Source organism: Lampris incognitus, chromosome 11 (assembly GCF_029633865.1).
Source record: "Lampris incognitus isolate fLamInc1 chromosome 11, fLamInc1.hap2, whole genome shotgun sequence".
Classification (NCBI taxonomy): Eukaryota; Metazoa; Chordata; class Actinopteri; order Lampriformes; family Lampridae; genus Lampris; species Lampris incognitus.
In genome coordinates this window covers 19,177,498-19,465,855 of record NC_079221.1, presented here as the reverse complement: position 1 = coordinate 19,465,855, position 288,358 = coordinate 19,177,498, and the positions used below count along the sequence as shown (strand labels likewise).

Sequence of the window (288,358 nt, the reverse complement as noted above, 5' to 3'; positions counted from 1 at the left end):
AACTGAAGCTGCTCTTTTTGCCATTACTGAAGTAGAGAAGTATTCCTCAAAGCCAAAATGGTTAGCATGTCATCACCAGTTATTCTAACTGACCTACGTATCTGCTGCCATATTTGACACAGTGAGTTACCATATTCTACTGTCAGCATTATTGTTGACAATAGAATTGTTGTCAGTGTTGTCACCACCCCAAAGTGGTTCAAATCATACCTAACAAGGAGGTCCTACCACGTGGAACGGTCAGGTGTCCACTACAAGACAGTTTACATCTGGCATGCCTCATGTCTCAGTTCTTGGCCCACTTTTTACTTGTCATTGCTCTACCTCTCTTCACTCAATGATATCTGCACATGACTTTTCCCATATTCTATCCCCCCCCTTTTTTTCTCTCCAATTGTATCCAACCAATTACCCTACCCGTGATCCACCCTGCATGGGAGGATCACGCTATTCCCCCCAGTTCCCCCTCCCCCCTGAACAGGTGCCCCAACCGACCAGAGTATGCGCTAGTGCAGCAACCAGGACACATACCAAAATCCGGCTTCCGACCTGCAGACACAGCCAATTGTGTCTGTAGGGATGCTCGACCAAGCCGGAGGTAACAGGGATTCGAAGCGGCGATCCCCATGTTGGTAGGTAACAGAACAGACTGCTATGCTATCCAGATGCCCCTTTCCCATCATTCCTGTCAATGATACCCAACTCTACCTTTCCTTTTCAACAGATGAAAGTGAGATGTTGGCAAGGGTTGCTGCTTGCCTTAGTAGCATATCAGCTTGGATAAAGGAATCACACCTCCAGCTCAGTTTGTTTGGTTTTTCATTCCTGCCAACTCATATCGACCAGATAGATGTATCGATAGATCGACAGATCGATTGATCACCAGACACAGACAGATAGATAGATAGTTAGAGGGTAGTTCAAGGAACTGCGTTGACTTACCTAGAACACCTTTTTTTGGGGGGCATTTTCCCGCCTTTTTTTATTGGATAGTGATAGTAGAAAGAGCGTCAGGAACGGCAGGGAAGAGATGGGATGACATACAGCACAGGGCCTGGGCCAGATTTGAACCCAAGCTGCTGCAGAAAGGACTCAGCCTTATGTGGTACGCACTCTACCAGGTGAGCCACCGGGAAGCCCCGCACTCTCGCTTTTTGTTCTATTAAAAAAGGGCTGAACTCTAGGTCCAGACATTTCTCTCACCTGGTGCCAAAATGGTGGTATGAAGTCCGAATCTACATTTGAGCTCCTAATGCACTTCCTTCCTTCAAGAGAGTCCTAGAACCTTTACTCTTCCAGGCTTACTTTAATCCTCACATTTTCTCAAGTGGCACTTTGCAGCTGATATGAATCACTGAATACTACCGTTGGTGTTGCCTATTACCACTGTTCCCTTACACCATTGTTATCAGCGATTATTATTGTGCCCTCCCTCTACCTGCACTTGACATTTTATGCTATTATGACAATTTGCCTGTTATTATGATTTGTGGCAATGGATCTAAGGTGCACTTACACTAATGCACTTGACATAACATTCACTTTGGCTATGATATGATTACTATGTAGCACTCTATGATGCCAGCTGGTAACACTTGAATTTATCTGCTGATTGCTGACTCTCTCGTAAATTGCTTTGGCTAAAAGCGTCTGCCAAAGAGTAAATGTAAATGTGATGTGAGTGAAACACCAGGTTGATGGTGGCAGAATGTACAAACTTGCAGAAATAACACACTTTGGTTGTAGTCTTGGTAGCTCAACCAGATGTGTGGATACTATTTGGGCTCAGACCTGATTGTTGCACCAAAAGTTCAAATCCAGTTCAGTACGTTTCCTGCATGTCTGTCACCCTCCACTAGACTATGGAAGACTAAGATTGAAAAAATATTACACCTCTTCCCAAAGCCTTATCTTGGACTCCTACTTTACTGAAGCATTGAAGCAGGAAGTTGTATATGTGTTGGGGATGGTGGTTAAAAAGGGAGGAAATCCACCTGGGCGTATAACTTTGGGGTGCTGGTTGACCTAATGGAGTGAAATATATCTTGAAACTCTTACATTTTAAGGCTGAGATCCAGACTTTAGATAAGTCAGCAAAGAGGAGATTTGGGGGAAATTCTGCAAATACTTTCAAACCTGAGACTTGTCTTTGATATCAATACTTTTTGGGGCAGCTACACCTATAGGGTGGAGTAGTTTTCCCCAAAACTGCCAACAGTCAACCGATATGATGGAAACACAAGATGATGGAAACACAAGGCAGAGAGGCTATATATATATATATATATATATATATATATATATATATATATATATATATATATATATATATATATATGTGTGTGTGTGTGTGTGTGTGTGTGTGTGTGTGTATATATGTATATATATATATATATATATATATATAGATGTGTGTGTGTGTGTATATATGTATGTATATATATATATATATATATGTGTGTGTGTGTGTGTATATATGTATGTATGTGTATATATATATATGTGTGTGTGTATATATATATGTATGTATGTATGTATGTATGTATGTATATGTATGTTATGTCTAGTAATTTTATGTGATGTTGTATTTACAATAGCAAAATGGGACAAGGTTAATTTGGCCAGAATTCCTCAAAACCACACAAGTCGTCACCACAGGGGAGTAGTTCAAGTTGAAAACAACATTTAAAAGTTATCTAGAAAGGCCAAACAACACGCTTTAACTAAACTTGATTGTCTTTAACCACACATAACAGCTATCTTCAGCAAGCCTCATCTAAACAGTAGGTTAAATAGGTGTATTGTCAACAAATTAAAATCACATCATGGTAAAACGCAAATTGAAACCTTAAGCATCTCAGGTCAACCCTAAAAGTGTATGGCACAAAGATTATTTTTTTAAGTTATGTTCTCAGCAAACATGGCCAATGGCTTAACGCGGACTTACAATGTGAAGCAATTGAGGAAACAATGTTCTTTGCTTTTCCACTAGGCATACCCAAACAGAGACAAATGTCCCAAAATGGAAAGCAGCCATTGCACTAAAGCTGGAATGTTTACAAAGGTAACCCCACAACCACAAACCACCAGAGTACACACACAGGCCACAACCAGAGCCACACACTTCAGTGGAAGAACATGGGAGCGTCATATGGTCATGATGCAACAAGCCAAAGACCACTGAATGACATCAGCTGGGTGTACCACGAGGCTGCAAGTTGGATTTTGTGAGCTGATTTACTTTTGACTATTCAGGCCCTGTATGTTGAACTGAGGACTGAGTATTTTGTAGAACAATAGGGGGAAGACAAGAACACAATGAAAAGAATAATCACCTCTCATTGCTGTATCACAACAATCAGTGCAAAGTAATCACAGCCAAGAACCCAGGATCCACTTCATGCATGCTCAATAACCCAGGTAAGAAAATTACACATATCTGTCAATAAATGCTGTATCCAGATGAACCGATTCAACCTTTTTTGAAGCCCAGGAGATAATCATCCCCTCTTCCTTCTCTTCTCAACTCTTTATTTTTCTCAATACCTTTCCTCGTGCCTTCCTGTCTTGCACGATTCTTCCACATTGACAGCAACATTACCAAGCTACTACAGCTCAGACCCATGCACTCTTTACAGTGGCTGCTTATAATTGTGGTCATCAAGGAGCCGAGACTCAGCGGCGTCCGGGTAGCGTAGCATTCCACGTAGCTATTCCGTTGCCTCCCAACACGGGGCTCACTGGTTCAAATCCATGTGTTACCTCCGGCTTGGTTGGGCGTCCCCTACAGACACAATTGGCCGTGTCTGCGGGTGGGAAGCCGGACGTGGGTATGTGTCTTGGTCGCTGCACTAGCGCCTCCTCTGGTCGGTCGGGGCACCTTTTCGGGGGGGGGGGACTGGGGGGAATAGCGTGACCCTCCCACATGCCACGTCCCCCTGGCAAAACTCCTCACTGTCAGGTGAAAAGAAGCGGCTGGCGACTCCACATGTATCGGAAGAGACATGTGGTAGTCTGCAGCCCTCCCCGGATTGGCAGAGGGGGTGGAGCAGCGACCAGAACGGCTCGGAAGAGTGGGATTAATTGGCCAAGTACAATTGGGGGGGGGAAAGGAGGACATTTTTTTAAAATAAATAAATAAATAAACCAAGGAGCCGAGACTTGTCCCACTATTTCTAAACTGACTGCACCACGACATGTGAAATCATCATTCGGTGTAAAGACAGGTGATGGGACAAATGTGCAGTATTCACCGCTATTTGATCTCTTCCATGGGGAAACTGGTCCCAACATAACAGATCCGCACCCTGGTTTCCCACATGAGAAGCAGCATAAATCCTCTCTGATACAAAATTATTTGAGCAGCTGTGCTCTGATCAGAGATGCATACCAGAAATGCTCTTTGGCTCAGAACGCTGCGAGTTGGTGTCGGCCAGGCTTTGCCAATAAGAACAGCCAAGTTGATTTACTGTGTCCATCTAAAATGGTCCTCCATCATAGCTTTTTTTTTTCTTTCTTCCCCCCCCCCCTTTACATTGATTGTGGAAATGAGGAACAATCTCGGTATCCATAAACACAGTCAGACAGGGACGACTGAAAACAAACTCTCTTGGCATCAACGTATTCCCATGGGACATCAGCAACGATATCGAGGTAACTGAGAATTCCTTAAAACGTCCCCCCTGAGTATCACCTGTCTGCACGCTGTACCGTTTTCTTCATCATCCCCCTCATGTGGTGGAATCGGGGAATGGGTTATCCAGTAACATACTTCAGGTTAGATATGAACCCGTGTCCTTGCAGAGCTTGGTTAAAAACTGTGTGAAACTCCTGGCAATGAAATTAATTAGATGCTGCATTTGCCAAAAAAAAGAAGCTGTTTGTGTGTCTCAGCATTTTTTCCCGTTTTTTTTTATTTTTATAATGTAATCAATTTCCCATCAGAATGTGGGTCTATTTTTGGTCTCGCCGCCAAAATGCTGCACCACCCTCTTGCCACAGTGCCCTCCAAGAAGTAAATTAATTCCTCTGTGTCTGCCAAATATCACCAAGGGGGCTAAGGCAGGCACTATTTCAATTCCTCTACGTTGAGGTTAACGTACCCCCACAACTTACTGCAAAGTGGGGACTGCCTGCTTTAATTTCAAGATGTGTAATTCAGGCCCCGTTTTCACTTCTTGTTAATGGCTGATGCGATTTGAAGGTCAGCAATAATAACGTGGTGAAATAATGAACAAATTTATTTTCACAAATGTCCACACTTGGGGTTGAAAGAAAAACATATTTATCCAGAAACATGTTGATAGTAGTAGTACTTATTTTTGTGCTGTTATAGAATGATCATAATCTGTAACAGTCCCTCTTTTAGGCCCTATGTTCTTCTATTAACCATGCTTCACTTTTGTCAACTTTATTAACTCCCACAGGGAAACTGTATAATAATGATAATAATAATAATAATAAACAGCAATTCATGGGATTTCTATAGAGCTTTTCTCAAATCCCAAGACTTTACAAAAACAGGGAATGGGAGCAAAGAGAAGCAGCATAAAAAACAAACAACCCAACAAAATAGCAAACACAGAATTGCAAAACAGAAGGAGGGGGCTCTGGGTCATCCACAGTGAACAGGTGGGGTTTCAGACAGGGCTGGAAAACGGGGTGCGTTCCAGAGGGAGAGGTGGCGGGCCATGACGAAAACAAAATACAAACCCCGGCTTACTGGTGGCAGCTATGGTATGTATAAAACTGGATATACATGGGGCGGGTTTTCACGGGTTTGGGATCGGTTTTCCGAGACGGTCTCTCCCTTTAAACCGAGTCATGATCTACTGGCAGAGTCTGGCTCGCTGAGCCGTGCTCTGGGCTCCGCTCACAGATCTAGACCATCGGACTCCTGCGGCGGACTGTGTTGTCGGGCCAAGTTTCTGTCAGCAGCTCCAGAGTTACGAGTTCTGTCTCTTGGCCTTGCTCGGCTTCATTTTCGAACCTTGTGGATGGGAGGCGGAGGGGGGGGGGGTCCTCCGTAGACCTCCCTACCTAATGAGAGTGCAGCAGAAAACAGTGCATGAAGCCTGCATATGTGCTTTTTCACATCGTAAGACTGAAGGAGTTTCAGTTTGAAATATTGTATGTGAAATACTGTGTGTGTGTGTGTGTGTGTGTGTGTGTGTGTGTGTGTGTGTGTGTGTGTGTGTGTTTGCCTGTTTCTCTATTCTTGTGGGGACCAGTATCCTTATAAGGATAGTAAAAACAGAAACAAGCTGCGTAGTCGGGACATTTTCATGGCCCCCACAAGGACAAACATCATCTTTGAGTTAAGGGGTGAGATTTATGGTTATGATTACAGTTGGGGTGATGGTCATGCTTTGGTCTAGTATTGAAGTTTGGCATTAATAGTAGGCTCAAGGTTAAGGTGAGGTCGACCCCCCCCTTTTTTTTGGTTTAGTTTATGTTTAAGATTAGGATTGTGGTTGGGGTTTGTCTTAGCTTTAGGGTTAGGGATAATTTTTTGGGTTTGGGGTTAGAAACAGGATTTTAACTCTAACATAAATTTTCAGCCCCCATGAGGATAGGTGTGTGTGTGTGTGTGTGTGTGTGTGTGTGTGTGTGTGTGTGTGTGTGTGTGTGTGTGTGTGTGTGTGTGTGTGTGTGTATGCATACATGCACGTGCACGTGTGTTTGTGCATATTTCACTGGGGTGCCTTTTTTCCCCCAACAATAGCCATGTTGTAATGTGAAACTCGGGTAATGTCTGAACAGTATTAATGGCGTGTACCATACGGACAGTTTACTCTGCATAGGGTTAATTGTATCCACAGCACAATACTGCATTTCTAATAGCATTAAGGAGAAGCTGTTGCTATGGTCTCTCCACTATTTATAGAGGGCAACATGACTGCAGCCGACACAAAGCAACAAGCTGGGCTGTAATCAGTGTTAAAAGACGGTCTAGTAGATAAGACCTGTGTAAATATTGCCCCAGTATATTTAGCTTGTCATGTTGAATGGAGGTACCAGCATACAAGTGAGCTCCGACGTTACTGTAAGGCTGTCGGAGAGCAAGCATGAAAGCCCCACATAGAGGCTATACGGTTTAAATACTTTGTAGAGTGTCACTGACATGATTGTTCAAAGTCTTTCACTGCTTGCCAAAACATGTATTACTACACGTGCTGAGTGGCACACATAACCCCCACCCCCAGAAATCTTTTGCTTGGTCTCTCTCTTGTGGGTAGATGTTTTTTTCTGCCCTATGTTGTTACAGGTACCCTAAAACAAGGGGAGCAGGAGGGCAACAACAACTCCTAACCTAGTTTTGAAGAGCTCAAGAAAATAACACAACTTGGTTTTCATGCCTGCCAGTTCATTCAGGGTAGCAGAGGTGATTGTTATACGGATCAATCCATTTTAGCATCCGGCATGTCTGACTAAATCCTGGGAGAATCATCTCATTTCATCAGCACATCTTCCACATACGACTGCCGACCCTTTTTCCTAACAAGAGCCTCAGTAAATGCTATTTACTGCTATCTACTCAGCAGTAAGTTGTTAAGTATATATGTTATGTTATATCCTGTCCATGTCTTCTGCTGTCCCTTTTCACGATACGAGAGGTCCTGTTGTCAGTGTGTGTGTGTGTGTGTGTGTGTGTGTGTGTGTGTGTGTGTGTGTGTGTGTGTGTGTGAGTATATTGTGTGAGACTAAGTGTTAAAGATGTATTTTCACCAGTATCATTGTAATGGATCCCTGTACATAGTACATATATTGAACTTGGAGATGAAAGTTATTCTGATTCTGATTATTTTTTGGCTTTGAGCTGCACACAGAAGGCCCTCGGAGTGTCATCAATGACAGCACTGTTCAGCTAGCGCTGTCACAAGGACACTTATCACCCTTTTTGGCTGCAGTTTTATCCAAAGCAATCTTGAGAGCCCCGGCGGAGGCGGAGGCCACCACCATTAAACCTGGGCCCATCTCATCGCAAAGTTCAATCATGTGTTTACAGTTCCAGCTATGCATGATAGAGACAGTTATCATCCCAAATCGTTGGCTACGGTCCTCCAGTATTCCCAAATGAGGATGAAATACTACTGTGTTAGAGCAGTGGTACCGTCTACGGCTGGTTCAAAGATAAGCTTTTTACAGAAAAAAAACTTTACAAAGGCTGCACCTCATTCAATTTCAGTATTCAAACTAGACTATTAGATACGGGTTTCTGAGGTTTTCTTCTTTTTTCTTTTTTTTTCTTTGCATTTAAAGGGGAGCATGACTCATTTCATGATTTCGCATTCTTGTTGCTTTTAGGTTCTATGACAATCCCCCCCCACCCCCCCTTTTTCTCCCCTACCTGGCCAATCACCCTACTCTCTGGGCCGTCCTGGTTGCTTCTCCAAACTCCTCTGCCAATCCGGGGAGGGCTGCAGACTACCACATACCTCCTCCGATACATGTAGTCGCCAGCCGCTTCTTTTCACCTGACAGTGAAGCGTTTTGCCAGGGGGATGTAGCACGTGGGAGGATCATGCTATTCCCCCCAGTCGCCCCCCTCCCGAACAGGCGCCCAAACTAACCAGAGGAGGCGCTAGTGCAGTGACCAGGACACATACCCACATCTGGCTTCCCACCCGCAAACACGGCCAATTGTGTCTGTTGGGATGCCCCATCAAGCTGGAGGTGACACAGGGATTCAAACCAGCAATCCCCATGTAGGTAAGCAACGGAATAGACCGCCACGCTACCCGGACGCCCCATTCTATGACAATCTAATCAGCTTTTCTGGACTAAGATGTGCAATAAAATGTTCAAATTTGTCTCACAGCCAGGAACAAGAGAACTTCAATCTGTGAACTTCATGAGAATATCTGGAACTGCTCAAGCACATCAGTTAGAGACTGATGCTGTAAAAACCTACTGTATGTTTATTTGAGAGTTCATATCCAAACAAGCTTTGGCCCGGAGCGTTAAAATGGGAAAAAAACATTGTCGTCAGACCAGAGAGAATACCTTAGAAATCCCACAATGCCCGTAGTTACAGATAACTATCCTTTATGGAGGAGGGATACACGGCTTTGCTTTCCCTGCAGTTTCCCTTGACTCAAATTAAGTGTCTAAAAAAGTGTGTAGTCCTTTGTCATCTAGTGCATCTACCTGTTTTTCATTATGTTAATGTGACGACTGCGGAGATAGGACTATACAAATAAACTCTGCTCGGCTCCTCGACTATCCTAATTCGTTTTGCATCGGCTGAATCCAGAGTTCACTTTTTTTTTCTTTTTTTTTTAATCTTCCCAGGTTAAGGTCGTAGTTATCTTGTTTCCAGCTTTGGGAGGAAGTTGTTTATGTTTAAAGATATTAATTGTGTGTTTCGATGTCAGAGACCGTAGAAAAACAGTCTTTGTTTATAGTGCTATTCCCCTCTGGGATAGTCGATTTCTTTCTGTTCTTATTTTCAGTCTCTTAGCCATCTATTATGTTTGTTTGCCCTGGCAAATAGGGCAATGCTTGCCTGACCAATGCATGACCACACTTTAACAACATCCCCTCTAAACCAGAACCGTGACAAGTAAAAAACACAATGATGGTAATTTGCATTTCGATCAAATCTCATATAACGCACTTGTCATGCTAAGGTTTGATTCAGCTTGTGGGAAATATACACAGTTACATTATCAATAGAAACAAGACGTGTTTACTGTATTTAACATATTACATGATTGAATGCATGACAATGCGACATGACAGTTGCGTGACGCAAATCTCAGAGAGTAAAAAAATATACTGGCAACATAAAACTTAAGCATTAAGCTGAGTCTGAATGTCTGATTTGTGATGTGACAGCAAAAGTTTTACATGAAAGGACATGTTGACTATTTGGAACAACAAAGTGAACATCTTACACAGCGTCTTTATACATGTCCAATAATCCAGGTAAGAAAATCACAGAAAGGTGAATCAGTTCATCTTGACACGTTTATTGAGAGAAACGTTTCATCACTCGTCTAAGTGACGTCCTCAGTGTAAAATGACTGCAGGTATCCCACCCTTATAAACAATACAGTGGCATAACAACCGAAACCAACAATTGGTTTCATATCGATCATTTTGGCCATTATGCCACTGTATTTTTTATAAGTGTGGGGATACCTGCAGTCCGTTTACACTGAGGAGGTCACTTAGATGAGTGATGAAACGTCTCTGTCAACAAACGTTGTGTCCAGATGAACTGATTCACCTTTCTGGGATCTTACACAATGATTGCTGGTGTGTTGGTAAAGCACATTGTGAGTAATTACAGAAGTTATGAATCATCTTAATGTATTTGCTTGATGCTTTGTAGGGTGAAATTAACTGTGCATTTGAATTACTGACAACAATTTCCGGTACTAACAGAATTTCAAAATGAATTTTTGCATCTGTGTCTAAAGCATCAGCTACATACCTGCAATGCAAAGATATTTTACTTGTTTTTCATTATTTCAGTATTTATGAAACATGACTGCTTCCATCGAGACCCAATTTAATGCTCTGGCCAAATATTTGACGTTGATAATTAACAAACTAGGTACCACTGTGGAGGGGCTCCAACATCTCTACAGTGATTATTTGAACAGGCAATGGCAAAATCCCTCAAGCTATACTTGGTTTCTCTTTCCATTCTTGTCTTCCGAATTAAATTTCATGCATTGAACAGGAATGTGTGAAAACATGGGTGGTCATGCCTTGGCACTGTACGGTATCCAGCTAAACACCAACCAGACTTTAGAGTTCTGTCAGCGCCTCACAGAGGGACTGCAATGTCTACAATTTTCTTGTAAACTTTTTTTTTGAATTCCAATGAAGCATTCGCTAAGCTTTCATAATCTTTTTAATACCACCATGCTGTTTATTGTATGAAAGCCCCGAGAGGCAAGTGACAAAAAAAAATTCTTGTGATCTACTTTAAATTGTTTTCTCTCCTATGTTTATGACTTATGAACCAGTGGAAAAAAGGTATTGCCAGGATAACCTTTCTAAGTTCCTTGAATTTTTTTTTCAACTGTGAAACAGGTGGGGGGGGGGAAGTTTTGCCAGGTTAAAAAAAAAAAGTTTTGCTAGGATCATTTTTCTAAGTTACTTTTTTTTCATCTGTGAAAACAGGTGAAAAAATGTTTTGGCAGGTGATTTTTTTTTTTTGACGACCTTTGGTCAGGATCATTTTTCTAAGCTTTTGTTGTTGTAATGCTCATTTCAGCCACAAGAGGCTGAAATACACCAATACCCCATGTTCTAAATAGGACTAAAAACATCCATGTTTTCTTCCAGGTGAGTTTTAATTTCTCCATGCACTCTAAACACAAGGTACACATGCTGTGTGTTAGCAAGTTAGGTAACATTACTGTCACGTCTTCTTCTTTTGGCTAGAAATGTATTTTAGTCGGCGCTAATCTGCCGTTAGCCATTGGTAGGTTGTCAGGGTCATCAGGGCCTTCTCTGTTTGCCCTGTCAAAATCAAAATGATAATTTGTTTTTTTCATAATTAAATTGATGTGTGCCTGAAATGTGTCTGAATTCAATTACTTGTTTTCTCCCAGGGCAGAGCAGGGATTTCCTATGTCCTCTAAATTCATCACTGCTCCTTGGACCAGCACTAGTGGTACTGCTAGCCTTTTGTTGAAGCCCAAAGCTGCAAACTGATTACTACTTTGAGTGACCGTATCATCACCCAATCAAATTTTGATGTGTGATGACAGAACTCCCCAGGGGCCCTACCATGTGTCGGTGCTAGCCCTGGTGTCATCATCAACTTTGAGCTTGAGCCTTTGGCGGGTTTTGAGTGAACTAAGCGCAACGGTCGACACATTCACAGCTCTGACGATCTTTTTGCTGAGCTACTTCATTTTTTTTTTTTTGGCGAATCTGGGAGGATTGTCTGCATTTTTTTACATGTTCTCCAAAACGGACTAAATTACTGGATGAATTTTGCAAGAGAAGGCTGCCACAAGTCTTTCAAGTGAGGTGGAACTTCAACTCCAAGTTGGTGTGCACATTTTTCTTATTGAACTGAAGGCAGTACACTGATAATATTGTGGCTATACTTTGTTGACTTTGTTGGAGTTGCGCGAGTGACTGGTGAACACTACATCTACTGTGGACACGTGTTTGTTATCTCCACCAGGCCTGGGGGGGGGGGGGGTTATGCGTTTGGTCTGCAGCTAATCTCGCAACTACTGCACCTATTAGCCTAAAAAAAATGCACAGTTGCGACTTTATGATCAAGAACCTCTCGTGGTTATTATGGTGATTAAAAACCTTCAGAAAACGCTGGTTCTCGCTATCGCCCCCCCCCCCCTTCATTCACGCTCTAGCTCGTTCGACCAGCGCTGCTCTCGGTCGCTGCACACATGCATGCGGTTGATTTCGATCAGGGAGCAACATTGTCCATTATTGTGCATTATATATCGCCTAGTATGTATTTGGACACGAGTTAGTAAACGAGACGTCGCTCATATTCCGCAAGTCAGCAAATCATTCACTGCTGATCTCGGCACACGAGAACTGGAGGAACACTGGATGAACTAAAAACTAATTTGCTTTATTCACCTTGCCTCCATGTTTGTTTAACTGACATCATGAGAGGGGTTAGACATGGAAATGTCTCCAATGTTAAAACTCCACTATAAAAATAAAATTTCAAGAGTAGGATTAATCACAGGCACAGCTGGAAATAATCTCAGTAGCTACAATAAAAAAAAATTCCCATGGCTGAGCTGTTTTGTTACCGTTGCTTTATCGCTTTAGAATGAGAGAAAGTTATCCGCCTACATTCATTTTATATCATGAAAACCCCAAGGGTTAAACACATCTAAGGTCTTAAAAATAAGGGCCCCTTTTCCCGGTAGGCGAAAAAAAAGGCTGGTTTGTCGCCAAGTCCGCGCACCGGACAAGGGGAGATACGCCTGGTGGAGATCTGCACTACCGAGTGAACTCTTCGAGTTGTTGTTCTGCCATGTGGTGTGCGTGTGCAATCTTGGTTGCTGAGTGACATAAAGGAAGATGTGATGCTGCAATACGTAGCTGCTACAGTGCACAGTGGTGCGCGCTGTGCTTGTTGGAGATCAGCTGGCTTGTTAGTGTTGATCGAGTAGTGCATATAGTGTGTGATAGTGTATTTTGAGAAATTCGTGTGTGTGTGTGGGGGGGGGGGGTAGTTCGTTACTGAATGCCCTGACTGAAACCCCATGGTAGCCATTAGCCCGCTAGCTAGCGAGTGAAAACATTGTTCACGGCTAACCAACAGCTACAACAGTTCACATCGACTGCATAGCTAACGTTAGTTTACTGTAATGTTAGTCATGGTAACAGGGACACTTCTTCCCTTATGAGTAGGATGTTTTACCAATAATAATAATAATAATAATAATAATAATAAACTTATGAGTGGGATATTTGGACACTTAATAAGGGAATGGGATAATGTTGTACATTTAAGCACATTGGATACATTGACACACACGTCAGTATAGCTAATACTAACGGTACATTAGCGTTGAATACAATACATTTCTAGCCAAAATAAATACATGATAGTAACATTAACATGACTCGCTAACACGCAATATATGTACCTTGTGTTCAGAGTGCATGGAGGAATTAAAACTAGTCCTCTTTAAACTTGGGAGAGGCGCACCAAAGCCTCTTGAGGCCGAAATGAGTATTACAACAACAAACAAAACACGATCCTGACCAAAAAAAGAAAAAAAATTCAACTGCCAAACGTTTTTTTTTCACAGATGGACGTAAAAGTAACTTAGAAAAATTATCCTGACAAAACTTTTTTTTTCCTCACCTGTTTCACAGATGGAAAAAAAAATTAAGGCACTTAGAAAGATTATCCTAGCAAAACCTTTTTTCCCCCCGCCGGTTGATTATCCTGGCAACCCCACCCCCACCACCACTTCTTAAACCATACACACAGGAGAGAAAACCATTTTAGATCAGACTTAGTAAATGGATCACCAGAATTTTTCTTTCTCGCTTGCTTTTCAGGGCTTCCGTATTATTGATATATACACACATTTACAAACAGCCTAAACTGTGGAACCACATTTTACTGCTGATGGCAGCTGTGCAGCACCACTAGGCCTTCGAGACAGTGTCATAACTCTTGAATCTGAGTTACTATCCTTACTGTCGCAAGCTGTCTTCTTTCATTATCATTGCTTTTATTTGGCTCTAATAATCCACTTGTAAGACATATGAAAAGGCTGAGTTGGAATAAAGACTACAGTACTAAATGGACACAGCAGCTCTGTTTTACATGTGATCTAAGTATACACGTGTGCACTTGGATTTCTTCTTTCCAGTTGTTTGTTTTTTCATGTTATTTACCCTTTTATTTTTTTTAAATCAACATTAAAATCTCATCTTGTTGACAACACATTTTGAGAAGTAGTACGTTATACCCTTGATACTTGCCACCTGTTTATTTTATGTACACTACCGTTCAAAAGTTTGGGATCACATTGAAATGTCCATATTTTTGAAGGAAAAGCACTGTACTTTTCAATGAAGATAACTTTAAACTAGTCTTAACTTTAAAGAAATACACTCTATACATTGCTAATGTGGTAAATGACTATTCTAGCTGCAAATGTCTGGTTTTTGGTGCAATATCTACATAGGTGTATAGAGGCCCATTTCAAGCAACTATCACTCCAGTGTTCTAATGGTACAATGTGTTTGCTCATTGGCTCAGAAGGCTAATTGATGATTAGAAAACCCTTGTGCAATCATGTTCACACATCTGAAAACAGTTTAGCTCGTTACAGAAGCTACAAAACTGACCTTCCTTTGAGCAGATTGAGTTTCTGGAGCATCACATTTGTGGGGTCAATTAAACGCTCAAAATGGCCAGAAAAATAGAACTTTCATCTGAAACTCGACAGTCTATTCTTGTTCTTAGAAATGAAGGCTATTCCATGCGAGAAATTGCTAAGAAATTGAAGATTTCCTACACCGGTGTGTACTACTCCCTTCAGAGGACAGCACAAACAGGCTCTAACCAGAGTAGAAAAAGAAGTGGGAGGCCGCGTTGCACAACTGAGCAAGAAGATAAGTACATTAGAGTCTCTAGTTTGAGAAACAGACGCCTCACGGGTCCCCAACTGGCATCTTCATTAAATAGTACCCGCAAAACACCAGTGTCAACATCTACAGTGAAGAGGCGGCTGCGGGATTCTGGGCTTCAGGGCAGAGTGGCAAAGAAAAAGCCATATCTGAGACTGACCAATAAAAGAAAAAGAGTAAGCTGGGCAAAAGAACACAGACATTGGACAGAGGAAGACTGGAAAAAAGTGTTGTGGACGGATGAATCCAAGTTTGAGGTGTTTGGATCACAAAGAAGAACGTTTGTGAGACGCAGAACAAATGAAAAGATGCTGGAAGAATGCCTGACGCCATCTGTTAAGCATGGTGGAGGTAATGTGATGGTCTGGGGTTGCTTTGGTGCTGGTAAGGTGGGAGATTTGTACAGGGTAAAAGGGATTCTGAATAAGGAAGGCTATCACTCCATTTTGCAACGCCATGCCATACCCAGTGGACAGCGCTTGATTGGAGCCAATTTCATCCTACAACAGGACAATGACCCTAAACACACCTCCAAATTGTGCAAGAACTATTTAGAGCAGAAGCAGGCAGCTGGTATTCTATCGGTAATGGAGTGGCCAGCGCAGTCACCAGATCTGAACCCCATTGAGCTGTTGTGGGAGCAGCTTGACCGTATGGTACGCAAGAAGTGCCCATCCAACCAATCCAACTTGTGGGAGCTGCTTCTGGAAGCGTGGGGTGCAATTTCTCCAGATTACCTCAACAAATTAACAGCTAGAATGCCAAAGGTCTGCAATGCTGTAATTGCTGCAAATGGAGGATTCTTTGACGAAAGCAAAGTTTGATGTAAAAAAAATCTTATTTCAAATACAAATCATTATTTCTAACCTTGTCAATGTCTTGAGTCTATTTTCTATTCATTTCACAACATATGGTGGTGAATAAGTGTGACTTTTCATGGAAAACACAAAATTGTTTGGGTGATCCCAAACTTTTGAACGGTAGTGTATATGTTCTGGTTGGATCACAAGCTAGCTCCTATCTTGAGATAAGTGAAGTGGTGGTGATGCTCTGCATGTACATTATGTTGGTAATTTGGCCAAATCTGTGTCAGACCCCCTCCAGAAGTGGCTGGATGCTAAGCTCTAGGTTTTATGTGTAGTTGCTCTGTGTAATTAGTTCAATCACCTGTGCTGGAGGTTAATGCCAGGTGTAAAGGCCTCCTTTTATTTCCACATGTTAAGGTTTATTGCCCTAAATGAGCATCTTCAAGTGAGGAAGTTGATGTTATTAGAAAATGTTCTGAAAATAAACAAGTAAAACCACTAAATGCTATCATATGATTTAAAAAAAAGTTTCTGGAAAATGGGAAAATTGAATTAATTGGATGCAGCTGTGAAAGTATGGGAAAAAGACGGTCTTTCACCAGGAAAAGAGACAATTTTTGAATTTGTGATGGACGGGCAGTAAGCCTTTAGAATCAATGTTTTATTCCAAGAATATCTGTTGCAACTTGGAAATGGATTATGTCTCTATTAAGAAAACAGGCACTTTATTCTCATCAGCTTTGTTATCCTCTACAAATGAAATGACTGAAGTCCCACTTTTTTTCACATGCTTATTGGATGACTTCTGTTTTAAGGCTATCACAAAAGGAACTGGGAAAAGTTAGCTTTTTCTCCTTCAGCTCATGAAAATTGCAACAAATAAATAAATAGTGTGTTAAGTAGGTGGCTGAGAGAGACTGTAGTATTGTGCAGCTTATTAAATTGTTTCTATTGTGGAACATTGAGAATTGCTTGCACACTTTTTGTAAGATAGATGCAATGTAAATGTGCAAAGAGTGATGTTCACAGCAACAAGACCGTCAACAAGATAACAATCTTCTTGCCAACAGTATGTCTGGGAAGGCATGAAAGCTTCAGAAGGCGAGCTCTACAATCCCAACACAAACTGGACTCCCAAGATTGCCCTCGGTGAACCCTTCACGCTTTGTTCTCACATTATGTCACTGTGCTTTCTGAAATCTGATTAGGACAATGACCTTGCTTTTCATGGGATGTCTCTGACATAATTTTGCATCCTGTTGGATATGTCCTCTGTCTGTACTGATGTTCAAAAACGTTTGCCAATGTCTGACTTCACCTTGGGAGTGATGCGTTTCATCCTCGGCTGTGTGTTTGTCTTTTCCTGTACAGTTCCTTTCTCAGACACTGTGGGTCCTTGGACCTCGCCCAGCACAGGAAGCTGGACTTCTGGTGTCGACCTTTCATGTGATTCCAGGCAACAGGGAAAAAGAACGGGGTACAGACACACACGCACACACACAGTGTGTGGGAGAGAGAGAAAAAAAAAATCTCGAAAGCGAAAGAGAGGGAAAGCCCAGAAGCCAGGGTCTGATTTCATTGTCTAGAATTTCTGACCTCTACAGCTGTGAACAGTGTTGCCTCTCGACTGTTTTGGTACTGCGCTGGTGATAGATAGTAATAAAACCCACCGTCTCCAGTGCTATACAGCTGTACGTTAGGACCAGATGTCTACAGAGAAAATTATTGTACATGCAGTGTGTTGATGCAGTGGTTAAATCCAGCAGGACTGTTCAACTTTTGCGTTGAAAGACAAGAGGCAACAGGTAACACCACCCTCCATGGAGGTGGCATTGTTTCAAAATGAGACATCCATGATTTGAAAACCTGAGCGGTATCCACTATGACTGGCACTAAGGAAAAACTCTGTGGCGTATTCTCAATATACTTACAATGACCTTTCACACAAGCTTTTAAATTACTAAGTTTTTCTTCCTTTTTCTTTTGTTCGTCGTTATTTATTCGTTTATTTTTTTATCAAAGTTGATTTATGGTAGTCTTGAATGAACCCCCTTTATGTTCTAATGGGGCTTCATCCTTCATACCCCCTTGTCCCTCGCATAGTGGTTTGACACAAAAACAGGATCCTCTGAATTTATCACCCCCCCACTGTTTCAAACCCTTGCTCCTCTGTTTTCCCTTGCCTGCCCTCTGCACCGCTTACTCACATCCCCTTTCAAACTCCCTCTCACCATTGCTTCCACTTGGTGATGACAGTCCCAGATGTGGCTTAATAAATACTCTGTTGCCTGACGACTGAACCCTAGCTTCACTCGGAGACGTTCACTGGAGATACACGTTTCAAGACATCAACAGATGAGCAAGCTCATTTTGAAATGGAAGATGTTTTTACTTTCCAAGAAGAGCGCATATAGGGAATGGGGTGGTGGTGGGGGGTTTTGGGGGGATTTGGAGGGACTCTGCGGCACGCCAGGAGAGTATGTTTCACATTAGGGACACATCATATTTCATGTCTTTTTATCAAGAAGATGGACAGGAGTATGGGCCGCCTGGAGCTGGTGCGACCGCAAGCTAAAACTGCATTTACACGCGACAGTTGAGGCTGCAGTATTACAGCCGTCGCACGCATTGAAATGATTTAGTGCAGATCAGCATCAGCAGGGCTAAAAACACACGGTGTATTTACATGCTCATGTGTCTTATATAGGTCTAGTGTGACCCCCATCAACACTGGTCTCATGTGGCAGCTGTGGAGTAAGTAGGAAATGCAATGAACAGCAGCACCACTTATGTGCAAGAGCGAGCCTGCAAAAACATCAGCATGCACATTTTGCATTATGTTGGGCACCTTCATTTAACCATAACCAGAGGCTATTTGGTACACATTTTAATTATAACAAGCCGTAAAATACAATGAGTAATGATGTATTTGGCATGGTTGGCCCAGTTGGTGTTTATAACCCTCTTTTTTTTAATTATTTTTTGGATCAGTGACACACTTAGCTACAGCGTGACACTTAAGACTTTCTCACTGGACATCTGTCAATAATTATTATAGTCACAAGTTGTATTGTGAATATATGTTGCAATCTTTATGCTGTACTTAACTGTACGTTACTCATTTTGTTACTTTTGAAGCCAGTGTTATTTTAACCCACCCACTCAGGCCAATAATCTCCCCGTAAATAGAATTTTCCCTGTAAATAGACATTTTCTCATCAGTTCTTACATTGTTTTTCTTAGAAATGAAATATCTCCTACAAGTGCAATGGCAAACATGAATACTGTAACAGTATTAGTATAATACTGTAACAGCAAGCAGTGTCCTACTATATGCAGATACAATCTTAGAGATTGCTAGTTCCTATTTGTCCTGTGCAGTATACAGTACAAAAAAAATCCTTCACCTTGTAATCCTTATATACTTGTATGTATGCATGCTTTATGTACACAATGAATATGTACTGTATGTTTTTCTTTGTTGTCATCCTTTAAGGTATTTTGTTCATGTCCTTGTTCATTTTTCACATCATGTTTAACATCCCGCCAGATTAATTCCCAGTATGTGCAACTTAATTGGCTGTCAATGGATTTGAATGATCGGTGAAATTACCGCTCCCAGCTATCTGATTTTATAAGAGAAAGCTGTGTTGTTAACCACCGCATGTCTTTATGCATGGGTGTGTTGGCTACACTGCTGTTTTTCTGTTTGTATCTCTTTCTCCCTGGCCCCGTTTTGGATGAAAAACATTCTAAACATAAAGCAGATAAGCTTTACAGATGGCAGAGCGATACATAATTATGCATAATCCATCAACATAGATTTCTCTGTCAAACAAGAGCTATCCCCACAAATTTTCCTCCATCTGTCTCTTTAGTTCCTGTTGAGCTGTTACTCTCCATTGACTCTCCCTGCGCGTCCTAACACTTTGTGTCTCTCCTTTCCTTTCTTTCCCTCTCTGTAAGGCTTTCAACAGCCCTAAACTGTAGAATGATGTATGTTTGTTGTCCTCTTCGGTCCAGTGGCACTCTGGCTCTCAGTACACTGTCCCACACTTCCTAGCTGCTCACCTGGCCAAATCTGCTTGACAGACACACACATGTGACCAAGACCGAGCGCCTCTCCAAATATCTCAATCCTGCTTTCTGTTCAACCCCCACTATGACCCTAACACACACGTGTGTGTACACACACACACACACACACACACACAAACACACAATCACTTATGCAAACAGGTTTGTGTCACACAAATACGTGTGCATTTGTATGCAGACATTAGATGCCTTCATTTTGTGTATGATGAAGGTCAAAATGTGCTGTTGTTCTTCTGATGCTTTTCGTTTTCGCCAAAAAAAAAAAAAAAACGACTTGATACATTTCTGTTGTACATGGATTTCACAATGACACTGGAGTATTGTTACCACTAGGGGCCGATTATTTTGAATTTTACCTCATAATGTTGGCTGCTCGCAATGAAGTTTGTACCGTAAATTACCATGTACAGGAGCACCAGTTTAGATTTAAAGTGCAACTTCTCCCCAAAGTCCGAGCCTAACTCCACCCACAGCATAATTTTGAAACATGCTAAAAAGTGGGCAAAGGGCTGGGGGGGGGGGGCAGGACTACCTGGGGAGATCCATGAGAAGCGAGTACCCCAGACTGCAGGGTGCAGATCAGGACGGCGCTCAATGTGGGCGGAATCAAACATTGACTCCGCCCATATTGAGCATGCCCCCCTTCTTTTTTTTTCCATCTGTGGCTCATACTGGCTAACCTGCTACATGCTAATAAGGATTGCTGTCATACTTCAAGGTAAAGTTAACTTGTAATTTGTGATACTGGGCTAATACTGGGCTATACAAATAAAACTGACTTGACTACGTGCAAGTACTGACTTTACTGTACTTCAATAATGTAATGTAAATATAATAATGGGAGTGAGGCGATGTTTCAATGTGCTGCAGTGTACACTGCAGTGTATGACAAAACATGGCATGAAAATAACGTTGTCCCCCTCTGAAGGCAGCCAGGGGAATTTGCCCAGAACAAACACCCAGCCCAACAGATCACAATAAGCATAGTTATTAGATACATATCCACATCTAATGTTAAATGTAATAACCATAATGTAGCTACCATTGCCATGACTCACATGACATGTTACTGAATCTTTGTTTTGTGAATTCACATTCATGTTTGCTAACTTAATATTAACTTAGTAGATTAAGCATTAGCAGTGACAGTGAAATGCAAAATTGGGTTTCATTTATCATAATAAAAAGCTATTACTATTGTGTTAGTGTGTTATCTTAAAATACTATCTCTGTTCATTCCATGAACAGCAGATGGAAATTAATGTGAGCCTTTTGTCTAAATCTGGCAAGTTTACACCATACTAGTCGTATTGATTGATATGTAATATTACTGCCACTGTCATTTCAGTGTGGGTGGCTAGCATCACGATCAACAGAGATTTATTGGAATGGTTAAATGTTGATTCACTGGTCCACTCCATAGAAATCTATTCTTCTGACATTTGGGACCATGCTTCACCCATACAATACCACACAAGTACCCCCCCCCCTCCGATTATCATAAGGCACTATAAGCAGACTCTACTACTACTACTTTCGGCTGCGGCTCATCCGTTTCCACTATAAGCACTATAAGCAGACTGTTTGGCACAATATAATTCTAATTAGTATTTCTAAAACAGGAAAATACTGCCGTCATATTAACACATAATAGCTAGCTAGTCAGGGTTTTCCAACTTTTACTTTTTGTCACTACCCTACATCAGGATACATCAGTCACTATTGCAATGTATTTTCCATCCACAGCCAAAATCTGGATTACCAGTCCAGCGTGGGGCTTAGAGAGCTGAGGAGACCATGACCAACCTTGGTGTGGCTGACATCTGGGTTGTTCTGAGGTGAGGACCCTTCTCTGACCAGTCCCTACCAGTAAGAGCAATACCAGATGTCCTCCCCATTCACTGCAGTTGAATGACCTGGGGAGGTCACCAGCATCCAGCTCGGACCTGCATGTCATCTCTGCCCTCCACACTGCATTACCTGCCATCACTCTTGGATTATTTTTGTGTGATGGCGTTCAATTCATCCCTACAGTAAACAGTATTTTTACACAGTATTGCTAAGTGCCTTAAAGCCCAACTCCAACAACAGTGAAGTGCTCATGCTTGATATTTTATCCATTGCTGAAGTCGACCTTTACAAGATTTCTTTGTTTAGTTAAACCCATCAACTGCCCATGACCATCATAATAGATAGATTTTGTTAATGTTTAATGTTTTTATTGAAAGTAACACTTGTAGCCGTATCGATGTTCAACTTTACCATCTGTGCTTTTCCTAATGTCTTCTTTTTTAAACTACACATTACATATAAAAGTAATGTTACTATTTCTATATTTACACTTTGTGTTAATATGTCAACCTAAATGGGATTTTTTCTTCAGACAATTAAGCTCACCATGACCTCTGTGTGTCACCTCTGTGTACTGACAGATCCTAAAATATTTTTACTGCTATTTTTCATGTGCAATAAAGTCATTTATTAAATTGTTGCTCTAAGTCAGTTGATTTTTCTTATGGTACATATTTGGTAGTAAGTTTAATATCAATATATACAATAATCAAATCAAAGGAAGACATTGATGACATTTTTGTTTGTCAGAATGTAGATTATTCATTAAAAGGCCATATTCAATGTCATCTTATAATTCTTGCATACATAACTTATACACAAAAGTGAATATTATAAGTTGTCCCTTAACATTAACAATCAAGGATCACAAGAGAGATATTAAGTTTGGTTTTCTAACTTGTGTCAATCAACAAACTGAACCACAAAACAATTCACTGAAGTCTCCTGTTACATTTAACAAGGTATGTGGCAAATCTGTAAAACCAGGTAAGAGTAGTCAGTAGTTTATAGAAAATACTCATTTCTGTTTAATCTCACTATTTATTTTAAATTATTCAACTTGGTGACAAAATTCCCAATCGTTCATATTTAACGAATTGTTCAACTAAATATAATATCTATGCAGCTATTAATAAAGCTATTAGAACTCAGCTTTAGCATACTGACATAATAGGACACATGTGTCAAACTCAAGGCCCGCGGGCCAAATCTGGCCCTTCACAAATTTTGATCCGGCTCACATATCAATTTAGATTCTCTATAAATTTTGGCCTGCCTAGTTGTAGCTGTGGTCTGCACAGCGATGAACGCCCCGTGCACGCGCCAAACCAAACAGACGGGCGCGCCGTCTGCAGGCACGCAAACTGCTGATCACGGATATGCACGATGCAGTGAAAGCCTTTTGAACAAAACTGAGTTTGTGGGAGAACCAAATGTAGCAGGGAAATTATGTTCACTTTCCGACCTGTCAGTCAGTGGCAAGCGCACTCACCACTGCTTTCCTGAGAGAGATGCATTGAAAAACTGAAGACACTCAAAGCAGAATTCGGCAGGAGATTTGCCGACTTTCAGACTCAGAAATTCAGGTTTGAGCTTGTAACAAATCCATTTGCAGTTGATGTGGACAGTGCTCCAGAGCACTTTCAATTAGAACTTATAGAATTACAGTGCAATGGCCTACTGAAGGCCAAGTTTGACTCTGTTGAGGTAAGCGAGTTTGCACCATTCATCCCAAACACGATGCCACAGCGCCGCCTTCGTGTCCTGAGCATGTTCGGGAGCACTTATTTGTGTGATTAAATTTTCTCTGTTATGAAGATAATCAAATCCTCTAACAGACCCCGCCTCACAAACATCTTGCTCAGGACTTTAAGCCAAGAATTGATGAACTTGCATCAAAGAGGAGATGTCTGGTGTCTGGTGGCTGGAAATAGACCAATCTATGTGGCTAAATAGCATGCCAACATTGATGCGTCATATTTAGGTCCATGACATAGTCTGCATGTGAGTTTTACTCGACTGCAAAGTTTATTTGTAATTTTTAGGGATTTATGTGTAGCCGATTACATGCCAGAAGGCTAGGTTGTATGGGACATGTAAACTAAATTATTAAAGATATTTCACTTCTATTTTTTATCAAATGTCCCACACAACCAGTTGCCATATTCAGGCCTGTGAAAAAAATTATTGTGAGCTGACTGTATGGTAGCCTACTTATACAAATGTAATCAGAATGCATTATTTTACTTGACTAAATGCTATGATGGCTAAGCTACTTTTTAGTTGACTTTTTAGGGCTTTGTGTGGACCAAATTGTATGTCCGAAGGCTATATGGGACTTCATCATTGTGAACTCTGAAAGAGGCATAACCGTATAGTAACCGGTTATAAAATAAAATACATTATCCTGGAACAGTGGAAAAAATATGGCACATCAAAAAATGTGAACGTCAAATATATTCAATAAACAAAATAAGATATAGTACCTCTGTGCCTCACTGAAGCATGACCTTTGCTATGGTTGTTGACCATATATTGTGCAGCCTTATATGTGCAGAAGGGACAGTGATGAAGTTGACTGCTGCTGCATTTTTCTATTTTGGGACTCTTGCCCTAAGATAACACACTTATGTGTCTCTATAAATTAAAGACAATAGGCGCAGACATAAAAGGCATGATAATTACAAAGGCATAAAATAAGCAATATGCATATAATTCCACACATGCGCGTGTGTGTGTGGGGGGGGGGGCTATGTGTAAACTCGCTATGGGTAACTTTGGTAATGGCCGTCAGCATCAACGACACAAATTCAAAGCCAACCAAACACAGCAAGGCATACATTAAAGAAACAGAAAATAAATGATCAAATCAATTGCATAACTGTACATGTCGACCAAGGCTTACTGTTCAAGTAGGAAAATTTGTCCAAACAAGATTCCCTCATTGTAGGCAATTAGCTAGCTCACGTGCAAAAGGGTGCTAACTAACGCTATGCTAACAATGGTGCGGTAGTTGGTTATATAAAAATATACCACTGCACTGGTCTAACAGGAATATTACAAAGTACATTTTGAATAATGACAGTTTCACTTACTTCCATAACTTATGTTTTTATCCATGTGGGTTTGGTTCGATTAAGATGCGCTTTACTTTGACAGCTTCGACATGAACCCCGGTCGAACTTGAATGAGACAGGAAACGACGGGCGTGGTTAGTAGCGGTGTTGACCCGGCCTATATTGAGCACTGCCCCCTATCCCTAGCATTGCACACTGCAGTCAGCGGCTTCTCGCGAGAAAGGCTCGGAACAAGTCACCGCCCCCGCGCACTGCCGCATCCTGTCCCCTCCACCGGTCCGCCATCCGGCACGGCACGCGGATGCGCCGCAGACGGAAGGGGCCCTCGCGAGACAGGCCGCGTAATTATTCCCACAACGCCGCTAATGAAAATGCTCGATTTGAATTAACGTCGACTTTCCATTAAGACTCAAGCCGCCCATTAACACAGTCAACGTTATCAACGTTACTCAAACCAGGTCTAAACAATCTTGCATTGTGCGCGCGCACGGAGTACATAAGCAGCCCAGAACAGGTGATCGTCAGAAAGACGATGGGTGTAGATGGGTATACTATATTTGTTATCCCACCCACCCAATATCACCACCAGTGGTCACTGATATATATATATATATATACATACATACACACACACACACAATGATTGATTATATACAGGTGAAATAGGTGATAAAATGCAATGGTGTAGAGACTATATCAGAGATGCTGATGTAAATGTTAGTAGGTTACTTACATGCATGCCTGAAGTAGATGGACATGACAGTTTACCGGTATGTGTATAATATATAGTATATACAATGTGGTTGGGTTTATTTGACAATGGTAATTGTTATATGAATGACAGCCCATGGAAAGAAACTTTTTATATCTGGTTGTTTTGGTGTACAGTGCTCTGTAGCGCCTACAGGAGGTGAGGAGTTGGAAAAGGGTGTGACCAGGATGTGATGGGTCTGCAGTGATGTTGCCTGCTCATTTCCTGACTCAGGAAATGTACAAGTTCTGAATGGAGGGCAGGTCGGCACCAATGATTTTCTCTGCAGACTTAACTGTCTGTTTTAATCTGTCCATATCCTGTTTGGTGGCTGATCCAAACCTGACAGTGTAGAGGACAGACTGGATTATTACAGTATAGAACTGAATCAGCAGTTCCTGAGGCAGGTAGAACTTCCTGAGCTGGCGGAGGAAGTACATCCTCTGTTGGGCCTTTTTGACAATTGTGTCTATGTTGGATGCCCACCTTAGGTCCTGGGAGATTGTGGAACCCAGAAATCTGTAGGTTTTCACTGCAGACACCATACTGGCGAGTATGATGGGTGGGTTGGGGGGTGTTGGGGGGGCTCCTCCTGAAGTCCACTGTCATCACCACAGTTTTGAGCATGTTCAGCTCCAGGTTGTTATGGCCGCACCAGAGGGCCAACTGTTCAACCTCCCGTCTGTATGCAGAAGTGAAAACTAGAGCAGTGTTCTTCTCAGCAGTGGAACAAACCCAGCTGATGGAAATTTACAAAGAATATAAAGGAGTCATCACCAAAAATGGGCAATACTGCCGCAATTAACAAGACGAAAAATGCTGACAGAGCCTAGCATGCGTACTGTTTTGTTTTTATTTTTCAATAAATGAACACTCAGCTCACTAGCTATATTAAGGCTATGGCTATATTTTTATACTATATTACTATACTATAAGTATAAAAATAAGACACATAACATCAGGCCTGGTTTGAACAAGTATATGTAGCTGGGTATCATGAAGAAGCCTGTGAAGCCTTTAAATCATGGGCTATGGCAGGCAGACCCAGACAAGGGCCTGATGTTGAACACAAGAAGCTCACTAATGCAACATACAAGTATGCCATCCGCTTCATTTGTAAAAATAAATAAATAAATAATGAGCAAGCCATGAAGGCAATTTCCATGGCTAAGAAGTTGCTAGGAAATAATGTTGTTAATTTTTGGAAAGAAGTGAGAGTTCTCGACAACTATAAAACATCTCTACTATGCACGGTTGAAGGTATCTCCGGTACAGACAGTATTGCTGAGTTATGGCGACAGCATTATAGTACTTTATTCAACTGTGTCCACAGTGATCTGTATAAGGTGGGCAATATTGAGAGTGATGATTCAATGGGGATCATGTCACACGAGGTGTACCAAGCTATAAACAAGCTGTCTGTTAACAAAGCAAATGGTTTAGATCATGTTACCGCTGAACACCTTAAATATGCCAGTCCGAGGATAGCTCCTCTCCTTGCTATTTGTTTTACTGGCTTTATGATCCATGGCTTGTTACCAGACTCAATGTTGTCTGTTCTGTTAGTGCCCGTCATTAAGGACAAAGCTGGTAAAGTATGCGGCCTAGATAACTTCAGGCCTATAGCTCTAGCCAGCATACTGTCAAAAGTCCTAGAAAGAATACTGCTGGATAGAGGGCATGGATTTATCAACTCCACAGATAGCCAGTTTGGTTTTAAAGCTAAACATGGCACTGACTTATGTATATATGCCTTAAAGGAAATTGTTAACAAATATAGAGGCCAAAACTCACCGGTTTTTAGGTGTTTTATTGATGCTTATAAAGCTTTATATTGTGTTAATCATAGAAATGTGTTTATTAAATTGAGTCAAAGAGGGGTGCCTAAATACATTGTGAGAATCCTGGCTTATTGGTATCCCCACCAGACTATGCAAGTGAAATGGGGTAATAGCCCAATTTGGGGTTAGCAGTGGTGTCAGACAAGGGGGAATTCTGTCTCCAGTTCTCTACAATCTATATATTGACGATTTGCAAGCAGTTGAAAGTCTGTAACACTGGGTGCATGGTTGGTAATACCTTGGTGAGCCATATTATGTATGCAGGTGACCTTGTCATCCTTAGTCCCTGTAGCGCTGGTCTCCAGCAGCTCCTTGATATATGTTCTGTGTATGGTGTGGAGCATGATATCAAATACAGTGCTAGTAAGAGTGTTGTCATGATCTGCAGAACCAAAGAGGTCAATTATCTAAAATGTCCTGATTTTAAATTGTCTGATAATAATCTTGTGGTATGTAATAAGGTGAAATATCTTGGACATTATATTACTGAACAAATGACAAATGCTGATGATATTTATAGGCAATGCCACATGATGTATGCACAAGCAAACACTCTCTAGCGTAAGTTTGGTATGTGATGTTACTGTGAAGATGTCTCTGTTCAGAGTATATTGTACACCACTTTATACTGCACACCTGTGGTCAAACTATAAAAAAAGCAAGCTTACAGAGGCTTAGAGTAGCTTATAATGATGCAATGAGAATACTACTAAGAAGACCTAGATGGTGTAGTGCAAGTGAAATGTTTGTGGCTGCAGAAGTCAATACTTTTCAGGCTGTTCTAAGAAATCTCAAATTTACCTGCCGGCTCAATGACTCTCATAATGTAATCAACATGAGTTTAACAAATATAAGATACAGTGCCACACACTACCAATCCCGGCAGTGGGACCACTGGTATAGCTGCCTCCTTGTAAGACACTGGCCTGATTTGTTTCTTTTATGTTATTTTATTGTGTTTATGTACTGTCTTGGGTTTAACCCAGCCACTGAGGATGCACAAGCCAGTGCATCCTTAGTGCCGGTCCCAAGCCCGGACAAATGGGGAGGGTTGCGTCAGGAAGGGCATCCGGCGTAAAATCTTTGCCAAATCAAATATGCGGATCATAAATAAGACTTACATACCGGATCGGTCGAGGCCCGGGTTACCAACGACCGCCACCGGTACTGTTAACCAGCAGGGTGTCGGTGGAAACTATGCTACTGTTGGGCGAAGGAGAAGGAGAGGAGGAAAGCATGTCCAGAGGCAGCTAGAGAGGAGGAAGGGTAGGCATGTGGAGGTGAGAGTTGGAACTTTGAATGTTGGCACTATGACTGGTAAAGGGAGAGAGCTGGCTGACATGATGGAAAGAAGAAAGGTAGGCATACTGTGTGTGCAAGAGACCAGGTGGAAGGGGAGTAAGGCCAGGAGTATCGGAGGTGGGTTCAAACTCTTCTACCATGGTGTGAATGGGAGGAGAAATGGGGTAGGGGTAATTCTGAAGGAAGAGTATGTCAAGAGTGTGCTGGAGGTGAAGAGAGTGTCAGACAGAGTGATGAGTATGAAGCTGGAAATTGAAGGTTTATTGCTGAATGTTATCAGCGCATATGCCCCGCAAGTTGGGTGTGAGATGGATGAAAAAGAAGAATTCTGGAATGAGTTGGACGACATGGTGGAGAGGGTACCAAGGGAGGAGAGAGTGGTGATTGGAGCGGACTTCAATGGACATGTTGGTGAAGGGAACAGAGGTGATGAGGAGGTGATGGGAAAGTATGGAGTCAAGAAGAGAAATGTGGAAGGACAGATGGTGGTCGATTTTGCGAAAAGGATGGAAATGGCTGTGGTGAATACATATTTCAAGAAGAGGGAGGAAAACAGGGTGACGTACAAGAGTGGAGGAAAGTGCACACAGGTGGACTATATCTTATGTAGAAGGCACCATCTAAAAGGGATTGGAGACTGCAAGGTGGTGACAGGGGAGAGCGTAGCCAGGCAGCATCGGATGGTGGTCTGTAGGATGACTTTGGAGACCAAGAAGAGGAAGCGAGTGAAGACACAGCCGAAGATCAAATGGTGGAAGTTGAAGAAGGAAGACTGTTGTGTGGAGTTCAGGCAGGAGTTAAGACAGGCACTGGGTGGTAGTGAAGAGTTGCCAGATGGCTGGAAAACCACTGCAGAAATAGTGAGGGAGACAGCTAGGAAGGTACTTGGTGTGTCATCAGGACAGAGGAAGGAAGACAAGGAGACTTGGTGGTGGAATGAGGAAGTACAGCAAATTATACAGAGGAAAAGGTTGGCAAAGAAGAAGTGGGATAGTCAGAGAGATGAAGAAAGTAGACAGGAGTACAAGGAGATGCAGCGTAAAGCAAAGAGAGAGGTGGCAAAGGCAAAGGAAAAGGCATATGGTGAGTTGTATGACAGATTAGACACTAAGGAAGGAGAAAAGGACTTGTACCGATTGGCTAGACAGAGGGACCAAGCTGCAAAGGATGTGCAGCAAGTTAGGGCGATCAAGGATAGAGATGGAAATGTGCTGACAAGCGAGGAGAGTGTGCTAAGAAGGTGGAAGGAATACTTTGAGGGGCTGATGAATGAAGAAAATGAGAGAGAGAGAAGGTTGGATGATGTAGGGATAGTGAATCAGGAAGTTCAGCGGATTAGCAAGGAGGAAGTGAGGGCAGCTATGAAGAGGATGAAGAATGGAAAGGCAGTTGGTCCTGATGACATACCTGTGGAGGCATGGAGATGTTTAGGAGAGATGGCAGTGGAGTTTCTAACTAGATTGTTTAACACAATCCTGGAAAGTGAGAGGATGCCTGAGGAGTGGAGAAGAAGCATACTGGTACCGATTTTCAAGAACAAGGGCGATGTGCAGAACTGTAACAACTACAGAGGTATAAAGTTGATCAGCCACAGCATGAAGATTTGGGAAAGAGTAATAGAAGCTAGGTTAAGAGGAGAGGTGACGATCAGCGAGCAGCAGTATGGTTTCATGCCACGAAAGAGCACCACAGATGCGATGTTTGCTTTGAGAATGTTGATTGAGAAGTATAGAGAAGGCCAGAAAGAGTTGCACTGTGTCTTTGTAGATTTAGAGAAAGCTTATGACAGAGTACCGAGAGAGGAGGTGTGGTATTGTATGAGGAAGTCAGGAGTTGCAGAGAAGTATGTAGGAGTGGTGCAGGATACGTATGAGGGAAGTGTGACAATGGTGAGGTGTGCGGTTGGAATGACGGATGGGTTCAAGGTGGAGGTGGGATTACATCAAGGATCGGCTCTTAGCCCTTTCTTGTTTGCAATGGTGATGGACAGGTTGACGGACAAGATCAGGCAGGAGTCTCCATGGACGATGATGTTCGCGGATGACATTGTGATCTGTAGTGAGAGTAGGGTGCAGGTTGAGGGGAGCCTGGAGAGGTGGAGGTATGCACTAGAGAGAAGAGGAATGAAAGTCAGTAGGAGCAAGACGGAATACCTATGCGTGAATGAGAGAGAGGACAGTGGAATGGTCAGGATGCAAGGAGTGGAGGTGACAAAGACATCCGAGTTTAAATACTTGGGGTCAACTGTCCAAAGTAACGGGGAGTGCAGTAGAGAGGTGAAAAAGAGAGTGCAGGCAGGTTGGAGTGGGTGGAGAAGTGTGTCAGGAGTGATTTGCGACAGAAGGGTACCAGCAAGAGTTAAAGGGAAAGTTTACAAGATGGTTGTGAGACCAGCTATGTTATATGGTTTGGAGACATTGGCACTGACGAAAAGACAGGAGGCGGAGCTGGAGGTGGCAGAGTTGAAGATGCTAAGATTTTCACTGGGAGTAACGAAGAAGGACAGGATTAGGAACGATTATATTAGAGGGACCGCTCAGGTTGGACGGTTTGGAGACAAAGCAAGAGAGGCAAGATTGAGATGGCTTGGACATGTGTGGAGGAGAGATGGTGAATATATTGGGAGAAGGATGCTGAATATGGAGCTGCCAGGGAAGAGGAGAAGAGGAAGGCCAAAGAGGAGGTTTATGGATGTGGTGAGGGAAGACATGCAGGTGGCTGGTGTGACGGAGGAAGACGGGAGCAGCCGAAAGTAGTAGTAGTAGATTGTCTTGGGTTTATCTTTTACCAATGGTTCTCATCTTTTATGGCTTCATTTGTTTTTGTTTTTTTACCATGTCTTTGTCTGTTATGGACCCCGAGTCTGCAATAAAGTTTTGAGTCGAGTTGAGTATATTATCAACAGGCTGGATATTATTGGATGTGAGTTTAAAATTATGGTGTAGGCTGACTTATGAGAACTGACATAATTACAATGCATTTACTGTTAATTAACAGGGATGGCCCCTGTTGTGATGTAAATGGCTCAATAGCCAAACTAGAAGAGTGCACTCAATAGAGTGGAGATCCCCACCGGGCGTGTCTCCCCTTCTCTGGTGCTCAGACTTGGCAACAAACCACCCCTTTAACTGCCCACTGAGAGAAGGGAAGGTAGGGAGGCCCTGCCTGCGAATCTCCTTGTTTTCGGTGCTCGGATTTAGGCGAAAAACTCAGTTGAGGAATTAGCACTCAATTGCGGTGTAAAACAGGTTTTTTCAAAGGTTTTGAATCACCGCAACCACAAGAGGTCTTGATCATAAGTCATAACCGTGTACAAGACAGGCCTAATAGTATGCGAGATTAGGAGCGGACTAAGGGTTTGCACGGGTGCATAATGTAACGATCACGGATGAACAGGCTCGGTAGCCTTGGCTAACGGATCGGACTCTTTACTCGACTGGTTAACGTTGTCGCTTGCGGTGTGGGGGCCCCATGTTCGCATCATGGCTTTGGCGATTCGCGGGGACGGGGAGATACGGGTTCGCGTCCTGGCTGTGGTGGATCCCGCGGCTGCCCCCTGAATTCGCTGCTTTGGGTTCGGAAGTGGGATGCTCGCGGACGCGCTTCCCGAAGGAAGTGGGTAGTGTAACGTGCATGGATAAGTAAAAAAATGCAGCGAATTCAGGGGGCAGCCGCGGTAACCGCCACAGCCGGGACGCGAACCCGTTTCTCCTGCACCGCGGGCGAAAACGTTAACCAGTCGACTAAGAGATCCGACCCGTTAACCAACGGCTACCGAGCATATTCATTCGCAATAGGTACAATAATTTTATAACTCGAGAGTACTCGAGTTGTCGTGCATCAGATAAAAGACTAAGCAACTATGATAGGGTTGGTCTCAGTACATAGAGAAAAGCATAAAATTAATCGTATGACATGAAGGTAATCCTTGGTCTTACTTTACGTGGTTTGGGTGATCCTGGCAATATGTTAACGTTATTGTTACCAACATTCTTCAGTAGCCCTAGTTAGAAAGTTCAGTTAACAAAGTGGGGTTTTCACTAAGTGTTCTTATTGTGTTTAGTTGTAGTGGTTGTTTTTTTTTGTTTTGCAAAATTCGGTGTCTGCTGTAGCAATCCTTCCTCTTGTTCACCAAAGGGCTGAAAACAGTCCGTGCGAACTGGAAACTTGAGTGCGTGGGAGATGAGCGGACTGATACACGCACACATGGACAGAAAAGGTGTTTTCCTGCCATTATAAGACTTTTGAATAGCGCCCAATACAATTTAACGGGGAATATGGAAGATTTTTTTTTCATGTGCCGTTTTCAAGCTAAAAAAAAATCTAGCGAATAAAAACATGCTGCCTGTCAGGCTGTGGATGGGCAACCTCCTAGGCGGACGCGCATGTGCACGGCTGATTTTGACGCCTTAGCGCTTCCACGTCACGTGACATCAACCCCTCCTCGCTCCGCGCCCTACCGCTAGCACCTAGCGTGGATAGCTTAACGGCAGTGGTCCGCATGGATATTTCGTTCTCTGTGTGGAGTTTGCATGTTCTCCCCGTGTCTGCGTGGATTTCCTCCCACAGTCCAAAAACATGTAGGTCAGGTGAATCGGCCATACTGAATTTCCTCTGTGTGTGATGGCCTGGCAACCTGTCCAGGGTGTCTCCCCACCTGCCGCCCAATGACTGCTGGGATTGCCTCTAGTAACCCCGCGACCCTGAAAGCAGGATACGTGGTTCGGATGATGGATGGATTATTAATTTTTTTATTATTGTAAATTACTAATAAGACACATTAGTCCCCAACTAACGGGTCTGACCCTTTAGCCGAGCGGTTAGTGGTATCGCCTTGTGGTGCAGTACACCTCGTATCGAATCCCGCACCGGGCAAGAAAATAACCAGGTGGTGGCAGCGGTGGGATCCAGAAGTGTGCAGATCCTCGGAAGTCTCTTCGGAGCGCGGGAATAACAAAGCGTGAGGGCACGCTTCCGGGGAGGGTGACGACTGTAAACTACTAATAAGACACATTAGTCCCTAGGAAATTGGTCGGACCCTTTAGCCGAGCGGTTAGTGATGTCACCTTGTGGCGCTGAACACCCCGTATCGACTCCCTCACCGGCCAAGAAAATAACCGGTTACATTATTTTATTTTTTTACTTTTTAAAAACCCTTTCATTGGTTTTGTGTCTGTTGTCTGATGTTAGGCTACAGTGCGCTGACACCAAGATTTCTCTCGTTCCCGCGCAACTGCCGCCATGGGCTATGCATTGCAAATTGTGGTCACTCACTCATGGACGACGTGAGAGGGACGTGCCTGGGACTCGCATCCGGTGTGCTTGGGTCTGGATGGTTTTGTGCTTGTTTTCTTTATCATGGCGTGCCATCGCCAGACCCTCATTGTGTGTAGTTGTCGTTGAATAAGCTTTTTCGGTGCGCTTACACCAAGCTCCCCCCCCCTCTCTCTCCCTTTCACTCACCGTGTTTCGGCACAATTATTATGGTCTTGTATTAGTCTTCCGACACAAAGGCGTTTATGAGTCTACAATGTGTCCAACATTGTAAACTAAGTAAGTCCATTGATTAGGTTTGGTTGTACATTAGCTCCACATCTGAATAGCTTTGCAGTTGGCATATTTGCTGATTTTTAGCCCAAGTAATGTAGACTCTATTTTATCTATCCATGCGTACTATGAGCTTGGGCTGCTGCGTTATCTGAATATAGACAGACATATGCCACATTGATGGGTCACTGCCTGCCCAGGGAAAGATTACACCACACATTACTGAATTATGAAGCTACGCGTTATGTGCGAACCAGACCAACCTATTATAATTTTTAAACTTGTTATATGTATTACTTTACACAAAGTGAACTTGATGAATGTTTTGTTCAAATAGCAATATGTTCCTGAAGGATAACTTCTTGGCTGTTATCACCTGCAATTGTAGTTATTTGTGTAAACTTGTGTGTTATGCTCTTGTTCAAATAGAAGAAACAGATGTTTTTTTTTATGAGGCTGATTTCAGTTGTGAAACTTTGAGGAGGTGTGCAGTCATTTGAAATATGAAATGGGTCATAGTTGTGTGGGTTGGGGGGAGGTTTTAATATGGCCACAAATAGGGATTGCAGGCTGGAATACTTGGGAGATGGTAGGAAAGCACACACAAAAACTCCTCATAATTTATCATACACAGGTCATATGAATACGCCTTGCTGTTATAGCCTTGCTGTTGTTGGGGCTAATGTGTTGATACCCCCCCCCCCCAACTTCAACAGTTAAGTTATTTTTCTCTAACTTGTATGTCTGTAAAGCATCTTTGTGACAAACACTTTGTTAGAGCGCTACAGAACTCAAATGGAATTGGATTGAAAAGAATGATAGCATTTTTACTGGCACTGTCTTTATATTATTATCTCTGGAAATTTCATAGACAAGTGTTTATGATTGTAATCCAGACATTCTGTGGTATTCATTCATGGATATACGAGTACAATCAAATACTTGGTTTTGGATGATACAGCGAAGTATATTAAATTTCCAATAACTCCAATTTGCAAAACCTACTTTTACATTTTTACTTTACATGATGTATACAATATCAACCCCATAATCATTGAGTTCAAAGAGTTTATGTCTAAAGTTTGAATATTGTGGTTTTCCCTTTTTTGGTTTCAAAAATGTTTCCTCAAAGTTTGATTGCTTTACATAACGTCTGCTGTCTACAACGAGTAATTAAATGAAGGCCCATTGTGCCATGTTGAAACGGTGTGGTCACCATACAGGTAAACATATTTTACAATCAAACTGATAGATGGTAGTTTTAGGCTCAAGATGCAAAATCATATTGCTGCTTAAACTAGTTTATAAGAAACTATATCTGCAATAACTTGCACTAACATTGGGCAGTTTTTTATTTATTTCATTAAGTTTTAAAATGTAAAACAATTTACAAATTTAAAATTGATTTGTGGTTAGTTAAATGACCATATTTTACACCATTCGGGTACATGCTGATTGGTGACACCCAAAATTGGGGCAGGGGGATTGCCCTTTTTTTAGGTTAGAGCAACAGTGTTTGTGCGCATCCCTGCATAAGTGGTCCTATCTCTTCCACCCACTGATAGTCAGTTGTTGAAGGATCTTTGGTATGAGGACAGATTTTTGACTCTCCTCGTCCATCACTTCCAGTCCTCATCCTCTCGCGGGTGCCAAGCGTCAGAGCACATCCATCTTGCTGTCCTTCTCCTGGCTGCCGCCTTCTTAACACCTCTTTAACACCACCTGTGGCTCATTTCACCTCCAGCCCTGGCCCAGTGCTCCAGTGCCACCCACTCGGCCCACATAGCTGTGGTGTGATGCCTCGCTGTTTGAGGCCAAACTTCCTCCACCTTTTCAGTACAGTAACACAGGACATCTGTCAGGCTTACCGCGCGCCATAAGCATTGACCGCCAAACAAGAAGGCTGTGCGAGCGTGAATTTCAACGTTTTGGAAATGTGTGTTTTGGGGTAATGGTGTCCAGCTGTACAAGAGTGTAATGGCATTGGGTTTGTATGCATGTAACGGTTTTAATTTCCCTCAACCCGATAACTGCTTGCCCAGGACGTTGCTGTAAATAAGAATTAAAACAATAAAAACATTAATAATAATAATGACCTTAGTCTTTACACATTGGAAAAAGAGGATCCCTTTCAGAATGCTTGCAGTTGTTACACAGCTGCAAACTCAATGTTTTTATTTCTGTTTGAGTTTTTTTCTATTGTTTTGATGTCCCTTACATAATCCTTCACATAATCTCTCTCGCCAGATGTTTCTTTGTTATCAGCTTGATGTACTTTTGCTTTTTTCTATGTGCAAGCAAACTGCAATCCAAATGCAATAAGCATATAAGCCTTTCAAACAGTTGCTAACATCCCAGTGGTTCAACCAGTTAAGCATGTACCAAGCTGGCTCAGGCCTGAATGCAGCATCCTGTGTTCCAGTTCAGTTTTGGACCTTTGTGAGCCCCTCTCACACTAGCCTATCTTTCCTGTTACTCCCCGCATTTCAGTGTAAAAAAAAAAAAAAAAAGATAGTAGCAATTGCACGCAACCCCCAAGAATACCAAACTTATTTAAAACACAACCGTTGTATTTCTTTGCAATAGGAAAAAAAATCAACAGCAAGACAGCATGAAAACTACGCACCGGAGCACCAACGCCCCTGTGAGGCGGGCTAGCCCCTCAGCCACTGTGTCGCCCTGAGGAAATCTTTCTTCCTGATTTACTGCAGTAGGTTGAACCTAACTGACTTTTGATGACTTAATCGATGATAAATGCCGCGATTAGATACGGCTGAATGATGCTACATACCTCCCTAGGATGACGGGTTTGAACCTTGAAATGACGTATTGTGAACCAATGGTTTCAGAAGGCGCACTTGAGGGACAGGATGTTTCAAATGAAGAGTTTGAGCCAAAAAGATCACAGATGTACCATAAATGTTATGACTCAGTTAAGTATAATGGATTCAGCTCTAGCTGCAGTTGGACCTGCTATATGTCGAAGCTGGCCATCCATGGAAGGGAAAAATATTCGACCCAACGGCCTCGAGTTAACAGAGTTAACTCATTGGTTGTTTGTAATCAAGGTACGGCAACCACACATTTATAGACCATACATTTCAAAAATTAAAGCTTGAATGCTATAGGGTTTATTAATTAAATATACTGTTATTTTTTAAAAGAATGTTTTGTTGTGTGTCAGTGGTTATTTTCTCATTGCTGACCCTGTTTTTCACATAGTCTACTTCTTTTTTATATAGGATTTTTTTTTTTTGCATTATTTCTTGGAGCTGTTCGTGTTCTCCACTCACACATGCAACTTCTATCTGCAAAATCTTCAGAACTCTGTAACTCTAACGTTACTTTTATTTGCTTGTTCGTTACTTTGGCATTCTCAATTTTCCATATACCTGCACCACATAGCAGCCTATTGATTTCATCCTCCGCACAAGCCAAACAAAGCTGTCTCATGTCTAGGTCTGTCCATTTCCCAGACACTTTTCCAATACGCTCTTATGTTTACTGATTTACAAATAAATATCTCCCTTCAGACAAATGCCTGCCGTGAACAGGTCATGGAAAAAAACCCTACAATTGATTGTAAGCTTTCGGTTCCTCCACACATCACTAAGTTGAGTTAAACAGGATCGAAATACAGCTTTGGACCAACGGGAGCGATCTAGCAAAGAGGGTTCTTGACGAATCTGACGTTGACTTATCCGAGGTAAGACTGGTGTAAAAATGTACAAGTGTTGTTGGGACTTTAAAAAAAAAACCCAAAAAAAACCCCTTGAGTTGTTGGAGTACCCCAGTTACCAGGATTCAACTTAAGTGGGTTAGACTGTATATCTGATGGTCTATGTGCCAGCATGTGTGCATACATACATATTTGCATGTGTGTGGCTGTGCATGTGTATGTCTGGAAGGATAAAGTGTGTGCCTGTGTTGCAAAGCCTCTCGCTCTCTGTCCAGTTTGGGTTCACATTGGATAAATCCTCTATCAAACAGTAGGTGTGTCCAGTGGTTTAATAGTAAAATCAACAAATCATTGACCTCAGTCCCCATGAAACAGTGTGAATAAGTAAGCAAACATTCCTGTTTGATGCCTGCCTGATAGCCTGTCTCACACAGCATACCATGTGCATGAGGGCACATGGAATCACACAATAATCTCAAAGCAGACTGTGTCCAGGTTCAGCAGGGTGTTGCAAGTTATAAATCAGTCCACTGTGTGCAAACCCTCAGTTACATGACAACCAACAAATCGGATGTCTCCTGACAAGCCTCATGTATTGGTGAGTTCATGTTTGCTGTTAAGTGCGTCTTCCACATCCACCTCACTGGGCCTATCGATCCAGTTTAAGCCAAGATTTGTTTCCCACTTGGTGCTTCTAACCAGAGCAAAACTAAACAGAGGACAAATGATAGCTGCTCTTTACATAGCGACGTCACCCTTTTAAGGCTACGTTCCCTTGCACTCATACAGTAAATCTGTCAGGGGTAGCAGCCATGCATTCTGTGAAATGACTTTATTCTCAGCACGACGCAGGCTTTGCGTGTGAGGTTGTTTTTGTTAAGGGCAGACTTGTTAAGGTTAATAAATGTGAGTTTAGGACATTGTGAAGGAATGTGTCCCTGTTGAGTTCAGATGTCATGCGATGTCATTTTCGAGCTGAATATGCTACAGATTGTGGACGTGCCCATTAGCTTCTTTGCATTTTTGCGTGTGCGAGTGTGTGTGTGTGTCTGTGTCCCTGTCTGGTCTGTTTGTTCACATACAAGCTCTGACACCCTCTCAAGAAGAAGTCAATGTTTACACGTTGGCATGTTTGTGTACAGTGCATGGTCCTAAATGACTGAAGGGGAGAAGGAGGAGGAGAAAAAAATGAGAGCAAATGTTCCCATGGACGTTCTCTGAGCTCCTTGATGCCCTCAATTTGTTTGGTCGCTCCTGTCAAGCTAATGAGGTGAGTGAGTGAGCACGGCCTGGTGGAGACTGAGGTCAGCCAAGAGCCATAGCTGCCTGCCAGGCTGCTATGCTGCAAGGCCCCGGCCCTGCGCCTGGATCTGACTCTGGTCACCCCCACAGTCTCCCATCAGAAGACTGGCACACAGCACACCCATCTGCCACACTCAAAGCCTGGCAAAGGCAGATATACACTGATAGGCTGCTGTACAAGAAGCAAGGGTATGTAAGCATGTGTACTCACGGGCTAATGTACATGCATACTTGCAGTTACACACAAACACATTTTAATTCTTGGAGAGCTCTGCTTAAGTCCCCCACATGGCAGCCATGAGGGTGGATTGGACCCACCAGTGGAGTACTCAAAATGGATGCTTCAGTGCATGCATCAATATGAGTAATTCTTTTAATTATGGGTGTTGTGAGTGTATCTGATGTCTGATGCTGCTTTATTTCCTGGATGTGGTTCCAGTTATTGGGTCATTCTCACAGAGTGAAACTAAATCTGTTTACAATTTAAATTCCCGGAGGAAGTTAAAATCTATAATTTTTCACTATAATTTTTTTCCCCTGTGTTTGTGTGTGTGTGTGTTTGTGTGTGTGTGTGTTATAGTTTGGTTTGTTTTCAAACGTCATTAAATGGTCGATAGACATATTTAGCTGTACAAATTGGGCCTATCCGCTATTGGAGCCACATGTTTTACTTGAATGTCAGGGAGTATAAATGTCAACTTAAACTTCATACTGTGGATGCCATGTCTTCTCTGCATGTTTGTCTCTTGTTTTCTTTCGAGCGGTATTATCTGCATATTACACCGAACATGGTCAGGGTTCGGAAATTAACTTTTAAACATGCAGATCACTGAGAAAGAAACATAATTAGATGACTTTCAGTTTCTTTGACTCACATTACCTCTGATTTCTAAAGAATGTTGCAGTCGAACAAATAATTTATGTTAACATCACAGACTGTAATTTGAATAGGGTCATAACCACGTGTGACACCCTAGTGATAGGGGTAAGAAGTACCTCATCTTTCACTGGTCCCTGACACTCTATGCTCCCACAGCCATCCGAGTTGCAGCTCTGAGCTGAAAATGAGTCGTCCCACCTGCTGGATGCTGCAGCTGGGGCTGTGACACTGAGTCCACAGAAATGTAGAAAGGTCAAAGGTTGTCAACCCCAAGCACCCGCCCTCCAAACTTAAGCCTTCGGGTAATGTAGCAGCATTCGTGTCTTACATGTGTATCTGCACACATACACCCACTCTCTCTCTCTCTCTCTCTCTCTCTCGCTCTCTCTCTCTCTTGCACACACACACACACACACACACACACACACACACACACACACACACACACACACACACACACACAGGGCCAGGGGTGATTTGCAGCCGGGGTCAAGGTCAGGCATCAGGTGGCGCCTTACTCTGTGACCCCTCTCCGGACAACAAGGGCTCTGTTAGCAGGAGCAGGGGGAGGACACATCGAAAGTTGTGCACCATGCTACCCTGAGTTCCACCAGTCACGACACAATTTCCTTGCTTTTCCTGATACTCATTTACATAACATAAAGGTCTGGATATTAAAAGTGATCCACACTGACATGTATTGATGAGACCTGAAGTTCAACTTTAGTTGAACACACATTTTTAGTAGACTAATGTGTTTTTGAAAAATTGACTTCCACAGGGTTTGTTTTGGAGCTGTCCTGAACTCAATTGGCTTTAAATAATCATGTGTTTTACTCAAATATTTGCCAGCAAGTTAAGTCAAGTCACTTTTATTGAAAGTGCATTTTACTGTAAAATTAATGCCTCAACACACACAAAGTAGAAAATGAACAAACACAACATAGGATACCAAAGGGTACAAATGGTCCAGCCAACCGGGGCTTGGTCAAGGTAGGTCAATTTCAAGTCTTGGTTTTTAAATGTCAACAAAGTCTGACTCTTTAACTCATACAAGAATGTTACAGAGCCAGGGAGCAAGGTTGCAGAATTTCCCCTCTTGCACTGATTTTTCCGTTAACTCGGGGGATTGATAAGAGGCACCAGCTTGTGAACAAAGGACGCACGCTAGAGAGCAAGATGTGATAGGATCAGAAAGGAAGGATGCTTCGAGTCCACTCAAGGCTTTACTTGACAGGGGTACCTTAAAATCAGCTCTGGCCTATATCGACAGCCGGTGTAGGGAGGCCAGAATAGGGGTAATATGATCATTATCCAGGGGGGTATGCGTGTGTCCGTAGCTAATCTCGCAGACTACTGGACTTATCAGCCTGATTTTTTTTTGTGCAGTTATGACTATATTATGAAGAACCTGTCGTAGTTGCAATGATTCAAAACCTTTGAAAAACGTTTGTGCTCTCTCTCTCTCTCTCTCTCTCAGCTAGAGCTGACCTGACTGTGGTTTTCCGAACATTAGTAAAGGCAGAGCTACTAGAGTATGAGCAAAACGGACAAATGGCAAACCTTTACTTTGTGGAAAGTGCAAGTTCATATTAGACTTGGTCGCATTTGTGCAAGGGTCCACCTAGGAGACTGCACATCCACAGACTGACAGGCAAAACGATTTTATTAGGTATATATATATATATATATATTTTTTAGATTGAGCGCTGCATATTAACCCCCCCCCCCCCATATTTCCCGTTCAATCGACTTGGGCGCTGCGCAAGTCTAATGACAATTAAAAACGCTGGATTTTCTGTCCGCTGCTAATCTCACATACTACTGAGCCTGTCGGCCTAATCATTTCTGTGTAGTTATGACTGTATGATTAAGGACCTCTCGTGGTTGCGGTGATTCACAACCTTTGAAAAAAACAGTTTCATACCGCAACCGAGTGCCAACTCCTCTGCTGGTTTGTCGTCTAAAGGTAAAGTAACGTACGCTGTTGCCTACGCAAGTGGCCAACGCGGATGTCAACATGGTATCACCAGATTTCGTTCTCATGTTGACGAAAATTAAAGCGCCAGAACGCTAGTGGGCGCTGGGGTTTCTATGCCACTGTGTTGCGTCTCATAGACAGCAGAAGTTTCTTCGTGCGCTTCAAACAATGGCGACTGAAACTGAACGGATCATGTTGGAGTTGGCGCTAATACATGTTTAACCACGGTTACTTTTACTGAAATTCATGCAGCGCAGAAAAGAGAGAAGACTTTAGAGGAGATGGAGTGTACGGCCGTTAGTCCCTCTTCAATTTGGTTACCGTTTGGTGAAGAAGGAGCAATAAGAAATGGAAACGGATGATCCGCTGTGGCGACCCCTAACGGGAGCAGCCGAAAATAGTAGTAGTTGGTGAAGAAGGGGCAGACGAAGAAGAAGGAGCAGCCGGAACATGCGTAGCAGGAAATGCGGTGCTACCAAGCGGACCAATCACAATTGTTGCGAACTGCGTAGCCGCACGTCGCCGCGACTTGCAGTTGCAAGTCCGAGCACCGGAGAAAGGGAGAGCCCCCTGGTGGAGATTTGCACTCTAGGCATTGATAGGATTCTGCTCACAGCATTTTCAACCAGCAGGACGTTTAGTGGCTGAGTAAAGCAAACTGTGGGGGGAAAAAGTTTTAATCACCCATTGTGGAAGATACAAATGCATCAATCAAGAACTGAATTAGGACGTCTGTTTTAAAGTATCTTTAACAAAAATGGCTAACCTCAAGCATATCCCCAAGCTATGTATGGCCAGTACTGAACAATTTCATTAGGCTTCATTGCTGTCAAGCATCAGTGAGTTTGAAGTCACCAGTAAATTAAGGATAATGATGTCGTTTTTTCCCCCATTAGCACTGTCTTGCTTCTCACTCAAGCTATTAGTACTAAACGCTAAGCAACTTTTCCTGAACGGCTGTGGGTTAAGGTAGCCAATGTGAGAAGAATACTGTTAAAAATATCTATATTGAGACCATCCAATCTGTGGCACCCACACTGTGGTACAAAGTACGCTGTCTTTTTCTCCACACTGTCACTTCCCACTGACATGATGTGGCAATCCAGCCACAGCTAATTTGCCAGTTTGACATTTATCAAGTTGAGATGAACAGATCTTCCAGCACCGCCGTCCCTATGGGGCATGGCTGAGAGGTGAGAGCTGCTACTGTTTCATAAGAACACAAATGACATGGGTGACAGCACCACCACACTGCTGTCCACTGAATGGAATACAGATCTTGACTGTGGTATGGCTAACACTCACACAAGTCCCATTTTCCTCTCCTGCTATAGACAGACAGACAGACAGACAGATAGACAGATAGACAGATAGACAGATAGATAGATAGATAGATAGATAGATAGATAGATAGATAGATAGATAGATAGATAGACAGGTGAACAGATAGAAAGATGGACAGGCAGACAGATAGACATGTAACCCAAAGCAGACCAGACAAGTGATGACAGATGGGTGGGACCCATCCATCTAAGAAATTGTTCTGCATTTTATGAAAGTGGAGCGCAAGGCGGAGGACACATTTGCAGTTATGGATACCAAAGCCTCTCGTGTCAGTAGCCACACAGTGGAAGGGACATATTTCTCCATAAAGGCATATCAGCGAGAATCCGAGCAGCCCAGAGGTCTTTGGGGGTTAAAGAGCAGAGATTAATCATGGCATCGTAGTGGCCAGATTCAGCATGCAGTGTGTGTTTACTTTGAACCTTCCCCCTCTTGGCCTTAACGTCGCACTTTTCCAAAGCAGGTGTGTGGGGCTGCTGACTAAGCTTAAAGTGCAGATTTGGTGGTGGTGGTGGTGATGGTGGTGGTGGTGTGTGTGTGTGTGTGTGGGGGGGGGGGGGGGGGGGCTGGAATGACTAGTGAATCCCTCCATATTGGCTTCTTGACCTGAAAGCAAAGCGCTGACTCTGAGAGAGAATAAGGGGGTTGGGGGGAGGGGGGATTGGGGGCCACATGCTACTCATCCACCTGCATCCTGACAGGCAGACAGGCCATGTCACAACAATCCCAAACACCCCTGTGCCCCAGCCTAACCTTGGCCCACCCCCACCCCCCCTAGCCCCCAGCTAACCCCTGGTGACCTCTGCAGCCATCTGTTACAAGGCTTGGGGATGTGTTGATTGGTCGAAGGGAGGGGGCAGGGTAAAGATTGTGAATCCTGCATAGGGGATGGGTATGCCAGGAGCTTTGAGGGAATTTATACAAGAAGCATGACAGGATATAAAGCCACACATTGCAAATTGTCAACACAGTGTCATTTTTGACATTTGCTAGATTGGTGTAAAAACACTGACATACGCAGAGATGTAGGGGATCCCCATAAATTGAGGGGTGTTTCAGAGTGGGGGGGTTATGCTTAACAGTGTAACATGTGCATTCAACTGCTCAGGTTTTAATCCCGGCTCGTGGGATGGCATCCCATCCATCTTTGGTCAACCTGTGGCTTCACTGGAACCAATCACTACTGCAATAAAAAACTTCGGGGGGAGGAGTGTGGACTACCCACCTTCCTTTTAAGACAAACAAACCACACACCTGGCCTAGGTCAATCAACATTTCCAGTATTTTCAAATGAATCTTTGCATATGTTTAACTCGATGAGTTGACTTTTCCACCCACAACAATTCAGAGTCAGAAAGAGGCTGTCAATCAAAGAGACATGCTAAATTTATTTAGAAATATTTTCCTGTGATTGTGTGAGTGTTCTGGGACTTGAGTTACCCTCTTTAGGCATCTTATCTAAGAAGTCAGAAAAAAAAAATATTTCAAAATTGCATTTATTTTTCCTCTGGCCCATGGCCTATAATGAGGAAGTGGATCCATAAAGCCTCAGCGTGCACAGAAAAGTATGGAAGGTGCATGAAGAAGCAGCAAGGGATTGTCAAGTGTTCTTGAAAGAATAACTCGTTAACAAGCAGCCCCCCCCCAAGAGCAGTAATGAAGCAAGATCTGAGTTTGGCTTTATTCCATCTGATGAACTGAACCATTGTTTGTGATTTATCGAGTGAGCAATTTACGGATTGTGTGAGTCAGTGAGCGAGTCACTAAGTGACTCAAGTCGGTCATGCCAAAAAGTGTTTGTTTGCTTCAAAAACAAGGACAGCGTTGCTTTTGAAGCAAACAAAAAAAAACGAAACAGTTTTTGTCATGTGTTGCGAAGCACAACACACGACACAAGTGTGTTCTACTATTAAAGAGCTGTAGCGTTTGAAAGCTTTTCAGTGCCTTTGCCTCCTGTTGTCTCATACTGTACACACACACACACACACACACACAATTCTAAACTGGCTCCCATGACTTTGTTGTGAACATCACAACATCACTGGTTTAAGTTTGTCATCGGCAGAAGGCCTGGTACTGACCGCACATTTTCAGTTAAGTGGCTGACATTTACGTACTATTTATGGAATAGCCTGATGGGCCGCTTAACGTTGACATTGTAAAATAAATGTTTTTGTAACACTTCAACAGAGCTTAAATTAGCTAATCTGAATCATGTTTTTAGCTAACTGGCAACCCGGAGAAGCAAGCTGAGAGATGAAAAACAACGTGAACATCTTGTATCATAAGAATGCTAGTATGTCTGAGCATGTTAAAGGTGATGGTGTCTCCGTGAAATCCTTCCCCAGATTAAAACACATGGGCAATATTAAGTGATAGGAATTCAGAGTACATGCTTAGAGGGAGTGGTGTTGGGGCTGCAGAGATTTTTTTTTTGTGCCAATTTTTGTATCGACGAGGGTGCTAATGCTTAACGTGAGGCTAAATGTTCGTTTCGTAGTGATCAGGCGAGTGAACGAGTGCATTAAAAGCCAAGTTCGTGAGGCATTCAGCGTTGACAATATGATCGTACCCTTTAGATGTCGTTCCGTTTCGTACCGAGCACTTCCCTCCTTTATGACTGTTCTGAGGCCACACAAATATTGCGGCGACACAAAGAAGCTAAGATTTGTATTCCTCTCGTTCGGGGTTGTGTGTAATTTCGGTAATGCAATAATTGAGGCCTTCCCATGTTCTGCTATTGCGGTCATTGTAACTGGAGCTGGAGAGCATCGGCTGCAAGAGCACAATGTAGAAGTAAATGTTAAAATGGTTGCTCAGTGCTTCGGGGTGTCTGTCTACTTTCTTTACCGTCCTCCCGTCTCTCCATGTGGATGCAGGGGAGGAGGGGACACCTAATCTCTCGCTTTGCTTCCAACCCAATCCACTGAGGCAACCTTTGCCCCGTCATTCCAAGGCTATTTATATTGGCATGTGTTTGACCTGTCCAAAAGGACCAAGGAGAGAAGGTGAAAATATCCCTCAGGATCGACTCAGTTCACCATGTGCAACTCTTATCCACCCGTCACACCTGAGGAAAGTCACACGACTGAAACCCTGCACCTTTATTTTATTTTTTCAAAAAACATTTTAAATAACTAGTGTCTGACAGGAGTCTCCTGGTACGTTTTGAAAGCTACATGGTCTCCTGTGCACCCGTTTCTAATTAAGGTCACGTCTGTGAAGGACTTACTGATTTAGGCCTTTTCTGTTTTCGGTTTGTAGAAAACTTGGTGGAAACGGTGTGAGGTGGCATCAAGTGCAATTCACATATTCTTTTCATCTCTTCCTATCAGACTTAGTTTTGCTTTGAAAATTGGACCTCACAGAACCCAAGTGAACTCTGCCAGATATTGGTATTCATCCGCAACCCTTCCACTGGACGGCAATATTAAATTATTACCATGTTGTGTTTCCGAGCCACTCCACCACCCTAATTTGTGGAAGGGAGACAGAAACAACAAAGTCCCAGAAGTAGAAAAATGCGGGCCAGGCACGTATTGGTGGCTTGTTGCAATAACATCCTGAAGGCTGTATTTTTAGTTGAAGTCTTTAAGTCGAGGACATGCAGCGGGCAACCCAGAAGGGCCTTTACTAGCCGGATGGTGACGGCCCTATGGTGATTCTGGTTTTCAGGCGCCAAGATGGAAACATTGGGAGTAAGAGTGAGTCACACGTACCGGTCACAGGATGGACAGATGAGTCCAGAACACACACGCACACACACACACACACACACACACACACACACACACACACACACACACACACACACACACACAGGATACATCCTTGCATCTCACACATCTTCAATCCCCCTGCACACACATTCCACAAGCAGTTGTAATGGCCACACACATAAAAAGCTCAACACGAGTTATATAAATAAGACTGAATCACAAAAGTACCTACATGCAAGCATGCAGGAGTACACACAAACACACTCATATACACAAACACACACACACATTGCTCTTTGGCACAGTTGTCATTTGTCTGCATGTTTTTGTTGCTACGTGTTTAGTTCAAGTCTTTTCTCTGCTGTCCTTGTATTAGTCTGTTTGTTTGCAACTCCTCACTCTAAGTGCTTGAATTTCCTCTCAGTTTTTGTAGACTGGTTATCTTTTTGTGATTAATACATCTGATTTGGTTAATGGCGCAGTATATATGGTGCGCACAGCATTGTGAGATGTCTTATGTTTGGCATCACGTGTTTCATCCGAGACTCTTTTCCTCTCACCTGTCATCAATACATAATGCCAACTTCGAGTTAAAAGCAACAGCAGCAGTTACACAGCCTATTCAGAAAGACAATTCGATTTATGCCCAACATAATTTTCAGTGAATACTGGCGAGTGTGTCTCCACTGAGAGTGAGTCATTAGGAAAGGGAATCTGGTGTTTGAATGTTTAACATGATTTCTGTGCCCCCTTGATATGCTATAACCAACTGAGAAAAACATAAACCACCACTTTCAGCTATGGGCGTTGACCTATATACATGCTACATCACACCGGATTGTTGCATTGTTCTGTATTATGCACAAAAAAAAGTGCATATTCCCAGTTGGCTATGACATTTCCTCTCAGTTGAAATGGTGACATGTTTCAGTGTGTGACACTGGGCAACAGGCTGCAGCAGGAAACAGGACACCTGTTGCTCTGGTCTAATTACGGCACTTTGCCAACCAGACACAATATTGATTTTCAGATATCCCCTCCCACAAAAGCCCACATAGATTAAACGTGTTATCCCTCCCCTCACCCACCTCTCTGCCCCTGAATAGACCATCTAATTCTCTCCATCTTGTCATTTGGACCCCCTGTGGAGAACAAATTGCCATTTTCCAGAATCAAACGACAGAGAGCGAGAGAGGAAGATAGACAGAGAGAGCGACAGAGACAGAGGCAGATAGACATAGATAGATAGATAGATAGATAGATAGATAGATAGATAGATAGATAGATAGATAGATAGATAGATAGATAGATAGATAGATAGATAGATAGATAGATAGATAGATAGAGCGAGCGAGAGAGAGGCAGACAGACAGAGAGCGAGATAGATGATAAAGAGAGAGACAGATAGAGTGATAGCGCGATAGAGAGTGAGACAGATACAGAGAGAGAGAGAGAGAGAGAGAGAGAGAGAGAGAGAGAGAGAGAGAGAGAGAGAGAGAGAGAGAGAGAGAGAGAGAGAGAGAGAAAGAAAGATAATCCTCTTCCCAGGAAGCAGTATACAGGACAGCACCAGTGGGGTGGATAGATTTCCCATCAGCCACTTCTGTTTTTAGTTTTTATATCCAACTTGCGTGAGTACATCAAGTGTCAGCGGATAAAGAGGGAGCAGTGCCTTTTGGTAGCCTTACAGTTGACATTGTTAAGCAATACAAATACACACTTTTAGGCTTGGTTCACTTTTGAAAGTTAAGGCAGAGGTTTATGAGAGTGGTGTGTAAAGTTTTTTTGTTTTTTTTCCTGTTTCAGCATCACGAGTAGAAACTGTACACACTTCACTCTCATCAACAAAATGGATCCAACTTCAAGGTGATGTATTTTCCCGACCTGAAATCAGTTTAACAGCCTCGATGGAAACAGAGCTGTTGGCAGACGGTTATATAGAATAAACACAATACATCTTCCTGTGGAGTAATGTCACAGATGTGATGAAGGGAGACTCTAAACACAGGCCTCCTCACACACAGTGAACTTCAAAAGTAATTATCAGTGGCTTCATGACAAACTGTCTCTCCGGCTTGGCCTCTGTGTGTACGTGTCTCGCTAACATCCTCTCCCATAGAGAAACACTGGCACCTAGTGGCCAAACATGGTAGCCACATGTGAGCGCATTCAGAACAAAAAAAGATGATAATAAATCAAAAAGTAATCTTAACAATGGAGTGTCACACCAGATTAAATGACTTGGAATAAAATCTATCCATACAGGGCAGCACCAAATGTTATGTTACACTGAAGGAGCAAGTTTCATTTGTCTACAGCACCACTCATCTTCACAAAATGTTGACTGATGTGGTCAAATAACAACTGTCCATGCATTGTCCATCGTGGCCACATAGGACAAGGTGACTGCGATTCACACACCTTTATTTCAATTTTTGCAAAATAAAAGGAAATCTGAGAATAATTCAGATTTGCACCTTTTCGTCAGGTCATATCGTACTTGTTATCGTACTTATCGTGTGGCTTTGTGAAGAGACTGACTTCCTTTCCGAAACGTTTACATTGTAACAATGCTTCATGATGACACTTCATTTGTAAGGTATGACATGACCAGATTGGAGGTGGATATGGAAGTGCATTTATATTGGGTTAACTAGTTGGATAGCCAATGAACTGCTTTCGTTTCCTGCTGTAGCTGTGATCGGATGACATTTAAAAATGTGTACAAAGCCAATTTGGCCATGATGAGGCAAGATAACATAAATAGTCCTCTGTTTCTACCATTATTCAATCTTAGAAGGCAGGACAAGGTTTACTTTAGAGGACAAACTCAGCCAAAGTTGACCTGTTCCTAATATTTCCCTTTTTCTTTTTTAGTGCTCCGTTGTTTGGAGTAATGAGCTTTCGAGGTCAAGGAAAACACTATCCTATGACATCACTGAAAATATATATATTGCATTACTAAGACTTTTATTTATTTATTTATTTATTGCAGTCATATTCATGTAACTATATTAATCATGAGACCATGCGGAATGAAGTATAAGGTGCAGAAATGTGCATGTGAAGCATGGCATCATATGAGGACGCATGGTCTCAGGAGGTTAAGCATGTACTACATTATTTGATGATTTCTAAAGCCATGCTTTTAATGGCACGGTGAGTTATTGTCCATTAAGTTTTATTTCGACCGTCTCGGGATGCACATTTCCATGATGTCATCAGATTATGTTTTCAATGACCTTGAGAGTTAATAACATGAAAACCACAAAGAAACAGAAGAACACCGTTGAGAATTGTTACAGTATTAACCTTTTTGCAGAATAATATCAACCTAATGTCCTCCCTTTGGTCTTAAGGTTGAGGTTTATGCATCTTTTAGAAGAAAACTAGCTGCTTATTTTTTCTTTTCCAGTCACTTTTTATTTCATCTGGTCTAGTTTTCAACCCTTACAATCACTGGAAACCAGTTTGAAGGTCAATACCGTGCCCCCCCCACACACACACACACACACACAATGTATCAACACCAAATAAAATACTGTCATAGTTTGTTGATCCGCACTTGGTGCAGCCGGCCTGGAGTGTCACATGCTTCTATATAATCTTAAGGAAATGTATTCACATCCATTTAAGATTTTTAAGATGTACTTTGAACTGGAGTTGGTCCCCATGCAGCGCCCGGGGACCAACTCCAGTTCTTCTTTCCACTGCCTTGATCGAGGGCACAGACAGGAGTATTAACCCTAACATGCATGTCTTTTTGATGGTGGGAAGAAACCGGAGCACCTGGTGAAAACCCACGCAGACACAGGGAGAACATGCAAACTCCACACAGAAAGGACCTGGGACAGCCTGGGGTTCGAACCCAGGACCTTCTTGCTGTGAGGTAACAGTGCTAACCACTGCCCCACCGTGTTGCCCATATTATTCTGCAACCACAAACCCATCTCCTGATATTTGAATTGTTCTTGTAAACTACTGGTAAGACACGTTAGCTCCTAGCTAACGGGTGAGACCCTTTAGTCGAGCGGTTAGTGATGTCGCCTTGTGGCGCAATACACCCGTATCGAATCCCGCACCGGGCGAAAAAATAACCGGTTACATTCTGTACCCCAAAATGAACCTAAAAATCAAAATCTCAAATTACATTTGAACTTGACGGTAAAATGAATCTTATTCATTATGTCTAGCCCATGTAGGTCACTAAATGACATCAATTAGTGTATGATCCTCTGTCAAGATAACACTAGGGCGTCCAGGTAGCGTAGCGGTCTATTCCGTTGCCTACTAACACAGGGATCTTCTGTTCGAATCCCCGTGTTACCATGGCCGGGTTAACCCACCAGGCGGCCCCGGGGCACGCATGTCGACCCCCCCCCCCCACCACCGTCAGATAGGCTACGAAACATTGTTAAATGTAAAACTAATGCAAACACCCAACATGGTAGTCGACGCTATGCCAATCTGCATGGGATTCAGATGGCGACTACAAAGTACAACACAATTTTGAATCACAAAACAAACAGAGATGAGAATAGCAGCTCACAGCATCGCAAACATATTACGAAGCCTTATTGTGTAGCTAGGGGCCCCGCATCAATAAAAACTGTAGCTTGGGGTCCCGCATTAATAGAGACTTTGTAGCTTGAGGCCCTGCATCTGTACAGACTGTAGTTTGGGCCCTGCATCGCGACGCGGGGTTGGAACAAACGTCCCTTGTAGGGTATGATTGGGGATCCCTACTATACACGAACACAATACCCCTGAGGGGCCCCGGGGCACACGCCCGGCATACCCGGTCCGTAATCCAGCCTTGCATGTTACCTCGGGCTTGGTCGGGCGTCTGTAGGCAGACGATCGGTATACCCTAGACTAGGGGTCCCCGACCTTTTTGGCACTTCGGACCTGTTTAATATTGAATATATTCTGGCGGACCGGGGAAGGGGCGGCGCTGGGTTAAAAACGAGCGGAATGTAGTGTAGCGAATTCGGGGGACAACGCAACCACAGGAACTGCCGCGGCCGGGAAGCGAACCCGTATCGCCCGCACCGCATGAGGCATCGCTAACCGCTCGACTAAAGGGTCAAACTCGCGAGCCAGCGGCCAGCGTGTCTTCTTATCCATGCACGTTACAGTAGGTTAGGCTTATAAATCACCAGTATCGGAACATTTAAAGTAACGTTTGGATATTAAACACACAGCGCATCTTTTCCTCCCATCAACATAACATAACAACATTGCAACTCACCAATTTCATCAATTCTCCTGTGGTAGCTGAAAGAGGAACCTTTGCCACCTTGTTAGCTGCAGCGTCCCCCAACACTTCACGGCACATGTCCATGGCAGCAGGCAGAATCAGTTCTTAGCCTTGGCAAGACGACTCGCCACTAAGTACGACGTTCTCAGCATGAAAAGCAGCGTGTGTAGAGGTGGTGGCTCTCACCACTTGCTTCTGTCTCGCTTGCTCGCGTTGTTTTCGCTCGGAGAACTCCACGGGTTTGTCTTTAAAGTGCAGGGTGATTGGACTCAAGAGTGCCGAAGCAGTTCTGAGGGCTTCATTTCCTCATTAAACAGCTTGTCTCCACATCGCACTCAGAGCATGCGAGTCACCGGTCGCAGTAAAGCCATATTTTAGGTACCTACGACTCGTCATATTTCTTCCTGAAGGAAGCTTTTTTTGTTGTTGTTGTTCTTTGGCCGTCTCGGCCTCTGCTGTCTGCGTTATCATCGACATTAGACCTTTTATCTCCCCCTACCGCTTCCCAAGAAACTCTCAAGCGACGTTTGTTTTTTACCGGTACTCACGGTAGCGAGTTGACCGAACGCGTCTCTGAGTTATGAAGTTAGTTACCATTGGTCTGCCGAATGCCACGTGAATGAGCGATAACGTTACATCATTGTACACGCTTCAAGTATCCGTTTCAAATTGAAAGCCCTGTAGCATTTATTTGAATATTGTATATCATATTCCTTGCGGCCCGGTAGCAAATGCTTTGCGCCCCGGTGCCGGTCCGTGGCCCAGTGCCGGTCCGTGGCCCAGTGGTTGGGGACTCCTGCCCTAGACGATCTGTATACCCCGAAAGTCGGAAGTTGTTACGAAGCAATTCTATTGGTCAGTCGGGGAAACGGTCCTTCCAGCCTACTTTGAACGGTTGTTACCAGTGTTTAAACTGTCACGTTGGCGGCAAAGTAGTAGTAGTGTAGTATTAGTAGTAGCCAACTGCACATTAATAGTAGTGTTGTGGGAGGGCAGGAATGAGGAGACGGAGAGATCGAGTCGAGTCAATCCCGTTTACTCGCCACACAAAACAACACCGATACAGCTCAATCTCTCGTGGCAACCAGCTAACCGCTAGGCTGCTGCAAACATGGCTCACCCCGGAAACTCCAAGCAGTCAGCACTCTGGATGTCTGCCTTAAAGGAGCAGCAGCTCCTGCTGAATCTACCCTCAATTGTGTATCACCACAGTGTAACGTGCATGGATAAGTAGAAACGTTGGTCCTTGACCAACGGGTCGGACCCTATAGTCGACTAGTTAACGTTGTCGCTTGCGGAGTGGGACACACGGGTTCGCGTCCCGGCTGTGGTGACGGTCTCCCGGACTGCCCCCCGTATTCGCTACATTGGTGTCAGGAGCGGGACGGTGTGGTCATCGGAAGCGCGTGCGCCCAGAGGTGTGAGAGAATTGATATGCTGTAAGCGCGTGCTTCCCAAAGGACGGGTGTAGTGTAACCTGCATGGATATGTAGACACTGTGATGTTCAGTATCAGGGGAATACACCTTTAAGGACACAGGGAATTATGGGATAGAAAACAGAGCGGGAGCGGGAAGGTAGACGAGGGTCAGTCGGATTATGTGCACGTTATACATGGAGCGAAATAAACATGCCGAAGTTCCACGGCTAATTCAGAAACGGTGTTATCATCTGTGAGAGTGAAAAGTGGATCATTACAGACACGTTGGTTCTTGACCAACGGGTCGGACCCTTAGTCGACTGGTTAACGTTGTGGCTTGCGGAGTGGGAGACACGGGTTTGCGTCCCGGCTGTGGCGACGGTCTCCCGCCGCTGCCCCCCAAATTCGCTACAGTATAATACTAATAACAACAATAATAATCGTGTAATGCTATTAATAACGTCAGGGTATTCCCCTATCAGTCTACGTCACGCAGGTTCTACTGCGCATGTCGGCTGCAGCGAGGAAGCGGCCGGCATCATCACAAGTGCAGTTGGTTGAAAAAAAAAGTGAGGTCGGTTGACAGAAACGCTTTGACAAACAAAACGCTCCAAGTTTTACCGAATTCCGTCAACTCCACCCCCTTTTAAGGCTAACCGGAGACGTCTTTGGTTGCAAGCAATCAGAAGAAGCGATCGTAGCGAAGAATTAATTAAAAATGCCCGCATTTGCAGTGATCACTTCATAACAAGTTAACGTTAGGCCTCCGCTAACAGGCTAATCAGCCATAACATTACATCGCTCGTTTTAACTTAGAACAACAAACGTTAAATAACGTAATTATTGAGTCCCATGCATATATAACTAACAATGTTTGCAAGCAACGGAGTAATTATGTTCAAGTTTGAGTTGAACTAGCTTAAAAGCTAACGTACCTTGGTTCAATTTTGCTAAAGCTGTGTTGCTAGTAACTGTTAACGTAGTAATGGTAGGCCAATGACCTGTTTTGGTGTGTTAACGTTACTGTAAGTCACTGGAAAACACTTTATTTGTACAGGAGAGGCATCTGAGGACTCTGACAGTCCTGACTTTGTCCCGTCTGTCTTCTACTACTCAACCCAGTCCAGCAAAGGCGATGCAAAACATGAGAGGTAAATATGGTCACTTCCTTGTGATTTGTTGTTCACTGTGATCAACCAGCATGACTCGACATAGCGTGACTCGAAGTGCAGAGAAGAAATGGTGAGTAATTCAATGTAGCTATATTTTTGTCAGGATTATCTGTTTGGGCAGATAGTTTCTGTTATGTCATTATCTCATGAAGCCCTTTGAGGCGTGCTATGTGATTTCCACCGACTTGAACTGAGGATGTGATAAACCTGTAATCAACTGAGTAAATGAACTCTTTTGTACTAACTGCTTGCTCTCTTCTGTGTATTAGATATGAGAGAAAAAGAAGAAGGGATGACCCCCCCACCCCCACAGACGGCCAGACAATGGACATCAGTCCACAGAAGTTGTTGATGAGGCTGCATCGGAATCCACACGCGCTTTCCTCTCCGGGTCGTCTACCTACAGCCTTCTCTACAGACACAATGGTCTTGTCTACGGGAGGGGAGCCGGATGTGGGTATGTGTCCGGGTCGCTGCACTAGCGCCTCTTCAGGGGGGAGGGGGAACTGGGGGAATTGCGTGATCCTTCCACATGCTACGTCCCTCTGGTGAAACTCCTCAGTCAGGTGAAAAGAAGCGGCTGGTGACTCCACATGTATCGGAGGAAGTATGTGGTAGTCTGCACCCCTCCCCGGATCAGCAGAGTGGGTGGAGCAGCGTATGGTATAACTCGAAAGAGTGGGATAATTGGGCAGGTACAATTGGAGAGAAAACAAACTATAAAACAAATCATAACATTAAGTTTAATAATCTTATTTTTTTTGTAAATGGGGAGAAATGCATGATTGGTATAACCTGTTATGTTTATAGATGTCCACGTATGATTCATTATGACAGTGGTAGTCATTGTATGATGGTCGTGCAAGTCAATTCTAGATATGTGATGCATGTTTCACGAGTCAGATGAATATCGATTAATGAACCATGAACTTCGTCAGCAACAGCAAATCCGATATGGGTACCAAGAAAAAAAAATGAACAAACTCAAATTATTCTTGCATACTTGTGATTTGTATTTCTTTTTAATGTGGTTTTTTTTTCAGAAATAGTAAAAGCCATACAATATAGCAAACCAAAAATAAAACATACAAGGCTCTATACAGGCAGAGTAGCTCATTCACACACATTCTATGTCCAGACTGGTCAGTCAATGTGGATACTATATCCCACTGGAGTTTCCTTCTTGGCACAAAAAAAAAAAAGTTGGGCTGACATTCATTTTGTGGTGGAGGAAGTCCATTTTTTCCCTCAACAGGTATTTCTTAGGCAAAACTGTCGACTCTTACTTCCCATAAGTCTCTTCGTAATCACAGAGGATCAATCTCCATGGGAAAATCAGAAGCATGAGCTGCTCATCTCGTCTTCCTGGAGAAGGCTGGATTTTGTAAGACGTTGTAAAGTAACTGAGCTTTACCTGACATGCTAATAAATTACGGAACATTCTCGTCAATTGTAAGAGCGCCCCATAAGTGCTTTGTGTTTTTTCTTTGTCTTTTTTTTTGTTTTTGTTTTTGTCCCCTATGCATTTAGGTGGGCTCCTAATTATAAGCCACGGTACTATCATGCTGTGAACTAAAACTGCTCCTAATGTAGCAGGCAGAGGAGGAGGGGGCCAGTCCTCATTATTGATCACTGTATGGGACCTTTCTAATGACCACATATTTAGTAAATTACCTAAAATATTTACCATTTGAGTTGCTATAATCACAGTTAAAACACTGCAGTAGACTAAAATGGATCGCTTAGTAGTATTTGTAAACCACATGAGGGCAGCAGTAACATACTAAATAAATTCGTAGATCCCCCCCCCCCCTCCTCTTTATTGTTGCAGGAGAGATGTGATGGGTAGCACTAGTATTACTGCTTCCATACAAGCATTGAATGCAAGACCAGTGAGGCCAGTCTGTGAACATTAAGCTGTCAAAGTCCATGTGGTCATCCATTTGGACAAGTGGAAATGTTTGACTCATTAACATGAAACCACAACATTTAAGTGCTAAACGTGGACAATGTGTTTTCAAGCAGGATTAAGCTAGTCTAAGATTTGCCTTGGCGTCACTTTAGGATAACTCCATTTTGACTTTTGTCAAAACAAAACTTTCATACAAAGTATTGCCTCTCTCTTATCAAAGAAAGCCCCCCACATGAAGCTTTGTGTCTGATGCTGAAAACAAGAGTTGCATAATGAAGCAATGCTGTGAAAACATATTCCAAAAAAAAAAAAAACGACAGTGAAACGTCTTAAAATGCAAACACTTTACACCATATATATTTCAATGCAGTTCAAAGTCATGTGATTTCAAAGTTTAGCCAAAATAAAGAGCTTTTTTTTCTTTCTGCTTTCAGTAATCTTGATGTATACTATATAATACATGTATACAAGGTAACATAAAGCAACAGAGCAAAAAAAATAAATACTTTTAGTCAATGTTTGGAAATTCTATATATCTATATACGTATATTTTATATGTATAGCTTACTTTTGGGTAAGAAGAGTGTTTTGGCCGGCTGATGCATAGGGATGGTAACTTTTTTTTTTCTATTTGCAGAAGTTTTAACATGCAGAAATGGAAAGCATGTAGTAGTGCAACCCTTGGCTGTAAAGATTATCATAAAACACTGTAGCCCTTTGATGATGATGATGGGGAAATGGTGTGGCCATGCAGTGCGGCGGTTACTGTGGATACGGTGAGGAGTGGGAGATGGGAGGCTAATCCCCTCGGATGTCTTTGCTGAGCTGACCGGAACAATCAGAAAGAGGGCGGTTTGGACTCACTGCTACCACCAAGCTGGTGTCTTCTCTTTTGACGTGGTTACAACACTGATTAGGACATGCACACAAAGTCTGGTTACCTGATTATCCCCAGGCACACTTCTGATGGCAATTTGCCTTGATGGGCAGAACAACTATTGCATCTGTAGCGACTCTACTGTACTGAGGGGAGGGGGATAGTATTCATCCTAGATTTTGATAATTGCATATATATGAGAGCTAGGATATGTTTTGTATTTTTTTTCCTTTTCCTCTTTTGTTTAGAAAGCTCTTCATTAGAAAAAAAAAGTCAGGCACCAAAAGTCATCTAGCACAGGCCTACTCAGAAAGCAACCTAGAGTATTTACACTGACCTTGCCATTTACAACAATGTCCTCAACCATTGTTTGCAAGAAGTCAAAGTACACATTTTTTTAAGAATGAACTTGACTTACAATATCAACACACAGGGAAAGAAATAGTTCAGTAATTTTGATTAAGCAGCCATATTTGTTTTACAAAAGTATATTTCTGACCCTCTGACAGTGGCAAACTATATGCCCTGACAACTTTTTTAAAATCTTTGGTTGACCAGTCAAAAGCCAGATAGATTTACAATCCGCCTTTAAATCGCACAACTTGACTTCTTCTTTAAAAAAAAAAAAAATCACAAAAAAGGTAAAAAAATGCTCATACAACATCATTTCCTCTTCCTGTTCATGTGTTACCCTGCCACGGAGAACAAAATAGCCTCCCATCCCATCATCTCACACACAGACACGCCCCATTCTGCACTTCCTCTTGTCCATTCTCGAGTCCGTCCAAGATATAAGCACGTGCATGCTTGCTGCACACAAAGAAATAGACTGAATCAGACACACACGCGCGCACATACACACACACACGCACACACACAAACACACACTAGTTTTCCTTTATTCCCTCCTGTTTTGTTCTCTCGTTTGCTCACATAGCATACGTGCATATGCAAACAAACTTACAAACACACTTATCACACAAAAAGGCAAAGATCTGAAAAAGTAAGGTGGCACAAAAAAAGAAGAAAAGAAAGAAATGCAAAATTGTCCAAAAACAGAAAATAAGTGTCTGTGGTTAAAGGGAAAGGAAGCAACCAAAGGCATAAAAAAGCGCCAGGGTTTTGCTGATAGCTCAGCTCTCATCGTTTCTGCGTGGTGATCATTTTGGAGACAAAGTTGACGATGGCGCTAGCAGGCTGGTCAGGGTCCATCTCAGCGAAGAGGTGGCTGACGTTATCCGTTGTGCTTCCTTGTTTCCGTGCCACGAACCCGAAGAACCTTGAATGACAGAGGTGGACACTTGATTATAAAGGATACTGTGTATAAAGCACCGCATCTGGTTTACAGTGGAGTCCAAATTGTTTAAACCCCTGAGTTTGATCTGAGATCTGGACTGTGAGCATGCACTGACAACCAATGCTCCTGCCAGTCTAGGGTATTCGATGTTTATTGTGGCTTATTTCATAACTGTACGTGTAAAATAAAGGACTCCTTGGAAGATGACTGAGAAATCATTATTTCACCTGAGGAACCGTAGTTAGAAATTAGCACAAAACTTAGAACATTTCAAAGACTTTTCACAAGTTTTCCATGAAGGTAGAGAAAATAGTCGGCTCCATGCAGATACCACATTGGAAACATGAACAAATATGGCCCAAGTAGTAAATCCACATCTTCGTTGGTAAGTACAATAGAAATGCCGACCTAGGATCACTGCAAATCTCAACCACCTTTTCTGCCAGCAACTGGGTTTATGGCCGGGACTCTCTCTCATCTTGTGCCCAGTCATCTATCCATCTTTTACTCCATCTAGCCTCCTTTCAATCATACCTATCTGAGCTCCAGTCCTTATAAGATCCTGACGGCAGCCTCAAATAACCCAAAAGTTAAGAGGGGTGGGCCTATAGCCAGAGGGTTGCTGGTTCAAATGTTCTCAGGGAAAATAAAATAGAAAGGTTCTCCTCTCCCTCGACAAAACTATCACTGAGGTGGCACCAAAATCCAAATTCAGCAATGAAGCGGCACAGCAGCTAACAGTGAAAGTTTGTGGTTGTACTGGGAAGCTCCCAGGAGTAACAGTGTGAATGTGAAACAGAGTGTGTTGCTGAAAGAGAGCTAAGTCAACTTTCCACTGATAAATAAAGGCAAAAAGATTCTCATTATACCATTTGGATTACAAATAGAGATCCAAAGTAGTTAACTGGCACCAAATGGGGAAACTCCGTGGAGGACCTGCTGCATATTACGCCAAATGTCTCAGTTTCTACCAAAATGAAGATTATCTGCCTAGAAGTACCTTATAGAACAACAAGCTCATTCTCAGTTGCCATTACACTACGGAGCATCATCCTCTCTTATTTTCTGATTCAGCGAGAGACAGTGCAATGTCAATATGAGAATACAGGTCATCAGAAGAACAATAATCATCCATGGGAACAACGTATCCCCGGAGGGTTCACTTACTTGGCTGTGCCTCCCTCAGGTTTGCTCCACCTGCGCAGATGAGATGTAAATCTGATGTTAATATAAGCATTTCAAAACAAGACACACAGCTGAGTCGGTGCTTTCCTCCAGGGTATACATGATTCAGGTGAACACATTTCAGGTGCAAGGGGAGAAATAACTAAGAAAAGGGCTGTAAACTGAAGTCCACCCAGCAATTGAGTTGCAAAACGGGGCATTGTGTAAGGCTGAGATTTCATTCAAAAGTTTTGAATTGAAACACCGCCTTTACCAAAGGTGTCACTTTACCACCAATATATGCTCTATACAAATTCATAATATACACATTTTCATCATCAGTGCCTGTTGTATTGATTGATTGTTTTTTCTTTTTTCTGAGATACTTTATTGATCCCCATGAGGAAACTACACTCTGCATTTAACTCATCCTAACTGTGTAGCTAGGAGCAGTTTAGCGTCCGGGGACCAACTCCAGTTCTTCTTGCCATGCCTTGGTCAGGGGCACAGACCGGAGTGTTAACCTTAACATGCATGTCTTTTTGATGGCGGGAGGAAACCGGAGCACTTGGAGTAAACCTACGCAGACACGGGGAGAACACGCAAACTCCACACAGAGGACAACCCGGGATGACCCCCAAGACTGGACAACCCCGGGGTTTGGACCCAGGACCTTCTTGCTGTGAGGTGACAGTGTTAACCATTGTGCCACCCGAGTTGTTAATTCATTTTAAAAATACTTTTATAGTTACTGGATTACTATGACTTAGACATAGTCGTATAAAAGTGGTTTCAAATTACTGAACTTTTAGTTTTTTTTTTTACTCTGTGAATTACTGCAATGTCCCCCTTTCATTACACACTCAGGTCAAGAAACTATTATAATTAAATCTTAGTAATTTAAAAAAAAATCTCTCTTTTTCTCCCCAATTGTACTTGGCCAATTACCCTACTCTCCGAGCCATCCCGGTCGTTGCTCTACCCCCTCTACCGGTTCGGGGAGGGCTGCGGACTACCACATGCCTCCTCCGATTCATGTGGAGTCGCCAGCCACGTCTTTTCACGTGACAGTGAGGAGTTTCACTGGGGGGGGGGGGGGCGTGGCATGTGGGAGGATCACGCTTTCCCCCCCTCCCCCCTGAACAGGTGCCCTGACCGACCAGAGGAAGCACTAGTGCAGTGACCAGGACACATACCCACATCCGACTTCCCACCTGCAGACACGGCCAATTGTGTCTGTAGGTACGCCCGACCAAACCACAGGTAACACCGGGATTTGAACCGGCGATCCCTGTGTTGGTAGACAACGGAATAGATGGCTATGCCACATGAACGCCCCGTCTTAGTAATTGTTTAAGCCTGAATAGAGGCCCAGAGCAGTGGGGTTGGCTGCATCAAGACAAGTTTGATAGTTTCAGGCAAAACAAAACAAACAAACAAACTCAGGACACACTCACTTTCTGTCCTGAGGATCAATGTCACAGAATGTGACAGTGTTGCTTGGGTAGTGACGTCTGAAGAAAAGCCTGCATAGGAAACAAAAATTGAAACAAAATTGTTTATTTTGTACCATTGTGTGGTGTGGCACATCATGTGGCTCCTGGAAGGTCAAAATGAATTCAGCCAGGAGGTAACATATGATCTGTGATCTGATGATGCCTATTCATTCAGGACTCAGATATGAAGGCTGCAACATGTCTGGTGAGTCGCTACATGAAAATAACACTAGTATTGTTTCAGAAGCCTGAGGCAGCTAAAACAAAGTTAGATTTACTAAATGTGGGTTCAGAAGGGGAAAAAGTTAAAAACTTCAACTATTGACATAAGATGAACAAATTCTGACCCCTTGATTGGATCCCATGGTGGGCTACCACTGCTGGGAAAGCAGTAATTAACACTGACACCTTGTGATATGACTTGTGGAGATCTACCGTTAAACAAACTATGTTTATGTCAAGGTGTTTCCAGACCTGTAAAACTCCCTCCAAACATGTCTCAAGATATTTTGACATACTGGAATAAGAAATTATCTGAAGACAGGCAAATTTGGTGTTTTAAGATCCATCCATCCATTATCCAAGCCGCTTATCCCAATTGGGGTCGCGGGAAGCTGCAGCCTTTCCCAGTAGTCATTGGGCGGCAGGCAGGGAGATACCCTGGACAGGCCACCAGGCCATCACACACACACATTCACACCTAGGGAGAATTTAGTATGGCCGATTCACCTGACCTACATGTCTTTGGACTGTGGGAGGAAACTGGGGCACCTGGAGGAAACCCACACAGACAGGGGGAGAATATGCAAACTCCACACAGAGGATGACCTGGGATGATCCCAAAGGTTGGACAACTCCGGGATTCGAACTCAGGACCTTCTTGCTGTGAGGCGACCACGCTAACCACTGCGCCACCGTGCCGTGTTTTAAGATGTCTATATATATATACACTCACTGGCCACTTTATTAGGTACACCTTGCTAGTACCGGGTTGGACCCCCTTTTGCCTTCAGAACTGCCTTAATCCTTCGTGGCATAGATTCAACAAGGTACTGGAAACATTCCTCAGAGTGTTTGGTCCATATTGACATGATAGCATCACGCAGTTGCCGCAGATTTGTCGGCTGCACATCCATGATGCGAATCTCCCGGTCCACCACATCCCAAAGGTGCTGTATTGGATTGAGATCTGGTGACTGTGGAGGCCATTTGAGTACAGTGAACTCATTGTCATGTTCAAGAAACCAGTCTGAGATGATTCGAGCTTTATGACATGGCGCGTTATCCTGCGGGAAGTAGCCACCAGAAGATGGGAACACTGTGGTCATAAAGGGATGGACATGGTCAGCAACAATACTCAGGTAGGTTGTGGCGTTGACACGATGCTCAATTGGTACTAAGGGGCCCAAAGTGTGCCAAGAAAATATCCCCCTCACCATTACACCACCACCAGCAGCCTGAACCGTTGATACAAGGCAGGATGGATCCATGCCTTCATGTTGCTGACGCCAAATTCTGACCCTACCATCCGGATGTCGCAGCAGAAATCGAGACTCATCAGACCAGGCAACGTTTTTCCAATCTTCTATTGTCCAATTTTGGTGAGCCTGTGCAAATTGTAGCCTCAGTTTCCTGTTCTTAGCTGACAGGAGTGGCACCCGGTGTGGTCTTCTGCTGCTGTAGCCCATCTGCCTCAAGGTTCGACGTGTTGTGCGTTCAGAGATGCTCTTCTGCATACCTCGGTTGTAATGAGTGGTTATTTGAGTTACTGTTGCCTTTCTGTCAGCTCGGACCAGTCTGGCCATTCTGCTCTGACCTCTGGCATCAACAAGGCATTTTCGCCCACAGAACTGCCGCTCACTGGATATTTTCTCTTTTTCGGACCATTCTCTGTAAACCCTAGAGATGGTTGTGCGTGAAAATCCCAGTAGATCAGCAGTTTCTGAAATACTCAGACCAGCCCGTCTGGCACCAACAACCATGCCACGTTCAAAGTCACTTAAATCACCTTTCTTCCCCATTCTGATGCTCGGTTTGAACTGCAGCAGATCGTCTTGACCATGTCTACATGCCTAAATGCATTGAGTTGCTGCCATGTGATTGGCTGATTAGAAATTTGCGTTAACGAGCAGTTGGACAGGTGTGCCTAATAAAGTGGCCGGTGAGTGTATATATATACACTACCGTTCAAAAGTTTGGGATCACCCAAACAATTTTGTGTTTTCCATGAAAAGTCACACTTATTCACCACCATATGTTGTGAAATGAATAGAAAATAGAGTCAAGACATTGACAAGGTTAGAAATAATGATTTGTATTTGAAATAAGATTTTTTTTACATCAAACTTTGCTTTCGTCAAAGAATCCTCCATTTGCAGCAATTACAGCATTGCAGACCTTTGGCATTCTAGCTGTTAATTTGTTGAGGTAATCTGGAGAAATTGCACCCCGCGCTTCCAGAAGCAGCTCCCACAAGTTGGATTGGTTGGATGGGCACTTCTTTGAGCAGATTGAGTTTCTGGAGCATCACATTTGTGGGGTCAATTAAACGCTCAAAATGGCCAGAAAAAGAGAACTTTCATCTGAAACTCGACAGTCTATTCTTGTTCTTAGAAATGAAGGCTATTCCATGCGAGAAATTGCTAAGAAATTGAAGATTTCCTACACCGGTGTGTACTACTCCCTTCAGAGGACAGCACAAACAGGCTCTAACCAGAGTAGAAAAAGAAGTGGGAGGCCGCGTTGCACAACTGAGCAAGAAGATAAGTACATTAGAGTCTCTAGTTTGAGAAACAGATGCCTCACAGGTCCCCAACTGGCATCTTCATTAAATAGTACCTGTTAGAGCCTGTTTGTGCTGTCCTCTGAAGGGAGTAGTACACACCGGTGTAGGAAATCTTCAATTTCTTAGCAATTTCTCGCATGGAATAGCCTTCATTTCTAAGAACAAGAATAGACTGTCGAGTTTCAGATGAAAGTTCTCTTTTTCTGGCCATTTTGAGCGTTTAATTGACCCCACAAATGTGATGCTCCAGAAACTCAATCTGCTCAAAGAAGTGCCCATCCAACCAATCCAACTTGTGGGAGCTGCTTCTGGAAGCTTGGGGTGCAATTTCTCCAGATTACCTCAACAAATTAATAGCTAGAATGCCAAAGGTCTGCAATGCTGTAATTGCTGCAAATGGAGGATTCTTTGACGAAAGCAAAGTTTGATGTAAAAAAAATCTTATTTCAAATACAAATCATTATTTCTAACCTTGTCAATGTCTTGACTCTATTTTCTATTCATTTCACAACATATGGTGGTGAATAAGTGTGACTTTTCATGGAAAACACAAAATTGTTTGGGTGATCCCAAACTTTTGAACGGTAGTGTATATATAAAAAAAAATCTCTGGAGAGGGTTGATGCCAGATATGTGGTGTCCAAACTTACTTCCTCTGGTTGTCAGTCAGTGTGATGCCTTGTGCAGACACCTTGAAGTGCACTATTGTGGCAGTTGGCAGAGAGGCGGCAGCCAGTGTCTCGGATATCGCTTTGGCAACTGCTTGAGGGCCCGTCAGAGACTCCATCTCTACTGAGTTAATGTAGAGCACGTTGCAGGCTGAGAGAAGAAGACACGGGCTCAGTCAGCTTACAACAAAGACATCATATGCTGGACATTGCAGAAATGTACAAGGAAGACGGGGTTTCTTTGACGATATTGACGGGTCTGTCTGTAACAGTCTGCAAACATTTGCAGTCATTCAAAGTGTTATTGCCATTAATAGTAAAGTCATCCACAGAGCAACGTATCGAGTCTGTAAACAACCTGTTCATGCAAAGAGAGTTATGGCATTAGAAAACATGCGTTGTGTCACAAGGCTTGTCAGTCGTTACAGTTCCTGGAACAGTTTCATCATCCACAATCAAACCACTCCAGAGATTCAAACAAAAAGCTTGGCTGTAATGTTAAAAGACAATTCAATCTAGGCAAATCCACAGTAATTGTTATACACACGTACACCTACACACACATGCATACATACAGGTACACACACACACTTTTTTATATCTAAAGCAGAAAACAGGCCTAAGGATGCTTGGAGAGTGTTCTAGAAGCAAGATTTCAAATGCAAATGCACGGGGTTTACCATGGGAATCAGCAGGGGTGTTCTGCACTGGAGTAACAAGGGCGTGTGGTTTTTTGGGAGGGGTGAACAGTATGGATCAGTCATTACCACAGTAATTTTGACATTTATGTTGTATGCTGTCTGTCTCTTCACATTAACAGCCTATGAGAAGCCCTACTGGGTTTTACTTAACTTGACCGTTGACAGTACATAAATAAATATAAGTGACTTATTTCGCTTTAGGAATTTAGTGCTACTTTTCTATTATATAAAATGTAATCCGATGTTTCTGAAAAGTAAAATAACTAGCAAAGGCTCCAGTAAAAGGACACCTGTATTTTTTGTTGCTTTTTTTTTTTTTATAACATGGTGTTAAAGTGAGAACACGTAAATGTTTTGTACCTGCTCCTTGTTTTAGTCTCTCAGCCAGTGGATTTGCTGTGGTGGAAACCTCTGGAGCTTCCTCATTCAGATCTATATTAATATAGAGACAGGAGAAGTCATCCCTTTTGTTGTGGCATTGGTACTAAAAATCGAGTCTGGGGACCCTTAGGAGTTCCTTTACTCCGTTATATAATAAATGTACACACATTGTTTTGGCATTCATTCATATTACCACACAGTATGGAAGCGACATTAACACAGCCAGTCTATCGCAAGGCTTTTAACATTGGCCAACAACCGCTATACAGAATTTTACTATTGTTACTGACATGATAATATGAAATGAAAAACATATTTAAAAACATATCTAAATGGTGAAAGGGTTTGAGCTGCAAATACTGTATTTCCATCTGTTCTAATTTAAAAGTACAGACCTGTAGTAGGGATGAGCAATTTGCAGGGCAGGGCCAGTGGTGTGATGGCATGTTGGTAAACCAAAGCAGACAGACAGCCTTCCAGAAAACAGAACACACAGTCAAAAACAAGCCCACATTCGTCTCAAATAGTTATCTCATCCAGTATAAATCACTTCGTTAATCTGTATGACAAATAGAAGTCACTCTCAATCCAGTTAGTTTAGATCATGCACAGTATTAAGTGAATGTTGCTGTCTCCAGTATGAAATGTACCAGTATTTGTTACAGTAGAGCTTGACGTCCTCCATGAACTGATAGCTTAGTACACTGGCTTACAGTCTAAAGTGGGTCTCTGTATCGCTTGTTCTTGATTATGGCACAGGGGTTGTTACATCTCATCCTGTGTATCTGCATGTTGTGTATTGAATATCTGCCCTGTACCCTTACACTTTTTTTGGGGGGGGGGGGATTTTTTCCCCTTTTCCTCCCCAATTGTATCCGGCCAATTACCCCACTCTTCCGAGCCGTCCCGGTCTCTGCTCCACCCCCTCTGCCGATCCGGAGAGGGCTGCAGACTACCACATGCCTCCTCCGAAACATGTGGAGTCGCCAGCCGCTTCTTTTCACCTGACAGTGAGGAGTTTCGCCAGGGAGATGTAGCGCGTGGGAGGATCACGCTATTCCCCCCAGTTCCCCCTCCCCCCCAAACAGGCGCCCTGACCAACCAGAGGAGGTGCTAGTACAGCGACCAGGACACATACCCACATCCGACTTCTCACCTGCAGACACGGCTAATTGTGTCTGTAGGGACGCCCAACCAAGCCAACCCGGGGATTTGAACTGGCAATCCCATGTTGGTAGGCAACGGAATAGACAGCTATGCTACCCAGACACCCCCGCCCCCGTTCCCTTACACTGAATGCATGCTGTGTTGTCACCTGTGTTTTAGCTGTTAGTACTGTGCGTACTTGTGTGACTGTCACCAGGACACATCCTGCACATTCGTTGTGCTTCACAATTAAGTGATTCTGAATGTAAACACTTCAGCCTAAATTTAGGCTTGCACAGCGCTATTAAAAGCTTATTACCACTTTAGCATCCTGTTCATTGCCCTGTGTTTAAAGCGTAATTGGTAACAAAATGTCTTACACATTGGTCCATCTGGTTCTCTTCCTGCCAAAAGACCTATCGTTCTCCTGCTGCACTTGACTCATCTTGACTGTGTGAAATTGTCACGTCTTAGGACGCGGGAACGACTGCTAATAGGGGGAAAAACAGAGCCAATCCCTGTTTTTCACTGTGGGAGAAGGATTCTAATGTGGCTACGATGTGTTGTTAATTGTTACATACTGTTACTTTTTCTAAGGATGGAGTACACCCATAACTGCCCCGGTGGAGAGGAGATATGAAAGGGGAAGGTGGAAGAGGATAAACAACGATGAATCATAGATGACTATCTCAGCTAGACTGACTGACAGACCAAAGACAATGGAGGAATAAGAGGGTGAAAGGAAGAAAAAACACACACACACACACACACACACACACACACACACGCATGCATACATAGAGACAAATAAACAGAACCTTGAACATTCAGGGGCTCAGATGCACGCTATGGAGCCCCATGGTAAAATTAGCTGAGGGAGCATATGTTAGATGACTTTAACAAATGCTGTAATTACAGTGGGATTAGTCTTTTCAGAGCTTGGAAAAGAAACCGTCTTTGATAGACAGGCAGACAGGCAGACAGAAATGAACAGTGTTCCAGATTAGAAATGATGGTTTATGTCTGTGTTTACCTCCAATGGATCTCGCCCTCTCTATATATAAATGTGTGTATATTTGTGTGTGTGTGCGTGTGTGTTGATGTAGCACATGATCTTGCAGACATGGGGAAAGGCTGAAAGCGAGATATTACTAACCAAAGTAAGGCTCGTTGGGACATCCCTTCAGCTTCACTCCTTTTGGACTGCTCTCAATAAGGAAATGTCTCACCAGCTCATTGTTGATGTCACCAGCTAGCAAACCATACAAACACCAGAGAGAGAGAGAGAGAGAGAGAGAGAGAGAGAGAGAGAGAGAGAGAGAGAGAGAGAGAGAGAGAGAGAGAGAAGAAAGGAGAGACAGAGAAACACGTAAACAAGTGAGTTTAGACAGTACCGGGGTGATTACCATGCAGACATCACCTCATAGGTTTGGCGTTAGACGCAGTTGGCAACTGTTTGTTTCCATCCTACCTGGCATGAAAATGAGGGCAAAGATGGGCTTCAATTCTATGATCCAAGAATAAATTACTAATCTCTGACTGGATTCCCATGAAGTTTGGAAGCCAACAGTTAGAAAGATAAGATGTTATGAACTTAATCTGTCAAACACAAGCCCAAAATGGTTATCTCTGTTAGCATATGGCATTAGGTCAGAATACTGATAGCCAAATGGATCAAAGAGCAAAGCGGTCATTTAAGGTCATATTCATATTTCAATACCATTTAAATTTTAAGCATTCGTTTTACACCCCCCCCTTTTATTTTTCCTCCCCAATTGTATCTGGCCAACTAACCTACTCTTCCAAGCCATCCCGGTTGCTGCTCCACCCACCTCTGCCGATCCGGGGAGGGCTGCAGACTACCACATGCCTCCTCCAATGCATGTGGAGTCGCCAGCCGCTTCTTTTCATCTGACAGTGAGGAGTTTTGCCAGGGGACATAGCACGTGGGAGGATCACGCTATCCCCCCCCCCCCCCGAACAGGCGCCCCGACCCAATGTGCAGCAACCAGGACACATACCCACGGCCAGTTGTGTCTGTAGGGACGCCCGACCAAGCCGGAGGTAACACAGGGATTCGAACCACCGATCCCCGTGTTGGTAGGCCATTTTACACTCTGATCAAGCGTGCTTCATCCACATCACAAGCAAGCAAAAGTAAGGGGTGAAGGTGCAACACCCATAGTACATAGAAGACTGCAGGGACAAATGTCCCCGTGTCAGTTTATATGTATAATTAAGCAGTGTATTGTAAAAATATGTGACATAAAATATTTTCGTTTTTTATTTGTTTTAAGACATAAACTTATAATGCATTGGGCTTACATGAACACACAGTAGAAACTACAGCCACCTAAAATAAAGAATAACTGCCTTGAATATTTCATGACCTACCTTTTTTGGTCTGCTGCACTGATGGTGGTGGAGAGGCAACTTTCATGGCCAAGCCGTAGGCCCCTCTGAAGGAGTGACTGTCCCGAATTACGAAGGCCCCAGGCTCTCTCTCTTTCAGCAGGCTGATAGCTGCAAACACAGTTTAGATGTGCTGTTAGTTTAGAACAAGTCATCTCATATTATTTTTTGGGGGATGGGGTGGGGGGGGGCATGGAAAGGTTATGTTTTCATACAGTTGGGGATCCATCCATCCATTATCCAAACTACTTACTCTGCTCTCAGGGTCGCGGGGTTGCTGCAGCCTATCCCAGCAGTGATTAAGAGGGCAGGCAGGGAGACACCCTGGACAGGCCGCCAGGCCATCACAGGGCAAGCAAACACACACACACACACACACACACACACACACACACACACACACACACACACACACACACACACACACACACACACACACACACACACACACACACACACACACACACACACATTCACACCTAGGAACAATTTAGTATGGCTGATTCACCTGACCTACATGTCTCTGGACTGTGGAAGGTAACCCACGCAGACACAGGGAGAACATGCAAACTCCACACAGAGGGTGACCCGGGATGACCCCCAAGGTTGGACTACCCCAGGGCTCGAACCCAGGACCTCCTTGCTGTGAGGTAGCCGCACTAATCCCTGCGCCACCGTGCTGCCACAGTTGGAGGTATTAAACTTATTTAATATGGAGCCCTGACCTAATTGCTTTACAGGTAACTTATCCTGGGAACCACATTTGTTCGAACATAGTTAGGCCCTTGGTATGTTGGTACCTGCTGGAAGAAGGCCCAAAAACTATTTAAGGGCTCTGACTGATTAAGGTTGTCATGTAATATTTTCAATACATTACACACTTTTAGCATAAATGTAATGCAGCCACCCCATTGTTTTTAAAAAAAAAAAAGTTTTGGATCTATTACTAGCAGTCAATTCAATGTCTCAGCCTTTCCACATGTGACCGTTAAAGGACAGAAGATGAATGAGACGAACAGAAAATTCCGATGTTTCTTAACTCTCTACATATGGTGTGGCTTTCCTGGCTTTCCCTCTAAAAGTGCATGGTGCTATGTAAAAACTGCTGGTGTGTGTGTGATGTCATTGCAGTTGAGCATGTGCTTGTGTTTAGGATGAACTAATCCAATCCGGACCATGAGCAAAACCAGATGGGAGGGCAAACGACTTCTGACCTCACATTCAAATGCATGAGTAGAGAGAACAATATGCACATATGCAAGCATGGCTATTTACATATGTGTGTATGTGCACGAGTGTTTCATGTGCCCCATTGCATATGGGCTTGTGTGTACAAGTGCTGACATCGGGGGATCCCTAGCCTTGTGCATGTTACATTACATCCAATTTTCACCGTGACAAACTCAGCAGAAAGGTCAAGGTCTAAGAATGCTATGCGCCCGAGACTTCCCCAGCAAGACTTGAGGGCTAAACGTCAAAGATAATATCTAACTCAAACTTATATTACCTTCTCTCTCACATCAGCGAAATTCTGCCATAACATGATGACTTGTCTCTAAGATGCTTTATTCTAATTGTCTAAAAGGTGAAGAACACATTTGATTGTCCTTTATGACCACTACTACCTAGCTGGCATATAAGTAGTATAAAGCTAATAATGCAAAATATCTCCATGCTCCATCTGACACGAGTGTGGTTTATCATATGGCAATAAAAGTGTGTACAAGATTGTTGAGGGTAATTAAAGAAAATAGTTTTGGCCCACTGAGATGTGCACCGTCTCTTCTCACCTTGCTCCCGGGAGATGTCTGGCTTGTACCAGAACTTGGACGTGTCTTGGACAAACTTGACATTCAGTCTGGTCTCTGGACTTCCATCTTGAAGAGGGAAGTAAAAAATGTCAGCATCAGAGAAACACCCTGCTCAGTCTCTACAGCTGGTTTATGCTGTGAGCGATGGCTGCACAGGTTTAAATGTGGGCTGAATGTGACAGGCATGATACTAGAGATCAGTTAGAGTGACATAAATACAGAACACAACCATACATACAAATACTATATCTGGAAGCTCTGATATACCCTTTTTCGACTGATGAGTACAGGGTGCACTTCAATGTACTGCCCCACTGACTGAGGTAGACTAGTAGACTGATGAAATCACGGTAAATGGGCAAAAGTGTGCTAGTTGTGTATTTTGAAGCTGACAGGAAAAAAAACTTTTTTTAAAACTCTTTATTGATTGTTTCAGGGTAAAAGGCCTTTTTTTTGAGTGTTACAGTTATTTTGGATCTTTTTTTCCCTTAACGTGAACTAAATTTTGGTTTTGGTTGCACAATGGCATATCAGTCTTGAATATAAACATACTATATCAATGTCCCTTCAAAATGATTTGATTCAGATCTGACCATGACCAGCATAAATTGATCACACACAGTCTGAAAATAGTGCCTAGGGACACTGACAAAGTCTGGTAACAGGCAAAAACACAGAATGCCCTGACCAGGGTAAAACCGTCCTGAACAAGAAGTTGTCGGCTTGTTCCCAGCTGACTGTGTGGTCCTGGTGACATAATAATAATAATAATAATACTTTTATTTATTTTTATTTATTTATTTTTATTTTATTACTTTATTGATCCCCGTGGGGAAATTCTTCCTCTGCATTTAACCCATCCAAGCTGTGTCGCTAGGAGCAGTGGGCAGCCGCCGCCGTGCAGCGCCCGGGGACCAAATCCAGTTCATCTTTCTGTTGCCTCGGTCAGGGGCACAGACAGGAGTATTAACCCTAACATGCATGTCTTTCTGATGGTGGGGGAAACCGGAGCACCCGGAGAGAAAATCCCACGCAGACACGGGGAGAACATGCAAAGTCCACACAGAAGGAACCTGGGAGGACCCCCCCCCCCCCAAGGTTGGACAACCCCGGGGTTTGAACCTAGGACCTTCTTGCTGTGAGGCGACAGTGCTAACCACTGCGCCACTGTACCGCCCCCTAATTTTATTTATATAGCACTTTTCTAAAACAATGTTACAAAGTGCCTCACAAAAAAAAAACAAAAAACCCAGATAAAACCAGACAAGGCAAGAATAAGAGTAAGATCAAATAAGAGTAAAAACAAAAACAATAAAAATAAAACAAATATCAAACATTTGTAAAAGCTTTCATAAAAAGAAAAGTTTTGAGACGAGATTTAAAAGAAGCTCGAGACTTAGTTTGTCTTGGCTCAGCAGGAAGAGAGGTCCATAGTGTGGGGGCTCGAACAGCAAAAGCCCGATCACCCTTTGTAACCAACTGAGACCTGGGAATAACTAGCATATTAGCGGTTGTTGTGTTCAAATGAACTCTAAAGGCACACCACGGATGGTGAGATGGTTGCCAGCACACTGTGCTAAAAGCCAAGTCATGCCCCCACTATCTCACCCGCCAAGCATCTGGAACAGGCAGCTCAAAAAGGAAAGAGGAACACGGACAAACATAGAGCCCTTCCAATAAATGTGGAAGAAAAAGGTCAGGCTAGTGTATCTTTACCTCCGCACAATTAAGTAAAACAAATGCTGACTTCGTGATCTTGCCCATGGTACATATGTACATTGAGCATTGTATTTACACTTATTTCAGCTAATCTCAGTTTAATTGTTGGTATTCTGTATTTATTTTTAATTAATATTTCAAATGCTTTAAAATGTCTCTCTCAGTCTTGGGAATTACACATATGGTTCCTACTTAATAAGTAAGTCCCGTCGTATCTTCTTACCTGGCATATTGAACTTGGAGAAGTCAGGGAGTGTGTGGAAATAGCTGGGTGTGCTGCCTCCGCTTGACACTGGGGACGACATCTTTCCATTTAGCGTCCCATAAGACAGAGCCCCATTTGGCCTCTCGCCACTCGACATGCGCCTCTTTTCGGGAAGCTGGGGCTGGGAGCCAGGGCCTGGGCTACCCTGCCGGAATGCTGCGCCAATAGTCATCAAACCACTGTCCAGGAAGCCTGCAGGGGACACTGGGAAAGAGGGAGTGGGGGGTCCTTGGTAGCCTGAGGAGCTGCTCTGCCGTGAAAGATTCCCGTGCCTCTCGTCTGGGGTGGTGTAACCACTGTGCATAGGGTGCCGATCCAAACTGGGACTCCTCTGGAACACCTGTGATGCTGACGGGTGGCGGGCTAAAACCGGACTGCCCTGGTGGGTCATGGACGGCTGATGGCTGAGCACAGGGCTGCCCTGCAGAGGCTGGCCCAGGGACGCCTCTCTGCTGAGGACAGGGCTCCGCTGAGATCCCTGTCCTAGAGAGGTTTGTCTGCTCAGAGATGGACTGTTCTGGGCTCCTTGAGATGGACGACAGCCAAGGATGGGACTGCCACTGAGACCCGGGATTCCCACCTCCAAACCATTAGCTGGTGATGTTTGCCGACCCATGATGGGGCTGCCCTGACCAGCGCTCGAACGTTGCTGAAGGACGGGGCTGTGAGCGGAGTTGAGGACAGTTGTCCGATGCAACGTGTGTGGACCTCCGTAACCCAGCATGGTCTGGGGAGGTTCTGGCGAGGGTGGGCTGGGGTCTGAAGCCATGTAGCTTCCTAGGCTGCTGGGGCCAAGATAGGAGACAGCAGGGTTGGTGGTGCCAAGGTAGGAGACAGTAGGGTTGGTGGTGCCAAGGTAGGAGGATGCTGTAGAGCTGGAGTCCAAGTAGGAGGGGGTGGGGGTGCTGTTTGCTTGGTAGGAAGGGGTGGGGGTGGGATAGGCACTCTCCGATGGCTGAGAGCGGAAGCCGGAATCAGTAGTGGGTTGGGACGGAGTGCTAACGCTGCTCTCGGCTAAAGGCTGGTCACTAGAGGAAAAGTGAGGTAAAGAGGAAAGATGACTATCAAATCTATAGATAGCTTTAACTGTTTGGCTTTTTGTCGTGAAAGTAAAATTAAATTTAACAATAATATGGTGCACTAAAACTCCAGGAGCTAAGCAGTGGTGAAAGCAAAGTAAATGCTTGTCTTCCACATGAAAAGTCCTATTTCGTGTTTCATGGTACTGGTACAGTGGTTTTGTGTGAGGAAGCAGTTCGAGCATTCATGAATCAAACACCCTGAGCAGGATGAGCACTCTGAAGGCCACATTTTGATAGTGTGATTGGTAAGGAAAGATCTAAGCTAAGAACTGGAACATCATTGATCTGTGGTACATTTTACACAGTAAAGTAACCCCTGAGATGGCTGTGCCTGTGCCAAGAATCATAAAAGTCAAATGTCACAAAAGTGTGTCAGTCCTACAAGCTGATGCTTTATATGAAAGCAATTTTGTTTCAAATTTATACTTTTTGTGTACTTTATCACCTGATGAATATTTCTCTTCAAGCAAAACAACATGATTTATTCTTGACATTGAATCTTGGTGCTCGGGTCAAAAAATCACCACAAAATCAGTTTGCTTGACCCACCCCTGTGAACTCTGGATGGGACTGCTGCTGGACAGTGGTGGGTTCAGAGCATGGGAATGGGTAGAAGATGGACTTGGGCTTCTCTGTGTGCCAAAAGCCTCTCCTGGTGGGCTGAGGCTGCGAGGTGAAGTGGATGGCTCGCCTCCTGCCACTGCTGACCTGGCCACAGACTCCACATAGCTTCTTGGTGCTGCACAAGAAATAAAAAAATACACTTTCCATATGAAATACATAATAAAGATTATATACATTTCATGTTATAATGCTGCAGTGCATCATGTCTTATGCTTTGGTATTTCTTTTCTGATGGCTTCCGCATATAACGCAAAAAGAAATTCCTAACAGATGTATGTATAATCATCATCTTTAATGTAAACAAACAGAAATGTAACTTCTCTTTCACGGTTTACATATTAAAACAGCAACATCTTTGTTTCTATATTTGAAGTATTTTTGTTTTTTACTAGTAACCTATCCACTTGTCTTTCCTGCACTGTAGTATAAGGATGCATATAATGCATGTATAATGCAATTAAAGAGAGGAGTCCTTGTAGGTTTATTGTAATGGATGAGTAACGGGGATTATTTCTCTGAATTGTGTTATCATTTACAACTCGGCAAGAGAAAAATCAACCTTTGGCTGTTTGGAGGTTAACAGTGGAAAGAAACACCACTGATGATTGATCATCTTGAATGTCTGCCAAAGGAAGCTAAAGGGACTTTAATCAACAATGATTGTTACTAATGGTTTAGAAATAGACAGAAATATTTTATTTCTATGCAATGAAAAGTTACCTTATATAAGTGATTCATTCAGCATTCACCTAGCATTATTTAAACACCCAGTTTTTAAGGCCCTTGGGGGACTTTAGAAGACTTCAGATTTGCACAATTACATCCTGAATCGGAGAGACCGTGGTCCAACTCATGAGCTGCACACTATAAACTCGAGTGAGTCCAGTTGCTTTGAGTGTATCATCTCAAAGGCTTCCCTGTAAGACAGCTTTTTTTAGTTTAGTGATGTGCTGTAGGGCCAGCGCTAATGAAACCCATCTGGTCTCTGGCATCCCGGTGCTGTCTGCAGTGTTCAACGTACAGTCTAACGAGGAGGTGGCCCGTTACATCTAGGCAACTGAACAATGTCCTCCTCAAATTAGTTTTCCACCATTTGTCACAAGGTCTTACATAAGTTTACAGGCGTAAAAGCACAAGATAACAACTTGTGCTTGTTGTGAAACACATCTGCGTTTCGAATAAAGCAACGTTTGACAAACTGAGTCATCAATTTCAGGGAGCTTTATTATTTTCTTTTCGGAAACAGGATTTATACCGTTGTGAAATGAAACTGTTTCAAGTGCTCTCGAGGTTTTCTCCATTGTAGGATATGCCCTCAAGGTTTTTATGTATTATTTATTATAACTAATTGATGTTTACTTTGGTTTGAAAACACAATAAATCCCATGGTTATGAAGTGGGGATGACTCTTATAATACAAAGGAACTGATCACAGCGGGACGCTGAAAAATAAATGGTAAAAGAATGCGTTTGATTGGTGCTGCTACACATGAAATATGGAGGAAAACTCAACACAGGTTGGAGATGGATGAATGAGACAAGACAAATAGGTCGGTGCTGATGTTGGATGGTGATGTGTGAATTGAAACTTCTGGACCCATCTTACCTTCCTCGCCCTCATTGCTCTCATCATCTGAGGAGCATCATTAAAAGGCATTGGGAGAAAAAGTAGAGAACAGGGAGCAAAGTAGAGAGGTAAAGTAAGAGAACTGGAGAGCAAAGAAACTGGAAAGTGAGAATGCACTTCTTGTGCTGTATTCATTAATGTACTGCTATCACAGAGAGGTCGAGAGTGACTGGGTGTGTCTTCTTGTATTACTAAGCAGTACTATTAGAACAGCAACACTTAAGTTAATTATAACTACTTCAGTGATATGTGCTGGTGTGAGTACAGGGGCTCACACACGTGTGTGTGTGTGTGTGTGATTTACAGTCACATGGCAAACAACCTCCCATTGTTTAGCACAAGAGGCATCAGATCACGGCAGTCATTAGATCTCAGCTCATCCGCCTCCAGTAAGGGCACGTGTTAGTTACAGGACTTGATCAAAATACTTCACTGCACAAACAATATCGCTTAAGGTTAAGCGTTCCCATTTAGCCCACAAACCTCCAGACCACTTTGAAGACTGAATTAATATATAAACTTAAGGTGGGCCATATATCAAGCTGTTTATATGCAACCATAGCCACCCCGTGAAAACCACACAAGATGAGATAGCAGCTCAATTTACATGGCCTTAGTGTTTTTACTGAGAGGAGGAGGTTACAAGCTCATAAAATTAAAGAAGATGAGGACGTGTTCTGATATGCGTCAAGGTGTGTATTTTTAGTGATGGGGAAAACTTCCCCTCAGGGCTGCTGTTGCTATGCTAGATGGTAGTAGATATAAGGTTAAAATGAAAACTTGCGAAACAATTAACTCCAGTGTTATTGAAATGACCTTGGGCGTTCAAATCAATATTTTGTAAATATGTTTATTCTGAGGGGATGAACGAAAACAACCAAGGATTTACTCCATGGCATTATTAAAGAGACGCATTCTCGAGGTTAAAAGACACACATTTGAGGACTTTTCGAATGTTTTGTTTGAGATTTTGTACTTAAAATCAGACCCAAATCAACAGTCAGCTTAACTTTCCGTGTCTAAAAACCTTGAACACGGCATAATAAAATTTTCAACAACAATATTCACACACGTAGATGACTAATATTGTGTTTGCTATCCCTGCAGCGGCAGCTCCAAAATTTGTCTTGAAAACTTTTTTTTTGAGAGAGAGTTATCAAATCTAACTGGAATCGTCCAAGATATTGAAATAAATTGTTGTTTTAATGGGCCTAGAAGTATTCTAACCACAGACAGAGTTCATCCGAATCAGGTTTCGAAGGAAGGAGAATTACGGTTAAAAAAAACATCAATTCTTTTCTTCTCAATTAAAACAAACTGTTATGGAACGACATAACAGCTTGTTCAGTTTGACTTAAGGTCATAGAACAAGATTCCTGCATGGTGTGGCTGTGGTGTTGATAATTTGAGCCGTCAGGACCAACCTGAACCTGTTTGATTGAGGAGGATCTCCGCTGGGTTGTGGGGCTTCAGACCCAGGGCTGACAGTGGGGTCTTGGCCAATCCAGGAGGGGAGCGGCCTGAAGAAAAATGGACAAGTTACAACCAGATAGCAGCATAACGTCTTTATCGTCTTGACAGCTGTACCCTGTTTGGTTTTGTCTTTTTCTGCTCTAAAATCGAATTATTCCCTCTTCCAGGCTGCAAATATTTAGAGAAAATGTCATGTAGAATAACTTTAGCCAATCAGTGTTAAAGATATGGGGCATTTAAATATTTTGAATTTTAGTGATTTATCCATCACCGGACACGTCACATTTGAGGATAAGATTCATTCAGAGAAAGCTTAAAGCTGGCTTTTCTGCTTGGCTTCAAGGAAGAACTCAAACACTAGAAAGTCTGACATCGATAATATTGCCTCATTTTGTAGAAAATCAAGGCCAAATGTGGAAAATATGTCTGACAAGTCCAAAAAAACAAAAACAAAAAAACCCCCCACTGAAATTCAAAATGTTAAACTGCCCCTTTAATTTAAACATGGCTGACATCATTCTCAGCACACAGCGGTCGGCCACATGTAGATTTCACCTGAGGTTTCTCGTGTCGAAATGTTACGCGGTTGATATAATTCAAAAGTGTGAGCTAATGCACTCAGGTGCTGAACTGTCAAGACGAAATCAGCTAGTTAGATAAAACGACAAGTGAGCACACGTGATAAGGAACAGACACAGATCCATGTGGGAAAGGTGTGCCCATGCCTCATGCTCTGAGAAGGAAGGGGGCGCAAAACATGCATGTGTCCAATCACACCGTGACAAAACTCTGGTAGTGTTACACAGCCCAGGCTACCATTAGTAGAATGAGATGTGTACCACAGTCGCACAAACAAACAAGTCCACCTTTTAGCAGAGTCAGGTCAAAATTTGCTCAAGAGCTTAATTAGAAAAAGCAACAAAAAACCCCCCGAAGAATTCACATTCTCAATCTGGATCAGCAGGCACGCTCCATAAAATTGGACGATATACTTTTTTAAAGTTAATCAACATTTTCTATTTTTACATCACTTTTAAAATCCTTAGCTTTTAGTGCTTACTCCTGGGAGCTACAAGCTTTGGGTTATAAAATTAGTGCGCAACTACAACAACATTTTAACTTCCACCCCCCCTTTTTTTTTCTCCCCAATTCTACATTACCCCACTCTTCCGAGCTGTCCCAGCCGCTGCTCCACCCCCTCTGCCGATCCGGGGAGGGCTGCAGACTACCACATACCTCTTCCGATACATGTGGAGTTGCCAGCTGGTTCTTTTCACCTGACAGTGAGGAGTTTCACCAGGGGGACGTAGCATATGGGAGGATCACACTATTCCTCCCAGTCCCCCCCCCCCCCGAACAGGCGCCCTGACCGACCAGAGGAGGCGCTAGTGCAGCGACCAGGACACATACCCACATCCGGCTTCTCACCCGCAGACACAGCCAATTGTGTCTGTAGGGACGCCAGACCAAGCCGGAGGTAGCACGGGGATTCGAACCAGCAATCTCCATGTTGGTAGGCAATGGAATAGACCGCCACGCTACCCGGACGTCCCTTTTAACTTCTTTTGTGGTCAACTAAAATGTGACTAGGAGTCAAAGTAACAAGGTCTCTCTTTCAAAAAAAACAAAACAAAAAAAAACAAAAAACAGAATGCCACCGATGCCGCTCCTTTCTATGAACTTCAACTTTGACCTGGATTTGCTACATGCAGCAGACACCAGAGGAAAACAAACAAACAAACAAACAAACAAACAAACAAGGAGCGAGCGGACCGTGTAGTTACAAGAACCCTCAAGTATGGGTAAAACACATTCACAGCTAGAATTTAAAAACCTGGCCAATTACATTTACACAAACGCTAATAATTCTGACTGTGAATGGCGAACATAGCAACAGCGTCCATCATACTCCCAGGTTTGGTGTCTTGTAACAGCAAAGTCTACTCGTTTTTCCCTCCAATAAAGGCACAGCAAAAATCAAACATGTAAGTGCAAACGCATTTTACTGACACGATTATCAGAGGACAAGACGCAAATGGCTATACAGGCTGTTGAGGGAGGGCACTGGGGAGGAAATGTGCAGTGAAACAAGTCAGCAACAGGGAAGACAAATGAAAACAGCCACACTGAGAGCAGCAGCCATGAGGACTTGTGGACTGCAGAGAGAAAAACTGCATTTTTCTTGGTCTCTTTGTGCGTTGTGTTGAGCCTTGGCTGAATGAATGTTCACTTCAGTCAATTCAGGACATGGATTAAATTACTTAGAATACGGAAAACCTAAAGTACATAGATGCTGAAAAGCTAGAGGTGAATGATCACTTGTGGATTTTGAAAAGGGTTGTCCTATCTAACCCTTGCATTTTCTCTTGAGACTGTAGTCTGAAGGAATTGGAAATTAATATGTTGTGTGTGTGTGTGTGTGTGTGCGTGTGTGTGTGTGTGTGTGTTCACATATGTCATAGGTCATGTCCGTTTTGCTGGTGCTGCTCTCTTGTATCTGTCATACAGACTCAAGCAGTGCAGGGCTGGGATCGATATAGGCAAGGGGTCACTCAGGGTCACTATGCTGGGTGAAGGGTCGGGGGGGGGGCAACACGGCTGACACTGCGGGACAGTGGAACTCTGGTCGAGAGAGACGTGCAATCTCCACTTACCAAAGAATCCATAACAATTCTTTGTATGTTCAGCCTAAATGTCCTACATTCAAGAGTGAGCTGTGCATGGGGCAGGCTAAGGAGCAGATTTGTGTACTGTAACTCCTTGAGCATTGAACTCAGAGAGGGCCAAGGAAATGGTAGTGATATTGGAAGTAACGCTGGTTTCATAAGCGCTTGTCCACAATCATTTTGACTATGCACCGTCACCAAGTGCTGCCAGGGTTGGAAAAGGAAAACATGGTCAGAGCTGGTAATCTAAACTGAGAGAGATCCCACATTGTCTCCTGCGCTCTAAGAATGAGTAAAAGCAGATACCGAGCTTTTACAATGCCACAAGAGTACGTAACACAAATAACCATAAAAAGCACTTTTTGTTAAACACAAGTAATTTGCCGTCCTTCAATGATTTTGTGGGGTTTGTGTCACATGATCAATATAAATCTAATCTCAGCAAAGGGAAGGTTTTTCAAATTACCAGCGTTTCCTTTCATCCGGGTCCATGTGAGAGTCCAGGGTCTGTGAGGACGCAATGTTCCCGCTTTTTAGGGGAACACTAGATGTTACATCACTGAGTGTGCATTCAAATAAGGTGGGTGATTTTATGGGCAACTTTTACAGGTGTGTCTGGGGTGGGGTGGGGGGGCGAGAGGGGGGGGGTTGGTTGAGGTAATTGATAGAGTTGGCAATCGGCGCGTTACCTAATACATGGCTCTTGTTTTAGAGTTTGGGGCGGAGTGTGCGAAAGAAAGTGAGGCAGGAGGGAGGGGGGTGGGATGCCTGTATCAGTTTCTAGCAAAATTTACAACCACGTCATTGGTGGGCTCTAAATCTGTGGACCCCGCGCTGACAGACCGACAGATAGACAAGAGACAGACGGACCATTCTCTTAGCCAACTGCACAACTATCAACTCTGCTGCGTCTGTTTATTTTTTTCCGACTGTACCATCCTATTATTCGTGCCTTTTAATCTGTGTAGATATCTGCTTATAAATCTGTCCGATAACATGCTCTTCCATCAATATATTTATATCGTATATCTGTAATAATTCTCTGCTGCTATGTCTGTGCGTTTCATTTTGAAGCTTATCAGGTGACTTCCGCTGTCTGGTTCTCCTTCCCTTGGCTTCAGAGTTGCTGAGCCCACTGGGTGATGACTGCAAGGCATTCTTGTGAGGCAGGAGAAAAGTTGGATTCATTCTTAATGGGACGTGACCACTCAGGCATTTTGATGAGGCCAAAGCACTGCGACTTCCCACTCATATACGTTTACAGTAAATGTGTGGGAATGTGCACTACATTGGAAATGCAGCCCATTTAACAGTCTGAAAATGGGATGATGTAATTGCGGCATTTCTCGGTATGTGTGTAATTGAGTGGGAACATAAAAAGAAATTAAGTCAATAGTGGAGGTTTCGCCAGGCTCAGTGAGCTGTACCATGAATTGGTATTGTGTGCACGGAGTAAGAGCAGAAGTATACAAATGGCAGGCTTCTGGTGGTTAAAACCCACTGCATTACCTATGATTACAGAGCTACAATAAACACTGGCATTTTAGCATGAATGCTATCTAATGCCCTCTTAATTCAGGTAGTATCACGTCTTGACCACCAACCTCAAATCAGATCTGCCTCCTCTCAAAAATGTTTAACCTCCTAAAACTTGCGATGCGAGTTCAAAAGGCAGTGCTGCCCATTAAACAAGATAACTGTTAAAAAAAACAGGATTTCATGTAATTCTGAATGTTTTGAATCAGTTTAGATTTGAGGCATTATGGATATCTTTTTTTGCCAGACAACAATGATTTCTGCTATCGTGCAATGAACGCCATTTTTGTAAATGAAAATCCTTAAAACCATCTGGCTTTCTTGATGATCATATCTTATGAAACACAAACCACAATTGGATTCTGGGAGAAAAAAAAACAAACTCGTTTTCTGCATCTTTTCTGAAACTAGTTGAGTCTGAGCTCCACATCGCCCTCTGTCAGCCGGAGGGGAAACTTACACAGGTTGAAGTAAGGGGTTTGCGGCGAGATGGGGAAGGCAGGGGTTTGGGGGAACACCTCACCACCAGCTATTGGCGTGGGACTGACAGGGCCTCCCTCCATCTCCTCAAAGGCTTCCCGGTAGCTATGCATGTGTCTCTAGAAAGGTGGAAAATAAGGAGAGGAACACAGACGAGCACACGCGGACACATACAACAGATTTGACAAAAAAGGGCAAAATCACTCAAGTATACCAATCCATTGCACAACTACACACAGATAAGCAAAAGAATTTGCAAAAGAATAATTGGGCATACAAACACGCTTGCGCACACACACACACACACACACACACACACACACACACACACAACACATGCTGACCCACACAAGTGTGGGCACAATGAATTTTGTTGCATACAAGGCAATGAAAATATCACGGCGATGAAGGCAGTGCATTGTACCTCCTTGGGCCGTCCTCCAGGGTTCATTGCTATGGCATTGACGAACTCAGGAGAAACACAGCGAATGGGGGAGCGAACTGGACCATCAGGGGAGGGTCCTCCATCTGGGCCATTTTGGAACTGGCTATCACTGGTGGTGCGACGGCGGGGCGGGCCTGAAGGCTCATCCAATGACATTCCACGGGCCTGGACACCTGACAGGATTAAAGTGTAACTTAGTCTTAATTCAAATGATGCCCACCACCACAGGCTTTTTATTTTCCATGTCCACATGTAGCGGTTCCCAGATATTAACTGTTGCCAGCTCACTTCAGGGCTTATTTGCCATTAGCAGTATGTGGATCGTCTTTTTACAATTCTAGTATATCACAAAAATATTTGTGAGGTTTTAAAAGCCATTATGCAGCTTGTGGATTATAAAGTATGCATTGCAATGGCTAGATGATCACTTGTAGGTGCTGTGGCTTGTAAATCCAACAAATTTAAAGATGCAATTGACAAAAGTCTCTCACACACACTCACACACGCAAAAGCACACACACAACGTTTACAAATGGTTAGCCCTTAATTAAAGTTAATACAAGTGATGGAACACATCATAAAATCAGTTAATCTACATGCATACGTGGTACCAACAACCCAAGGAATAAAACGCTTAAGGTGCAAACAGCTGCAAGTGTTGTGAAATCTGAGAATCATGAAAACTGACCTCAGGAATACACTACCGTGTGTACTGCGAAGCTGTAGGCAGCAATTGAAACTATGTCTAGGCACCGATTTTGGGCTTGCTGTGGGACAATTTCATCTTTGAATGTAACCGAAATGTTCAGGGCCAACCGGCACATTGGGGCAAATTGTATAAAAGTTATCGGACTGAAACACACTGCATCAGTTTGGCTTTTTTCAGATCGACCTCAAAGGAGCCAATAATCTCATTTTAGTTGAGCTGGTTTGAATTGGTGAAAAGAGTGATAAACAGGGGAAATAGCTACCCACATAAAAAAACAAATACGATTTGGGTTAAGCGTTTTAAGCTAATGCTGTGCTGAGCTGGTGAGTTGAGCTGGCAAGACATCCAAACATTAGCCAAAAGTGGGCAGTGTCCAGTGCCAATGTGAAATATGATTGCTGGCTGCCCTGTCCCTTGGAACAAGATAAAGGGTGATGAGGGAAAGAAGGAAAAATACAAAAGACAGTTTTAAAGGGAATAAATGGGGGGGTGGGGGGGGAGAAAGAACTCTTTGCACTTGTTTGCATGGTGCTGTTTGTACTGAAGGCAGCTGAACTTGAAGATTTTTTAAAGCTGTTGCTCTTTCTGATGTGATGACTTCGGTCGCTGAAACGAATCAAATGAAACAAATATCATATGGAGCTCTGCTGGTGGGTTTCAAGCTATCAGTTAGAGGCAAAAGAGGGTGGTCATCACCTTAGTATTTTGTTTGTTGTTAAATCAGACTGTAAGACAAGCTCAGTCAGAAATGGAGCTCCTTTAAGTGGCTACTAAAAGAATGGTGCTTGGGTGTCAGATAGCATAGTGATCTATTCCATCGCCTACCAACATGGAGATTGCCAGTTCAAATCCCCGCGTTACCTCTGGCTTTGTCGGGTGTCCTTACAGACACAATTGGCCGTGTCTGCGGGTGAGAAGCCGGATGTGGGTATGTGTCCCGGTCGCTGCACTAGCGCCTCCTCTGGCTGGTCGGGACGCCTGTTCGGGGGGGGGAGGGGGAACTGGGGGAATAGCATGATCCTCCCACGCGCTACCTCCCCCTGGCGAAACTCCCCACTGTCAGGTGAAAAGAAGTGGCTGGCGACTCCACATGTACTGGAGGAGGCATGTGGTAGTCTGCAGCCCTCCCTGGATCAGTAGAGGGGGTGGAGCAGTGATCGGGACATTGCGAAAAATTGGCATTATTGACCGGATACAATTGGGGAGAAAAAGGGGAGGCGGGGGGATCCAAGGGAATCCAAAAAAAGAAAGAAAAGAATAGTGCTTTAGCAAACTGAGACCCCCTTGATATAATTGGCCCCCTTTTATTATCCCACTGAGATATTGTCTTTTAGGAGTCACTGCTGTTGTAGCTAACACTATGAACAAATACAAAGTAATACCGAACCGACCAAAAATGTCGATGATGGCTTGACGTCACTGCTTTGACCCTCCCAGAGATGGAAAATCGGGCAGACGCACCCCTGTGCAAGAGTCTAACTGTTATGGATACCATGAAAAACATTTACGGCCTTTCACTCGAGTTCTCTTTGGACTGAAGGAGAATAAAACTGGCCATCCATGGGGAAAAGTTAGTGATAGTGCTAGTCTGCAGCTGTGAAAATGTGAAGATGCTAGCAGCTAACACTTAGGAATGAGGACGTCTGCCAGGGTCACACACTTTAAGAGGTCGGTAGTTAAAAAAAAATTCCTTGAGAAGTCCCCTTTTAATGAGTGCAAGCTGTCAAAGCTGAGCATGCGTGTTTTCATTTTCCTTACTAGGTATAATTTTGGATGAATGCCTGTACCCCACAAATTACAAAGAAATCAAAGGGAAGTGTGTAACATACATAAGCCACCTATTAGCATTCCTGATCTGCCTACAATGGCTGGCTCAAAAGTGTTATTATGTGAGAAACCCAAATTTGATTTGTGCTGGAAGGGCGTTGTTTGCGAAATCTTGGATCTGGGGGATCTGAAAAGCTTGTAGCCTACACACCCCCACACACCCTATGACCATGCCTGGAAACACACAAACCAGATGTACCCACGATGCATTACTCTACAGCAGAGCACTGTCAAACACCAAGTTGTTACCCTAGTAACGGCTAATGATTTCCAGCTGGTACATCCAGAGATTCCCAGGACTGACGTATTTTTGGATCTTTGTTTTTTTTTTTTTTTTTGCATGTCCATTCCTTAATCATTCAAAATGCAGACATCAGGTGAAATAGCATGCCGTTTATTCCAAAAACATAAAATTGACAGGTGAACCTATTTTCATGGGGTTAGAGCAAATACATTCTACCATGCTCTCCACAAGTGCACACCTGTGACAGCGAGGTTATCTAAGGTGAAAGTGAGTAAGTGAGTGAACTTCATTCCTCAAACTTTTAAAGGGAAACAACCAAGATTTTCAGTGTCTCTATGAATATGTTGTAGGGCTACCATTCCATGAGGAGCTATAAAGTCTGCTGTGTGTCTCTAAAATGCGACAGCCATTTGTTTGAAAAAGTGTCCACCTCTCTCTGACATCACTGTGGGACAATCAGTGCATGTGAAAACTTCCAGCTCCTACTTCCTGGTTAGCTGCTACCTTCAATTGGTGATGTTGAAGTAGGCTAAACTGTAAAAGAAAATGTGGATAACAACATCACATACAGATGTTGTAACTAATGCCAATGAATGCCATATAAAGAGGGCAATTCACTTTTTATTTCAGCAGCGTTTCAGAGACAAGAAAGACTGCTTGGTATTATGGCTGCTAATGGAGTGGCATCCCTGCAACATTTATAAAGAGATGATGCTGAAAACCGTGAGTGTCCTTCTTTGATATTAATTGCACTTCAATTCTAATCCTGTGTCTGTGAAACCCAGCACTGGGTCAGTAATTATCTCCAAGTTATGCTATGATGTAGATCTGACCTCATTAGAAGCTGACCTCAAACCTTCTGGTCATTCTGCCTCTACAATCCAAGGGCTGCACTGTAGCATTTAACTTGGGGGTAGTGTTGCACCACTAGAAAGGATATTGCTGTCTGCGGTATAGGCTAAAATGGTCCTCAACACCCCCTAAGGCCCTAAAAAGAACGATCTGGTCTGCATCCTGGTCCGCATTTCCCTGCGGACAGATAGAGCTTTAGTGATGTTTCCAACTAGGGCTGTGGTCTCTCTCCTGGATTTAGTGTCCTTTGTCTGCCTTTCTAAATGTTCAAAACAGAGAGAAAGAAAAAGAGCAGCCTTGAAAGAAACCAGTGTGTCCTGGCTTTGGTATTGTTCCCTGAGTTTGGCAAAACGGATCTTGTGACATGCACTCTCCCAGCTAGGGACAGAGCCGTCTTTGTGTTTTTCTTGTCTTGTTCCTGTGAAACTTTAACATTATCCAATTGAGGTTTTTGTTGCTCCTCGGCTGAAGTGATTCCTCAACCTTGAGGGAGGAAAAAAAGTGATATCAAAGTGCCACTCAAACATGGACACGGACAAAGGGTGACTTTGGGTTTGCTGAGAGAATATGTTAAACAAACTAGTTAGGTCAAAGGCAGATGGCAGGGAGAGAGAGAGAGAGGTGTGATATATGTGTGTGAGTAAGAAACAAAGCAGTAAAAAAAGGCCGAAAAATAAATTCTAGATAAGCAAACAGTAGCCGAGCTGGAAAGTCAAGCACCACAACATATTAGAAACAATTCAGTGCAAATGGAAAAACGTGGAAGATGCAGATCTGGAGTCGGGTGAGATGTTTCACAAAAGATAAAACAGTCTGGTGGGGTGATGAGGAGACCAACCAGAGGGAGAGAAAGAGCGTTGGTGTTCAGACTGAGGAGAGGTCATTCTGCTGTTGACACTTCGGACACGAGCCGAGTATTCTAGGTAGAACAGATGCATGGTGGGAGAGAGGAGGAGAATAATGATGTCAACAGAAATAAAGAGAAAACTAGCAGACAGAGGAAAAAAAAGGGCTCCACCCTTAACTAGAACAATGTGAGGGTAATGTCAAAATAGCTTATATGTATATGAAATGGTATGATTCACTTGACTGTGAACATCATGGATTGAATACAATTGAGGAGCCAAGCTGTAACTGAACAGATGTTTGGACATTGGCAAATGCATGCTGGTAAGTTTTAAATACCTTGCTAATGACTGTATGTGACACAGAGGGCTTGTTTTCAATGCCGCTAAACTAGCCATTAGAAGCAATCGCTTCTCTGATAGAGCATTAGAGAATCAGACATGAGCAAAATCTTTTCACTCTTGATGGCACCGCTCTGGCATTTAAACATTTTGTAGTCCCTTTTAAATGGCAGTAAAGTGCATTGTGCTATGACCGTAGAAGCCATATCTGCTTGTTATCTGGCAAGCTTTCCTTTATGGTTTAGCAAGCACAACTCTTCTGTTTTGATTTTATTCCATTCCTCGCTGCACTGCAGGATGCCTTATGTGTTAGTTTAGGGATGGTCAACTTCCTGGACTGGAGAGAATGCTTCCTGTTTGAGCACGTCTGACAGGGATTGATGAGTTAGCTGTCAGGCGATAAGACAAGGGCACAACACCATTTTCCAAGGAACACAGAGAGGCTGCAGTCTGTACTAATGGAAGGCTGTTCACAGTATTGTTTGCTTTGGGAGAATATGGGTTTTCTTTGAACACACTGCAGTGATGGTTAGCAAACAAGTCCTGTAATGTGGTAAAGTTATATATACAGATAGATATATAGATCAATTTCATGACCACAGTACAGAAAATGTGTTGGAAGAACCTACCATGTGAGGCGCTGTGTTCCTGAGTGGCTACCATGGATCAGTAGATGACACTAAAAAAGGGATCCATGACAGATGTAATCTAGTCTTCTATAGTTATGTAAGGATCTTAAAGATTTTGAAATTAGCATTAGCAACGGCATCAAGTTTTAATTTAAGTTTCAGTTTAAGTGCAGTGCTGTCTTACTACTGTCACTATTAATGTAGCCCTTAATGTGTAAATATTTAACAGGATGTCCAAGAGGCTATGATGTGCTTCTTTGGATTTAGTGGGAGTTTAAAGCCCAGATTCACTTCTGTGCCTAATGGGGTACATTCAGAGACCAAGTTCTCTGAACAATGGCAAGACACCTTTAAACCAGGAAATGGCACCAGAGATGGATATTCAAAAAGATTGCATTAGAACAGAACTATCACATGGGCTGTGTGAAGTGTGCAACCGCACAGGGCCTCATGCCTAGCTTGCAATCCTGCAGTTATATATATATATATATATACACACACACACACACACACACACACACACGCATACATATTTGTGACTTCTTGACCCGACATGCTTCTAAAATTAAATTATTGTGTGTGAGTGCCATTGTGCATTGTCAAGGTCACAAAAAAGAAAATCTAACAAATTAATCAGATTCTTTTCATCTTCGATATTGCATCATTATGAAGTGCATGCACCATCTCGTTGCTCACGGAGAGGAAGAAGGAGAAGCAATGTCAGCTGTGTGAGAGCGTGACAGATTTCGTAAACACGAGTTGGGCGCTGAGAAAAGGAAAAAAAAAATAAAAAAGAAGGAAGAATTTCATAGCTGACTGTGAGGATCGCTGGATGAATTTGTCAGCACTCCCAGAGATGTGGTGGCTGAGCAGGTGTCCAAAGCTAAGCGGGTGCATGTGACTGTGGCCGTAGGATATGTGTAATGACCGGTCTGAAAAATGATCTGAAATCTGAATGAAATGTAGGCTATAGACCTGAAATATTGAATTGTAACATACTGTCATACTTCAACATGCCAAAATAGAGTGACAGCTAAGCTGACTTGATCTAAAGCCAAAAGTTTTACAGTGTATTTTTTTTTCCTTTGAAAGACTATAATAGCAACAAGTCATAGTTGAGACTAGGTGCATGATGATACTGTGTTATTATACTTATCAAAAATGTATTGCACCAAGATTACGCATGCAGTAGGACTAGAATAGCTGCCTGCAGTGTGCATGTGACTCTGAGTCATGGTCATGCATGTCAATGAGCAGGGCCTCGCACATCAAGTTCGCACAGTCCCTCCCCCCCGCCATAGTCCTAATATGATTAAAATCATATTTATAATCAAGATGTGTGTCCTGTTTTAGGGAGGTGTGTGTGTGTATGTATGAACTAATATTTTTCTAGCACCATAGGATTACTATGGAATATTCCCCAAAATTATGAAATAATATATGTATAAATAAATAAAATAAAAATCCTTTGGCCATAGCAAGAAAAAATTGGATTTAAATGTGAACTTACCAGCTACTCGCTGGGCCACCAAGCCTTCTACATTGAACACCTCATCAGGTTCACTGTCTCTTGGTTGGGGTGATGCCGCGGCAGAGCTGGGGCTTCTTTCAGGCTCTGTAACCTCAGCAGAAGGGGACAGTGTGCTGGCAGGGTAGGTGTTGATGGGCTTAAGCTGGAGTTGGCCCACGACAGCAGGGGAAGTTTGTGGAGTGGGTCTCATTCCGGCTTGTTCAGTTATGTAACCCCGAGTTCCCTGGATCAGAGGGGGCTCTGGCGTTCTAGGCTTTCCGGGTGACATGTGAGCAGGTGAGGATTGGTTATGGATGGCAGCATCAGCCTGGTAAGAGGGCCTGGTTTGGCTCTGGGTGAAGGATGGTTGGGTGGTAACTACGCCGCTGTTCTCCCTCAGAGGAGCACTTTGGGACTTAAGCACCGATGGATGGCCTGGCTCCAGATCCAACATGAGTAGGTTGAGGGTCTCGATGGACCGCTCAATCTCCTGCTGGGAGGCGCTGTGACGGTGAGGGAACTGTGGGAGGCTGTGATGGCTTGGCATGACAGGAGGTGAGCTGAAGCTGAGCCCCTCAGTTACGGGTTCCTCAGGTACACCAAACCGTTGCCAAACATTGAGACCACGCTGAACAGCATCCCTGCTGCTGGTGGTGCGAGTGGGAGCCCGTGGCATTGACTTTAGTTCCGCACCAAATGACTGGGAGCGGAACAGATTGCCATTCTGGCTAACTAGATAATTCTCAGAGGATGGGGCTGGCTCACCTTGAGTTACGGTGGCAGGTTTGTGAGATATCCTGGCCAGTGACTGGATGGTTTCCAGAGGTTTCTCTGGTACATTGCACTCCAGATAGGGCACGTGGTCTTGACCATTGATGACTGTCTCAGACTGGTAGTACAGATCTGCTGGTGTTGCGCGGCCCTCTGTGGAGAACGTCCCCAGACTGTCTACGCTGTTGCCCTCTTGGCTGGTAGGCAGCTCATCATCTAAAATGTCCGTCTCACGGTCGATGTTGCTGTGCCCATTCACATGGACCTGTGCAGGCACCAAGTGAAGCATCCCTCCGACGGTTGAGGTAGGGGTGGGTAGGTAGCCCTGACGGTGCATGGGCCCCTCTAAGCCACTAAGCAGCTGGTCCAGCTCCTGTTTCTCCTGGGGACTCAGGGGTTGTTGGGCGGCTGGGGGCTGGTGATGGACCAATGGTGGCTCCTCACCCACAGCAACGTGTTGTTGGCTCACTGCGGCTGTCTGAGGGGCTGAAGCCGGTTCATCAGTTCTGTCAGTCTTGATGGAGGCGGTGGAATTCCCAGAGTCGCTGCTCACAGACAAGGCATGGTCGACTGCAGGAAGAACATGGTCAACAACAGAGGGCGGGAGGCCATTTACTGTGACTGCCCCGTCAATGCAATCCTTCTTACGAACTTTGGCATAGAGGCTGCCATCCAGGGGGCCTTGGGTGTGGATGACTTCTAGAACAGAAAGCAGAAAGACAGAGGCTTGTTAAAATTTGATGTAGTATGTTGATCACACTAAATATTTTACTGGAACATCCATAGTTGAATTTCAACAACCCAAATGCTTGGGGTGTTTGTGTTTATGAACCACGGGGATTCAAGAAGGACAGAAGGTAGCTTTTTATGTAGCAAATCTAAGCCAGCTGCATATCAAAGCAATGAGCAAGTAACAGATAACAAAAGAAGTAGAACAGATAGCAATTCCGTCATGATGCTGGCAATGTCAAAACGGCTACAGATAAAATAAAAAAATAAAAAAATCAGTGAAATGAGCACCGTCTGTGGCATGCAATATGGAAAAAATGAGCAAACTCCTCAGAAGCCCGCCTTGCACTTTCTCAAGCCAGTGGCACTAATCAGCGCCACCTGAGAAACGCTGGCATCGTGGATGATTAATCTGCTTCTTATTTTGGTGGTGTAAAGTTCATCATTTTGAATGCTTTCCGGCAATTTGTCATTTCTTACGTCCTATTGGGGTACTGCTGGTGGGTGTGTACACACATATGTCTTGCACACACACACACACACCACACACACGTGTGCACAGAGCCACACCCATGTCCAACTCAAGTTCCACACTGAGGGAATGGGGAGCCCCAACCAGAGGAACTTAAGTCACTGCTGGAAAATCAGCCTCACTGAGTAAGGAAGGACTGGAGGCTTTTCCTGGCCTCAGAGAATTGAAGCAAAACAAAAGCACAATACACAGTATGAGAAGGATAAAGTACACACACACACACACACACACACACACGTGCCCCCTCACACACAGGGGGAGAGATACCGATTCTGATTCTACTGTTGCATCCCCTTTTCCCTCTCTCTCTCCATCGCCGTCACACTATTTCTCTCTCTTTCTCTCCCTCTCTCAATCACGTGCACACATGAAGTCACACACACACATGCAGGCAAACAGTGATGTTTGCTAGTTGTGTCACAAAACATCCGTCCTTTCCTCAAGGGAGTGCCTTCTATGGAACAAGTCCCACGATGTGCCCCTCGCACACTGAATCATACCACGGGGCCTGTTTGTAGGTTTCATTATGCTTAACCATGTCAGACCCCATGGGTTACCCATGAATATTGAGGTTCCCATTAAAAAAAAATGTTTGAACCATTAAAGATAAATTTTAGAGAAGTTCCTCCTCCTTTATCATACCACCATAATATGAGCTGTGCCCTGCAAAAATCACAATTTTGCTTCCTCTCCCTCACCGTGGCATTTACCCAGTATTCCCTCAGATCAGGGATGAGAATAATGCCACCATTTTGTGGCTAACTTAGGAACAAACCGCTGAAACCCTTTACACACATTGTGACAGCTAAATTATAGAGAATCATAATGTAAGAAAAGGTCAAGATAGACACACACACAACACTGAGCATCACTGTTGCACTAAAGTACATCTGCAACCCAACTTTTCAAGATAAACTTGCTCACAGAAAACCTATAAAGAAAACAGTGATGTAAGATTTTCATTACCGATTTCTAAATGTAATCAGAAGACAGGATTAAAGATCCTGCAACAGAGATTGTCTTAACTCTGAAACTTTGCAGGGGTTTTTCCCCTTTATAGAAAGGAAGCACGAGTATGCATTTTTGACCACTTTCTAGTTTAACTTTACAGTTTGAAATGTAATTCTGCAAAAAAACAAAAAGTACGCTTAATGAGATAACTCCACTCTTTTCTTCCCATGAAGAGTCATACTGCATCATGAGGTATCTCCTGATACCCAAATCTGATTGTGCAGCTGGGAACAGAATTACACAAAGAGGTTTGTGTGTGTGTGTGTGTGTATCGGTACAGAGCCTATGGATATCTCCATCTTGACATTAATGAATGTTAGGCTCTGTGGTGGATTAGGTGGGTGTTCACAGACCGGGTACTGTGAGGGCTCCTCATTTAGCCCCTGAGGCAAATCGCCAAGTCAGAGCATGGCTGGAAAAAAAAAAGGCTTTTGGCTTGTCGTAGCCATGCAAAGCTTATGATTGTTTGCTTTTATGCCATGTACTTTAGCATGAAAAAAATATTTTTGACATCCAGGCATTAAGTTGTTACCATTATCTAAAGTAGTTTAAAGGAAGGGGTTAATAGTCTTGCTCAAGGACACTTCAGCAATCATAACTAAAAAGTCACGCTGCTGCTCGTGGAAAGAACGGCTCTATTGGGGACTGAGGCGGTCTTTCTTTTCTTACCACTCGGCTACTTGCAACAAGTGCAGATGACCTGTTACAGTTGCTTCTTTCACTTTGAAAATCTTCACAGCTCATATGTATCCTTATAATACTCAATGCATTTAAAAAAATGTATAGTTGTCATAATCTACTCTAAATCATTAGTAATGTTTAACTCATAAGGACTGAGCTGAAAAGACGAGAGGATCCAAAGAAAGTGACTGAAGAAACATTTATAAACATCATGAAACTGATCAAGTATCAAGTTGACGGGATGCACATGTGCACGCACGCACACACACACACACACACACACACACACACACACACACACACGCACACACACTTCTAAAAAAAAATGAACCAATAGAGTCATGCAGACAAACATAGACATGCATAGTAAAAGGACCTCTGTCTCCGTCTGTATTTCAGCACCTTCCTTAACACTTGCCTGCTACCAAAAGTGACAAACAGAGCCACCAGTGGATGATAAACCACAAGGCTCACCTCCGCTCAAAGCTCTCATCGCCCCAGCTGTTAGCAACACATTAACAAATCACACTAGAATGCTAAGGACAAGTCGCTTCAAAGCAATTACAAGCCATGCTAAAAAAAAAACAAAGATGACAAAAGCACCTCTAGGGCAGGAGGTTTTCCTACCTGTGTGAAAATCAAACGGCGGGACAGTCCCAAACTAGGCTGGGAAAGGCCCTGCAGAAGAACCCCTGGGGCGGTACATTAGGGATTACGCTGGGATTGGGGTAGTTTTACTTTAGCTGGGATGAATCCCCTCCTTCTCCTCCTTCTCCTCCTCCTCCTCCTTCTCCTGAATAGCTTGCTGTCTGACTGGATCAGGGGAGCTACCGCTGGTGCTGACTGCTCAGTAGCTAGCTCTACACTAAGTCAGCAACCACTGTGTGTGTGTGTGTGTGTGTGTGTGTGTGTGTGTGTGTGTGTGTGTGTGTGTGTGTGTGTGTGTGTGTACATGTGGGAGGTCTATCCCAACAGCCTGTTTGTCCGTTATGTGAGTGTGTGCGCGCGCGCGCGTGTGTGTGTGTGTGTGTGTGTGTGTGTGTGTGTGTGCATGTGCATGTGCATGTGAACGTGTGTCTATGTGTGAGTGGCTGGAGGTGTGCGAATAGGGGTGGGGGTAGTAAACACCAGAGTATGAAGTTTGACACAGTGCGTGTCCCATTTGCTTAGGTTTTCTCACATCCTCACTCCTTAAGTGTACAGTACACTGCAGACCAAAACCACACCCCCACACCCCGGGACTTACAGGCTTTCTGGAAAAGGTCTTATTTTCCAGCAAGGTTGTCTGTTAAACTGAAGGATCGGTCCCTGCTTAATAATTATGTCCAATGTGTCAGAGATTTTACATACAGCACTTTTAAGCACTTTTTGGTCGCAAAAGTGCTTAAAAAACAATCTCAGTTTGTGCATACCCAAAACAATAAAATAGGGACAACCCCTTTCCATGCACACATGCACACACTGACGCCCCTCTTTCAGGCAACTCGTATTGAACACACTCGTGTAATGGAAAGAGCTACTACATCCAAGGGCAGCCATTTAACGAGCTCGCTTCCATTTAGGAAGCAGAACAAAAACCCCACCCTGCTGCAGACAGATGGAGAAAACAGAATGGTTTAGTGAGCAGAGAGGGAACAAAACTAGATAAAGAGTGAATCTGAGGGGCTGCTGTCTGACCTTGAACTAAGCAGCGAAAGGCTTAAATTGGGTCATTATTCATTATTATTAGCATTTTTATAATCTATGTTTGTTATTATATATATATATTATTCATTATGTATATTATTTAGCATTATTATTAGCATTAGCGAAGAAAGGGTCACTTAAGTGCACGTATATGCAACAGTTGAAGCATTATACTCATATCCTGTTGTTTGAAAACCATGCAGGGTGATGGAAAAGTGTCGATTTCGGGGAATATAAGTTTAATACAATTCAAATGTTAGGGGTTAGAGATGGTTTTACACACACAGGCACACTTACTCCCTCTCGCTCTCTTTCAGACATCTTTTTCCCATATTTCTCGAGACATTCTGTCTGTGTAGCACTTTATCTCACCTAGCCATCTGTCAGCATTACCACGGGAGACAGTATGTGTACTGTGCCACCACAGCCAGAACAATTAACAACCAGCAAATTCCACCTTCCCAGGCTGATAACGCCATATTACTATGGTACAAGTAACCTACACACAATTTTTCATTTCCATTAGATAGGATCAAAATTGGAGGTCACGTCATATTACGTTATGCATTCAGATATAAAACTGTCTCAGATGGCTCCTAGATAATCACTCCTCAGTGGCACTCTCACCTCTGTCCTACTCCTTATCTCCCCCTTCAGTCTTTCGGTCTATTTTTAATCATTAGATCAGGCATCCATTTCTCTCACTTATCCTTCTCTCATTGGCCCCTCACTTTCTAGCATATCAACTTTCGGCTATGGTAAAAAACAACAGGATTATGACTTGGGTGATGACAATGATGATGAAGATGACAAAGACCATTATTCAATGGCCAAGTCCCGCTCCAAGATCAAATGCAAGCACAATTTGCTCAGCCCTCCTTAACTAGCTCATGTCTTCACTTCAGAGACACTGGGACCGAAACGCTATCAACAAGGTCCCCATTTGTAATACAGGAAACCCAATCTGCCACTTTATACCTCTTTGGCTTTTTACGGCAGACGGCCTATTTCTGTCTAGGCCGCTTCTGTGTGGGGTGCAACGCTATGTCTGTTGCTGGTTTTACGTGGCTGCACCTCCCATACGTAACTGTCTGGGAATAGCTTTGGCCCGTTTTTATCCATGGGATGGTGGGATGGGATTCAGAGGTGAGTATATGTGCTGCGCTGTATGTGGGTGTGTCTCTGTTAATCTGTGTGTGTGTGCGTGCGTGCGTGTGTGTGTGTTTGTATGTTTTGAGTTCCTCTCCAGGGGGTAAATTCTTGCTCTGTGATCCTGAGCACATTAGTCAGAGGGACACGTCTGCATTGCCAACTCCATAGTTTTTAATTAATTACCCAACAGGGGGAGAGAGTTGACCATGTCCGCTCTGACTAGAGTGATTTACACACTTCTGCATTCTTAGGCCTGAAAAGGGACTAAATGAGTGAATCAAAATGTATTCTTGACAAGTCATTTATAGCAAGATGCTTTAGACATCAGACAAGACATTCATGGAGATGAGGCCATAAATGCATCGTGATTTTAAGACGTGACCTTGTGTCTTGTGTGTGTGTGTGTGTGTGTGTGTGTGTGTGTGTGTGTGTGTGTGTGTGTGTGTGTGTGTGTATGACAATAAAGTCCCAGCTAAAGCCACCAGTTAGGACATTGGATACAGCAACATTTAATCTATAGCACAAACACATAACTTGTATAAAATATTGAGATGGTACTCTACGTGGGAGGGGTTGCCAGATATTTTGAGGCTCTTTAGACCAGATGGTCCAATTGTGCAACCTCTTGACTCTTGAACTTTGAACTATGACCCTTTGACGATAGATCCCCATTACAGCGGAAATAGCCTGTTCGTCCACCAGTTTATAGGAAAACACACCACGTGCCACTCAGTGTTGAGTGTGTGTGTGTGTGTGTGTGTGTGTGTGTGTGTTTGCATGTATTTATGGAAGTGTGCATATGGAGATACAACTAGCCACAAGTGTCACATTAATAAAAATAATATTGAACCATGCGGCGAGTGATCCCTCAGGCTCATACCACTAGAACCACTAATGGTCTGATGCACTAAATACGTTTACATTCACGCTCCCGGGGAGAATAGAAACATTCAGTAGCTGTGGTTACAGCATGATGACGCAGCAAAAGAGTATACCCTATTGCCCTATTCGGCCACCATTAATGGCATGTGCATTGATTTAACACGAAAGCTTGCCAGTATGTGAGGGCTCAAGGACGACAACAAACTAAATTTGGACCATTTACTGAGAACGCTGCACATGGCCTTGTAAGCGATCAAAAGCAGAGACCATATATATGCTGAGCTGATTGGTGCATAGGATTAGTATGTGTCACAAAAGTTGCAAGATCAACTGAGATCGAGGAAAAGTCCAGAGTCTGCTATGTGTACACCAAAGGAAACATAGCTGTCTTACTGAGAGTGGTGAGAGCTTGACAGACTGTCACCCCAGCTTACACAAGACATTCCACCTACAACACATAATTGAAGTGAATCACTGTCATTTCTCTTGAGAAGCACTTCAGCGCAAAGTAGGTTACTGTTTTGAAAGTGCTATTTAAACAAAATTTAGTTGACAGTTAATCCAATAATGCAAAATTAAATGCCAATCTTAAACAATAACACAAGTCAAGTGCAGGGTTGTCTAGGCTATAATGTGGACGGGTCACCTTGATGCCTTGGTGTGAAATACAGTTTTTCCTTGTTGGAGAAACACACTGGGACATAAAGTCCAGCACAGTTCAGCCACTGCCAATACCCATAGCCCCAAAAACACTTAGTCAAATGTAAGTACAAGAACTTCTTCTGGCTTAATGGGCACTTTCCCTGCAAGTCATTAAATATACATCAAAGATGGCCCTGAGTCAATGTCTATGAAAGTGCACAGTAAGTGGGATTTGGGAAATACAAGGAGGTGGTAATGGAGTGTGTTTTTCAAATTGGTGGGAGAGGGATTTTACTCTCAAATATGACTTCAGCCTCACTTTTGGACACTGCTATTCATAGGTATCTGACAGAATGTGTACACTTTTAAAGAAAATGAAACTTGAAACACAAATGATGGCAAAAAAAGAGAAATAAAGCTGTACATCTTGGATATGTATAATGTATGAGTCATCTAACAGGAATGAAATTGGCACGATGGCATTTTCAAAACGTTTATAACTGACTTTTTCTTCATTTGAATTTACATAGCACTGGTCAGAAGATAAACCCCCAATAAGACATATCCACACACACATACACAAAGCTCAGACATGGAGTAAGTACAGGAATCTGTTCAAGGAAAAATATATGGCAACATCTTTCTTTGTCTCTCTCTTTCACACACACACACACACACACACACACACACACACACACACACACACACACACACACGTGCACCATGAATAGCACCTCAGCATGCAAAGCAGATCCAAGCAGAGCATAAAGTTTCACTCTGGATGGCGTCACATCTCAGGAAAAGCAATCAAGGTCTGTTAGCAGCAGTGATGCATTGGGGGAAAATTTTGAGCTCCATAAGAGAAGCTTTGATGGGTTGGCTAGAGGTATCTTGGGTCTAGAGGTGAGTAGAAGCTCTGATGGACTAACTGCGGCCAGCTAGGGTCTCGTAGAAGCCACACAACAGAGACGAGAGCGTTCTATCGCGTAACGCCACCTTGAGGCCCTGATCGTTTATACATGTTCTTGTCAAAGCCACCCACCCTGTCAACTCTTATTCAAATCAACATCCTGCTGAACGTTATAGACTTCAGCTTTCCGTCGGAAGAGGTTTTTCCCAATGCTGCAGCGTCAAATACAGATGATTCTCTACGGACCCTCAGAGTAGGGGGACATCCTGTCAGGAGTCATTTGATTGGCTTTATGTGACTGACACTCCCTAACATGGAATTAAAGAACAAAGAACCAGAATATTCTGACCTTTATCTGTGTACATGTGCACATTATCACTGCTGAGATGAATGGTACGTGTCACTCCCTGCATGAATCTGTCAATGTGTTCCTACAGTCCAGGAGAGTCCAGTCAACATCTTAATCGTAAATAACTCTCCGAAACCCAGAAACCTCACAAGTAGCCAAGACTTGTGATGTTTTCATGATGCAAAGTCCTGCACGGCTCCTTACATGGTTCTGAAAATCTGTCCAGAGAGCATGCACGACCACAACCAGAACGCTACAACTGGACAGATGTCCCTCCTCTCTCTTTCCAACCCTCCCATTTCAAAACCCACGAGCACGGATTTGCCATATTTAGCTAAAGACAGGCACAGATGGACGGAGACGCAGTGGTCTATCAAAGGTTTTCGAACTTGCTCAAGTGTTTCTCGTCAAGTTACGTCTTGACAGGCTTGGTCGGTCCAGAAGTAAATGAGCGTTTGTACGTTCGACTTCAACTAAGCACATTTATTAAAAGTACTCCATCTACATTGGGGGAGTCCTGTTTTGACTGGTGAAGCAGGGTAATTACACTAAATCCCCTTGTAGCCCCTATATGTTCTTCTGATGTTATTGACATTGTAGCAGCAGCTGGGCTTTATCCAGCAGCCTTCCTGATGAAGTGAAGCAGACGGTAGTCTGACAAGGACCAGAAAGACCACTGTATGATTAGACTTCTCTTAACGGGGAAAGATAAGAATAAGGGAACAAATGCCAGCTTTCCCTGTGGAGACAAAATGTGCGTGTGTTTGTGTGTGTGCGCGCGCACGCACATTTTCTTCCCTCATGCGTCCTAACCCACACAAACATGTAAAAGCCTATCCCTTCTCCCTTGTAAAATTCAGCCTCCGTGTCCAACCACCACCGCTTGGCTCAGAAGGGGTTCATTCACTAACTTAACTGACCCATGTAAAGGGATCCCTCTAGGCCAATAACACAACCCGAAACAAGACAGGGGTGCCTAATAAAGAAAGCACAAGTCCTTCGTCCAATACTGTTCCTCCTCCACCGCCTCCTCTCCCCCTGTCCTCTACTACCTCCACTTTCCCCATGCTTACGCTGGACTCCACGGGGCTGTTAGGCACCGAGACCAACACTAGAGGTACGATTGTTTTGTCATTGTAGATCCACAACGATTTTTTTGTCTGCATTTAACCCATCCTATTGTAGAGGAGCAGTGGGCTGCTGCTGCAGCACCCGGGGACCAACTCTTCTTTCCACTGCCTTGCTCAGGGGCACAGACAGGAGTAATAACCCTAACATGCTTGTCTTTTTGATGGTGGGAGGAAACCGGAGCACCCAGAGGAAACCCACACAGACACGGGGAGAACATGCAAACTCCACACAGAAAGGACCTGGGAAGGCCCAGGGTTCGAACCCAGAACCTTCTTGCTGTGAGGCAACAGTGCTAACCACTGGGCCACCGTCCAGCCCAGGATGAGGAAACAGCTGAAACAGCTGATCACATGATTAGATTAAATTCTATTCATGTTTCTTTCTTTTTATTTAGCCATTTCTAATTCGGCAAATGCGTTTCCATTGCAATTTATTGTCCTTCATTTTATCAGATGAAACATTGAACCGCCTCAAGCGAGCGTGTAAACTGTTCATGCTAAACTGGGGATTTTATCAAATATATCTGCCGTTTCCATCATGCTTTTCTTTTTCTTGATTCGAAACGACAAAATTCGCATAACAAAACTTGGATGGAACCACGGTGACTGTTAACCTGTCGTCCGGCTGAGAAGACAGCGAATGATTTAGCGTGAGACCAAGAGACCGAGCGAGAAAGAAAGAGAAAGCGCGGGGGGGGGGGGGGGGGTTAAAGACTAAGAAGAAAAAGAGAAGTGTAAGAGAAACGGACTGTCAGAGAAACACAGGGTGGGGGGATGTCTGGCCAACAGCTGGAGTAAAGCTGTGTCCTTAAGGAGACCACAGACCACTCTTTCATTGCCAAACATTAGGAGCTGCAAATAACAACCAGCACACGCTCTTCCTCCCCGTCTCAGCCTTGCCCATTAACACTGAAACCAATGTGCAAGCTTAGGACGCAAGTAAAACTGGCGTTGCATTTTAAATTCTTATTTCGATTAAAGAAGCACTAAGTTCTGGCCATTGGGTTTGATGACGCCACTTGTTTCCCAGTACGGTTTCGTTTGGTTCAGCAAGTTTTAATTAAGAGTTGAGAAACCGTATTTTGAAATCAAGGCCGATACCACTACGCAGATATTGAGAAAATTACACTCGATCCGCAAAAGTCCTTGAAACAAACTTTTGGGTATGCAAATGAGTAAAACTATCCCAGACCATCAAGAGATTTTTTTTTATTTTTAAGCAACTTATGTCTCAAATAGCTCCAAACAAAGCTAAAGAGCCCTCGTCTCACATGATGCCAACAGATCCAGCGTTGTAACTTTAACATTCAAACTCGCCGTATGGTAGCCGTCACACAGTGGAAACCCCTGTCCATACCCCAAAACCCTGCCAAAGTCCAAACGGGGACACTCCCCAACACAAGGCACTTGTTCTGCTTTCACAACCAACACAGTCTTTCCCAGAAGACCATTATTTCATTCTGTCTTGGTTGTTATGCAACGTGAGCTGCGTGAAGTTTGGAGTCAAATCCTCGTAATCCTACCAGAGCCTTCAACCGGGCCGAAGGGCTGATAGTGTGGAGGCCTGTTGCCAACACAAACGGATGGACATCTCACCTCAATGTCACCTGGGTGAGACGCCATGTCCTGACAATGTCCATGATTCCTGTGGAGGAACACGGACTGTTTGCATGACGGCATGCTTGTCAGTGTCAGCCGGGAAGTGTATGATGCCGGAACATTCAGGCCAGCTGATATCGGGCCAGAAACAGGTCCTGAACAGAACCTAGTGTAGGCCCACATAGAGTAACATACACACACATCACATATGTGTGTGTGTGTGTGTGTGTGTGTGTGTGTGTGTGTGTGTGTGTGTGTGTGTGTGTGTGTGTGTGTGTGTGTGTGCGTGCGTGTAAATTAGGGCTGTCAACTGAGTATGAAAAATTAACTAATTAATTGCACAATTTGCTGTGATTAATTGCTTTTTTTCTTCTTAAGACTGAAGCTTGTAATAATGGATATTTAAATGCAAAATCACGGAATTAATGTAGAATCAACACAAAGGAAGTATATTTAAATTCATATACCATTGTTTAATAGCCTCTTTTTAACTTTGAACACGGATTCTCTCCTGCGAACTACAGATTTCCCATAAAACCATCAAGAACTGAACTGTCAGCTTGAAAGGCATATTTCTTAAATGCACTAACAGAAATAATAGAATAACAAAACCCAGGCCTATGTGTTAAAGGGCTAGTTGAATTTCAAAACTATCAAGGCCATTAAAATTAGATATCAGCTCAGAAGGCAATAATTTCTTGCATACACTAATATAAATAACAACAAAAAATGTGTTCCAAGTTCAAGTGCCAGTTGAATTTTAATGTGTGAATTCATGGCGTTCACTACGTGTTCATAATGGTGCATCACAGAACCCCGTATGTGCCCAAATGGCACAGCATAGTAATATCTAATAGTCTCCATGAGGGGGAACTGTTCTTAAACCAATTCTGAAGAAGTCACATAACTAAAGTAAATCCACTTTAATCTTGGTTTAAAATCATGTGACCCACCCGCCCCAGCCCTGTCTGCCGCCCGGCAGTCAACACAAACATAAACAGAGATGTACAGACGAACAAACTTTGACTTGCTCGTTCAGACCCTCCTCGGCTGAAAGAATGTGATGACACACAGTTCATGTCAGGCAGGGCAGACATGGTCATCCGTCTCCCTCTGTTTGATAATTAGTTAAGGCAACTGGGTTGGGAACGCAGACATCTCCCTCTGACTCGTGTCTGCAGGCTCAAAGAGCAAGTCTCCACTTCCTGGAGGGGGAACTCTAAACCCACCAACAATAACACACAAGGACACAAACACAGAAACATACACAGCTGGCTCTTCTCTGTCAAGGTCAATGCCCAATAAATAATAATAAAAATAATAAAAACAATAATAATAATATTATTATTATTTATTATTCAGGTCCATAGTTTGGACCCAGCTCTACAGGATGTACAATAGGAAACGTGAAAGAAATAATAATAATAATAATAATAATAATTTGAGTTTGTATAGTGCTTCTCATCTGGGGAGAGAGATCTCAAATCAGAGACATACTGTAATTTAATAATGAGCGATAATCTCACATGGACAGTCAAGCGCACTTTAATCACCTTGATTTGTTGATTGTAGAAATGACTACAGTGAGTTTAGCACTATGTACATCTTGACTAGGAGCTACAATGAGCTCATGTAAAGTTGATTCATGCCACTGTAAATGAGAATCACAACACAGACCACCCAAATCCACTAGTACTTAATATCATCATAATTATCACCACTGGATATTACCATTGTCAAAAGATTAAAACTTCAAACATCTTTTTATTATTGAAATAATTATTGGGTAAACAATAACAAAACTAACAAATAAAGTAAAATGTGCCCAAGTGGAGGAATAATGTTAATAAGTGACAGAGAAAGGTCCCAAATACAATGAGAGTTCCCAGTTCAGTGCAAACTTCAAATCTTAGTATCCAAAACTTTTTTTTTTCAGTGCAGTACTCACATGCTGAATTTGCAAAAGATAGTAAGCTGCTCAGTTGGAGCCTCGTCCTTCGTCTTTCCTCCAGTGAAACAGGGAGCAGAAGACAAACTCGGCACTGGTTCACTCTGACACTCTTTCCGAGCTACCTAAATCAGAGAGACTCCTTCTGTCTTCCCTCAAGGGAATAGCGAAAATCAAAGGGGAACTCGGCACAAACTCACTACCTAACTCTTGGAAATAGTCTATCCACACTGAGAGGCAACACGCACCGAGCCGTTCTGACATTCTCTGTCACCCCCTCCTCCTGTGACACTGTGCACAAAAGGCCTTCACAGTTGAGTGGAGGAGTTTGTCTTTAACTCCTCATACTCCTTGGTGAGGGAGTGCGAACCGGGAGGAAATAGGAGCCGTCTTGGTAGTGTGAAAGGCCTAACTACCGTACCGCTGAATTGACAGGTTTACACCAAAGGACCAAGGCAACGTCTGGTAAAGAACTAGATGGAGTCAACTAAAACTGTCTCTTCGAGATGCAAAGTGGCAACAAATGTCAGAAAAGTTTTGGTTTTTTTTCCCGAGATTTTAATCAGCGAGCTAATCTAGACGTTTATGAGGAACCTTCAGGCAAACACTTGCATTGCAAGGGCACGGAGTACAATCGAAGAATGACGAGTTTGTAAGAATCCGGAGTCAGAATACTGACAAATTTCTCTTTATCCATCTGTCTCTCCTCTTTTAGGCTTTATCTTTTTCTTGTTCTTTGCTGCTTCTCTTTCTCTCTCTTCAGTATCTTCTTCCCTCCCTCTGTCTGTCATCCCAACTATTTCAAAAATGCAGGGGGTTGACCAGCTGAGTAAATCAGCAGAGACTAAGTGGTAAACAACAACACAAGGGGCTGTCACATCTCAAACATCTATCAACACTAAAATATCCACTGGCATAAATACCCCCACCTCTCACCCCCAGAGCAAACACTGCCTCCTGTATATTAGATAGAAGATTAGTTCGATGTTGCTAGCTATTTAGCCTGGCTTGCAAATAGGATTATTTAAGCGCACGTGCATCCTGTCCCCACTGACATGTTCTGATGTGTTCACAAACAAACTTGCACGTAGGGCCGGCGCACGCCCTAGAGGGCAGTGTCGCATTTACAAAATCCAAATATGAATTAAGAAAATGCTGCCGAAATCTGGAAAAAGAAACGTGAAAACACATAAAACCCCTATGCAGACAGGACATTCAATTTGTGAGCAAATTTGTAATGTTTTGATTCTGTTGCCCACCAACACGGGGATCGCCGGTTCGAATCCCCGTGTTACCTCCGGCTTGGTCGGGTGTTCCTACAGACACAGTTGACCGTGTCTGCGAGTGGGACGCTGGATGTGGGTATGTGTCCTGGTTGCTACACTAGCGCCTCCTCTGGTCGGTCGGAGTGTCTGTTTCGGCAGGTGGGGGACTGGGGGGAGTAGCATGAGCCTCCCACACTCTACGTCCCCCTGGCGAAACTCCTCACTGTCAGGTGAAAAGAATCACTGCTGGGATAGGCTGCAGCAACCCCGCGACCCTGAGAGCAGAATAAGTAGTTTGGATAATGGATGGATAGATGGATGGATCCCCAACTGTATGGAAACATAACTTTTCCATGCCCCCCCCACCCCATCCCCAAAAAAATAATATGAGATGACTTGTTCTAAACTAACAGCACATCTAAACTGTGTTTGCAGCTATCAGCCTGCTGAAAGAGAGAAAGCCTGGGGCCTTCATAATTCGGGACAGTCACTCCTTCAGAGGGGCCTACGGCTTGGCCATGAAAGTTGCCTCTCCACCACCATCAGTGCAGCAGACCAAAAAAGGTAGGTCATGAAATATTCAAGGCAGTTATTCTTTATTTTAGGTGGCTGTAGTTTCTACTGTGTGTTCATGTAAGCCCAATGCATTATAAGTTTATGTCTTAAAACAAATAAAAAACGAAAATATTTTATGTCACATATTTTTACAATACACTGCTTAATTATACATATAAACTGACACGGGGACATTTGTCCCTGCAGTCTTCTATGTACTATGGGTGTTGCACCTTCACCCCTTACTTTTGCTTGCTTGTGATGTGGATGAAGCACGCTTGATCAGAGTGTAAAATGGCCTACCAACACGGGGATCGGTGGTTCGAATCCCTGTGTTACCTCCGGCTTGGTCGGGCATCCCTACAGACACAATTGGCCGTGGGTATGTGTCCTGGTTGCTGCACATTGGGTCGGGGCGCCTGTTCGGGGGGGGGGGGAATAGCATGATCCTCCCACGTGTTATGTCCCCTGGCAAAACTCCTCACTGTCATGTGAAAAGAAGCGGCTGGCGACTCCACATGTATCGGAGGAGGCAAGCGATAGTCTGCAGCCCTCCCTGGATCGGCAGAGGTGGGTGGAGCAGCAACTGGGATGGCTCGGAGAGTGGAGTGATTGGCCAGGAACAATTGGGGAGAAAAAGCAAAAAAAAAAAAAGAAGAAGAAAAGAAAGAAAATTGTAATGTTTCCTGTAGAGTGCTATAGTGCATAATGAATATAAAAGGTTGCAGGATTTGCTCTTACTGTGTATAGTGGTCTTCAGAATAAGTTGTTGTAACGGTTTGCTGAAAAGTGCCAAATATCCTCATCTGCTCAACGTACCTGTGTTGGTATCACGTGTAGCCAACAGACACAATTGATGCACTTTTTGATTTTTTTTTTGTGAGCCACGGTTACCCAGAAACATGTCTCTGGGCCACAATGCAGGACCATTTACATGTACCTTTTCACAAGCATGTTTTGGCCTTTAGACTGCAAATGGTATTCCATTGTAAAGGTTCATATAAGATATAAAGGCCGTTAACTTTATCTAAAACACATCACACTACCACAAATCTAACCTGTTTTGCCATGCATGACTCCGGTGGGAACAGAGGATCTAACCCTGACAGTTTTAGTGCTATGGGCTAACTTAATTTATTGATTTACAAAACACCACAAGCTCACACTGAAGCGCTGGTAAGACAGAGTAAGAATTTACCAGCTGAGGTTTCTTCATGAGGACCGGCATGCCAGAAAGGCAAAGTGCATACTTTGAAAGCGGTGACTTATTGAACATAACTGATGATATAATTCCTTGGTAACCTTTGACAAGTATGAAGATTAAATTCACCAAATCAAATCTGTGAAATCAGCCAAACCTGCACCGTTCTGGTAAGATCTAGCATCCGGTTCAAAGAGAAGTCTTCTGACCCAGCATCCACTAAATGGACGGCTTAAAGTATTTGAAAAACACATTTCTGACTTTATGGTTACGTACAAGGTGTGGACGAGGCACAACAGAAACCCCTGCCCTGACATTGACCCAGTTGTGGTTTTTTTTTTTTACAGAATCATCACAGTGAAACCAGCCATAAATCTTCAGAAACCATAAACCACATAGATAAGAGTGTTGTTGTGATCAACACTGTTACACAATGTTGATCCCAGCAAAACACTGCCACTATAATTTTAACCTTAACACAAAGCCTAGCTAAGCTAAGAGGAGAGCAAACCAGACGGTCTCACTCGATCGGCACTCACAAAAGCAACTGCAACCCCGGCTAGCTGCACAAACAAACCCTACAAAACTTTCAACTACACTTTCAAAGATATAAATCTTCCCTTGTTCTCCTGCTTGAAACAATAAGCCACTGCACTGGTGAAGCTAATAGACTTTTCAGCGCTGGCTAACCAGTGTTGAGCTAGGAGAGAAACACATTTAATTACAGTGGAAATGCAAACACTACAGTTTCCTGGAAACCCATTCTTACTCTGCTGCCATTACTGCAAACATTCACTCTGTGTGAGATGGAGCTGCTCCCAAATGTCTCTTTAAGTGCCAGTGGCCACAATCACAGTCCCAATCGCAAGCTGAGCTCATTTAAAATGCAATGCCTGATGGTCTTGCTTTGCTGGTTGAGTGAAGTCATGGACTCAGGCACAATGGCTACTGTGGAACCTGTTTGAAGTCTTATCGGGTACCGGGGCTCAAGCAGAGGAACAAATCTGTGTGTGTGGGAACAAGAGAGAAATAGTATGTCTGTCTACACACTCACTAAAATGACTATGTAGACAAGCATGAGTATGTGTGCGCGCGTGTTAGTGTGTGTGTGTGTGTGTTTGTGTGTGTGTGTCTGTGTGGGAACAAGAGAGAAATAGTATGTCTGTCCACACACTCACTAAAATGACTATGTAGACAAGCATGAGTGTGTGTGCGCGTGTGTTAGTGTGTGTGTGTGTGTGTGTGTGTGTGTGTGTGTGTGTGTGTGTGTACATACTATATGTTTGTGAAATCCTAGGAAAGTCAAATGAACCCTTTTCACAGAATCAGCATCAGATGACAGAAGGCAACGTGAGCACATTGACATCACTGGTCAGACAGTTGGGAATCAGATGAATATACACACCCACACACACCCCCACACACACACACACCCACACACACACCCACAAAGTTGCACTTCCACTGTAACAGAATAAGAGGAGAGTTACACCTATTCTATTTTGGGAAAGCCTATTTCAAGCCACCAAGTGTGTGTGGATAAACATTTTATGGGCTATGATAACGGCAGTCAAACAGCGTTACCCTCCAGGTAATATGATGGAGCCCAAGAAACAGCCGAGGGAAATGAGGAGGGTAATTATAGTCCAATAGACATCCCAGTTCAAGAAAGGTGCATGAGTCTTTTTGGTGAAATATCAACAAAGCTAAAAAGGTTTGTCACCGCTCAAGACGTGAGACATTATTACTGACGTACTGTTTGCGACCGTGTGCTAAGCCAACATAAAACTATCTTTTACTTTGCTACTCAACATGACCACATGAAAACATATATCCACTTTATTCTCGGTTACATCTGCCTTTAACAGTAGGGGAACAGGACACGGTGACTTGATATATTTAAAGAATAGCACATGGCTTTTGCAGTAAGGAGAGGCTGTATTTACTATGTTAAAATCTTTTAAACATGGGTGATGAACTGACCTTCAGTAACACAGACATGTCACAGTGTCACAGACACCAGAGATCAGTGGTTGTGGAAGTGGTCGGGATTCAATGGTGGGTCATGATAATAGTTCTCCATATTTTTTGTCATGACATTTATCTATCTATCTATCTATTTATTTATCTACCTATCCATCCATATATCTATTTATTTATTCCCCCCCCAATTGTATCTGGCCAATTACCCTACTCTTCCGAGCTGTCCCGGTCACTGCTCCACCTCCACCCCCTCTGCTGATCCGGGGAGGGCTGCAGACTACCACATGCCTCCTCCGATACATGTGGAGACGCCAGCCGCTTCTTTTCACCTGACAGTGAAGAGTTTCACCAGGGGGACGTAGCACGTGGGAGGATCACGCTATTCCCCCCAGTCCCCCCCCCCATACAGGCGCCCTGACCAACCAGAGGAGGCGCTAGTGCAGCAACCAGGACACATACCCACATCCGGCTTTCCACCCACAGACACAGCCAACTGTGTCTGTAGGGACACCCAACCAAGCCGACCAAAGGCGGCGTTTAATAAGCTTTCATAAAAGCCTGCAGAAAAAACATTTCGTAACGCACCAAAAAAAAAATCTCATCCCGTAATCTCAAGTCTCGAGAGTGTGGTGCCAAAGAAACTGGGAAACAAATATTGTCGGGATTGGATCGTATTTACTGATGCGCAATGGTGGGGAACCTGTCGCCATCCGTTATACGACTCTGGGGATAAAATCACATCTTACGTTCCAAAACGTCTTTCCCTATTAGTGAGAAATCTCGTCTGAAACGCGTCCGCAACAGACGACAGCAGACACTGACGCTGACCCTGATGAGGAAGATGACAACGGGCTTGTTCCTATTTCTATGAGCATAACACTCTTTTCTATTTGGGTGCTGAGTAAAGAATCACTTTGGTCAGACGGTGACCAACGCTCCCCCAGGGGGGAGGCTCTGTCCAAGCTTGTGGCTACACCGAGGAATGTCTCGCTCGGCGCGCTGGAATCCCAGGGAGCCGAGAGCTGTGTCCCGCGGGGCTTTTGGGTTCCTTGCGGTCAGCTGGGTCACCACAAATGATTGCAACTGGACGGATGCCTCGACTCCCCATCGAAGACATTGAAAGACTACTCGATGTCTGTTTACGAGACGTTTGCGACAACATCTTGGATGGGATAAAAACCTGGTACCTTTGGTTTTTGTTGCTCTTTTTTTTTTAATGGAAGGAAATGTTATGTTGCTGTTATTGCAGGAAAATCCGTTTATGGGTTTTTGGTTGTTTGTTTCTGGAATGAGGAGAACAATGACTATTCTAATGTCTGACTGATGCTTGATTATTTGTTAAATTACAGTGTTTTTAACATGGTTTTAAGGTCCTAGACTTGCACAAAAACATGAAGCGTAAAACTTGCTTCAAATACAAAAAAACAACAACATTCAAATCATGCATACTTTCAATTCAAACTAAGTTGACACTTCGGAGGTACGAGGGTTTATCAGATGGCAGTAATATGAGCAATATTAAGAGTCGCACGTATCTGAATATGTATCACACAAGATCCTGTAAGCTTTCAGAAAAGGTTCGACTCACATCCTTCACACACCCGGCACGTTATTTTTAGTCGAACCTAGGTCAAACAAAGACGTCTAATTCTCCGTGCAACTCCTAACCAGTATTTTTTTTTCGGAAATGATTATTAATTTGTCAGTAAATCAGCCTCAGTTGGTGGCGTGCCAAGCCATCAAGATGTCAGTATGATGCTAACAATATGAACTCAGCTTGACCCGACTGTGTGGAAGCCAAGGGACAGGGAAGTGTGAAAAAGCCCCATTAAGACCCAGTGTGAATCTCTTTAGTCACGCACAGCAGAGGAAACCACGGGCCATGCAGAAGACAGAAACCCCCCGTCAGACAGGGAGGCTGTGTCTAACAGTGTGTGTGTGTGTGTGTGTGTGTGTGTGTGTGTGTGTGTGTGTGTGTGTGTGTGTGATTTTTCTTTGTGAGCCTAAAATAGTGTTCCGAGAGCGTTCCGAGCTCTTCTTCCTGATGGCTTCAAGTTTTTGTCTTGCGACAGCCACGTAAACAATCGCTGTAAAATTCACTTTAAATGACATTTCCTTTTAATTTTCTACCCCCCAGTCATACAAGGAAATCTAAATTAAGAAAATAATGTTTCATGACATTTCACAGGTGATAACTTACATAAGGCAATTTTTGTATCAACCGTCTGTTATTAGCAGCTGGCAAAACCAAGAGAAAAAAAATAAGTGAGTGTCAGCGGTATTTGCTTGCAGCTAATACTGGCGGTTGGCTTCTCCTGAATGTATTTTAAGGTGCGCCTGAAATTACAAATCGCACCGAATTTTCTGTTAGTTTACTACAGAAAAAAAATGTTTTATAAACATCAGAGCAGGCCAGGCCAAACTGATGTTGGCCATGACTGAGATTCGCTATCAAGGCAGCAGCTGTTTAAAGCCGGAGTAATTAACAGCTTGTTAACTTTACTGCACACGAGGTGCAGGCGAGAGGGCTCTGACTTGTCCTGCAGAGGTGTGTGCATGCGTGTGTTTGTGTTGGGTGTGTGTGTGTGTGTGTGTGTGTCTAATTACGTGAGAGAAAGTTAATTTGATTGTGTATCCTTATTTTAAGCACCTATTTTATGTGTGTATTTGTGCGTCTTGTGAGTGCTACAATGTTGTAGAAAGATGTAAAATCATCACTGACTGTGGAGTCGAAAAGGTCGACGCCAAATAAAATATCCTTGGTGAGCAACAATTGAAAACTCCTCTCGCTAAGAAGACAGGAAAAACTGATATTCCATCCATCCATCCATTATCTGAACCGCTTATCCTGCTCTCAGGGTCGCGGGGATGCTGGAGCCTATTCCAGCAGTCATTAGGCGGCAGGCGAGGAGACACCCTGGACAGGCCGCCAGACCATCACAGGGCCGACACACACACACACACAAACACACACACACCCATTCATACCTAGGGAAAATTTAGTATGGCCAATTCACCTGACCTACATGTCTTTGGACTGTGGGAAGAAACCAGAGGCCCTGGAGGAAACCCATGCAGACACGGGGAGAACATGCAAACTCAACACAGAGGATGACCCGGAATGACCCACCAAGGTCGGACTACCCCGGGGCTCGAACCCAGGACCTTCTTGCTACGAGGCGACCACGCTAACCGCTGTGCCGCCGGAAAAACTGATATTCCATCGAATAAACACGATATTTGTTGGATCCCCCCCCCCCAAAGTGCCTTACACTACTACTAGTTACATCTTCTACCATTACGAAGGACCGAATCTCTGGATGGCCACTAGGAAAGAAATTTGTAGACCAACTGTGCTCACCTTCTGTTGTGTCCTCACAGTGCTGATTGACGTTTTCATAGGAGTCCCAGCGTATCAGAGGGTCTTGGGTATTGTAGTCTACAGACACACTGGGCCCATTTTCCAGGTGGTCCATACCTTGACCAAAAGTGTAATAAGAGGAACAGAAAGTGAATATCTGAGTTGTAATGGTCCAGACTCCCATTATAAATAGTCAAATGGCATTTGTGCCTGTTGTTTGTGAGGAGTTTAAGGTAGTCTACTTATGCTGTTTTTCAACTGCGTTTACAGTTTAGCACATTATCCACTAAACTAAAATTTGTATGTTTCTTATTCTCCCCCTAATAACTATTCTTTCTGTACAGTATATTCATTCATTCATTCATTATCCAAACCGCTTATCCTGCTCTCAGGGTCACGAGGATGCTGGAGCCTATCCCAGCAGTCATTGAGTGGCAGGAAGGGAGACACCCTGGACAGGCCGCCAGACCATCACAGGGCTGACACACACACACACACACACACATTCACACCTAGGGACAATTTTAGTATGGCCTATTCACCTGACCTAAATGTCTTTGGACTGTGGAAGGAAACCGGGGCACCCAGAGGAAACCCACGCAGACACAGGGAGAACATGCAAACTCCACACAGAGGACCAACCGGGATGACCCCCAAGATTGGACTACCCCGGGGCTCGAACCCAGGACCTTCTCACTGTGAAGCAACTGTGCTAACCACTGCGCCACCGTGCCGCCCCGTACAGTATAGTCACTACCAAATTACATGAGTTCATGATAAGGTTATGATATGTTTAATGTAATCTATATCTAAAACTAAAACAAATTTGAGGTTTTGAGGTACTTCTGTATGAAAAATCCTTTTTTGTTTTTTTCTTCCTTTAGATCTTGCTCTGGGTTGGGTCTCTTTTTTTTCTTCTTCTTCTAGGAAGAAGAGTAAAATAAAGTCTGAGTCCCTAAGCTTGATGTCAGTTATTAAATCCGACAAAGCCAATTCCCACGATGACAGGTCCACTTTATGTAGCATTATATACAATACAAGTGTGCATCACAATTCAATTCAATTCAATTTACTGTCATTAAAAACAATGTGCAGGCACATGTTAAAAATGAAATAAGGGCTGTGGCTTCACCAAACAGTGCAAGACAGACAGACAAACACAGCAAACACAGTATAAGACATACACAGATGAAGACCAAAAGACAAAAACAAGTTTAAAAAAGAGCAAGAGTACAAAAAAAAATTTTCAAGTATAAAGTGAAAAAATGCTGAACCTCTAAAACACTGAACAATTCTCATCATTATCCTTACCATGTATTTTCTCTGGTCCAAACGAGAAGACAAACTCCACTTTTCCATATTCTGGAAATCTATCATCTGTGTGTGGGAAGGAAAAAAAGGACTTCTCTATTTAACATCTGTCAGTATGAATTTTATTAATCCTTGAGAGGGAAACTAGTAGGCTTTAAATAGATAATTTGATCGATAAAAAATTTGCTTTATTTCTACTCCCCCTCCCCCCCCAATTGTATCCGGCCAATTACCCCACTCTTTCCGAGTTGTCTCGGTCGCTGCTCCAACCCCTCTGCCGATCCGGGGAGGGCTGCAGTCTACCGCATGCCTCCTCCAATACAAGTGGAGTCGCCAGCCGCTTCTTTTCACCTGACAGTGAGGAGTTTCGCCAGGGGGACATAGCACGTGGGAGGATCACGCTATTCCCCCCCAGTCCCCCTCCCCTCTGAACAGTCACCCCGACTGACCAGAGGAGGCACTAGTGCAGCAACCAGGACACATACCCACATCCGGCTTCCCACTCGCAGACATGGCCAATTGTGTCTGTAGGGACCCCCGACCAAGCCGGAGGTAACACGGGGATTTGAACCAGCGATCCCCGTGTTGGTAGGCAACAGAATAGACCGCCACGCTACCTGGACATCCTATTTAAACTATCTTGTCCTGATCATGTTAACATCAAGTTCTTATTACTTCCTAGTTGCCTTAACAGAGCCAGAGATGGCTGCAGTTTGTTGATATACAAAAATTAAGTGAAGTGCAAAGCACGTGTGAACACAGAATATATTTTCTTGGATATTTGCAGAATCAGATGTACAGAGTTGGTGTGCAAATTTGCATCACTAGTTATTAACTGAATCTGCACAGTTAGCTATTCACATTACAAGAATTATGGCCAGAGGTTAAATATGTTCAGTAGTGTGCCTACAGGTAAGAATGTGCCTCATTAACATTGTCAGAAAATACAATATTGAATTGCCAGATGGAAATTGTACTTGTTGAGGACACTTTCAGGGTTTGCTGGTGGTCCAAATTCCCTTACCTTTAAAAGTCTCATCAAGCTCATCTTTTCCGAAGATGATCCCCAGGTCGTGAACAGCGCAGGTGTGGAACTGCACCCGGAATATCACATCCCTGGATGGGCTGCGGTAGCGCTTGTGGTAGCACTTGAGCTAGCGGGTGAGAGACAGCAGCACTTGAGGTTAAAACAATAGAAGTGGCATAATTAGCCAGGTTCAGCAGTTTACCGGCGTAATCAAATAGGGGTAATTTTTTGGGGTTAGATGGGACTCGAAACAGAAGCCTGATTTGTTTTGAGTGAGAAAAGCTGTCTCAAAATAGAAAACAGGAATTTGTACCATCAGAACAAAAAATGTCACGAGAAAACCCTGTAAGGTCTTCTCCTTTAAATGTGACTTCTTTATTTGTGCTTCCCGATAAGGAAAAATAGTTATATTGTCATTAAACATTGGATTTTGATTTTAGACTCTTGTCATAGCTAAATATAATTCTCATCTATTGTAGCACTTTCAGAATATTAAATAAGTAGAACAGGGCCAGAAAAATGTCCCCTTGATTCATGACCCATTCCTGTTTCACTGCATTGGCTCAGTGCTAGATAAAGAATTTAAGACTATTTTTATATATAGCCCTGTAAATGTATGGCCTGGCTCTCTCCACTCGAGCATCATTCCAACCATTGCTATCCACACAAGAGTCTTAAAAAGCACTATTAAAACCTTCACACGGAGAAATCTTCTACAGATCCCCACCCACACTGCACCTAAATGGGCCTGATCAGCCATTATTCTCCTTTATTTTTTTTCTGATACAAGGATCTCACTTTTACAGGTACTGAAGGAATATATACCTTCAACTTAAACAACATATTGCCCAACAAACTGAGGATGTCTGCACCATAAAACTGCCAGAGCCTCATAAAATTACCTTCCTGTACATCCTTTACATCTTTACATTGGCTGTAAGCCTTGCGTTATTGAATGCCAAGGACTTTTCAGTGCTTATGGTATGTTGGAAGGTAAAAAAAAAAAAAAAATACTCTGATGCATCCTCACCGAATTCAAGTCAGGATGAAATAGTCTACGCAAATGCATTGGAACTTTGCTTAAACCTATTAAGCTACTGCAACGTGTAGGCAACATACAGTAGAGAACACTTTGAAAGTGACTTATATCATGTATATAATCATAGAGACACAGTCAAAAGCTACATATGCTACAGCAGGTACAAATAAAAGTGATTTTTTTTTTTGCAAATACTTCTTTGACCATTTGATCGACTTGGATTCTGCAAATATAACAGATGCTACTGGTGGAGGCAATAGAGACCAAAATATCTAAGACTCTCCAATCTAAATAAACAAAACCAGGGATGAGGAAGAGAAGTGGGATAGGTTGAATGTCTTGTGGCTTAGTGTGGCTTTCTGGGATATGGTATACCTCCCACTGAGGTCTGCTCCATGAGAAAAAACAATGCTGGCAAGGCAATTTTGAGAACAAAAAAAAGGAAGAATGAAAACTTTCTGTACATGTCAGGCTGAACTCTCCAGCCTTTTGGGTCCCAAAGGACCACTCTTACTAACTATGTTAGAGAATCAGAAACAGCCCCAATTTTACAATAGAAAGTAAAAACCTCACCTCTGTTGTTTATGCAACTGATAATCTTTACATTTCATTTGTGAATGGTAGATCATACAGTTGCCATTTTGGATTTATTTCATTTGCACTTTGGCTTTTCAAATTTATTTTTGTTGTAATAACTGACATTGTTGTTGAATGCTCTCCAAACTGAAATACACTTGACAAATCAATACACTAATGGTTAATCTAATCAAATCTGCACTAGGCTGCATCCACATGAATGCATAGCAAACAGAAATTACAGATACAACAACACACACTCCCTGATGACCAAGCTCTCTCCCAGGCAGCACAGTTCAAAAGTCATGAGTTTTGGAATATTAACAGGCATCAGCAGGCAACTGCCCCGTGTAAGGATGAATTCAGTAGAATCCATTGCTCCTTCCTTAGATACAGAATGAGACACGAGCTCTGACTCCAGCAACCATTCACAGAACCGAATGCCAGAAATGGAATGGCCTCAAGCATTAATGCTCCTTTAAAATTCTCCATGCTGAAATTATGAGCCATCAGGATGCATCATGGACAGCATCATGGCCCAAATGACATAGCATAAGCAGAAAGTACGCTGACATGTGCAGTTCCTCCTTAAACTATCTTGTGCATGCCAAGATAACCTGGGACAGGAGTCATGCAATAATTAGTTAAGAACTTTGCTTTAAATATTTTTTTCTTTAGTTTAGGAGAACTAAAGGTATAACTGTGTTTTTAAGAAATGCATCCCTAAGAAACGCAGAATAGGCAAAAACCCTCTTACAGCGTCTTCAACGAAATGTCTGGTTGACACCATTTGCTTTAAATTATTATGTCACCTTTAAGTAGAACCTTGTGTTTCGCCTGGAGAGGAAGTACCCTAGGCTGCCATTTTGACATAATATTTTACAACAAAAATATTGTGTGTTAATGACAGTCCTTAAACTGAGGTATAGGATCTGTGCCAACTGTCTTTCGACCAGTTTTATTGCCCTATTTATTCTGTGAATGGAGACTATAAACTGTTAAGGGAAAAGCATACTGTATCTGGACCAAACAGTGATAAATGAACCCAATAGGATTCCCTCATTACTAATAAACAATGAGAGTTAATGCATCACATCTATGGGATATGTCCACAGCTGTTACTTGAGATGATGACATATGTGCCATAGTACTGCACTAATCATCTGAAAATCTCAATTTCCTAGAGGTAATATACAGGATACTGTTTTGTTCATTATTCGTGTTATTCCTAACACACTAAAGAGATAATCTAGTGATGCCATTGCAAAAACACTCTCTAGAAGAGGCAGACAGACGGACAGACAATCCGCACATGGAAATTCCATGTCTGCGGCCAGACAGGAAAAGGGTAAAGCAAAAGTGCAGTGGCAGTGGGTGTTCTGAGCCATATGCAGTTATGCATGCTTTATAGCTATGAAGATGAAGTCAGATAGATTGGGAGTGGGAGGACCAGTTTATTTTGTCTCCTTTTTTTTTCTTTTTGCTTCACATAGTGAGGTGATGTCACCTCGCTGCATGTCACCAAAGCCCCCAAAGTAGAAAATGTTCATTCTTCCATCTTTCGTACTGCATGTATTAAAACCTTAAATTAACCATACACCATTGTTATGACACTGGATTCTCTCTCTTTTGAGTTATCTTCTAGAAATATCAGTTTACTAATACATTACTCGACATGGGTATTTATATGCCAGGCTTACCAGGATGTCTCCTTTCAAAAGAAGGCCAGGTTCAATAGTGATGCAGATACTTGTCTGGCTGTCACCCTGCACGTTGCTGTAAAGAGAGATTTTTTTATTTTTTTTTATTTTTAGGAATTAAGTCTATTCCTTATGCACTCGTGTAAACATAATAAAAGTAAATTAAGTGTTCCAAACTCAGAAAACAATAATATTCGAAAGCATCAAGTTCTGAACCTTAACAAGTAACTAACCATCAGACAATTTTAGCGAGTTTGCTTACATCTGCAGGTTAAAAACCATCTCAAGGTTAGAAATGTACCAGGCTGGTCTTGGTACTCTGTGATGTTAGCATAGCAGGTTAAACACAGCACCAGCTAATGACATGAGTCTGTTTGATTTATCAGCACTGACAGACAGGCAAACAGAGCCAACATTAAAAATTGTTATCAGTACTGTCAATGCTGCTTCTTGAGCAGACCTATATCCAACAGACCCATTATCTCCCCCCCCCCCTTTTCTCCCCAATTGTTTTCGGCCAGTTATCCCACTCTTCCGAGCCGTCCTGGTCACTGCTCCATACCCTCTGCCGATCTGGGGAGGACTGCAGACTATCACATGCCTCCTCCGATATTTTTGGAGTCGCCAGCTGATTCTCTTCACCTGACAGTGAGGAGTTTCGCCAGGGGGACGTAGCATGTGGGAGAATCACACTATTCCCCCACGTTCCCCCGAACAAGCGCCCCGACTGACCAGAGGAGGCACTAGTGCTGTGGCCAGGACACATACCCACATCCAGCTTCCCACCCGCAGACACGGCCGATTGTGTCTGTAGGGACGCCCAACCAAGCCGGAGGTAACACGGGGATTCGAACCGCATTCTCCGTGTTGGTGGGCAACAAAATAGACCGCTACGCTACCTGGACACCCACTAAACAGACCCAATATCAGTGTTATTAGCTGCAGCTGTGGTTATCCTGCTATGCTTACATCACAGAGTACCAAGACCAGCCTGGCATTTCTTTAACCTTTAGATAGGCTTTAACCTGTAGATATCAGCAAATTCACTAAAATGATTTAGCATTTAATTTCTCTTTAAGAAAAATGTCGCCTTAAAAAAAAAAGAACTAACAATACACATCCATCTTTCAAGCATGACAAATGTTGGCTCTTTTCTCTTTATGCATGACCGGTCAGATATATGACTCAGTGGGCAGCTATTAACAATCTGTCTGTAGCTATAGCAGCTACTATGACAGAATTTAAATGTGCTTGTGCTTCAACACTAGGACTGATGTAAAGCATTAGTGTCTACATGGCTGTCTGGCTGGGAGAAAGGGATCAAAGGATGCAAAGTACTAACACGGGGCATGTGAGAGGAAGAGGATGGAATGTGATTTGGTGCCTTAAAGGCTTCCAAGTCCGGATACAGTACTATGTGTACACCGATTGCTTCATGTTAGCATTTAGGAAGTCCAGCGAACACGTATACTGTGTGCTGATTACCTATTCATGAATGGTTAAAAGGTCCCATGAAACAAAACATGTATTTTTATTCTTGTTACCTCTTTCATCTGCATTAAATTACATATTTTTCCCACTATGCTCTAGAGATACTCAAGAATTTTTATTTTTTTATATAGAATAATGTTTTTCTCTTCCTGAAATATACAATAAGTTTTTAATTATGTGCAGTGCACTTGCAGGCATAACAAATGTCCAATGAATGTGACGTGAGATTTAGAGGAGATGAGTGATTTTCTACCACCAATTGAAACTTTGCCAAAAGCATATCAATGTCCCCATTCTTCTACAAATGCCCGGCCATTGGCCGTCAGTCAAATCAAACGCCCTTCCCTCACAAAATCCCATCTGATTGTTCTTTCATTCGGACATATGTCAAATCACAGAGGGTGAAAATGTATTTTTGTTCTTGTTACATCTTTTTCCCCCACTATGCTCTAGAGATTCTCAAGGAAAAAAAATTTTTTTTTTTGACAGAATAATATTTTTCTCTTCCTGAAATACACAATAAGTTTTTAATTATGTACACTGTACTCTCAGGAATAAAAAAAAATGTCCAATAAAGGTGACAGGAGGTTTAGTGGAGAAGAGTGATTTTCTACCACCAACTGAAACTTTGCCAGTAGCATATCAATGTCCCCGTTCATCTACAAATGCCTAGCCATTGGCAGTTAGTCAAATCAAACGCCCTTCCCTCACAAAATCCCATCTGATTGTTCTCTTTCATTCGGATATATGTCAAATCACAGAAGGGTGCGGTGCTCTAAATGCCGTTTCATGGGACCTTTAAGACATCTAACAGCCTTACATCACAATGTTTTCTTCCCTAGCAGTCTCAGCCTCATCATAAAGACACAGTAACACTGAGGTAGAGAAAAGCAAGAGGGGAAAATGAGGGAAAATAGTTAGGAGGGAACTAATAGGAGAAGCAGACAGTGTGAGTACCACCCTGGGTGCTTCCCTTGCCCATGAAAGAACACTCTAAAATTGACTTTTTCCCTTCTTTCTCCTTTGACCCCCACTCTCCTCAAACAGCTACAGAAAGCTATAGAATCGATAGTTTCCTGTATGGCCCTAGTAGGACCCCGTAGGGGATCCTTCAGCAGCAAAACCCCAGGGTGCTCATGCATATGCCTGGCTGCTGGTTTCATTGGCTCCCCAGCCACCTATAACACTAGTGCTGAATGCAGGCTCTGAAGCAGGGAAACAAGAGCTGAGCCTGGGAGGCAAGCTAAACACAAAAATGTGTGGCAGGCGGCAGTATAAACTGGCAGGAGGTATGATGTGTGTGTGTGTGTGTGTGTGTGTGTGTATACGGGGGGGGGGGTATGAAGGAAAATAGGGATTTTTAATATTGAGCCATTAAGAACTAACTCGCTATCCCTGGAATCTTATAAAAGTTTGAGTATGTGTGTGTGTGTGTGTGTGTGTGTGTGTAGACTTACTAGATCCCAGACGTGTAGACGGGTTGCATGGCTTGGTATATTTTAAGAAAAGGACGGCAACCTGGAAAACAATGACAAAACATTAAAATACAAGCGAGGAACATGTGCTAAAATGTGTCTCTCTACCTACATAAGCATGCATATGTATTTGAATTCAAACGTGTGTGTGTGTGTGTTTGTGTATGTAAATAAATATATGAGCATGTTCAAAAATGCTTATACAACACATACCTCCTTTGGACTCAAAGTTGGGGATGCCATGCATGATGACATGATGAAGGAACAGAGGTTTGTTGTTGATCTTGATGTGGCCAGAGAGCAAACCACTGAAATACTGCACATACCTAACGGAAACAGCAGACAGGACAGGAATGAATATTAGAGAAGCCATGTTCTCTTCAATCAGATTGTGTCATGTAATGTTTTCACAACAGTTGGATGAGCCTATGTACATCACAACAAAGAGACACCATGTCTGGCTATGATGACCACTTGCACCATAAAAGTGGTCAGCACCTTGACAGCCACGCCAAAGACACTAACCTTTTATTATCTAGCCTTTTGTAATTAATGGATAACTTGTTTCATCAATAACACAATAAAAGTAAAAGTGACATGGGAATATTATTGTTTTTAATCAATTAAATTATTACAAATTAATAGAATTTTCAAACTACTAAGATGGCACTTTCTCCCTGCAGTATATGGAAATTTACACTAGCTACTATCACATCGTGAAATGTGAATGGAGATATTGCCCTGCTTCCAAAGTGAATAAATTCTGCATGACTCTGAATAAAAGCATCTAGTAGTTGGTCAAAGGTATCTGTGAAAAATGCCTTACAAGGTTACAAAGTTATAATATTCATCCATCAATAACTTGTTGTAGTTTTACTGCCTGTGGCCTAATGGTGCTCCAACTACATTACATCATCTAGATTTATCTTAGGGGCAACCCCTTAATGGGTTGACGGAGGAAGTTCAAGGGCAGCAATTGGCTTGTTGTCGGCTTGTTGTTTAAGTTATTGCGTATATACAGTACACAATGATTAGTGATTCATGAAATCATACTGCCTTAGTCAGGCATGAAAACACTCTTGTTTAAGGAGAGAACTAGAAACTAGTCTCTAAAGTCAAAATGAATTTTTGCAAACCAATCAGATGCAGATATAAATGGTATTATCTAGTAATCTGAATGTTGGAAAAATATACCGAATGAAAATACTGGAAGTATTTGCAGAAACTATTTGTCTCAGGTGTGAGTCAAACTCATAATATTGTGGAGGGGGAGTGAAAAAAGACTGACCTTTTCTGAGACGGTTGGCCCACAGGAAGCACTTTGTCTTCATAAAAGCGCTTCATGGCAAACCTGTCCAGGGCCTGGTCAGCACTACAATACAACAGGCACATTCAGTTAGCACACAAATACCATTGTATTTTTTTTCAACTCAGTCTACTTTTTACTCTGATCTAGAAATATACCAGTTTCAGACAAGCTGTCTTTGTCACCCACCCATGAATTTTTTTTTGAAAACTAATGCCAATAGCAATTCACCAAGGCATGGCACGAATGCAAAAACAAGTACAATTGTTTTGATTGTTTAGTATGCAGTGGTTTGTTGTATTTGGATGCCCTACAAATGCCCTGATAAATTCAGTCTGTATAGAACCTTAAATTGTCTCACAAGCCAAAAATGCACAATACTCTCAACATGTCCAAAATACATCTGTATTAAAGTACTGTTACACAGTCGGTTCATGATCCTTTCAGTTTGCTTCAAATAGACTTCTGAGTGTTATGGGCTGTTACTCCAAAAATAAATTTGAAATTGATTTATGCCATTATGAAATCACAGGCGTATTCTGCTGTATCCATTTAAGCAACAATAGGCGGGGAAAACCCATGTTTGTCAGGTGGGTCTTTAGGTTGTGAAAGAGTTGAGGTCTCCTTTGTTTTGCAGTTATGCAAAATAAAATTCCCTTCTATTTTGGCATCATGGAAAACAACTTTAATGAAGTGGAGCACAGTGGCAATTCAGGATGATCGTGAAGCTACAGAAAAGGGGGACAGCCATAATTCAATTCTAGTGAGGAAACGCCTCGTTTTATACAATTGTGATGCCTATCCCTTTGATTGGATTCACCGCTTTCTACTTAAAATCATTATATCAAACACTTCTCTTTCAATTCCTCCCCTTGTTTTCCAGTTAATGTTCATCATCTTCACTGCAGACCTCATCTCCCCTTTCTCACATCTTCACCTCTCCCCCAGATATATTTTTTTCATCTCATGATGAACAATAAGCTGTTATCTTGGTCCTATCTGGTTAGTTTCTCTCTCTCAATATCAGTTTGTGTCTTTCAGTCCCACTATTTTTGAGAGAATTACTCCCACATCAGGATAACCAAAAGTGCTGATTCATCCAACTGCTCACTCCCACACCGCCATGTTATGTCTCAATGCCTGTCTGATGCTCTTCCTCAGCATCCCTCTCTCATTCTGTCTTTTCTTAACACATACAGTGCCCTTTATCGCCATGGCTGTTGTTGTGGCTGTGTACCTACCTGGCCGATATGTTGCTGTAATGCATGTATGCTGCCACCACCACCCCAGTTCTGCCACGGTTGCCCTGAAAGGAGATGAGTCATTCAGCAATTTACTACAAGGAACTGAATTAGTCTAGCAATTATGAGGAACCATGCCAACTACATATTGTAAGGCTCAACAGTAAAATTTTGTTTTACATTCCTATAGTAATTATAGTAATTATTTTATAGTAAAGCGTGTACAATAAAGATTAATGTAGATTATAAATAATGGGAGGCAGGCCTTAGCTGGTAACTGTTGGTTGATTTATGACTGTATTGACAGCACCACAGATGCGCTGCTAAAGTTAGGCACTCGAAAACCAATTTCCATGCACTGGTTTCTATAGCAATAAACTGACTTGGAAGTTAAATTGGATTAATTTTACATCTTTATCCATCTCCCGCACAACCAGAATTGTCCACGTTAAAAATGTTCCACAACATAATTATCTCAGTCATATGACCAGCTTGGAGACCACTGGAAAGGATTTGTTGATAATGTGGAAATCCAACACTGGCAACTTCCTTAGTGACCACCACAACCTCCAACCCACACTCTCATCATCAGTATTACTCAACTAGCAGAAAAACAACACAGCGGTTGCCAGGGCGACCGTCATGTTTGTAGCTTCCCTGTGGGAACATTTTGAAATGAGGCGAAGAGGTTTCAGCTCCTCTGCTTTATTCTCGTGTTGCAAGAAAAAGTCTGGGGCACAGTGGGGTAAAAGGGAATATGAGCCAATATTTTCTTTTAGACATGAGTCTTAGCAGCATTCAAAAATCATTTTTTCATGGTTTGTTTTCGGGAGCACTTGGTTGTCAGATGGGTGGGATCACCCCGTACAGCACAGTGCAATGAATTAAGTTTAGACTGACAGGAATGTTTGCCAGTTTAATTTTATCTGATGGACATTTACCTGACATCCGTCCAGTACTCCACGCAACTGTTAAAACTCCATTTGCCTCAAGTCTATTTAGCCAACTCGTCCTATTTATCTTTTTACTTTGTGCTTTCAAGATAATGTGACTTCAGTTATCATTGATATGAGAGTAAAGGAACCTAAACAGTTCTTATGGGTGGGATTTTAGTCTCTTTCTTAATTAGTATTTTACTGAACTCCTTTCCACATGTCACTTAGACCCAAGCAAAGAAAGACATGCAGACATACAAGTGCAGCTTATCTGAATCAGTGTTTAACTGACAAATGTTGCGGGACAATTATCCTCGCAAACATCTGTCTCTCTCTCTCACACACACACACACACACACACACACACACACACACACAGTCTCAGGGAACGTTATAGCCAGAGAAGAGCATGAGGGCGCCCCCTACTGTCATGTGGCGTGCTGAGCCTATCAGCTCTGGAAGAGAGAAAACCTCCTCCATTTTTGCAAGGTCATTGTGTGCTGTAGAAAATGCATCCTATAACTTTGTCTCACCTTGTTGTGTATGACCACCACATTGTGGCTGTCTGCACTCAGCCATGTGTCCATGGCCTTACAGATGCTGCAGATCTTATCCAGGGCTGGTGCATGGTGGTCTGGCCAGCCAAAGTCGAGAACCTAAGAGACAAAGAAACAACGAGACTGTGAAGGAAATGGAGATCAGTAGAGAGAGAATGAATGAGAGAGGGAGAGACCAGGCTCTCTCATCATCAACTGATATGGCAACACACATTTTATGAGGTTGAAAAACAAGAGAATGAAAAACACGAGGGGAGAGAAGAGATGTGAGATCTAGCCCACAAGCTTACCTTTGGATTAAGCTGGTTGATGTCATAACGTTTCTCGCTGAGGTTGAAGAGCTGGAAAAGTCAATTTAAATAATTTGTAAACACTGTATTTGTGGTCATTGTAAAAAAAGTTTTTTTTTCACTGGCATTGCCTGTTATGGGGAATTTACCCATTACAGCAGATTGTGAATTCAAGTTTGCTGTAGGCAGTCTGCCCACCATATCGCACACTGACTGCTACAGCATCTTGTTCCCGCTGTTAATTGCCATTTAGACGCACAGCTATTTTAGCATTACCATCACAGCCCGTATTAAACCAGAACCAGTTATTGGTGCACTTCCAAATACCAAACCCTCAAGATTTCCTATATCATGAGATTCAACCACATAGATAACAGGGGCTCAGATTCAGAGAGCCCTCTAAAACTGTCTGGCACACGTCATAATCAAAAGTTGATCCAGCACCGCCAACACCAACCAAAAGTACAAGGAGAAATAGGAAAAATATGGGGCAAACATCTACCAGGTAGTTGTGCCCATGTTTGGAGCGCAGCATGGAGGCCACCTCGCGCAGGTTGGCGGCATAGCTCTGCTCCTCCACAGAGCTGGGGAAGGAGACGGAAATGATTCTCTCTGTGATGTAGAGGAGGTCCACCTCATAGTTCTCCTCCAGCGCCTGCAGCAGACTGACACTCCTGGCAAGAAAGAGAGAGATGTAGAGACAAAAGTTCACTTTTTTGCTGTCATCTGTTATTGTGACAGTAAAAGGGTCCCCATAGTTGTGGAATTTATTTTATAGCGGGGCCAATTTATTTCTTTTTCAAATACTGCTATGGTATGATGGGTTTGCTTTGGAGCACAACACAAAGGACAGTCCTGTGCTCCACTTTGTCTTTGCATGGACATCTACTGCCATTTCCTTTTCTGTGCATTTGCCCTTCTGTGGTATAGTTATATTCTTTTCAACTCATTCAAATTTTTTAATAAGTCTGACAGCTTAATGTTATTATTAGACGGTACTATCAAAACAGCAAAACCCTACCAGCTAGGAACAAATGATGTCACTGTCACACAATTTCAGGGAAACACAAATTGGATTTTCTTTGATATCTACATTATTCCATTAAGCACTAAGCGATGTCACAGGATATATTATCAGGTTATATCTGACTGTTTTGTCTTCTTACAACGATCTTTTTTCATGAGTGTCTAACTTGCTGCATGTAGAAAAAGACAGATGATGAGATCAACCAAAGCAACTGATACTGCAAAGGAGATTACCTAAGTCTGTTATTCAAGGTAACATCCCTGTCGGCAAATACAAAGCTGGGTCAATTTTCAAAGGGAAACTTTCCAAAAAGATCCTGCTTGCTTTTAAGATGTTGGTAGCAACAAGAAATGGTTTGGCTGGCCACTGTGCCAGCTGATTTAGAGTTTCATTTCATACAAATTGGATGCTATGTCATATGATAAATAATTGACTGTGGCAAAAATCATGGAGAGATGCTGGAGAAATGATTGAGGGAGTAATTTTTACAATGGCTTCTAGTGTAATACTTGTAGGTAGCTAACTTCTCCAACTAAGTGAACGTTAACGCTAATGCTGCATGAGTGAACTATGTATGTGGGGAGGACGGAGCTTAACCCTGTATAATTCTCATACATCTGTGGATGGTGAGGTTTTTAAGAGGAGAATTTATGATTCTGGGTGGCACGGTGGTGCAGTGGTTAGCGCAGTCGCCTCACAGCAAGGAGGTCCTGGGTTCGAGCCCTGGGGTAGTCCAACCTTGGTGGATCATCCCGGGTCATCCTCTGTGTAGAGTTTGCATGTTCTCCCCATGTCTGTGTGGGTTTCCTCCGGGGGCTCCGGTTTCTTCTCACAGTCCAAAGAAATTAAGTCAGGTGAATTGGCCGTACTAAATTGTCCCTAGGTATGAATATGTGTGTGTGTGGGGGGGCCCTGTGATGGCCTGGTGGCCTTTCCAGGGTGTCTCCCTGCCTGCTGCCCAATGACTGCTGGAATAGGCTCCAGCATCCCCGCGACCCTGAGAGCAGGATAAGCGGTTCAGATAATGGATGGATGGAATTTATGATTCTTGCCTTAGGCAGTGAGACCTGACGTACAAATCAGATCAAGAGTAGAATCAGGCAGGGCGTCTGGATAGCATAGCAGTCTATTCCATTGCCTACCATCACGGGGATCGCTGGATTGAATCCCCGTGCTACTTCCGGCTTAGTTGGATGTCTCTACAAACACAACTGGCTGTGTCTGTGGGTGGGAAGCCAGATTTGGGTATGTATCCTGGTCGCTGCACTAGCGCCTCCTCTGGTTGGTCGGGGTGCCTGTTCGGGGGGGAGGGGGAACTGAGGGGAATAGTGTGATCCTCCCACAGACTACATCCCCCTGGCGAAACTCCTCACTGTCAGGTGAAAAGAAGCAGCTGGTGACTCCACATGTGTCAGAGGAGGCATGTGGTAGTCTGCAGCCCTCCCCGGATCGGCAGAGGGGGTGCAGCAGTGACCGGGACGGCTCGGAAGGGTGGGATAATTGGCTGGATACAATTAAGGAGAAAAAAAAGGGGGGGGGGTCCAAAAAAAATAGAGAGTAGAATCAGGAAGGACAGGATAAGAAAATTCAAGAAAAACATATGGGTTCACTCACAATGTGCATCTAAAAGCAAGTGTATTTGTTGTGCTCTTTTTTCTACTTCACTTGATTTGAACTGCACTATTTTACTTTTTAAGTATCTCATCTTTTGTATCGTTTGTCTGTATGTTTGCTATTTTTAGTTGTAAATATTTTACCTTTACTGTATTTTTCTTACTCTGTATAGCAATTTGAATTGCCCCTGTATGAAATGTGCTATACAAATAAAGCTGCCTTGCTGCCTAATTTGAAGTGGTGGGATATACTAAAAGATTACCGTGAATGACTACTTAATGAGCATAATTCTAGCCTGTCCAGAAAAACTTTCCTTAAATGGTGTGATTACGAACAAAATAGCTGGTGGTTTTGGTAAACGCTCATAATCAGTGATGAATGTCAGTAATGAAAACAATCTCAAATTAAGGATGGCTGTCCACACTGCCTACCTATCTTTCATTATGTGATTTCTCATCCAAAATACTAAGATGGGTGAACAAAAATATCAAAAAAATATTTCGCTATCCAAACACTCAAAGGCTAAAGCATTGGGACCTCTAGCCTTTGAGTATTTGGATAGGCTGTAGGAGTGTCCTCACAGCACCAAGTTCCAGTTTTTTTCGCAAGTTGTGAAACTAAAAGGAAAAAAATGTCCTAAAATGGTGAAGGTAACACACCGTGCAAATATTGACTCCACATTCAATTTTGCATAGAGTCTGAGATTACTAAATTCCCCAAGAGTTTTAAGTTTGTCTCCAAAATTGTCAGCTGTCCTCTTTGCATTAAACACGTGTCGTGTTGTTTTGCTTGGAGCGACTGAGAGGGAAAACAGAGCAAAGAGAGATTGATTTAGTGGATAAACATACCAGATTATGAAAATATGTCTACATTCCAGGATGCATGCGTGTGTGTGCACCTCACAGACCAAACAAAATATTTTGGTCATTGGTGGGAGATGGAGCTGGTGCAGGAACCTCAAATGTCGAACAGGTCTAAGTGATTTTAGCATGTCTGGTTTGTCTGGGGTAAAACTTGCAACACGCCAAAATAACATGTGGAGAGAGAATGGAGGGAAAGAATAACAGACAGGGACACACGGATAAAGACTGAGAGACACTTTGGGTTCTTGTGCTCATCTAAGGTGTTTTACTGCTTGCACATTGAAGAAAAGCCTCTGAAAATCCCCTCTCAGTTCTTAACTTTTCAGAAACTAAAACGGTAAATTTCATGCTGGTAAAAGTACCTCGAGACAGAAAAGAAAGACGATGATAGAGCAAAACAAAAAAAATGCAATAAACGAAGAGAAATAGTAAAGGGAGAAAGTGATGGAGAAGTGGGTGAGAGAGGAAAAAAAGGTAATTTTTTTTGTTTGGGGGGGGGGTGTTTTTGGACCCACCAGCCTGTAGACGAACATATTTCCCACATGTGTCAAGTGTGACTAGCCCCTGAGAAGATTGCTCATACGTCTGGGACTGAGAATCCCTCCAGCCTTACAATACAAATAACCTGAACTGTTCTGTACATCTGGGCCCACTCACTGGCCCACTTACTGGAACTTATTCCTCACCAACGATACAGGAGAAACTGATACATCACACACACCCTCTCTAGTTTACCACAGCAAACATTTTGGGCTTAAGTCAGAGCCCAATTTATTGCCCAGGAAAGTTTGCAAATATATGAACTTTGATTGGAGTTTGCTCATATACGTCACATTATTCACAATGACTTGGAAAGGTCATTATTTCTAAAAACTTCTTGTTTTATGATCTGCCTTCTTGAATAAGTGTACATAATCAAAGGTTTTAGTTTTTATTTTGCTTAAAGCGACTGTCTCTGTCAGCCTGTGTGTGTGTGTGTGTGTGTGTGTGTGTGTGTGTCTGACTTCTTAAACCTTTCTTTCCTTTTTATGACTTCCTCTCTGTCTCTCTGTTTCTGTTCCCCCCGTCTATGTAAGTCTCCCTCTGCATATGCATGTCTCTTCCCCCCGGGTGCAGTCAGGGCCAATATAGACCTGTGGTTTGGTCACTTTCCAGATCCACCAGCATGTGCTGACCGACTGAACAGCACAACGCCAACCTGCTTCTCATCAGTCTAAGAGATGAAGAGATTGTTTTTACTGCCTATCGCCTTCAATGAATGCAGTGTTATCTCGGCACGCTCAATTTCGCCGCTGCAGTGATCGCATTTACACATTTGGACGAGCACCAGCTGTGCACCCTTCCCGTTCGGGAACGCCAAACATTCAGCCATAAAATTTTTGTCTTTATGGATATGTTAATAAAGAAATGGCTAGAGAGAACAGCCTCTGCGCTCGGGTGTTTGATACCATGGATTTCATACGTGAAAAAGCGAACAAAGACTCCTTAGTCTCTCTTCTACATGTACCACCCCCCCCCAACCCACATAACTTTCACCATTTCACCCTATTCCCTTTGTCAGACAGCAACATTTCAAGCATATGGTAACTCCTTCCTCATGAATATCTGCAATTTTGAACTTGGGGAGTAAAGGTCATTGTCGTGAAAAAATTATTTGTAAGTAAGTGAAAAGTCAAATATGATGCAAAAAGTAAAAAAGGTTCTAGCTTTAGTTTCGGTTTTATACTTATTCAGTTATCTCTGTTAAAAGAATTTGTTGGGAGGGCAGATGAATTCAATCTCATCTTAAAAGTGCATGTGCACTCTTGTGATGCATATTTGTGCATGGGTGTTTTCTTGTGGAAAGTAAACACAACATAGTTTTTGTTAGTTTGTACTTGTAGGTAGGCGATGGTACGTCAACCACAATTTAACTGGAAACATGCAGACTTGGCAGGACAAGTACACTTGACATGTTAAGGGGGGAAAAAAGGAAAGAAATTAAGATAACGTTTGTGTATTTTATCTCCTATAATGAACAGAGCCATATTGCTCTTATTACAGTTTCATTACAGAATTATCAAGTCAAGTTTGGGGGAATGATTTACTCCTCCAAACAAACAATAATGTTTGACCTTAAATCTAGCTTAAATTAATTTCTTTTTTTTAGCATGGTAGAACAGTGTAAGTGAACTAAATTTAAGCATTCTGTCATGTTCTTTGGTAGAACCTCGTGACACTTGATTTCGCTGATTTTGCTGTAAAGAGAATTGCAAAAAAATGATGCAATGTGCATGGCTGGCGGTGAATCAGAGGTTTGGTATTTGTTTTAACACAAAACCTTAACATGTAGTAATTTGCCGTCATGCAATATGGCAGCGCGACTGACGTTTGCGGCGGCCTCACCTAGCACAGACTGTGCAGTGGGGTATGTGTCCTGGTCGCTGCACTAGCTCCTCCTCTGGTCGGTCGAGGCGCCCCCCGGATTGGCTGAGAGGGGATGGCGCAGCGACTGGGACAGCTCAAAAAGAGCGGGGTATTTGGCCAGATACAAGGGGAGAAAAAGGGGGGAAATTGGAGCCAGGGGGGGGACTATGTAGTGTCTTTGTCCATGTCTATGTTGAAGTTTGTGTCATTGTGTGGAGCGCGAGGGAAGTATGTCTATGATCGTCAATTTCTTGTGGAAATTAGCAATGAGAAACACTGGCTGGGGGAGCTAACGTTAAATCAACTGAATTAGCTTGGTCTGCTACGTCCAGTGGACCCAAAGATCACGGCCTTGCCCGGAGTTACGCCCGAGAGAAAACACCGATACCGGTGTGACAGGATGCGTAAGCGGGGCAAGCGCAGAGGTGTGCAAGCTAGGCTAACTGCTAACCCATACAAACCGGCAGTTCCAACAATCATGCTGGCTAATGTTCATTCTCTGGACAGCAAAATGGACTATATCAGACTTTTGAGAGCTTCCCAGCGCAGCGTGAGGAACTGCTGTGTCTCCGTGTTTACAGAGACGTGGCTAAATGAAAACATGACGGACACCTCGATTCAGCGGATGGGTTTACACTCCACAGAGAGGACAGGGTAGCTTCGAGATCTGGAAAGCTCCGGGGAGGCGGCCTGGCCGTTTACATCAACAGATCATGGTGCTAATATGTCGAGGTAGTCTCTACACTCTGTTCACCACACATAGAGTTCATGACGGTGAAGTGCCGACCCTTGTACTTGCCGCGGGAGCTGACGGCGATTGTCATTGTGGCAGTCTATGCGCCACCGAGTGCTAATGTGAAGGAGGCTATGAATGAACTCTACACCATCAAAGAACAACAGACAGCATTGGAAACTCTGATCACCTAACTGTTAGGCTGACTCTGGCATACAGACCTTGGGTGAAACGAGGAAAGCCAGTACTAAAATAATTCCTAATGTGGCCACAGGAGGCAATTACATTACTGCAGGACTGCTTTGAAAACACACAATGGGACATTGTTAAAGTGGCAGCAACAAACAACAATGTCATTGACTTGCAGGAATACACCGAGTCTGTAATAGGCTAACAAATGCATAGATGATGTGACAGTGGTCAACACTATCAAGAAGCGGGCCAACCAGAAACCCTGGTTGAATGGGGAGGCCCAGTCACTGCTGAGAACCCGAAATGCTGTATTCAGATCTGGAGACTGCAGCATACAGAGTGGCCAAGAGAAATCTGTCCCAGGGTAGTATCAAGGAGGCGAAGAGGCCGTATGGACAAAAGCTCAACAGCCACTTCTCTGATAATAAGGACACACGGCGCTTGTGGCAAAGTTTTCAAGCAATAACTGACAAGCCCCCACCCCCGCAGGCATACCATAAAGATCCCTCCATACCAGACAAACTAAAATACTTTTTTGCACTTTTTGAGGTAACCAACAACAGGTGGGCACAGAAAATTCCATCACCACCAAGCGACCAGGTACTCCAGCTGTCTATAGCTGGTGTAAAGAAGGCCTTTGCCAGTGTAAACCCATGCAAAGCTGCGGGGCCGGACAACATACCTGGGAGTGTTATTAAGGACTGTGCAGAATAGCTTAAAGATGTTTTTGCCGACATCTTTTAACACCTTGCTCAGTCAAGCAGTAGCGCCCAACTACCTCAAAAGTGCCACCATCATTCCCCTGCCCAAAAAGTCAAACCTAGTCAGTATAAATGACTTCCGCCCTGTGGCCCTCACTCCCATAGTTATGAAGTACTTTGAGCGGCTTGTCATGCAGCACATCAAGGCCTTGCTCACTGCAAACCTAGATCCCCTACAGTTTGCATATAGAGCCAACCGATCCACAGAAAACAGTCTCTACCACACTCCACCTCACTTTGTCACACCTGGAAGGGAAGAACACCTACACCACGATCCTCTTCATCGATTTCATCTCGGCATTTAACATCATCATACCACAACTGGTGGAGAAGCTGAGGTTGCTGGACGTGGACACTGGTACCTGTAACTGGGCCCTGGACTTCCTGACATGAAGGCAGCAGACAGTCAGGGTGGGCAGCCACACATCAAATTCCATCTTCGTGACCACAGGTTCACCCCAGGGCTGCGTCCTGAGCCCCCTCTTGTTCACCCTGCTGACCCATGACTGTACTGCCAAATTTGACAACAACCACATCATCAAGTTTGCAGATGATACATCAGTAGTGGGTCTCATCAGCAATAATGATGAATGTGCAAACAGGATGGAGGTGGAGCAGCTAACAGCATGGTGTGAATTCCACAACCTCTCCATGAATATAAGCAAAACAAAAGAGATGGTGATTGACTTCAGGAGGGCCAGCAGGCACCATCATACACTGCTGACCATCGGTGACCCCACTGTGGAGAGGGTCAGTAACATCAAGTTCCTGGGAGTGCACCTGACGGACGACCTGACCTCAACCATAACACCTTGGCCATCATTAAAAAGGACCAACAGTGGCTCCATCCCCTCTGGAGACTTAAAAGGGCAAGCCTCCCCATTCTAGCCCTCACCACCTTCTACAGGGGCAACACTGAAAGCATTCTAATCTATGGTCTCACTTCCTGGTTCAGTAACTGCAAAGTGACCAAACAACACCAGCTGAACAGGATAGTGAAGACAGCTAGCAAGATCCTTTGTGCCCATCCCCTTCCTGTTGGAGATTTACCATGAATGCTGTGTTCGCAGAGCCCCACCACACTTCTCACAACCTATTTTCCCTCCTGCCATCTGGGAAGAGTTACAGGAGCATCTGTACTAAATCCAGCAGAATGCTGAATAGCTTCTACCCACAAGCAGTCAGGATTATTAACAAACTGCCCCCCCATGGTCATGCCCATCCACCTGCCCTCTAACCCCCCCCCCCATCACTGCTGGTCACTTGTTGACAGACACCAGCTGTCAACATTTAAACTGACATGACACTTTAATGAACTGTGCTGCACTTGAATGGACTGTGTTGTTAATTGTTTTGTTCTCTCTGTTTTTATGTTTTTAGTGGTATTTTTTTAGGGAATTTTTGGACACGTATTTTTATCTTTTCTGTTGCACTGCTGCGGCACGGTGGCGCAGTGGTTAGCACGGTTGCCTCACAGCAAGAAGGTCCTGGGTTTGAGCCCCGGGGTAGTCCAACCTTGGGGGTCATCCCGGGCCATCCTCTGTGTGGAGTTTGCATGTTCTCTCTGTGCCTGCGTGGGTTTCCTCTGGGGGCTCTGGTTTTGTCCCACAGTCCATAGACATGTAGGTCAGGTGAATCTGCCATACTAAATTGCCCCTAGGTATGAATATGTGTGTGTGTGGGTGTGTGTGTGTGTGTGTGTGTGTGTGTGTGTGTGTGTGTGTGTGTGTGTGTGTGTGTGTGTGTGTATGTTGGCTCTGTGTGATGGCCTGGCGGCCTGTCAAGGGTGTCTCCCTGACTGCCACCCAATGACTGCTGGGATAGGCTCCAGGATCCCCGTGACCCTGAGAGCAGGATAAGTGGTTCGGATAATGAATGGATGTTGCACTGCTGTAGGCTGGGAGAAATGGTATTTCGTTTTTATTTATGTGTGCAGATACATAGTGAAAATCACAAACTAAATTTTGAATCTTGAATCATGCCCTCAGTTTCCATTGCTATGCTGACGACACACAGATCTACATCAGTACCAGTCTCACTGATGCCCTGCCACCTCGGTCATTAATAAATAGTCCTGACATTAAACAATGAATGAACTCTGACTTTCTCAAGCTCAACAGTGATAAAACTTCAGTCTTGCGGGGCGTCCGGGTAGCGTAGCAGTCTATTCCGTTGCCTACCAACACGGGGATCTCGGTTCGAATCCCCATGTTGCCTCCAGTTTGGTGGGGCGTCCCTACAGACACAATTGGCCGTGTCTGTGGGGGGAAGCCGGATGTGGGTATGTGTCCTGGTCGCTGCACTAGCACCTCCTCTGGTCAGTCTGGGTGGCTGTTCAGGGGGGAGGGGAAACTAGGAGGAATAGCATGATCCTCCCATGCGCTACGTCCCCCTGGCAAAACTCCTCACTGTCAGGTGAAAAGAAGCGGCTGGAGACTCCACATGTATCAGAAGAGGCATGGGGTAGTCTGCAAACCTCCCCGGCTTGGCAGAGGGGGTGGAGCAGTGACCAAGACGGCTTGGAAGAGTGGGGTAACTGGCCAAGTGCAATTGCGGAGAAAAGGGTGGTGGTGGGGGGGGTAAAAAAAATCGGTCTTGCTTATTGGCCCCAGATCTATTGTTACTACTCAACACAAACTCAGTTTTGATAATGATGACATTACAGTCTATCCCTCACAATCTGTTGGTTAATCTTGGTGTCATTTTTTGACCATTTTTTACCACTGAATCTCATTTTAGCTCCATTGTCAAGACTGCATTTTTTCACCATGACAATATTGCACGACGCCGTCCCATACTCAATATAACTGATGCCAAAACCCTAGTTCGTGCCTTTATTAGTTCCCATCTTGATTACTGCAATGCCTTTTTTACTGGTCTCCCTGCCAAAACCATCTCCAGATTACAACATGTTCAAACCTCAGCTGCTAAAGTCCTCACACACACACACCAAACACTCAGCCCACATCACTCCCATCCTTTTTTCCTCTCCATTGGTTACCACTGTCATCTTGTATTCATTACAGCATCCTTCTACTAAGCTACAAAACTCTCCACGGTCTTGCCCTGCAAGATTTGTCTGACCCTTTTCATCCATACACTCCTTTGCGTACACCAAGTTCCTCCAGTGCTGGTTTACTCTCCATTCTTAGAGTCAGACAAACTTCTATGGTAGCAGGTCATTCACTGTCATGGCTTCTAAACTTGTGGAATTCACTCCTCCACAAAGCATCCGTGATATTTGCTCAATTATACAGCTTTCAAATCTTGTTTAAATACCTGTCTCTTTTGATTTGTGTCTGTTTTTTTTATCTTATTTGATGGTTGCTCATTATGTTATGTTGATGCTTTTGTAAGGTGACCCTACGCTTTCGAAAGGCACTATATAAATAAAACCACAATTATTATTCTTCACTCACACAGTGGTTGAAACAAATCCCTGTACTTTTGTGGTGTCTTGTAAAGCACAAATTAGCTGCACAACTGACAACATGTGTGATTCCCTGGAGGAAGGGGTTATGACACAGCATGCCCTCTTGTCCAACAAAACAGCTTGGAGCCTGGTTCAAGTGCGGGGCATGGTGCTTTACTCATCCCAGGGCAAAATTTAAAAATATCATATTGCCACTTTAATGTTCCTTTTCAAATCCTTCATATCTCTGACTCTGTAAAACTTTTTAAAAGGTACATCAGCACCCTCAAGGGATGGTCAGAGGTGTTTGTTTATCCCTCCACATCATCTTTTTGGCAAAGACACAAAGGAGTGTTGTTCTTAGAATAGATTGATAAATATGTTCCAAATAAACCAAATGAGTTATGAACGATGTGCAGTTATCGGTAAACATTAATGGCTCCCCCATCTCATGGTTAATGTGAAATGGAATGCCTTTTTCGTTTATGCCGTATTCTCGGGGGGGGGATTTCTATGGTCAACTGCAGTGAACTACGCTAATTTATTTAAAATGTTCTCGCGAGAGAGAGCAGGAGAGAAGAATCATAGTGCGTGAGAGGAGAGGGGAGAGCAAAGGAGGGGAGAGAGGATAGAGAGAAATAGATGGAGTAGCATAGAGGTGTAAAAGAGGGAGAAAGGAAAAAAGCGATGAGTGGAAAGGGGAGGGAGAAAGTAAAAGAGTTGGAGCAGAATCATGTCAGTATCCTACCTTGAAGGTCTGCGCCGGGACTCCATGCTCTTGGTGGATTTTGTTGAGCCCTGCAACAGCAAAACATCAAACCTTTATGATTGAGCTATATCTCTACTTGTGTTTTATCACAAAAGCGCCGCCTTCAAAATTCAACTTGCACTCAAAAGACACATGAAAACGTTTTCCAGAGGTTCTTTGTGAGGAAATTGGTGCTCTAGAGAACTCTTTGAAGAACCACTTGACCCTCTTGAACTTTTTTTTACTACCTTCAAAGGTTCTCTGGTTCACAAATGTAAAAATTTAAATGGTCCATCACAGTCTTGTAATCTCTTGATTTCTCTCTCTCTCTCTCTCTCTCTCTCTCTCTCTCTCTCTCTCTCTCTCTCTCTCTCTCTCTCTCTCTCTCTCTCTCTCTCTCTCTCTCTCTCTCTCTCTCTCTCTCTCTCTCTCTCTCACACACACACACACACACACACACACGGTTACGCAAATCATGCTTGAACACATCTACACCATTATGACCAGTTTATGAGTGGCAGTTGGCAGATTGGTGCACGCTGCCTAGTGATGAAAAGGTTTCAGGGTGAATTCCTCACATCAACATTTCTTAATATGCCGACTCAAGTGAGCCATGGGAAACTAGTCTGGTTTACTGCGATACAATGCAAAAATCAACTGCGTTTAACATTTAACATACCTGTATCTGCACACAAATCTTTACACAGTCGGTGTGTAAAATATTAGGGGAAAATCGATAATGCAAACATATATATCCCATCCTTTAACATTTGTGTTATCAACTGTCTCAAAGCTTAAGAGTCTTCCTTTAAACCTGTCACCTTCCATTAACTATCAGTTCACTTCCATGGCTGCAGTGAATTTATCAGGCAAAAGGACTACAAAATGAATAAAAGCAGTCACTACAATTCATCTGATTTCACCAATTTCGTGGAAAGAGTGTAATGATCCTATAGTAATAAGTTGCACACTCGTGGTATATAATATTAAAATGCTTGGTAGGTTCTGAGATGGTACTATGATATACCACCTGAGGCTGGCTTCACATAGCACCCTTACAACAAGGACCTTTGCGGAAGATTTGTTGGTTAAGCTGATTGACTGTTTGGCTCCAGCATGCCTGGCCCACCTAGCCTCCCCCCCTGCTTGACTCCAGGAGGGGTCAGAGGTCACAGGGACGTTTACTCCCCCCTCAGTGTGCAGGTCACATGAACACCGGAGGAAAGCTGTTATCCATCATTATCCATTAGATCAGACTGACTGGATAACCATCAGTGTCAAGAGCACCACCCTAAATGGAGTCCTGCCTGCGCCTCTCTCTGGATGTCAGATATCTGGTCTTCTTTATGTCATGCTCACATCGGAAAAAATTTAAGGGCAAAGTCCAGCATTTTCATCTACAATAAATTATGCTTGTGTGTGGACATACATTCACATGGGCACCTACACACATGCACACACAGGCACAGACGCACGCACGCACGCACACATGCACACACACACACCCACTCACACACCATACAGTTTTTGCCTCTCTCTTATCCTCAGTCCCCCATAGACCTTTCTAATTGCTCTCTCTACTCTCACAACTTTCTACTTTAGCATGAGCCCGTGGCCTTGTTGAGTGCAGCTAGACAAAGAAAATCCCCCCTGCTTTTCCCATGTCTTGGCCTAAACATTTCAGCATGTCGCGACAAGCTACTAAGTGGAACGAGTCACCAGAGGAGGACAGAGATGAATGAGAAAGTAAAAGAGAAGGAGAGCGCCTGAGTGAGAGAACAAAGAGAGACGGAGAGTGAAAAGTCTTAACAAAGCGCGTCATGAGTGGTGCCGTTTCATTCATTGCACATTTAAGCTCTCAAAACGTCCCCGGTTGCTCTTAAATGGTCTGTTTCTGACCTAATCAGAAGGTTCCTTGGACTTCTCGGTTGTGATGTAACCACGCCTTTGTGACACTCAAGCCTGGTAGTAACAATCCAAAACAAAACATCAGGCCACCAAGCTAACCCACAAGCAAACAAAGAAACATGGCGTCCTAATTACAGCTGTTTGAGAGCTGGTGCAGATTTTAGAGGGGATGGGGTTTTGTACCGTGCTGTGAGGATGGCAGCCGGATCATCGTTTTTGCTTCTAATTAGTCCGAAGTGGTGTACAGAGCATTTTATAGGCCACAATAGTCCTCAAGTGAAAATGCAACCATCTGGGTAAATAGAGGCACTACCATGGCGCTCCAATAAGGGGGGGGGGGGGCCTTCCATTCAGCCGAGACTGTTTTGTGTCGCTGCAAAGCGGTTAAGAGCCATCTTTTGTCATTATGTTTAAGGACTCCAATTTTGCTCTACGTGTTACTGTGCTGTACAGTACACAGCACTCTTTGTTAGCAATGAATTACAAGCACTTCCCGCCTCATTATTTCCTGCACTCATAACATTTGTGAAGGATGTTACCAGCACTGGAAGCAAGATGTCATTCACTGACAATGGCAGTCACGGATATCTCTGTTTCACGTGTTAAGATCGTACTTTTCAGCGATGTACCAAAGTCCCAACAACGTCCGCTTAGGTCGCCCCATATGTACCGATAAACCACACAACATGCACCCTCAAAGCCCCCTCCCTCTTTTTTTGGATATAGGCGAGGTAGTGGGTGAGGGGGGTGGGGGTGGGAACAGGACTGGGGGGTCCTCTAGGCCCATTTTCTGATGAAAACCATCTGGGGTGGCTGACTTTACGAGCAGGCCTTACAAATTAACCATCAGAGAGAAGAGCAAGAGAGAAGAGTGGGGGAGGGGGGAGGGATTGCCAAAAAGAGAGGGAGGGAGAGAACAAGAAACATGGGGGCTGGTAAAAAGTCTGACCAGGGAGAGAGAGGAGAAAGGTTTCTCAACACCGAGAAGAAAAAAAAAACAATCCGACAATTGAAGAACGGACATCAAATAAGCAGTTACAGGACCCATGTCGGTTACTTTCCCGGTGACGCCTCGCACCCTCCACTCCACTGTTAGATCTCTCCATCCTCCAGCCTTTGTTAAATCCATCTGACCATCCATTCATCCATCAATCCATTTTCCCGCCTCTCATGCCCTACCTTCCTGAAAAGGTAGCCCGTACTCCATCGCCATGCCCCCCTCAGAGAGGAGAGCCGTCTTCTAAAAGACCCTTCCCGGTTCATCTCTGGAGAGAGCCCTCTCTCTCTCTCTTCCTCTCTGTCTCTCTCTCTCCTTCTCTCACTCTTCTCTCTCTCTCACTCGTAGTGAGGTTTCCTCTCAAAAACTTCTCCCTTTTCTCCAACAGCAGAGGGAAGGAGAGAGAGAGAGAGAGAGAGAGAGAGAGAGAGAGAGAGAGAGAGAGAGAGAGAGAGAGAGAGAGAGAGAGAGAGAGAGAGAGAGAGAGAGAGGAAGTGAGAAAGAGGGGTAGAGAGAGGAAGAGAGAGAGAGGGAGAGAAAAAAAGAAGGCTCTATTTTGGGCAGCTGCCTCCGGTGGGCCACCACATGCTCTTGCTCCAGCTCAGTAAAGACTCCACCACAGCGCAGCTCGCTCCTCGTCGTTCTATCCACTTTGTTTTGTCACTTCCCTCCTTTTTTCCTCCCTCTAAATCTGTCTATCATTCCACCTCCCTCCCGCTTGCTCTCCTATCTTGTTATCTCGCCCCCAATATCTCACTTTTCCCTCCCTCCCTCTCTCTCGCTCTCTCTCTCTCTCGGATCATTTGCCCCTGTGTGTTTCCTCCCTCCCCTGTGTGTTCTCTAACTTGCACATGTAGTTTGATCTGCACAAACACACACATATACACACACACACAATCAGCTGACTGTATCTCTTAACAGCCATCCTTTTAACCCTTGCCTGGTTGAGTACATGTTTATCTCTATGAAAGATTAAGAGATTAAGCTTTGACATTTGGTGCTTGTTGAACTCTCACACCTTGTCAAGCTTGTGTTCCTTGTTAAGGAGGAACATAAAAAAGCACTCCACCACAAAACAATCACCACCTAAAAAGCGTAAAACACCAAACTATCCTCTGATCTGATAAACATCATATTCTCCATAATTCACATCTACACTTCAACTCCTACTTAATCAAAGCAGGAAACAAAAAGAGGTGTTGAACGAGCCAAGAAATTAACGGAGCTACGCAAACTGCTTCCACGAACCGAGTGTTGCTTATGTAGTCACAAGACAAATCTTTTTGATGCTTGAAGGCGATGATGCTCGGTCCAAAGACGTCAGAATAACCACACAGCTAATGCCCATGAACAGAACTAGCAGCTGCACACACACACACACACACACACACACACACACACACACACACACACACACACACACACACACACACACACGCATATGTGAACACAGATATACACCCTCACACACACACACACGTGCTCACAAAAAAGACATTGCACACTCAAACACACACACACTTACACAAACAGAAAAAATATTACACACAAACACACACTCCCTCACTTACACACACACACACACACACACACACACCACCAGACAGACAAATATACACATATACATCTTCACTCAAACACACTTCTAATGATGGTGTGGTTCTGGCTAGGCCCCTGAATTGAGGTGCAGGCCAAATTATGCCCTGAGATGGAAAACTCATGGGCTGAAGGGATCGTAAGCTATTCAACCAACTGTGTCTGATTTGAAGCTCATGCTTGGTTAGTAGTTTCAAACACACACACACACACACACACACACACACACACACACACACTTGCTTGCTGATAGTCCATCGAGTGCGATGATGACATCCCTCCTCATTAACAGTGTGTTCTTCGATGACCATAGAGTCCAACTCTTGAGCCACACATTTTATTGCACATTGGGCATATGAAGTCTGAGTTAATGGGAGCAGGCCTGGCTGTGTGTCTCCTTAGTCTTTTCTGTTGTTGTTTTTTCACAGTCCTCTCAATTTCCAGCTGTTCTATACCTCTGTGGCAGATCTCTCGCCAGTTTGAACGGTTGATGGCAGCTTGCTCCAGTCTCAAGGGGTCGGTCGATACAACACTTATTCAGCGATGTTTTTAGCTGGTCTTTGCATCGCTCCCTCAACCACCTGCTGACCGGCAGCCCAGATGAAGCTGTCCATACAGGACTTGATGTGGCAGGCGTTCTTGATGCATGCTGATGATATGCCCAAGCCAGCGCAGTTGGTGTTCAGTGACCGTGGCTTCTATGCTCCTGTAGTTTGTTCTCGCAAGAATCTCAGCACATGGTCACGCCACATGATCCCCATGATTCGCCGCAGACACCTCATGTGGAACCGCTCCAGCAACCTTAGGTGGTGGCTGTATGTAACCCAGGCTTCACAGCTGTATCGGAAGAGTTGTGATGCAGACGGCTTTGTAAATGGCAATTTTGGTGTGCAGGTGGAGGTGTTTGTTTTGGGAGACCTTGTCAGAGTTCGCCAAAGACTACAGAGACTTGTTTGATTCTATCATGAGTTTCATGATCAGTGTTGCAGCCTTCAGAAAGGATGCTGCCCAGGTATTTGAAAGATGTAGCAACTGAGAGTGGCAGGCATAGTGGGTGGGGGGGGGGCTTGCCCTCCATTGGCATGACACCTCTGTTTTGGTGGCGTTGACTGATAGACCCAGCTTGCTGTAGGCATTCATAACTGCAGCAAGGATGGTTTGCAGGTCTTCTGATGTGTGAGCTACAAGAGCGCAGTCATCAGCGTACTGTAGCTGAAGGACACACACACACATACACACAAATGCACATGCACACATTGTTCGTGGACACATGTGGACCAACAATAGCGATTTTAGTGTGATTTTTGTACTTGCAAAGAAATTTGGAACAAATTTGGCTTTGGGTGGTAACTCTAATCTGTAATGTCATCCTTCCTTTCCCAGACTAAATATAAATCACAGGAAGTTGTGTCATAGACAGCCGAGTGAGTCCTCCCACAACCTTAGCTCAATGATTGAGTGGCAGTGGGTTTGACAATGGATTACACAAACATCCATTATTACCAAGGCAAATGCAGCAAGCGGCTACTGTACGATGTAAAGCATATAAAAACTTCAACTGACTGGAGTTTGCTAAATGCTAAAATAAACTGACCAATTTTGTGTTCATGTGTACATGCAAGTCAGTCACTATAATCAATGATAAACACACCCATGTAGCATCCATCTCTAAATGTCTGACCTCCAATACATGCCACTTATTACAGCAGCACTGCATAAGACGATATGTTGCCATATAGGTAATATCAGAGAGGGACTTTTCTTAAACTCCTCCTAAACACAGGATTGCAATGAACTGCAGGGAATGAAATGATTGACAAACTGTCACTTTAAATATTGATTAATATCACTGCAATACATAAAGACAATATGGTAGCAGAGTGGTGAAGCAAGAAGAGACTGCCCAGAGGGCCCATAGGTTTAAGACCCTAACAAGAATATGACATGAATTCCTTGTAGTTTTAGTACCTTGTCTGTACCTGATCCTGTGTCGTGATCTTCCCAAGGGTAAATAAAAAGAAGATTTCTCCATTGGGGATCAATAATTATATTATACTGACAACCCAGTGCTTTCATTCACAAGTCACAGAACAGAGCAGCATGCATCAGATGTCCAACATGCCTGCAGAAACAGGCATTGCAGGTAAGGTACATTGCAGATATTGCAGGTAGCCTATAATTGCAATTAATGCTCACTCTTGAATTAGGGAATATTTGTGTGTTTCTGTAATAAGAAGTGAAAACAACACACAAAACACACACACACACACACATGTGCGCGCACACACACATGATGGCCAATGCATTCACGTACAAACACATAATTATTCCCCGTTGGGGTTGAACTCACCGTTGTGTCTACATGTTTGAGAGGGAGGTCGCTGCTCGGCGCCTGTCCAGAAAAAGGAGAAAAGGGGAGAAAGAGACACAAAATGATCAATAAAAACATCTCCAGTAGTGCAAGAGTTCAACTGAATGGACTAAATCACACAGCCCACATATTGTTTCCCCTACACATATTAAAATGCTGTCTCACTAATAATATTTTCCAAACAAAATTTTATTTTTGCAAATGTGGATTAAGTAGGTTGTACAGTCAATGTTTTCATTACTTCTTAATAACACTAAAGGTTAAAAAAACAAAAACAAAAAAAAACATCAGGTCAACGATCAGGCATCGGAGAGCAAAGTAGCATGGTGTTGATGTTAGCTACGGTCAACAAAAACTACACAGTTGATGGTTTTCCTTGGTAGATGGCGAAATGAACCATATTGATCAATTGCACTACAGTGCCGATAGCGTGGGAAAATGGACTTTAATTTCATCAGGATGCATTTTTATACTTGCCACCACTAATTTAGTTTTTACCATCAAGGGGCAAGCTAAAAAACTTGACTGGCTAACAGTTACCGTCAGCAACTTTTTGTTAAGCCACAAAATGTGTCACTTAATGACCACTGTCGGTCAAGTTTCATCTTGAATTAGAATTAGATTCCCAACACCAAGATGACCGATTTCCAACTCAACATACTTTTTTTTTTATTTTTGATTTTTTTCTTTGGTTTCTCAGCAAAGCAGACCCCATTGCATTTTATGTCTGTGCCCCTTGTTTTAGCAGGAACTCCTGAATTAATTGTTATTTAAACCAAGTCTGCTTTTACACGTTGCATAAATTATTTCAGTCTTTTTCTACGTTTTTTTCTTTTTTCTGCCAAGCCCAATTTCTGTCACGATGTGAAAACCATTGTTCTGTGTTGTGCTGCTAAGTTTATGTCACGTAAAGATAGCGCTATTCTTTGCCCTAATGTGGCCTGGAGTGAAGTGGGGCTGCACCGAGAATATGTGGGACCATTTATAATCCCTCTGTGTAAATATTTACACAAGGAGACAAGTTTCGCTTCCATTAGCCAGGACCAGAGAGTCCATCCGTGGCCCTCACTTCTTCAACGCCATATACAGCTATGGACAGTGAGAAAGAGGGAAGGAGGGAGGAGCTGAAGGAGAGGGCTGAGAGACAGACAGAACGAGGGGGGGAGGGATGAAGATGGAGGCACAGAGAGAGTAGGTAGCCTGAGACACTTAGAGAGGAGACGGGGAAGCCTGAGGTAATGAGGATAGGTGAAAAAAGGAGAGAGAGAGAGAGCAGAAAGAGACAGACTGGAGGACAACAAGAGAGGATGTGTCTTTGTGCCCATATAGCCTCCATCCCCATGTTGTTAGTCTATGCTAATACATGGACAACTAAGTTGTTTGATCCCAAATAAGTACACTATGTACAGTCCAACTGCAATGACAACAACAAACAAAATAGTTCTTTCTGAAGCTGAGATGAGGATTGTTGAGTGAAAAATCTGCCATTTAGGTAGACACGATTCTCAGCTGAAGTTGAACTTTTAATTCCCATAATTAATTAAATGCAACTAAATTGAATGAAAAAAATACTATTTTTCTGTCACAGATATAGAGGAGGTTGGTGTTGGGGCAAGAAAGATGCAAGAACAAGAACACATGCACAGACAAACACAGACACGCTAGCATGCACATAGTGCACAAAATATATACACATATATGCGCACACAAATGGATGGTACGATGTCTGAGATTCTATCTGGAATTGATAAAATCGATCTCATCATAATTGCAATCTGAGAGCGGTTTACATACAACAAAGGTTACGAACTGGATTCCAGCCTATGATGATTTGAGTACCTAAGCCTACTGGCTCCACGAGTAGGGGTCCACGGTTAGGGGTGGTATTACATAGGGAGTCTAGCGGGTCCAAATATATTACCAGAAAGTATCATCAAATATACCGTTGGATTACTGGCTAACACATCTGTATGGCTTTCCATGGTAAAATGTGAAAAATGATTCTTAAGATCACTGAGCAACTAGGGTACTCAGGTCTTACGCTGTCTGAAGACCATATAGGGGATTATCTACTGAAAGTCTGTTGGTGAACTAGTCCTCTCCATAGTGGTCAGTATTGTAAGAGTCCCACACAAGGAGCTGGGCTGTGACACCCAGGAAGCTCTGGTTCTGCAAAACTCGTCAGTGGAATCCAAACAGTAAATCCAGAGGGAAAATTATAGTCTGGCTGCACCGGGCCCAGAATATAGCCTCCAAACGCCCAGACTAAACCACTAACCGAGGGGGGAGAGAGGGAGAGAACGCGAGGAAAGAGAGGGACAGAGGGGAAAACAGAAGACAGCGTGAGGGTGGGACAGTGTGATGATTAGTTTGCATGTGTGTGTGAGAGAGGAACAGAAAGATGCAGAAGAGAATAAAAGAGGACGGTAAAAGAGGAAGAGAGGGAGAGAGCCTTTCTCTTCATGAATATCAACTTTAACAGAAGGCTAAAACATCAACTTCAAGCAAATAGCAGGAAAGAATTACCAGGAGAAATGTACAACACAGATTTGATGTCACAGAAAACTGAGACAGAATTTTGGTAAATCAATGGTATATTATCTAATAACTTCATAACTGACGCAACGATGGCAGAGTGAGTATACCTTCTCTTCAAATGTGACACTGTGTGTATGTGTGTGTGTGTGTGTGTGTGTGTGTGTGTGTGTGAGTCTCCATATGTGCACATTTGTGTATGGGTGTGTACAAGCAAGTGTATTTGTGTCTGTGCTCAAGTAGTTTTGTTAAATGTGTAGTTGTGAATTGGCCATGTGGGAAAGTGGTGAGAGGCAGTGTTGCTTCTAGGGATGGAGAAAAAGGAGAGAGCAGACTGAGGTGCTGGAAGCTCTATAAGCAGAATGTGGATTTGCTCCGGGGCCAAACCCTGCAGCCATGTTCCATTTTCAAGCCAATAAAGCCTACTTTACCTACACACAGGAGCAACGTCTACATTTCAGTTCTGTATCGTTACCAAGTTTAATCAGCCAGAAATCTCATGTTTGTGTGTGGCGTGCATGTTGTTTTTTTGGAGTGTCTGAAACTATAGTCAGAAATGATCATAGTCACATCTGTGGAATAAGACAAATGACTCACAGTCAAGCCTGGGGAAAACCAAATTTACAAACCATTCTGAGAGCACACAAAGAGTACACAAGTCATGTGTGACCAAAACATCAGGGCATATTCACAGTTTTTATCCCACTTCTGACTTTTTAAATCTTATAACAACTATGAATTATATTTACAAATACATTTGTTGATTTTATTTTAGAAGTTTTTTTATCATTATTTATTCATAGCATCTTTACAGTGAGCTTCCTTCCTTCCATTCGAGATCACTGCTTCATGAGAAACTCAAAAGGCCTGACCCTTAACCCCATGTTTTTAAAACCAAATGTTGACAAAACACCAGTTACATATCTAATGCTGGACCAAGGCATACTTATCATATGACCCCCCCTGGCATCCGGGTAGCGGAGTGGTCTATTCCGTTGCCTACCAACACAGGGATCGCCGTTTCAAATCCCCATGTTGCCTCCAGTTTGGTCAGGCGTCCCTACAGACACAATTGGCCGTGTCTGTGGGTGGGACACCGGATGTGGGCATGTGTCCTGGTCGCTACACTAGCACCTCCTCTGGTCAGTCGGGCACCTGTTTAGGGGGGAGGGGGAACTGGGAGGAATAGCTTGATCCTCCCCCTCACTGTCAGGTAAAAAGAAGTGGCTGGCAACTCCACATGTATCAGAGGAGGCACGTGGTAGTCTGCAGCCCTCCCTGGATCGGCAGAGGGGGTGGAGCAGCAACCGGGATGGCTCGGAAGAGTGGGGTAATTGGCCGGGTGCAATTGGGGAGAAAAATGGGGGGGGGGATCCCCCAAAACAAATCACAACCCCCTCTGCTTAACAGTTTTCACATTCAGCTTTGATTAAATTTCATTGTGTTGCATAAATTTTACAAGTTAAAATGCGAATAGCTGCCCACGACTGTCTACCGTACCACCATGGTGGACAAAGCGTTGAGCCTTATTGTTGATGAGGAGGTGAATAAATATCAGACGTTGGCATTCATTACTTATAACTCGAGGTTCTTTACTCATACAAGATCTTTTTCCCCCAGAGGAATGGATCATAATACTTGTGGGCCAGGCACATGTCTTTGTTCAAAAAGTACACAGATGCTCAAGCTCTGTCTCACCCCATCTCAAGACTGTTATCTCTGCTGCTGCCACCCCATGCACTTCCTCTCTCACATGAGCACAGTGGCTCCTTTGACCAAATCACCAAATTATAGACCACTCGTTTCTGGAAGGCGAGGTAGCTAACGTGCTGGGAGTTTCCCTGTTGAGCGGCGGGTATGAACGTAGCCAAAGCAGAGTCTCCGGGGGAATGACCCAGAGCTAAATATACAGTGAAGCATCTTTAGAGTTTGCCGTTTCCGTTCAGCCAGACGCTGTCGACTCAATGTAGACAGCAATGCAAAAAAACTGTTTAGTGTGTCTGAGAGAGAGAGAGAGAGAGAGAGAGAGAGAGAGAGAGAGAGAGAGATGCTAAATTAATTCCGTATTTGAGACATTCTTGATGTGTGAATGACTGTATGAGTGTGTGTGTGTGCGTGTGTGTGTGAGATCAGATGCATGTGTGCATCTAACTCTACCCTTAAGTAGAGTGAGTATAACCAACCTTAAATGGCAGTGCCAGTAATGTAGTGTCTTCTGCATGTGTATGCATGTGTTTATAATATTGGCAAGTCATAGCAAAGGTGTATGCCGAGTGTCACTCATCGTTTCCTCTCTTCCATCCCATTGTGCGTGCCCCCCCCCACACTCTCCCTTGATGGCCTCTCACATACTCAAGCGTTTGCTTACTTTGGAGGCTTGAAAAACACATACCATTTGCACTGGCATGAGTCCCCCTAAATCTGCCTACACAGATGCCATATTCCTCTGTTTATATATTCCATTTTGGACAATATCCCACACAGAGATCTTAGTTGTCTTTAGACATGCCTCGGTGTGATTATGTTTCACTAGAGCTCCCAGAATGATGCAGACTTTCATTTTGCTTTGGCTAGAAAGAGATTTAGCATTCCATGCCAGTCTAGGGGAGATAATATGAAGAGATGAAAAGCGCTGCTAAACCTGCAGAGGAGCGCTATGCAGTAACTTCAATCATCTTTCAGGGGGCCCAATTTTCATAGTATGAAACAGGGCAACAAAAAAAAAAGGGAGCATACTTTAACAGTCCTCCTTCACGGCTTGCCTCTGGTGACAGATTTATGCCCCAATGAAAACTTCTTAAATCATGCCTTTTTCTAGGAAGAGAAAAAAAAACTACATAGTGATGTCTCAGGATAGGAAATAATGGGTTGTCTGGCTTTTCTGAGATGACCGTTATTATTCCGAGTTTCAAGAAGACTTGGATCAAATAACATTCAAAAATAAATCTTAGTGTTTGCTTTAATCTGTAGGGAGTACCAGATGTGCTGTTTTATTCTTATTGACTGCCAGACGGGCTTAATACGAGATATAGTTTGTCCCACACATACATTTTAAATGGTCATACCAACTTAGTCACCTATGACCCCGGATGAAAAGAAGGCAATGAGAGCCCCCTCTACAGCTCCTGAAATCATGAAATCTTTCCATACTATCATGTCAAAAGTTATCACAAATATAGCTCAAGTCTATACTCTATCAAGTAGCTGGGGGCCATCCACTTAATAGCCTTGTTACTTCAAAATTGAGGCTACTTTTTTTTTTTCCCCTTTTCTCCCCAATAATACTTGGCCAATTACCCCACTCCTCTGAGACGTCAAGGTCACTGCTCCACCCCCTCTGCCGATCCGGGGAGGGCTGCAGACTATCATATGCCTCCTCTATACGTGTGGCATCACCAGCCGCTTCTTTTCACCTGACAGAGGGGAGTTTCACCAGGGGGACGTAGCGCATGGGAGGATCATGCTATTCCCCTCAGTTCCCCCCCGAACAGGTGCCCTGACCGACCAGAGTGCAGCGACCAGGACACATACCCACATCCAGCTTCCCACTTACAGACACGGCCAGTTGTGTCCATAGGGATGCCCGACCAAGCAGGAGGTAAGACGGGGATTTGAACCGGCGATCCCAGTGTTGGTAGGCAACAGAATAGACCACTACGCCACCCGGACATTCATTGAGGCTAAATTTTCATCTTTTTAGGGCTAGGACTAGCCAATCCCACCAACATGTTTCTATCCTCTTGACTGTCAGATCAATGTTTGTCAGATTCAATTTAATTTCCACGTGCTTTGTACAGACGTGACCGCACCTTTATGCCAACATGCAAGAGTCCCGTGTTTTGACAGCCAAAGTAGATACTTTAGATTTTGAGTTTGCTTAGATTAAGAGTCTGCTTCGTAATCTTCAATCAAGCAAAGCTTCCTAAACTCCAACTGAAATCCCTTCTTCTCAGCCCTCGAGTGGGATGAGGATGCTCCATCTACGTACTAAAGCCTCATGAAGCCAGTTTTTTATAAGGGGGGACAAAACCAAAAGAAGCAAAAACAGCCCCCCAAAAGATGGAATACTCATAATTGGTTCTGACCTAAACTATCGTTCCTCCCAAAAATGGTTGTCTATCGCCTATATCCATCAGGTTCTTGAACTTGCAGTTTACAAACCCACATACCTACAATGTGAGGGGGATAAGACATCAAGGACATCAAAAACTAAACCCAGTGAGAAGCCATTAAGTTCTATAAAGCGCCAACAGCTGGCTTTCACCAGTCTGAGTGCCTGTTAGTTTAATCCAAAGGCCATAGGCTTGACCTTTGTTCAAGCAGAAAATGGATTGCAGAGGTGATTGCTGGCAGAGCAACTAAAACTAGATCATTTTTAATGAACTTCAGATTCAGAAAACTTTATTAATCCCAAGGGAAACCGTTTCTATCACAGTCGCTCAAAACGCGGTACACAAGCGGTGCTGAACCTGTACATCAGGAGGTCTCAGAACACAGACAGGGTGCTGTTACGGCAGGTCAGGGGGAGAGAAAAAGTCACGAAACACGTCAAAACATTCACAGTGCCTGAAGCACATTGGACAACGCGCTAGCTGCCAAAACCAAGCAAAACTCTCATCACAAAGCATTATTTATTTAAATGTATTAATCAGAGCATTCACAGTAATCGCTCAAAATTAGTGGGGGGGGGGGGCATAGAAACAGTTGTTTAGGATTTGCAGCTCTCGCTCTCTCTCGCACTCTCTCTCGTTGCCTCTCCCTTCACTTCCCTGTCATTTCCCTTCTGTCTGTGGATCGCTACAATGGAGGGAAAATGGAATTTCAGAACCATTTTCAGAATTAGTTTTATTTAGCCAGGTACATGTAGGCTTACAAATACAAGGAATTTGACTTCAGTTCCTCCATTGCTCTCCATGTACTTACACGGAATAGACATACAGCTAAAACAAAGACATAAAGGCAAACATGAATATTTAACTACTATGTACGGATGTACATAGTAGAGGTTTCTTCCTACTTTTTCGCCCTGTTCAAGGATATTTTTAGGGAGATGTTCTTTATCTGATGCAAGGGTCTAAAGACAGGATGTTGTGGTGCTGTAAAGCCCCCTGAGGAAAAATTGTAATTTGTGATATTGAGCTATACAAATAAAATTGACTTGACTTGACTTGCTCTGTATTGCCTACCAGAGGGGAGGAGTTGGAATAGGTTGTGACCAGCGTGTGATGGGTCTGCAGTGATGTTGCCTGTCTGTTTACTGACTCTGGAGATGTATATAAATCTTGAATGGAGGGCAGGTTGGCACCAATGATTTTCTCAGTCCCGACTGTCCATCATAGTCTGTTCCTGTCCTGTTTGGTGGCCGATCCAAACCAGACAGTGCTGGATGTGCAGAGAACAGACTGGATTATTGCAGAGTAGAACTGAATCAGCAGCTCCTGAGACAGGCTGATCTTCCTGAGCTGGTGCAGAAAGTGCATGCTATGCTGGGCCTTTTTGAAGATTTGGTCTGTGTTGGATGACCACTTTACATCCTGGGAGATTGTGGATACCAGAAACCTGAAGGTTCCCACAGCAGACACAGTGCTGTTGAGTATGGTGGGCTGAAAATTCTATTTACAACCACGAAACGCAAGCAAACTAAGAACCCATACTAAGCGATGTGTTCTGTCTATCTGTCTGTGTCTATCGATCGCCTCCGCTATGTTTCAGTGCTATCGACAGCGCTATTATCGCCACCCTGTTGACAACTTTGGCCTGCTTAGGACTGGTTTGAAGAAACTCAACAAATTTGATTGTCTTTTTGACATTTTACCAGTTTCCTCCTTGTTGCTGAGGGTATCCTAATTCAAATTGCAGTAACATTAGCTCACGTGACATGGAAAAAACCTAATGTCTCCCTCTCTTCTTTCTTTTTTAAATCAGATTTAAAATGTATCCAAAATAGGCAAACAAGCAACTTATGAGTAACTTAAATGAGAATTAAAGAATGACAGAACAGAACAGATTACATTAAATTCACAAAATTTATTTAATCAGTTCAGTCAAATAGGTGCCAGTCCCAATCTGGGAAATTCCAGATCCTGTTCTGGCAGGCAGGGTCTGGCACAAATTAAGCCCTGTACACAATTTAAGAAAGAAAAAACAAGTAAAGGAAAAAAAATCTAAAGGTTAAATTCATGCTAGGCTAGTTGTGATATGATGTTAGCATAGCAGGATAACCACAGCTGCAGCTGATAAGATCAATAGTGTTTTTTTTGTGTTTTTTTTTTTTAACGTAGGCGTGCCAGAGATCAGCACTGACAGTAGTGTTGACAATTGTTAGTGCTGGTAAATCAAACATGTCCATAATTTATGATATTATCTGCAGCTGTGTTTATCCTGCTATGCTAACATGTCAGCAAACTCACTAAAAAGGTCTAGTTACTTTTTAAGCATGCAGGTCCAAGGGTCTGCTCCTTAGTGTTAAGGGCCATTTTACCAGGCGTGGCTCCACTTCCTGGCATGTGCTGAGAAGTGTACTCCAAAGCAATATTAGTGCTGCTGCTACCTGCGCTCCACCACACACCTTTTCCGAGTTCCTCAGGTAAAATGCTAATACTTCCCATGTCGTCAAAGCAGCGCTTTAAAGAAAAAAATAAAAATAGCCACTGCCACTTAGACTTTTTTAACCCCACAGAGAAATCCCCTAGCTCGCTTGCTCTGATGTCACCGAGGCTAAGCACAGAAAATTGCATCAACTTATGCTAAAGGACGCTGTTAGCCTAATTCACTGCCTTCCGAGTCACTTTCTGCCATCTTTTCTATGAATGTTGTTTTCAGCTTGCGCGTTCTACCCCTTCTCAGCATTAAGTCTATGTGACAGCATGCATCAATCACCAAACAAACTGCATTGCGCCTCCTAGTGGCATTTGAACAGCAATACAAAAACAATTAAACTTTCTCATTAATGATCAAACATGCCAGCAAGTTTTCTTAAAGGCTCTCAATATCACAAGCTACCGAACCATGCATGCATGTACATTACATTTTCTGCCCCTTTAAGCAGTGCCTTTGTTCTGTTTTCAGAGAAGTGGGTGTTTGATGGCCCCATGTAAATCAACCAGTCAACCAGTGTTACGCACTGGGCGGCATGGTGGCGCAGTGGTTAGCGTGGTCCCGTCACAGCAAGAAGGTCCTGGGTTCGAGCCCCGGGGTAGTCCGACCTTGGTGGGTCATCCCGGGTTGTCCTCTGTGTGGAGTTTGCATGTTCTCCCCGTGTCTGCATGGGTTTCCTTTGGGGGCTCCGGTTTCCTCCCACAGTCCAAAGACATGTAAGTCAGGTGAATTGGCCATACTAAATTGTCCCTAGGTATGAATGTGTGTGTGTGTGTGTGGAATGTGTGTATGTGTGTGTGTGTGTGTGTGTGTGTGTGTGTGTGTGTGTGTGTGTGTGTGTGTGTGTCAGCCCTATGATGGCCTGGCGACCTGTCCAGGGTGTCTCCCCACCTGCCGCCCAACAACTGCTGGGATAGGCTCCAGCATCTCTGCGACCCTGAGAGCAGGATAAGCAGTTCAGATAATGGATGGATGGATGTTAAGCACTGCCTCTGGTGGTCAGGCATAATGAAACAGAGTAAGATTTACAGATGTAACTATGGTTGTATGAATTCTGAATGTTCACTAGAGTTCTCTGTCACACTGGATTTGTGCAAGTAGAGTCTGTAGGAACAAACTTCAGTGATGTTAGGTGCTGATACTGCCTCATGTATCTTAGGTCAAATGTGATTTCATTGGGACAAATGCTTTGGACGATGAAAAAAACAGTGTTGGGCAGCATCTCTGGCTGTTACTTATCAGGACAATTCAGTTTCAGGTGGGTTGATAGACCCAATGAAACGCTAAACTGATTTTGAAATATCTTTTGGTGATTGTCAAATCATTTTGCTTCTCATCTTATTATGCCATAAGCCTCAACAAGCAGCTAAGACTTTGTTTTTTTTTTTTTCCAAATACTGTTTGACCCAAGTCCGGTGTGACCAACACAGGCAAAGCAGAGTAACAGATCCAAAAAAAAAAAAACATTTGTAAAATAGCGCCTTTTAGTGGGTAAACACACAAACTGCACTCCAGTTTAACAGCCGCAGTTACCTGATCGTCAGTCATTAAGACATTTAAACAATATTCATATTTCCCCGCTGCTGAAAACAGTATCAGCTACGTGACGGTGTGTTTTTAAGTGCTTCAAAAAGTAAATGGTGCTTTGGTCACAGGAAGGATTACTTCCCTGATGTGCGTTACTCCCAAGATGACGGGTAACAAAAAAAATAAAAAAACAACAGGCTGTTTATTTGCTTTAGAAGCAAAAATACAGCTGTTTGGCAAGAGTCTCATCAAATGTATTTCCATTCTAGCGGCTTCCTAAAAAGGCAATGCTGTTTTACTGGTCACCAAGCTGCTACAGACAGGGCCAAATCCTGCATTACATAAAAGGTGCCAGTGAAGGTCCGAGTGGTGTTGAAAATGCTGATAACTGCAGGACACTTGGACCGGTGTTGGCTGTAGACTACCAAGGGCAATAGTGCGCAAACTGCGCTTATTGCTCAAACAACAAAGTGGTGGGGATCGATCTCTCTCTCTCTCTCTCTCTCTCTCTCTCTCTCTCTCTCTCTCTCTCTCTCTCTCTCTCTCTCTCTCCCTCTCTCTCTCTCTCTCTCTCTCTCTCTCTCTCTCTCCCACACACACATACACATACACACAACTGAAAGTTTGATTCCACATTATTTACTTGTTCAAGGATTTTCTTGTGTGTTTGAGTGAATGCAATTATGTCCTTTTTCTTAAACAAAGCTCGTTCAAGAAAAAACATCACACACACACACACACACACACACACACACACACACACACACACACACACACACACACACACACACACACACACACACACACACACACACAGAGTATACAGCTGTTCCAGTCTCATGCTCCGTGGCATTCGTGTACAGTTTCACAGAGCTATGCCCGAGAAATGTAAACAGACTTCCATGAAGAGTGTGTGTGTGTGTGTATGTGGTATGTGTGTATCCCCCTGGGGTGGGGGCTTCTAAAATGCTTGGGGTCCGTGGGGGCCTGAAGGGGAGGAGAATGGAAGGGACTTGCTGTGGGAAAAAAAACCCTGAGCTTCCAGTGGCCCTAAACCACCTTTAACTTCTCTCACTTTCTCACCCTGCCCACCCCTTCTTTAAGTGAAATGGACCCTTCCGTTCCCCTGTTATGTAACCAGCAGCCTATTCTAACATGTGAGAGAGGTGGGAACCTGAACAAGGGGTAAGCCAATTTTTTTTTTTTAGGTGGGGTGTGAAGTTTGATGCTCATATGCTCAGTCTGCACTGCAACGAATGTACTCCTTCCAATTGTAATAGCTATGACTTCCAACTATTATCCCGCACATATATGAAAATAAATACGTACCGACAAAAGTCCCATATGTAATGTTTAACTCCACGTTTTTCCCGCTCACATGCTGCAGAACTTGCAAAACTCGCACACAAACGCTCAACACGACAAGCTCTCTCCCACATACTCAATAGTCCTAATATGGCAACGGATCTGCACCCCAGATATCTGATCTGGATGGTCTCACAGGATTGTGTTAACTACAATGCCACTTAACCTACGTTACGTCACCATTTTACTTTCTTAATGAGTCTTCACCTCACTTGGGAAAAAGAATAGGCATCTCAAAGATGAGGGACAGAAAATACTTAACTTTTACACTCCGTTTTTAGCTCTTTATTGATGATAGTTGGGACTCGTTATAATTCACTCCTTGTACTGTAATCTTGGTGATGGATGAATTTAATTTAATCTCGCTGCAGCGCTGGATAATGTGATGTAACGTAAACATTAATGTAGATAATGTACCTGACCTTCTAATGTGAACCCTTGTTATGTCTTTTAACCATGGGGCCGGTGTTCATGGGCCAGTCAGATCTTGCGAGGTTATATTCAGGAAGTGGCACTTGAAACCTAGGAGAACTTAAGAAGCGGACTCCATCTTACCCAAAAGTATGGCTGAAGTGAATGCCAGACAGAAACATGCATCGATCATCACAAGAGCCTGCAGAGCACCCTTACGCCTTATATAACGTGCACGCACATAATAAGGCTAGACGCTGTCAAGTAGAGTATTTAGAGAAGGGTGGGGGGGGTGCCTGGCTATCAGTTCACTAGTTAAGATGTACAGTTTTTCGGGCTAGCTGGCTTGTATACACACAGCCAGGGAATTGGGATCATATATTGTTACAGGATACTTGGTTGGTACTTGTATACAGAGCGTAATAGGGCACATCAGTAAAATATGTGCGGTTCTAAACATAGGGCTAATTGGCCCGGATCTAGTCCATCTTTGCCCGTAGCTACAGTCATTACTCAGCAATGTACTGGCAATGTTCCTTCACTAGACGAAAACTGTAAAAAAAAAAAAAGAAAAAAAAGAAAAAAGAAAAACTGGTTGACGTAAGTGTTAGTGGTTTATGGTTTTGTCTACGTGCACACTTGCATACTTGTGCACGCATGATTTATGTGTGTGTGTGTGTGTGTGTGTGTTTGTGTGTGCATATGTGGGTTTGTGCATGTGTGTGTGTGTGTGTCTGTGTGTGTCTGTGTGTAGGGGGCAATCTGCTTATATTGCGGTATGCCTCACCAAAATCCTGATGTTTCTGCTCAGTCTATCAAACATTACCCTCTAACCCACCGAGGGAACCAAGTGCCTTCTGTTTCTCCAAAATAGAGGCTATCCCTGGCAGTTCTGGCTCAGTCTCAGGACACGACTAAGGAATGCTCGACACGCTTCACAGCATGTCACCCACATCCAAGTGTGAGCGCTTGTTGGGTAGCAGACAATTCTGTCATCACTGCGAATAGAGAGGACTCCCCAATTACTCAGCAACAGTCATCATAAAGGTGTCGCAAATTGCAATGCCCCCCCAAACACACACACACACACACACACGCTCCAATGGGTTTTTAGAGTTAGATTATGACTAGAGGTTTGTTTTTGTTTTTTAACTTCTTGGACACTGCTGGTGTGTTATCTTGGACAGGTATTTATACAGCCTGCACACTACAGCCTTGATCCATTCTGTAGACAGGAATCCAAATTACCATCATCATTAGGATTAAATCCATCTCCTCAATGGACTTCCTTCAGTCTGGAGCATTAGTGTATGCTGATAAACGTATGACGGTGACACACCTCTAAGCATCTCCGCCGAATGTCTGGATCCAGAACAGAAACAATTTATAATTTTCCACTTTTACTCTCCATGCAAGGAAATGTATAGTTAACACTGTCATCAGTCTGCACCTGAGTAGGCCAATAAATCACTTCTCTCTCTCTCTCTCTCTCTCTCTCTCTCTCTCTCTCTCTCTCTCTCTCTCTCTCTCTCTCTCTATCTCTCACCAATTCACCAGAGTAATTCACCAAACAAGGGGTTGTAGTCGAGGAGATATAAGCCCCAGGCCAGTGCTCTGCTACTTAGAACAAACATAGACACACACAACTGACACATCCACATGTAAACACACACCATCTGTCATACAGCAGAGCCACCAGGCATGCACACCTGTAAGATGAGATAAACACAAGTACACACATCTGCACAAATACAATAAACAGCAATGTGGAAGAGACATGCATAATAAACACATAGATGTGCGTAGACGCTTACATATAAACACACAGTCACAAACATTTATTTGCATTACTAATCTAGTAGATAATGAATTTAAAAACAACTTAGCGTTACTCCAAACAATTTGTATGTAACAGAGCTCTGCTCCTGGGGTCAGAAAGAACTTCATCCACCCTTCAGCCTGGCTGGTGCAACTGAAAATTATGCAATACCCAACAGATCTGGGCAGGTGTTCAGTCTAAATCTACTGTACCTCACACACTTCCTGATTCTTCCGTGGTCATGTCCTCCATCTGGCCCTAGTGTACCACATTACAAAACACAGCCATCACTGGCCTTCAGAACGATTGCCATTTCCTTCAGCACGCCTGTGAAGGACAACTTGGCTGGCCTTGGTTTGGTTTTGTTTTTGGGGTGTTTTGGTTTGTTTGTTTTTTGTTTTCTCCCCCCCACCCATGTGGTAAAAAGGTATGTCAGGGAGTGTTTTACATCTTAGCTCATCAGTGTTTACGAGGGCAATCAGCAACATTAATGCAGCCAGCAGTGCCTCTAGGGCAACTCCTTTTGGCAAACAGAGCAGAGGAGAGAGGAGGGACATTTTCTGCATTTTCTTTTTCCTCCAGCCTTTTTTCCCTGGTGATGTTGTGTACGGTATAAAAGTAAAACAGGGTAGCTGGTGACAAAGTCAATGCCTCTCTAACTAATAGTTTTGGGGCTTGGTGGAAAATTCCAACTGAGCTGTAGCCGAACTGAGCTACAAATCCATACACGAAACAAGTGTAATATTTAAAAATTATGGCTTTGTGCCTCTATAGAGACAGATGTAGATATAGATAAACAAGTATACATAAGTAGATATTTATATGTATAGTACTTCTTTATCAATGGGTAATGCATGTCTGGAAAAATGTTGCACATTTGTTCCAAGAAATAGCCAATAACATGTATGACAAACACCATTCAAAAAAGAAAACAGCAACAAGGTGGCAACGTTCACATCATTAAACTGAAGTGAGATGTACATTCACGTCCAGCGGAGGCAAGCCATAACTACTGTACGATGGCGTGACAAGACACCTCCATTTCTCTTAGGGCCTTTTATTTTCTCAAATCACAAGAGCTCTGGTCAAGAATTGGCCTATGGCATATACCCAAGGAAGTTTTCCTTATTGTGCTGCTACGCTGCATGTCCTGAACAGACGTCTCCATCCACAAAGCATCCGTCAAGCTGCTTTAGCTTAATTACAGAAGCTTTTATGAAAGAAAGAAGTTTGGGGGGGAATATTTTCAATGCTCGAGAAGAAATGAGGACACTAAATGTTTTTCTTGGTTTGCCAAGTACCCTAAAACATTTAAACACACAACAAAGAGAGAACGCAACAGCATGAGCGAGTCATTTCCAATCCCAACCCAGCGTCTAACGCCAGCACCAAATAAGGCAACGTCGCAAGCTAAAGTTTTTTATTGCCTTCGCAAAATTATTGCATGCCCGGGATACAGTACATCTCAAAAAATGTAATGTTGTCTAGAAGGGTTACGGACTTCATGATACACAAATGGACGCAGCGTTTCTAACTTTTTTTATACGAGCTGTAAACCTTTGTGTCTTTTTTTTTTTTTTTAATCGAGCAATCGTGGATCACCAATAGATCCATTTTCATGATTATTTTTAGTCACAGAATACAAAGAAATACTGTCCACCTGCACCCCCCCCTTCTCCCTAATTGTACTTGGCCAATTACCCCACTCTTCCAAGCCGTCCCGGTTGCTGCTCCACCCCCTCTGCCGATCCGGGGAGGGCTGCAGACTACTACGTGCCTCCTCCGATACATGTGGAGTCGCCAGCTGCTTCTTTTCACCGGACAGTGAGGAGTTTCACCAGGGGGACGTAGCGCGTGGGAGGATCACGCCATTCTACCGAGTCCCCCCCCCCCCAAACAGGCACCCCAACTGACCAGAGGAGACAATAGTGCAACGACCAGGACACATACCCACAGCCGGCTTCTCACCCACAGACACAGCCAATTGTGTCTGTAAGGACGCCCGACCAAGTTGGAGGTAACACGGGGATTCGAACCAGTGATCCCCGTGTTTGTAGGCAACAGACTAGACCGCTATGCTACCCGGACACCCCACCTGCATTTGACCGTCACTCTAACAGAATTACCAATTATCAAGAAAAAATTCAACTTTTAAAATGTAGCTGATGGCTGGTGTTCATTTCCTGTTCTGGTTTGTATACATTCTACTCTGGGAAAAGATCTCAATGTTCATTGGAGAGAGTGTCTATAAGCGGTCCAAGAAGAAGGTGAAAGAGTGACTTACCAGCTCGTAGTTTGTTGCAGGAACACAAGTCGAAGACACCTAAAAATGAAAAAGCACATCAGTTATTGTTTTTATTATTTGTAGTTATATTTCCTCATTTAAAAAGGTGACAAATTAAATCTTTTTGAACAATTAGACCTTAAAGCACACAGAGATAGTTGTTCAAGTTGGGTGGCTGTTGTTTCAACATACCTCACCACCCTCAGTATCATGCTCATCTAACAGCAACTTGACTCCTGTGTAGTATATGACTGGACTTCAACAGAACATACAGCACTTGAGTTGTTCCACATATCACAACGCTTCTTTATTAGGTTGCATCTTAATAAGAATGAGAAGCTGCATTATTCTGAGAATGTAACTTTAGCAATGAAACCTATATTAAGTGTAAAACTATAAATCTCCTTAAAAAACATTAAAGACACTAAGCCTGGTGCTGGACTGGTACTGAGCTATGGTCTCCAACGGATCATCAGTTTACACACAAACACACTCACACAGACGTAGCTTGGCATACACAAACACACAAATATACAAACGCATATGCACATTTATTAAGGCTGGGCCTCCACACACACACACACACAAGCACCCTACATACACCACACACTATTATTATCACTGCTTTATTGTTCTGTTTTGTTGTTGTTTATTACTATTGTTGCTGCAGTGTTGAGGAGCCGAAATACAGGAATGTTACTCTCTTGTACTTGCATAATGAGACGTAACAAATAAAGAATCTTGAAAAAAAAAACTGAACACTATTATGGTACTACCCCCGACTTTGTCTTATATCGGTACGCATTTTGGTTAGGCTTTGCAAAATACTCTGGATCTTTACATCCCACAGCTGCAAAGTCAGGTACTTTAATAAGCCAACTTCACTGTTATTAGACAGCACTTGGCAATTATTCCACAAACACCACAGGTGCAAATATTGTAGAACTGAAATGGAAGCAGGACAGGCTAAATTAAGCACAGACATCCATGATGGTGTTAACATGAAAAATGTTTGCTTTAGTGGCAATCACTTTTTTTCAGTGGCTAAGATGGGTAAGAACTACTTTTAAGAATCAATCAATGATTGAGTAAAAACAATAATCAAACGTGAAAATGTCTTCAATACAACAGCTTAATATACTAACTATGAAGCTAACAGCTTTCTCTCAAAATGGGATTGGGTTTTCCTAAGCGTCCTGCTTCACTAGTACCAGTATTGGGAAGTCGGTGTTTGGGGATCACTCTAGCCCAGAGTCCACTAAAACTGATCTATCGACTGTCTGGGTAAATCCGATCATCACTCCAACAATTATCACAATTAGTCCCAGAGATTGGAGGGAAAGCACAAGGACTGCAGCTGATAAACAGGAAGAGTATAATGATAATGGAGTCAAACACGAACATTGAGATGAAGTATTTTGAGGGGACTTGATGAGGATGATGAGCTGATCAGGATGTCACCACGGATGTCCCCTTCCTGTGCATGTCTTGCATCTGTCCCTTTGCCCTGAACAGCTATTTTTCACAAGTTAAATCAGAAGATTTTTTTTCCATAATGCCAAATCCTCCTTGCAACAATTATTTTATAAACCACCACCCTTAAATTTGGGCATTCACAACAAAATAACTGGAAAATTAATGGCATGGGGTAAATTAGCTTTTGAGGTTTGTTCATTTTGAAAAACACGCCATCGTGCTTCAACTGTACACAGTTCTGTTATAACTATCCAGGAGCTAGCTCTGCTGTCTGTTTTAGCTGTCCAAGGTTAGGCTTATACCAGCCTGTAGGTTATCAGAACTGTTGACCTCTGAAAGCACCTTTCTAGTCAAGAGGCCAATCCTGCAATAACTGTGTCTTACGGCATGAACACAAGGGCTCTGCTTCTAGGTGTCTGCTTTGTGTTGCTGTTGAAGCAGGCACATTCCTGCTTGTCTGCTCACAGAAACACCATTAAATCCTTCCCACTTAGAAATATTCTAACTTTCTCTCTTGATATATCACACATTTGCCTCAAGGCTACAAACAGGTATTAGAATCTGAATCGACTGGTAGGGGGGAAAATCCATCCGTTAAAAAGATTTTAAAACGGCTTAAATCTTATTCCTCTTTCTGTGTACCAAATAAAAACAAATAGGAAAGGCAGCGATGAGTTTATGAAAAGTATTGGATGTGCAAGCAAATGAACACACACGTAATATAAAGATACAGACTGTGCAGGCTCTGTGATTTCCTCCATTTACGTCATACCGTACATTAGGGTATCATGTAACTTAGCCCAAATCAGCAAATATACAAACAGCTAGCATGGTTACCATTGGGTTTTGCATCATTTGAATCACCAAACAATTTCAAGTTGTGTGCCTGCTGACAAAGGATGGCTACAGATGTTTCTGGATCAAGCCTAAAGCAACACTGGATGGTGGCAATTGCAGTGTGAAGTAAGCTAATTGGTTTCACAGGGGTAGAGGATGTGTGAGTCACTTTGGGTCATGGGAGTCTTTGTTACTTTGATAGCCATTACACAAACCCCAGCTGGGATACAGGAATCATAACTCTAAACAGGAAACCACCCTTATCTTGAAAAAAAAATCACTCACTCCCCAACTGTTCATGAAGCATCTGATACCCCTGATATAAAAAAGGTGGTCCTGTAAGCCAAGCTGAGATACAGTAGCAGTTCCTACTCCCTCAAAGCCCTTGCAGGCATGCTTGTGAGCTGCTAAGTGTTGGTGGTGAATGCGCTCAGCGACGATTTAGATAATATAGATCGACAACAAAATATTCCCAGCACCAGGTGAAAAAGTTGAGATACATGTTAAAATAAAATGGTTCCTAGTTACAAAGTGTTACCAAGTTCCCAAGCAACCATGCAGAAGGACTTCATGGGTACTGTTCCCCCTCAGAATTACCAAAAAAAGTCCCATCCATCAAGGCCCTAAAGGCATGATGGCAATGCATTGGAATGCATATCTGTGTTTGAGAATGTCTGCTGGCAATTTGGAGTGCGTCTTGAGTTGACAGGCTACAATATCACAGTCACCCTCATATCTCCCCTCCATCATTAGCCTTTCTCACCCTCCCATCAGCTCTTCCTTAGCACTATGTCCATTGCACTCCATACATGACATCACCCTGTCCTCCTCTCAGAGGCTCTGCTGTCAAAAAGGGATCTGCATGTTTTCCTGGTCCTTCACCCAGGGTAGGGTGAGTACTGACACCAGGCCACAGCCTCTGCCCATGGGTGTATGCTGGAGAAAGCTAGTCAACCTACATTCAGAAACAACTTGTACGACACAAGGTAATAATGAACTTAGCCATGAGAGTTTGTGACCAAAAATCCAAGCTCTGCAGAAATTCTGCCAAAGTCAAAATGAGCATTAGATGTATGGCTTATCATGAGCCTTAAACCAACCAAGGGCATACTTTTCTTAAAGTTTTATCATGGTAAAATTATAATAATGTTTCTTAATTCCTTCCCAATCCATACCTGAATGACACTAAGCAACATGGGCATACTCATCTGTCTCCATTTAAGGCTCGGACATACTTTCCACGTTCCACATCTGCGGACAGCTGCAGACTTATACCAGTCGCATGGACGCGCATGCGGTTCCATTCATACTACAATTGAGTCCGCGTCGGTCTGGCGTTCCACGCAAGTATTTCCCGATCCACACTGCATTCCAGTTGCTGGCGATAATGAACCATAGCATTGGTGTGTCACTTTTGTCATCATTTTTGACATCAAGCATTTTCATCTCTCCCAAGCGTTTGCGCGATTTCTCGCCAGGAGATCAATGCCATTTGGCTGTCTTTGCATTCTTTCAAAGACGAATTATATAAATGTGGGTGACAGTGGATCTCCTCACACAACCTCTCTTCAAAACAAGCCTCCTTTTTGTTATCTAGAGCATACGCAGATGATGACATTTATGTCACCCGGACCAAAGCGGACCAAAGTGGATACGCGGACGCGGGAAGCATGAATTGACCTTTAGCCTGTAAACCACATTCTCAGAAGATCAACTTCATAACGGAGGTACCCCGCCCTATGGTTTGATGCCTTATGAGAAAGCAGTTGTTGAAAATGGATTATACTTCTCCCCTACAACAGCTGCAATTAAGGTGCCTTTTAGCAAGGCACTTAATCCCTCATCACTGCTTATTGACCAATGAGCACACTAAATTTGTACAGTATAGCATCCAGTTGTGAATGTTTGAAACAGGGCTTTACTCTAAAACAACATATGTGCTCAGTCAACTTTCCCCTGATAAATAATTGGTTCTGCTTTAGGTGTGAGTTAATTGAAATCAGAGGCAAGAGCATAGGTAGCTATTTTACCTAGGTGTGATGATAAACAGAGTATCATTTAAGCAACTGTTGAGTCAAAACAAACATACAAAGTCTTATAGTCTCCAGTCAGTGATCATGCAACCGAACAGTAAAATGTAGTGACAGCGACAGCCATGCATAGAGAGATTTAGCTATCAGACATCACAACATTTGACATACTGTAATAAATGAATGAAGTGAAAGAAAAGCTGCAAGCTGTGAAAGTGTCATTTTGGTGACATTCACCCTGCAGGAGGGAGTGGAGTTCATACAAAGAGCTTCTTTAAGAAGAAGTCTGCAACCAAAAAAGCTCTGGCAGCTGACATCAAGCTGAATGGAATGCATGAGTGTTTCATTTGTGCTATACAAATAGTTGGTTATGCCGGAGGAACCAGGGGTTACGGAAGGATACCACTTTCTATAGAAATGACATGCAAATCAGTGGCGTCAATGACTCCAATAACTTTCTAAATTCATCATCCCAGATAACCCGCCCACAGCGTCGCCGCAGTAACACAACCCCTGCCACAAAGGTCGCACAGAGGGTACCCACGCCTGAATAGCTCGCATTCTCCCTCATGCTAATCAGCCGTTTAAGTTTGAGTGGAACCTTGCACCCCATCCAGTCTGGAATAGTACTCAAAGCCAGTCGTTTCCGGAAACCATGGGGAGTATTTATCTAAAGGCTGGGTGCAGGTGAGCACTTAGCAGAGGGCTCACCACAGGTCAAGAGGAGGGAAGCCACCATTTGAGATGAATGTCTGACATAGCCTTGGGGAAAACACTCTGGAAATTCTGCGGCCACAGAGGTAATAAGAGGCGTTAATAGATTTTTTTTTTAAACTGGACAATGTTACTTAACTGTACCTAAAAACACTTTGAATGTAAAAAACTATTCTTAAGCCAGTGCCTACGGTTGCCTCCCTTGTGGAAAAAAACAAACAACCTACAACAATCTTTAATCTAGACTTCCTTTTTCCTTGCAACTTGGAGAACAATTAACATTGTGATGGGAAGCAGGCACATATGAGTGGTGAGACCCATATTGCATTACAAAATCAAATCTATTGTATATACAGTATCACAAATTGTGGCAAACCCACCGTTTTACTAATTCAGGCAGTTAAAAGTGTAAAAAAAAACCAACCTTGCTACTGTTTTTTTGCCTCACAATTGTATGTATGTGTTATATGAAGCAACAATTAGGGATGCACCAATATTACTTTATTGATCTCCCGTTAGAAAACAGAACAAAGGCCAATCAAGGTATCAGCCAAACCCCAATGAGGATACTGCTCACAGTGACAGAGCAGAACGCATCAGTATCATGCAACCATGTGGATAGCATCTGAATCAGGCATGGAAACAATCTCTAAAGCTAAATATATTGTGGAGAGGAGGGAAGACGGGGGCTCCCATGTACCCTTTTGAATTTACATGGAAATCTACACAAAGCCTTTGTCAGTGCACTGTGGTGCGTGGGGGGGGGGGGGGTCAGCCGCGAGTGTGTTGATGCTATCGGGAGTGTCCAAATGAGTGTAATATAATAAAGGGTAACTGTGTTGGAGCATTCCATACATGCTTGTGTTAACAGCATTAAACCAAGGTCCATTTCCTGCAGACAAAAGTCCATGTCAGACAATTCCGGCTTGTGGGACACCATTTGCTTCCAGTCGGCTTCCTGCTAGCTACTAAGACACTCCTGATGCAGTCGAATTACGTAACCACGGTCAGTCCCCCCCGGGTCTGGATATGCTGATGGACCTTCTAATGACGTTATCAGTTTTGCGCGCTACACATCTCAGGACTCATCATTTTGGGTAAACAACTTACAGTAAGACCCCTGCTCTGCTTATTATGTCTGTAAATCATAAACCTTATTTAGGAAAACCACGTTGTGCAAAGTGACAGTTTAGGGCAGAGAAAAGTGCATTCCAGCCACGCTCCAAGCTATCATAACAAAGCAATGAATCGATTGCTGAGCAAGTTAGTTTATTTCCACCATGGAAAAGAAAGCAGGGCTGTGCATTGCCACTAAAGCCTTCCCTGGACTCTGCGCTGGCATATAAACACATGGCTGCCCTGAGTACTTTTATGTTTATCCAGATCCTTGCATCTGGCACGTCCCAGCAGAACTATTCAGTGTGCAAATTCAATTTGTGAGGCGTAACCAATAACAGAAGGCTTTCTGTGGCTGTGGTGGTGGAGTGTGCCAGAGTCCTGGTCCGTATGGACTTATTGGTATATTATCAAACCGCAAAAGAATGATGGGAGAGCTTGGAACCAGGTGTTCATGCCTACTCACTGCTTGTCTGTTTCTCTCTCTCTCTGTCACTCCCTTTCATTCTGGTTGTCCCAGTGTTTCTGTATTCAATGATGGATTTGAGAGGGGATATCCAAAATTAAAACATCACTTTATCAGATTACAGGCAACATGTGTTGCTGTATGAGCAGTCAGTAAGAATCTCTTGCCCTTGCAGTAAACCAGTGCCCTTGCCTCTTACTTATGACTTATGACACTCTCTCTCTCTCTCTCTCTCTCTCTCTCTCTCTCTCTCTCTCTCTCTCTCTCTCTCTCTCTCTCTCTCTCTCTCTCTCTCTCTCTCTCTCTCTCTCTCTCTCTCTCTCTCTCTCTCTCTCTCTCTCTCACACTCTCTCTCTAGTCATTAACTCCTTAACTTCTCTGCGTTTTGTCTATCTGGGTGAGAGTTATGATCTACAGTCTTTTTTTATCTGTCTGTAGGAGGTGTGTGGAACATCCCAGACTGATTGATTACATCAGACTCTGGGAAGTCTACACAACAAATTGCCGTTCTCCAAACACACATTTACCAGTGTGTGTGTGTGTGTGTGTGTGTGTGTGTGTGTGTGTGTGTGTGTGTGTGTGTGTGTGTGTGTGTGTGTGTATTACATTATATATGTGTTGGTTTGTGTGAATACATATGTTCAGTGGGCTCTGACATCATCAATAGATCCCTACCATGCTTTCTTTCCATGGCCAAGGCTCAAGTGGCCTCTGCAGCCTTCCTGACCAGCCGGAGCGCCTGCTCATTCTCACCCCGTCTTTGTTTGGCAGGACTGAAGGCACGGAGAGGGGAGAAGCTACAGCTTGTTTCTTTTGTTCCAAAGTTACAGCAGGGGTCACACTCGCTTCCCAGGCCCTTTCAGTTGAGAGACGGTATTTACCAGTGCGCTGATTTACACATTTAGCATGGCTCTCACTCTCTGGCACAAGTCCAAGTGGTAGAGGGAGGGGAGCCATGGAGGAAGTGGAGTTGGGAGGGGGGGTTAGGAGGGGGCATGAGAGGACGGCAGAGATGGAGAACTGGGGGTTGGCGAGAGAAGGGGACAGGAGTAGAAAAAGAAGTGAGAGACTGCTGCAGAGGCAAAGACAAACAGAAGATACAGAGAGAAACGGAAGATACCAAAAGATACACAAGTAGAGACAGGCAGAGAGAAAAACAAGAAAGACGAGAGAGATAAGAGACTAAAAGACAGAGACGCAGAGACTTCTGGTACATTCAGAAAGAAGAGATTGCAGGACGCAACCAAATCCAGGATACAAAATTCATCAGCTCAAGGAAAACTGGTTTGAATCAGTTCAATTAACAAAAGTTAATTACCCTCAAATAATGGAATTGACTGCCAGATCAGAAACCAGCCAGTCCAAAGCCAGACAAAGGCATTTACTGGCATTTATTGACAGTTTTTTTATTCTTGTGTTGTATGACTTTGGATACACTACATACTAACCACATGATATTGTGGTTATTACAGTTACTGTTGTTATAATTCAAAGTAATGATAACATATTACCATTATATAGTATTATAATATAGTAGAATGCAGGCTTTACCACAGGACAAACCATAACATTATATCATCCTGTCTGATATTTTGAAGCATATAATCTATGCACTAGAAAAAAACAACTTTGCGTCTACTCTAGAACATTAGTCTGTTCTTCATTCTCATTTTGTCTGCTCACTTTCAACAATAACCGCTACAATACTAAACCATGCTGACTTAATCCCTAGTCTTTGGAAGGCAGCAGTTGTTGCCATAAGGAGAACTGGACAAGCTGAGGTGAGCCTGCGTTAAGAGCCAACCATGCTGGCACTCAGTGCACTAAAACAGGATGAGTTATGGGCCAATCGAAAGCCCCTTGGAGGGGAGGATAGTCCCCTCTTACATTAACACAAGAGGTCAACTACCACACAAACTAACCCGCGCATGCCTACGCACTCTGGACAGATGAGTTTCAGATGCTAATGATAAATTTGATCCAAACAGTCTCTCTCTCTCTCTCTCTCTGCCCGTCAAACACGCCCCCCCGTGCACAATTGCTCCTCTTTATGCTTAAATTATGCTTAAATCAGCAAGGGGGAATGAAAATTCTTAGCTATACAGAAATTTTTCATGTTTGGCTATAATGGAGTGTTTGTATTTTCCGAGACATATCTCTTTCTGTCTACCTCTCAGTATAATTTGTTTTGCACATAATCATTCAGAATTTCTAATGTTAGAGTAAATTGAGCCATAATTGAATTCTATAAAATAATACTAAAGCATATACAAAACCGCATGCCTGCTGCATAACTTGCCTCCAGTAAGCATTAATCACTGCTGCACGGTGTTTCCAGAGCAAATATTGAAATCACATTGAGCAGAAACAACAGTTATTAGTAGGTCTTAGACAAGTGGACGGTTTTGCAAGAACATCTGTAAGCTGACTACTCCAAAAAACTTGATTGCGTAATGCTGAAAAGCTGTCGTCAGTACAGTTAAACAAGTATTGAGAACTGAGTCACACCAAATGATTAGGACTTCTATGTGGATAAAGAAGAGAGAAAAAAAAAACATCAGGACAAAGAAGGTTGATGAAAATGAAGTATGTAGGTTATGTACAACAGTGGAAAGCAAATTTCTAGTTTAAAAAGGGTCAAACTGATCAGCGTGTGAGCAACAGATTTATAGTTGTGATTCTGAAGCTGCAATATTATAGTAAAACCACAGAGAAGGTACATGGTGCAACAGTAACACTGTACACAAACACAGCTCAGGACCAAGCCACGGCTGAGGATAAACAAACAGCACTCCTTGACTTTTAGTACATTAGCCAGTGAGTTGCAGCTGCATGGAGAGTGATTCAGGAACCTGGCACCAGCATTTCCTGCCTTTATGTTGGAGACCCGGTCCTCTTCCCCATCAATCAGGCATGGAAAGCAAACAACAACACGAGGGCTTTCTGGCAAAACCATGGAAACATGTCTGCTTTCTATAAACATTCCTGAGAGAGACATTAGGGAATGATAAGAGACCCCACCCCCAAAGTGCTGGCAAATGCACATAGGACACATATTTCACATAGTGTTCACATGGTGCGATGATGACTTGTTTCATGGAGGGCATGGAAAAGGTCTTACCTCAAGCTGCAATATAGAGCTGTGAATGCTAGGAACTTACATTCTGTTCTTTTCCCCGTCATGAACCACATTTTCCATTGAAAAGGCTTTGTTATTTGAACATAAAATTTGTTGCACAGATGCCAAGTGTATGATCAAGTTCATACACATTGTTAAGAATAATTGCTCTATTGTGCGGGAAAAGTTTTTAAGTTATTATGTTTTAAACTGATTTAGCCAAATGCGAATCAACCCTAAATCCTTTATGGTCACACAGGCGTGAAATTAACACTAGCGAAAATTTGCCTCCCGTTCACTTCCATTCTATGCGAGCGAAGGGGTGAATAAAACATTCACTTCCGGTGGCAAAGAAAATTTGCAAATTCACCAAAGTTCACCAAAGTTGAAATCCACATGAAGCGAAGGTGCAAATTTGCTTTGCCACCAGAAACGACGAATTTTTTTTTTGGGGGGGGGATTTTCCCCCCTTTTTCTCCCCAATTGTACTTGGCCATTGCCCAACTCTTCCGAGCCATCCCGGTCGCTGCTCCACCCCCTCTGCCGATCCGGGGAGGGCTGCAGACTACCACATGCCTCCTCAGATACATGTGGAGTCGCCAGTTGCTTCTTTTCACCTGACAGTGAGAAGTTTCACCAGTGGGACATAGCACGTGGGAGGATCACACTATTTCCTCGTTCTCCCTCCCCTCAAACAGGCGCCCCGGCCGATCAGAGGAGGCGCTAGTGCAGCAACCAGGACATATACCCACATCCAGGTTCCCACCCGCAGACACGGCCAATTGTCTGTAGGGACGCCCGACCAAGCCGGAGGTAACACGAGGATTCGAACCGGCGATCCCTGTGTTGGTAGGCAACGGAATAGACTGCCATGCCACCCGGATGTCCCTCAGAAGCGAATGTTTTATTCGCCCCTTCACTCACATAGAATGGAAGTGAACGGGAGGTGAATATTCGCCAATGTTAATTTCACGCATGTGTGATCGTGCCCTCATACTACATGAGCATGGCATTACCATCACCGTGGTCATGTTTTCCTTCCACCGTCCCATGAAAACTGAATTGTAAAAGTTTGAGAGATGTCATTTGTTACCATAAAGCATTTCCCCTTCCTTGTTCCTTTGGAACATTGCCAGGAACCAGTCCTGGAAATCAGCCACAAATCTGAAAAGAAGCTGTACAGTGACGTAGTGTGTGACCACAGGAGTTCAAAAGAACGACATCTTGTCAGAGACCATTAGGTTCACAGCAAGAAATTAAAGGCCAACATCTTAAACCAGAGCAAGACTTTGGTTAAGAAAGAACAGACCAGCTTGTGTGGCCTCAGAGTTGAAATTCTTGGATGGGAACTCCATCCCTGATGAATGTCACAGAAACACCATGATAATTTACTGATGCAACACACTATGGGGGTCAACAAGACAATATAAATATTAATACAGTGTATTATAGAGCTATGATGATTCAGATCATGACTCAAATACTTCTCCAGCAAACAGTTATAGGCCCGTGATATGTAACAAAGTTTGAGGCATGTAATATTAGAAGGATTGACCTTCTAGTATCTAGTAAACAACACTTCATTTGATTACAAATCATGACTAGACACGAGAGGGCCAAAAAAACAAGCAACGTCAGAATAAACCTTGAACACTCCCAACACTTAGTCATGACCAACCTAGAAATGTTTGTCTACTCTTAAACAGACGAGTTTCAGTGTGTGTAATTCGGTGTCTCCATCCATCTATCATAGCATGGCATAATAAAGGTATAATTGGAGGGCATCAGGGCAACAATAAAACTGATAAATAACTAGGTCTGCCTGTTTAATGTTTCGTATCCCTCCACATTCCCCAAATATAACACTGCCTCGGCTGAGATTCATTGGAGGAGACATACTCAATAAGGCTCATATTGCTTTGAAGCAAAATGCACCTATGTTTGCGAGATGGAAGCCGGCAAGGGTCAGACAAGGCCTTCCAACTGGGTACCTCTACTAAAGTGATGAAATGTGGTAAGGAGCCAAAAAATACAAACTCATCAGTTATGACAGTTCTGGCGAACAGTCGATCTGCCGTTCTGATGTCATCATGTTGACCAGGGAACAATGTCAATGGATGACCACAAACACAAACCCTTTTTTTGTCATATTTACAAGCCACGTCAAAGCCTGGGAAAGAAACCACAGAGCGGATATATAAAGGGTTTTTTTTTCCCTCTTGTTTCTGTTGCCTTCCTTCCTTACTTTCAAACAGCAATCGCCGTTGAAGAAAGGGACATTATATAAGGCAGGACCCGCAAACCTGATTGCATGGAGTCATTAAAAAAAAAAGCCATCATTATGTGTTTCAGCACAATGTTCCCTTTTTAAGGCATATAATGAGAAGTTCCTCCACTTAAGGGGTATTAGATTCTAGGGGTCTGTGGATAGCTTTCGTCTGAGGCTGCTGGCACCGGTTGCTTCTCTGTGCCAAACATTGAGATGCAAAGATTGTGGGTCATACTGTACCGTACAAAACATGTCAAACAAGCAGCCACATTGGACCCTTTGATGGATGGGACTCAATGGAGTAAGAATGGTTACACTTACACATTTCTCTGACAAAAGAAAAAAAAAACACATCAACAAAGGACCCCAAATGTCTGAATAATTCTGTGAAGATGTATAACTGTGGTCTGGTTGGTGCACCAGTTTGGTTATAGTGCCAAATTTCAATAAACATTGAAGTTAAAAATGCTGTGTGTTATATTTCGTGAGACTTTTTTTATTCTAGTGAATGAGCATATTCATTTCAGTTTCAGTCAATTTTTTTTTGGGGGGGGGGGTTCCCCCATTTTCTCCCCGGCCAATTACCCCAATCTTCTGAGCCATCCCGATCGCTGCTCCACCCCCTCTGCCGATCTGGGGAGGGCTGCAGACTACCACATGCCTCCTCCGATACATGTGGAGTCGCCAGCCGCTTCTTTTCACCTGACGTTGAGAGGTTTCACCAGGGGAGACGTAGTGCATGGGAGGATCACGCTATCCCCCCCCATTTCCCCCTCCCCCCCAAACGGGCGCCCCCGACCGACCAGAGGAGGCGCTAATGCAGCGACCAGGACACATACCCACATCTGGCTTCCCACCTGCAGACACAGCCAATTGTATCTGTAGGAACGCCCGCCCAAGCTGGAGGTAACACAGGGACTCGAACCGCTGATCCCCATCTTGGTAGGCAACGGAATAGACCGCCACGCCACCTAGACGCCCAGTTTCAGCCATATTTGATGGGCTTTTTTAAATTTGTCAGTGCAATAAGTTATCATAGTTTCCAATTAACGTACAATTTAAAAGCATATGCGTTTGTTTTTCCCAAGTTTTCCATTTCACATAAGCAAAAGGCTCTTAAATGTCTTTCTATGAGCTTGTGATAGCAGTTTCTCTACTTCAGAGTGCCAAGTGACCCATAAAGTAACTGCCATATTAATAAATATTCCCTGATACAGTACCCTTCAAATGTGTAGGGCTTTTACCTTGCCTCATAAGATTCTATTCATTATGCTAAAAGCCCAACTGTAAGGCATTATGCTTTGGCATTGATATCGATCATCTATGTCACTTATGTATTGCGGACTCACAGCACGTGCCGGCATGGAGCCCAGAGGACAAAAGGGGCAAATAATTTGCTGTGCGCTGTGCACACATTTTGGCTGTGCAAAGTGGATCCTTTTTTTTCTTCTTCTTCTTCATTGGAAAAATCCAAATTCTTACATCACCTCAACACCTGTGTTGGATAGGAGGCATATACATTCTGTGTATTAATCGAATACATTCTTTTGTATAATCATTCATGAAGAAGTGTGAGCATTAATCAGTATACCCTGTCCCTGGCCAGAAGTGAAAAGCTTTTCTTAAGTCCTCATATCAAGGACACAAGATCAAGTTCTGTCACATCGAACCTCTCTTTCTCCGTTTCTTTGCATTGTAACTGATCAATTAAGTGCAGAATACAAAGGAAGTTTAAAAAAAATACTGAATAGTTCGGGATAGACAAAATAGACAAACACACAGGCACACACACACACACAAACAGGTGCACATGCGCGCACACACACACACACACAAACACACGTTGCATCGATGGCTGTTAAAACAAATACTAGAAGAGGTGTCAGAGTTGATGAACGAAGGGCGTCCGGGTAGCGTGGCGGTCTATTCTGTTGTCTACCAACATGAGGATCTGCAGTTCGATTCCCCATGTTACCTCCGGCTTGGTCAGGTGTCGCTACAGACACAATTGGCCGTATCTGCGGATGGGAAGCCGGATGTGGGTTTAATGATCATGAATGACTAGACTCGCTAGCCCTTGGCTAATGGGTCGGACGCTTTAGTTGACTGGTTAGTACAGTCGCCCACAGTGCGGACGACCTCGGTTCGCTTCCCGGCTGCCCCCGAATTCACTACATTGGTGTCAGAAGTGGGATGGTGAGACCGTGAGGCCATCGGAAGCACGTGCGCCCAGAGGCGTGAGGGAGCTGATATGTTTACGCATGGGGACGCGCTTCCCGAAGGAGGGGGTTACTGTAACGACTCGCTAGACTCACTAGCCGTTGGCGAACATGTCGGACCCTTTAGTTGACTAGTTAGCGCAGTCGCCCATGGTCTGGGATACTCGGGTTCGATTCCCAGCTGCAGCAGCAGTTCCTGGCTGCCCCCTGAATTCACTGCATGGGTATGTGTCTTGGTCGCTGCACTAGTGCCTCCTCTGGTCGGTCGGGGCACCTGTTCTGGAGGGAGGGGCAACTGGGGGGAATAGCGTGATCTTCCCACACGCTACGTCCCCCTGGTGAAACTCCCTCACTGTCAGGTGAAAAGATGCAGCTGGCGCCTCCACATGTGTCGGAGGAGACATGTGGTAGTCTGCAGCCCTCCCCGGATCGGCGGAGGGGGTGGGACAGCGACCAGGATGGCTCAGAAGCATGGGGTAATTGGCCAAGTACAACTGGGGTGAAAAAGGGGGAAATCCCCCCCCCCAAAAAAAGAAAAGTTGATGAATGACGCTCACTCTTGCTATTACAGTGTAGCTATCCGTATGCTGGCGTAGACAAGCTAACGGAGTGACCATGATGTGAGGAAAGGCGAGGGACAGAAATACTGACTTCTTAAAACAGAAAAAGATTATTGTGAACGTTATGTGAATATCCACAACTAAGCGGTTGTGGATATTTCAGATTAATAGCTGGATAGGCAAAAATGTTGACAATAAACCTCCGTACATCTGTTTCATTTATCGATTTCACAGCAGTCAATACAGAACAGATATAATTTTCAAAAAAAAACAAAAACAATTAAATTCCTCATGATTGTTAACTGGCAAAGTTTGACTTCCTACAAGGATGGAGGAGTCTGTCGCACCCCTGACTGACCGGCTGTAATGGCCCTATTGGTGACCACTGCACCACAGCAACAGCACCGAGCAGAAGAAAAGACCCTTTTCAGACAAAGAAGTTCAAGGCAATACAAAACAGCCATATTTGGCTGAGTAACTCTGCAGGCCATGCCTCTTGTGGTTTGTATAATTCAAATTGAAATAAGCCTCCAAATCCCAAACCAGGAGCAGTTTTGTTTTTTTTGTTTTTTTAAGTCTTACATTTAAGTCAAAGGGGCACTTAACACATGCTAAGCAATCTAGCTTCTGGTAATGCAACAGGCTGAACTCTCAACATAAAACCTAGAACACATATACACTGATATGCAGGGGCACACACACACACACACACACACACACACACACACACACACACACACACACACACACACACACACACACACACACACACACACACACACACACAGAGCTTACATCAGCAGAGCAGCATGAGAATTCAAGCTGGTGGCTTTTTACGGTCTGCGGACCACTGCCTTATATCCCCACCCATACAGGAATCCACATGAATGCATGAACACACACACACACACACACACACACACACACACACACACACACACACACACACACACACACACACAATGCCCATTTCCTCACATCCGCTCATCAGCCTGCCCTGGCTATATGGTTGTGGGTCGGCATCTATCATGGGTTGCCCGGAGGGGGTTGACGGGAGCAATGCTTCCCCAGCAGATAGTAATGAGGAAAAATGTCTGCTCTGAAACCCACTCCGCTATGGGCTTCATGCCAACGGATGCACAGCATTCCCACAAAACAGCAACCATGGGTAATGTCGTTGTCTGGGCGAGACGGTACAGTATTGGTTTACATTTGCATTGGCCACTGCTTCCGAGGAATTTGGGGATACACCGAAGTGAAACGGTAGGGATTTTGTCACGAAGAGAGGGGAAGTTAAGAGGAAGAGTAGCGTGTGATTGGTTTGCATACCTAACAGAGTTATGATGATATAGACTTGACCTCACCCACATCAGCTAATTAGTAAAATACTAGAAGAAGACTACTTATAATCTCTGACAGAGGTTTAGTATTCGGTGGTTTGATGACATTAAAAACAACAGCAAGGAAGCACACACCATAGCTAGAATACATTTTTGGATTACTACTTACAAGTATTATTCATTTTCTCACATTCATTCCTTAATGACTCACTCCAAAACGTGCACTTCAACCACTAAATGTTGAACCTGAACTTAGTTGTGTAGTGTACTGTACCATACGAACAGACATAAGTTCTAGCTCTTAACTGTAGACCATTATTCCAGGAATAGTCTGGTACTTGAAATTAAGGATCAAAACCATGTGCATGTTTTGAGTAGGCCTGGTAGTTAAAGAGAACAGTCTGCAACTGGAAAAACACAAGTTTGACTCCTGCCAATATGTAAATCCCAGTCAAAGTGTCACCAAGCAAGACACCATATTGCTTTGGGCTCCAAGGGCACCAGTTTTGACTGCTCCTGTGTTCTGGCTCCTTAGTGAAATGTGCACAAGTACACACATCTCAGAGGGACGTGTAAAGAAGCAAATTCAAAAAATGCAGTGTTTAATGCAGTGATCGCACCCTCGAAGTTTCTAAAATACCCTTCTGTACTAGTGTACATACAAGGACACACACACACACACACACACACACACACACACACACACAAATGCACGCACAAACAGTTGGCAGTGAAAATCATAGCTGTCAGCATTACTTCAGGGTTGTAGGCCTACATATAGTAACGCAAACAGGGCTCACTTGCCAATTCGTTGATGAAATTGCCCTGCGTTTCTAACTGTGGCCTTGCTCTTTTCTACTTAATTTGAGGCAAATTGGAGGCAATTCCAACGACTCCAACTGCCAAAAAATTCCAAAAACTGCTGTCGTTTTCTCATGCTTGGGGCTATGTCTGGTGTGCTCTGTGCAGCTAGGACTGCAAGGTCCTGTATTGTGAAACACTAGGGTCGGTTTCGTAGCTGCAGACACACACACCCTGCAATCTCCTGTGAACGGAGTTGACTTACACAGTTTGTTTTTTTTTTACAAATTACAGACATGCACATCTTTGCTGTCTCAACATGTGCACACACCTGCACATATAAGCATCATGTCAAAAGAATAACACAAGCATTTCAAAATTAACTATTAAGCAAGAGCAAGCATTGTAGCATGATCATCAGCATTGCTGCATGATCTAACACACAGACACACAAAGATGCCTTCAAACCATGGAACATAACCAATACTGACTTATCATATCAATGATCAGACCACACGTCCAGCAGCATGTCACATCTAGCTGGTGCTAGCAGCTGCTGATAGATGAACCTTGGTCCCCAAACACTTTTCACTTGTGTTTTCAAAGCCTGCTTTGACCTTTCTGTCAGAGAGGTGAGGCAAGGTTGAAACATGACCTACAGACAACTTAAAGTCATGCCCCTGCACATGCACGTACACACAGTTATGTGTGAGCCCACAAAGCATACCACCTACTGTTGACTGTAAAGAGCACACAACCACACACAGTACGAGCCCAACGGGGACACAAAGGTATGGTTGTCATCGTGTGTCACCTCTGTGTGTATTGTCAGAAGTCATCAGTGACAGCAGAGAAGAGACCATGTGCAATCACTGTCACTTCAGCCACTGCCTCAGGCCACAGTCCACAAAGCATAGACAGCCCAGAAGACCACACACAGACAAACCGGCTACAGCAGAAATACCAGGATATACTTATATACACACACACACACACACACACACACACACATACACACATGATCTGCTGGTACAGCAATATAATGACTAATTCTTCCTGCCCACACACAAAATTATGTACCACTCACAATGGACAGCCAAGTAGCAGGTAATACTTATTGTACAAACGCCCACATGCATAAAGGCTGCAACACATGACCACAATCTCTCGCTCTCACACGCACATACACACACAAACACTCGCCATGCTAATGTTGTGCATATGCAAGGCAAATAGTCTAGTGACTGAAGTACTGTGATCTAGTGGTTTATATCAGTTTATTGTATCTCACACCATGTCATCCCAAAAACCGTTGGAAGGTAAGCTGTTCATTGTCATTCTCAACACAGACTTCATTCAAGCAAACGTATAGAGATGCATGCCCCAGAGTGCAGAAACACCAACACATGAAAACAAACATGCAAATACATGCACGGCTGCAAATGCATATCTGCATGTACACGCAGACACAAAAAGAACATAAACGCCTGCACACACATTCCCACACGCGCACATCTGCAAGCAAATCTACCATGCTGAGTGAATGCCGTTCAAATCTCAATAGGAAGCCGCTTAGCTGATGCTTGGGGACAGTCAGCAGCTCATGTTCCAGATGTATCTACAGGCAGTGCCCCCCCCTACCCACCCCCCATACATATAGCCACACTCCTTACCTGGAAAACTGCAGTGGCCATCCTCTATCTGTGTGTGTCTGTCTCACTTTCACTCTTTGGGACTCGCCGTCTACCTGTATTTTAGTGCTGCATTGTCCTTATTTGCTTCCTCTGTGCGGCAGAGAGGCAGTTTGGCTTTCTCCGTGCTCGGTCCGGATGGCTAAAGCTAGATCCAATCACTGTTACGTTGGTGCAGCGCAGAGCTGGACGAGTGTGTGTGTGTGTGTGTGTGTGTGTGTGTGTGTGTGTGTGTATATGAGTGTGTGTGTGTGTGTGTGTTTGTGTGTGTGTGTTTGTCTGTTATGTGTGTAAATGTAAGAGAGAGAGAGTCTGTGTGTCTGAATGTGTGTCTAAGACTTAACTGAGCTCCGGGGCTAAATGCTCTGGATACTCTCTCTCTCACTTACTCACTCCCTCCCCCCTCCTTTTTTCTGTCTCTCTCTCTTTCTCTCTTACTCTGCCTCTGTGTGTCTCGCCCCCTTCCCTGTTGCACAAAAATGAGCACAAAAATGTCTTCAGAGTGATTTTATAGGGGAGAGTGAGAAGAAGTGCAGCCAAAGGCAAATCTTAACACCCTGCAAACTGGAAACAGCGCAGTGCAGTACTCAGCATGGGATAAACTGGGAAAGTCTGGCTGTGGGATATTGCCATTGCCCCCCTCTCTCTCTCTCTCTCTCTAGGTCTCTCTCTCTGTCTCCCTCCCTCTCTCTCTCTCTCTCTCTCTCTCTCTCTCTCTCTCTCTCTCTCTCTCTCTCTCTCTCTCTCTCTCTCTCTCTCTCTCCTCCTCCTCCATAGTCTATCTCTGCCTTCTTTTTTTCTACGCAGTGAGAAAGTTGGAGGATGAAAAAGAGGAAAAAATATTGAGCTGAATTTCCTAAGACGACTGGAAGAGAACAGTACTTGGGGTTGTGAAAGAAAAGCGGTGCCTCTGGCCATTCTCTCCCTCCCTCCCTCCCTCCCTCTCTCTCCCTCTCTCTCTCTCTCTCTCTCTCTCTCTCTCTCACAAACACACACACACACAAACACACACACACTCTCTCATACACACATCCTATTCCTCTCACTCTAATTCTTTATGTTCTTATCAGTTTCTCAGGTTACAGGTATATATATATACACTACCGTTCAAAAGTTTGGGATCACACAAACAATTTCGTGTTTTCCATGAAAAGTCACACTTATTCACCACCATATCTTGTGAAATGAATAGAAAATAGAGTCAAGACATTGACAAGGTTAGAAATAATGATTTGTATTTGAAATAAGATTTTTTTTACATCAAACTTTGCTTTCGTCAAAGAATCCTCCATTTGCAGCAATTACAGCATTGCAGACCTTTGGCATTCTAGCTGTTAATTTGTTGAGGTAATCTGGAGAAATTGCACCCCACGCTTCCAGAAGCAGCTCCCACAAGTTGGATTGGTTGGATGGGCACTTCTTTGAGCAGATTGAGTTTCTGAAGCATCACATTTGTGGGGTCAATTAAACGCTCAAAATGGCCAGAAAAAGAGAACTTTCATCTGAAACTCGACAGTCTATTCTTGTTCTTAGAAATGAAGGCTATTCCATGCGAGAAATTGCTAAGAAATTGAAGATTTCCTACACCGGTGTGTGCTACTCCCTTCAGAGGACAGCACAAACAGGCTCTAACAGGTACTATTTAATGAAGATGCCAGTTGGGGACCTGTGAGGCGTCTGTTTCTCAAACTAGAGACTCTAATGTACTTATCTTCTTGCTCAGTTGTGCAACGCGGCCTCCCACTTCTTTTTCTACTCTGGTTAGAGCCTGTTTGTGCTGTCCTCTGAAGGGAGTAGTACACACCGGTGTAGGAAATCTTCAATTTCTTAGCGATTTCTCGCATGGAATAGCCTTCATTTCTAAGAATAAGAATAGACTGTCGAGTTTCAGATGAAAGTTCTCTTTTTCTGGCCATTTTGAGCGTTTAATTGACCCCACAAATGTGATGCTCCAGAAACTCAATCTGCTCAAAGAAGTGCCCATCCAACCAATCCAACTTGTGGGAGCTGCTTCTGGAAGCGTGGGGTGCAATTTCTCCAGATTACCTCAACAAATTAACAGCTAGAATGCCAAAGGTCTGCAATGCTGTAATTGCTGCAAATGGAGGATTCTTTGACGAAAGCAAAGTTTGATGTAAAAAAAATCTTATTTCAGATACAAATCATTATTTCTAACCTTGTCAAAGTCTTGACTCTATTTTCTATTCATTTCACAACATATGGTGGTGAATAAGTGTGACTTTTCATGGAAAACACAAAATTGTTTGGGTGATCCCAAACTTTTGAACGGTAGTGTATATATATATATATAGAGAGAGAGAGAGAGAGAGAGAGAGTGTTTTGTGAATGAATCCATTGAATGTATGTTAGCACCAGGCTCGAGGGAACTCCTGAGACTGTCAACGGCAGTGAGGAGAGACATAGTTGTCAGTCACCAGCTCATTATGTAATCACACATTCTGGCCCCTCTCTCAACTCAAATCACCGCCATCACTCGCTCCTGAAAAACGTTAAAAACTCATCTGGAATCCAAGGTTGGAGCTCCACTTCAACGGACAGATGTGGGAAGACGCGAACAAAGATAATAACTGGGACGGCCGGGACATTTGTTTGTCTCACATTTATCACCGTATATTACTCTAGCCTCAAATCTGATCACCGGGAATTTGTTTCACGAAGGCACAATTTCGATGGGGGGTTGCTATGAGAAAGAACATGCAGAAAAATAGGAGAAGAAGAAGCATAGATAAGGAATAAAATAAATCGTCAACAACAATTTGCATTACAACAGGGCACTAGCGGCACGGGAAAAAGAAAATTCCTTATACGCAAGATGTTAAGGGAAGGGCAACAAAGGGGACAGTCCCACAGTCAAAACAAGTAGCCTTCTCATGAGATGGATGGATAGATCTGATCTCTTTGGTTATGACAAAGGTAGTCAGAGCAGAATTAAGCATCACAACATCTCATTTTAAGCGGTAATCATTTCCATCACCTCACCATCCAAATGACAACCATTCAGTGAGGACAACTGAACATTAATTAAATATACATGGCACACATTTAAAACACGCCATTTCTTATGCCTCCGCATGGAAAGAATGGCCATTGCGTTTCATGTTGCTCGGGGGTCAATTACACTGGAAGGTAGCTTGAAAAGTAACACCTTTGCTGAAGTTGTGTTTACCAGATGTTGGCACAGTAAGCGTCATTTATTTCGCTATTAATGACAGGGGCCAGGAAGGAAGGGAGGGCGGCTACAGAACTGATTTGTGGTTTATGGTAACAAAACAATGTGGTTGTTTACGTCTGTATACGTACATACCTTTAATGAAGAGACCAGACTGAAACTTGGAAACCGGGAAGTTCCCTTGCCCCTTGCTGTGGGGGCATGTGCGCGTGTGTGTGTGTGTGTGTGTGTGTGTGTGTGTGTGTGTGTGTGTGAATGCATGACAGCATGATAGAATGTGTAAACGCATGTGTGTGTGTGTGTTTTCATGTGCATGTAGTATACCATAATACATGGATGTTCATGTCTACTTGTGTGCACACACATGTTAATAACTGTGTGTTTGTGTATGTCCCTCTGTGTGCATTGAAATGCATGCATGCCCACACACATGAAAATGCCGACAGTTGCATCTCTGCATGTTAAGCCTTAGGCAAGCTGAGATCAAAAATATCAACCTGTGTTTGGGGATAATATGTTTTCTGAGTCTGGCCTATTTCCTGTGTACTGGCTTCTATTACCTTCAGGAGCCAATGGCTGCTGCTGCCTGTAATCAACACTGACAATGGCAGAGCCAACCATCAGAGACGAAGTAAGAGAGCGAGGCACAGGGACAGTGTGTGTGTGTGTGTGTGGGGGGGGGGGGGGGTTAAGAAGCATCCTGGGGTTGCATACCATTCAGTGCTTCCCCTATAAGATTTTATAGCAGTGTAAGTGGCGGTGATTGGGAGGGTGCCGAGCGTACGTACGCACGCCTGTGTGTGTGTGTGTGTGTGTGGTGAGGGGGTTGTACTACTGTTTCAGTTACAGTATCTCAGTTCAAAAAAGGTCCTTATTTACATATATTGTGATATATGGTCTCAATGTACTGTAATTGCCAAAGTTTTGTTTATACTTGACTTCACTACAACACCAGATGGGATTTTCTTTTTTTTTTGTTTTTTCTATTCTACCCTTTTTTCTAGCACTTGGGGGGTGTTCCAGCAGTGCTGAATGAATGTATGAGAAATAAAGCTATAGCAGAGGTTTGAATCCAGTATTTCCAGAGAGCGAGGAAGAGAGTGACTCAGTATAGAGGAGAGACAGAGACATGTGAGTGAAACACATAGACGACAACATGGGGGCAGAGATGAAATGTCCCTGTCGATGTTAATGTCTATGAGACAGTGGGGCCAAAACAACGACAACAACATGATTCAGTTGCCTGGGAGAGGACCTGTCTCGTGAGTCTGACTCAAGCTTTCCCAACAGCAGCAGAACGGAGCACGCACTCCCTCGTTATACAGTAGAAACGTTTCACTGACGCCCGTGCTGCTTTTAGGCCATTGTGGACTTGGGTTGGATCATCGTGGTCAGGCGGCAATAACCTAATGATTTTGGGATGCAGACTTGGGACTTGGGAATCGGAAAGTTGCCACATCAAACCCACGGATGGACTGAAAAAATTCCGGTCGATGAGAGTGAATGAATAATACCCCCCCATTGACAACTACTGTGGACGTCCCACTCAGCAAAGCATTTCAACCCCAGCTGTGGGGGTGGTGCTCTAGTGGCCAGTAGTAGAAGACACTGGACAGCTCCCAGGTGGTAAACATGTGGGGCGGTGTGAACACGAGCCAGAGCAAGGATGGAAAACAGCACGTGTGCACACAACAAAACCTTCATGTACAAGCATTAGAAAAACTAATATGGTAGGACAGTGCATTTAAATGGCTGGTATCCCCCCCCCCCCCGGCCTTTGCCTTGCTTCCCTCGGTCTTCCTCTTCCACACTTGGCCCATTGTTGACATTCTTTCCAGGGACTCTTAATGACTCCATCACGTCAAAAGCTGGGCGTTCCTGTTTGTTTTCTCTACTGTATCTATGCACGTGGCACTACCATGATGGTTACTGAATACATGGCCATAAGCCATAGCCCCTTGTGTCAGCCATATGTCTGCGTTTCCTACAGAAAACAAGGGTGGGAAAAACAGGAAAGCTGACAAATCTTTGTTTTTGATGTTTGTTTAAAGGCTCAGAAAAGCCTGTTTGCTTGTCAGTGTGTATGTACCGCACATGTTTAGACTTATCACCGCAAGGTAGTTAATCAGCAGCTCGACAGCCTGGCTGATCAGCAGGTCACTGAAGCAGCTGTTTTGGAGGTAAAAAGTGAAAGTTTTTACTGTCTTCCACTTCTCCCAGCACCGCTATCACTCCTGAAGAAAGTTAAACAGATATCACAGTGACCACAAACCGAAGCACATGTCCTGATGTATACCCCTATGGGTGACATACTACCAAGGACAATCAACACATTGTATGCAATGTTTTCTGACAGAGCAATTACATCACTCGTCAAATTTTATCCAGCCTCCTCCAATATACCCCTTTCAAGCACGTTTCGGTCTTACATTAGCGACTGTCTGTCAAGTCTATTGCCAGAGTTAAATAGACCTTTACTCAAGACATCTCTGACAAGTTGATTTTAAAGTAGTGAGGCACTCTTACCCCGATGACAAGCTGGATTTAACAATTAGCTGCTTCCCATTCAATTATTCAATGTATCACTTCATTCAGTTCAAAACTCAAAACACAGAGCATGTGATTTATCCCATGCCAACGACGTTATTATGTACTGGCACTTGAGTGAAGACATCGCCTCAGTTGAGGAGGATAAAGTGGCTAGTGTATGGTCTATCTTGTGACTGCAAATGTAATTGGTTTCAAACTATCGACCAATTCAATATCCCCCCCCCCTTTTTTTCTCCCCAATTGTACTTGGCCAATTACCCTACTCTTCCGAGCCATCCTGATCCCTGCTCCACCCCCTCTGCCGATCCGGGGAGGGCTGCAGACTACCACGTCTCCTCCGATACACGAGGAGTCGCCAGCTGCTTCTTTTTACCTGACAGCTACCTCACTTCAACCACCACCAATGTGTAGCACCTGCCACACCACCCGGATGCCCCAATTCAATAGTCTTGTCAAACATAGGGTCAGTGCAAAGACCCAGTCGAAAAATTATTCAACTTGCAACCTGTTTGCCCTTAGTATCCCCCGTTCTGTGCTCAGCACAAGACTATGACCTGGTTAGACATCATTTCCTGCATAGCATCCTCATCTCTCTCACACACACACACACACACACACACACACACACACACACACACACACACACACACACACACACACACACACACACACACACACACACACACACATCTCCTTCCTTATGCTCTGCTGGGTCACCATCATATGGAAGAGGAAGGAAGTTATTAATGTTGTTACTGGGGATTCGATTCCATGTCAGCAGTTTCTGACCGTACCATTGGCTGGGGTTATGTAATGCCTGCTGTGCGTGAAAAGACAGTTGAAAGACAACCTGTTGCGTGGCTTCTCATGTTTAATGGTCAGGTCCTTGTTATTCTCTTGACGTCACCGCACAGCGCTGTTCAAAATTTCCCCACACAATGATTTTTGTTCACTTATGACAAAGTCAAAATTGAACAATATTAAAGCTAAAATCGGGACTTTTCTACATGATCAAATAGTTATTCAACCCATCTGGATTATGGAGTCAAGTTATCTAATAGGCTTCTTTACCATTGTTTGAGACACTGCCTATACAACTGTTGACATGTTTGACCAAGTGGGGGGGGGGGGGAATGGCACTGCGGCAAACAAACGTAATGATAATGTTGCAGTGTTTCTGTCTGACAAGTCATCTATCAATATTACAGTACAACAGGGTTCCCATATAGTTTCATGTAGCTTGTAAAACATTAGATTGCCTGTGTCAGTTTTGCAGAGGATGCCACTGCTGAGATGATGCTACAGTGGCTGCTCCATCTCATTTGTAGTTCTCGCTAGGAAGGGACACATCGCAGATATCATGAATTTCAGCTTTAATGGAAGAGCCTGGATGGACTAAAAAAAAAAAAATCACATGAGTTCTGATTAATTGCTGACCTTTTTTGCTCTACGACCAAGACATGGCTCCCGCTGTTCCATAAACAGTAAGAGATTAAGAAACCATTTGTCTCAAAATTGCCAATATAGGATGTTGTGAATACGAAGTTTGACTGCTGGCAGGTCCTTATAGTGACTCATTACAAATGACAGGACATACAGGTGAGGGAGTCAAAGACAGACCCCAGTATGATGAGAAAGTAACCCTTGGATAACATCTATTGTTCTCATAGGAATGAGGGGTCATCAAAGAAAACGACCTTTATTTAGGAGCTGAAGTCGAGAACCTGGCACTAGAGCCCATACTGGTTTGAGAAAGGATAAGTAAATCAATTAGACTAAATTAAGTGCTCTGAAGCATCTAGCGTTTACAGGCAGGAAAATAGAAGTCAAGACAACCTCTGGCACCAACCGTTGATACTCTCTGCTCTGCCATTGTAAGCAGAAAACTAAAATCCCTTATGTCCGCTCTCCCTCCCATGCCAAAGCCCTTACTCGGGCCAAATTTATAAGATCATGAAAAAAGCTTTGCTGGTGCTTAACGGCCGACGACACAGCTTTCCAATTACTGCCTGTGTGATAAATCAGCCCCAGTGGCAAAATATGGTATTGAGGTAAGTCATTGGAACAGGAGGAAGGGCGGGAATGTGCCAAATGATCCTGACAGCTGCTGCTATAGCTGAGGGCAATGACTATGAGAGACAGAATGCAGTTTGAGGGCAGGAGAGACTTTTCCAGGGTCATATTCCAAAACTGAGGAGGGCAAATCAATTCCCCTCTGACTCAAACACTATTGATGCCAAGTCATAGACAATCCCAGTCTTTCTTAAACCGGGGACACACTAGGGTCGATTATAACCCCGATTTGGCCGTGTTGATGATTGTCATGACCGAAGAGAGTCTGCACCCGTCTGCGCAAAACAGGGCAGGTCACCAAGGGCAGTCAGCGAATGTTATCTGGTAATGCAGTGTTTTAGGATTCAAATCACTCCTCTCCCAGCCAAGCCTTCAGCCAGTCGGAGCTATCACCATGAGATCAAACATGTTTGGTTTTTACGACTGGAATCTGGAAAAGTTGTAACATGCTCATGTAGTATGATTTTTATTTATTTTGAGACACTTTGACCCCCGTGGGGGAAATTATTTTCTGCGCTTAACCCATCTTAGCTGTGTAGCTAGGAGGAGTGGGCAGCCACCGTGCAGCACTAGGGGACCACCTCCAGTTCTTCTTGCCATGCCTCGGTCAGGGACACAGACAGGAGTATTAGCCCTGACATGCATGTATTTTTGATGGTGGGGGAAACCAGAGCACCCGGAGAAAACCCCAGATGATAACTTGATCAAGATTGGACAACGGGTGGTGATTGAAAGAACAAGTGAAAGGTAAATTCCCATCTCCTAGTGCAATGATATTTTTCGCAAAGATTCAGAAATAGCTGAGGTTCTTGAAAATAATGTTATAGTCCCACTTGGCTTTTCAGGAGTCATTTGACTCAGTGAGTCATTGACTCATTTGTATGAGCTGGTCAACAGTAAAATACATTAAGTGTTTGCACCTTTAACATTGGATAGACTTGAAATCTGCAATTTTCAATCATTAAATGTGCAGTGCCTTGTCTAGTCACAGTCTGGTATTCATGTGGTCTATGCAGGATCTGGAATTGATCTTAAATATTAATAACTAGCAATTATTCTAAAATATGGTACGATGCATTACTTGAGTTAAAAGAAATTCTAACTATTTTGTTTTGCTCAAGTCAGAGAGCCAGACAGCTGCTGCCTTGCTGGCTACAGACAAATAAATCCAACCTCTGTTCACCAGGTGAGTAGCACGCCTGCCCTAAACCCAACACACTCTTTCAAAAAGACACTTCTGGCATGTGGATACAGGTGTTTGGATGTGTGAAAGACATAAGACCAGTAAATAATAAGAAGGAGATGGTATGCCTTTTTCTCAGGCCCACCAAGTGTTTTTAATCTCTACACAATCGGTCAGAAACGCCAAAAATGTAACGGTAGCCGTTCATAACTACACACTTCCCGAATGACTGCTTGTTTAAACTTTAACGGCAGTTTCATCCAAAGACTTCCTGCCAGGAATACAGCACGGAGAGGGGTAGGTTTGAGTCGTGGAATAAAAATGGTCATAACAACCATATCCAGAACTGAAGACCAACGATATCTACAAGTACCTTCCAAGTTTTATTTAGACACAAACCTCAAAAACGATTTTGTTGAGAGCTGTACATTGCACATCAGTGCTGTTGGAGTTTTTTAGTTTTTCTTTTTCTTTCCTTGTTTTTCTTTGTTTATGGAGAAGCATAAAATCCTTGTTGAGATTTGACTCTTTGACTTTATTTCTATGGAACTACTGTCCTTGCAGCAGAACCAGAACCGGGCTTTTAAAAGGTTCTTAGCTAAAACTGTCACCGGTGAACAAAATATGAATCTAAATGATTTTGTTTCCCAATGCAAAAATTCAGTAATGGGGATAAAGCTTCTTGTTCCTCCCTGACTGCTTCTCATGGAAACCGTATGTACAGCGTGCAAACAAAAGCTGCATTGGCAGCCCATCAAGCGATCTAGTCAGATATTGCATGGCAGCACGAATGTATCCCCATGACAGAAAAGATGGGATTGGGGGCGAAAATTGTTGGGGAAGAAAGCTTGTGTTTTTGCAACTATATTACAAAATATTTCAACTTTGCTAATCACAACCTTTCTTGTTTGATACAAAATTTTGCTTTATTCGACTAATTATATTGCATTACTGTATATCATTGTTCAACATTGAATGTTTCGTTATTATCTGAACGAAAAGGAGGAAGGTTTAAATAGAAGGATGATGAAGGTCTTAACAAAAATGTAGAGGCTACTGCCACTACTGCAACACACAGGAGGGATCTGCAGCTTTGCCAGTGGTGAAAACAACAAGCAGGATGGGGTTATGAACCACGGGCAAGCTGTAAGCCAGCTAATAAAACATAGTTGAAATCAGTTGTGCCAAGAGAAATGACCTGCAAGGGGCCACAAAAAAGTGGATTTTAAACACAAAAAGCAGCAACACAGTGCATAGTGACCAGCCAATACAAACAAAGATGTGATTTTGCTTTTGGACTTTTACAATGCTACAGCAATGTTGTAGCATGGCAGGGGAGAAACGCTGGTAAAGACAGATAAAGTGGAGTGGAATTCACGCTGTCACATTTTGCTTTCTCAGGCCTCCCTATTCATCATCAATGGTGCACAGAGCACTTTCCATCTACAAACATGCTCAACAAGAAAGGAGGGATTGAGGAAACTCAGTAGGTTGTACCCTGCACCTACTAGGCTTCAACAACTTGCCGTCAAGCCTCCAACCTCAAGATGCTACATGTAAAAATTTTTAGAAAATTAAAAAAAAATCCATTCACTCATTTACATTCTTGAAGAAAAGGAATCAATTTTGCCAGAAGAAATCTCCATCATGTTTATAATGAAAGCATAGCGTAAATATAAAGAGAACTTTTTTTCTCTTTATTCTGGGACAATGGCTGCAGTGTATGGAGACTGCTGGTTCTGTGCTTTTCTCTGCAAAGGCAAAGAGCGTGCAGAGCAACCAGCTCAAAAATGGTACCTATAGTAGTTCCAGCACAGTAATAAAGATTGTTTAGCTTTTAAAACAGAAACTGAATGTCAAATACCCTGGTCTGATCCCAACTCGAGTTCTAGCCTGCATGTCTGGGGTTCCTGAACTACAGTGAATACAACACTGCTTGTTTAGGATACAATCCTGAGGAAAATACCTCCTGTGCTGTGTCGTCCACTCTGACAGTTCCACTGAAGTGAAAATGGCTTGAAACTGCAGTGCAAGTCAGATGAAGTGGCACTGGTCAATTCCACAGCAGAGCAAGCCAAGATGAAGAAAAGACAATTAAAGAATGTTTCTCTAATAAAAAAATCTTGTTCCATAAGATCTAATGGTTACCAAGCTTTTGAATCCTGCTCACATATAGTGGTATTCAATGACTACTCTCCCTACTAGTGGTGGCCTGTCACATGTACTGAACTACTGCCACTATGAATTCAATAGGGTAACGCGCTTGCTTCAAAATCAGCTTGGGACTTCAAATTCAAAATCTTCTAACAGAGCAGTTCATCATCTTGTTTCTTGTGGGGTGCCCTCCATAAATCCTTTTCCAATATGTTTGCTATCCTCCTGGCAAACACACAAGGCCCATTGTTTTCAGTGAATGGCCACATCACATTTCCTATTCACATTTCTGCAAGTAAATTCATACTGGTGTGAGAAAGACAGCCTGTTGCGTTATCGTTTTCTGTGATTGGACAAAACTGTGTCACTGCATGGAGCTGCTGACAATGTAGACTACTCACTCAATGGAAGAAAAAGTATGAAAATTTAAACAGAACAAATATGGTAATAATCCGTATGACAAACTTCTCTGCCGAGAAACATGACTTAATCTTAGTAAGGAGGGAGAACAGAGTCCTGACATTGACTGCCTGCTGACTTGTTTTACATTCACGCTATTGCTGCACCATTACTAACCCACTACCAGGGGAATTGTTTGGAGAGTCAAAATATTGCTCCTTTATGCTGTCTTTAGAGCCATTCGATGAAACAGCAGGCTGGCAACTAGTCAGTGATCGACATGTTTTGTGTCACAGTAGGCCTTTTAAATTCTGTTTGACCACATGCTGCAGTGGCCTGTGCAGTACTGCTAATTCTGCAGGGTGGGCAATTGCTGCCATGGATTTAACACTTTTACTAACACAAGATGGCTGCAGGAAGGGGAACTTCTATCACATACCATTACAGTATAGAGACGGCATAAAAGCCGGACCAGGAGCCGGTACCATGGCTTCTACAGAATGTGTGAGAAAACTAGCGTGACCAGACAGAGGGCTTTTGGCAAGCCCCAAGGTTTTACCTTACCCAACTGTTTTCACAGCCGCAAAGTGGGAGAGTCCCACACATACTGCCTCTTCCTCTACATGACCCCCACCATGGAGCACACGGTGATGAAGCAAAGATGGAAACATTTGAGGGAGTAAAAGATGAAGACATGTTTCTTATTTACATTTTTTTGTTTTTTACATAAAACATAAATGCACCATGTACATTATGACTATGTGGGCCTATTTATCTGTCTGTTTTTATGTGTATCACTGCAGCATATCTTAATATTCTTGGCGAAAAACATGATTCTGGTTCTGGAGATCTAGACTCAAGCTCTTGAGAGAAAAGCAATTTCACTCCAAGTCCGAGCAAATTAACTTCTTCCAAATGTGGCGGTCTCGTCTGGCCTTGTTTCCCTTTTCAGCTCAAGTCAAAGATAAAGTCGTAATGATGTACGAGTGCAGTTGGCTCCATCCTGTCATCACTCAGTTGTCGTATTTTTGTTTTTCCCTGACAGAATTTGAGGCACTTTTGTCAACTTGTTGTGAACATAAATGCTCACAAGAAGAAGCAAAACCGCACATACGAAATGCACACACACATGCACACACACCAGTGTGTACATACGTGTAAATTGAGTCTGCTGATTAGACGTAGGTCTCACCATTTGTTCACAGTGGCTGGGTTAAACTGGGGCCAAGTAATAATCTTTTCTAGATAAAGACAGAGATTTATAACTGTTGTGAGTCAGTATGGAAACTGTCCAAGCTTGACTTTTTACCAAAAGTTAGATTCCTAACATGCAAGATCATTTATGAATTTGAGTAAACACCACGTTAGGGAGGCTGGAAACGGGCTTTCGTCTGATTTCTACAATAAATAATTCATAAGACCATAACCGATGACCACGCAAGCGTGATTGAGCGCTGATAGTGATCAAGCTTGCCCTTGTCACATGCGCTCTCTTATTTTGTTAATGTTGGGGGCTGTGAGTGAATTACTTCCTGCCAAAAATGTGACATGTTCAGCAAAAATGTTTGGGAAAGGAAATGCCGCTGGGAGTTTAGAGGAAGGAAGGTTTTCACTTTTCTGTATATCGATATCGAGATAACATTTGGGTTTATTCCTGTTTCAGAGCTTCAACACTCAAAAGTCCTACCACAGATTCTTGTTGAAATTTAAACAAATTCATCAGGCACGTAACGCTCCTCTTCAAGCGCCCCGCTGTATTATAACCATACATCAGCGAGTTTCCCTGTGTTTAGAGAACACCGGCAAACGGCACTACGGGTTTCGAAATCGTTTCGGGGATTCTGTCGTTTTATTCACCTCCTGTGGACACAAAGATGGTTAAAAAATCTACACTGGCATTTTAGTCAGCTGGTGTGCAAATTGCTAACTACCATAGATGGTACCATAGAGGAGCTGAAAACCATCGTGTGAATGGCCGCCGAGATATGAATTAAGTAATTTTGCATGCAAATTCCCAATAGAGCCCTGCCTATATGGCTGGCCAAAGTTCCCCACCTCTTGTTTAGCATGGCTAGGCTGCCCTGCACCCCTGGCATTTCCTGAGTAATGAGTAGGGGTGGAGGGGTGGGCAAAGCTGGCAACTCATGACCCTTTCAATAATGGCTACCAGATGAGGGCTGTGTATGTATAGGTATGTGTGTGTATACGTATATTGGAGTGTGAGTGCGACTCTATAGGGGGAAAAAGTGCTATAATCATACTGTAAATCCCTCATGGCAATAGTCCCTTCACACACACACACACACACACACACACACCTTCTTCTCAAACAACCCCCCTAGAAATTCAAGCTCACTTTCCTCTTTTTCTTACTGGTTTCTGCGAACCACTCCTTGTCTTTCCCTAACAAGATGATCATCATGTAATGACCCCTGCCAGAGGGCCTTTATTTTTAGACGCGGGGCTGATTCTCCAGGAATCAAAGGTTCATCCAATCTAAACACTTTCTGGGACAACGTGCACTTGTTTAGAGATTCTTCAGATTTTTTGAAGAACACAGGAACCCACCCAACCCAAAATGTGTATGCACAACCACACACACTCACACCCACCCACCCACATGCACACACCCACATACACACTCCCACTCAGCCAAATACACAAAGACAGAAACACACACATGTATCCACACGAATATACACAAATGCAAAGAGGTCTAGCTCACTCCACCTAAACACAACATTTCCTCTTGATAAGCTCACATATTTTTAAAGGGCATGTTCAGATTTTTGTCATTACTGACCGCTAACCAAGACTGTCAGTAAACCCAGCGGATAAAGTCTCAATAACACGAGGGTAAGACTTTCCCATATTCCTTGAGAAAACTTGAAGTGTTCTCGTGAGTGACCAGTGAGATAAGCAATTTAAAATCTTAATGTCGCCCTTCAACAAAACAAAGTATTGGCTGTTATTAAACACCTTATAGATAATACGTTGTTATCATTAACAGCACCTAACTTTTATACAATTACTTTTTCAACTTCACCCTGGGGCGGCATGGCTCAAGAGGTAGAGCGGGTCGTCTAGTGATCGGAAGGTCGCTGGTTCAATCCCCCGGCTCCTGCAGGGAGCATGTCGAAGTGTCCTTGAGCAATACACTGAACCCTTAACTGCTCATGATGAGCAGGTTGGCACCCAACATGGCAGCCTCTGCCATCAGTGTATGAATGTGTGTGTGAACGGGTGAATGTGAGGCGTACACTGACTGTAAAGAGCTTTGAGTGGTCGGGAGACTAGAAAAGCGCTATATAGAATGCAGTCCATTTACCATTATCTAAAACATTCTTATATTGCATTCGAAAATAAGTCTTAACTTTTGTATGCACATTCCCAAAGCATCAAATGATCAAGGTGTCCCGCATCAATCATGTGCTTCGGATATTAGCCTATGACTGTCTTTACCATCAGGCCTCCATCATTCTGCCCCATGTGCAATGCCCGCGCAAAACAAGCCAAAACAAGTATTTGCCTACAGAACACATTCATGAGAAATCTTAATAAGTCAAATAAATGTTGCACTCTTACCTTGACCTCACATTTCTTGTGGCAAGCTATTCGGCACACTAGAGACAAAGAGGAGAAAAGAGAAAATTTTGATAAACTCAAAACTGAAAGAACAAAAATTTTCCACTCACATCAATGAGAAATAATGTAAACTAGCATCTTTAGCTGTGAATTATGATGCCGAGTTGCTAAACAGGAGGTATGCAGTTGCAACATATTTAATTCAAATTCCTCAGCATGTTTACACTGTGGTCTAGCTCAAATATTATCTGAAGTTTGTAGGCTGATGCTGCCCAGTATTTGAGTTGGGCTCTTGGGCAGCACAAACTTGGTTTTCAATCAAACGGCATAATTAATGGTTCTTTATTCATTCATCATTATTAATTTTTCTGTTAGGGTGTGAAATGTTCCAAAAGCCCCACAGCAATTCTGAGAACATTAATATATACATAGCTACTAGGTAGACAGACAGAGACAGCCAGACAAAAATCTCTATCCTCTCCTATTATTTATAATGTTCTCACTGATGGTGTCTAAATTGTTTCAACTTCCATATAAGACTTGACTTTAACAAGTTACAGCCTTCTTGTTTTGCTATCTAGATCAAAACCCCTTACCCCCAGAGAAACAGATCTTTAAAAAGACAGCACTAGACCCCAATGTACCACATGCCTTTGAATAAGTTAAGGGTGACAATCATTCACAGGAAGTAATGGTATGAGATGGGGAGTGAATAGATTTTTTTCTATGCACCAAAAAAAGCAATAGAGATCGAGTGAGATGAAAGAAGCTGCTTGTCTGCTGGAGTTCAACATTTTGTATTTGAACTTTCTTCCACAGCCCTCCCTCTGTACTCCCACTGGGTCTACAAATAGGGGTCAATAGGGGAGAGCACCTGGACCAGCAGCTCATAAATTGTCAGCCAAGGCAGATCCCCTCAAAGGACTGAGAGTCCAAACACAGCTCAGAGGGCTGCGGCACAGGCTTTCCAAATAAAGAAGAAGGCCGTTTGCTTTTACTGGAACACTCCGCATCTTATGTAATGACTCATTCTTCATGTACCAAGTCACATTTTTCAAAGAAAGTGTAATATCCATTGTGATTGGCTGTTAATTCATCAACCCCTTTTATATGTGACAGTAGAGATGTGTTTTTTATAGTTTAGCCATGCGGCTGACACATTAACCATAGCCGTTTACAGTGGTAAAACAAGCAGGGGATCAGTGTCCTGTTCATGGGAACTCCAACAGCCTACACTACTGTTGCTGGAGCCAGACCTGTGACATGTGAGGTAACGGGGCAGTTTCCATACCCACTAGTTAAGTTGTGTTATGAGCTTAGGCTTAAGTTTTAAGTGTTGACTGTATTATGTGTCCTTGATGACGAGCCTCCAGAACAGCTTCAGTGCTCCTTGTCATACATTCCACAAGTCTCTGAACTCTGCTGGAGGGATGGACACCATTCTTCCAAAGATATTCCCTCACTTAGTGTTTGATGATGCTGGTGGAGAGCACTGTCTAACACGTCAGTCCAACATCTTCAACTGGTTTGAGATCTGGTGACTGGGGGGGCCATAGCATATGATTGACATCATTTTCATACTCATCAGACCCCCCCTCGCGCCCTGTGTGACCCCCCTCTTCTAACTGTTGTGGGCAGACTCTGATGTCATAAGCCCTCTTGTTTCATTGGTGATTCTTGTTGGAGGCCTCGACAGCTAGCTGGTAGGCATCAGTGACCCCCCCCCCCCAGTGCCCTGTGGATGGGTGCATTGTCATCCTGGAAGAGACCACTCCAATCAGGATAGAAATGTTTCATCATAGGATAAAGGTGATGACTCAGAATAACTTTGTATTGATTTGCAGTGACCCTTCCCTCTAAGGAGACAAGTGGACCCAAACCGTGCCAGGAAAATTCCCCCCACAGCATATCAGAGACATTCAGGTTTTTCCTTTATTTTGTCACCCATTCTGTGTGTGTGTGTGTGTGTGTGTGTGTGTGTGTGTGTGTGTGTGTGTGTGTGTGTGTGTGTGTGTGTGTGTGTGTAGATTGATAGATAGAGAGAGACGGAGACAGAGAGAGCGAGAGAGAGAGAGCGAGGGGGGGCGGGGGGTGAACAGTGTTTCCAGAGTAGCTCAACCCTTTGTTCAAGATCTTGTCTTCAACAATCTAGCTTTTATAGCATCTCCAAAACTACATGCTCACCCTGTCAAATGTTATTTTTTAGATTTCTGTTCTTTAAATCCACTACAGCCACGTCCTTTTTTTCTTGCTGGGCTGAAGTCTGCACAACAAACTGTTTAAAGGCATCTAGAGGATGATCAAAACTGGAATACTGGTGACAGGGTCTTGAGTAAAAAACTGGAGTTCGCAACTGTAACAAGAACTTGGAAAAAGACAAACGTAGAAGTCACTGGCTAACAAACAAGTTAACATGAAAAGTCCACTGACTAGAAATATCTATCGTTGGGGCAAATTTTAGTTCATATGTTCCGTTTATAGAGGTGTGCCTTGTTTTTTATTGCTATCGTTTATGTCTTTTCCGAATGTTTAAATACATTGACAATAAATAGTAAGGCCTTCAGCGACTACAGCCGGAATCTAAATCAAATTTGAAATATGATTTTTGAATTGAATTTTAGAAACAAATTTAAAAAATTGATTTTATGATTGCTGTGAGGACTTACTTTGAGACACGCAAGAGGACCTAATAGCAGTTTCATCAATATTTTGGTTAGCATTTTTGTTATAACTCACTTGTTTTTTTTTTTTGCTTTTATGTCAAGATGGTTTATTAAATTGTTCTTGCCCTTCAATCATTTCTGTGGTTTTTGTGCACCTGCTTTACTCAAACTGATCATTTGTATTGTTTATTTTGTAATTGTTTGAAACGCTTGTTCCTTTGCCAAGAGTTGTGTTTCGAAAAGGGCTTAATAAAGTAGGGGAATAAGTACTGTAGCTTTTCAATATAACAAGTTAAAATGCAGACTAAATAAACCATTAGGTGAACATGTGTAGAGATGACTCTACAAGTTAGTAAGTGAGAATCGTGGCTTATTTAGTCAAGGCTGTCAATGGGCTCAGTCTAGTTCAGGGTTAGAGGTTAAGTGCTCAGGGCAGCTAGGGTCAACCCAGAAGGTATGAGGCCTTAAATCTCATTCAGTAGATTTTTTGTTTCTTCAAACATAAACACTAGTATCATATTCCTAATGACACTCTCCTGAATTGGGAGAAAGCAAAGTTGAAAGTTTTCAACCTAAGTTGAAAGCAAAGCCACACACAGGCCAACCCGTGTTGCACAATACTAACGCTGTTTATATATATAGGGGTGATGTGGCATTTGTAATGGATTACAGGGGTCATGGCAGAGAAGGGTTGGGGGATAGTAGTGACGTAGTTACACTACCGTTCAAAAGTTTGGGATCACATTGAAATGTCCATATTTTTGAAGGAAAAGCACTGTACTTTTCAATGAAGATAACTTTAAACTAGTCTTAACTTTAAAGAAATACACTCTATACATTGCTAATGTGGTAAATGACTATTCTAGCTGCAAATGTCTGGTTTTTGGTGCAATATCTACATAGGTGTATAGAGGCCCATTTCAAGCAACTATCACTCCAGTGTTCTAATGGTACAATGTGTTTGCTCATTGGCTCAGAAGGCTATTTGATGATTAGAAAACCCTTGTGCAATCATGTTCACACATCTGAAAACAGTTTAGCTCGTTACAGAAGCTACAAAACTGACCTTCCTTTGAGCAGATTGAGTTTCTGGAGCATCACATTTGTGGGGTCAATTAAACGCTCAAAATGGCCAGAAAAAGAGAACTTTCATCTGAAACTCGACAGTCTATTCTTGTTCTTAGAAATGAAGGCTATTCCATGCGAGAAATTGCTAAGAAATTGAAGATTTCCTACACCGGTGTGTACTACTCCCTTCAGAGGACAGCACAAACAGGCTCTAACCAGAGTAGAAAAAGAAGTGGGAGGCCGCGTTGCACAACTGAGCAAGAAGATAAGTACATTAGAGTCTCTAGTTTGAGAAACAGACGCCTCACAGGTCCCCAACTGGCATCTTCATTAAATAGTACCCGCAAAACACCAGTGTCAACATCCACAGTGAAGAGGCGGCTGCGGGATTCTGGGCTTCAGGGCAGAGTGGCAAAGAAAAAGCCATATCTGAGACTGACCAATAAAAGAAAAAGATTAAGATGGGCAAAAGAACACAGACATTGGACAGAGGAAGACTGGAAAAAAGTGTTGTGGACGGATGAATCCAAGTTTGAGGTGTTTGGATCACAAAGAAGAACGTTTGTGAGACGCAGAACAAATGAAAAGATGCTGGAAGAATGCCTGACGCCATCTGTTAAGCATGGTGGAGGTAATGTGATGGTCTGGGGTTGCTTTGGTGCTGGTAAGGTGGGAGATTTGTACAGGGTAAAAGGGATTCTGAATAAGGAAGGCTATCACTCCATTTTGCAACGCCATGCCATACCCAGTGGACAGCGCTTGATTGGAGCCAATTTCATCCTACAACAGGACAATGACCCTAAACACAGCTCCAAATTGTGCAAGAACTATTTAGAGCAGAAGCAGGCAGCTGGTATTCTATCGGTAATGGAGTGGCCAGCGCAGTCACCAGATCTGAACCCCATTGAGCTGTTGTGGGAGCAGCTTGACCGTATGGTACGCAAGAAGTGCCCATCCAACCAATCCAACTTGTGGGAGCTGCTTCTGGAAGCGTGGGGTGCAATTTCTCCAGATTACCTCAACAAATTAACAGCTAGAATGCCAAAGGTCTGCAATGCTGTAATTGCTGCAAATGGAGGATTCTTTGACGAAAGCAAAGTTTGATGTAAAAAAAATCTTATTTCAAATACAAATCATTATTTCTAACCTTGTCAATGTCTTGACTCCATTTTCTATTCATTTCACAACATATGGTGGTGAATAAGTGTGACTTTTCATGGAAAACACAAAATTGTTTGGGTGATCCCAAACTTTTGAACGGTAGTGTATAACAAGGGTACTTTAGACCGAATGAAAGGTATGCTATTCTGAAAATGTCCACTAGGGGCGCTCAAAGTGAAGCGGAAGTGCCATAGACTCCAATGTTAAAAGTCAGCTATAAAAATATTATTTCAAGGGGCGTCCAGGTAGTGTAGTGGTCTATTCCATTGTCTACCAACACGGGGATCCTGGTTCGAATCCCCATGTTGCCTCTGGCTTGGTCGGGCATCCCTACAGTCACAAATGGCCGTGTCTGCGGGTTGGAAGCCAGATGTGGGTGTGATCCTCTACCTTCCCCTGGCAAAACTCCTCACTGTCAGGTGAAAAGAAGTGGCTGGCAACTCTACATGTATCGGAGGAGGCATGTGGTAGTCTGCAGCCATCCCCGGATTGGCAGAAGAGATGGAGCAGCGACCAGGATGGCTTGGAAGAGTGGGTAATTGGTCGGATACAATTGGGGAGAAGGGGGGGACTTTTTTTAAAAATAAATACTATCTCAAGAGTAGTATTGAATAAAATGACAGAGATCAGGCTATCATAATTTCAAAGCCCTTATTAAAGAACTTCAAATGTGTTTAACCGTCACGGTTTTCATGATATAAAATGAATGAAAGCAAATGGCTACTCTGTTGATTGACGTTCATTCATAAAACAACAATAAGAAAACCTCGTTCAGCCATGGAAAATGTTTTATTGTAGCTACTGAGATGATTTCCAGCTGTGACTATGATTAATCCTACTCTTGAAACTGTATTTTTATAGTGCAGTTTTAACATTAGAGTCTATGGCACTTCTGCGTCGAATCCCCCTCAAGATGACATGACAAGCAGGTATTGTGTATGTTATAGAGATGTCAACCCTAAGATTAATACATGGACCTGAGGTTGAAAATCTGAAAAATTGCCCTTTAACCAAACATGGCAGTGAGGTGAATAAGGCGAATGGGGGAATCAATGGATGGATTTCGTCCTAAAGAATTCCCTCATTCATTTTAGATGCTGTTTACCCTTACTAGTGGTAGAGCGCGCCCACAAATGAGGGAATGCAAAGCACAACTGATGAGTGACTTTGTTGGAAAAGAACAATACGAGATCACTGTCTTAAGTTTGTAATTGGAAGTTGGGCTAGTACTGACATGTTCAACTGAGAAGCTAACATCACAAAATGTTTACATACTAATATCCTTATTTAACGTTTAACATCCATCCATCCATTATCCAAGCCGCGTATCCCAATTGGGGTCACAGGATGCTGGAGCCTATCCCAGCAGTCATTGGGCAGCAGGTGGGGGGACACCCTGGACAGGCCGCCAGTCCATCACAGGGCCAACACATTCACACCTAGGGACAATTTAGTATGGCCGATTCACCTGACCTACATGTCTTTGGACTGTCGGAGGAAACCGGAGCACCCGGAGGAAACCCACGCAGACATGGTGAGAACATGCAAACTCCACACAGAGGACGCCCTGGGATGACCCCCAAGGTTGGACAACACCGGGATTCGAACCCAGAATCTTCTTGCTGTAAGGCGACCGCACTAACCACTGCACCACCATGCCGCCTTGCCGTGCACATTTAACACTGCCATTGTAGAGTAGATGCTTTTGCATGTGTGGTGTTTTCCTTACATTTAAACAGGACAAATGTGCAAACTCGTGGACTATGCTTAACTCACCATCTGTTTATTTGAAGAAGAAAGAAACCACTTTGTTTTTGTCATTGTACAGTTGTTGTTTGGTTACAACGAAATTTGTCATCTGCATTTAACCCATCCTACTGTATAGGAGCAGTGGGCAGCTGCAGCGCTCGGGGACCAACTCCAGTTCTTCTTTCCATTGCCTTGGTCAGGGATACAGGCAAGAATATTAACCCTAACATGTATGCCTTTTTGATGGTGGGAGGAAACCAGAGCATCCAGAGGAAAACCACGCAGACACGGGGAGAACATGCAAACTCCACACAGAAAGGACCTGGGACGACCTGGGGTTCAACCCCAGGACCTTCTTGTTGTGAGGCAACAGCACTAACCACTGCTCCACCGTGCCACTACATGTACTTGCGCAACTCATTATTCAAACTGAATGGCTTTATTATTTATTCCACTTCACATGACATCTCCCTTTTAAAGTTTCCACAGTGTAAAAACGAAGTCCACCACAATAAATCTTAAATCATACTCAAATCAAAATGTTTACAAATTGCTGTTGTTTGGTCATTTCTTTTTTTCAGCACACCTGTGTAGGGGTGTAAAAGTCTGTTTTGTATGCTAATGTTAACATACACATATTTTAACTGAAAGGGAGTGGGGCAGACTACCACAGCCCCTTGAAGGATGAGACAGGGATTGATTATTCTACCCTATGCACCTTTCACCTCTATCTACATTAAATGCACTTATTGTAAGTCGCTTTGGATAAAAGGCTAAATGACTGTAATGTAATGTAATGTAATGTATCTAACTATCGTAATAGGGTTTTGGCTTCACCACTCCCCTGCTCCGTGTGATGATGGGATATCTAGGACTTGGAGTTAGGTGGCTGCTGGTAGGCAAATTACAGCAAGGTTCTGTTTGGGTCTGGCTCCAATGGGACTACCAGTGGTTCAGTGGGAGCCTCTCTGTTCACCAGCTGTATGTTCTAGCGGTTTCGTCTCAGTGTGTCACCTCTGGGTGTTTGCAGTTTGAATGACCATGGTGCTGTTTCCTGTTTCTGCACCACCACTGTTGTTGTCGTCCATGATTGCTCTGTGTCAATTTTGAGATGGACTTGATCACCACAGAAGGGAGGAGGGAGTGGCTTTACTGAGTGCGTGCGGTTGGGGTGCCTCTTGCAGGACTGCTTGGCACACTTGTCATTTGTCCTAACAGTCTCTAAGCCTGGCCAGGCAGGTTCTAGGTATTCTTTGAGGGTTGGCAAGGTTGTATGCAATCTCTGTCCCATCATGAGTTTGGCAGCGCTCTCCAGTGTCTGCTCTATTGATGTTGAGCCGTAACACAGAAGGGCCAGGTAAGGATTGTTCTGTTTGAAACTTGGCTGTCTTCACAGCACGTTCAGCCATATCGTTGGATTGGGGAAAGTGAGGGCTGGACTTGACATGTTGGAAGTCATACAATGCAGCAAACTTCTTGAAAAGTTCTGCAGAGAACTGCGAGCCAGTCCATGCAGATTTTTTCAAGTACTCCAAAATGGCTGAAAGTGCTTTTAAGCTTGCAAATGACAGCTCACAATTTGTCTTTTGCACGTTGAGGATTTCCAGCCACCGTGATAAGTAGTTGATGATGAGAAGGTAAGGTTTGTACTCACAGAGATCTGCTGTGATTTTCTGCCATGGAAGCTCTGGCAGTGGTTTTGTTAGTTAAGGTTCCCTTTTCTGGCAGAGCTGGTTGATTTCACAGTGTCCACATGACTATGAGTTCTTTCATGTCAGTGCTGATACCTGGCCACCAGATGATGCTTCTGTAGTGCTGCCTGCATTTCATCAGTCCCTGATGGCCCTGGTGGATATTCTGAATCATGTCGTACACATGCTACCATGGACAACGATGTGATTGCTTCACCTTAGGACTCCGTTCAGCTCGCTCAGAGCACCATACTCATGAAAGTATGGTTTTGCTGGTATAGCCAAGCTTTTGATGTGGTCTGGCTAGCCATTTTTTTATGTAGCTAAGGACACACTGCCGCTCACTGTAACGTTCTGTCTGTTTTATTAACCATTCCAGGACTGGCCTCCTAACTCCAACACACTCCTCAACAGCATCGACATATGTGCTGACCTCCTTCTCCAGGTCATTTGGCTCGGTGTTCCGTAACAGGTGTCGAGACAGAGTGTCAGCCATGATGAGATTCTTTCCAGGGACATAGACAGGAACTTGGTTGAACTTCATCAATCTGATGAGGAGACACTGGCAGCGTAGGGGTGTTGTGTCCATGTCCTTTGAATGAATCAGTGTAATCAAAGGTTTGTGGTCTGTGAAGAACCTGTATGTTTCCAAGCCATTCAGATACTGATAAAAATGTTCTAATGCCAACACACCTGCCAGACATTCTTTTTCTATCTGGACGTGTCTTCATTCAGCATCAGTTAGGGTGCTAGAGCAGATCGCTACAAGGTTGAGTACTCCATCAAGTTCTTCCATCAGTAGGCCTCCGAGGCCATAACTACTTGTGTCTGCATTGCCGACTGTAGGCCTGTCAAGTTTTAAGTAAGCTAAGGCAGGTACTGAGGAGATCCGTGACTTGACCTTTCCGAATGCCTTTTCCTGCTGAATACCCCACACCCACTCTCTGGTAGACATTAGCACCTCATTCATAAGCTGGAGACAAGTGGACAAGTTCAGCAGATAGCGCCCTAGGTAGTTCACCATCCCGAGGAATCTTCACAGGTCCACGATGTTCTCAGGAGCAATCATTTCTCTGATGGCTGTGACTTTCTCAGGGTTTGGCCTGATTTTGTCTCTGTTTATCACTTGCCCTAATAAATCTACCTCATGTTGGGAGATGCTTTAATGGACTACATTACCCTGCTGATTCTCAGGTCATGCTGTTGTTTTGTTTTTCCAAAAGCTAAGATGTCAGCCATATAAATAATCACACCATCATGCCCTTGAAGCAGGTCAGACATCGTCCTTTGAAATATTTCAGGTGCTGAAGTAATGCCAAAGGGTAATCTTTTAAAACAACACCTTCCCAGCGGGGTGATGAAAGTTGTCAGCAGAGTGCAGCTATCCTCCAGCAGGATCTGCCAGAATCCGCTGGCAGCATCAAGACTTGAGAAGACTATGCTTCCAGCAAGTATAGGGAGGAGATCATCAAGGGTCAGTAATATGAACTTTTCTCATTCCACACTTTCGTTCAGCCTCGAGATCAACATATATTTTTATTTTGTTGTTTCTTTTGATAACTATAGGCACACACCAATGTGTTGGCTTTGTGATTCTCTCAATAATTAATCCCCATGGACTCTATTCTTTTCAGCTCAGCCTCCACCTTTGGAGGAACAGGGACACATCATGGGATGGCTACACTGTAGGGTTTAGCTCCCTTTTTAAGCACAGTCGTTACAGGATCTCCCTTTAATGTGCCTATATCACAAAATATACTCACTTCATCCAGTCGCGTGATCAGACCTAGCTTGGTGGTTACAATTCGGCTGAGTAGGTTTTCTGCTCTTGACTTGATGGCAATTATTCTAAAATAAGAATCACACAGCTTGTACTGGACTTCAGCTTTGATCTTGGCCAAGAACTGCCCTCTAATGGCCACAGTGCCGCCTGGGTTTTGGAGAGCTGGTTTCGATTGTTTGAAATAAGGCTTTTTATCTAGGCTATCAAATGTAGCTTCTGACATCACTAATGTATCTATCAGCCTCTGAGTCTATTTTAAAAGTAACTTGGATATTTGGCGATATTCAGTGTGGTGTGCCATAGTGGCTCATCCTCAGTTATGACTGCATCCACGCTTGTCCCATTCTAGGTGACTGATCCCAAGAAGACCAACTCTTCCTCACTTTCTGTTACAATCATTTTCTGTTATCTCCCTCAGACTTTTAGTTTAACACACAACAGTGAAGTGCCCTATCTTTTTGTATTTGTTGCATTTTTTTACCTTTGGCTTGACATTGCTCTAGATCACTGTGTTCTCGACTGCATCTTCCACATCTCCCTTTTGTTGCTTCATTTTTCTGTTTGCACACACCGCTGCAGCAGTGCCATTGCTTCTCTTTCCCTTCCATATGACTGCTTTGACTTTGTCCATGTTACCAAACAAGTTATGACTGTCAGGCAACTGATGACACTGAGCGTTTGATTGAGGTGAGTAGTTAGTTGTCAGGAATATATGTGTGTGTATGTGTGTGTGTGTGTGTGTGTGTGTGTGTATATAATCACTTTATTTTAGGGGGTCGGAAATTACCTAGTAATTAGGTGGTAATTATCACGTAATTTCTTAGAAATAAGGTTGATATTACCTTGTAATTTCCTAGTACTAAGGTGGTAGTTTTTACAGGTAATTTTACAGCTAACCCTAATCTTAAACTAACCCTAACCCTAACCCAAATTACAAGGTAATTTCAACCTTATTTCTAAGAAATTACGTGATAATAACCACCTTATTACTAGGAACTTACTAGGTAATTTCCGACCCCCTCCGACTCCCTAAAATAAAGTGTAACCATATAACTTTGTTTAATGAAACACTCAATGGTAGGGAAAGTGCTCAACAAATGAGCAAAATAATCCAGTGAGTCAAGTAAATTCTTTATGAGACAGTACAAGCCTGTTTCATGCCATAAGCAATCATCAGTTCTATATATGTGTATGTCATCTATTCTCAACCTGAGGGTCAGGAAGTGCATCGTGAGATAGACCCACGGTGCACTTGATGCGAAAAATAGGTGTACCGTCTCTTGAATTGCTGTGCCGTCACAATATAAAAGGCAGTGCGCTCTGTGCTGGCCCTCAGGATACTTCAAGAGTTCTTTGAAAGAGCAATACAGTACTAAACGTCTATATGTTTAGTAGATAATAATAATAATTTTTCATATCAGGATCACCATCAATCCTGTGTCAAAGTCCTCAGAGATGACCTGCCTCAATGACTTCAGACCAGTTGCCCTAACAGCTGTGGCCATGAAAGTATTTGAGCATATCATTCTGTCATACTTGAAATCTTGCACCTCCCCAATGATGGACCAATATCAATTTGCCTATCAAGCCAACAGTCTGTTGAAGATGCAGTTAGCATAGCAATCCACCACACCCTGTAACACCTGGAATCACCAAACACCTTCACAAGCATCCTGTTCATAGACTTTAGTTCTGCCTTCAACTCCATCAACCCACTCAAACTATTTACCATAGTCTTGGATATGAATATTGACCAAGCCTTATGCTACTGGGTTCGGACCTTCCTGTGGAACAGGCCACAGAGGGTGAAGGTTAATAACCTAACCTCACACCCTCTTACCCTCAGTACAGGTGCTCCTCAAAGCTATGTTCTCTTCCCCTGGCTCATCTCACTTTACACCTCCCACTTTACATCCACGGACAGTTCTGTGAAAATAATAAAATGCACAGATGACACAACCATTGTAGGTCTCATGTCCAACAATGATGAAACCCAGTATTGCACTTAAGTAGACCAAACTGTATTTTGGTGCACAAATGATCTTTTGCTTAATACAGCCAAAACCCAAGAACTAATTTTTGACTTCCGATGTATGCTAAATCCCAAAACACCCACACAAATTAACAGAGACCCCATCACCACCACCGACTCTTTTAAATTCTTTGGAACATGCATCAGCAATACCCTGAAGTGGAAAATTAACACTGAACACATCATTGAAAAAGCTCAACAATGACTACTTTCTTAGGCAGCTTAAAAAATACTGGATCGGGGGAGTCTGGATAGCATGGCGGTCTATTCTGTTGCCTCCCAACACGGGGATTGCTAGTTCGAATCCCCATGTTACCTTCGGTTTGGTCGGCGTCCCTACAGACACAATTGGCTGTGTCTGCGGGTGAGAAAGTGGATGTGGGTATGTGTCCTGGTCGCTGCACTAGCACCTCCTCTGGTTGGTCAGGGCACCTGTTCAGGGGGGAGGGGGAACTGAGGGGAATAATGTGATCCTCCCACGCACTACGTCCCCCTGCCAAAACTCCTCACTGTCAGGTGAAAAGCGGCGGCTGGCGACTCCACATGTATCAGAGGAAGCATGTGGTAGTCTTCAGCCCTCCCTGGATCAGCAGAAGGGGTGGAGCAGTGACCAGGATGGCTCGGAAGAGTGGGGTAATTGGCCGGATACAATTGGAGGAAAAAGGGGGAAAATGTTAAAAAACAAATACTGGATCAAACATCAACTTCTCGTTCTGTTTTACTCAGCCATTATCGAGTCCATCATAATATCTTCTATTACAGTATGGTACGGCGGCATGACCAGTCAAGCACAGAAAAAACTGCAGTGGATTGTCAACAAGGCATCCAAAATCATAGAAAACCCACTCCCCTCAATTTAATATCTACATACTCACCGGACCGTAAAACGAGCAAAAAAAAAAAATCCTCTCCGACCCCTCCCACCCTGCTTATTACCTTTCAGCTCCTTCCCTCAAGGAGGCGCTACAGGTCACTGTCCACTAAGACTAAACACTTCACAAACAGTTTTTTCCCTTAGCTATAAGGACTCTGAATTCCTCCCTATAGTCCCCTCCTCACACACCACTGACATGTATACCACCATTCCCCTAATTGTTGTGTGCAATATGTTTGTTTCTGCTATTGTGTGACTGTATTGTTCGTGATAACATGTGGCATGTCTGCTGTTGTCCATGTGCCGCAGAGTTTAACACGCTGTACTGAAAACAAATTCCCCCAGCCTTGGTCGTGTGGCTATTAAAACAATCTAAATCTAATTTAATCAGTATGAAAAAAACATTGCAGGCATTTAATATTACAGAACTCGAACATAAATCATTGTCTTTACAAACACATTCAATGTACTGTCATATGATTCAACTGAAGACGTACATCAGCAATAACAGCTTCTGTGCAAATAATAGGGGTACATTATAATCATCAGCTTCTTGAGAGGACCCGGGATCCAGCGGTCTCGGTGACCATAGTTCATGTAGTTGGTGTTGTGGTTGTCAAGAAAATCGAAAGACAGTAAGGGCAATAGCAGACTAATAGCAGGTGTAGTCCAGAACAACAAAGTTAATGTATAGAGTTGATATATCAAAGACTAACGTTTAGTAGAACGCACTCATGCATAAGTGACCACAATTTGCATCCATGAGTGAGTGACCACAATTTCCGATGCATAGCACATGGCGGCAGTTCTGTGGCACCGTGGCAAAAATAAACTAACATATTTTAGGCTGGGGAATGTTGCTTTACATTACATCGCCTGTACCAGTGATATAATTGGCCTTAGAATTGAGTGTGTCTGTGAGAGCCAAAGTGTGTGTGCACATGAGGTGCCGTTATTGCAATAAATCTAAAAACACTAATTAAAGTCAAAATCGAATTATTTGTTCTGTCTGTGGGCAAAGCAATGGTCTTCCTGTGTGAGTTTGGTAGCTTTCATGTGCTACATTACAGTAATCCCTGGACTGTCTCGGGCAGACAGTTTATGAGCGATCATGTGTTTGCATCAGGCCACGGTGTTGTGAATTAAATGTCCCAGTGCTATGGGGCGGGAGGGAACACCAACCTGATTATTCTGGGGGGGTTTGCGACTCAAAAAGGTCGAGAACAACTGATTTATGGATCCGCTCTAGCACCAACCATAGGGAAACTGTCACTCTAATATGATCACTCATTCACATGATCACAGACAGAACTTGATCACGGACGGACATTCGTGGTTGTAGGGCTTGCCCCGCCAAAAATAAGAGAAATTCAAATTCACCAAAAAAAAAAAAAAAACCACAAAATGTAGCGGTTAAACTGAGTCTAGGTGTGGAGACCAGAGAAAGTGAGAAGCTTCCTTTTTAAATGTAGAGGCAGAAGTGTAATTACTTCATGGTATATTTAGTTTCTATTTAGGCACTCGCGGGACTATATTTGCACTTGGGGGGTAACATTTGAGTGTCAGTTTGACTTCTTAATTAAAGGCCTTCAAATATGGGTGGCACCATGAAATCCAACCGGCGTAACGGTCCCATGAAGAGTACGGTTCCCAGGGTCAGTTCGAGTGGAGTTCCCTTATACTACATGAGGGACTAAGGCATGGATCCATTGCACTATGAGACATGGTCTATAAAACATCAACCACAAGATGAAAACATTACATCATGTGGAAGAGTGTACTCTGTGCCTGGGCAACTGTGTCACATTTCAGATGAAAATGCCTCCAACTTTTATAGTGCAACCCTATTTTTGAATCTTGAATGTACAGTGTATACTGTAATTAGAGCAATATGTTGTAGTCTGCTATCCAGAATATGTCTCGTCGCACTGTACGCGAGGTTCTGATGTCCTTGTGTGTCTGTCCCTTGAAATCATTTGTCAGTATACCTCTCATGAATACCACCGCCACAAATTCTGGCGTGTCCAATTCCAATGCGCTATATTGTGTTTGCCAATAAAAGAGATTCTGACGCTGTTTACACAAAGCAAAAGTAGGATAACTATAAAGTCAGCTAATGAGTCGGCGAAGCTTTGATAAGCTGCGCCTAGTCCTCAAGGATGGAGGGAAAGAAGTTACACATTCACTCCATATGCTAAAAACACACAAACCCTTTCAAAAAAATGTGGTAACACACAAGTGACTCACTCATACACTTATGGTCATCGATCTAAAAAAAAAAAAAAAAAAAAAGCACTGAGCTCTCGCGAAATAACCATGAACCACGTGCTTCTCCGTCAAGACATTGTCCAGTGCCATTCCCGGCACGTGAGTCCCCAAGTAAACAACTCTCCCCGAGGCACATTGGAAGGAGGACGACTTCCATATTGGGTGTGAAAGCGCCAAGCCCAGCTAGGGTTAGGCTTTACCTTGTTAGGAAGTTAGGGCTCTGGAGTATAAACAGTAGAGCTCTGTTCCTGACTCTCTCTCTCTCTCTCTCTCTCTCTCCCTCTCTCGTGTTTGTGTGTGTGTGTGTGTGTGTGAGAGATACCCTCACTAGCATTTGAGGCATAGCAGTAGTATGAGCTCAATAGCCAGGATCAGAGCTATGATAGCCTTCACACACACATGAAAACACACATGAAGACACCGTACACACACACACACCTGTATGTGCACACAGTCCCACACAGGCCTGCTATTGTAATTTACAGTGGAACGTTGAAGATGAGAGTTTATAGTGGATCCCTGGTCTCGTGGACACCAGGTCTGGATCTCTTCAGATCCAGGACAAAGTAGTCCGCCCAGTGCAGCAGTGCTGGGGCCTTTTGCAGGTAACTATTCCAAAACAATCCTTTTAAAGTTGTTTGGAGGTGCACTGCTTTGATTCTCCAGTGTCCTCACAAAGTACGACAGGTTTGTTGGGTTTCTTGCAAAGGCGGAGAGCAGTGCAGTGAAGCTGGGAAAAATGACTCCAAGTCCTTGGTTTACTTTCAACCACTGAAACGGTCAACTTGTTAGTCATCTGTGGTCTAGATTCAGAGACAAATAATCCGTGATAAAATCTTGGGTTTCGAAGCACGGTGATCAAACTGCTGCTTACGGTACTTGACTTTTTAAGGCCTTTAATGTACTTTAGTATCGTCTGTATTAGCAATGGTTGTAAACTGATAACAACCACTTAACACGGACTTCGCGTCCAGCAAAAGCCTGTTCTTGTGCTCATGGCCGGTCCTCCAAAAATATTCTTGAACCCTTCAACCGAGGCTCTTTACTGGAAAACACCGGCCCACCTGCGTCACCGTTCCATTATCACGGCATCCAGCGCCTCGTCTCCTCACAACAGCTGGGGGAAGAGGAAGTGTGACGGACGGGGGAAAGGGGGGAATGGGGGGGGGGTGCTGGGCTGATGAGGAGTGGGAAGGTGAGTGCAGGAAAGGAGATGCCAAAGACGAAAAGAGGAGAGAATAATGACCATATATATCGTAGTGGAATTGGTTAAGGAGGGGCATGGTGAGTGTAGTATGTGTTGGTAAGGAGAGGACGGCAGACAGGGGAGTTATGTCAAAGCAAGGAGATGATATGGAGGGAGGACCGATAGCTGCTATCTGACTGGTTTTTGAGGAATGCTATTCGATAGGATGAGGAGGAAGGGTTAGGAAAAACGAGGGAGGGGAGGGTGTGTGTGTGTGTGGGGGGGGGGGGTTACTGATTGAGGCTGGGGCCTGTTTCCTTCCCCCGGTCCTCACTGGAATGAGCCTGTAGTCCCACAAGGAAGGGCTGAACCCCCTTACAACAGAGAACACAATCAAAGGGCAGGGCTGGACCGTTTCCTCAAACCCTCCCTTCTCTTTTTTCCCCCTCTCTCCTTCTGTCTGACTCTCTCCTTTCCCTCCTCTTAACTCTCTTGCTTTGCTCTCTCTCCCCCTCCCTTTTCTTGCGCTTGCTCTCTCTTGCACGTGCACAAAAACACACATGCTCACACACAATGCAATTTGTAGGCAAGACTGAGTACACTTCGGTTATTTGCACAGACGCACACAACAGCACTCCAGTCATCACTTACAATAATGTTTCTCTCTAGAAATGATGATGTATTTTTTAAACACAACAGAAATATCTAAACAACTCAATTGTGCTATATTCCCTTTCACATGCAGGTATCTGAATGTATGAAATAGAAAGCTGTTTTCTTTTTCATTTTGCTTGGCTAGATGAAAACAAGTCATTATAACAAGTTGAAGACCCACACTGTGCTGCATTTATGCTTTTTTTTTTTGCATACATTTCCCATACACTTTCTAAGTACACAGACGGCAAACCTAGCTCAGTAAGGCATAAAAACACCACCTTAATAAATTTAAAACCGTAGTCTCCGGTGTTCGAAACAAACTGCGAGTCCTTGACGGGGGACTGTTAACCTCCAGCTGCTCAGGAGGGTGTGAAATTATGGGAAGCGACCAGACTATAATGCCAGCATATTTCAGATGTGACTGGTAAGTTAGTCCACTCTGTGAGCCACTCTTGACAGGACAACCGCCATTATTTGGAGATTGTGGTGTTTTGTGGTGTTGTCAGGACTGTAACCATGCTGACTGCAACCAGCCACACAAATGGACAGTTAGAAGGCTTTTCCTGCAAGTAACATATGTCAGCACAAGTTAAATGCATCTTATAAGCCAAGCCTGCGAGAAACTTAGCACTCCCCCGCTGTCAACATTTGTAAGAACGAGTTTGGCAATAATTGAATAGAAATAGTGGGTCAAAAAAAATAGAATAGAAATATATTCATCTGTGCAAATTAGTCTTTAGCCTCTCTGTGGTTATAAAACAGGCAAGAGGCAACTGATACGTAATCAAATACCACATCACACAACAGCAACATAATAGTTTCCTGTATATATATATATATATATATATATATATATATATATATATATATATATATATATGTAATGCAAGCGCAATATTAACTCAATACAAGGAATAATATTTTAGCAGGATATAGTTTCGTGTATGTGCACGTGTCTGTGCAAACTTCCATTATACATGCAATGACTGTTCCTCCATCGTTCACGGATGCTGTTTTTGTGTGTCTGGTCCGGTTTCAAGGCGTAGTACACTTTATACACTCTGAGAGACTAGCACTCAGTCAGAATCCACCCTCTGACTCCTCATTGAGGATTTTCATCATTCTGCCTCTTCCTTTTCTCCAGCCAAAGCTCTTGAGCTTGATGGGAATTGCAGCTAAAAACCACACCTTCATTCAGCTGGTAAGAGATGACTGCACAAGGCATTGTTGCCTTGGGAGATTCATGTAAAACAATTTGGAGCAGAACGGGCCAATATCCTGAGTGGGAGTCCTCCTGGCGTCCTGGGTGTTTGCCTGTGCAAAAATCTGTTTTCTCTGCAGGGTTTGTGGGATATTCGTCTAAAACATAGCTACTGTTTATTTGTCTTCGCATGTGTGTTTTGTTTTGTATCATAATGACCCTCAGTCAGGACTCCTTTGGTTTAAACAGCTGTTTCCCGTGACATGTTCTTCAGTCTGGACTACCGCAAAAACACAGCACGTTGAAATGCAAATACGGACACGGTCAAAGCAGGATAATTTTTCACTATTTGTCTCATATTAGCGATAAAAAATCAACATGACCATCTGCACCGACTTAACTGCGTGGAGAGTGTTAATGTGTGAATTCAAAGCTACCAGTCATCAGAGGTAACGGACTGCGGGGCTGAACGAGTCAGGTGTTTTCCCATTTTGAAGGGGAAGTGTTCTGCTGCCACCTGGTGGTTATAAAAAGCAACGCAGGGAACGCGCTTGGATTCTGCGGCTATGGAGAATTTATTTCTGGCTCCCTGTATTTTGTTGCTGTCCCGTGTTGTGCATACTCACTCGTTTGAGTCAAGGTTCATAAGACGTTAGGGAATACTTGATGTGTGGCATAAGTTTCATGGTCCCAGGTAATGAAAGAAAACATTAACAAAAAAACTGATTTGATATGTTTCTAAAATTCATAGTTATCAATCTGGAACCATTGTTTTTTCACAGTCTTGAGAAGTTACATTTTCAGGTGCTACCTATTAAAAAAAACAAAAACAAAAACAGCACTCTCAGCAATCAAAGATGAAATGTTCTGATCAATAACGTGGTCACAACATTATAAACAGTATCAATCACAGATCAACCGCGAGGCAAAAATCAGTAGCATGAATTGACAGTCATCCATCCATTATCTGAATCGCTTATCCTTCTCTCAGGGTCGCGGGGATGCTGGAGCCTATTCCAGCAGTCATTGGACAGCAGGTAGGGAGACACCCTGGAAAGGCCGCCAGGCCATCACAGGGTCCACACACACACACACACACACACACACACACACACACACACACACACACACACACACACACACACACACACACACACACACACACACACACACACACCTAGGGACAATTTAGTACGGCTGATTCACCTGACCTACATGTCTTTGGACTGTGGGAGGAAACCGGAGCCCCGGGAGGAAACTCACACAGACACAGGGAGAACATGCAAACTCCACACAGAGGACGACCCGGGATGACCCACCAAGGTTGGACTACCCAAACTGCTAAAGCTGTATTCATTTTATATGCAGCCAAAATATGCACTAGCACATCTTTGCATTTGAAACACTAAAGTAGATATTCGTACTAAATGTGTTGACACACAAAAAAAACACCACAGACAATATTCATTATGTTCATCTCTCAAGATGGTTAAAACTATAAATTGATTTTAGAATAAAAACAATGGAATTGGCTGTTGAAAAATAATCTGGCCCAAGTGTGCCAGAAAATATATATGGTATGTCCAATTAAAACCACAATATCATGTTTTGATTCATAAAGTTAAAAATAATTCCAGGTCTTCTGTTGTAGCCTGCAGGAATGAAAGTTAATTCTAGCAAAACCAACGCATGTTGTGTGCGTTTGTTAACAATAAATCCTTATTAAATTATGAGCGTTTCAATACTCAAAATATTTGACCTCACTTCACTTGCAATGTTTAGGAAAATCCAACAGATGGCAGAGAGGCATCTCAAAAACACATGAAATTCCAGACCTCCCCGTAAATATGACATCCGTCCCATATCTTGGTTTACAATTTACTTGAACGCAGCATTAATAGAGTCTGTCCCTGGTCAGAATTTGTGGAGAACAAATTAATATAATGGTATTAGACTGGGCGGACAGCGCCAATCCATCATCCACAGAAGACCAAGAGTCATCTTCATCCATCTGCCCCATTCATTAGACTAATGACTTCTCCTAAGGCAGCAGGGAGTGGTACCGACACAAAATGGCAATACATTACTGAAGGTAAGAGGGTATCAGACCCTGCGTGTATCTGCATTTTGTAAAATTGTGTGTGTGTGCAAGTTCGTGTGTGTGTGTCTGAGAGAGAGAGGGGGTGAGAGAGAGAGAGAGTGAGGGACAAAAGAGAGAGAATAACAATGTTAATATAATCCTCTTGCTGTTGATGTGTCTATATGTAAATGTGTGCGTCAGTAACTGAAAATGTAATGGATTAAAAAAAAAAGACCTCTACCATTACCAAAGAGTCGAAGTTGACTGGAGACTGGATTTTCGGACTGAATAAGGTAAACATTACAGAGTGCCTGACAATTAAATGAAAGCACAGCACGGGCTATTTTTATACAGTAACACCCATTGTTTGTACTAACTAATAGGGCCTCTCTAAAATCAATGTGGGGAAGTGAAGAACTAATGAAACCGTGTGTGTGTGTTTGATACCCTCACTAGCATTTGAGGCATAGCAGTAGTATGAGCTCAGCAGTCAGGATCAGAGCTATGATAGCCTTCAGGCACACATGAAGACACACATGCATAGACACAAACTACAGACAGTCACACACCCGTATGTGCACACACTGTCCCACACAGGCCTGCTATTGTAATGTAAAGTAGAATTTTGGAGATGAGTGTTTATAGTGGATTCCTGGTTTGTAGACACCAGGTCTGGATCTCTTCAGATCAAGGACAAAGTAGTCCGCCCAGTGCAGCAGTGCTGGGGTCTTTTGCAGGTAACTATTCCAAAACAATCCTTTTAAATGTGTTTGGCGGTACACTGCTTTGATTCTCCAGTGTCCTCTCAAAGTACGACAGGTTTGTTGGCTTTCTTGTAAAGGCGGAGAGCAGTGCAGTGAACCTGGGAAAAATGACTGCAAGTCCTTGGTTTACTTTCTATTGTTTTCAACCACTGAAACGGTCAACTTGTTAGTCATCTGTGGTCTAGATTCAGAGATGAATAAACCGTCATAAAAACAACGTTTTGACGCATGTTGATCAAACATGCGTCCCACACCGGTTCTGCTTCCAGTATGGGAAGATGGCGACGCAAATTCACATTTGCGGCGGCCTCACCCATTACCGTCCATGCAGTGTCCATGTCTATGTCTAAGTGTATCTTCGTTTGATGGCTGGGAGAGCTAGCATTGGATCGACTGGGGGGAAGCTTGATCTGCTACATCCGGTGGGCCCAGGGACTGCACCACTAACTGGAGCTGCGCCCGGAGAGGAAACACCGAGGGCAGTCTGACAGCACGCGGAAGTGGGGCAGGCTAAGCTAACTGCTAGCCCAGCCAGACCGACCGTTCTGACAGCCATCCTGGCTGGTGTTCGTTCTCCTGGACAGTGATTTTGTTTTTGTTTAGTTTAGATATACGTGTTAGTTTGGATATACACTACCGTTCAAAAGTTTGGGGTCACCCAAACAATTTTGTGTTTTCCATGAAAAGTCACACTTATTCACCACCATATGTTGTGAAATGAATAGAAAATAGAGTCAAGACATTGACAAGGTTAGAAATAATGATTTGTATTTGATAAGATTTTTTTTTTGTATAAGATTTTTTTTACATCAAACTTTGCTTTCGTCAAAGAATCCTCCATTTGCAGCAATTACAGCATTGCAGACCTTTGGCATTCTAGCTGTTAATTTGTTGAGGTAATCTGGAGAAATTGCACCCCACGCTTCCAGAAGCAGCTCCCACAAGTTGGATTGGTTGGATGGGCACTTCTTGCGTACCATACGGTCAAGCTGCTCCCACAACAGCTCAATGGGGTTCAGATCTGGTGACTGCGCTGGCCACTCCATTACCGATAGAATACCAGCTGCCTGCTTCTGCTCTAAATAGTTCTTGCACAATTTGGAGCTGTGTTTAGGGTCATTGTCCTGTTGTAGGATGAAATTGGCTCCAATCAAGCGCTGTCCACTGGGTATGGCATGGCGTTGCAAAATGGAGTGATAGCCTTCCTTATTCAGAATCCCTTTTACCCTGTACAAATCTCCCACCTTACCAGCACCAAAGCAACCCCAGACCATCACATTACCTCCACCATGCTTAACAGATGGCGTCAGGCATTCTTCCAGCATCTTTTCATTTGTTCTGCGTCTCACAAACGTTCTTCTTTGTGATCCAAACACCTCAAACTTGGATTCATCCGTCCACAACACTTTTTTCCAGTCTTCCTCTGTCCAATGTCTGTGTTCTTTTGCCCATCTTAATCTTTTTCTTTTATTGGTCAGTCTCAGATATGGCTTTTTCTTTGCCACTCTGCCCTGAAGCCCAGAATCCCGCAGCCGCCTCTTCACTGTGGATGTTGACACTGGTGTTTTGCGGGTACTATTTAATGAAGATGCCAGTTGGGGACCTGTGAGGCGTCCGTTTCTCAAACTCGAGACTGTAATGTACTTATCTTCTTGCTCAGTTGTGCAACGCGGCCTCCCACTTCTTTTTCTACTCTGGTTAGAGCCTGTTTGTGCTGTCCTCTGAAGGGAGTAGTACACACCGGTGTAGGAAATCTTCAATTTCTTAGCAATTTCTCGCATGGAATAGCCTTCATTTCTAAGAACAAGAATAGACTGTCGAGTTTCAGATGAAAGTTCTCTTTTTCTGGCCATTTTGAGCGTTTAATTGACCCCACAAATGTGATGCTCCAGAAACTCAATCTGCTCAAAGGAAGGTCAGTTTTGTAGCTTCTGTAACGAGCTTAACTGTTTTCAGATGTGTGAACATGATTGCACAAGGGTTTTCTAATCATCAATTAGCCTTCTGAGCCAATGAGCAAACACATTGTACCATTAGAACACTGGAGTGATAGTTGCTTGAAATGGGCCTCTATACACCTATGTAGATATTGCACCAAAAACCAGACATTTGCAGCTAGAATAGTCATTTACCACATTAGCAATGTATAGAGTGTATTTCTTTAAAGTTAAGACTAGTTTAAAGTTATCTTCATTGAAAAGTACAGTGCTTTTCCTTCAAAAATATGGACATTTCAATGTGACCCCAAACTTTTGAACGGTAGTGTATGTGTTCTTGTAGTTCTTGCGGTTTGTGGGTGTGTTATTGTCTTTGTGTTGCACTGCTGTGGACTTGAGGAAACGATTATTCATTTCATTTCATGTGCCCAAGTGCATGACATGAAATGACAAGTGTTTCTGATTCTGATTCTGAAACTGCTGCTTGTGATACTTGACTTTTTAAGGCCTTTACTGTACTTTATTATAGTCTGTATAAGCAGTGGCTGTAAATTGACAACAATCACAACACAGACTACACGTACAGCGAAAGCCTGTTCTTGTGGTCATGGCCGGTCCTCCAAAAATATTCTTGAACCCTTCAACTGAGGCTCTTTACTGGAAAACACCGGACCGCCTGCGTCGCCGTTTTATTATCACGGCATCCAGCGCCTCGTCTCCTCACAACTGCTGAGGGAAGAGGAAGTGCACGCCTGTATGTCATTAGGGGACCATGTGACTGGTGTGTGTTTGTCAACACAGTCATGGCCAGCAGGAGGAAGGGTCCAACGAATGAGTCATGGAGCTGCTCGTGTAACAATAAGAAATAGCGGACAATGAACACGCCAGTGAGCTTGGCACGCTTTCAGCTCTGTTTTTGGCCCAAGTGCACATCTGCTGTGACAAACATGTGTCTCCCGTTAAAATGAAGTCCCCCTTCATCTTTATTTTCCTTCTCTGTGTTTACCTGATCGCTCACGCTGCTTATTATATTGTATATGAATATTCTGAGGCTGCATTTGTGTCTATTGTCAGGGCAGTGTGGCTATGAGCCTTGCACATCTTGATGCCGGTTGTCCTTGGCTGTATGCACTTTTCTTCTTCTTTTTTTTTTTTGCATGTGAATGAGACTTTTATTTTTCTGGAAACATTAGTTTTCCTTTCTTCATACTATACCGTAAACACCCGTTGGGCCCTCAACATATCAGCTTTCTCTGCCCATTTAACTTAATTCTTTTTTTACATGTCATTTTACACTCTACATATTCCAAGTGACAATCCACCGAGACAAAATCCTCATGTGCAAATGAAACAGACTGATGTTGGTACTGCGGGAATCTCAAAAAGAGAGAGAGGCAAAGGGAAAAAGTAGGCAGAAGCAAACAGGCTAATAAATGCAGAGCAAGACGGGAGTCACACAGACAGAGGAGTTGCTGTCTGCTGTCTGAGTAGGAATCTTTTGTTCGCCGACTTCTCCCCCCGGGACCACCGATTCCCCTCGTAAATCAGCTGCAGTCACAGGCGCACGTACTCGCACCTTGCCCTTCCAAACGACTCGATCCACATATTAAAGAAGGAACGAGATATGATTAAAGTGAAATCAAATGAGAATCTAGTTTGACACACCTTTGTCATTGAGCTTTATTCCCCATAAATGGGGGTCCTTGGAGATGACACTTGCCGGTGTTTTTGTGTCATTTCATGAGTATTCCTTACGTGCTCCTCTTCGAGAGACCGGAGAGACGATATTTCTATCCAAATAAGACAGACAGTGGCAGGCCTGTGTCATGCATGGGAACTATACTGAAATATCTACCAGACTGTTATTCCCAGTGTTGCTTCCAAAATCTCTGCACATTCATTTGAGGGGAATATGTTACCCAACATTCATAAATCATTTCTAAATCACAATAGATTAAACTGAGTCAAATGTCAATATCTTTAAAGGAAGAAAGCAGTTGATTATACTGTTAGTAACTGTTTCTCCATGGCCGTTTTCTTTCTTTGCAACAAGCAATTCCTCTGTAAGCGTAAGCAGAGTGTTTCTCAGATCCAGACTTGTGCCTGGAATCTACTGTGCTTCAATGTAAGACGTCAGTAAGGGTGTCCCGGGGACTAATGAATAACCACTAACTGCCAGCAACGTCTAAACTGACAAAATGCAGGCGTAGAGTGCATGCGTGCTGTAAACGTGCAATGTAAAATTAATCAATATAGACACCAGGAGTCACAATAAACCCTTCTGACATAGCAATCAGAGCCTGTGAGGTAGGGTCACTGTTCTGTACCGAGCCCGACTGAAGTCAAACAACGATACACACTTTTTGTTATTTGACATTAGTATAACCTAGCATCTGAACATCTGATACATCTCCAGCCAATTCACAGAGGACACGGAGCTTGTGTTGGCTGTGCGTTAGGCAAAAGTATTTCGATTTTCATCTTTATTTACCCAGGAAAGGTGGACGGAGCCAGTAATTGATCGCCGACTCCAACTGACCGATTGACCCACTGGGGTACTTGGTGTATTATGTTTCTTGCTCTAGGTTCTATCTATCTATCTATCTATCTATCTATCTATCTATCTATCTATCTATCTATCTTAGCAGCAGTTGCTCTCAGAATAACGAGCATTTTACCTTCTCTTTCCCAATACAACTTCCAACTTTTTTTTCTCCCCCAGACAGTTTTAGGGGATGTAAACAGGAAATATTCCAGTCACGAGCCCACATCCCTGGGAGGCCTGTATCTCTATCTGTTGTGTTGCTTCATAAAAACGACGGCACAAGTAAAACGCAAAAGTGCTCACAAGAAAATAAAGCTGATATAAGAAGCCTTATGCACTAGTGTGTGTGTGTGTGTGTGTATATATATATATATATATATATATAAAATCTGTGACAAAAATCTTAAAAACTCCAATGTCTTACAAGTGCTGGTATCGGTATCCTTAGTAAAATCATGTTCATGAAAATTAGTGTGAGGTCCGTATTGCTATTATCCACTTATGTCAAGGAGCCACACGTTTAGCAGCGGCGCTATAGCTGGCACTGGAAACACTATACTGATTTCAGCCCTTTCTCAGTCAACCTCACCAATTTTCATATTGGCCCTATTAAATAAGTCTGGAAATATTCTGCAAGACCAACCCAAAATTACATTTCAGTGCCAGACGAAAAGTCCTACCTTTGTCTACTAAACTGGTTTTGGACGTCATAACATCCTGTAATAATTGAATTGTGGTTTGCGGAAAAGAAACAGGTTTTATCTCAAAATGGCTGCTTTCCTTCAATCATCACACGTGTACAAAGTACGTGACAAAACAAAAAGTCTGTTATTCACACTACTCCATGGCGTCTGAAAGAATGCCAACATCTAGAGGATACGGTTGTGTTTTTCCAAGTGGTGCCCATGAAGGATACAGCCATGCTGTGTCAGGTGGAGGAAGTGACAAGCCAAATGTTCCCCCCACAGCTGCCAAGCCAAACATCCAGCCATTTTCACATGGATTCATTTGACATTATCAGTCAGAAAACAGGCATTTCCACTACTTTATGTTCTGTCGAATAAGCCTGGATCAAATATTATGGGGCGTTTGTTTTGTTTTAAGCTACTTGGAGCACCACATAGGATGACCATACCAGAAGTATACACACAGCATAGTGCCAAAGTAAGGCGGTCAGACACAAAAATGTTGTCTTAATCTGCTGGCATGGTGTGGCAAACCCCGCTGATCTGGCATCTAAGTGGAACACAAAAAAACTGTTAAAATGGTGTTTGCTTATACTATTTGATCCAGGTTTAGTGTGACTAGTGGGACCCGGGTCTGACCAGCAAATCTGAGATTCTAGCAGAGCAACCACGCTGGAATAGGAATTCTTTAACAGGCACAAGAAGGTGGCGACTCAAACCAAACAACAAACAGCCCTGGAACAGATACAATCCCTTCAGCTCTCAAGATGTTGCCCTATACCTACCTATAAAACACATCAAATGTGAAGGACATTAGCTAAAGTCTATAACTCACTGAATCACATGTTAAGACCAAATTCATCTCAACATTTCAAACCAATCAAAGACCAAGCAAATTCAATGCCTCGTCGGCAAATACCATTAAGGTAATTGAAAAGCTGTTAACCCTTAGCCTTCCTGCTGGGGCTCTTTTTAACCTACTCCATCATTTGATTGACCGCACCCTGACACAAAGATGACCCTGGGTGACCTCAGATGACCCCCCTCCATTTAGACTGCTGATTGACGCCGGTTTGGATATTCGGTCCATCTCCATAGTGGGTCAGACCAGTCCTTCTCCACATTTTTTTACCTCAGGGTGTCTTTGACACATCTAATCAAACAAGAACCGGTGGAAATTGCAATTTTCATGAAATCTGCTTCTTCAGGTGCCAAATGTTTCTTCGTTGTTTCCTAAAAGTCTGTCAGGTCTCATATTCTCTCAAAAGGTTCTCCAGGCCCTTGTAAGCACCCCAGGTAGGGCAACCCCTTGTTTGAAGTACTAATTTAAGGGTGAAGCTTTAAGGCACTATAGTAAGCAGATTACCTGGTATTTATAAAGATAACATGACTGGTTCTGTTTTTGTGTAGGCCACCAGTAATCTGAGACAGATTGCATTTAGAAACTAACTTCCCCAAACCTGACATGGGGTTAGATGAGCTTATGTGGGATCAGGGCTGTGGGGCAGTTGACTGACCTCGGCAGATGAGTCCCTCCTGGATGACACTCTGTTTGCAAACACCACAGTGCTTTGCCTTCTTGAACGTCTTCACCCGGAAGGTATGGGAATGGAGAGCCTCCAGCTCCTCTGGCTGGAAGGGAGGAGAGGGGTGGGAAAAAAAACACAAAAGAGAAGGAATGTTAGTGTTAAAATGACACGACCCGATCAGATATCAATGAGTCCAGGTGGTAAGAAACAATTTTGCCTTTACGGAAGCTTTTTTTTTTTGCTTCCTGGACAGTCACAAAATGAACTGGTATTTACTCCTCGTGTCTTTTTCAATACAGCGTTGTTCACCTTTGCTGAATATAAGGGCGTTAACAAGTGGCATGGTTAACATATGCTGTGATGCAAATACACACGTTTAAACTTGAACTGTTAAACAGTTACATTTTGCCCTTTGTGCAGAAAGTTTAACGCAAATTTGAAAATATGAATTCGGTGATCCCTCTGAATGTCAAACGTCTAATCACCAGGGGAACTTTCTGAAAACAGTCATCTAAGATCTGCCCAAGAAGCCAGGACGAAGAGGCAAGGGCTCCATTAGAGATTTAGCAGACAGCTGACACGGCCTCCTGGAAGAAAGATCAGGACAAAGCTGGAAAAAGCAGAACACAACCCCTATCTCCCTCCCATCCCTCTCTCTCGCTCTCTCTCTCTCTCTCTCTCTCACCTATCCCTTGCCCTTTCTCCAGTCCTCTCTCTCGCTCCCTCTCTCTCTCTTGCTCTCTGTCTGTCTGTCTGTCTTTCTGTCTGTGATGCTCCCTCTTGCATGTGTGTTGTGCAAGGCTTTGGAGACTATCACAATGAAAGCTGTTTTTCTCTCTGCAGACCACTGTTATTCTTCCCCCCAATATTCTGTCCCCCAGTCGCTGTTTCCTCTCTGCATTCAGCAAGACAGATAACAAACAGCAAAGTCAAACTTAGGACAGTGGACTGTCTCCTGCAGTGTCTTTACTAGAAGCCTGCATCAGGTTTCCATTTGACCCTAAATAGATGCCCACAAGGGAAAGTGACATCATTTCCTCTGCTCCTTAGCTCAGCTGGCCCCCATCTTACTCCCAGGTATATATCCATTGAGGCAATTGTCCCTTGAATACTGCTGTGAGCTAGACAAGCCTTTAAACAAGCATTTAAACAAGACTTTAAATTAGATCACTATATTATAGAGCTGTGTCATCTGGGCTCTTATACGGCCGGAGATTCCAGATATACTCTACAGAGATACCATCTCTCCTGCCTGAACAGATATCCACAAATATCAGCACAGATTCAGCTGTTGCAGCAAAATAATATCGAATAAAGTTCTCATGCATGTGGGAGTTAGTCTTTGGCTTAAAAAAAAAAATACAATGAATATGTAATAAAACGCCACAACTCATCGAGACAAAACAACATCCGGTTTCCAGCGCATATTTCTGTTCATCTTTATGAGAAAACCTAAACGCTTCGGCCGAGTTTCATTTGATGAGCTACACTTCTTAAAAACCCGCAACGGCCAATTCAAGGTATGCTGGGTGAACGTAAACATAGACACATGCACATTTCCAGTTTACCTCGTAGTCCAAAATGTTTCAGTTATTTGAGTTAATTTTAGATTGCAAATATTACACATAACGTCTTTTGCCAGGGGAGAGCATGTAGAGCAAGCAGGCTCGCATTATTAATGGAAATATTACAAAGCATGTGCACCTCTTCATTTAATGTACATGAGTCGCAAGTCTTCAATTGTGTATCGGTGATTTTTTTTTTGGATGTTTTGTCCATGGTGTGTGTGTGTGTGTGTGTGTGTGTGTGTGTGTGTGTGTGTGTGTGTATATATATATATATATATATATATATATATACTGGTCATCTCTCAAAGTAGCCATGTGGTTGGCATATTGGAGGGATTTAACACAGAAATCTTCTTACAGCCTGGGAAGGGGCAGAGAATCTCCGGGAATGGCGAAGGAAAGGGAAAAAAAACAGCAATGCACTGCCTGAGAGAATTCCCAGACAACACGCCACAGTAACCTTCTAACCACTAATGACCCTTTTTTTTTCCTCTTCATCAATCCTAAAAGGCAACGTGTTGGAAAAGCAGCTTAGGGGAAGCCACCAATGAAAAGACCTGAGACTTGATAGATAAACCAGACTCACTATGCATTCACTCCCCGCCTCACCCTCTGCTCCTGTGGCCATGCTCCCCCGACACACACACACACACACACACAGAGTCTCTTCTACCCCATCTCTTTCTTACAATCTCTTTTATCTGAAAACCAAGTTTTTGCACCTCATCTTTTTTCACCCCATCTCTCCTCTCGTAATTCTTTTTCCAGGGCATCTTTCTATTTCTCACTGCTTCTTGGGTTTTACACATTGTTCTGCTCTGACATCGGTCTCTTCCATCTTCCCTCAGCCGTCTTGAATATGTCTGTTAACAGAAAGGTGAATTTACAGCTGTGGACGTCAGCGGGGTAGAAAGGAGAGCCCCTGCCCGATTCCCATGATCCACATACTTTATGAAATACACACACACAGTCCGGGTAGCACAGGTCTAATACTCGCTGAAACTGCGACGTGCTGCGTAGCACGGAATCACAACTGACTTCTACCTAAAACTCAGCTCGATTAATCAACTAAAATCAAATTAACCAAAAATCATCTCAAATGAACTTTTCTTTGTTCATAAATGTGCATGGGGTTCAGTGATTTCTAACCTGCGGTGGTGACCATGAGGCTACACAGCAGGCAGCATTAACAGCTGCCCACACTTCATAACCTCCTATAGATGTTTGGGTGCTAAGGAAATGTTGTACCAAAGCGGTTTCAACATTTCCGTCAGTGCCGACACGAAGCTGCTTTTTTTTTTTTAAGCTGTCTCCGACAGCCACATGGCGACAGCGGGACGGGCCAACTCTCATTCCATCTCCTGGCTTCGCCTCACCAGTGCATAACATGATTAGCTTAATCTAGTTAGGCTGAAACAATGACCAAAGGCTCTTTAGGACTTGCCATGCTGGCGAGGGGGTTCAATTTGTGGGAGGGGTGGAGGGCATCCATACATAGCTTTATCCAGCGCATCTACGTCCCCAGAGTTTGGCTAGCACCTGCTAGGTTGGGAATCTAGGGGTAATAAGGATTATGGAGATGGGGTGGGGGTAGAGGTGGGTGTTGGGATAATATGGGTAATAGGTACCTACATGTGGTTCATGATGTTTGTCTTTGTGTGTGTGTGTGTGTGTGTGTGTGTGTGTGTGTGTGTGTGTGTGTGTCCATATTTGAGTCTAGTCAAAGTACCACTACACCAGGGGTAGGCAACATGGTCCAGAAAGGTCGGGTGTGGGTGCAGGTCTTTGTTCCAACCAAGCAGTTACACACCTGATTCTATTAGTCAACCAATAGTCTTCGCTAAGGACCTTGATTTGTAGACTCAGGTGTGTAACTCCTTGGTTGGAACAAAGACCTGCACCCACACCGGACCTTTCTGGGCCATGTTGCCTATCCCTGCACTACACCATGGAGATTGTGTGTAAACCTTGTCACGGCACAGAAACTAGTCCTCACCTATCACTTCACTGTTTGTTTTTGTTTTTTTTAGGATTTCCCCCCCCTTTTTTCCCCCCAGTTGTAACCGGCCACTTACTCCACTCTTCCAAGCCGTCCTGGTCACCGCGCCACCCCCTCTGCTGATCCGAGGAGGGCTGCAGACTACCACATGTCTCCAGGGGGACGTAGCACGTGGGAGGATCACGCTATTCCCCCGAAATCACCCTTCCCCCCAGAAAGGCGCCCCGACTGACCAAAGGAGGCGCTAGTGCAGTGACCAGGACACATAACCACATCCAGCTTCCTACCCACAGACACGGCCAACTGTGTCTGTCAGGACGCCCGACCAAGCCGGAGGCAACACGGGGGTTGGATCCGGCGATCCCCGTGTTGGTAGGCAACGAAATAGACCGCCATGCTACCCAAACACCCTCACTTCACTGTTTTGAGAACTGCCGTCAACACGAAAAGGAGGAAAACACTGTTGGCACAGCCCACACCAGCAAGCCACAGGCGGATGTATAAGAGCATCGCCTGCTTTAAACAGAGCAGTCAGCGGGGGTGCTCTCTGACCACATCCCCCAAAATAAAACAAAGGGACCACAGAGACTATGCTTTGACAGAAGGCTTCACTGACAGTTTGATCGAGTTATTGTCCATGTTGAAGTCACATATTTTGATTCTGATTTTTGTTACAATCCTTCAGATAAAACTGTTTGTTGTTTGTGATTTAGAAGATGAACCGATGGCTGGTTGAACTTGAAAAGAGTTTTGTGAATCGTTGGTCGTTGTGGGATTTTGTGAAAAGTTCCCGACTAAAAAATGATCGGTAAAAAAAATCACGAGGTTATGACAGCATGCAGATTGGTGTGGTTGTAAAATCAAATTACTTTAACAATGCAGGGGTCCCATTTTAATCTCGGCGTTTCCATAGTGACCAGTAATGTTGTTCTCCACCAGCCCGGCCAATTTCATAAATCTGTTTACACGGTTGTCCTGGAAATGCAGGTTCAATAGACCTCCTAAAAGGTCCTTCATAAAAATTGGCATTATGATTTGTTCACAGCAAATTCAGATCTTCCAGCTGCTATCTTAATGGTGCCCTCACACAGATTTAATAAGAAGAAAATATTGATGCTGTTTGTGCACCGTAAATTGCTTGGGCATAAGCCCATAACACAACAATCTCATGTATACATGTAGTGAGGCAGTGAGATTAACCTGTCATCCATCCATCCATCCATCCATCCATACATACATACTTCACCTGAAAAGCATGCTTAAGTGCAACACTAGAAGGGGAAATGCCTATTTCTCTCTCTTTCCTTCTTACACAAACACACATGCAGTATACATCTACACACACACACACACACACACACACACACACACACACACACACACACACATACAGCCTCTTCACTTTTCACCAGCCGGGTCAGCCGGGGGGGGGGGGGGGGGTCCAGTCATCCCAGTTCCAGCAGTCTCTGTCAGTACGTCACCCATATGTTTACACTCTTCTTTTGCCCTCATTTGCTCTTATTTGGGAGGGTTAAGACGGGCAAGTTGTGGTAATACTGGGACGTGACGACGGGGGCGCCGAAATGGGCATACCTCATGGGTTAAGGGTTTGAGTCCTGGAGCAGCCCGCAGTCTAACACGCCCCCCTTTTTATAAACCTAAACAACAAACAAAGATTCCCTTAACAGGGCTAACCCCTCTCTCACCCCAACGCCTCCACAAAAAAACACAGCCCCCACCGTTTAACCCCAAAGGGTATGTTAATACACGTCACAGACCAATATAGCGTTTGTTGCCGCATAATTGTTTCCGATCATTAGCTATGCGCCCCACACTCTCATGGTTTGTTTATTGTTTCGGTGGTTGACTGAGGTGTAGGGAACAACACTTGGGGTATAGCGGGGGTGAAGGGGAGAGGCATGCGGGGGTGAAGGGGAGAGGCATGCGGGGGGGAAGGGGAGAGGCATGAGGGGGCTCGGCAGAGGGGTAGCAAAGGGTTGAGGATTTGAAGGCAATCCTGCGAGTACGCTCACAAGAGATGCGGCCCTCTACGATAGATTTCCGCCCAAAGTGTTGCAAAACCACACAAACGCCCTCGGTCCTTCACATTCCCTCCCCAATTCTCTCTCTCAAACGGTGCACAAAGGAAGGAAATGGTTTCAGACAGGCACCCGGGACCCCCGAGAGCTGGGGTCAGTGTGTACACATAGCCCCCTCAACTCAAGATGCTCCAGCTCCTGGGAACAGACTCCCGTTCCCTGAGAGACGGGACACATAATCTCCCTCGTCACACTAATTCTCTCACACATGCACGCGAGCATGCACACTCACAAACAAGCGCGTAAAAGTGCACATGAGGACAGACACACACACACACACACACACACATGGACATGCAAAAACACACAAGCTCGAATCACAAACATGCATGGGTCTTCACACAAATCAAGTGAGTGCTCCCAGTTCTCAAAATGCACACGCAGCACTGCGTGTGCATCGCAAGACCTTGATTTTAGGGAGACCTGCAGAAGCACAAGGCTGCAGCCACAGAGAGACAGACAGGCCTGCAGGGAAGCAGCCGGAGGGAGTGACGCATACAAGCTGGGTGACAGACAAAGCCCTGTTGACATTGTTGATCCATGTTGTTGTCGCTGCCATTAACTAGACTAAAGGGGACAAGATGTGAAATAAATACAGGCTGTTAAAGGTTTATATTTGGGGTACAACTGTTTCTACACAAGTATAACCACAATTTAGAATAAAAGATAGAACTTAACTTACAAAGTAATCGATGCCATCAGAATCAAATTCAATAAAGAGCATTCGTGATATTGTGTTATTATCTTGAAACTTCTGTCTTCAAATTATTGACATCTCCAGCAATGGTACTCATATATGTGGAGCACTGAGACAAATTCAAAACAATCATTTTTACTTTGTGCATAATCCAGCGCTTTGGATTGCAATCCTTATTCAATGATTTCAGTATGAGTTAGATAATGCTATGGTATGGACTAAGTCCTTCCAGACTCTGCCTTGCTAGAGACATTCCAGATGGATAAGGTAACCAAGAGACTGTTTTCCTCCTTAACATTAAAACCAAAAGCTCTTCCCCTCAATTGTTCATGGAGACACAGACACACAAACACACATGCACAGATTCTTTTTTCTTTCTCTTTTTCTTTTTTTGACAGCGCGTTGGGGCTCTATCTCTCAATAACAAATAGAAACATCTTATAATTAAAATATCATCAGTGCACATACGCCCAACAACACACAAACAAATAATACCCTGTGCACATAGTGTATAATCCCCGTGTAGTAAATACGGTTTAACTAGGCAGTGCAGACCCACACTGTAAGTGACACTAATTGCTTTTGGCAGCAATGTTCAAAGAGGCAGACAAATGTCAGAGAGAGACAGTCACACACGCATAACACAAACCAGGTGGGCAGGTAGAGAGAGATAAACAGACAGGTAGCGAAACAGACAGGCAGACAGGTAGCGAGATAGACAGGCAGACAGGTAGAGAGTTGGACAAGCAGATAGGTAGAGACAGACAGGCAGACAGGTAGAGAGTTGGACAAGCAGATAGGTAGAGAGACAGACAAGCAGACAGGTAGAGGGATAGACAGGCAGAGAGATAGACAGACAGACAGGTAGAGAGACAGACAGGTAGAAAGATAGACAGGCAGACAGGTAGAGAGACAGACAGGTAGAAAGATAGACAGAAAGAGAGATAGACAGACAGGTAGAGAGATAGACAGGCAGACGGGTAGAGAGTTGGACATGCAGATAGGTAGAGACAGACAGGCAGACAGGTAGTAAGATAGACAGACAGACAGACAGACAGACAGACAGACAGACAGACAGACAGGTAGAGGGATGGACAGGCAGACAGATAGGGAGACAGACAGGCAGAGACAGACAGGTAGAGAGATAGAAAAGCAGACAGGTAGAGAGACAGACAGGCAGACAGGTGGAGAGTCAGACAGGCAGACAAGTAGAGAGACAGACAGGCAGAGAGAGAGGCAGAGAGGCAGACGGGTTGCGAGACATACACGCAGACAGGTAGAGAGATAGACAGACAGGTAGAGAGATAGACAGGTAGACAGGTTGAGAGAGACAGACAGGTAGAGATATATACAGGCAGACAGTTGGTCCACCAAAACAGAGCGACATGCAGACAGCCAGACAGGCAGTCCCATCCATCCCATCCCATTTGGTTAAGCGGTGCTGTCTGCTGCGCTGCTATGGCCTCTGACTGAGCAAACACCATTCATTTCATCGTTCAGTGTTAACACGTCAACAAGACACCATGGCTGCTGAGGGAGGTGTCATGTCCTGAATGGACTTTTCACTTTAGTGACACATTTTCACTTGTGGTGAGAAGTTCAGAGGGAATGAATATTTAGATCCGGCGGATATGCTTTCACCACCAGTATTTATGTTTCCTTCCTTAACTCCAAACATCAGTAACTGCAAGTGAGCAAAGTGAACCGCCGGCTATTTTGCAACGCTGCTCAGAAACATTCGGAAGGCCTTTTCATTTGATGTCATGGGTTCAGTGGTGACTTTACAAATCAGATTGTTAGATTCTGGTTAAAAATGATTGTAGTGGTAACAATGGTTGGGCTATCTAAATTACAGATTGTGAACTTAAAAAAACGGTTAGTGACTTTTCACTGGATTAATTTGCCTTGAAACGTCATTTAAAGATGATGAACTGGTAAGTTACCAATCAGAAAGTACTGGGAACCGCTATGAGGATGCACAGAATAGTATTTAAAATCTTGCTTTTTTTACCTTTTGTTTCTTGTGTATTATTGCTTCTTCTATTGTTAATCTTATTTAATTCCCTAATTGTTTTTGTCAATGTCTATAGGGTGGGCAGCAGACTCGCCAGAGGGTACCCCCCCCTTGGCTCTGTGTTAAATCCCCACCATCACACACCAATCAGGCCTCTACCTCAGTGTCCCTGCGATTTCCTACCGTCTGGATAAAAGTCACTTAAATAAACAGTGGAAGGTTCAGTACATTGTCACCCCACCAATCAGAGGCTATTGTTCTCCTAGCGGAGCCAGATCACTGAATGAGACCTCTCCAGTCAACTGGGATAATCAGCAAGCTAGCACAGCGTCGTCTCTCATATGGGACACCATGTGCACGGCTGGACATTTTAACAAAACACACCGGGGTCACCACCACGTCCCCATCTGTGCCTGTGTGTGTGTGTGTGTGTAAGAGAGAGAGAGAGAGAGAGAGAGAGAGAGAGAGAGAGTCTACAGTGTGTGAGCAAGCAAAGGACAGGATTTGTGCAAAATGTATGCAAAGGTTGATGCACAACATGCGCGGAGCACACGTTTCTTTTGCCCATCTCTCATTCTGCAATATAATCCTCTGAATCTTCACAGCACACCCTCCTTTCTCTTGTTTTGGTCCCAGCCCACCCCCACCCTCCCACTGGGCATGTTCCCTATTCACAAGGCACCTATTCTTCATCTTGCTCAGCTAAAACGAAAGCTGGCAAGGGCCATCTGACCTTTGACCCAGCTCTGCTTCTCCTCTTCCCCTCTGTGTGACCCCTTCCCTCTAAGCACAGAGCCCTCATCTAGTCAATACCTTCCCCTCTCCACCTCTCCTCCCCACTCATCTTCCTTTACCCCTTTTCATAACTTTGGCCCCTTGCTCTCCCAACACATTCATTCTCAGTCCCCCACCCTCTCTCTCCCCACTCTCTCTGTCTCTCACTCTCTCCCTCTCTCCTACACTCCCCCTCTTCACTGTGCCACGCAACTACAAAGCCCGGGCTGTTTCTTTGCCGTCTTATGACAGAGGTCCATGGGAACTGGCCAGAAAGGTTGCCTAATTGATCTGAAAGGAAGCCAATTAAATTTGTTTGGATAATACCACAATCACAGGATCTTATGTGAAGGGACATAGGAAAGCTATAAGTGGTTTTGCTGAGACACATTCCCGCCATTATTTTGACACACATGCACACTCACAAACACACACTGATCTGGCTAGAAAGAGAGGCTACCTAGGAGATAGAGGCCCAATCTCAACTGATGAAAATGATGATTCTGATCATTTTAAAAACGATCATATACAGTATGCCTTATTGAATTGTCCACAGTGCAATGTGGCGAGGAAATATAGACCATAGGTGGGCAACAACATACATCCACCATGGACTGTAAAATACATGTAGCATGGACTGTAAACCAGATTCAAGCACCTGATGTCGAAAGCACATGGCATGTATGTACCCCAACACAGTGAGGCACCAGTATGTTGTGCTGCCCTGTACTCATATCATTCCCCTCCATACATCAAATAAAAAAGAAATGTCCTACTGTATAACTTAAGAGGAATAACAGTGGTCCTCAAGATTTTTTACTTGAAAATGTCAGTAAGAATTTTACAACAATTTTCCCCCCTTTTTCTTCCCAACTGCACTTGGCCAATTACCCCACTCTCCGAGCCGTCCCGGTCACTACTCCACCCCCTCTGTTGATCCGGGGAGGGCTGCAGACTACCACATGCCTCCTCCGATACATGTGAAGTCGCCAGCCGCTTCTTTTCACCTGACAGTGAGGAGTTTCACCAGAGGGATGTAGCATGTGGGAAGATCACCCCATTCCCCCAGTTCCCCCTCTCTCCCAAACAGGCGCCCCGACCAACCAGAGGAGACGCTATTACAGCGACCAGGACACATACCCACATCCAGCTTCCCACCGCAGACACAGCCAAGTGTCTGTAGCGACATCCGACCAAGCCAGAGGCAACATGGGGATTTGAACCACCGATCCCCATGTTGGTAGGCAACGGAATAGATCACTACTCTACCCACACGCCCCCAGAATTTTACAACATTTACACCACATAGTAACACATAATGATTCTTACAGAAGACAGATTGACACTCCACTTAATCAGGCTGATAATTTACATCACCTTTCATCCATTTTGCTGAAGAAAGCCCAAGTGTGACTAATGAATAAAGCAACGTACACAGGCAACACACAACAAATCAAAGTCATAGCCTGCAGACGTGTAAACACACCCGTGTTTCACTTGACTGTGGCTGAGAGAAATGCATGTGAAGTAAATAACTTCCATGCCAAATGAGTCATTCGCTGTACGATAGACAGAATTATTCATCCCACTCACAACAGCCAGTGGCTGGGTAGAGTTCAGCTTGTGAGAAAAACATAAGCTCTGGCAATAAATAAATCGATTCAAGACAGATTTGTGCTCACGATCGGGCTTCTTCCCTTAACAAACACCAAATACCCCACACTGTTGTTAATGTTGATCCCGCTCTGTGTTTTGCTTTTGACTCACTCACATCTGATCCTAATTAGCCATTATCTGCACAAGCCTAAACAATATCAGGATCAACGATATTCTGTGGCCAATACGTCCTACATTCATCATAACCCCAAAGGAACCAAATTTATTATGACTAATATGTTTACCCAGGTTGAGAGTCACAGAGGAATACTGGAAGACTCCCAACCCAAGACTGCATGTGCAGGTCCGTTTCCTGAAAGATGTTAAATTACACTATAACCCAAGCAACGTCTCCAGTACATCGTCGTTGCTCCAACATCCTCACAGCAGAGTCAACAATAACAGCTGGGTGGCTGAGCGGTTAGAGACCAACCAGTGAAAGTTCACTGATTTTGATCTCCAACCATACATCAACAGCTTTGTGTCCTTTCCACTTATTTTTCTATTTCTTCCCCTTTTTCTCCCCAATTGTACTTGGCCAGTTACCCTATTTTCTGAGCCATCCCGGTCGCTGCTCCACCCCCTCTGCCGATCCGGGGAGGGCTTCAGACTACCACATGCCTCCTCCGATACATGTGGAGTCGCCAGCCGCTTCTTTTCACCTGGCAGTGAGGAGTTTCACCTGGGGGACGTAGCACGTGGGAGGATCATGGTATTCCCCCCAGTTCCCCCTCCCCCCGAACAAGCGCCCCGACCGACCAGAGGAGGCGCTAGTGCAGTGACCAGAACACATACCCATATCCAGCTTCCCACCCGCAGACACGGCCAATTGTGTCTGTAGGGACGCCCAACCAAGCTGGAGGTAACATGGGGATTCGAAACGGTGATCCCCGTGTTGGCAGGCAACGGAATAGACCGCCACGCTACCCGGACGCCCCCTTTCTACTTATTCTTTGAGCAAAAAGACCAAACGCCTCCCTGCTGTCTCAGTTTAAGTCACTCTAAATGTGCCTGAATGGCAAAAATGTAAAGTAACGTTGCTGAACATCAACGCAGGCAGAAACGTTTCAGCAGCACATTTCTCTTTGAATAGGTTTTGACTTTTTAGTTCTTGGCTTCAGAAACAAGTAAGGATGATCCTCAGATTATCAAATTCAGCACATCATCTTGTGTTCACTTTTTGAAATAACTAACCCAATGTTGCTGGAAAATAAAGTGGTTTCAAGTACACACACTTAACAATACCAAATGGCAATGGAAAAAAAAAAAGAAGAAGCAGTTTGGAGTGGTGTTAAATCCCTCGCTGTATGCTTGATATAGGGAAAACAAAATGAATTCTCTTGACAGTAAAGTGTAAAAGTTCATCTGGCAGTTTCTGTTCTGTGCTTGAATGCATCAAGTTTCCTACTTATATTTTATCTGCTACTTGAAGAAGGTCTATCTGGGATTGGATTTCTTGCCAAAGTAGATACCAAATAGAGTCCCACTGGTGCAGGCCATTACGCTGAATCAGAGTCTGTTTTATTATCCCAGTAAGTTTGCACACAGAATGGATTTAGTGAGCTTCAAACAAAGGTTGCTTATTGCTTAGCAAAGATCTCAAGGTGATTTATTTTGTTTAACTGAAGAAGAGTAGCCTCTAAGTTGTAATGTAGTGTTAGAATCTTTTGCTGGCACTACTTATTTGCAAAGACAGCAAATTACTTCATTTAGGTCCTTTGGTTTGCCAATTGCATCTGGTTTAAAATCAAAATAATCCCAAATAGGGGATTTTGCATTCCTTTCAGCAACAAGCTCTTCCATGATTGCATTAGCTAACAATGGCCGATGCAATTGCCGATGTTTGGCTGACAGTGCCGGGTAGGAAAATGTTGACATATTGCCCAACCCTAACACACACACACACACACCCAAATGTATAATCCCCTCCGGCCTACCACCTGGCAGAGATGAAAACAGAAATAATGAGAAATACAAGGTCTCAGGTAATGTTAATCAAGGGACAGTTTTGAAGCAAACACCTCTACTTGGAAGTGTACCGTAACTTGCCACCCAAACTACAAATTTGGGTGGCAAGCAGGACTCACAGAAAGAGACAAATTCATCATACCATAGCAAATGGAATTACACTTGTGACAGCAAGTTGACATTTATCCAAAACTTTTTACAATCAAGCACAAAAGTAGAAACAGGGTGTGTGCGGGAATTACATTACTTGATACTAAAGAGCAAAATGTGGTAGGCAACAATGAACTACTACAGGCTAGGAAGAAGAGAAGGTTTTCTGGTCAGCTTCTGCTTCCTCTCCTTTATTCCACTCTACGGTCCCCTCTTACCAAGCGGCCTTACTATGAATGGTCACCTGCTTTTCATTTGGGGAAGAAATGCACCCCAGGCATTCCAATCTCTCCTCCCCTCCCCTGCCCTCCCTTACCGCTCTACACACATTTCATCTCAGTGAGGTGGATCCCAGGGAGGAAATTACTCAATCATCCAGAAGTCAGGGGAGAAAATCCCCGCTCGATTGTTTTTTGTTTTTTTCCTCTCCATAGACCATCACTTTTACTGAGAGCTGATCTGTGAGCTGTCAGCTTGCTGTAGGTGTCATGCCTTGGTTCTCCGCATGCACTTTCTAGACGGCTACAGTGGTGATGTATGGGGCAATGCATCAGGAAAACATATGGGGAGATGCAGAACCTTTGCAGCAACAGGTGGCAACAATGACAAGAAAAAAAAAACATTTAAAAGCTGTTCGATGACAGTTGGTGGCAAGAGGTTGCAAAGCAATTTCAGCAATAATGCATGTCCAAATCTTTATACTGTTGCCTGCCGAAGTCTCCCAAAGACAATGCCCTCTGTATCACTGCCTTTTGACTGAGATAGCTTGCTTGCCACATTGACATACATTGTGCTTTTTCATTCATGGGGACAATATAGCTAGGGTAAAGCTTCACTGACCTAAATGTCTATTGTTTAATGACAATGCTGTAGTGTTTAGCAACATTGAAAAAAATCATGTGTCTCATACCCCCCCCCGCCAACTAATATGTTTCAATGTTTTTCACCAATTAATTTAAATTCTGGCAACTAAGAGCTAAAATATTTGTTAAATTGAAGTAAATGCCCAAAGAAGAGGTGCTATGACAAGCAAATGCCTTTTTAATTATTTTATTAATTAATTGATTAGACTGTCCTGAAATTCATCATCTAAGGGGATGAGAAGGTTATTTAAGAAGAACTATCTTTATTTCTCTTTCTTTTTCTCTGTTCAAAACCAGAGGCATATCCCATTTAAGTTCATAATGGCTCCAATAAAAAGGAAGCATATGAATAAAAAAACAAACAAACAAACAAACAAACAAAAAAACAGGGTCATGAACATATAAAATGGGCAATGAAGCCAAAGTGAGTAACAAAAATAAATTCCCTTAAAGCCTGCTTATGAAAAATGTGTTTTTAAAAATGTAATAAAAGAGATGGCCCAGATTTTATCACCCTAAACCCCGAAGGCACAGGCATTTCCAAGCCCAAGAGTTTGGACAGCAAAATCTATGCAATAGTGCAATTCCCTTTATGTTGCACTCATAAATATGCCATGGCAATTCTTGTGATTAACTTTGTCAGATGGACGTGTCCAGGGAGAGCAGGTTGAGCCAACTGATCGCCCCCAGAGAGGCATGCCGCAATTGAGTCTCAACAAGCTTCAGTCCCTTAGGATAAAAGGAACCTACTGAATTTGTACCAGAGGGAAAGTCAGGGTGCAAAGACGTTGCCTGCTGATGTCATGAACAAGACAGAAAACTGCCCTAGCAAGCTTTGAACTGTTTATAATCCGCCTTTTGTTGTCAAAATGTTAATATCTTTGCTCCACATGTTTAGTTTTACTCACAAAGCCTCGCCCTTGCGAGTAAAACCACCGCAAAATGTGTTGCCGAAGATAGAACATCAAAATGTAGTATTCATTGTTCAAATGCTTGCACTATTAGCATTGGCTGGCATGCATAGAGGTACATATTAAGAAACTCATTAAAGTTTTGTCTTCCCACATGTCCTCGATCTATTGAAAACCTGTTGGTTTTCCGTTTTAAATGTATGAAACGCTGAGCTCCGTCTCAGGGCACTGTGACACTGCAGCCTACCGAAATAAATCACGGTGAGAAATGGCGGCTGCAATCCTCAAATTATAGCCAGGGTGGTGATTCTTGCCAATGGCTTCATTTTAAAGGGATAAAGTAGGGTTAGTTAAAGACAGCCAAAGTTCATCATAAGAATAACCTGCCAAGAGATGACATCATACATATGTTCCCCATTTCTCTCTGTTGGCATTAAAGAAAGTCATTTGAAGAGACATTACAAAGCTAAAACTATACATGTGCGTTTAGCTGAAGACAAAAAGCTTGTGCAACATTAATCATTTTCTATTTTCTTTTGTGCCTGTGCCCTTATACTGTAGATTGTTCTCGGCGTCATACGTTTGAAAAAGTTGGGCCAGTATCCTAAGCCAGAATGCACATTGCTTGGTGATGTCTGCTCAAAATAAATAAAACACACATTAATTTATATACATATATAGAAGATAACACTTTTCCAGAAATCTAAAAAAACAGACAATTCAGCCAACAGCATCATCTTGCGTATGAATCACAGCACATTGAAACTGAAAGCCCATAATGCAAATCTCCATCTCCACCCTTCAGGCAACCCAGCAGGATGCTGCCAATGCCAGTTGCAATGGGCATTGTTTTGCCTCACAAATAAATCAACAGGAATAAAAAGGTCTCTTTGAACCCCATAAAATGGGGAAAGCAACACAAGGGGACCATCCCCTTGACTGACAACTTGACTGAAATGTGCCAAACAAGGTCATAAAGCTAGAGAACGCAACAGCATTCAAATGGCAAAAATTACTAAATAGCACGAGTTTGGAGTAGTGAGTAATTACCAGAAGGGGTTTAGCTTGGTAATGAGAGCTTGAGAAACACTCCAAACTCTTACTCACCTTCTCTTTGTTCCTATGCAAACTGCCCTGGTCTTGCTCCAAAAACGCTCATCATGCACGAGCCCACAAAAACACACACTCGTGCTCTGGCAATACATCCTGAAACTGACAGATGTGTTTTTCCTGTTGTATTTAAGTGTTGCTAAAGCACATTTTAATTAATTAAAAGTGATTTAGAGATACATTTGAATTGACCACCATGTAGTTAGGAGTGTTTCGATAAGGAAAGTTTTGGCTGACTGCAAAACTTAATTATGTTTACAGTTTTGCACAGAGCAGAGAAGAGGCACAGCCATAAAAGGTGGCTTTTTGTTCTGATCTGAGCACCAAAAATGGGGTTGATAAAACGTGGCCATAAATGTTGAAGGGAGAAAAAAAATCCCCTTTCAAACTGATAACTGCCCTTTTCTATGAAACCTGAGAAGGCTGCCTTTCATACTCAAAGATTTTGTGTTCCAGAATATTCCTTACGTCACCCTTAAGAGGTACAACAAAGAGAGATAGAACATCAAAAAAGACAAACTACATATCCTGTACCAGGTCTTGAGCCGATGCTCAGCACAAATTTTTACCACAAATTAATAATTTGAACGCTGACATTTTATAAATATAATAATGGCATCGTTCTCTACTTGATGGAGCGCCATTCTGTGACAACATTCCCTACAGTCAAGCAGTCTTAAACAAAGCCTACGCTAGTATATTTCAAATGGCAGGTTTATTAGTATTAAATATTGGCATTAAGAGATTAAAGATGGGAGGGGGGGGGTCTGTTTTTCATGGCCCAAGTTCTGCATGGGGCCCCCCAAATTAACTTCCTGTTAGCTTTAGAATCATAATTACTAACAGGTCCCCACACCCCCCCCTAGTCTGGAGACGAATCTGTGGCCAATCCCCACCTTTGTTTCACTTCCTGTGTGCTGACCTTTGGCTTTCCTTGTGCTCAGTGCCGCCGTCCTTATGAGTAATGTCACCTGTGTCAGTTTACTGCCCGCTCTCTGTTCACTCTGTCTGCTGAGTAAAAACACAATTGCTTGCAATGGGACGTAGTCTAAAAGCATACATCAGGGTAACATACAAGTAAAAACTATGTTTTGTATCATTATTCCATTCACTCTTTTCTTTTTTTGTAAATGGTGTCATTACTGGTAAGGTTTACCCTCACTTTTACCTAAAGCAAAATCAATTTGTGCCATTGTCAAGCAACTATCAAGGCTGAGCTCCATGCAATATAGTGTACATACATTAATTTACAGTTCAGTTACAAAAGCTCGACACATTTAAACAGCACAGCCATCTGGACAAATTTTGTTAAAGGTTCGCCTGACTTATTTTGGGCCTCTTAGCGTCAGCCACATGATAGTGACGCTAGGCTTTAGTCAGACCTGCAAGGGAATGATTGATGCAGGTGTCCGAGCCTTCTTTGATGACCAATGCCAATTTTCTTAATACCACCCTTCTGCCCGCTAGATGAAACAACAAAGACACAAACATACAATATAAAAAAAGGAGGGCAAAAAGCTATAAAATGAATATTAAGAGCACCTAGGGTTTGGTAAACATGGCCAAGGTTCAAATCAAGTCTCGAGTGACTTGAACCACCTGCTGTTTAAAGTGGAATATATGGCACGCTCCATCTCTACCTCTTGGCCTGGCAGAACACTTCATGTCCACATTACAGCACATCTGGTTTGCTTAATGCGGTAGCCCAGCTCCTGCGTGGATGCCCCATATATTATTCAGGCTAGTAGATACCTTCTCTCTTTTTTTTATTCAAATTTTGCATTTCCAGACAAGGTGTCACTACTCCAAATCAAAGACAAAGTGTATATTAAAAAAAATAAAATAAAATAAAATAAAAACAAAAACCAAATTCAAACAAACAAAAACCAAACTCCCCCCTTCCCCATCCCTACATAGTGTTACTCAGGATAAAATCATAGACAGACAGACAGACAGACTCCATAGGTTTATAATGTAACAGGTATTGATGTACATGAATATGCATTGTTACGTATATATGGAAAAAAATTGATACCTTCTCACTCAACAAAAACATGGATGAAATTGCATATATACAAAATGAAAACAATGGACAAAATCCTTTGGTATGAGAAGTAAAAATCAGAATACAAAGCTGGTCAACAATGTCAAATGACAGAGCTTATCAATAAATAAATTCCAAACCATGTGAAATGTAAAATAAAGACTGGTCAAAACTAATCTGAATGTATTTAAAAAGTGCTGTGGTAGTCATTTTCCCTTTATCAATCAGCTGTAAGTAATGGACTCATAGCAATACATAGCTTAGTGGTGAATTCCCAGCAGTGCTTCTGGAGATCACTGTTTTTCCAGATATTAAAGCACTGATATACAGAGAGACCAATGTCATTAATTTAGAAAATAAATAAATGATTTAAAAAGCTGGTGCTTCTTTTTCCCACAGTGCACACGTAACTGCCGCCATGGGCTATGCGTCGCAAATTGTTGTCACTCACTCACTTGCTCATAGACGACCTAAGAGGATGTATGGATACACGGAGTACAACAAATAATGTTACAGAGGTGAGGACATGCCATAGCTAGCTAGCTATATAGTTAGCCTACTTTTTACTCGACACTCTTAGGATATGACTAATCCCTGGAACGTAATTGCAAACAAATGTCAGGGTGCAATTGTTTCCTCATCTCTATGATGTATAAGAGAGTGGTCAAATGGTAGAAAGTTTTGAGTGTGTGACACAAATGCAAAGATCAGTTGAGGTTGACCCAGAGGAGGAGCAGGAAAGTGATGGTGAAATCCTTGCTATGAACAGGTGTGCCATGGGTCTGGATGGTTCCGTGCTTGTTGCACAATGGAAGATGAAGAGAACCATGGTAAATACAAAAATGGAAACGAGAGAAGTGAAAAAAGACGCAAAAAAAAACAACAGTAGGCAGCACGATGATTCTGCTGGGATCATCTGTATATCACTGCAGCATAAATGTGCTTTTTATCTTAGTCGGGTCCTCTGCTCCATGTCTTACTCTGAGTTTGTCTCTTTCTGTGACAGCTCATGGCCCAAAAATAAGTCACTGACCTTCTTTCTGATGAGTCTTTATGAGACAGGAGAACTAACTTGAGCCAGGGATCTCAGGAACTAACTTGAGCCAGGATCTCAGAATGGCTCACCACATTTACTCAGTTTGGGTAGTATATTTAGAAAGATTAAAAACTACTTGCTGCTCTGCACCTTGACTTCAACTATGACAAAATGGTATCTGGACCAAAGTTGTAAAAAATAAATAAATAATGGGGTTACCCATGAACTTAATTAAACTGACAAAAGTTTGTTTTGCCATAAACTGTCACTGCCATTGTAAAAGAAAACACTAATTTCTCTACTTTTCTTGAAGAATGAACTTGTGCACAGGAAACTAATCTATAACTTATGTTTGACGCTAAATGTCATAACATCGTATATTGTTCAAATTAATTTCATCTGAAGAAGTTCCGTATTAGCAGAAGAAGGTGGATCAAACAAGCTCAGTTGGATTTTAGTTGGGTTTACCATCCACTATATCCCAGGATAAAGGAGAAAAGAGTGGTAAGATTAAAACCCAGTCAAATTTCTGAGCTCTGAAACTCCCTCAAGACAGAAAAGGAAGGCCACGGGAGGTTTAAGGCCAATGTGCCCAGCCAAGCGTGCAGAAAGCCAGGGTCTATTTAGGAACTTTGTGTGTGTGTACGTGTGTGTGTGTGTGTGTGTGTGTGTGTGTGTGTGTGTGTGTTTGGGGGGCTAACACAAAGCTCCACTCCTCCCATAAATCAATAGAGCAAGAGTTAACTTCCCTTCATGTTGCGCGGGTAGGAGAAGTATGTTCCTTTCAGAACTACCAGTAAGACATTTTTCACAACGTCACTGACAAGAGGGAAACACACGTAAAGTGCAACTCCGAGATGAAGTAGCATGTGTCCAACTGCACATACCCCTGGGATGGGGACAGGATGGAGCGGGAGTTATGCTGGAGAGCTATTGCATGGCAAATCCATTATAGGTCCAAAACATTGGGGCAACATAAACCCAGATGTTACAATTACAGAAATGTTGCTGTGTTTCAAAGGGGTCCCACATGTGGAACGTTTTTCAACTTGAATCGGGGATAATCTCAGGAACTAGGCTGGGAGGGATTGCAGTTGGGAGGTGGGGGGCAAACTAGCAGCAGACTAAAGGACAGATCAGGTCTTCTGTTAGGATAGAGATGTGAATGTAAATGAGAAAGGGAATAGGGGAATGAGACAAAAACAGACGAGAAATCAGTTGATTGGCAGGAATAAAAGAAATAAGGAAGCTGTCTTAGCTGAGGAATACACTGTGGTTCGTGCTGCTCAATCCTCCATTGCTCCATCGCTAATAGAAAGAAAAGCTTGAGCGAAAGGTTCAGTTTGAGAGAGTTTGGAACGGATTTTCAAACCTGATGAGAATTTGATTAAAATCTGCTTCAGAATAAGAATATGTGCCTCTATAAAAAGAATATGACAAGTTTAATATTAATGCACTACTAGATTGCCAGATGTTAGTGTTTTGGTTTATATGTTCAAATTCCAAGTTAAGACAACGACAGACCAATGGCCTATCCCTCCTGAAGAGGAACAGTAAGAAACACCATAACTGGAGAAGTCGTTAAAGCCCAATGACAAACCTAGATTGATTAAGTCTACGTTAATGGCTATTGATCACCCCATTAAGCTCTTTGAAGCTTTGACAGCTCTGAAGGTTTAGCCAAGGGTCAATATTTGCATTGTCTCGGAGCTGAGGGACAGTTCCTGAAGTGTTCTCTGCAACAACACCAGCACCTTGTAGGATCAGAGGCTCTCATCCACCATTACCAATACCTTTCAAAAAAAGTGGACACAGCGGCATTCGAGAAGCTGGACAAATCCTACTAATTACCCTTGTTTGGTGCAACAGCCACAGTATTTGCAATACATAGTTGACAGTTTGTTCTTGACTGGAGTGGATTTTCCGTGGATTGAAAAGGTTCTTTATTTCAGTTTTTGGCTTTTAGAGGATGTTTGATTAGTTTACCAGCCTTTTATACGAAACCTGATGAAACTGTCCCTAAAACCCTTTTTGGCTTTCATTAATTATTCAGATTGTTTGGAGGAAGATGGGCGCTCTTCCGAAGGTCCTCTTTCATAGTGCCTTGTGTCAGTCCCCGCTGACTTTGCCTTCCACTTTCCCCCAGAGCAACGTCTGTTCATTTCCTTTGTCCTTCAAGATCTGACTGTCATTTCCTTTATTTCCTTCGGCAATTTTTTTTTCTGTTTGCATACTGGAAAATCTCAATGCATCTAAGACCTTCCTTCTCTGACAGGAGACCAACCTCCCCTATTTGAAAGCTTGGCAAAGACAAAGATCTTTCTCTGGTTCATGCAGATGGTCCGTTTCCTGCATCTACACGCTCTCTCTTTTTCTCCTCTCTCTCTCTCTCTCTCTCTCTCTCTCTCTCTCTCTCTCTCTCTCTCTCTCTCTCTCTCTCTCTCTCTCTCTCTCTCTCTCTCTCTCTCTCTCTCTCTCTCTCTCTCTCTCTCTCTCTCTCTCTCTCTCTCTCTCTCTCTCTCTCTCTCTCTCTCTCTCTCTCTTTCAATCCATAACAGTGTCTGCAGCTGGATGTGCTTTTCAAGCTGCCTGAACAGTTCCATACTTCCAAACTGTTCAGTCCAGCTGGTACCAGTCCGAAGCCTAGTGTAAGGGATGGATGCCGAGATGGATGACATCATGATGAACTCTCTGCCGAAGTCCCGGTAAACTCTTGGCGTTTGGCATTGTTCAAATGAAATGCAGCACTTTGGCTCTCTAGTATTCACAGCACATGCACTGACAGGCAGTACTTCTCTTCCAGAAGCATTTCAGGTTTGCAGAATAAGCTGCATTTGCTTGCAGGCAGAATTTGCACTGAGAAAAGATTTGCCATTAACTACGGAGTTCAGATTGAACCCCGCCCCCTTAACTGAGGTGGCATTGTAATACAGTGCTCTGATGCAGTCAATCAGTGACCCAGAGCTTAGCTGGGGGGCTTTGAGATTCTTTTACAACCCCCCCTTCCACCTCACCTCCCACTACTGAAAGAGAAAGAATGGTAATTAACTGATGAAGAGCTCGGTAAGATTATCCGGTTTACCCGCCAAGAGCTCCAGCTTGGCCAATGGTGTGCGGTCATGTCCCAAGGGACCATCAGACAGACTTGGGGAAGGATGAATCTCAATAGTCTATTCAACTTCTCTTTTCTTTCATCTTCTACTCTTTTTTTAATCCTCTTTTTGCATTCTTCTATCCAAAAAAGGGGGGAGATGTGTATTTCATCCAGGCATGAGAGGGGTGCATCTAAGCCAAGAATGTTACTTCATATCAACCCTAATTATGCAAGAGGTTGCCCCAGTGGCTCAGCTAGTAGAGTGTGTACCGCATAGGCTCAGGCCTTATTATAACAGCTCAGGTTTGAGTCCAGCTCGGGACCTTTGATGCATGTCATCCCCTACTCTCTTTTCACCCATTCCCTGTGCTTCTATACTGTCCTGTCAATAAAGGCAAAAATGCCCCAAAAACAAATCTTAACTATGCAAAATAACAAACTATTTTAAGAGAAATGGTCAAATTCATCCATGACCACCACTCTGTGGTCACATTGCTTCCAGCGTGGACACAAACATGTGTCTGCACATGTTAACTGACCACAACAGAGCTCAGAGGGCACGCAAGTACACAAACAACCTCCCTCACAGTGAGCAGAAACACACGGCAGATTAAATTATACAGGAGAAAGCAAAAATAGCTATGTGTCCCAACCAGCTGCAGACAGATGGAGAGAGCAAGATACGGGCAGAGGTGAGAGAGAGAGAGAGAGAGAGAGAGAGAGAGAGAGAGAGAGAGAGAGAGAGACCCATTTATTTCAAGGCAGTCTTAAGACAGACAAGCCAAGCTTTTAGTGTGAGGATGGGAGGTGATGGAGAAAATGTGTTCATGGATAAAGAAAATAGTCCACAATCCTTTCAGTCACTCACTCTTCTCAGTTATAACCCCCCCTCCCCAAGTCTGATGTGAAACTGTGCCAAGGCCCCCTACCGCCCAATTCACACCACCCTATCCCCCCCAGAAGACCACCCAAAAAAACCCAATGACCAGCAAACTCAAACTGACCAGGATTTCCCCATTCTATCAGTCTAAGGCATCACCACTGTTTAACCAATCCTCTTTCCTTTATCGTGCTCAATAACCAAAAAAAAAAAAAAAAGATCACTGTGGTTATAAGGCAATGTGTCAGGAATGTACACACACTTTTGCCTTGCATTCAAACAGTGTTTTCCCACACACACACACACACACACACACTATGTAGTTGTCATTTGTCTTAGATAGATAGATAGATAGATAGATAGATAGATAGATAGATAGATAGATAGATAGATAGATAGATAGATAGATAGATAGATAGAGTCAAACGGGAAGACTGTCTCACCCAGAACATGCAGGAAAGGCAGACCCAAGTGCGGGCAGGCCCAGCCAGGGCTGCTGGCAGGCTGAGAGACACAGACGGCATGGTGGGCTTGAAGAACTGATGCCGGTGCTCCTAAAGCCCAGCAGCTACAGGGCTCCTGAAGACTAGTCCACACAGGGAAAGACGTGTCCAACACATCAAAGCCATCACCACAGGAGACACACTGCTGCCGCTGCAGGGACTGATGCAGCTCTCTCTCTCTCTCTCTCCCTTCCACCTTGGGGTTCCTGCTATCCCTGTCTCTCTGTGCAGCTCTCTATCTCTGTCTATCTGTCTCTCTTTTGCTGGCTTTCTCTCTCTCTCTGACTCTCTTTTGCTGGCTTTCTCATTCCCTCTCCTCTCACTGACTTGCTTTCTCCAACTCTGTCTCAATTTGGATCCTGACTGCCTCTCCTCCCTCTCTCTCTCTCTCCACTCTGTCTGTCTTTCCCTCTGCCAGGGGGATGTTTCACAAAGCTTTTTTTTTGGGGGGGGGGGTCAGGCAGCCCCTCTCTACGGGAGCAGAGGGGGAGGTTTTTTTTTAAAGGGGGTACTATACTTATTATCCATCTCTGCTGCCCCTCCTCTCTTCTGTCTCTCGTCCCCTCCCTTTCCCACCCCCCGCACTCCCCTCTCTAATTCTCCCCATTCGTAATTTCATTCATTCCTTAATCCCGCCCCTTCTGCTTTTGCTCCCCTCAGCATCCAATCCAACATCCCCTCCCCTCCCTCTCTCTCACTTCCCCCATCCATCCATCTCTCTCCCTCTCTTCCTCTCTCACCCAGTCCCTCTTCTCCTTTCTGTGCAAATATTATTTCAATATTTTATTTTCTTTCCCTCTCTCTGTCTCTCTCTCCCCCTCTCTCTCTTTCTTAAGACCCACTCCCTCTCAACCAGAGTTGCCATCCTCACTCCCTTCCACCTTTACTCCTTCATTCCATTTCCTCTCTCTTCCCCCTCTCTTCCTCACACTTCTCACTCCCATCACAACCATCTGGGAATCTCTTTTGCCACTCCGACTTCTCCTCCCCGTCTCCCTCTCGGCTTTGCTCTCTCTCAGAAATACACACACGCATTTCTCTCTCTCTCTTCAAAAAGAATAGATTCTGTCTCATGGCACATTTGTCGAGTTGACGTATGGCTTTTGCTGAATGAGGTGGCAGGACTTGTGGGAGTTCGGTGAAAATTCGCTAGTTAACTTTTCACAATCACACCACTTTCATTTATTTTCACTGAGACACCAATCAATAAAAAAGCAGAATCTGAGTGCTTTTAGTGGTGGCCAAGTTTGCCTGCACTCAATTACAGATGAGTGAAGTGTCCTAACTGGCTGATCTCTTCTTGATAGCCACAGTGATATAGTTACAGTGCCATGGAGAGAATAAAAACGTCCCAGATCTGAGATGCTATCTATCTCTTTTGGGGCAGAAGTAGTGGTGGCAGCAGAGGAACCCCCTCCCCCCAAACACCTCACCATAATGACAGAGAGCAGTGGGGCTGCAAAGCAAATTCCTCTTCATTAAGTTCTCACCACTCATCAAAGACCACGTTAGCCTCCAGCTTGACTCCATCTTTTGTGCGTGTTTAATGCGGACACAAGTCACAAGTGCATGCACACATATAGATACAATGCGTACCATCACACACATGCAAAGTTAAAAAAATATATATGCTCACAAGTGATATTAAGTTCTTGCACATATGCATCTAAGTGATGAGCAATTTAAACACGCACGCACGCACGCGCGCGCACACACACACACACACACACACACACACACACACACACACACACACAAAAAGCATTCTCACCACAGTCAGTCTCACTCTGGCACACACACAGAGGCTTGTATACATACAAATACCGAAGCATACAGTAATTTGCTCTTTCTCACGCACACATTTTTTTCTCACACACTTCACATACACCCCTGATATACAAATCCACCCACCCACCCACATAGACAAACACACACCCATACAGAGAGAAAGCCCACCCTCACGCAGTGGCAGAGAGAATGAATCCCCTGCAGAGGCCGCCCCTCCAGAGATGAACCCACTCAAGGAGACAGTGTTTGGGACAAAACATTGAGCCAAATACCACAAACACACATTCAAACAGAAACACACACTACCTCGCAAGATAGCACAGAGGAACAGATGTGCATCAGTCTAGTTAAGCTTGCTCCAACATGGAACAAATTTCAGATTTTACAACTTTAAAACACCATGTCAAGCCCTCATTGACAAACGACTGCAGTCATTATTACAGAGAAACGACATGACCCTATCTCTAAAGAATAAATACTGAACATTTACCGGTTACATTCATATCTCTCTCTATTTGGCAATCTATTAATTCATTCATTCATTTATTTTTTGTCAACAGTATACCTGAAAAGGCTTCTAGTGTTTAGACAATGAGCATTTCTATAGTCATCCAGACAACAGCGAGCTGAAAAACAAAGTGGTTTTTGTTCTTTTGTTTTATGAAGGAGCATCTTCTACCAACCAGTATTAGGTTTGTGATTTGGTAGGTTATTACAACGGTCCGGGACAGTACGGCCGGTGTTCACAGACTTAAACAGACCCCCTCCAAAAGCAGAAAGCAGAAAAGATCGATGATGACATCAATGTGCAAAATACAGAGCTGCTGAGGGCATATTTTAACATTAAACGTCATTTCTCTTTAAATAAGCAGGAGAATACATAACTGAGTTGTGGCTGTGTTAGAAAAACATGGTCACCAAATAACCAGGTGTTTGAGCTCAGTCCAACAGAGCTTAGTTGTCCCTGAACAAAGATTAAATGATTATGACATTGTACCGTATTACCCTCTGTGGTACGTCTCATCTTGCAACCCCGACTTAAGACCATGATTACAAAGTGCGTGCGTGATTATGCCTAAATGTGTTTGTTAAAAAAAAAGAAATAAAGCGCCCATCCCTTCAAAACAAATGTCAGGATTTAAGAGACAACAGATGGTTTATGGGAGAGAAAAGAGAGGAAAAACAAGCAAGAGACAACAGCTACACGTGGGAGGAAGTAATGTACCGCAGATTAAACAGAAAAAAAATATATCCTACAAATATTTCTACTACAAATCCCACGATTTTTTTCAATAACTATTTTGAGGTATACGGAGGGGTCCGTGCCAAAACCAGGATATCCAGCGTCAAACAAATCTGACATAAAAGTTGCTGTGGTCAAATTTGTTTTATCATACCACTGAAATGACTAGTCAGTTTTAGATATCTCTTTACACGGTTGCCTCTCATAATCCAAGAATCTGCGTTTTTATTACATAAAGAGGAGGAATTATAAGCAAGAGTTTGTTCGAAACTGCACGTAATCAGCTCCCCGGATCACTCTTGGTTTATTTTCAGACAGAAGTGACAACAAAGCATATCAACCGACTGGTAAGATATTCTAAAGGCACACAGTATCTACTTCGCACACATTCATACAGCGATCACATACTGTTACAGCAGCCCCTGGTGGCTGCCGAAGGAACCTTTGAATTTCCTCTACTACAATAAAGCAGGGCTGTTTGAGTAGCATACGGATGAACTGGGTCCTGTCCTTGATCCAAATCAAAAGAAAAAGAAAAAAGGATGATTCAAGAACAGATAGAGAGGCTGAAGGGCAGTTACGGAGGATGAAATGTAAAACCATCGGCAAACACAAACAAAGAAAAATATAAGGGCAAATCATTGTATCAGGACAGTACACATTACTGTAAAGCCTCACAATTATTATGTTAATGAGTAGGCCTGTGTGTGTGTGTGTGTGTGTGTGAACAGGAAGAATTTTTTTTTAAAAACAGAGATACTGTTGATAGACATTCAGAAACAGCAGACAGACGGGCTTAAAAATGGGTGGACTAGACAGTGCTGCGAACGCTAGAATATCAGAGGGGTGTGTTCCCTTAGTCTTCCTCTTGACTTGGCTGAAATCCTGAAGCCTGCTGGCTGAGGGGCGGGGGGGCTCAGTTGTTGACAGAGGAAGAACACAGTCGACTAGGCCCCCAACACACACACACACTCTCTCTCAGACTGTCCCACCCTCTTGACTTCCATCTGTTGAAAACAATACAGACTCAGACTCTATTTGTAGCAGCTCACATGTGTGTGCACGTTTCCCTGGTCTCTCTCCCATATAACACCAAGAGGAGGGATCATAAACTCAACAGCGAACCACATAAACAATATTAATAGCCACCATATCTTGAGGCCTTAATTGGACAATAACCATTTTTAGGTTGCTTGTTGCTGCAAAAAAAAGCTATTACAGAAATTTAAGAATGGCTCTCTGTATCTTGCTCTGAGTACCATCCAAATGGAGCACGTCCATTCACAGGGCTATTTTGATGCTTAGCAGATGTGTGATTGAGACCCAACCCAGACACATGCTCTACCCCATTGCATCTGACATAGTTGCAGGAAGGGTTTTAAGTGGCCCAATGGCTAAATCTGGTTACTGTACAAATCTGTTTCCACTACTGTGCTTTACAAAGAACCACTTTCTGTCTGAATTATAGGGTCATCCTCTTTGTGATACTCTTTTTTTTATGCTCTTCCAGTTTCTATATTCCAGATGAGTCATCTACATTACCGGTGACCTACCAAAATCAAATGCTTTTGCTAATCCCATATTTGTGGACTGACAAAAGTCCACTGAAATACACATCTTGCAACACGTCAAAATCAGTTCTGGCTTGGTGATAAGAGTCCAAGAATATGTTCTGTGTATGCATCATAATTAGAATTGAAGCTTAAGAGTTAACCTAATAGTCCTCATATAAACCCATTGCATTAAACATGCTCGCTTAACGTGGTCTGTCTCTCTCCTCAGCCTTTTTGAGGTAACTGGCATGTTTCTTTTCTGCAAGCTAACATTAAAAACGATTAAAAAATGTCACTTTAAGAATCACAATTGACAGTTTGACAAATCAAGTCATATATTAGTATGAGTTTGACCTGTATTGCCCATGTTTTGCACTCATGTCGATTCTATCTGATGAAAAATACCTGTAAAAATCTGTAGTCCACAGCACTTTAGTTTTCTCAAGAGCATTTGTGGATGTGAGTTGATGTAATTCATCTACCCAAAACTGAAGATATTCACTGTATACCTTGACCGAAAGGAAGAAGTGTGCACAGTTAATATGCAATATGTAAAAAACTCCAAATCTTTTTGGGGTTTTTTGGATTTTTCCCCCTTTTTCTCCCCAACTGTACCCAGCCAATTACCCCACTCTTCCGAGCTGTCCTGGTCGCTGCTCCACCCCCTCTGCTGATCTGGGGAGGGCTGCAGACTACCACATGCCTCCTCCGATACATGTGGAGTCGCCAGCTGCTTCTTTTCACCTGACAGCAAGAAGTTTCACCAAGGGGACGTAGCACATAGGAGGATCATGCTATTCCCTCAGTTCCCCCTCCCCTCTGAACAGGTGCCCCGACTGACCAGAGGAGGTGCTAGTGCAGCGACCAGGACACATACCCACATCTGGCTTCCCACTCACAGACATGGCCAATTTTGTCTGTAGGGACGCCCAACCAAGCCGGCGGTAACACAGGAATTTGAGCCGCTGATCCCCATGTTGGTAGGCAATGGAATAGGCCACCACACCACCCGGATGCCCTAAAGCTCCAAATCTTTAAAACACAAATGATCAGTTTCTCATCTTACATTGGTGCTGATGAGTAGAATTAGCTGACTTCATTGAATTTCCTACATCAGGCCAAAGCTAATAAATTCATTTTAGTTGAAGAAAATAAACATCCATCCGAGGCTAATAAGTGACTGAAATAAGCCCCAGAGAACTTAAAAGTTACAGTCCAGATTGTCATTTTAGTTTAATTTACCCCTACATGTAGTGATATGTGGGACAGTGGTGCTTGGGCACGCCAGACAAGTGTTGACAACTCATTTCTACTCTCACATCCATTTGAGATTAAACAGTTTCCACTCAAAATGAAATATAGTTGCCATCACTGTTACGTCAGCACCTTCCCACCAATCCCCCCCCCCAAAAAAAACATGTTTTACTGTTGTAATATCTGTTGGTAAAGGTCTATTCTGAGCTTGTTCTGCTATATCAGCTGGTTAGCCACAACAATTTTGCTTCCACAAACTTGCTGCTACCTGCCCTCTTTCACATTTGGCTACTACTCTGGAGAAATAAAATGTTGTGCACCATGTCATTTTTCCCAGGAAAATCCTACCTAACAGTAACTACGAAAACAAGCAACTACAAGACCATTCAGTATTTGAACATATATGAATTAGCAAACTGTCTTCATATGCCAGCAATTCAAATTGTCCAAAAAAAAAAGGATATTTGCATGTTTATTCTTCAGCATTGTAACCTAGAGACATCTTTTTGACTCAGTATCGTCTCAGCTAACATGGTAACACTGAGATTCAATGAAACGGTTGAGGTTTCTAGCCTCGGTTTGGTGAACATGCATGATAAAAATTGCTTGGTCATGTCTTCCTCTTAATCTCCAGCTCTCAAAACAATTCACTTCAAGCCCAACAGTAGAGAATCCTGCCTGCAGAATAAAATGTGACCCTATCTCACAGAGACCGCTGTAAAAAAATACCAGCACAAATAAAGAGGTCTACAATGGACGCCATGCCCTGGGTGGCATGGTGTCCAAGCAGTTACATAAACTATCCTGTGATTTGGCTTAAGTGTCAGCAAATATCTGCCCTCACTGTAGTGCCACTGGGCAAGACACTTAATCCCTGTAACTCCAGGCGGCCTGTTTTAAAGCCAGCTCTGCACTCTGACATGACATGTCTGTGGAGGGGAAAAATCAACAAAAATAAATTATTTTGAGATAATAAATCAAGAATTGCATTACAATCACTAATATTACAAATGAAAAAGTAAATATGTCCGCTTGGAGAAAAATCTGCTAGATATGACCCCAAAACCAAGACGATTCAATATAGCAAACAGAAGTACTTCTAGAAGAGCAGCCACTAAGCCCCGCTGTGGATTGACCAGCAGTGAGGGCATTAGCTCAGTGAAAGTGTTTTAAGCCTTCGCAATCAGTAACGTCGCATGGTGTGGCTATCAAAGTGCCAACCAGAAAGATGTACAGCCCGAAGAGAGGAAGGTGCATGCTAAGGACCCTTCGGCCTGACAGCCAGCTGCCAACTGAAAACACCCTCTATTTTAATAAAGCGTGAAACAAACCAGTGTGTGTGTGTGTGTGTGTGTGTGTGTGTGTGTGTGTGTGTGCGCGCGCGCGCGCGCGCATGCTTGCATGTGTGTGGCTGCACTAGGAGAAGAGAAGTGGGTGCATTTGCAGGATTAATTGCTCTGTTCAGCAACACAGGCCGACTATCTGGCCAAGTGCCTCAGTAAAACTAAAGTCTAGTGTGTGTCTGCGTGCCTGCATGCGTGCATGCGTGTGTGTCCTGATGTCCTTATCTCTCTGACCCGTCTCATCCTCTGTGCACGTCAGGCCTGTCCATGGCAGGACATCACACACCCATTCATTTGTTTCCATTGTCATTAACACTCACAGACTGTTGGCAACTGCACATGGAAATGGTGGGAAATTTGGAAGAGGTGCGGCCTGATTTGGAACAAGAGAGCACCATTTTTACAGAGATTTATCTTGATGGGAAAATTTTGGTTGTTCAAACCAGGCATCTCAAATGCAGTCGTCATAAGTGCACTGTGCAGGACCAGCATATAATTAGGCATTATTGAGGTCTGTGTATCATAAGTGATGTGTTTTTTTTTGTTTGTTTTTTTTAATACTTATTTCTGGTACAGTTTGTTCTGAAATACATTCTTATTTTAATTTACAATGATTTGGGGAAATTGTATAATGTTTATTATGGCACCAGTAGAAAACACACATAATCTCATAATCTTGTCCATCTACAAGTCTCATTGTTTGAATAATGTGCACACACAAAAAAAAAAAAATCACCAAACAATTATGATGCAATTTGTATCTCACAAAGCCGGCATTTATATGAACATGTCTGATCCAATGTCTTATTTTTTTTTACAAGTATATCCAACAGATCCTGGTACCACCACTGATACCAAGAGCACCATGCAGGTGCGTGAAGTGCGTGAGTCAGTTGCCGTCTTCAGTCCACAAACATGAGAACAACACCCAGGGAAGCCCTGAAATTCACATAGCAATGGTTCAGAGCTTACCTTCTCTTTATTCTTCCTTGGTTTCCGAAAAGGGAAGATGCAGTAGAAAAACAATTTTGCCCAAGTGAAGAATGTAGCAAGACACCAACCTAGTCCACCCATCCTCTCCTCCACACCGCCTTACGTCCTCTACCACAAACGCCGTTTCTCCCTCTTTCTCTCTAGTCCAGCTTTTGGGCCTATCCCACTATTTATCAAACCACCATCCAGAGGTACCAAGTGCCCACCGGTTAGGTTTCAATTCATTGGCTCTCCCCTTGCATACGGGGTTATGGTCACCCCTAAATGCATCCCTCCCACTGCTGTTGTCAAGCCGAACATCCGCTCAGCATCCCTCAGAAAGAGCTGTCTCCTTTCCCCGGTTCCTTTTTCTCATTTACCCTCCCTTTTCCTGGATGCTGCAGGTCCTTCCATTCAGAGGAGGAGGAGCAGAGGGAGAAGAAAAATGGGGGCGGGGGGGTGACAGGGTGGCCTGGTGAAGGAGGCAGCACTTTCAGTGATAGGAAAAGAACGGGGGGGGGGGGTCTGTAATTTAATGTAAAAAGGGGGCATGGCTACTTCAGAGTCTGGAAACAGTGAAATAATGGAGACTGTGCGTTGAACTGAATAATGGTATATCCCCCACAAATGAGGTAAGGCTCTAAATAATGAGACAGAAAATGCAAAATACCATTTCAAAAAAGCCTCTTTTTATATTCATAAATCATATAAACTGATGGTATACTCCCTGCTTACGTGATTAACCTTGAAGGAGATATAAAGCAAGCGCACAGAGCGCAAGCAGTTGAGTGAGTGTATCAAAATGTAATGCATAAAGGAGGGAGTGGGTGGGTGAGGGACTGAACAAGTGAGACAAAACTGCGTACGCATGCACGCATGTGTGTGTGTGTGTGTGTGTGTGTGTGTGTGTGTGTGTGTGTGTGTGTGTGTGTGTGTGTGTGCGTATGTATGAGGAGAAGGGCAACATACTGACTGGTGCATTTGTTGTGGTCTAGGGGCCTCTAATGAAGACTGACAGTCTCAGGCCAATCATAAATGGCCCATTGGTTGCGCCCATGAGACTCGGCTCTTTAGAGCATTCCTGGACATTCTGAGTAAGTGGTTAGCTTTAAGATAGAGGACCTCAACAATGACCGGAGACAGATATTGACCTGCACATTTAGTTCCCCTCCTCATTACATGAAGCAGAGGGTACACGGCCAACCAACTGACTGTTATAACTCTCTATAAGCCTCTTTGTGTAGTTAGGGGGCTTCAGGAGGCACATAAGCCTCGTGAAAATGAAAATCCAATGACGCACGGTGAAGTTAAAAAAAAAAAAAAGAAGGGTGAAAATGAATGAAAATGAAACAAATGTGTGAAAATAACCTCAGGTTAAATCACAGGTAAAGTTTTAGGTATAATTTCATAAACACGGTGTTGTTTTGTGTTTAAAAATTAGAACTGTACACTGGACCGCAAACTTAAAGCAAACTGTCCCTCCAAACACTTGTGGAGGTTACAGTGCCTCCATAACAGAGATAAGTCTAAACTTTCCTCATCATACACAGATTCAGAGTATCAGCTGCATTTTGAAGCCAAGCCAAAAACTACACAGGAAACTCCTATTCTTGCTTCCTTTGGTGGAAATAAGTGAAGGACACTTTGGACAGGCTGTCTTTTGGGTGGAAATGCTACATGACACTGCAGATTGCTGGAGTGTATTTTCTGCTCCTTCCTGTCACAGTTTAACAACCAAAATGTCGAACAGTGAGTTGGGGGTAAAAAAAAAAGACCTTGCTATTATCTCCATAGTGCTCAGAATTAATGCTTTAAATGCACATTTTTAACTGTACATATACGGTATACTGTACTGCACAATGTCATTTCTCTACAGATGCCACCAGACTGTGTGCTGTGCTGTTTGAATGCTAGCTGCATGTTAAGTGCACAGGTGGACAAAGTACACAACTCCATTACTTGAGTCAAAGTGTAGATACTCCTGGTCAAACATTACTCCAAAACAAGTCAAAGTTATTCAGTCAAATTTCTATTGGAGTTAAAGGGCGTCCGGGTAGTGTAGCGGTCTATTCTGTTGCCTACCAACACGAGGATTGCTGGTTTGAATCCCCATGTTACCTCCAGCTTGGTCGGGCATCCCTACAGACACAACTACCCGTGTCTGCAGGTGGGAAACCAGATGTGGGCATGTATCCTGGTCATCGCAATGGCGCCTCCTCTGGTCGGTCGGGGCGCCTGTTCAGAGGGGAGGGGGAACGGGGGGAGGGGAACTGGGGGGAATAGTGTGATCCTCCCATGCGCTACATCCCTTTGGTGAAACTCCTCACGGTCAGGTGAAAAGAGGCAGCTGGCGACTCCACATGTATCAAAAGTGGCATGCGGTAATCTGCAGCCCTCCCTGGATCAGCAGAGGGGGTAGAGAGTGGGGTAATTAGCCGGGTACAACTGGGGAGAAAAGGGGGGAGAAAATCCATCCATCCATCCATTGTCCAAACCGCTTATCCTGCTCTCAAGGTCGTGGGGATGCTGGAGCCTATCCCAGCAGTCATTGGGCAGCAGGTGGGGAGACACCCTGAACAGGCCGCCAGCCCATCACAGGACCGAAACACACACACACACACACACACACACACACACACACACACACACACACACACACACCTTGGAACAATTTGGTACGTTTCAGAATACGGTGGTCAACATGTGGCCAGCAAATGAAACTAATGCTAATAACTTACAAATAACTGACTTGATTTTGCTTCTTTTTTTTTACCTTTTAACCTATGGTTAGGTGGCTCTGATAATCCAGTTTTTGTGACTTTATTTTGTGTTAGGATTATTTTGCCCTTCTTTTTTGGCAGTGGGGCCATGTGTGGTCCGCTGTCCCCCAGAGTGGCACCTCATATCGATTTTTGACACCTTCAACTCTGAGTACACGCTTCAGTCTTTGTAAACTATTTGGAAAAATCCAACAAATTTTTTTTTTTAGTTAAACTAGAATGACCAAGGCCGCCATTTTGACAGTTTTGGATTTTCAAAGTTTAATAATTTTGTGAAAAGAAAAGAAAAAGATACAGACCTGCCGCTCCATGAGTGCTCCTAAAATTGCATATATTTGCATTAAAGTGAGTTTTAGGGGCCGTCCGGGTAGTGTAGCAGTTGCCTACCAACATGGGGATCGCCGGTTAGAATCCCCGTGTTACCTCCGGCTTGGTCGGGCGTCCCCACAGACACAATTGGCCGTGTCTGCGGTGGAAAGCTGGATGTCAGTGTATGTCCTGATCGCTGCACTAGCGCCTCCTCTGGTCGGTCGGGGTGCCTGTTCGGGTGGGGGGGACTGGGGGGAATAGAGTGACCCTCCCACGCGCTTCACCTGCTGGCGACTCATGCATTGGAGGAGGCATGTGGTAGGTAGCCTGCAGCCCTCCCCGTATCGGCAGAGGGGGTGGAGCAACAACCGAGACTGCTCGGAAAAGTGAGGTAATTGGCCGGGTACAATTGGGGAGAAAAATGGGGGGAGAGTTTTAGATCAATTGCACACACAAAACATTATGAAAAGCTCTGCCTAAAATGACCATGAGCGGTCAAAATGACCACACGTAATTTGCGCATGATCGTGCGCGTCATGTCACTATTTACGACGTGTGCTGGTCGCATCGTTTCCTTCATGAAGTTCATTGCTCTGTCCTAGAAAAAAAAACTAGCGTTCTCCAGTGCAGAGAAATAGACTAAACTCAATAAAGACTGTCTTAATTCACAACCAAACAAAACTTTCAGACAATGAAGTATTGGTTAATTTTGAGGGAAAATCCATTCAATTTTAAAGTCCGAAAGAAGTGCACTTCTGCTGTCAATGGCCTGGTGGCCTGTCCAGGGTGTCTCCGCGCCTGCCGCCCAATGACTGCTGGGATAGGCTCCAGCACCCCCGTGACCCTGACAGCAAGATAAGTGGTTTGAATAATGGATGGATGACTTCTACTGTACTGTCCATCTCACAGGTCTCTAATGGTGAAAGGTGGGATAATTCTGTCTGGTCAAACTAGTCAAACTTAAAGAAGTTCTTATTCAACTTATGTAGAAGCTGGTTTTCAAAGTTGTGTGAATTCATTCTTCCCCTTCTTGGGCTGAAGATCAATCCAGTCGCACTAAAAAGCCTCTCACATGCAGCAGGGGCAGGCAGGGCTCTTATATTATTTCACTTTGAAACGTTTTCTTACAACTTTAGTTCCTATATCAGCATTTTAGTTCCCATAGCCGACATGGAGGAGAAACTGATTGCAGCTGTTGCTGGCTTTCCTGTCCTGTACGATGCATCCCTGTCCATTTACAGGGACGTTAATAAAAATTAAAAAAAATATGCATGGAGGTAGCTCTCTGAGATTGCTGGGATGAATGGTGAGGTTTAATCAAGTGAATGGCAAATTTAAGCAGCTGTCAATGATGCTAGCTAAAATTCCTCATGAACAGCCTATGTGAATTATTGTGAGCAGGACTTTTTTTTAATGAGTGAATCAGCTAAAATTAAACCATTCATATAAAAATCACTGTCAATACATTTGTAGCCCAATTCCTCAAAACTACGTTAGCAATGCCCACAAGCTGGCTGCAGCCAGCAACAGTGACTTGACAACACACAGTGATCAAGTCGCTGCCCATGTGAGCACATAGAAATGTAGTGGAGTCAAAAGTAAAATATTTGGCTTTCAAATGTAGTGGAGTAAAAGTCATGTTTCCAAAAAATGTATAATCAAGTACAGATACTCGAAAAATTTACTTAAGTACAGCACTCAAGCAAATGTACTTCATTACTGTCCACCCCTGGTTAAGTGTATATGTACAATCTACTAAACATGTTTTACTGTCCTTTGCACTGGATTACAGGTTTTGTTGTGCCTGTACTGCTACAACTACTACTTCCGGCTGCTCCTGTTAGGGGTTGCCACAGCAGATCATCGGTTTCCCTCTCTTCCTGTCCTCTGCATCTTCTTCTGTCACACCAGCCACCTGCATGTCCGCTCTCACCACATCCATAAACCTCCTCTTTGGCCTTCCTCTTTTCCTCTTCCCTGACAGCTCCATATTCAGCATCCTTCTCCCAGTATACCCAGCAACTCTCCTCCACACACGTCCAAGCCATCTTGATCTTGCCTCTCTTGCTTTGTCTCCAAACCGTCCAACCTGAGCTGTCCCTCTAATATACTCGTTCCTAATCCTATCCTTCGTCACTCTCAATGAAAATCTTAGCATCTTCAACTCTGCCACCTCCAGCTCCACCTCCTGTCTTTTCATCAGTGCCACCGTCTCCAAACCATATAACATAGCTGGTCTCACAATCATCTTGTAAACCTTCACTTTAACTCTTGCTGGTACCCTTCAAATCACTCCTGACACTCTTCCACCACCCACTCCACCCTGCCTGCACTCTCTTCTTCACCACTCTTCTGCACTCCCCATTACTTTGTACAGTTGACCCCAAGTATTTACGCCTTTGTCACATCTTCTCCTTGCATCGTCACCATTCCACTGTCCTCCCTCTCATTCATGGATATGTATTCCGTCTTGATCCTACTGACTTTCATTCCTGTTCCTGTACTGCAAGTGCCTGTTTTTACTGCTGTTAGTATAGTCCCTTTAAGTGTGTCACTGGGTAAATATTGCTGTATAAAATCTTTAAAAATTGTCAATGTATTGTACTTGGGTGACTAAAGCAATTCTGATTTTGGCAGTAGGAAAACTAAAGTCCTCTATCCCAACCAAAGTTGATACTGTGATGGGACTAAAGAATGATAGTACAGTGCAAATAGGGATATTTTAACATTACATGCATCTGGATTATATTGGCCCATGCACTGTGAGGGTGGGATCAGTTGCATCCAATGTTATTGTTATTAATGCTATCAGCACAAAGCCTTTTTCTCGTCATCAATTTGTTATCATTAATATCTGTTATTAATTTGTTGAACCTAAATGTTTACTTATTCTCATGGCTAAACTGTTTTTACGCTGACCTCCCTATAGCTGGAAGGATTTGGTGTTTTGCAGAAGAATACCTCAGCATCTAGGGCAAATGTTTGCAGACATGTTAGCATGAAACCAGGTACTCAGATTGAGGGATGGTTTCTCTGCCGTCCCCCTGCTAAACAAAGATTACACAATACTGGCAAGGGGACAGAGAGGTTCCTGAGAGCAGGTGGAGACGATGTGCGCACTTCCTGCTTCTTTTCGGCACAAAACAATGGGTTGGTTTCAAATTTCAACTTGTTGTCTATTCTAGGAAACCAGTGAAGAGTTTAGAGAGTTAGGGGCCATTGTTCTTGGGGAGAATAGGGGAGGAAGTAGATGGACTATGGTTTTGAAGAGATCTTGGGGAGAGTTTTTGTCCACATATGGTGGCATGATTTGTGCACAAGGTAAACCAATAGGTTTTCGACAGTAAACACTGTGGCACTAACCACTCATCTGAATCTAATATTATCTATTAATCACAACAAACCTCTCACTAAGGTCTCAATAAAGCAACTTGTGTCCCAGTGCGCTGCCACTTGATAAAAATTCCTTACCTTAGGGTCAAATAATCCTGTTTTGTAGTTGATGTGTGCTTCTGTCCTACATATCTGTAGGACAGATATCATGTTTTGACAGTATGTAAAATCTAATAACAGTAGCCAGTAGCCACAAAGTGCCATTTCCCTGCAGCTCTCCTAGTCACACCATGTTATAAATTTTTGCTGGCCATATTTTTGCTGAATATAATATACACAGGTCTCAACATAATGTCAGGTGACCACTACAAATCCACTACTGCCCTCAGAGGGCATTCAAAATCACCAGCTACCCGTGGTTTCCATGTTGATTTCCCAGACCAGTTAAGTGCAGACACCCACACAACAGCTCATTGCAGACCACCATCTCCCATAGTACAGCTGTTAATATAGGAGTGCTAAGGTCTGACTTAGCCTCAATTACATCATGTGGTAGGTTTTAAACTTTTTAAGTGCATAGCTGCTTTAGAGCCTGGCATTCCAATAGTATGGGTGAATAAACAGTAAAATGATTCCTGTTAAGGACCCGTCAGTTGCTGTTGCCAAAGCAGATGCCGTAATGATTTGGGCTGGAGTTAAACATTAATTCAAGACATAGCTGACAGTAAGTGTATAGATGCTTTTGTTTAAACAACCTTGGATATTGGGACATCCCGGTGACTCAACCAGATAAGCGTGTGCCATGTGGGCTCAGGTATAATTGCCTTTTTCTGGATTTGTATGTTTCCGCTCCTTTGCTGCACATTGTTCCCTCTCTGTCTGCCCTGTGTTCCCTGTCTTTCTCCACTTAAAATCTTATATAGGCGATAACTGACTAAAGCAACAACAAAAAAAAATATTTTATTTTTTTTAAAGTAGATTTTCTATCACGGCACCCAACAAAGTGACTGTAATGAATGTAGCAGTTATAATTGGCCCCTCCCACTATTGATCCCCGCAGGCCATCTTCAGGATTTAGAGCTTGGCAAATCTAAGTACATGGCAGAAAGCCAAGTGGAATAAAATAAAATCTTACGCCGTCCTTTTAACATGAGAAAATTAGATACCTCTTTATCCCTTAATTCATCTGAAGGAGGGGCCGTCTAATGGGGTCCTTGACAAATTCATAAACAATAGTAGATTCAAATCCGGATTGGTACAACAATGCAGCGCACAATGGGATACCCCCTTTTTATGAAATCCCCTCTTAATCCCATCAGTTACCCTTGCTTTGTGTGGTGTCTTATGTGTGTGCGTGTGTGTGTGTGTGTTGCTGGAGTAATAAAGCTTTCTAGGCAAAGGTTCAAACTTTGTGACTGCACGCAAATGATATCACAGTGTAACCTACGATGACCGTGTCTGGTGAGCAACGATAAAGATTATCACCGAGTGGATGCCAATCACTGTTAACATTTCTGAATTCAAATTGTGTTGCCAGGAGCAGTAAATATTTAAGTGGGTATGGGGTTAAATGCGATGGCCAAAAGTTACAGATGAACTGCTCCAGATGGTTATGGAAGAACGAAAACTCTCAGTTGCTTTTTTATGCCATTAAGTTTTCAGTTGAAAGGAAGCCCGAGATATAGAGGAGAATATCTGAGACGAGAGGAGGAAGAGAAGGACACAAGAAAAAATTCTTTATATTATCCCCCCCCTTTTTTTCTCCCCAGTTGTATCCAGCCAATTACCCCAGTCTTCGCTGCTCCACCCCCTCTGCCGATGCGGGGAGGGCTGCAGACTACCACATGCCTCCTCCGATACATGTGGAGTCACCAGCCGCTTCTTTTCACCTGACAGTGAGGAGTTTCACCAGAGGGACATAGCGCATGGGAGGATCATGCTATTCCCCCCAGTGGCCCCTCCCCCCCCGAACAGACACTCTGACCGACCAGAGGAGGCGCTAGTGCAGCGACCAGGACACATACCCACATCCGGCTTCCCACCCACAGACACGGCCAATTGTGTCTGTAGGGATGTGCGAACAAGCTGGCGGTTACACGGGGATTCGACCCGGCCACCCGGATGCCCTTAATTCCTTATATTGTGACAAACGTGGAAAAAAAGGGGGGGTGATGGTTGGATTCCAGGGTCAAATGCATAAACAGTCCAATCTAATACACTCTAACTTGCAATTAAATTGATTTCACTCGGTTTGTCAGTAATTACGAGCGCTACGTTATGAGAATTGAATACTTTCACAGTTGTATTTCTGGCTGCAACTCCTGTGCCATTCTTGAATTCCCAGAGCCTCTTGTGACTGACAGGGCTGCCATAGGACTAATAAAGCAGCAGTTCGTGAGGAGCTAAAACAAAGATTCTCTAACAACTTTATCCTTTATCGCTGGGCAGCAAATTGCAAATTCCAAAGGACAGGGGCAAGCTATTTAGCCTTTAATGAACATCTATACACACACACACACACACACACACACACACACACACACACACACACACACACACACACACACACACACACACACACACACACACACACACACACACACTAGCCAAAGCGCCCATGCAGACCATTTCACCTTCAGAGCAGCAATTATCAACTGACTTTAAACACCAAAGGCCCGAGTAATCATCACCTGTCTCATAAAAGCCCAAACAGGGCAATGAGATGGACAAGGTTGTGGCCAAGGTGGTGAAAATATAATGAGGTCCAGTTTAGGGTTGCCTCATTTCTTTCTACTTTCCATCAAGAGAGACACTGTTAATTTTGCACACTAATAATACTGCTAAAAACAAAAGAAAAAAAATCTCCCGCCTTGGCTCAATCCATGTCTCGATTTTCATAACCTTAGAAATGCGCTTTGTAATTTTCTCTCTGGTCATCTACAAATACTGTGATGCAAACTCGGCGTACAGTATGAAATACAGTAAAATAAATACGATAATCTCAAAGTCATTTCTACCAAACAAGGCTAATCATTAAAGGCTGATGTTTCCCTCTGAGTACCTCTTTTCTATCAAGGCGGAGGTAAAAGCAGTTAAGGTGAGCTGTTCTAAACACAGTGAATGTAATTACCTTTGTCAATGTAATTAAATTCTACCCATAAAGTCATTAGCTGTGCGGTCACCTCAGAGAGCGACGCTTAACGCATCTGAGGACAGGGCGAGACATGAGAAGGGAGTGGAGGAAAGCGAAAGAAACACAGACAAAAAAACAGACAGCTAAACAGACAGTTGGCAAGACAGACTATCAGACTGACATTGCGTCTGAAATTAACCTGTTAGAAGTCAACACAGCAATACTTAAGATGTAGTTTCTCATCTCAGATAGTTTAGCTGCCTTTCAAAAGCTAGAATAAATTGGTATTCCAGAATCTGCCTTTTTTTTTAAACTAGTCAAACTGCAGCCCAGTCCAAAGGATGGCTCCCTCTTATGTCTAAATCCACTTGTGCGGGCTAGTGAACGACTGCCAGCAGTAGTATATAATTATATAATTCTCGGATTTTAATGAGGTTGCTCATTCATGAGCTTGCAAAAATGTCACCTTATCCATTCAAATCCTCATAACATCTGGTAAATTAAGAAGTGAGCAATGAAAAAGATGCTCTGAGCGACAATGCATTTACATACAGCATTACTTGTGAGATACTAAGTCATGTTGTTACTGTAACACACAGCAATTTAGACTCCTTTATTATAGCAGAGACATAACTTAAAAGCCTATCAACAGTGTCCTGCAAAACATCGCATCAAAAACTCTGCCATTTTTTTTTTCCAAATCAATGCTGGCCCTGTCATCCTCTTTCCCGAGCAGTAACTGCCTCATGTTCCTGCTCCAACCACTGACAATGCACGTTTAACATAAAACAAGAATAGTGATAGCTTCATCTTAAACTTTCACACATCAACCTTGACTGAGACCCAACCAAATACAATGTCATGTTTTGATTTTGTCACCTGTTCGTCAACCACACAAAGTCACCAATGTCTTGTCACAGAAGCAGCACTCACCATCCAGAGAGACATTGCAGAGCTTTCTGTAAGGGGCACGTGGGATGAGAGTTCTTCTTCACAGATATACAACCCTCCACAACATGAAATGGACTTATCCGAGGCTCACAGAGACTGTGTCATGGTCTTTCAAAGTCAGAGGCACTGAGTGAAATGAGCCTGGTAGTCTGGCCCTTATCCTGACATGTTTCCTGCACAGCATTGTTTAGCATTGGGAGAGGAAACATGCACACACACGCACGCATGCACGCGCACGCGCGCGCGCACACACACACACACACACACACACGCTGGAACAAGCATGCGTCAGGCGATCACAAAATGGAGAGTGAGAACACCGGGAGCTGTTGTTCTTTCCCCCGATTTTTCTTTTTTTCCCTCTTGTATTTTTGCCGAGGCCAGTGTTTAAGCTGAGAACAGTACCGACTTGCTCTCTGACATTTAACTTCCTGGTTATCTATGGGCAGAACAAAGGAGCTTTTCCAGCCTCTTCCAGCGTATGGGGTTATTTCATTTCTGTTCTAATTCAGTTGATTCTGGGTGGGTTTTTTTCATTTAAACTGGGCAGTTGTTTTTTGTTTTTGTTTTTTTTGTATGTCTAATCTAATTTGAGATTGAGATCGAAGGCTCCATCATGCCTTATGTGAATGATGGGTTTGTGGTTTAGAATTTGAAATAAAGTAAAATGAAGGTGAACTGACCACGACCCTGACTCCGTGACATGATAAATGAAAAGACCAGTGGAACAAGGCAACTCTTTCTTTTCTTGTTTTTTGAGTTTTGTAAATGGGTCTTTTGTGGGCCTTAAAATATTAAATTTCTTTACTCTTATGGTAATCACAAGACTTCTTAAAGAGAGAATTGGACTGAAAAATATTGGCATAGACATCTAAGAATGTCCTGATAAATGTAGGCATGCAAGTTTGCAGAAAACAGTCAATACTTAGTCTTTTTAAAAACTAAAATCTAAGTGCAATGGCAAAACTATTCTGATACTACCTAATCAGTTAACTTTTCCTACCATCTGCAACAGCAAAGAAAATTTTAACTCACTTTCAGTTTCATATTTTAATATTAAACTCAATGTCAGTTTCTTGTACTGTCTGTAAGGCCCCGTTGATTCTTGAACAAAAGTAGATGTAATAAAAGTTTTAATAAAAGTTTTAAGTTGCTAATTCACACATCACTAAGAAAAATATACGCACATTTATCTTACTTTGCAATTCAAGTGAGAAATTACTTTTAATTTGTTTGCCTCTAGAGAGGAAAGAGGCAAGAGGTAATAAACTGTCACATCAGACAAAGACTCAACAAACTGACAGGAAAGGAGGCAAAAACAAACAGTGATTTTAGAGTGAAGCTGGAAGCTGCAGGGGTGGAGCAGCAATTTTAAAAAAAGTGTGGGGGTTCTAGGGATGGGACATGACCACCCTTAACCCCCCACCTTCGGACCCCGTTCCACTCTCCACAACATGCCAAATCAAAATGAATACCATGCATGTCTACATTTTCTTCACCACCATATGCAAATAATATCGAGTTCAATATGTACATTGTAGCACCACGCCCTTCACCAGCACTCACATACCATAGTATTAAGCAATGACTTTAGACTTTTTAGTGTCTATTAAAAAAAAAAAAAACAAGCTCCTGGGCTTCTGGACCCTACTTCCTCATAAACACCCTACATATAAGGTTAAAAAAAAAACTCATTGACATAAAGGAACTCAATGTTAATATTCCTGAGCACACCCCCCCCATCTCTTCTGTCTCATGCTGAATGCCTCTGTACCACAAACAGACTAACATGTCCAAAGCATTAACTATGACGGCAAACTTTGAAACTATTTCATTTGACTGCTCACCTGTTTAATGTTAACTTCATCCTCTCTCATGGAGGTTGATGCCTGATGTGATTGCCTATCCTAAACAAGTAGAACACAGCAGTAATACGAATGAGTTGATGTCGGAGGGAAAAAACGTTTATTTTATTTTTTTAGATAGGCTTTCAAATAGCTTTAAGTTACCGAAATGAACACCTACATAACATTAACTCAAGAACAAAAATAATGCGCAACTATAAAATTGAGTGATTGCAATCATAGATTGCAAGCTTGCAATCGTTCAATTTTATATTTGAATGATTGAAGCTTGAAGCTAGCTTCCTGTTTCCTTCTAAAGCAAAGACCTAGCAAGCCCATGTCACTTTTATAACTCCACTTACATGACTACTTGACTTGAAAAGCAGTCAGTCTTCTTCTGCCTTTTCCTTTTGAGCGTTCCCTCGTATCTTGCATAACAAAAAGAACAATGAGAATATTGAACAATGTCACTAGCTAACTATCACTAACGACTAACGCTAGCACTATCAAGCTAGCCAACTTTTTTTTTAAGCTAGCCAACATTGGTCTGCTAGCCTAGCAGCTTGCTGACGTAACGGTCATATTGAGACAAGAGACACTGAAACCTGAGGGTACAAGATGTCCCCCTCAAGAAAGCGGCATTTAGACGTTAACTTGCAATCTTGCTGTGAAATGCTTGCATTTGGAATACGTCAGACCGGTACATCCAGGAAATTTGGCTTGCAAAACAAATGACACTCGCCATACACTTTAATGTAAAATAGCAGTACAAAACAAAAACAATTGAAAACCGCCAGAATAAGGGCTCTACAGTGTGAGTATTTCACTCACATTTGCCCCTAAAAGTAGATATCTGCCAACCGGAAAAATTATTTACGAGCACTGTGTCTGAGTAAAGATTACAACCTACCGTAATCTTTTTCCCCCGCTGCTAATCATTCAAAAACTAGTATTTAATAGTCAGATAATATACAGTGTTTATTAACAGTACATTAGTTTCACAGAAAAGAAATGCCGCCAAGTATAAATATCCGCACACTGCTAACTGTAGCCTCAGTTTGTGTCACAAAACTAATTGTTCTGTGACGCAAACTAATTTTTAACATTTAAGTGCAAGTAAGGTTAAATAAATGTACCCAAGTTCTGTCCGCCACGTAATGTGCCTTATGCCCTTCGACCTAAAGCCGAACTGACATGCCTTACTGGGCTCGATGTCTGTGAATGTTCTCATTCATCCAGGTCATGGTTATCCAAAGGAGTTGAATCAAGTGCAACTGGACTTGGTATATATCCATGAAGACGTTTCGCCTCTCATCCAAGAGGCTTCCTCAGTTCGTGCCTTTCTGACTAGACCAAGCTAGTCTGACTGGCTGGTGACGAGACTCAGAATTTATCCTCTAGGAGTCGTTGTCAGAGCTATTGATGTGCGTGGCCCTTTTGTGTACCGATGTTATGGCCGCGCCCATAGTTATCGGAGCCATTGATATGCGTGGCTCTCCTGTGCTCCGATGTCCAGCCACGCCCGTCGCCATCGGAGCTATTGATTTGATTTGCATTTGTTTAGCAGTGACGGTCGTTGGGGGTGTTACTTTCGACTTCATTGTTCAGTGGTCATGAGTCGTTGGAGCCGTTAGTGACCGACTGTTGTTCTTGGAGGCTAGGCTTCTTGAGTCTCCTGGGTAGAGATTAAAGGACGGCATAGTAAGTGGGACATAGGTGGTGTCGCAGACCGCCTCCTCTGTTGAGGGATGGTTTTTCCAGTTTCGCATAGATGGCTTCCTTCACCCCTCTTTCAAACCATCTATCTTCTCTGTCCAAAATGTGTACGTTGCTATCCTCGAAGGAGTGTGTCTTCTCCTTTAGGTGTAGATAGACTGCCGAGTCTTGTCCTGAGGAGTTTGGCCTTCTGTGTTGGGCCATCCGTTTGTGTAGTGGTTGTTTGGTTTCTCCTTTGTATAGGTCAGTGCAATCCTCATTGCATTGTACAGCACACACCAGATTGCTTTCTCGGGTGTGTGGTACACGGTCTTTGGGATGAACCAGTCTTTGGCGGAGTGTGTTGCTGGGTTTGAAGTATACCGGGATGCGGTGTTTGTTGAAAATTCTCCTGAGTTTCTCGGAGACCCCAGAAACATACGGGATGACTGTGCTATTCCTTCTGTTCCTTTTCTCCTCGTCGCTCACCTGGTTGGTCTTTTTGGAACGTGTTGCAGTTTTCTCAAAGGTCCAACTGGGGTAGCCGCAGGTTTTTAAAGCTCCCCTCAGGTGTTTGTGTCCTTCTCGTTGGGCATGAGTGCTGCTGGGCACATTGTCAGCTCTGTGTTGCAAAGTTCTGATGATGCTCAGTTTGTGTTCCAGCGGGTGGTGTGAGTCGAAAAGTAGATATTGGTCTGTGTGTGTAGGTTTCCTGTAAACCCCAATGTGGAGGCTCCTGTCTTCCCCAATGTGGACGTCACAGTCCAAGAAGGGCAAACTGTTGTTCTTTACGTCTTCCCTTACTGAGCTCAGTGTGATCTCGTCAGTGGAGCACAGTGACTGGCCCCCGGTGCCTGTCAGCAAGAAGGATGGCACAGTAAGAATCTGTGGCAATTTCAAGGTCACCATCAACCAAGCTCTCTGTGTGGACAAGTATCAAATTCCATGTACTGAGGACCTTTTTGCTTCCCTAGCTGGAGGTCAACACTTCAGTAAGCTAGACTTGTCAAATGCTTACCTGCAGATGGAAGTAGAGGAGAAGTCAAGGAAACTACTGACTATCTCTACACAGAAAGGTCTGTTCTGCCACAACCGCTTACCCTTTGGCATAGCATCAGCACCGGCATTTTCCCAGAAGGCCATGGACCAAGTGCTCTTCGGACTACCCTTCACTCACTGTTACTTAGACGATATCCTCGTAAGTGGGTCAGATGAGGAGACCCACCTGAAAACCCTGGATGCGGTCCTTGGAAGGCTGGAGGAGTATGGCCTGCACGTCAAACAGGAGAAGTGCCTGTTCTTCCAGGAGTCAGTGGAGTACCTGGGCCATATCATCGATGCGGCAGGGCTCCTCAAATCACCAGAGAAGGAATGTGCCATTGTGGATGCACCAGCACCCCGTGACGTCAGCCAACTGCGTTCCTTCCTCGGGATGATAAACTATTACGGACGTTTCATTCCTGACCTAGCCACTATCCTGAAACCGCTGAATGCAATGCTGCACAAGGGGAAAAAAATGGCAGTGGACGGCAGCCTGTGAGTCAGCGTTCAAAAAGCTAAAGCGCTCATGGTATCCCAGGAGTTGCTGACCCACTACAATGCTGAGCTGCCCCTATGCCTTGCCTGTGATGCTTCACCCTATGGGGTTGGGGCTGTGCTGTCACATGTCATGCCTGATGGTGAGGAAAAACCTATTGCCTATGCCTCACAAACGCTCAGCAAGTCAGAACAAAATTATGCCCAGATTGAGAGGGAGGCGTTGGCAATAGTCTTTGGAGTACGCAAGTTTCACCAGTACCTCTATGGTAACAAGTTCAACTTGCTCACTGACCATCACCCGCTGACTTCCATCCTGAGTCCACTGAAAAGTACGCCGTCGATGGCTGCAGCCCGAATGCAGCGTTGGGCGCAACTCCCGTCAGCACATGACTACACCATCAAGTATCGGAAGGGAGCATTACATGCAAATGCAGATGGACTTTGACAGTTACCACTTCCCCATACTCATGAAGAGAAGGTAGACACCGTAGACGTGTTCTACACATCCCAGTTAGACACACTACCAATCAGTAGCATGGAGATCAGACGTGACACCATGTCTGACCCAACTCTGTCTCGTGTCCTGGAGATAGTCACAACTGGTCATTTTGCAACTACAAAAGATGCAGATGATGAACTGTCACCCTATCTGCTGCATCGGCATGACCTCACGATACAACAATGATGCCTCATGTGGGGTATGCGAGTGATCATGCCACCCAAACTACACCCCTGAGTTCTGAACGAGCTCCACACAGCACACCCAGGTGTAGTGAGGATGAAGAGCTTGGCTCGCAGTTATGTTTGGTGGCCCAGCATCGACTCCCAGATAGAGCTCCAGGCCAAATCCTGCCACTCCTGCCAGCGAGTACAAAAAGAGCCAGGTCCTCCACACCCCTGGATGTGGCCATCCAGTCCTTGGGAAAGGATTCACGTGGACTCTCTGGGTCCATTTGAAGGACATATGTACCTGGTGGCTGTCGATGCACATTCCAAGTGGCCCGAGGTGCATATCATGGACAACACCACAGCAAGCAAGACCTTCCAAGTACTGAGGGGCCTCTTCAGTCGTTATGGCATCCCTCACATTCTCGTGAGCGACAACGGACTGCAGTTCTGTTCTGAAGAATTAACTGCATTCCTGAAGTCCAATAGAGTTAAGCACATCCACTCAGCGCCGTATCACCCTGCCACCAATGGCCTGGCCACGCGCTTTGTGCAGACCATCAAACATGCCTTAAAATCTTCCAGAGGCACAGCACCTGTGCAACAGCGACTTGATATGTTCCTGTTGATTTACCGCAACATCCCCCATGCCACAACAAAAGAACTTCCAGCCATGCTGTTCCTCAGGTGCAAGCTGCGCTCTCGGCTGGATTTCCTTTAGCCAAGTGTGGCTGGGGCAGTGCACCAATCCCAGGATTCCCAGCAGCAACGCCGCCAACAACACGCCAAGGGCAGGCAGTTCGATGTTGGAGAGCCTGTCTTTGTTCGTGACTATTGGAAGGGGGAGGAAAAGTGGACACAAGTTGTAGTAATGGAGCAAACTGGACAAGTGTCATACAAAGTAAATGTAGGAACACAAGGAGTATGGAAACGCCATGTGGACCAGATGCTGACACGCTCAGAGCCAGCACTTCAGCAGACTGCAGGCTCTGCAGTGAACCTTCCTATCAGCCCCCGTGTTATGTCCACATAGTGCTGGTAGTACCACCCTTCATCCCAGTACACCTCACCGTGAAAATAATGATAATCGAGTTCCTTTGACTACCGAGCCATCCAAAACACACCATTTCACTGAACCACCCCATGTTGGAGATACTCAGGTAACAGAGACTGTTAGACGCTATCCAGTGAGGATGACTAAACCACCAGTACATTACCGAGATGAGTGAACGAACTGAACTGGTTATTCAAAGACCTTAAGACTGTTTCTGAGTTTTAAGAGATATGGTTCTCAACATACAAATTATATACAGAAAGTAGCATAACTCCCAGTCTTTATTTCGTGCAAAAAAAAAGAGTATATCTTTATGTTGTGTAAAAGACAGACAATATATCCTTTGTGTTTTACTGACAGCACATTTTAGTGGGGTAAGAGATGTTATCTATTGAGGTTAATGTTATGTTGTGTTGATGGCAACCCCTAGGTGGCGCCCAGAAATCGATCGACTGGTTGTACCATGTTGAGTTCCTCAGAAAAGAAAGACGTGAATGAACAAGCTGCATGCGTCTGCGTAGCTCCATGAGTGTGAGTGAAATTGTTTGCACATAGACATCTAGTGGGCGACATAATAGGTAGCATTAGCAAGTCTGACAGACAACAGAGAGGTGACATCGCGCTAATAAACCAAAGCTGTATTCCTTTTCTGTGGCAATAAACACAACTTATGGGCCTACAGCCAACTGTGCTATATTCAGAGTTGGAAGATATTCAGGGCTGACGACGGTAGCATGATCAACAGCAGGGCTGCGGCTACATACTGACACTCCGCCAGACACACACACACACACACACACACACACACACACACACACACAACGGACGGCCTAAGCAGCTAGCTAAGCTACAACACACAGGTACCACAATGGCCATGAAGGTACTTCTAGAAACTGTCAAAGCTCTGGCAGAATGTTTCCAGCACAGACACAGTAGTCTGACAGTAGCTGCTCATGGACCAACTCATGACAGAAAAGACGAGAGCGAAAGAGCAGAGGTGGTCAAGCGAGCCAGAAAGTGAATGAAGAGAGGGGGTGGCGGAGAAACAATTAAGTGTTGCAAATTACTGAAACAAAGTTATTACGATATATTTGTTATATAGAATGAAAAAAGAACTTCAATTTGGGACAATGGTTGTTAAGTCTGGGACAGTGGGAAGTAGAATTCGGAACAGTTGATGGAGACTGGGGAAAAGGTTAATTTCAAGCCCTGCAGCCCTTTAAATATATCCTTTGTGTCTAGCATGGGCGAATATGTGATTCTGGTGGTATGTGCTATTGCACAGATTTGTGTCCCTTTGTACACGAGCGTGCACGCGCACTAGATACTAGGGTCCTCCACTTTCATAGTCCTCCACTGGTTTTCCCATCATAATTGCACACAAAAGAGAAGGCACACACACACACACACACAGTAAAAATATGTATGTAATTAATTGTTAATAAGCTGTGTTACTTGAGCATTTTTCACAGTGCTCCTAAATTTCTTTCTGTGCTCCTTTTTTTCCCCCATTTAGGAACACATGTGGTACTCCTTGAAGAAAAAAAGTCAGCGTAGAGCCTTGAGAATCAAATTAGTTTATCAATGACCCAAAGACGCTTTGTCAAGTAAATATATGTCCACTCTGCCTGCCATAGAACACACGATACATCGAAAAGATTAATTTGATCCATCTTTAGTCATGTCTCTTCAGTCTCCCAGCATCAAGCTGGTGCAATAACCCCATTCAAGGAGTGGCCTACCCGGACATCTATTTTTACCTTATTGAGTCTCCAGGTGAGTGAATTACCAGTGAATTATTTTACTTTTCAGTCCTGCTCGGGCAATAGCACTGTGCTCTGACAACTGACCTAGCTATGTTGTAGCCTATACATGAGCCAGGTCAGTCTAGCCTGAGCCCCAACCAGTAACTGTTAGTAGCTACAAAGAACCCGGGCCCCATTACAACCTATTCTTGATATAATTTAGGTTAATCAATCAATCAATCAAGTTGCATTTTATATAGCTCTTTTCTAGACGAGGTAATGAATTTTTATATAATTATTAGCTACCGTGAGTCTGCAAATCAATTTGCAAATCTGCAAATCAAGATCCTTTATTGTTACATCCCATTGTACAAGTAAAAGAGAGTAAAATTATCGTGCAATATGTGCTGTGGCTGACAAGCGTCTGTGCTACTAACATTAGGCTACAGCTGTTAATATTAAATTCATGGAAGTAAAAACGGTTCGTCTTTGCACCCCTAAAATAAGCTAAACTAAGCTTACAGGGTCAAGTGCCACCAGAGACTCGTTTCACAATCTGGCAAATGAGTGGCGCAGCGGCCAACACACGAGCACCCTCGTCAGTGCGCTTGCTCTCTTCTCTGCCTTGTTGTCAAGAATTCCATCCCAGCTGTGTCCAAACCACTAGAAGGTCCCTTTTATTTTCATCAATGCCCGCTTTATCTTCCTGATTTAGGGTTAGGGTTAAGTGTGTGGAGATGTAGGGTCCCATAATTTCCCATTGTCTTCCCTTCATATAGCTTGGAGCCATAAAGCCCTTCAATCGGGATCTTTTTTAGGACACAACAGGGGAACAAATCGGAGATCAGTTATGAATTTAAACACTAGAACGACCAGGATTTCACTCCTACCGAAAACGACCATGGGCCGCCAAAATGACGGCCAGTTTTAAACTCTAAATACCAAAAATACCCAATTGAGATATACATTGCATATGTTAGTATGTCTGTTAGGAAACGACTGACACCAAAATAAACATTTTAACAACTATAATGCTATTTTTAAACAATTTAAACTTCAGAGAGACATCGTCGAATTTAGCAAAATAGAAAAAGTGAAAATATTACCTGAAAAACAATATGCAAAACACATATTGCTAATCTAACAAACTAACAAGACCTATAAAAAGTTAAATGTAAAAAAAGAACTGAAAATAAATATTGAAACATTCCCAAACAACGACAAACAAACAAACAAACGTCCCTGAACTTAAAAACTACTGCAACCATGGGCCATCAAAATGACCACCCATGGTTTTTAAACTCTATATTCTGTCAAGACCGCACTGTGGCACAGTGGTTAGCACGGTTGCCTCATAACAAGAAGGTCCTGGGTTCGAGCACCAGGGTAGTCCAACCTGGGTCCTCCCGGGTCGTCCTCTGTGTGGAGTTTTAATGTTCTCCCCATATCTGAGTGGGTTTCCTCTGGGGGCTCCGGTTCCCTCCCACAGTCCAAAGACATGTAGGTAAGGTGAATCGGCCATGTGCGTGTGGCGAATCGGCCGTGTGTGTGTGTGTGTGTGTGTGTGTGTGTGTGTGTGTGTGTGTGTGTGTGTGTGTGTGTGTGTGTGTGTGTGTGTGTGGAGGGAGGCCTGTGTGATGGCCTGGCGGCCTGTCTAGGGTGTCTCCCTGCCTGCCACCCAATGACTGCTGGGATAGGCTCCAGCGCCCCTGCGACCCTGAGAGCAGGATAACACACACACACACACACACACACACAAACACACACACACACACACACACACACACACATACCTAGGAGCAATTTAGTACAGCCAATTCACCTGACCTACATGTCTTTGGACGGTGGGAGGAAACCGGAGCACCCAGAGGAAACCCATGCAGACAACATGCAAACGCCACACAGAGGACCATCCAGGATGGCCCACCAAGTTTAGACTACCCTGGGACTCGAACCCAGGACCTTCTTGCTGTGAGGTGACCTCGCTAACCACCATGCCACCCAGGTGTTGGACAGCGGCAATTTTAATTGAGAATTGGTTTAGGGATTATTTGTGTTTTGTTTTTTTGGCAACAACAAAATGCCAAACTTTTTCTGCTGGAAGTGTTGAAAAGTCCCACTAGAAATTTGAAAACACTGCCTATTTTGCTGTGTTGTCTGTGCTTTACCCAGCGGTGAGCACTGCGCAAATCGAGTAGTGTCTGAAAGCAGCCTACCTCGGGTAAAAGTGAGGGATGGAATCATGTTTCTGTGAAAGTGCGGGTGTCGTAACACCCGACTGCCTTCAGATGATAAGAAATTTGCTCTTCGCTCACCGTGAGGTAAGGCGCAGAGCATGGTGCAGACACTTGGTGCAGAGCCAAAGCGCAGTGCAGGTATACGTCATCAAACCTGAGCTAACTTTAACATTGGATTTAGCTAAGTTCATGATATATATCCCTATTCACAAACCTGGTAGCCCCATCCGACTGCTGACATTTTGCCATGCATTGGGGCGCCATGGCTCAGGAGGCATGCCGGGTCGTCCAGTAATCTTTTGGTCACTGGTTCGATCCCTGGCTCCTCCAGAGAGCGTGTTGAAGTGTCCTTGAGCAAGACACTGAACTACTAACTGCTCCTGATAAGCAGGCTGGCGCCTTGCATGGCAGCCTCATCAATGTATGAATCAGTGTATGAATGTGTGTGTGAGAAATGGTTAATGGGTGAATGTGAAGCATACATCGTAAAGCACTTTGAGTGATTGGTAGACTAGAAAGGTGCTATATAAATGCAGTCCACTTATTTACTTTTCCTGATGAGATTGTGGTATCTTCGTGGTATGTCCATCACTCTCTACCTCCCCTGCTTGCATGTGTCACTTCTGGCTACGTCACATACAGCTGTTATCTCATTGGTTGCATTTTGAAAGGTCAGCGGCAACCAAGGTCAAAGTTGAAATAATTTGAACTTTGAGCACAGTGCTCGGTGGCAATTTCAAGTGGTGCACCACGCCAAGGGTAGCACTTCCACCTAGCTGGGTGCCACCACTCTCCCAATTGGAAAACAATGGTACAGCCGGCACAGAGCGGTTTTATCCCTGATCATGTGTGAGCGCCCCACGGCTGTGATGCGCCTGGGAAACTGAGATGAAGAGATCACTCCTGAGCTTGGAGTGCCTCAACCTGAAAGCCTTCTCCATTGTATTTAACAGACCCTTAATGGAAACCATCTCGATCCTGACATCTTCACTGGGACTTGTCCGTCAGCCGTGATTGGAAAGAGGAAGGTGGTGAGTGAAGCAGGTAAGCAACGAGGCAAACCATGTGACATTAACACTCCATCGACTTGTTGTCTCTGTGCCTAAACTGGATTTACAAGGCTTTGGACAAAGCAGTCACGCTTACACTTCAAAGATAGGCCACAGTGAGGCAGACGTGGCTCTATAAATAAGTTATACTATAAGAAGAACACACTTGCACAAATTAAATATTAAATCACATTTTCATACTTAGTCATTGGAGCACAATCCTTCCTTAATTATAAACAGCCATTATACTAGGTAAGCAATCATATGTAAATTAGCAAGTTATCATAATGCAACCTATGTTCCCTGATATCAACTTTTTTTATCTTTTTGTGCATATATGTGTATGAAAGTGCACATGCACATGTGAGTGTGTGTAGAGGGGAATCTTTGCAGTCCTATCATTGTTAACACAAAAACCCCGAGGCCAAAACTATCTGGCGTACATTCTTCAAGGAGCCCATCTAAACCCCCTTCACCTGGATCAAAGCCTGGGTTGTGTGCTTTGGTTTTAACATGAGGGTCTTACTTTCCAGGCGATTGTTATCGCTCTTCAAAGGGCTAAGCCGTTGGGCGCTCCTGAGCGGAGTGTCTAAGCTGTTTGTGTGAGCATGTACTGCTAACCATCTCCACTTCATGTGATCATTTAAATGGGTATGAGTCTTTAACTTTGTTGCTCTTAAACATTGTGTGATAAATCTGCCAAGGAAGAATCGTCTTGACTCAAATATTTTTGTGATACTATTGGGGAAAAAAAAAAACTACTAAATGAGGCTAAACGGTATAATAGACGTGTGTGTGTGTGTGTGTGTGTGTGTGTGTGTGTGTGTATGCATGTTTCTGTAAAACATTTAGAAACACCTGCCTTGGTGTGCATTAACAGTAAGTGGAAACGTATTGGGTTACCTTCCGCTTGTCAATTCAGATTGTGTGTGCAGCCTCATAAGCATCATAAAAAGGCAATGCAAAGCTACCAGATAAACAAAACAAATAGGTTACTGTCGCCTGCTGATGTAGATTCTTCAGAGTCTTTTGAATGCCCATCATTGCAACACGGTAGGTTAATAAGAAACCCCACGTAATTGACTTCTTGCGAGCGGAAAACGATCATGTATGTATGTATGTATGTATGTATGTATGCACTTGCAAAGAAGCTTCCAAAGCGTGACCCTGTTGACTGGGCTGTAAACACACCACCTCAAATGAGCCCTGAGGGACCCTTCTTCACACAACAAGCCTTCAATTCACCCCTGCCCTCACAAAATCCCGTAAACACTCATACTAACACTAACCCGCCCACAAACACGCAGGATGGATTGCATCATCTCTTGGAGGCCTTCCAAGACATGGAGGGTCTGTACTTGCTGAGCATCAGCCTTTAGTTGCCTGTCAAGTCTGTGCACTCCAAATGAGCAGGATATGACATCGGATGTGCAAGAACACCAATAATTACAGAGGATGGCTACGTCGCCATGATAAAAATCCCCAAAGACTTTCAAATGTGTTCTGGGGTTGACTATATGTCAATAAGGGATATGCTATGTAGGGAAAACTCTGCATTAGAAATTGTGACCGACAATGAATCTGGAAAACTAGATATATCAAGGAAATACAAAACGATTCTGGCAACTGAAGGAGTTGTAAGAATAACATGGGTGTTTGACCTTTTTACCGCATAAGGCCATCAGATGAAAATTGTCCGGAAAGGTGGCCAAAAATTAATCATGCTCGACACCGAACATTTAGAAATATAACAGGTAAAAATCAGAACATCCTGTCCTTTCTGTCCTAAGGACAGTGGCTGCCAGTACTCAATAATTATTTCATGTGTATTGAGAATTGTTAACAGCGTGCGGTATCGAGAATCCCTATATACAGATGCATCGAAAACATGACCACAATAAAATATTATTTTGTGGTGATGTGGGACCAAGACCAGTTTTTTTCCCAGGGTGTGTGTGTGTGTGTGTGTGTGTGTGTGTGTTTCAAGGGCAGTGATCAAGCCTGTCAGTTTTAGACAAGATACACCCACAAACTGAGGGGCTGCATTTGTTCACAACGCCAACTGTAACCCATGGCGACAGCAAGCCTGCCCAATGGCTGGGCATTATGCAAATGTAAATCACGCCTGACTGGCCACACGGCCGTGTGTGTCCGTCGCAGTGCTCCACATTTCACATGCACTTTATTGGTGTCACTGGGCTTTTGTCTGTTTTAATTGAATTAACTTCTGAGAAACTGACCTTGTTGCAGGAGAGAGACAGGACATCACTCTCCCATCAATGAGGCAAGGGGAGCCCTAATTGTGCAGACACTGGAGCCGCTCGCGGCTTTCGGAGGAAAAAAAGATGGACCAGGCTTCTCCCTCGCAAAACTTTTATAACTTGGTAGCGCTTACTTTGTAAGGCTTTTATGTGACACATTCATAAAAGCTGGCTCAAGCTACATTCATGAATAAATAATGACCCTTAAAATTGTCCTTAAACATTTGTATGTCACTATTCATATAAGATGACACCAGAAAAAAAACCAAAAAAAAAAAAAAAACACACACACACACACACACACACGGCAAAAAACAAAAGATGAGCAGCAGATTCGTTCCAATAATCAAATCTTAACCCCTGCTGTTGTTTCTACATGTGCACAAAGATTTGAGGGACTGGGATGTTTCCAGTTGACACACAGAAAACAAGAATTAAATTCTAATAAACATTCACACCTGTCACAAACAGAAGTCCCGACTACGGCTTTTCACTTCCATCTGCACAGAATTCTACTCAGCTTACTTTATAGTCACCTTGTCGAGTACAATAAAGCACATTGGACGACGTATATTTGTACTGTGATAAGAGGGTTTTGCAGTAACTTTACATGGGTCAAAAGGTCTACATACACAACTAAGGCACAATGTTCCAAACACTGTAGATATCAAATACCAACGCATTAATGAATTAATATAATTGATTGATATAAGGGGGCAGGAACAGTGGTTTAGTGGTTAGCACTGTTGTTTCACTTGGTTTCGTTGTGAGTTTCTTCCCACTGTCCAAAGGCATGCACGTCAAGTGATTTGGAAACCCTAAACTGCCTATAGGAATAAGAGAGAGAGAGAGAAAGAGAGAGTAATATGAATTTAATGTGTATTTAATATGTGATGTAATGTTTTAATCTTTTGCAAACTGCTTTAGCACTAACACATTTTCTGTTCATGCCAATAAAGCTATTTGAATTTGAATTTGAGAGAGAGAGAGAGAGCGAGACCTAAACAACATGCCTCTTGACATTTTGTTTTTATGTTTTTTCAGGTCATGGAAGTCATTCAAGTCATGAAAACTTACTTTGGCATTTAATACTTCCATACTTAAAGGTGAATAAATAAATAAATCAAAACAAAAAAAGTTCGGTTAAATTAGTGGCAACACCCCCATCTGCTGGTCAAAAAGCGCAGGGTCGTCGACCCGCATATTGTATAAATCATGCCATCACAACAACAAACAAAGCGGATTTCCAAACTTTTCATTCGTTTCAGCTCTTTGAAACACATCACGTATTTTATCAGATTGTTTCAGAGACAGGACATAAAAGCGTTGTCTTTGTTTTGACTAAATGTCAAGCTCCAACTTAAAAGGGTTGGAACGTATTCACTGCTTATTTGCTTTGTTTCATTTGCTTTCATGTGTGCTTGTCACTAGTCAAAACGCCCGCAACCCTCCCAGGCGCCAAGCGAAGTGTCACGTACATGTTCCCCACAGATTAAAGTGGCATGGAAATCCCAACCTTCAGCCAGTCTCTGCTGTGCAAACAAGTTTCCATCAACTCCATATGGTGAACTTCCTATGGAAGCCAGCGTCCGGGCTTGGATTAAACATGATTTAACAAGTACTGATCTCTATAACTTACGCTACATGACATGTTTTTAGCCAGATCTGAGACCGTATCGCAGGTCTTTTCTTCCGTTTGTTTGACACAACATCTGGAGCACATGGGGTGCGGCTGCCTGTATCAGTACAATCAGATATTATCAAGTACTGTGAATTGTCAATCAATCACAGAAACCTATCTCAAAGTGACATTGAAATAGATGATATGAGTAAGTAAATATTACTGAATAAACCGAATGTGCCACTTCCTGGCACATCGTGCATTTTCCCACGCCGGATGCTCGACATATAAAGATGCAACGACAAAAACCAAATGTATTCAGTTCATCAAGCTAAGAATACTTCACTTTATCAATAAAAAGTACCTACCTACTTAGGCCTGCTAATATAGCTACACGTCATTTACTCTCAGTTGGTTATCTATAAGGGAGCAGGAACAGTGGTTTAGTGGTTAGCACTGTCGTTTCACTTGGTTTCATTGTCAGTTTCTTCCCACTGTCCAAAGGCATGCATGTCAGGTGATTTGGAGATCCTAAATTGCCTATAGGAATAAGTGTGTGTGTGTGCGTACGTGCGTGGGTGTGGACCCAGCTATGGACTGGACTATCTGGGGTGTCTCCCTTCTTTCTGGCTGTTGTGTACTGGGATAGGCTCAAGTTCCCAGTTATCCTGGATGGAACTAAGCAGGTGCTGTACAAAGTGCACGTAAAATAGGAAATAACAAATGATAAAAGACAATATCTGCGTGAGGTGGGACCGTGCTATACTTAAAGTAGATGAATCGTGAGATTTTTCTTTTTTAATCAAAGTAAATGAAACATCAAGTGAGAATAATTTCTCAATTACAAATGCAACACAGAGTGTGGTGTTCCCAACACAGAATATTAACCAGTGTGGGTTGGTTGGTTTTGAATGTGCACAGACCAATGTGATTGGTGTTGAATGAGGTGGAGGTCAGCTATTGGTTGTTCCTGAAGAGTATATAAGGCAGAATCGCCACCAGGGCGCTCTCTTGGTACTCCGCTCTACTCAGGATAGCTAGGTTGTTACAGCGTATTAATAAATATACTACGTTACTGTCATAAGTCTGCCGTGTGCACTTTCCAGTCATCTACTTAAACAGTTTTAGAACAATATTAGTGTTTCATACATGACAGTTTGGCGACGAGGATGGGATGTTTAAGTTGGAAGTCACAGAGTTAGCATGTCAAGCAGCTCCAGCGAGGGAGAAGTAAAAGACGAACAACCAGGGAGACGTTCGGTGAGTGAAAGGACCGTCGAACAGAAGATGGCATTCGGTAAGCCAGAAGATTTCCACTTCGAGGAAAGAGAGGAAAGTCACACAAAAGACTTAACGTTACAGCTCGCAGTTGAAATGGCATTTTCTTTTGAGGTAACAAAAGGCAACAGTGCGCAAAAGTTTGCACAGAAAGGCTATAAAGCTAATGTGGTAGAAAAGAAGGCTAACCTAAAGTATAGAGAGGCTACAGTAAAGTCTACAGCTAATGGAAAGCCCTGCTATCGCTGCAATGGAAAAGGCCACAGACCGGATGAATGCAGGTTCAAGGACGCAGAGTGTCACCAGTGCAAGAAAAAAGGAGACATCGCAAAAGCATGCCGTTAACCTAAAGAAGGAAGCTATGGCAAGACATCAAAAGGGACCAGGCATTTGGAATGTTGCCACGCTCCCCAGCACGTGGACCAGAGCAATGCTCACAGTCTTCGGGCAGATGGAGATCCTATCCAGCCTCAGCTCTGCAGTGCCAGAGACGACTGCTGTGTGCCGACAAGGTGCATGGTGGATGCTGTACAGAGCATTGACACTGGTCAGACATTGGACAGTGGAGGGGCCAAACTTTTTGCAATGGACACGGGTAAAGGTGACATTGTGAAACCCTACTATGTGTATGTCAGTGTAAATGGTACAAGGGTGAAAATGGAGGTAGAAACTGGCGCAGCTGTGTCAGTGATATCTGAAACTCTACTTAAATGCAGGTTTAAAGATATGAAACTTAGTCCTGCAAATTGTGTGCTGAAAACCTACAGTGAGGAATCATTGCCGTTGATAGGAAAATTCGCAGCAAAGGTGAAATGCAAGGAACGCTCAGAAAAGCTAGAACTACTAGTCGTGAAAGGAAGAGGTCCTGCATTAATGGGCAGAGACTGGATAAGTCAATTAAAGCTAGACTGGTCAAGAGTCAACAGGGTGGCTCTTGATACAGTGGATGATGTGTGTGCCAGACATGCATCAGTGTTCAAACCTGAGCTAGGCAAGTTAAAAGGTATTGAAGCCAGACTACATGTAGTTCCAGATGCAGTGCCCAAGTTCTGTAAGCCTAGAAACGTGCCTTATGCATTAAGAGAAGCCGTAGAGAGAGAACTTGCAAAATTGGAAGCTGAAGGTGTCATCTCACCCATCAATTATAGTGAGTGGGCAGCTCCAATAGTTTGTGTGCCTAAAAAGGATGACAGTGTGAGAATATGTGGAGACTACAAGGTCACCATCAATCCATGGTTGAATGTGGAACAGTATCCACTACCCCAAACCCAAGATTTATTTGCTAAACTAGCAGGAGGTCAGCAGTTTACCAAATTAGACATGTCGCAGGCTTATCAGCAAGTTCTGTTAGAGGACAATTCAAGACATTACCTAACTATCAACACACACACAGAGGGTTTTATCACTACAATAGGTTACCCTACGGTGTTGCTAGCGCCCCTGCTATTTTTCAAAAGATTATGGATCAGGTTATTCAGGGCATGGAAGGGGTCATCTGTTATTTAGATGACATCTTAATTACTGGAAAAGATACAGAAAGGCACCTGACTAACTTGGAAGAGGTGCTTAGTAGACTTGAAACTTACAATCTCAGGGTTAAAAAGAGAGAAGTGTGCATTCATGCAGAACAGCGTTTCATACTTAGGGCATGTCATTGATGCCATGGGCATACATCCAATGAAGGAAAAGACAGATGCTATTCAGAGGGCTCCAGTTCCGAAAAATGTAACTGAACTCAGGTCATTCTTAGCTCTGTTAAACTACTATGGGAAGTTTATCCCTAATCTATCTACTCTGATTCATCCAATGACAGCATTGCTGCATAAAGATGCAACCTGGGAATGGTCAGAGAAATGTCAAAGTGCATTTGATAGTGCAAAGAAGTCTCTTCAGTCAGATAAATTGTTAGTATATTTTGATGCAGAGTTACATATCATACTAGCATGTGATGCTTCTCCTTATGGAGTTGGTGCTGTAATCAGCCACAAAATGAAAGATGGAAGTGAGAGACCTATCGCATTTGCATCCAGAATGTTAACTAAAACAGAACAGAATTACTCTCAACTGGAAAAAGAGGCACTGGGTCTTGTTTTTGGAGTTATGAAATGCCATGAGTATCTTTATGGAAGGAAATTCTTGTTATTGACAGACCACAAGCCACTGTTGAAAATTCTGGGGCCTAAAACAGGTGTGCCAACACTGGCCGCCGCTAGATTACGAAGGTGGGCTCTAATTTTGGCAGCGTATACATACGAAATCCAGTACAAGAAGTCAGAGAAGCATAGCAATGCTGATGCTTTATCATGATTACCTGTGAAGCCTGATGTAGATGTGGTGTCAAACCCAATTTACAGAGTGTCTTACCTGGAAGACTTACCTCTTACTGCTAGAGAAATAGCCAAAGAAACAGAAAGAGATCCTGTGTTAAGAGTGGTTAAACAGTTGGTGTTAACTGGATGGCCTAAACATGTACAGGATGAGTCACTGAAGCCTTATTTTCAGAGAAAATTAGAGCTTAGCATTGAGGATGATTGTTTATTATGGGGTTACCGTGTGGTAGTGCCTGATAAACTAAGAGACAGGCTATTGTCGGAATTACATGAGCACCACTGGGGAATAGTTAAAATGAAGTCCCTCGCCAGAAGTTTATTCTGGTGGCCTACATTAGATGACAGTATTGAACGTGAAGTGAATCAGTGTACTATTTGTCAGCAGCAGCGTAGTATGCCTGCTACCGCACCGATACATACATGGAAATGGTCTTCGAGTCCATGGGAAAGAGTACATCTTGATTTTGCTGAGGACCACAAGCAGATGTTTTTAGTAGTGATGGATGCCTGTGCTAGATGGCCAGAGATAGTTCCCATGACCACTACTACTTCATCTAAGACAACTGAAGCAATGAGAAATTTATTTGAAGCTTATGGGTTGCCGAAAGAGGTTGTAACTGATAACGGACCTCAGTTCGTATCGCAAGAGTTTGAGTCATTTTTGACTAAAAATGGAGTAAAACATCAAGTCACCTGCATACCATCCTGCAAGTAATGGTTTAGCTGAAAGATTGGTCCAAAATCTTAAGAAATCCCTTGCAAAGAATAGAGCCATTGGTGGTATGACGCTTGAGCACTGTGTAGCAAATTTTCTGATTGGGTACAGAAACACACCCCATACTAAGACAGGAAAGACCCCAGCTGAGCTATTTCTGAGAAGACAGGTGCGAACCAGGTTGTGTCTTATCAAACCAAAGTTCTCTCAGAGAATGCAGACCGAGTCTGAACCAAATCTTCCCCGTGTTAGGTCTTTTAAGGTTGGTCAACACGTGTTGGTAAAAAATTACAGGGGGGGGGGGGAGAAATGGTTGAATGGAGTTATAAGTGAAGTGTTGGGTCCTGTCACATACAGTGTTGAAGTAAATGGAAATTGTGTGAAAAGACATGTGAACCAGATGTTGGATGTCAAGGGAAATCCAGATCAGACTCAAATGGACTCTTGTGATGGAGCTTCTTGGGAGATTGATGATTTCAACGCAGACACTGATATGTCAGAACATCCTGAACCACAGGTTGTGGAAGAACGACCTGTAGAACCACCACCGCCAGTTGTGGAAAGGAACACTCGTCCTGTGAGAGACAGACGTCCTCCAGATAGACTGAACTTGTGACTGACATGCAGATTGGTTATTGAAAAAAAAAAGAAAAGAAAAGAAATCTGTAATGTAATGTATGGTTACTGTTGAAGAAATACTGTACATGGTTATGAGCTTAAGAGCAAAAAGGATATGTTAGAATCCTAGAAGAAGAAAAAAAAAGAAGTTTGAATTTACAGAGGAGGAGCTGTGGTGTTCCCAACACAGAATATTAACCAGTGTGGGTTGGTTGGTTGGTTTTGAATGTGCACAGACCAATGTGATTGGTGCTGAATGAGGTGGAGGTCAGGTATTGGTTGTTCCTGAAGAGTATATAAGGCAGAATCGCCACCAGGGCGCTCTCTTGGTACTCCGCTCTACTCGGGATAGCTAGGTTGTTACAGCATATTAATAAATATACTACATTACTGTCATAAGTCTGCCGTGTGCACTTTCCAGTTATCTACTTAAACAGTTTTAGAACAATATTAGTGTTTCATACACGACACAGAGTCATATAAAAGCACTTTTAACTTTTCTCTATGAAAGGGTTGCCTTGGACCTTTTGGTTCAGATGATATCCACTGTACAACTTACACAAACCAGCATTTCTTCCCTTCATGACAAAATACTCATATAATTACTTACTCCTCGTTTAGGGTGGTTTGTATTTGTGCCTTGAGGCCTAACTTTGGCCACTTAGGTCAGAAAATACTGCACACAGGGGGCGTCTGGGTAATGCAGTGCTCTGTTCCGTTGCCTACCAACACAGGGATCGTCGGTTTGAATCCCCGTGTTCCCTCCGGCTTGGTCGGGCGTCCCTACAGACACAATTGGCAGTGTCTGCGGGTGGGAAGCAGGATGTGGGTATGTATCCTGGTCGTTGCACTAGCACCCCCTCTGGTCAGTCGGGACTAGCGTGACCCTCCCACACGCTACGTCCCCCTGGCAAAACTCCTCACTGTCAGGTGAAAAGAAGCGGCTGGTGACTCCACATGTATCAGAGGAGGCATGTGGTAGTCTGCAGCCCTCCCTAGATTGGCAGGGGGGAGCAGCCATCGGGACAGCTCGGAAGATTGGGGTAATTGGCCGGACACAATTGGGGAGAAAAGGGGGGGTACTGCACACTTGGCAATACTAAAAACCTGTCAATAGTGTTCTGGGTTTCTCCCGACCCGCAACTTCATCAATACTTATGGCTTCAAATATTACGCAAGAAGAAAATTGAATACTTAGCAAAAATAAGGTTTTGGTACCAAGATGAAGCCAGGCACCAGAGCAGTAACTTCTGTGCCGGGACATAGAGAGATTTCCCAGTTTTGGCTCCAGCGTAATCACACAAAATTACAAACAATGTGGCACAAAAAGTGCCAAAGGAATGTTATTGACTGAAACGATAAGCAACCACATGACAAAGAGCGGAGCTGCTGACTGACTGATAACGCACCCATTAATAGAAGCAGCTTGTTCAATTTGATCTGGGCCTTACACAGTTTAAAGGCACCTTCAGATATTTCGTAGATCCATTATCGTTATCTCTGACAGGAGCAGCTCAGCTTTTCAGATTAAATAAAGGCATAGCAGGTTCTCGGTGTCAAAGCATGATCATGTCACCCCGGTATGATTCATGTAAAGTGTTAATAAAAAGTATTACGGTGTTAATATTTCATATTAACAACGTCATAATCTGTTGATACAATCATTAAAGTTGCTCTGAATGTTTAATTTGATTTCTTTAAGGGATGAAACATGATCCGGCTCCTAACTACTTCAGTACCTGGTGAAACAGGTCTCCTAATTTGAATATCAGACAAATATCTTACTACAGTCACACTTTTTTCCCCAGTAATATGATTTTAATGTTATTTTAAGTAGTTAAGCATTAGAAAATTAACTGTAAAAACCAATAATAAATGACAAATTGCAGCTTTATGGTTTCTGTAAGTAAATCCGGATATCTGTTCATTTTCAACACAAAATAAACAGAAAATTACTGCAACTCACTGTTTAATTAAGAGTCATCCCCACACGATGTGTCGTACAGAGTTATGTGGCAGCCATTGCGGATATTATATGATGATGTGGAGGTATTCGGGCTATTTTCAGACTCACGCCATGAGGACTTGCCAAAGCAGATAGATACACAGAAAGCACACAAGTGACAGATTAGGCTCTCAGAACAATTGTGTCTACTGCTCTCTGTAATGCTGCACAACTGAAGAAATGCCTTATGCGCTTGCTTTGATCCAGGACAGCCCTGTCAACATGTGACCTTGTGAATAATTGTGGGCATAAACAACTTTCTCCCGATGTTGAGGCCAAGCCAACTCAAGCTGGGATGTCAAGTCAGGTATGGTCTGGAGCTGTGCCACAGACAATGAGCGCGAGATGTTTTCTGTGGTACACCACCACAACAACAACACTATCACCTAAAACTGTTGGGGGGGATGGGTGATGACTTAAGATATACTAGGTTCAAAGACTAAAACAAACAACAGGTCCACAAAACCTGTCCCTCCACTCACTGTACCTGATAAAATGAGATGTTTTATTATTGGTCGAATGAGTTCCAGGTTCGGAAGTGCACGGGGATGCTCCTGCTTACAAATCTTGATTGGATTTATACTGAGTGCTCCATTTTAAATGCAGAGCAGAGAGGGTGACTGTAAATAAACCAAGCCTGCATGTATGCTGTAAATGTGTGGCATGCAGTGATCCATGTGTAGGATTTCAGCCGAGTGCAACACATGCACAGCATAAGGTGCAGAAGTGTGATTTGATTAGAGATTCCATCGCATGTTGCATAGGGTGCAACGCACTCACTCTCATTAACAGGGATCAAGACAGGATTGTGGCACATGTGCTGTACTTTACGAGGAGCTATAGAGTTTCTTTTCTTCTAATGCTAAAA

General features: G+C 43.3%; 1 protein-coding gene across 9 annotated transcripts; it reads right to left on the bottom strand.

Moving 5' to 3' along the window:
- Window positions 1-56,126: 56,126 nt before the first annotated feature.
- Window positions 56,127-264,954, bottom strand: tns1b (tensin 1b). 9 transcript variants are annotated; one of them, XM_056289491.1, is made up of 33 exons: window positions 264,816-264,954; window positions 222,797-222,911; window positions 194,935-194,972; window positions 161,164-161,202; window positions 144,605-144,646; window positions 137,754-137,803; window positions 126,500-126,671; window positions 125,998-126,048; window positions 125,684-125,806; window positions 124,216-124,280; window positions 122,957-123,040; window positions 121,882-121,994; window positions 121,651-121,711; window positions 118,703-118,778; window positions 115,385-115,514; window positions 114,363-114,426; window positions 113,050-113,174; window positions 90,663-92,132; window positions 83,684-83,877; window positions 83,240-83,378; window positions 78,529-78,624; window positions 75,403-75,592; window positions 73,730-74,799; window positions 71,767-71,853; window positions 69,959-70,087; window positions 68,721-68,816; window positions 66,814-66,891; window positions 66,398-66,469; window positions 66,017-66,043; window positions 65,319-65,487; window positions 61,845-61,913; window positions 60,391-60,420; window positions 56,127-59,205 (listed from the first exon to the last, which is right to left on the bottom strand). In XM_056289491.1, exons 1-33 carry the CDS (start codon window positions 264,828-264,830, stop codon window positions 59,067-59,069), a joined length of 5,418 nt encoding a protein of 1,805 aa, XP_056145466.1. In that variant the 5' UTR covers window positions 264,831-264,954; the 3' UTR covers window positions 56,127-59,066. The 9 variants fall into 9 exon arrangements, with proteins under 9 accessions (XP_056145466.1, XP_056145463.1, XP_056145462.1 ...); XM_056289488.1 differs by lacking the exon at window positions 264,816-264,954 and adding an exon at window positions 246,115-246,545 and having other exon boundaries at window positions 113,050-113,166; window positions 114,361-114,426; XM_056289487.1 differs by lacking the exon at window positions 264,816-264,954 and adding an exon at window positions 246,115-246,545.
- Between the last annotated feature and the right edge of the window lie 23,404 nt (window positions 264,955-288,358).

Coding starts and splice junctions, on each gene's coding strand:
- tns1b (XM_056289487.1), bottom strand. CDS start 246,195: ATGCCGTCTGTGTCTCTCAGCCTGCCAGCAGCCCTGGCTGGGCCTGCC. Junction 118,779..121,650: donor GTCTACACGTCTGGGATCTA/GTAAGTCTACAC, acceptor CTCTCTTTACAG/CAACGTGCAGGGTGACAGCC. Junction 74,800..75,402: donor CCCATCCAGAGTTCACAGGG/GTGGGTCAAGCA, acceptor CTTTTCCTCTAG/TGACCAGCCTTTAGCCGAGA.